The sequence below is a fragment of the Vigna unguiculata genome, chromosome 2 (genome assembly GCF_004118075.2).
Source record: "Vigna unguiculata cultivar IT97K-499-35 chromosome 2, ASM411807v1, whole genome shotgun sequence".
Taxonomy (NCBI): domain Eukaryota; kingdom Viridiplantae; phylum Streptophyta; class Magnoliopsida; order Fabales; family Fabaceae; genus Vigna; species Vigna unguiculata.
Genome location: NC_040280.1, coordinates 30,866,617 through 31,149,573, shown reverse-complemented (window position 1 = coordinate 31,149,573; position 282,957 = coordinate 30,866,617). Strand labels below are relative to the sequence as shown.

Sequence of the window (282,957 nt, the reverse complement as noted above, 5' to 3'; positions counted from 1 at the left end):
AAATGTACCTTACTAATTTCTTTAGGAAAATACTAAGTACTATTACTTAACAAGTAAAATCAGTTTACATTATCTACAAAAACTAATATATCTATAATTAGATTAAATAAATTTATTCATTATTGTGAAAAGCTAAAACAATCTTATACAAAGAGAAGTAGTGATACTAGTTAACTTCACTAACATCCAACAAAACTAACCCAAAAAATGCAATTAAAAACATATGGATAACTTTTTAAACAAGAAAACAATTTCCATTAAACTTCTTAAGTGGATTCCACGAGTCACTAGCTAGCACTTGCCATGTTCAACTCATTTTGCGTTTCTTGGCTTTCACAATAACCCAGCTCATATTCAGATGGTGAGTAGCTAGCTTATCAAATCACACTCTAAAAAAATAGAAGGTTTTGACCTTTCTAACTAAGAATGCTTGGTGAAGACATTGTTGCTTCTTGAAATCAAAGCGACCATTAACACAGAAATGCAGTGTTGGACCGTCGTCATTTTGAATAATATTCAATACTCCATTAAAAACCGAACTCAATTATAGCACAAAGTCCAAGTGGGAACAGAGAAATGAGTTAAATTTTGGATTTTGACACGAGGGGTAGATTGGTCAATGCAATGAGAGATTTCCCATCTTGGTTTTGAACTGGGTGGACGTGGGAGTAATAAAAAAAAATGCAGAGCGTGATGGCACAGTAGATAGATACTAGAAATTAAAAATGAAGATGTCATGGGAGTTTGGAGTGGAATAGTTGGTGTGGTGTGGGGAATAGAAGAATGGAAACTGGCACAGAGTTGTGAGGGAGAAAGCATCTAAAAAAGCACTGAAATTTAAACTAATAAAACGACAGGTTTTGTTCCACTTTCTTGCAAATCTTAGTATTTAACAATGCCTAACCTTGGCATTGTTTATTGTTGCAGGAGCTATTGTAGGTACCGAGTCACTGTTCTGTTACTAACAGATTGTGAGAATGGCCTCTAGCCACTTCCATTAGAAGCAGACAATCATATGGAGATAATCAAAGCTTAGGTATAATTTTATCACTTTATAATCAACACCACCATTTTTAATTCCACAAATGGAACAACACACGAGGCCATCAACCCCAGTCAAAAAGTTTCTTACAAATTCAACACCATCACCACCACATGTGATTTTTTTTTCTTCTAAAAACAAGTGCTTGTACAAAAAACACCAAGCATTTGAAAACTGCAATTGGAATGAGAAGTGATTTAGATTTAGCAGTTTTTATGAGTAGAAAAACGATTCATGACAGTGTGAAAATTGGTGAATCGGGTTGTTGGGAAGTGCGAACGAGAAATGCGTTGGCAGGCTTTGTTGTCACGCCTGCACAATCTATTCCACCGGGAAAAAAAAAATGCCTCAACTTCATTCAAATTCAACGTCAACCTTCAAATAACTATTCTCTTTATTCCGTAATTTGCTTCCAATCTTTTTGGTGTTGAAAAGGACGTTTATTGAAGAGTTGAGTTGAGAATATATATATATATATAATAATATAACCTCATTAAAAATCACATTCAAATGCACTCCAAGTGTTTGTAGATATTAAAGTTCATTTTTACTGAGAATATTAGATTTGAATAAGGGTTATGATTTGTCTTTTCTTTTTTCTGACAAAATGATTGCATGCCGTATTAATATTCAAAGCTTCTGCGAGCAAATTCAAATGACTTAAAACTAATGACAGAGAAAAGACAATGAGCTGGGTTCTGCCACAGTGAAAATAAAATCCATTGAGTAGTCATAACAAAACTTAAATACTTGTACTTACTTTACCTCTCTTCACCTATCGTAAGAAATACTACTTTACTACGCTTAAAAATCTAATTTTTTTTTCTTAGTAAAGTTGATGTGGCAGCGATTTGAATTTAATTATTATTACGTGACAGTTGGAAGTGGGACGGTTAGAAGAGTGGAATGGAATAGAATTGTGTTAAGAAAAAGGGCGAAGCAAATCTAGGAACGCTTTTGTGAAAAGAAATGGAGAATCATGATCACGCTTCCTAATCATGTTGTCTTCTTCAAAAGCAGATTTTGCAAAATCAACAACTCTTAACTGCGGAAGTTGAATACCAGGACCCATCTTTCTGACCAACTCCTGAAATCGACTTCTTCAAAACATTGCAACCTCGTCAACACATAAAGCACCTAAACAAATTCAAAAAGCTTAACACACAACAACCCAGGACCACGCATATGCTATGCTACTATTTTACTACGCTTTTATAAATTTTAATTACTTAAAGATACTTTTAAAAGAGCAAAAGCTTAGTCATTTCAATCTATGTTCTTTTCGAAAAATAGTTTATGTTAAAAAGACAATATAGAATAATTTTGTATATTATGATAGTATAAATGAGTCTTATACTGAATTAAGGTAGTTTCTACTTAATATAATTTTATGAAAGTTAGTAAAATTATCACAGTTAACGTTTCTGATAAAATCAAAGTATAAAAAATATTTACATAATAATTCTGGAAAATAAACTACTCATTTCAAATAACAATTTTAACTTCGTTTTAAGTTTTATGAATAAACGGGCCACCAGGCCCAACAAAGAAAAATGGAAGAACAGCCGCTAACAATAAAATATACTTTGATTTAAAAGTACCACGTTTCTTTATATTTTTATTTACTAATAGTATTTATGTTTGATCAGAATAACATGATTTTAGTTCCTCGTTAAGGTTACAAACAGATAACTTCCAAAATGTTTGAGAGACCAAGACACATATATTTTTTTTTGTCATAAAATAAAAGGTCAACTTTTGAGAGCCATAAGTTCGTTCGAATGTTTTAAATTTAATAAACTGATATTAATACATGTTGAGGATAAAATTATTAGTAATCATTAGAGACAAAAATAATTGGTAAAAAGAATAAATTATACATAATCCATGTTCGGAGGAGCAGATTATTCAAAGTATTCGATGATGAAGGAGTGATTTTCGGATCCATGGTTTAGAATTCATACCAAGGGCCATCATTATTTTTCTTCTTCTTAAAGAGACCAATTACAAATACAAAAGCACATAAACATGTGCATACTAATTACAGATTGAGACCCATCCAACATACTTTAATATTAGTGGTATCAGAATGTTAACCATTTCTGAGGGAAGTCATGCACGTTTCTCTGTTGAATTTTATTGTGTTGTCTTCTGTTAAACATTAAAAACATTTTGTTTTAATATTTTAAAGATAATTTTATTATATTTTAAAACTTTAAAATTAGTGTTCATAGTGTATTTTGAAATTACAACAGTAAAAAATCAAAACTTGTCATAAACTGTCAGTTAATCTTTTTGTTTAGTTAATGATCTGAAGGTTTGTTTGTTTATCTCTTTCTGGTCTTAATAATCTGTCTGTACAGTGATTACCATTTTTATTTTTAGTTTATAGTTACATTGGGCTCCATTGAAGAGCAAGAAAAAAAGGCATTGGGCCTTCTCAGTCTGATCACAAAAACGGCCCAAAATAACGTATATTCAATCAGACCGCTAAAACTGTTGAAACTCCAAATTAAAAAAATCATTTATAACTGGTTAAGTTGAAACAATTTCATTTCAATTAACACTGATTATTAAAGTTTTTAGACCATAGAAATCAGTAAATTTATAGTAATTAAATCTTAATACAAAAAGTTCTTTCCACCATCATTATATGTGTTGCTATGTTTTTAGAAACTTCTTAATATGGATCAAGATCTTCTCAGTTGGTATAACTAGCAAGACAAGGTGAAGTTATGATATAGAAAGATACAAAAGTTTTATAGTAGGGCTCATAAATTATATATGTAGGTCCATTAATAATTTGTCTTTATTTTTTTCCACTATGTCCTTGTCATGTTACTTATATGCCAGGAATTAATTTTTTTAATAACATCACATAACCAAAACTTATTCTTACCGTGATTTTTAATATAATTATGGTAACAATTATAAAATTTACCATAAATGACGAATTCAAAATATAGATCTGCACCTGTGAATTAAGTTTAAAAACAATTTTTTTTAAGTTTTTATTATTTCGAAATAGAAAGCAATTTTTATAGAAATAAGTTCTCAAATACTTTTTTTTTTACCACGGATTCTAAATTTGAACGTTCACTTTTGGTTTCTAAACCAAAGTGTACGACAGTACTGAAAAGAAATAGCATATTTACTTTTTTGATGTTTGTCGTGGTATCATTGATTGATCGTATTGAAGGAAATTGTATCATAGAAATAATAATAAAAAAAAAAAACAAGCATAGGTAATATTGTGATTAACATAAGCATTTGATTATATGTAAAATAAGATATCTAATATAATAAATAAAGATTAAAGCCAATAATTATAACATAATTTTTTATGTAATGTATATATAAATTGGGTTTGGTATGAATGTTTAGGAAGGTTCTTACTTGGTAAGCATGAGGCATCGTCGATGACGTCTTTTCCTTTAGCAAACATAAAACTGTTTCAAGTCTTTTCCTTCACCCTCTCTCGCAGTTTTGTCTGTACTTACAACAATTTAATTTCTCTTTCTCTTTTTCTTTCACGTTTCCTCTATGGAGAAAAACGACATAAGATCACTGTGTGTGATATTCAGGGTACATAAAATTAATTCTTCAACGTCATACTAAACATGTGCAAATTTTTAAAAAATATTATAACTAATATTTTGCTATGATTCCATACTTTAATATGCGATTTTTATCAACGTGTTTAGTTCACATTTTAAATATAGTTTTCACATTCCAAACATCCTTAAAACGATTCCTTACATTGTTTTCATTAGTTTTAAAAAAACTGTGTGATTCAACAACAGGAAAAGAATAGAAGCAAAGAAAGTAACCGTAACAACAGTGAGACACGGCAAAATCTGACGCAACGTAATTTCTTTTTGCAACATTGATTTAGAATGTGATGGACGTGGGGTCTTGTCCTCCTAATAATTTAGGTTATCATCATGGAGCACATTCAAAGTCGAGCAACCCAACGGGACTGGTTTTTGTTTCTTAGTTGTTTTCGACGGAAAACTCTTGATTGTTTTGTGAGCGTTGGAATCCCAGAAACTATTGCAAACCTCTGTCACTAAAAAACATCTTGCAAATAGTTGCTCAAAACTCTTGAGGTAACCCTTGTGTTAGAATCGATTATCTGCGGTTGATGGTCTCTACCACAGAGTCATCACCGACACGTAATTGTGAACACGTATTGATTGTAGCATCCATTGAGGTACAGAAGAGCTGTATAAAATTTCTTTTCAGCTTTTGTCTCATTTTCCATCGAACAACAGAATGTGTGCTGCTGACAAAAGCAAATGAGCAGTTGTTCATGCTATTTCCATGTGCAAATTTGTTGCTGCTGTCAGATTTTTTGCAGAGGCACTGATGCAGAAAACCCTTTGGTCTATCACCTCTTTCCGAAGAATTGAAATCCGTTATCATATCTCTGAGAACTACTGCCAGGTGCTGGAGTTGATTTATGTCTATCATGTCTCGGACGATACTCTGTCAGTTCAGGTGGGTTGAGTGCAACTCTTTCAATTCCTAAACCGATAAAATACTTTTTAATATCACGAGTACCACTCAGCATGTGCCTAGTGTTTTATCTCTCAGAATTTAACCCTATATCAGTTGAATTCATGATTAAAATTAGTTGTTTCTTTAGAATGTTCTATTCTATCTTATCTGATCTGATAGCTCCATGCTTTTGAATTTTGGAGAAAATTGATGAAGTCACGTATCAGTGTTGACGGTGTTTTATTATATTGAATGCTGTCAGCATAATTGGCATTGGTATATTATGTGAAAAACACTAATAGCAGTGCAGCATATAATATTTATGAGGTGGGGACTGGTACCAACATAATTTTAAGCAGTTAAATTTGGAGGAAACAGTGATAGGGTTAGATATATTGATTGGGTTCAGTATATGGATGATGATGGTTGTTTGAATAATTGCATCGACATTTAGGTTATGAATGCATTGAGTTGGAGTTAGAAGTAAGGTTATTGTTGTTGGTAGTGTAGTGAAAGTGGTAGTGGAATCCACCACAATCTGAGTGGCCTACCACTGTCATGAACAACTGCATGCCTGGCATGTGTTGGTTAGAGAAAACAAGTTACTGCCAGAAGTTGGGTTTGATTGCAACTTTGTATTTTGTGGGACACATGCCAGGTGATTTTGATGTAAGTTTAGTAGGTATACATTTACTATATACCTCATTTTTTCTTCTCTTATTTTTATTTAAATCTTCTAAATTTGTAAGAGAAGTGATTGAGAAGCCGTGGTTAATGCTAGTTTTGTTTTTGGGTCAACACCTATTTTTATGTGGCTTGGTTTCCTGGTTGTTTTTCCGAGTTTGGAAAGACGTGTGATTTTTCTAAGTCAACAATATTGTGCTTAGAAGCATATTAGAGTTGCATTTTTTGTATGAGAAAGTTAGAATTGATGAAATATAGTATTAGAATATTAGCGTTGGTGGTGTGCATGAGAGAATGAGGCGTGTGAAATGTTAGATGTGTTGGAGAAGTGATGGGATGGATAAGGTGGATTAGGTGATGAGAGTTGTGAAGACGATGTTGAATGATGGATGAGGGACAATGATGAATGGATCCGACAGTGGAGTTGTGAATGGTGACTGCAGCCATAGAAACAGAGTTCTGCAACCATGTGAGGGTTTTCTGAGTTTCGTACGAAATAATTTTGGGAGTTTTCTGACATTTGGCCATGGACCCTTTCTTCGTGATCTCAATCTCCTGACGTTCTAGGATACTTGATCTGAAAAAGCTAATCCAGGACCACTCAACAAAATGGGATACTCAACCCAGATACTGCCATACTTTTACATGTCTTTCTAATTTTGCCATATCTATGCAAATTTATCACTGCTAGAAACCCACAAACTCACCACCCTCATGCACCACCATATCAACATCATATCACAGTTTTATGAGATGAATTGAAAAGGGAGGGGATGGCCCCAACCACCTCTGCAAAATTCTGGCACAATGTAACCACTCTGAAGACAAAGCTACATGTCTGTGCAATGCGCACAGAACGGCCATCATAAAAGGCACATGCAAAATGTACCGTGTGATTCAACTTGGTAACACATATATGGACACAAATGCGATTATAAAATTCTCTCATGCACTCATCCAATGCAACCATGTCGATGATCTTACCTTAAATATGTGATTCCATTTTGTACATAACATGTGTATTATTGGTTGAGATAAATAAATGAATTACGAAGGAAAATATTGGATGTGGTGAATGTTGGTGAATTCCGAACTTCCAAGAGTAGTTATCCATCTATTCTTCTTTGGATTCCATGGGAAGTGCTTCCTTGTTTATATGTGGATTGGATTTGATTGTTGATTGTTGCCATGTTTTTAACCAGGCCAACTTTTCTTACTTTCACTGTCTCAGTATTTTTCATTATTTTGAATCTACCAACTGTGTGTGTATATATAGATATTGTTAGATAGATATATAGAGAGACAAAAAGTAGTGGGTGGGTGTGGAATGGGTTTTGGGGCCATCTTCGGCTTTTCAACCTTCTGAATCAACCTTCAGTTTATTCACGAATATGTTTTAGTAATAAAATATTAAATTACAGAGGTAATGTTCAAATTCCGAAATAAAATGATTGTAGAATAATTATATAAGATAATGTGATTGTCAAAAACTTGTTATTAGTTACAAAGGATAACTAATGACATGTTCTTGGTTTGTTATCTAAACAACACTATACTAAACATCTTTTACGTCTATTTTTTTTTTTTTACAGATTAACTTTTAAAATGTTTAGAAATAAATATATTTTGAGAAGACTAGTTATTGCAAATTATTTATAAAGAACAATAAAAAAATTATGTGAAATTAGTAATGTAAAAATATATTTAATTTCTTTAATTTAACATGGTCTAATAAAATATTCAAAATCATTTAGCGTCTTCACGATGTTCATTATCATATAAAAAACTATTATTAAAGATATATGAACCTGGTTTGGCCAATTCCAAATTAATGGAGTAGAAGGGTAACTCACCTCATTTATTAGATAAAAGAAAAGTGTAAAACCAATGTAATATTCTAGTAAAATTGATATTTTTAGTAAGACTATAATGAGAGCAATATGTTAAAATAAAAACTGAACCAAATCAAAATTTAAGTTCATCTATGAATTAAATGAAAAAGTTAAAAACAAAACGGATTGACTTATTCTATATTTGTATTAACTTGCAAAATCAAGTAAATCAAATAAAAATAATATGCTATTTTCATGTTAACTTGAGCACAATAGAACTTGTTTTAAGCTAAAATTCATATAGATGTCTTTAGAATTGAGTTTTGATGGTGATATTTTTGAGTAAGAAAACATTAAGTTGAATAGGAGGATAACAATATATTTCCATTTTCATTATTTATAAAAAAATATTATTTTTTCATTCGTCTAATAATATGTAAAGGTGAAGAATCTATATAACAAAGGTATTTTTTTTTTACTTTAATGTTTGATCATCTTAATATTTTTTATTCAAATTATTGGTTTACTTGTTATTTTATTCATTTCTAAAATTACATTAAATTAATATTACTATTTTAATTAATCAATTGCACTATTTGAAAATATATAAAATAAATGAGATTATTAATTTTAAAATAAAGATTATGAATTCATTTTTATTTTTTTTAAAAGTAATGAATTACATTTTAAATAAATGAAAAAAATTGAATTAAATAAATGTTCATTTAATAAAAAAATAAAAAAAATTATTAAAAACATTAGCAACAATTTCTTAAAAAAATAAAAATTAGAAAATGAAACAAAAATGTGCTAACAACGACAATCACACAAAAAAAATAAATAAAAACATTCTTAGAAACATGATTATAAAAAAAAGTTATTAAACAAATCAAAACAGTATTTCTAAATGTAAATTCAATAGAAAAAAAACCATAATTTGAACTTAAAAAAAAACGAAATTCTTATTTGAAAAATAAGATTCTTCATTCTTAAAATCGTGTTTCAAAACATAAATTATTCATATACATAGAAGTTTTAAAATTTGTTTATTTTAATAATATTTTACTATTTGTTTCCGTCAAACATATAAGATTCTCAAAATTTGTATAGGAAATGATTGGACCACCTTCTTATGGACGCTTTTCAAAAATCTAAGAGCTATATATATACACCAGAATTCTTAAAATGTTTCTCCAAGCTGGTTCCAATGTGAATTGAATTTTTGTTTACATTCTTTTGTATTACTCGTTTTACATCACCATCATGCATAGGTGATGATTTGCTGTCACTAAAACAATTTATAGCTGGAATCACTGTTTCAAATGCATAACAACCAAAAATGGAACACCTTTACAAATAGAAAGAGCTCCCTGCTTTTATGCTTCCATATGTAGAGATCATAACAACAAAATAAACCCCTTAAACATCACATCCAACCAAACTTAACAAATCATTCTCCACAATACTACAATCTTAACTGAGAAATTTTTCTCATTTTAAATTTAATTACTTTTTTTTATGATGAAAGAGAGAATGATAGTTAAATGTATGATGGCATGATGATTGATGAATCCTTGTTATGTCAAGGAGTTCTCTTCTATTCTCTTCTCTTCTCCTTTTTACAGCATGAGCTTAGCATGTGGGATCCCTTGTTCCTATTCCCCTAAAAATGCCTTTCCAGTTTTGAAGTTTGGGAGAAAAACTAAACAATCAAACAAAAAGTAAAAGGGTTTTGGCAAATCAGAATCTTATATCATCGATTGAATAAAACAAAAATAAAACAATCCCCTCTTCCATGTAATCAGTGCCAGCACCCTAAAAAAGAATGAGTTGAAAGGATTATTTACAAAGTTTATACTGTTTAGAATGGAGAAACACCAGATAAACAATGGAAAATATGGATGTGGACCCAAAAGGGTCTTATTATTATTATTAATGCTGGTTTTCTGAATGTGGTTTTTGGTTTAACAGCATCATTGTGCAAAGAAGAGACTTGTGATTGAGACTAACACACATGGGATGGCCTAGCTATTAACACTCTAAATGCTGACACATGGCATAGAGATAAAGAGATCATTTTTGTCTCACAAATATATAACACTATTATATTTTTTATTCACTGATTTGATTTGATTTGATTTGATTTTATTTTATTTGTTTCTCTCATTTTGTATTTGTCTCAGCATGTGAAGAGGAAGAAATATCCAAGCAATTTTATCTTTTTAGTTTTTTTTTTAACTGTCTCTTTCTGTAAAGTATTTAATATGTGATTATTTTGTGATCTATTGATAAACAAGAGTCCGAATATTTTGACACTTAATTTAAAGTAAGAAAATATTATTTAAGAAAGAGAAATTTGACCGCATTTGTTACATTACTCGACTTAACCGCATCACATGATGTTTGTAATCGTTTTATGATGTTTTGTTTCTTTATAGTATCATCACGGCTTCCCTTTTCTTTGTAAAAAACCAAAAACACTATTACATTACTCTCTTTCTTTATAAGTAAGGTTAAGATAAGTATGACATGATATACCAACACATTTTAACAATAAAAAATATATTAAAAATGTCAGAAAAATAAGTTATGAACCTTCTTCACCATTTCAGAAATAAGAAACAAACAGTGTAATATGAATCTCCTCCCTCCTAACTGTGTCCACTTCCTTGTTTGACTAGTTATTTTTGTTTGGTTTAGGTGGCATTAATTAGTGGTTAGAAGAAGTTTCCATGTTTGAAAAAAGATATTGATATTGATGCAGGAAGAGAGGTAAGTGAAGTTGAGGTATATCTCGAGAGCTAAAAGAAGAACTTTTGACGACCCTATGCTTAAGGGACTATGCATTACTGTAAAGTATATATGGCCAAGCTAGAAGCTAGGGCTTATTGCGTCAGTGTTTGAATTCCTACTTGTGGCGAGTTTTACGTAAACAAAAACTTTGACCATACGCTACTATAGTACACTTTCAACATAGATTCCACTGCATATCAATGCACAAATGAGATGTGCATCATAAACTCTGCTACTTTTCCCTATCTACTTCTGATACACCTCATCTACTTATACAACTTTTTTATTTTATATACAGGACCCTGAATCTGCACTTGCATGCTGCATATCGCGAACAAGTAGTCATTCTTATTATTTCCTTTATATATATATATATATATATATATATATATATATATATATATATATATATATATATTTACAATTGTACCCTTTTATGTAATGGTACCTATATGTGAAGGATAGAAATCCACTCCATGAGGAAGGAGATCCTTCGAAAGGAAAAAAAAAAAAAGACTCTCTCGCCAGGACAAGATATATGCACAGAGAAAGTAAATTTATTAGATCCCGTTATATCTGTTTTTCTTTTTTTTTATTGATTATTTGAAAATATTATACTTTTACTTTTATATATATTACTCTAATATGATCCAATTGTTATAAAAAATATTAGAATTACAATGTCTCAAGTTTATTTGGTTATTACTTTACTTACAATCTTATGATTTTGTCACATCCAGAAGAAAAATTAAATTCAAAGATACAAAATCTGATGAAAGTTAACACCAGGATTTTAAACAAATGATCTATCAAGAAGTGAGACGCATTCAACGTATTTGACATATTTTCTACTAGTTTTGACTTTCACTTCTTCGTTAGAAATATATAAATAAATATAAAAGAACAAGATAGTGATGTTTGTAAAATTTATTGACCTAAGTGTTTAATAGAATAGCATTTTAAATTTTTATATTTTAAAATGATTTTATAAAAACTATAATAAAAATTGTCTTCTTACATTAAAAATTAATTATGTTTAGTTGAAAAAATCATTATTATACAAGCATGAAAAAAAGGGAAAAGGGACACTTAGAGTTTATCTACTTTTCTCCACCTATATAAATTTGTTGAAGTTCTTAGTTTCTAATGGGTGATTTTGAGATTTCAGGAATTAATATAAAAGATAATTATAAACTATAAATATTCAATCTTTTTCATTTAATTACATTGATATAAACCTTAGATATTCCAAACAAACAAATTTTATGGTAAATAAATAGTTGGATAATCCTTGTGCCAAAAGGTCATTCTATATGTTGAAGATTTAGGAGAAAAAAAATAATAGAAATAGGGGTTCAAGATTTAGGAAAAAATGTAAAAAAAAAAAATAGAAAAATTAAATTTTATAATAATGGTTAGTTTGTTAAGTTATAAAGCACTCACATGTATGGTTGAATATGAAAAAAATGAATTATGAAAAGAAAAAATTATTAACACTTAACATATTTAGTGTTAATCAAATTTATTGCACACATATGAACATAAATGCAAAACAAACTTCAAACTTAATCAAATAATTAACTATGAAAACAGTTGAATTAATTTGGTCAAATATTTAAGATGACTTATTTTAATGATAATTCTCAGTGACTTTTGTTACTGATTTTTTTAACCTACTTTATCTTCAATTAAGTTTCAGTATGATATGAAATTAGATGGACCACAACTAAAGGAAAAGGACCTTCCTTCCTTGAAGTTCCTTGAAGTATATTTGCATTTAATCATTTAAGATCACATAATTACTTCAACACAAATGATTATGGTTAGGATAATACAAAATTAAATATTTTTTTATTAAATATTTAAACTATTTTATCATAATTACTTTTATTACATTTTTTTCATCAGTCTTAAAATTGAATTGATTTTTGTTAGTATGTTACTGTACGACAAGGAGATGAAAAAAAAAGGTAAAGGAAGAATTATTTATCCAAAAAAAAGGAGAAATGAGAAAAATATTTATAAAGTGATATTATTTTATTATTAATAATAAATAATTAAAAATCAATAACAATAATAATAATATTATTATTATAATAATGAAAAAAATTATTTAACTTTTTTTCTACAACTTGTAATTTTGATCCCGTTTACATATTTGTTTTCTTTAACAATTTTCTCATAATCACATATATAGAATTAACAATTAACAATTAATAAATATAATAATAACTTGCATACATTTTTAGTTTTGATTTAAACTTTGTATAAGTTTTTTATGTTTCTTTAAAATTGACATTTTGATTTTGTTCTTTCTTTTATCTATCTTCTTTTAAATTCTAAAATCACTAATTTTTTATTTCTAATATTATTTTAAGGTAGATAGTTGATATTCATTTTTAAAATCTAGACATTTTTATGATGTAGGAAAATTAGGTGTGATGATTAAATGTATATTGAAGTTTCTAATAATGTAGTCTGACCATCTTATAAATATAAAAAATTAAGACTTTTATATACTACAAGAAAGACACACATTAATACACTGATGTTAGATTAAAAATATGATGTTGATTTGATTTTGAAGTCCCATAAATACAGGTTTATAACTAAAAACTTGATTTGAGTTTCAACTAATTTGTATAAGTAAGGTATCTATTTCAAACCTTTTTCAGTTATCCATCTGGGAGTATAGAAAATCAAATATCTCTTTTAGTTGTGGTTCAGGACTAGGACTAGTTTCTCCTCAATTTAAACACAAGTAGTTCACATCACTCTATCTTTTCCATTTAAAAACCCTCTTTTTTTCACTTTATTACTACCTTGCCCCCTTCTCTTTGCCTTTGCCAAATCCAACTAATATATATATACCTGTCTGCAATCCTCTTTCTCAACACATTAATTTATTCATTTGAATATACAAATCTCATTCTTTTCTTCAAATAAATTTATAAGCTTTTCTTCTTCTGCACACTTTTTTTTTCCCACTAATGTATCCATCACTCAACCTCCTTCCATGTCCTTCTAATTTTCTTCCAACCTCACTAGCTTTCACAACACTGAATCAATGAAAAAGATAATTCAGGTGCTAGTTGAAGAACCCTCGCATTAAATCAATCTAAAATAGAAGGGACCAAAGTAAGGAAGAAGTATTTTGAGGGAGAGAAAATGCGAGTGAAAGAGATGCACCAACTGTGTTGTATCTCTCTGGAGAGTCCCGGAATCGGCAACCATTCCCCGGAGCGGATGGCGGCGAGACTTTTCCAAACGAGGAGTCTTCCTTTGGTGGGATCCCTCGGCAATGCTGCTCAAAGATGGGAGACCACGGTGGCCGGCGTTCTCTACAAGTGGACCAATTACGGCAAAGGCTGGAGATCCCGATGGTTCCTCCTCCGAAACGGTGTTCTCTCTTATGCCAAGATCCGCTGTCCGGAGAATCTCAACCTTCTCACTCCTCCGGACGACGTTCGCTTCATCGGGGAAATTTCCACCAACCGACTCGCACGAGTGGACAGAGTTGTCCCCGCCACACGAGGAAAACACCGCAAAGCTTCTTCCTCTTCCCGTGTAGTCCATCTCAAGGTAACTTTAATCTTTTATACATACTTATAATGTTGATTTTGTTTGTTTCTGTTCCATCTCTCGCACGTATCTGAAAATCAATGAAGGATCATAGCAGGCGTTGCCTGTGTGATCTGACTCCTTAGTTACACTGCTTCCCGGCACGACACTAGCTCAGTGAAAGTTAGCTTAACAAAACGCAGTAATGACATTCCGATTTTCGATTTCACATATGTGAAATGTCCTCTATCCGTTCTTCAATTTTGTTGGTGATGTGAACCCAACCATTAATGTGTACCAAGGTTTGCGATTAAATTTGTTCACTCACCTGAATGTGATTCTTTTTTGACAGGGTAAAGGAACAAAAACAATATATAAGTATATAAATATATAATATATATGTATTTTTTTTTTCTATTGGAACAATAAGGTGTATATCTGCAGGTTTCCGCCATTGTTGACTGTGATTTACGCTCTGTTAAGTGGGTTTAGTTGCGATTTCAAAGTAACAGGAGGTTTGCAGTTAATGATCTCTATCTAATTTCAATATTATTTATCTAAAAAATATTATTTGGTGAGTGAAAATGATTCTAATGAACCTTAGAACATGATGATGATGGATTTGAGTTCAGTGTGAGAGTTGGGTGTTTGTAATTGTGGTTTTAATAACTGGTTGTTAATGTAGAGTGGGTCACATCAACAGGTGGCCATGGAGGGTACGGTAGACTACGTCGTAGCCCTAGGTAAGGCATTAACTTGCGGTCACATTAGGCCATTGGTTGTTGAAGGATGCATTTCTACGATTCAGCTCTGCTCTTATTAATGTAGCTTCCTCTTGGCACCTGTTTTTCACCCATTCCCACCTTACCTAGTTTACCATTTCAGTTTAAAACATGAAACACTTAACACCTGGGTCTTTTGCCCTTTTCCTTTTTTTTTTTATTCTTTTACTACTTATTTTTCCTGTACGTTTTCCCTTGTTTTTCATTGATTTCGGTTTCCTCTTCCCATTTTCCTAGAGCATGTTCCTGTAGCTTATAAAAATTTGGAGAGAGAAAATGCAATGTTGACATACTTTTTCTTTTTCTTTCTCTTTGCTTGCCTCAAAGGTAATGCAAGACACCAAGGAGGAGTCATTTTATATTGGAATAGATGGAATAAAAAATGTGAACAGTGGGATGATCCAACGGCAGTTAATTAGGGATCTTGGACTGGCATGGGTTTGGGTCTAGCTTTGTAAATTGGAATGACTCAGACGTTACTTTAAGCAACCTTATCAAATAGTAGAAAGGCCTCTCAGTTTTATTGGATTTATCCGAATACTTTTTTTTTTTTTAACAAATGGAGAAAACTATGTGGGACTAGCAACAACTTGGGTGGGATATTATCTTTTCATATCTCTTCGGGGTTTTCGTTTAGAGTAGAGTAGAGTGGAAAAACTTGTATGGTGCTCCAATGCTGTTAGTTAATAACCCAGCTCTCTCCTCCTATATAAAAGGGGCAAAAACAAAACAAAGGAAGTAAGAGGCTATAAACAATGTTTTGTTACCTTGTTTCTTCAGTTATTTTACACATTAATTTTTTTTTATAATATATATAGTGCACTGGTTTGAACCAAAACCTGAATGGCCAATGTGTTCAGTAGCATTTTCTGATTATTAATAGGAGTCTTTCATTAACTACAAAAATTTTACTGTTTTTTTTTTCTGTTGAGGTTGTAGAGTGTGTTTATTTTTTGTTTGTCCGTGTGACTTCTTGGGAAGTTTATCCCCATTTTTCCTTTGTAACAATTTTCTATGGGCTCTTCCCATAGATTTTGTTGCCGTCCTGTTCGTTTTACTCTCTAATAGTATTTCCTTTTTCAATGTACACTGATATCACTATTTCTTCTTTTTCTACAATTTTAGTCTTTGCTATGTCTTTTTTTTTTTCATAATTTTAATTTTATTTCCTATCTGTAATTTTTGTTCTTCAATAAAAAAAAAAACCTGGATAGAGTGAGTTTGTTGGTGCACTGAAATTGAAATGAAATTATATTGCGTGAATGTTTAGCAGATTTCATCATTTAGAGAGAGCAAGTCAGATGATCGGCGTTTCTATATATTTACAGCAACGAAAACTCTCCATCTGAGAACTGATTCGAGGAACGACCGGGTAGCGTGGATACAGGCCTTGGTTTCGACACGTGGCCTATATCCTCATCAACCCCTCCATGATCATCTCTTGCTCACACCCAATGATATATCCGTGTCAACCGACAGGCTTAAGTCACGCTTGCTTGAAGAGGGTACCAGTGAGAACCTTGTAAAGGAGTGCGAACAAATCATGCTCTCAGAGTTCTCCGAAATGCAAGGACAATTTGAAGTTCTTTGTCAAGAGCGATCTAATCTGCTTGATACAATAAGGCAATTGGAGGTCATTTCTTATCTTGTCCTTTATTCTGGAGTGCTTGTCACTATCTTCCTCTATATTGGGTTCATTTGAATGCCTAAAGAACTGTGGGGTATTTATTACTTTATTATTCCCCACCACATCCCTCCCTATCATTTTAAATGTGGTCAAAGATCACGAATTGTGCAATAATTTAACCATTCCAGGTCATTTGATCTCTAAAGTTTTCGGCTGTTTTGTTTTATAATTTATGATCTGAAATGGTCGAGTACATAGTTTGATAAAATAATCACGGTATTATATTTGTTTAATGTCCAAAAGTTTCTTTTCAGTCTCCTTTACCATCAATTATATTTTAGAAGCTATCTTTCATGTAAGGAGACTGTTGTCTTGTCACGCGTACCACTTTTTTCTAATTCTAACTAAATGTATGTACATAAACTTTCAATACTTTAGCTATATATATAAATATATATATATATATATATATATAACTATATATATATATATAGTTTTATATTTCCTATGTATATATTTTATTCATAATAACTGCTGTGCTTCTTAGTTCTGTCAAACACATGGATGGAAACATTAGGGGGTATGTCGTTCTTGGATAATTATGATGAAATTATCTGACTATTTGAGTTGGTACAAATTCAACTGAAGTAGTATTGTCATCATACAATCAGGAACCAAGTCAAAAAATAAAATTGGAAGACCACATGACATGTTTGGTTCATGTTGTCATGCATTCTTGGCTTTTTTTGTGGTTTTTTCTAATGTCTTTTAAGAAGAGTCACGTCATTGGTGACTTTGATCGATGGCATCAATTGTTTTCTGCCTCTTCCCTTACTTTGAAATGTAATTATAATTCACGGACTTACATGTCAATTCAACTATCATATCAGTTTGCCGTTTTCTGTGTTAGTGTAATTTCTGAATGTGAAAGGTCTTTACGGTACGGGACTTAACAAATTTGCTATTGATCACAATAAACAGGCAGCTAATACTGAACCTGAAGCCACTGCAATACACGATGGTGATTACCAGTTAACAAAGAACGAGTTTTCAAGTCTTGGACGTGGAAAATATAGTGGTACTGCAATATATGTTACCCATGTTTTCTGTTTATAATATGCTGTTACTTTTGTCTTTCTTCTTTGATTTAATGAGCATGTGCTTGTATGCGGAATCTTTGTTGTGTTGAAAGTTATCACAGGGACCGATGGTTCTGTCTTATATGAACAGAAGGAATATTGCTGACATCATTTTGTTGTTGCAACCGTTTCTTGAATGATGAAAATTATTTGGCTAAATGACCTTGGAGCATGGACCCGTGTATTTATATTTTTTTCTTCGAAGTTCCAGAGTTTTAATTCAATCACTAGAATTTTTATCAGCATCCTCATGCCGATCTCTAGAGAATTTATCACTCATTATTTTATTTCATCTTTGACATTCAGTTCAACTAACAGTTTTGTTTCGAAAGTCAATCAATTAAAAAAATTAATACTTTTTATGGTCGTAGTTCATATGCCTCTATCCGTCGAGGCAATTTATGTATATGTGAGACAATTTCTGTGAGAACTTGAGGGTCCATGATTTGCTTATTCATTCAACCAGAATAGGAACTATTCTTGCTGAGCATGCTGATTTCATTTATGAACTTGTCCTTTCAAGATGTACTATTTTTTTCACATGAACCTTTTGGTTTCAGAATGTAGTACAACTGAATCATCTGATGATATTGAGAAACAAGAGATGGAGGAAGTATCAGATGAAGATGAAATCTCATATTATGATACTAGAGATTGTTTTACAGAGACTGATTGCAAGTGTGAGTCAGAAAGAGCTATAAATGAAGTGGACAGGTGTAGGGAAATCAGCACGCAATCCACTGATACAGAGAACATTCATCCTGAGAACATGGTCTGTAATTATAAGCATCCTCAGATTGCAAGACGAAAAAAGCTTCCAGATCCTGTTGAGAAAGAGAAGGGTGTTAGTCTTTGGTCAATGATCAAGGACAACGTGGGAAAAGATCTCACGAGAGTTTGTCTCCCGGTATACTTTAATGAGCCTATATCATCCCTACAAAAATGTTGTGAGGACTTGGAGTACTCTTATCTTCTAGATCTAGCTCACGAATACGGAAAATCAGTAAGATACTTCTTGCTCTTGTTTTTGCCACACCAGTGTTGAAGTGCTGGCAATATAAATTTAAAACTAGTATTGAATAATGCCTACATTATCAGCAGCACTCCTTTACCCTTAATTTTTTTATTGTCTAGTGGGACATGATGATTTTATTAGAACTTCTCTTTTCAACTCTCCCCGTGAATGTTTTTGGGTTGTTTCCATATCTTGAGATATGCAGATTAAGTAACCTTACTGCACTCCTTTAGCTTCTTTGTTTTCATTTCTGTGAATTTGTTTGGTCGCAACTGATCAGTTGCCTCATAACCAAGTAGTGAATCTGTTTTCCCCTTTGAATATTTTTTTTCAGGGAAACGGTCTTCTTCGGGCACTGTATGTTGCTGCCTTTGCAGTATCCGGTTATGCGTCATCTGAAGGTCGTAACTGTAAACCCTTTAATCCTTTATTGGGTGAAACCTACGAAGCTGATTACCCCGAGAAAGGAATTCGCTTCTTTTCAGAGAAGGTTAGTTACTTATAATTTACTGAAGCAGAGATACAGGACCCAGAGAAAGTTCCTTATAATTCGATCTTCGTACGTACTTTTGTGTTAGTATATTTATATGAGCAAGGAATTCATCATCCACCGAGTATATAGTTGATGCTTCAGTCATTATGTCTAAAACAGGTGAGTCATCATCCAACACTCATTGCCTGCCACTGCGAAGGTAGAGGTTGGAAGTTTTGGGCTGACAGCAACATCCATTCAAAGTTTCGGGGAAGGTCAATTCAGCTTGATCCAGTGGGTGTTCTGACCCTAGAGTTCAATGATGGTGAAATATTTCAGTGGAGCAAGGTAAGCATTGTAAAATCCCATGGTGATATTTTCTCTAAATCAATGTTGTGATTCTTGTTGTTTCTTGTGTTAGGTCACCACCACGATCTATAATCTCATCCTTGGGAAAATATACTGTGATCATCATGGAGACATGGATATACGTGGCAATCGGAAGTATTCGTGCAGACTCAAGTTCAAAGAGCAGACGATACTGGACCGAAATCCTCGGCAAGTAAGTTATTGGATGTATGATATTTGAAAATGATTTATTTAAATGTTAGAAATTTGAATGTATAACATGAGTGTGCGGTTTGAATTAGGTGCATGGATTTGTGGAAGATGTAACGGGGAAAAAAGTTGCGACATTGTTTGGGAAGTGGGATGACAGCATGTACTATATGAGTGGTAATGTAAATGTGAAGCCTAAAGATTTGAGTTCACCAAACGCAAACGCATCCTTGTTGTGGAAAAGGACGATGGCATCTCCTAATGTGAGCCGGTATAATTTGACACCATTTGCCATCACTCTCAATGAGCTTACTCCGGGACTCAAGGTATATAATGATGTATTATATCATTATTTGATATGCATTCCAGTTCTTATATATGCGTCTCTTATGGTTTTTTATAGCCTTTTCTGATCACGGGTATTTGATCACGGATTAAAGGAGAACCTCCCGCCAACGGATTCCAGGCTTCGACCTGATCAACGCCATCTAGAGAATGGGGAATACGACAAGGCTAATTTCGAGAAACAAAGGCTGGAAAAGCGTCAGAGAATGGTATGTCTCAAACAAAGCTTCTTTCTTTTTATTTTGGAAAAACAAAAACTGAACTTCTGGATTTCACTTTTTTTTTTCATCTTTCTTTGTCCACAGAGATCAAAACAAGGAAAGTGAGTGCTTTTTTCTCGCTCTTTTCCGTTCATACTAAATGAGAGCATAAGTTTTCAATTAGACTTTGCTTCTTTACTATTTTTAAACTGGTTTGTTTCAGAATTAACATTGTTTTCTGAATCCAAACCTTATTTTATGCCATAAATATAGAGATTGGAAGAGAAAATTAAAGAAGAGAAAGACTTAAGAAAGAAGTGAAAAAAAAGGTTGTTTAATTTAAAATAAATGAGTGAAAAATTAGTTTATTTATTATTAATTTAATTATTTATGGAGGATTTTAAAACAACGATTTCCACGTCTAACGATAAAGTTTTGCTTTTAGTACCCAAGAACAAGAAAACCCAAGAAGTTGTCTAACGATAAACACATTACCTATATTGAACCATTCACTTCTTCATCTTTTGTTTTTTCCTTTTAATTGTTCATACCGTTGTCTCCCTAACTTTTGAGTTTGTAATTGAAAGAAAGAGAGAAATATAAAATGAAAATGAAGTTAAACAAAGTTATAGACATTACTAATTGTGATTTGTTTGTGCTTCAGCTCTTTGTGTTGTAATCTGTATTCTAGTGATATTTTGGCAGTGTAGTGATTTTCTTCTCCTTTGTATATTGATGATGATCATTGTTTATATATCCACAGTCAAGGAAAATACAAGAAAGTGGTTGGAAGCCCAGGTGGTTCCGAAGAGAAGGTGAAAGTGGAACCTTTCGATACATTGGTGGATATTGGGAAGCGAGAGAGCTTCGAAGCTGGGACGGTTGCCCTGATATATTTAGTGAAATCAACGAAGACTCTGCCGATCCTTAAGTGCATTTTAACTTGGTTCAGGTAACGTTTCACATAGTGGAATATTTCATACACACTTCAGAAGAAAAAAATAAACAGTGTTTTGCTTGCAATAATGTCTGAGACACTCTGTAGGTATATCTTGAGCTGTAACTCGGTATTTATGTTGCAGATAATGATCATGAAGGTTAACCAATGGGGAGTTTAGCTTTAATGTTGTTGCATGCCGTGTGTTTTTACAAGAATGGGATTTGAGAAACCGCTGAAATTGTCATCCTTTGATGGTGTGATAAATGAACAGTGAGGAAGGGTAGCACAGTTAGGTTCCACCATTTGTTATCCACGATGCTTTGTGAATTTAAACCACATACATGGTCAAGGCTACTACTGTTGCGCGAAGATAGATGCCAATATCTGGTGATCTCAAATTGAAATTGTTTCTTGGTGTTGGATGTGCGTATATACAAAGTGGGGGAAATCCAGCTTCAAATATCACAGCGTTACCTCTTCGTTACCATGTCATAATTTTGCCTCTTTTTTTTATATGGTTTTGCTTTGCTTGTATGTAATTAGGTGGGCATTATTAGCTGATGTAAGGATATACCCTTTATCCTATTATAGCTACACTCGCCCGCAATGGCTATTGATTTATTACCTAATTGATTGCATTTTGGTAGAAATAAACAACCACAGGCTTTTTCTTACGTTTCTCCTACTTCATAATTTCGTATGTACCAAATTCAAATTGACATGGAAAATTAAGTATTATCAGGAATATGAGATGTTTCATGTAATGGTAGTCATGTCACTGCTTGAGAAAGAATAACAAATTACTATATTAAAATTAGGAAATCCTAACTGATACAAGATGCATATAATACCCTCGTCAAAGACAAATGAAATTGTTAAAGAATTCCAATTAAGCATAGTTTAATAATCCCCTCTAAATCCTTTCTTTAAGAGAGAGCAACAAAATATAGAATTTGGGTATTGGCCATCACACCCAAATAGAGTTTAGTTTACTTAAAATGGCTTTTTGTTAGAGAAAAGGTTTTCTTGACAAAAGAAAAAGCCAAATCAGTATGTATTCAAATTCCGCGCCCCTATTCGGAAAAGTTGTATTTGTCATTAGTCCTCAAAACAAGGTTAAATCATGTAAGATGAGATGTGGAGGATACATGACACAGGCAGTGCGTACACATTATCTTTTAATATAATATAATTAAGGATGAAGACTATAATAAGTATTCTAAAAAATGAAAAACCAATAAAGGTTGAAAATATATTTAAGTGTAGATTTATATATAGTGTTCTTATTCTGTTGACATTACTGTTTATTGTTGTAACCAACTTGATTTTGAAAAAAATAATAATAATTAAAACTACTTGGCTTTTTGAAAGTTGATTAGTTGAATAACGTCTTTATTCTACACAAAAGGTAAGTAAATTGTAAAGGGAAATTTTGTCAAGAAAAGAAAAAGTAAATGTAAAGGTATAAAAGATCGATAAATATTCAGTTTTGTCGGGTTGCGATGTGTCTGGAAGTGATAGGTGATTAATGATAACTAAAGAACTAAAAGCCGGTCAGCACCCACCATCACTTTGGTATTGCATGTGTCCTACGTTAAATGTTGGTGGGACTTAACTGTCATGTTTGCAAGGAACGTGTGCGTAATAATTAAGACATGGATCACATCGATGAAACACATGGAGTAAACAATTTCGATTTATTTGCATTTTCTTTTGCACAGTATAAACACATACAAAATGGTTACAACTTACAAGCTTATTTATATGGTAACCAGATGCTAGCCCTTCTTTTTTATCTGTTTTTTTTTTTTCGTTTTTTAGAGTGAAAATACTTGATTAGCATATTGATACAAGCACAGGAAGAAGAAAAAAAAAGAAAAAAAAAGAGAGAGAAAATGTTGGTGGGAAAAGATTCAGTGGCCATGGAAAGCAGCATCATCTGTTTCTTCCAATTCTATGCCCTCCTGAGCGAGCCTCTTCTCCTTGTAAACGTACCATTTAGCACAAACCAAGTATAACATCACATTTATGGCACTGAGAATAGCCAAAAGCCAGTAAAAATCATAGAGCCTCCCTTTGTTAAGATTATCTGCGAGCCATGGCCTACCATGTGCTGTCATTTTGTTCACTATAGACACCAACAAGGAGCTGAAGAAAAAACCCAGAGACAGTGTGCTCAGGAACAACCCTGTGCTCATTGTTTTCATCCCTTTCGGGCACTCTCTAAGGAAAAAATCCAACTGCCCCATGTACATAAAGGCCTCTCCAACCCCCACAAAGAAATTTTGTGGGATCAACCAAAACACCGTCATTGGAATCTTTGCTTCTGGCTTATCTACCAAACCATGTGCTTGTGCGTATCTCAGTCTCTTTATCTCTATCAGTGCCCCTGCCACCATGGAAAACACCGAGAACACCAGACCAACTCCTATGCGTTGCAAAGGGGTCAACCCATGTGGGTTCTTGAGCACTTTTCTTGCCACCGGAACGATGAAACGGTCGTAAAAGGGGACTGTTAGGAGAATTGTTCCGATTAAGAAAACGGTCATCGATGCTGCGGGCATTTGAAATGTTTTTCCTATGTGCCGGTCCATGGTGGTCGCTTGCGACACCGAGAATGTCGTCATTTGAGCGTGGATAGTCCAAAACATGATGGTGGTAGCCCATATGGGAAGCATTCTTATCACCAGTTTTACTTCTTCCACATCTGTTAAGGTGCAAAGATACCACTTTCTCTTCATTCCACCGCCCGATGAATCAACGATTGCAGCTTTGTCCAAGAAACTGCTCAAAATTAAAAACACATATTAATATTAACATTAACGGCATAAAATCAAGCTTAGCAAAATTCATGGAAAAAATGTAACTTATTTTATTTAACTAAATCCGATTGGTCGTGCCTCTGCATGACCATTAAAATAGTTAGCCTGTGATGCACTTTGTTTGTATTAAATAATTATTCCACTGTCTGCATGTCTTGAATAAAATGCGAGTTTAGTATTAGAGTACGATAATGTGCCATGGAAATGATCACATGAAGGTGTGCAGGGACATTAGCGTAGACATAGTGTTGTCTCTGTTAGAGGTGGCAGGGTGTGAGAGAGACAATGGTGAGAAAATAAATAGCAGAAAATAAATGAGGCGTGAATCTCCACTTGGAGATAACCTTGTCGTTGCTACGACTCTTACGTGGGGTGATTGGATTCTGATTCCTCTGCCCACAATGCAATTTAATTTTTGTGGACAATTATTGGAAACAGATGAAGAAAGGTGTTTATCGTCCTTGTCTCCACACGTTGAAGCAAATAAGAAGGGCAAGACATATAAAAATGATGTTGCATGTAGTATCAAAATTCCAAGCAAAGTATGCCAAAAGATTCTAAACCATACACTTTTTTTTTTTCTCCAAGCTCGTGGGGTGGACTTCATTTCAGACCACAGACCAATGAGCCAAGATAACTTATTTGTTTTCCCTTTCATGGCCAACTAGCCCTACATATCTGGCTCTACATCGTTACCTAGTCCATTCTTTCGTCCAATCATTCACGCTTCAACAAATTCCAACTACCCTCCTAAATGTTCTTCATTCAAATTCAAATATTTTAAGCTACCCTTCAACACCACTTAATTCGGTCTGTGCTCAATTTTTTTAACGTTAATCACCTAGCTTAAAAAACAACATAAAGCGATGGACCAATGGTTGGAATCTCTTCCAGGTAAGGAAATAATAAAACTGTAACTGGAATTCTAAATTCTCCTTTCTTACCAGTGGGAATAAAAAAAGCTTTTCTTTTCACATAAACCAACAAATAGAAAAAAAAAAATACCTGTTTTCCCATATCCAAAATTTCAAACTGATCACTTCACACATACTACTTTTTTATCCCTTTCCCTGTTATCTTTCTATTCCCATCTTCAAGTTATATATATGTATGCACACTTTCTGAAGTATGAAAATAACTTTCTCCATTAAAATAATACTTCTTTTAGCAAACTAAAGTTAACAAGCTATGACAACCGAGAACTTGTACAGAACAACAGAATATTATAATTGCAAATAGTTTCTTGGGAATTTATTAAAACCAAAAGATTCAGATTGAGGAAGAAAAACTTGAGTTGAACATCAATCAATCTAGATTTAATTAGAAGAATGATTGACGATATGTATCATGGGGGGATGATTACTCTAAAGTCAAAAAGCTTACTCCAGGAGGTGTCTCCAGCAAAGTTATTTAATACTATTATAAAGAGAATCATTGAAAAATATCTATCAATCTAAAACCAGAAGAAAGAAGAAACGAAAAATAAGAGATAGCGATTGGTAAGAAAATTTTACCGGAACTGCTTGCTATGCGGCATGGTCTGTTTCTTGGCGTCATAATCATTGAAGAGCAACGAGGAATCAGAGGGCAATTCCAACTTCCTCTTCCTTATGGCAGCCACAAACACTTCTGCAAACTGGGTGAGTGGACTCCCCACAAGTTTCTTGAACCGGTACTTCCTCGTACCCGACAAAAACACAAGAAGAGCCACCACAATCGCACCCGCACAGATACCATAACCCCATCCACGTCCTACGTTGTCTTGCACGTACACAAGAACCGTCGTTGCCGCCAGAGACCCTGTGCTCACGAAGAAGTAGAACCAGTTAAAGAACTTTATCATCTGCTTCTTCTCGCCTTCGTCCGAATCATCGAACTGATCCGACCCGAACCCCGACACACTCGATTTCAAACCACCAGTGCCAAGAGCCGTTACGTAAAGCGCCAGATACAGCACCAATAACTGTTTCTCATTCGCTCTCACGCAAGGTGGCACGGTGTCTTCCGTGCACTTCGGGGGGTGCAGGCTGGGAATTATGGTTGATATCGTCAATATCGCAACACCCTATACACATCACCAAAGAAACTTAGTTATCGCTGCATCTAAGTTTTATTGTTGAAACAAGAAAAGTTTTCGCGTTTTGTTTCTTACGGTGGCTTGAACTGCTGCGAAGATGGCGATGGTGCGGTATCTGTGGAAAACGAAAACGAAAATCCCAATAAGAACTCAAAGGCATATACTCCATATATATACTTCGGTGACGGCACAATAAGAAAATATATGAGTTGAATAGAATAATTGAGATCTGGGTTATCTTGGTTTTTCCATTAAATGAAAAAGAAAAAGAGATAATGTTGGAAGTGTTGGGATAAAGTGGGTTCGGACCTTCCGAGGAAAGTATCGGCGAGGAAGCCTCCAAGCAGACAGAGCATGAAGGAGGTTCCCAAGAAGTTGGTTACAACGTTGGCAGAGGCAGCATTACCCAAATGCATGGTCCCAGTCAAATATGTTACCAAGTTCACGGCGATGCCCAGTGTTGTCAACCTCTCCATCACTTCTCCTCCTGATATGCATACATACATATATAAAAAACATGTTAAAAACATGGTTTTGATTTTGAAGTGTTGTTCATAAAAAAGATAGGTTTTTGAGACCTAATATCATGGCGGATGCAGTCCAGCCACCGGTTTTGGACCTCTCTGCGGGGTGGCCCTTGTAGTCGGAGGCATCTGGGATTGTTTTGCCTTGAGTGGTAGGGAGGGTAGACATTGTTGGAAGTGAAAGGCTCCAAGTAATACAAAAGAGGAAGTTGGCTTTTAATGCACGAGTTTTGGACCTTTATATACACCTTCGTCAGGGCCACACACGACCAGGGTTTCTAAATCTTTATTATAAAATCAAATTCTCATGCCACCCCTTCATTTAAACTATGTATGTGCACAAATTTTATTATGTCATATCAATCATGACATCGGACAAAATAAAAACAATACAACATATAACTTCTTACAAGTTGCCAAATTCTCTTTGATGTTTGAGAGTAAAATTATAAAATTTAGTATTTTAGTTTTATTCTATATGAATCTATTTGAATGCAATATTTTGTTTTTTTCTGAATAATAGAAAAATTATATTTATTGCTTCGTAATATTGTTATTATTTAATTATTGATGGCTCAAATTTTAAAATGGTGAATTTTAGTGATTTTGTAAACTTTGAATTTTACTATAAGTTGAGGAAAACTTAAAAAGCTCTTACTATCGTAATTAAAGATTAATAAGTTATGTAATTCTGCAATAGTTATATAAGGACAAGAATTATAATTGGTCCATGCAAATTCGCCCAAACATACCATTACAATACAAGATTCTGTAGATTACGCATGTTAGCACTTCACACATAAACTAAACTAGCTTATAGTTAACCAATTAAAATACTATCATTTTTATAAATACATGAATAACCCGCATGAAGTTTTGCCAGTTCTTAATGAAATATGACAAATGTGTAAACGGTTAATGCGAGCTTTTCTTAACCATGATACAAAGTGATTTTGTTTTCATGAAAATTATGATAATGATGATGAACTTGGGAAAATGATTAATGGTGTGCAAGTACTCCAAGAATTATATGATAATAGTTTAATATAGAGAACTTTTTTTCAGTGTTAAAAAATGTTGGAGGTTCCGAAATATATTATCTTATTAAATAATGGGGATGATGATGGGTTCGAAGAGTAACTACTAAAATTTGAAGGATCAGAAATGGAAATGGGACCAGGACTTGTGATACATCTAGATATGAACGCTGATATTGATATTTTGGAATTTTGGAGTAATTGTTGTGATGAAAAAACTAAATTTATTATTTTGAGAGATAACATGCATGAATCGAATGAATGTATGGTTTTCTGCAAGCATGTGGTTAATGGTAATAATTTGTCAATGTAAATTAGAATCTTTGAAAAGAAAAAGAAACTTTCCCAATTTTATTTGACCTTTTTATCTTTCTTTTAGAAGTACATGATCTCATAGGAGGTAAGGAGAGTTAATAAATTTGATTTAACTCATTTATTTTGTATATTGAGTTATATTTGGATTTTTCAATTGATTCAAAGACTAAGAAAATAATTTAAAATTAAGATGTAGTTAGAAATTGTATAATTGTATCATTTACTTTTGACTTTTGAATTGTTTGTAATGAAATAATGTATTTAAAGTAGTTAAATTTCGATTTGGTATGTATGTTAAAATGAGTATTCTAGTTGAAATTATAAATACAAATGAATGATTGCATATATAGTTGCTTGAGCTATAATTTGACTATATGGATTTGAGTTTGGTATATAAATATCCATAAGTTTTGAGCAGATTTAAATTTGTTGCATGGTTTGGTTTTTGATGTATTTTCATTCAATAAAAATGAGATAAAGATGACATTTTGTGTTGTTGTTTACTATATTAAGCGATAACTTGTCGTTGAAGCAAAAAGACTCTTGGTTGAGTTAGGTGATTTTCTTTTTCTTTGTAGGATTTTTAGTTAAATGAAAATTAGTGGCCTAATTTGATGTATTTGATGTAATGGTATTTTTGAAATTAAAGAAGGTTTATGTATTTGATGTCTTTGAGGTAATGGTATTTATACATGTGACAATATTGAAATGATATAAAAGTTAGTTGTGTGAGGTTGTTGCAGGTGTTGTTTTGTCTTTATATGAATATTCCTTAGGCAACATTTTAACCCTCTCATTTGTTTGTGCATGTTCTTCTAGATATTATGAATGTTTGAATGTGAGTGGAAGAATTTGTGACCCATCATGGTGCCTCATTAAAGCTTTAACTGATTCTTTTATTTCCTCAGTTAAGAGAACCACAGAACGATGCTCACTCACAAAATGGGACCAGCATCAAGAATAGCTACCATAGATAAGCATGCTTTAGTACCAAATTAGTTATTGATTATTGGATACGCCAATTATTAAGCTTTATTAGTTTTTCTTTTCCTAATGTTATCACAAAAGTTTTCAATTTCATTCCACTTTTCTTAACAAAGAGTTACTATAGTGTTTTGCATCGGATGGATGCCAAATAATATAATAATAAACATATATATAGAAAAATGGAAAAAATAATAAACATACTATTTAAATTCTAAAATAATAGATAACATAGGACAAGTTTTTCAGGATTGAGACAGATAAAAATAAATACTTATCTTCCTTACAATTAAATATAAGAAAAAAAAAACTTATGTAAAACTAAATATTGTATAAACAAGTTTTAGTTTATTAAACTTTATTTGATACTACTATTTAAAAAACAATCTTCTCTAATTTATAAATATGAACATAATTATCGATAGATATAATTCGAGGATAACTTATAAAAATTATATATTATATAAAAAAAGAATATTAAATAAACATAATTATTGTTCTTAATCAGTGTGAAAACAGTTAATCTTATTTATATACTATATAAATTATTTTCGAAAAATCAAGAAATGCAATAATTTTTCTTGACTTTATTGACATATTACTAAATTTTTTATTTTATAATACAAAATTTAATAGAAGAATGTTTTCTTTGAGTTTTTCCATGTTTATTTTTATTTTTTTTGCATATGAATAGTTATTGTTTTTCATACGAATTTATATGTTGCATATGAGAAACAGAGGATATGTCTTCACTTTCATAAAATTTTATTTCTATGTTTGACTTTATAAAGGTTTATATATTTTTAATAGAGGTACCTCAAACATGCCTCATCCTTTTGTCCTCTTTTTAATTGAAAAAACTTGTTTTAAAGAGTTGTATAAGGTTTAAAGTGTAAATAAAACACTTTCGACGATTAATATTATTTTTAACATAAAAAAATATTGCATGTTTATTCAAATAATTTGTCTATTATCTCATTTAAAAACAAATGACATGTGACCAACTATGTTGAAAAAATAGTCTACTCTATCTTCCAAAAAAAAAATCTACTCTCATAATATTATTCACTGTTTATATGTTCTTATTTTAATTTCAAATGCCTTTAAATAAATAAATATATATATATATATATATATATATTATTTTAAGCTATATTTTTAATATGATTTATTTCAATAATTATGCATCTTTTACAATTTAAAAGATACGATCTTTTTCATTTATTTAACACGTAACTATATGAATTGCGGTACTACTTAACTTACATATTAATATATTATTTCAATACTTGATTAAATTTGTACATGTATTACGTGAAAGAGAAAACCAAAAACACTGTAAAATAATAATAAAAAAATAATGTAAACATACTTTTAGATAATGATGGAGAGAAATGCAAGATGTAATGTATAGGTGGAATATCTTATCATATTATCAACTAGTTGTTTCAACTTTTAGTTATTTTTTAATTACTTTTGTCAAATATAAATTTTGTATTCCAAAATAAAATATGTATCAATTGTTTTGAGAAAAAAATACAAGGTTGACTTCAACTTGTTCGAGCCCGTGATTATACTTATTAATGTTTATTTTTTTAATCTTCTATCTATTTCAATTTATTATTTTTAATATTTTTAATTTAATATTTGTAGTATCTCTTTTAATATTTAAAAAAAATATAAAGATAAATGAAAAATAACATTATATCAGAATATAAATTAAAATATATATTTTTTATTTTCAAACATAATTTTTTATTTATCAAAAAATTAAAACTGTAGTATAATTTATATATTCAAAACTTTTTATTTATTATACGCTATAGTTCTACATAATCAACGTAGTTTAACTACTTATTTTTCGCTATAGCTATAAAAAAATTATTTTTAGTTCCTATGTTTAGAATCATTGTCTTTTAATCCGTATATATAATTTTAATTTCTTTATATATATATATATATATATATATATATATATATATATATATATATATATATATATATATATATATATTATTTTAAAAACTCCTTGATTATGTTGATTTTTTGGGGCAATTAAATTTATTTAAATTATTTATTATAATTAGAAAAATAAGTTTGACTCCGTTCTTAATCAGATTTAATTTTCATATTTCAAAATCAATAACGCTTTTATTATAACTAGCGTATGTGTATAAATGATAGTATGTTAATAAGTGATAATAGTGTAATATTATTAAGTTAATATATAAAATAAATTTATATTTATTAAAAAAATTAATAGAAAAATTAACAGTTATATAAAAAATAGATAAAAATGACCGTTAATTTTAAAAAATTTAATAAATAATTATATCGTAAATGATAGAATTGATATTATAAAATATGGACAGAAAGAAAAAATCTCTTTATAATTTTTTATAAATTTGGCCAATGTAGTCATTATAATTTATTCTATATAAGTAATTGTACACATATTCAATATAATTGATAGTGATGTTTAGCGAGACTCCTACCTCTTCCATGTTTATTAAACTTAGTATAAAAATTAATTAAAACTATCATAAAATCAATATTAAAAAATAATCTAGTAAAGAAGTGACATATTAATATATATATATATATATATATATAATAATAATAATAATAATAATAATAATTTTACTTGTCAGTGTTCTAAAATGATTTTAAAATTTTAATTACTTTTGAACTTTTTTTAATTTATTAAAATGCAGGAGTTTTCCGTCCATCTAATATAACAAATACAAATTGAAGTAATATATGTTATAATCTGTATCGATCACCAAAATGGAAGCAATTTAACTTGAAATTTTACCTAAATAAATTAATCAAGTTTTTAGATAAGTTGACGTTATAATTTTTAAATTGATGTAACCAACTATTCAAATTTTTTATTTTTATTCAATATAATTTAATCAATTTTGAGTTTAGAAGTAATTGCTCTCACTGAAAATTAAGTACATTTTCATAATTGAATGCAAATTAATTTCATTCCTAAATGCATACTATTATAAATGGAGGTAGATGATCTATTATGCCACACGATCCAATATGCAGCCCTTTATACTCACTCTAATGCAAGGTCCTCTTCAAGTTTTATTAGATTTTAAAAAATATACATATATACAAAAAAATCATAAAATAATTTGAAAAAAAATCTAATAAAAACAGTTATAAAAAAATTAATACAAATAAAAAAGTGATACATACATATATATATATATATATATATATATAAATAATATTTTTAATCCATATAATATGATTGAGTGTTTGTAGATGAAAAAGAGAATTAAAAAGAAAAGTAATATGCTAATATTAGTAAACGTTAACCCAAGTGAGAAGGAGATTGATGTGATCGTGACGAAACATCTCGTTTTTTATTCATCATCCATTTTTCACACTCTTTCTTTCTCTTTTCATATTCTATTTTACTCTCAACTTCACTTTTCTCTTTTCTCTTATTCAACTTTTTATTCTACATCTTTCTTAATATTCCATCTCTAATTACTAAAATCTTTAAAATATATTCATTATATCACAACTTTTAAATTATTTTTATGGACTTTAAAACTACTCTCTTAGCGTATTCTATTTTTTTTCTACTAAGTAAGAATATTAATGTTTAATTTATATAGACAATGATTTAAGTTTTATAATAATTTTAAATATGCTATGAATCTAAGTCCGCTGCACCGCATCTTCCTTGACACTTGTTTATTCTAAAATAAAAATTTAATTATAAACACTCGTGATGAGAAATGTCGATAGTTTGCCTCATTTTTTTACGTAAATAACTATTTTTCTACTTAATTAAATTATAATTTTATTTTTCAGAAAAATATACCTGAGCAAAGACTTTTTCTTTTTCCTTCTTCCTCCTTTAAACTATTAAGTTTTGTTCGATAAAATAGTGATAAGCATTTGGGACATGGACACGCGGGTCTATTATAACCACAAATTTATTCTCAGTAACCATAGGTATGTGGTTGATGCCGATGCTACTAATTTATTACTATTTTTTACAGAAACTAAACAAATTAAATGACATTAAAAACCCTTAATGAATTCGAGTTTTGGCAAACAAGAATAATGACGAAAGTACTTTATTGGACGGCCAGTGACATAATCCATCTCGAGTTTAATTTCATTTTTATATTTGTGTTAATTTAACATCTAATGACTGAAGTCAAACTCTAAACATGTATGTTCGTAAATCTCATTAATTAATACAAATAGGGCAAAAAAGCAACATTGAGACGTAAGATTTGTTGCCTTTCACAGAGACTTTGAAACCTCTTTTCTCTTGAAAACTATCACTGATTGGGTACAACAAATTAATATAATGAGTTTGATCGATGAATAGATCATAGTTGGCTCTTTTAGGAAGCTCTCACAAATCGGCTTTTCGCGTTCTTCAAAAGATCCATTACCCGCTCAACGCAACACGTGGATCAATAATTCCATTTTAATAAGAAGCTACCATCAAATTATTTACACAACTTGTTTCCCTCGTCTCCTACAAATTACTAATATAATCATAAACAAACATCAAAATTAAACTAAAACGCATAATGGAAGAGAGAGGAGAACTTAATAAGTTGGTGACATACATGAGAAATCAATAAACAAGTTAACCTTATCGTCTTGTTTTTTTTTTTTGGCAAGGAATTGTGCAATTGTTTTATTAGACTTAAGGGTGTCATTAGTACAAGTTTTCGTAATCATAGATTATATCACATTCAGAGAGAAACTACATTTTCTTTTTTCATTTGTTATTTTCATCGAAGTCTCGAGCTTGTAATTTCAAATTGCTCAAAATAATGAGTTTTCTCATAATTCTATGTACAGGAATATCATTGACAAGATAACACTAATGAGACTTGAGTCCAACCACATAAGGCATTGACATCACTCCCAACCCAAAACTTTAAAGTAGTGGATTTATGGGTCTTTATTCTTATGTAGTGTTTTACTTTCTCATTTCTAGTCAATGTGAGATTTAAACTCACACTTGAATTCCTAACGGTTATAGGGAGAAGCACATGTACGTCAATATACTTGTTTTCTTACTTTGACGATTGGCACATTAAGCTATGTGAACTTGTGAAGATTCCTCCACACACAGGATTCGTCTCTGTACACAAAAAATGTTCTTTACCACCATTGAAAGAATTAGTATTTTAAGTTCATGTACCTAATTAAAATGCATCTCCACATAAAATTTCCACGCTCCCAAAGAAAAAAATAGTACTTCTGACATGAAGAAGAAATGTATGCGCATTGAATCTGTATCTCTCACCTGGTCGTTCATATCTTTTTTCTTTTTGATGGATTAAAAAAATGATTTGACGAAATATATGTTAATGATTTTGGATAATGAAAGTGTTGACTATGCGATTGGGTATATTAATTATTAGTAATAATTGATTGTTATTGTGTATATAGTATATACTAGTATATCTGGGGCGAGATAAATAATGGGATGGTATTTGTTGATGCGCATGGTGAATGTGTTTGTTTGGCTCACAGGTTCATGAGCATGTGTCCATCACTTGCAATGTGATGTGTTTGAAGACGTGCTTACGGTGGTTCTGGATATGGTTAGCTTGACAAGGTGGCGTTGAAATGGATAATAAATAAGTACTTTATTTGGAATTATTGAAAAGTGATAAACATGGTAGTAGTCGGCATCATACAATATACAGGAATAACGTATAAAAAATTAGAGAAATTAACTATTAGTTATATGTTAAAACATAATTTTAAATCTAATTTAACTTTATGAAATCCACGTCTAAAATATACATTATATTTAATTTTTATTTTTAATCGATGTGAGACTTTCAAACCTCTCTCATATATGAGACATACACATCTCGAGTATCAAATTAGATATTAATAAAAAGTCTGAACGTGAATTAATAGCAAATGGAATAATAGACCCAACAAATAATAATAAATTTCGCTATGATAAACTATAATTCATAGTCTGATATTATACACTTAATTTAACCTTACAAAAGGTATTTATAAGATAATGTTTATTGGAAAGATACAACACCAATGAGACCTAAGTCCAACCACATAAGATATTAAGACTACTCTCAAACCAAAATCTTAAAGTAATGAATTTATGATTATTTATTCTTGTATAGTTTTCTACTTTTTTATTTTTATTTAATACAAAACTTAGATTCATACTTAGATTTCTAACAATTTTTTATAATTGTGGAAATCATGTCGGAAAATGTAATGGATTTGTTTACGGGTTAATTGGAATTTGAGAACAGTGGAAAGACAGAAATGGATGTGGCGTGGAAAGAGGGGAAAGTGGGAAATTTTGCGAGAATATGCAAATTGATACCTGTAAACATGTGGCAATACCCCAATTCAGATTCCCAACATATATGTGGGGAAGTCCTTAACTAGGGTGGGGACCTTTTGTAATCTTTCACTTTGACCAAAACAAAATCAAGATCCACTCAACTCTCTCCAACTATTTCACCATTTTCTTTTATTACTTTTTCTATGCTCAATGTATGTTTCTTTCACTTCAAAAATTTATACATTAAATCAACTATAATTTTAATCTTCTTAAACTTTTATGAGGAAAAAAAAAACAACATCTGTAGCTTCCTTTTAATGTTATTTAAATAAAATTTTAAAACTATTTTTCTATTTTTTATTTAGGAAGTAAGTTTTTTCTTTTTCATTGAATAATCTGAACCAAACATGAGACCTTAATAAAGTACAAAGGTTGAGAGAGTTTTAAATAATCACGATGTCTGCTTGAAGCAAAGTATTATAAAATCATAAGAATTTTCATTCACTCAATTTCAATTGTTTTTCATGATCATATAGACTATGAGATCTTAATAAAAGAAAATATCTATTGTAGTTTTCGTTTCAATTTTGTTATACCTACAAACAAGAGTTGATATTTAAGTAATTTAATGTTTTGTATTTCCTACCAATTTAGTTTTGTAGTGACAAAATATGTTTTCAATGTTTAATATTTTAATTTCTTACGTCTTTTATTTAATTATTTAAGCTCGTGTAGATAATTATTTTAATTACCATTAAAAATAATTTTAAATAAAAATATAGAAATGAAAAATGTATTCTTATGTCTCCTAAAATTAATTTATTTAAAATATATTTTACTATTAGAATAAGAGTATTAAATATTTGAAAGTTAGTCGATATTAAAAACAAAGTTAAGCACCCAATACTAGATTCTGTGATGGGAAATGTGTTGTGACTTAATATAGACGACCTTTTTGGAAGAGTGAAAGTGGCATGTGGGTGTTGGTTACATCAAATTAAAGGATAAACATGACCTAGGAATAGTTAGTCCCTGCATCGAGGGACTATCTTTATTTTATTTTATTTTTATTACAATATCCTTCTACTAATCCTTATACTTTATTTATATACTGTTTTCTGTTTCATAATACAAAAGTATCACAGTTTATGATTTATGGATGTAAGTTATAATTAATTAAGGACAATTACTTCCTGCATCGCACCCATAATTTCTGAAATTTATTTTTTTGGAACACAATAAATAATTCTGAATATTTTGTTTTTCGGAAACAAACATTCTTTCATTTTACGGAAAATATTTTCCGGAATTATTTTTTTTATGAGGTGGAGAAGAATTTTGATAGGTGCAGGGAGTAACGACCTTAATTAAGGTTAGCCTCGTATGTAGGGAAGTATCATCGTATATTAATTTCTCATATATAAACTATTTGGGCCCAATAATAACTCTTGGAATGTGCATATGATCAATACGATACAATGCAAACAATAATTGATTTAAACTGGCCCAGCCCTTTATTCTTTTTGTCATTTTTGTCTACAATAGCTTAATGGCAACTTCTTTCTGCACCTCCATACTTTTCAACTTACTTTTATAAAGTTGTGAATGATCCATTTTTCTTTGTCTTCTTTCCTCATCTTTTTCTTCCTACACATGCTTGATCTTCTTTTTACTAAGGATGGCAATTTGGACTGTCATATACGCAAGACAAAATGCAGAGGAGTAAGTATTTTAATTCGTTTAATATGAAATAAAAATTTAATATAACTTAAAAAGAAAAGAAAAATATTTTTTATTTGTTAAAAAATAAACTTTGTCGAATTCTGTTAAAAAAAATTTTGTAAAAGAATCATAGTCCGGAATTTAAAAACCATATGTAAATTTCATTGTTTCAGAAATTATAAAAAATCCTAATTAATTCATTGGCAACGCTAGTTTCGTCGGGACATGATAACCCCTGATAACACACCTAACAGGAGTTAAAATCCTTAAACACCAAATATATAACTCCAATAAAATTAACGTTTTTATATTGTGAAATTTATTTATCGATTTTAAATACGAAAATATAGTTACCACTATCAGATAAATAGAAAATATGCATTTCTATAAATTGCAACAAGCAACAAAGAAAAAAAAAACAAAAAGTACTTCTTAGAAGAAACAAAAATGTGGGAAAAAGGAAGAGGACAACATGAGTATCTAAGAAAGGATCAAATAGTCAACTGATTCTGAACTTGGAGGATTGTGGTGGCTGAGTTCATAAGTCTGTGTTTCTCTTCTTCAGTCAAATGCACATTGGTGACACCCAATACCCCTCCTCTCCCAAGTTGTGCAGGCAAGCTAAGAAACACTTCACCATCGATATCGTAAAAACCCTTTGCAAGAACCGACACAGGGTGGACCCTCCTTTGGTCCCTAAGAATGCTTCGTGCCAAGTTCGCCACAGAGTATCCTATCGCCCAAGAAGTGTACCCTTTCAGACTTATAACCTCGTAAGCACTCTCTGTAACTTCTTTGTGTATGTTTTCCAACATTTCCTTCTCGTACGTAATTTCCTGTTTCTCCAAAAAGCTCAGCACCGGAACACCCCCAACACTAATGCTAGACCACAAAGCCACTGAGCTGTCACCGTGTTCTCCCACTATAAAAGCCTATAACAAAACAACATTCGCGTAATAATCAAACTATTAAAGCAGTTAGTTTATAATGAAATGCTTGAAAAGGTAACTAACCTGGACGTCTTGAGCGTTAACATCAAGATGATCGGCGATGAGGAAACGGAAGCGTGAGGAGTCCAGGTTAGTGCCGGAACCGATGACACGGTTTGAAGGGAAACCGGAGAGTTTCCATGCCACGTAAGTGAGCACGTCCACGGGATTGGAAACGATAAGGAGAATGGTGTCGGGGGAGTAACGAACCAAAGGGGGTATGATTTTGTGAAAGAGGGTGACGTTCCTTTGTAGGAGGTTCAGCCTGGACTCGCCGTGGATTTGGCGGGCACCGGCGGTGACAATGCAGAGGTCGGAGCCCGCAGTGACGGAGTAGTCGGTGGAGGCCTGGATTCTGGTGCGGGGGAGGAAGGCGGCGGCGTGCTGGAGGTCGAGCATCTCGCCGCGGAGTTTATCAGGAATGGCATCGACGAGGACAAGCTCGTCGGTGAGATCCTGAGTGAGGATGGTTTGGGCTATGGCCATTCCGACGTTGCCGGCACCAACAATGGAGATTTTGGTGTGGCGCTTTGTGGGAGAAGAAGGTGCAGCGTTCATGACGGACTTAAAGAAGGCTTGAGTTAGGTCTAAGCCTCCTGGACCCAATGCTGAACCGGAACTGCTCTTGTGCATTGCCATTGTTTTGATTATCTAGAACAATGTGAATGAAGATTATAAGATGGATTTATTTGTTGTTGTTGTTGTAAGAGGCATACATATATATAGTGTATTTGTAGGAAGAGTGTGAAAGCGATGAGAAGATAAAACTTGGGACTAAAGTAAATGGTTTTGGAAGATGCAAATGCTTTTCAATGGTCAATTCTTAGCTTTCTCCGTTGATTGTAAATGAGATGTGGGTGGTTGGGATCTAAACCTTTGTGGGGCCATTCCACCATGTGTCTCTATTGTTCATCGTCTCTTCAAACTTTTACTACAAAAAGATCGATTTTTTTCTGCTGTAGAAATTTCTTGCTACAGTAGTTTGCCTTCAGAGGGGGATCCAGAATCAGAATGCCTTTTCAAATACGAAATTTTTGCGTGTACAAGAGGGAAAAGAAGAACATGTAGGTTTTGATGTCATTTTGCGTGGCTATTCGATGACTTTTATGAACTTGTTTCTACCAGAGCCTACGACAGTTAAATTTGTAGCCACCCAAAATTGCACCAATTTTTGCGTGTGGTATAATAAGTTAGTTATAAACTATTAACACATGAAAAAAATAAGAATGTAATAAAAAAGGTTCTATTTATACTTTTAATTATAGTTTGTTGACTAAATTCAACCGAATTAATTGCATAAAAATTTGGGAAAGTTCTTTTAGCGTACCATTTTTTCAAATACAACGTTTAGAGAGTAAAAAGTGATGAAGGAATATAGTTTACCAATTTATTGAACGTTTGAACGATGGGAACAGGAGAAGAATGTTATGTGGCGGAAGATTTAGGTTGCCACAATTCCATAGTTGAGTGAGATGAATCTGTTTTCTGTGGGCGGTGAGTTTGATTTTTCCTAGGTAATATTTTGAGCTTATAGGTATAATAACAACGTCCACTACGCCACTGGTGACAGTTTGTGTTTTAGCAGTTTCATGTTACTTATCATGATGCAAGAAACATGGAACTAATAGCACAACACAGAATCACACTACTACATTTTCATTTATTCAAATAATACAAAAACATATCTAGTATGATTAATTTAATTAATGTTTATTTATGAAGAACTTAATCATAACTCAAGGATAACTCAAGGAACATTTGTTACGTATCATGAAGATTAATAACAGCAGTCGTTTTATTAAAATTTAAAATAATAAATTATTAAAATTAAAATATGATGCAAAGTAAATCTCTAAAAGATTTATAAAAAAATCTTTAAGAACTTTACGATAAAAATCATGAAAAAAAAAAACATGATCACTTTATAACTAATCTAAACCCTAACCAGTTGATAGTTTGGGCTTGGCTCCCTGACTTGTTTTGAAAAATAAAAAAAAAATTATATATATAATTTGTAATCAAGTGATTTTATTAACTTTAACATTCACACTATATATTGATTTGTATATAATTTATAATTTTTTTTTAACTTTTACCAATTTTAGGCATGCTAATTATCATTGTTTAAGGAAGGTCAACTTGAAATTTAAACACTTTAATAAATACTATATTTTCTTAATATTTTTCAATATCTTGAAGTCTACAGCTTCATATACATTCGATAAATTTTAGAGAAGCAAAAGATGAAAATATGGTAAAAATTGCTTTCAGATAGATCATTATCATCATCACCTTATAGTTTAATTTGATTTAGTGATTTTTGGCAGTGACTAATTATAGCTTTTTCCTAAAAAATTATGATTAACATAAAATATTATAATCGCAAAGATTCTTAAGAACATATGACATTGATGATTGACATCTGTGATTTTATATTTTAAACATTGTTTAAGTTATCATATATACATATATATACATATATATATATATATATATATATATATATATTGTAGATGAATGAATATTACTATTTTAAAATATATAATTGTAAAAAGAATTATACTAATTTTACTTCTATAAATAATAATTAGATGAATTCCATTTTTTTTTAACCCTTCTATTTCTATTTTGGTCTTTGCCGTAATGATGATGAGGATTACGGTGTAGTGATGTAACTATTATTATAGTTGGTCTTTTAAAGAGTTTTTAATCTATTCTAGATATGGTGGCTATATAATATTTTAATTTGAAAAGAGGAGTGCGAATAACAACTCTCTCTCTTTCAAGGACCCAAACTCAATCTTTGTGCCCACAGTGCAATTATACTTTTTTTTTTTTTCATTTGTACAAATTAAGTCATTTTGGTGGATCTGCTTCGTGGGCCTAATATTTTTGGGTCAGGTAAAGTAAACAGGGTCAATTCCATAAATTTAGTATTCCGAAATATACAATTTAAAAAATATAACATAAAAATATGTTTCATAGGTATAAAGGAATACAATTGTAAAACTCAATATAATATTTATATATTTTGAATTGTATATTCTAAAATACAAAATAGTTATATTTTAAATTATGCATTTCAAAATATAAAATAAAATATGCATTTCAGATTTATATTCTAGATTGTATAAAATCAATTTGAAAGATGAGGTTTTGTACCTCATTTACATACTATAAATTTTTTTTTATTTTTAATTGATATAAGACATTTAATACAAGTCGAAGTGTTCGGAACGTAGTTTAAATTCACATTCCTCTATCAGGTTTAAAATGTCTTTTAACAACAAAATCAATAACATAACTCCTAATTTAAAAGCGAACAATATCTAGAAACCTGATTGTTATTGAAAGAACTTGTTTTTGTGTGGAGTCTACACTAGGGTAGAGGCAGTGCTCTTATGGTGTTGGCAAATGGTCCATTTTTCTTTTGGAGTGTCTCCTCATTAAAAATCAGTGTACGCTGAGAAAGAAAGTGGTCCAACCTAGCTGTTCGATTGGTCCACAACTCTCATTTAGGTCTGTTTCAAATTTGGTCCCAAACTCATCGGGGGAACCCTAAAAACAATCATAACTTTCTTCAACAATATACAAGTTGCACCTTAAGAACGGAGACAGGTTAATTGGACTTTCCAACACAATATGTTATACAGGACTATGTTTCTCACTAGTATTTGGGAGGCGTGAATTTTGATGTTTACTTTAAAATTAAACATGATGATGTTATTTTCTTTTGGAGAGTGAAGTCATGGTAGATGAGTTTAAATGACTCAAGATTACCGTTTTGAATAAACTGAAACTGAATTACCATATTATTTTTTTCCAGATTTTAATTAAGACTCTTGCAAGTGTGGAAGAATTTAGGTTGCATATACAGAGCTTAATTTTGTAACATGTCCTCGTGATGTTTTGCTGGAGACATAAATTACAACGAGGATCATAGTTCACATTCGAAATATTTGGTGAAAATTTTACTTTCCATTTAGATTTTTCGAGTCATTTATTTATAGGTCATATGGATGAGAAATGTAACATTTCCCTGATGATACTGCTGTTTGAGTTAGATGCTTCAATTCGCAACCTGATAGAATGTCTGCACACACTGATATGGGTTTTTATCCAGTAAGTTAAAAGCGGTTGGAAGTTATCTGTAACTCTTGATATTAAAATTTTATTACTTTTAGTACAAAATATAAAGATTGTGAGTAGATAAGACTAAATCTAAGTTGTTCATTGATTATAGTAACGGCCAAGATATATACACATCGTACGGGAAACTAAAAAATAGATGATCTGTTAGTGGGTGAAATACAATGTTCAAGAAATCTTGCTAAGATAGACTTTTTATTTTTGCAAACAATAACTCTAATATTATGTTAAAAGTGGACTTTAAACCTAATTCAAATTCACAAAACCAACTTGTAAGATGAGATTTGAACCTTATTTATATATTATTGAAATTATCTTATTTCTAGTAAATACAATGACATAAGAGTAGCGATCAGAAGTTAGTTAAAAGCTAGAGATGTAGGCGGTGTTACACCACATGTGAGATATGCATTGTTTGGTTCCTGCATTAATTAATTTATTCGTTTCTTACATTAATTAATATATTCCCTTTATGTTTTTTCATAGTATTTGGGTGAGTCAGAATAGAGTTAACTCACTTGACAGTAAACTGAAGTTGGGTGCACAATTTAACTACCGACCAGCATTTAAGAGAAATACCAACTATTCTGATACACGCCTTAAAAGTTGGCAACTATTCCATTTCAATCCATGTCTACGTACCACTCCACACTTTTCACGTGAATCAAATTATTTTGATGCAAAAACTGGGAATTCTGACATTTCACCCCGCCATTGCATGTGCCTTGCTGTCTTTAGCCTGCAGATTTGACTAACGTAAATGCTAAATAAACGAATCTGGTTATTATTGTATTATTCATATTTATCCATTACTTGCTTGATGCCAAACATCGTCGTCAAAATATACACCATGTTTTTTTAAAACAGCACAACACATTACAACATGCCCGAAACTACATGTCATCAACGAATGTGGATTATGTGTTGGATTTTTCTATGTTAATCGTTTGTGTTTTCAAAATACAGAGAATAACATCAAAATAATCAACAGAGAATCATCGTAAACATTCTTGGAAAAATACAGATTGTAAATCACTAACTAAGCATGCATGGATTCAGGGCTTTTCATTATGAATGGGTGGTTTCCGATGAGGTTGAGCATAGTCCATTTCAACTATGTCCTCTGCAGAGTCACTAGCCTTTGTAAACACTGTTTCTTCAACGTGATGATGCTGAACAGTTCCCAGCATTGACCGTGCAGGCCCCCTCTCATCCTACACAACCCTATGTCTCATTCATTGCTTTCTATCATTCACAATCTATTCATAAATATTCACAAGCAAAACACATGTATCTCTCCCACAACGAATCTTTTTCGCACAAACGATGATCAAAGATTCGGGACAGATATGAACAACAGAAACAGAAATAAATGAAAGACATGAATTTATCATAACTAAGTTCTTTATCTATACTCATGGACGACACATCATATTTCAAACAGATTTTAAGAAACTTTTATCTATTATATAAACTTTCCCGACAGATTTTAAATAAAAAACCATTTCCATTATTACATGGCCCCTCCATTTGGGAAGCATATTCTTGGCACCAGAAATTGTGCATCAGTCGCTGACATTCATATGCATACCACACAAAGGTTTATTGTGAAACTGTTCATGCATAATTGATTTGTTTAAACCCGGTAAGAAGTAAAATAATTCTAGCTAAATTTTAGTATATTTTACCTCTGCTGCGAGAAAGGATGGCGAATCCATTTGAAAAGATGTCCCTGCATACCCATGCCACCACCGTCACTTAGTATTATTGTTATATAGGGTGCATAAGGCTATAGAGTAATTTATATAAGAAATTACACAACTATAAATATATATATTCTGAGAGAGAAGGTGATAAAATGACATTATGCATGCACCCATTGTTGAGAATATTACTTAATATCTTTTTTATTTAAATTAGTTTTTAGAAAATATTTCAGTTTTAGAGATATGTGTCAGTTTTAGAAATTTGTTATTATTTTAGATTAGGAGTGAGATATTATAAATATTTTATACTTGATATTTGTTATATTTTGCTCTATATATAGAGTATATCAATAAAATACAAAAACATGTTCCTCCGTATAACATATCACATATATCTCTTATATCTCTCATATTATCAAAAGCCCTAAAATTCCCAACAACTGGTATCAGAGCCATTGTTCTTACTGCCGATAGAATGGAAGGAAATATGTCACACGTCGCTATTCCACTCTTTGATGGTGAAAGCTATGATCTATGGGCGGTAAGGATGCAAACATATCTAGAGGGGCTAGATCTATGGGAAGTTGTGGAGGAAGATGATGTTCCCTTGTCTGAAAATCCCACCATGGCTCAAATGAAAGCGCATAAAGAAAAGAAAACGAGAAAGGCAAAGGCAAAATCATGCTTGTTCGCAGGTGTTTCACAAATGATTATGACCAGGATCATGACTTTAAAGTCTCCCAAAGAAATATGGGAATACTTGAAAGCAGAATATGAAGGGAACGAGAAGATTCGAGGCATGAAAGTTTTGAACTTGATAAGGGAGTTTGAGATGCAAAGAATGAAAGAGTCAGAGACGATTAAAGAATACTCAAACAAATTGTTGGGTATTGCCAACAAGATAAAATTGTTGGGAAAGGAGTTTTCAGATTCCAGACTCGTTGAGAAAATTCTGGTGACGGTGCCGGAAAGATATGAGGCATCTATTGCTTCCTTAGAAAACACAAAAGATTTGTCTACAATCACTTTTACAGAGGTGATACATGCCTTGCAAGCACAAGAACAACGAAGATTGATGAGAGAAGATCATGAGGCGGTTGAAGGTAATTTAAATTACACGGAAGATAATGCTCTCATAGTCAAGAAAAATATAAGGAGCAAATACAACAACACACAGGTTTTTCCATCTTGTCCCTATTGCAAGAGAAAAGGTCATCAACCCAATTGGTGTTGGTGGAGGCCAGATGTCAAATGTCACAAATGCGGTCAATTGGGACATGTGGAAAAGGTATGCAAATCTAAAGATTCTGAAGAAGATGTTCAAATTGTGGAGAATAAATCAGATGAGGATAAATCAGAGGAAGATCTACTTTTTACAACATCATGTGTCACAACCAACCAATCTTCAAAAGATTGGATTATAGATAGTGGTTGCACAAACCATATGACTCATGATAGAGAAATTTTCAAGGAGCTGAATAAATCAAATATTTCCAAGGTAAGAATTGGGAATGGAGAACAACTTGCTGTGAAAGGTACAGGAACAGTTTCAATTAAAACTCATTCAGGTATCAAATTAATTTTTGATGTCTTATATGTTCCTGAGATTACCCAGAATTTGTTAAGTGTTGCTCAATTGTTAGAGAAAGGTTATAAGGTCTCCTTTGAAAATAAAGTATGTGTGATCAAAAATGCAAACAACATAGAGGTATTTAAAGTCCACATGAAAGACAAAAGATTTGCGCTGGATTTTATGAAGGAGGAATTTGCTACAAATATAGTGAGTATGAAAGAAGGATCAAAATTAGAAAATAAATATCCTTGGAAGAAAGTAGATGTCCAAGTGAAGAAAGTAGATGGAGGTTCACATTTTAATATTCACAAAAGGTCCAATGCCACTCCAATGAAATCCACACCGAACAAAGAAAAAGAAGATGATGCTGATATAAGAAGAAATATGAAGGATGATGCCAAATTGAAGAAAGATGTGATGCCATGGAAGAAGGAGAAAAACAAATATTGCAAACACAAAAAGAGGAGAAAATCAAGCATCAAAAGATGGAGAATCAAATCTGAAGATATAAAATAAACAGATATTAAGCAAGGAGGAATGTTGAGAATATTACTTAATATCTTTTTTATTTAAATTAGTTTTTAGAAAATATTTCAGTTTTAGAGATATGTGTCAGTTTTAGAAATTTGTTATTATTTTAGATTAGGAGTGAGATATTATAAATATTTTATACTTGATATTTGTTATATTTTGCTCTATATATAGAGTATATCAATAAAATACAAAAACATGTTCCTCCGTATAACATATCACATATATCTCTTATATCTCTCATATTATCAAAAGCCCTAAAATTCCCAACACCCATATATATATATATATAACTCAGTTACATGACACCTCACATGTAAGGTACACGTACTTTAGATAATTTTCCTGACTGAGATAAAGCCAAACTTTTGTATTAACAGAAAATGACTAAAATTCATTCTTTAAACTGCTGAGAGTAACCTTTTCAACCATGAACAGTAATAAACATTGGAAGTTTTGTTTGTGTATTGGTTGAGCTCGTGACTGCTGTGTGTGTTTGGGAAAGAAAAGATTTTCTAGAAAATTAAGCACCTGAAGCTGCTGCCTCTACGATCGGTTTCTGTTGTTGTTGTTGATTTTTCTGTAGCGTGTAATCCTTCAAACTACTAGATGTAGTTAACGTCTCCAATAATTTGACCTTGTCTAGTTCCTGTAGAGAATCACAAATCTTAGTCTCTATCTGTAAATAATTTCAAATGCTTCCAAATATGGTGAAGAAAATATCTTTTGTCCCGTATAATGCAATGTGATCTTATATACGGAAATGGAATAGTTGGTGTTAGGAACCCAACCTTGTGAAGGGTGTCTTTTTTAGAAAGACTAGGAAACCGGGCAGTGCATGCATGCAGAGAAACACTAAGGAGAAGGATGATGGGAAGAGAAAGAGAAGTCATGGTGAGATGAGTTTGCTGGGTCTAAGTTAGGAACAGAGGAAGAGTGAGGCTCTTATGAATGGACTTATAGGGTAAGGTTTTCACAAAATATGAAATGGTAGAATAGAGGGTGCATTAAATGCAGGTTTTGTATGGGATGGAGAACGTTCTTTAAGAGAACATGTGTATGTGTTTGGGAGATGAACCTTGAAAACGAAAATGAAGATATCAAGGGTCCACGTTTGTCCCCTTACCCCTATTCTGGGTCATTTTTAATCACTCCATTTGCAATCCCTACCACAAGAGTGAACTATTAGCTATTTGTTGGGGAATTAAGATTGTAATCAAAATAATTAAAGGGAGAGCTATTTATGCTGTAGAACTAGTAGTAGTAGTAGTAGTATGTTGCCAAAATTGCAATTGCATGAATGCGTTAACTACTTGCTTCTTATCGTTTTCTTGGACAAGGTTTTTCCATTATTTAAAGAAGTGGCGAGTGATAAATGTTGGACATTAGGCCGGTGAAGTTTGGTGGTTTTCTCATTGCATGAAAAGGATGCGATAACAAAACTGATTACAGACAAACCAAAACGAAGTTGGTTTAATGAAAGCGAGATCGAGTAGTTTCTGCTAATTCGGGCTCATAACTAGACTGGGATGAAATGCTTTAGATGCTAAATTAATAGGGGAAAAGCTAAAAGCATCATAATTACTTTACATAGCTATATACAAGATATTAACATATTTTTAATATCTATTCTTTCAGATAAACGTCTTCAAATTTCTGTCTTTCATGTTAAAAGTACTCTTAGTTTTTCTAATATCAGTTAAACTTGTTAAAAAATTGTACTCTCGCGTGAATAAATCAAATTATTCTCAAACTTAAAAAAATATAGATTCCATCTCTTTTAATATTAAACAACACCATAAATCCCATAGAAATATAGATTTCATAGACTTTTTAAGTCGACATTAAATTCATCCATCATGAGAAAAATGTAAAGATTAAAAACAAGTTTTTCCCTTGAGTTTCATTCATTCCGGTTTTCAATAGAAAATTTGGACTCTTAAGGACCCCAGCAATTTAAGAAAAAGAATTATTGTTTAGAACTCTATCAATATAAAACAACCATAAAACAATGTGAGAAATAAAAAACAAAACTTATTCTAATAATTTATGTACCAACTTATAAAAACAAATTTTTTAATGAAAACAAAAGAACACTTTTATAGTTGTTCGCAATAAAATAAAAGATAATTGAACACATTATCTTTAAGTTGAAGGCTACCAATAGCATATCCTATTTTTCTCGAAGTTGAAATTCTCTTGCATTATTTCAAAGCTCAAGTGGCATAAGCCAATGGCAACATATGGGACCTACAGGGGAGTGGGGAATGGGGACGAGGAGTTTTAGAGACAAGGGAGCATGGCTAAACCGTCACCTTCAACTCTCTTCCCAGCAGCCAAGGAGCATGCCACATGGAACGTACACCATCTGCCATCAAAAGCAACACATTGTCACAATAACCATTGCCTAACGACCAGATATCAAATTCTAGGTTCTGTGTAACAATGCAATGACACATCCTTCAGATTCTACTGTCTCCGACATGCATGCCTCTACATGTTTGTAAAACAACATGATTCTAATTATAAATGTAAATCATGTAAAGTAGTATGTTCAGTATAAGTAAATATTTCACAGGGGAAAATAAGTACGCAGTAGTGTTGTTATTATAGTTTCACTTTTTCTTGTGCTTATAACGACTAGCATATTCTAATTAACCATTTACCCAGATAGAAAGAAGGGGAAACAAGAGACAATGGGTGGACCCTCTTGAAGATATTTAAATCCAAGTTTTGTACTACTGATCCATTGTATCAATGAACATTCCAATATATGCATGATGTAAACCAAGAAAGGAGTTGAAAGACTGAATGGGAGAACCTTTAATATTAATCAAGTTCACGGAATTTATATACAACTGTACAAAACATTGAGAATAAGGTTCTTGACAGATGTACTATAACGAATTTATCTGACAGACCAGTGAGACCAAATCATATGCAGTTAATTTATAAGGGCTCCTGAATGGAAATGAAATCCCCAAAGGTGTTCTCGCCACTGTATGTAACATAGAGAAACCCATCCTCGTCCTTCTTCTCATCATATATGGCAGACATAATTGCTCCTGAAGAAATTGAATTATCAAGTCATGCAATAGGATAAGGCTTATTCTACATTAGAAATCTAGAGAATCATATATACTAAAAGAGAGAGAATGAGCATGTGTTTGCCTCAGTTCACCTGTAGGAGGAAGGACGTTGTCCACAAATATAAAGATTGCCTTTTCTGCACTTAGCTTGATCCTTTTGCGGATCACGTAGACAAATTGTCCAACAGTCAGGTCAGCAGGGACAAGGTACCTGCAATGTAGTCATTCAGATTCATAATATACAGTATACGGCTGCCAACCATGTTACAAATTTAATACGTTGTCTGGCGGAAGACAACGGCCAATGACATATTCATTACACCCCAAAAATCTAGTAGTTATTAGCTAACAAAAGCAAAGACACAACCATTACAACCAAGCTTTCAGAAATAGAAAAGTAATTCATAATTTTGTTTACCCATGTTAAAATTCAGGTCCGTTTACTGTTTGAAGCTACCAAAATCAGTCCATTTTTCTTAACTATTGCAGTGTTGCTAATAGTCACTCATGGCAAATTTGTAAGTCATCTTTATCAGTTTTTGGTATATCATCTGTTAAATTTATATAAGCTGGTTACACACAGTGGTTATGATCAATATAGCCTTACCATTGTGTATGTATCACATTTATGCAACACTTTACAATAGTTAAGTTAGAAATTACGAAACACTTTTAACAGGTTTGCTATATACAGTTAGTAATCCAACAATAATAAAAATGTATTCTTTTGTCCAAGCTACACTTGTAATTGCATACATCAGAACTTACTTAACGGTGTATGAGGCCATCAATTAAGATATCAATAAAGAGAAAGTAATTACGCCATCGGTTAAAATTTGTCTAATAATATGGTATTTTCCACATAAGAAGAAAAATATAGGCAACAGCTTACTTTTTCTTGTCAATACTTGGGATGTCACTTCTTTCTGCCTTCTCCACAATAACCTTCAGGCATATCCAGAAGAATTTAGCACAAAATTTCGGATATATCAATGACATGCACTTCCGAGAATGATAGTTAAGGTAAGCAAAATGCATAAGTTAAAACACCATACCTTAATACGTATAAAATGTATCTACCAGGAAAATTAAAATCGACCTATCTTTAAATATGAATATTGATTTTACTCTCTAATCAAATTTAACCTAGATGTCTGACTATGTTGTTAACATTAGAGTAAAATAAAATATTTATACAGACTCCTCGGAATTTTATCATCATTATTTGGGATAACTAGAACCAAGCAGCAAAATAATAGGAAAATAGGATGCTTCCTTCACAGTATCCAGCCTTTGAGAACGTTTACAAATGTACAGCTCATCCAATAATCTTTCTTAAGTTTGAATTCATTGTATCATTCAATGACTCTGTAATCAATCACTTAATCTCCAATATAGAATACTTCCATATTAGTCACTTATACACAATAGCAGTCCAAATTGGTTTTTCCTTAAAAGAAATCTAAAACACAATACAGATTTCCATGCTATAGAATTCAAGACCCTTCTCACGAGGAACACAACTACGTTTACAGAGATATTATATTCAGTAAAGGGAAAGGTAGGAATAGGAACACCTGGAAACAAAGCAAAACAAGGCAAGGGGAAATGACTGCACAAACAGGAACGGCAGGAAATTACGTTCATCAAACAGGACACACTGAGCAGGACAAAAATCTGAAAAACTAAGTACAAGGTAGCCAAATGCATTGATCATAGTTAAACACTTTTCTCCTCAATAAAGACTGTAATGAAGGTCAAGGACAACTTATCCTGTAAGGAATTTAGACAAAAATTAAGCCAGAATCCGTTATCATGCTGCCGCTCTGTGACTTCAAGGAGACATTAGAAAAAATAAATGCATTTGTTTATAGATAATAAACAAGGTTTCATCAATAATAATACAAAAAAATAAAGGCTACTCAAGCAGCAAAAAAAAGAACAACACATAAAAGAACAAGTCTTCTGCAAAAATGTATACTTCACCTATCACCAAAAATTGCATAAGTATTTAGACAGTAGCAAAGAAAAATGTAATTGCCAATTCTCACCGGGATCCTGTCTGGGTATTTTTCTCTAATCCTAGCAGCCTCAGCTCTTCTCTTCTCTGAAAAAAAAAAAAAACTATTTATCAATATAAATACCTACCTACATCTCAAGTACACAGCAAAAAGTTTCGAACAATTGGGGGAAAAAAGAGGAAGCAAAAGGTATACCAAGATCATGCTCTTGTTTGAAGTAGCTCCTTGCCATTCCTGCTGAAATTGGAATCAACAAAATTCAATTAAAGAAAAATTCGCCAATCAACAAAAATTCAAAATCATTTCCATTATCTAAAGATAATAAATAATGAAACATGTTAGAAACATCATAAAACGAAACAAAACCCAAAACTTGAGCAACGCTAAGTCAGACGATATTAACACAAACAAGAAACAGAAGGGGATGCAAGAAAAAATCATCCGAAAACAATTGTTTTTGCAAAGAGTGGAAAAGGAAACCCTAACAAGTTCTAAAAAAGATGATCATCTCCTACCTACAGTGTCTCTTTTGAAAACTTTAGAGAAATGGATATCAGAAAAGCAATTAAAAGTACCAAATTAGCAGATAATAGTAAAATATTGGTTAAACTACAGAGAAGTAATGGAGAAAAACGTGAAAGTGGAAGTTTGATTGATCGAATGAAGCAAACCTGATAGAATTGAAGATGATGAAAACCAACAGAGAAGTAACGTAGTTGATCACAAGTCCAAGAAACCCGTGAGTGGATTACTTCAAGATAGCAATAAACAAAACGATGACTTTAACTATTTATATTTATTTAGAAATAAAAAAAAAAACTTTTGCGAACATCTTAAGTTCCCCAATCATATTTAATGAGAATATACTGACGTATTTTTGTCTAATCACCCAAATCATTGTATTAAATTAAAAACCCACTTTTTGACTTTAAAATTATTATTTTAAAAATTACACTGAAAAGTAGTTCAATATTGACTGCTAATATAAATAACAATATATGATAACTGAATTCCTGCTTCTAATTAATCTATACGTAAAATTTTAAAAGAATTTTTTTTTTTTTGTAATTTTAGAGGAAATTAATATAATAAACAATTATTTTCGTTAAATAAAATAAATCAAACACATTTAATCTTTAAAGACAGAAAAAGTAAAATACGGGACCCTGTTCTAATAACGTGATAACATAATTTGATACCGGGAAAAAAATGAATTCTCATTCAACTATAATTATAACATATAATTAGCTTTAAAATGTTATAAAAATAATAAGTTTTAAAATGTTATAATAATTATCTTAAAATTGTACTAAGAATAACTTGTTATTAAATAATATGAATTTTTCTATGTACTCTAATTAAATTCTTTAAATAATAATGTATAGGTATCTTTCACCTACGCCAATACCTAATTATCGCCAATTGAATTGAACATGAGGAACTATTCAGGTATCTTTTTTCTTTGAACATAATTTGTGAAGTTGTAAATCTAAACGCTTTCTTTATATTATTAGAAACCAGATCATTATTTATATATATATATATATATATATATATATATATATATATATATAAGTTTTTTTGTCAGAAATAGAATATTTTTAAAGACAAGTATTGATTTAATTGTAAAAATATAAAATTAATCATTAATATTGAGTATTTTAAAAATAGTTTAGGAAATGTCTTCTGAAGTTTTTCTGAAGACAATACCATATGATCATATAATCAAATAAAATAAACCTTTTTGTTTTGGTACCGTTTCCAGATTATGTTTTTCGTATTCTACTTAGTACAACCATGTTTAAATATTCAACTATAATTTTGTTAAATATATGAGTCACGGATGGAACAAATTTTACACATTATATCTATAATCTAAAAATAGACGATTTGATAAGAATGTATAATATATAATATTCAATAAAACAAAAGAAAATATTTTGCAATATTTTTTTATTCAATTTAAGTTTTTATAAATTTATATTTTAAATTGAGTTTTTATTAATTTTTTTCAATTTGATGAGCATTTAAAAATTTTATATTCATAATTGAATTTTTGTTATTTAAATTTTATATTAATTGATTATATGACTATTACTTTAACTTCATTTTATTTATTTGTTTATATACATTAAAGAATTGCGAGACTTTATAATTAATTTAAAATAATATTATCATTAATGTAAAGTGACAATTATTTTTATTATTCTCATTAGAGACGCGTGAAATAACAAAGGTTACTCGGAAAGTAAAATATAACAATATTATTATTCAAAATACTTTTAATTAAAAGAATAAAAACCATATATCACTTAACCTTAATCACAATATTAATTTATACTAATCATAAAACTTCATATCTCTTAATACTTAAACAAATAATTAAAATAACATAATAAAAACTTAAAAGTTTAACCAAATCTTATTATTTATTGTCAGTTTTACTAAACCTAATCGGCACGGCGAATATACGGGTCCCACCGATGGTATTACTTGAAGAAGGGTTTTAGGTTAATTTGTTTGTTTGAAAAGAAAAATTGCTTGGAGAAGGGGTTAATGTTATGACCTAAGAAGGAATAAATATAGAAGTGACGCCATTCATACGCTACCAACAAGAAAACAATTAAAGATAGTTTTTCAATTTTTGGTTGTTCGTGTTCGTGTCGCTTGGTGTGGTTTAACAATGGGGATAATCAGAAGCAGTCTTTCGCACGTGATGGCCACAGCTTTGGGGCTGTATATTGCGCAGAACTACAAAGTCCCAGACATTAAGGCGCTTGCCTCCACCGCTTATTCCATGGCCACCCAGGTTGAACACACTTTCAGGAAGAAGTCAAACAAAAAAGATGATGATTGATTCATTCTTCATTCTTTCTTGCTCATACCTACACTTTCTTCTTCTTTTTTATCGTCGTTTCTTCTGTTATGCGCTTGCTTGTTGCGTCATTCTGCTGTCTAGCTGCAACTATTCGGGATTTTTGTAATGGGAACGATCTCATCCCTGTTTATTCAAAACTGCTACTTTTTTTGTAACACTCCTACTAAAATGCTATTTAACCTAAATAAAATATAGGATCTACTCATTCAACAAAATCATCGACTACTACTCCTTAGGCCTGAGCATGGTCTTGTTGGGTCCTGTTTAATTCTGTATGATTTAAATTTGATATTTTGAAATTCGTAATTTGTCATTTATTTTATCGGTGATTGTTTCAATAACGGATTTATTCGGATGAGTTATTCGCATTACAGATTTATATAAGTTAATTTTCTTAAAAATATATTTTTTATTTTATATAAATGAAGTAAATCTTTAAAAAAATATCGTACCAGAAATATAATTATAAATACTAAAAAAATACATTTAATTTGAATTAAATATTCATAAAATTCTAATTTGCTATTCGCATCCAATTATAATCATCCATTTTATTTATTTAATAATATTATGCGTTTACTCGATCCATTCGACACATAAATTCATTTTGGATTTTTTCGAATTCAGTCGAATATATATTTTTTACTCGGATTGAGTGTATTTAAAAGAAAAAGAAGTAAAGGTTGGACTTATTTAGTTAAGAGAAAGATGATAAGAAATAAAGGATAAGGGGATAAAATTATCATGTATCCTTAATCATACAAATAATTTAAATTGAATATAATTAGTTTAAATTATATTAAAATAAAATATAAGTTGTTGTTATTATTATTATATTAGTATTACTAATATTATATATTAATTATATTAATTATATTTACATAATAATTAATAATTAATTTTTTAATATACAAAGAAATCAAGAATCGATTCTTTATATAATAAGTAATCAGATAATTGAAGAAATAGAGAATCAGTTCTTTATATATATATATATATATATATATATATATATATATATATATATATATATATAAAATCAAATAATCAATTCTCTCATCTGTCATCATCCATTCTACAATTTTTTTTTCACGAGCCATGTAACCTCTCTGCAATCCAAAAGCAGAAGATTAATAACGTAATTAACGTGGAAATGAGCTATCTTCCTTCGTGGAAATGAGCTATCTTCCTTACTAAAACTCTTCAATATCACAAGGTCTGTATTTCACTGCCCACCCGTGAATTGGCAATTGGCACTTCCATTTCAATGAAAATAGTTAGATACAAACGCGCTCCACACTTCCTTTTCTATCTATCTTCGTATACAGTACTCAACTCAAGTGGATCCAAACTGAGACTTAGTTGAAGTATGATAATCAGAGACAGTCATTTTCAATCATAATTTCTAATAAAATACGAGTACCGTTAAGTTCCAAAGTTTACCTTATTTTAGGCAAATAATTTAACCCATTTTAGACAAACAGTAGCTAGTTTTTGCCAACTTTCAACTACATGCTTGGATTAGAGGTTTGATTGTATTGAAATTCTTTATTGTGCATCAAAATGCAAAAAAAATACTTTCAAAACATATCCTTAAAAACCATTTGAAAAAGAAAACGAAACTGATGACCCAGGGCAAGTAATGAGCCTTTTATCCAGCTTTCGGAAATCTAACGACTACAAAGTAATATTATTCTCATGAAAAATAAACAAAATATCCGATATTCATAATATGCATGCTACTAGTGGCCATTGTTGACATTTCCAGACAGTCACTGAATGAACCACATAAAACAACAAATTTTCCCTTGACTTAAAAAGAATGCATGTTAACAAAAGCATGAGTCAGTTCACAGTAATCTGCTCTTGAAAGAAATCATTGACCCACGCTTTCAACTAATGTTTCTATGTCCATATTGTTGTCGACCCCCAAAAAAACACCAACACCTACTGGATTTAATCTGTTTTGCCCTTCGTCTTCATTTCTTGAATAGCCAGGAACAACAGGAAAACTAAGATCAAACATATGGTGAAGGATTGAATCTCAAAAAGACTTAGGTCTTCTTCATGAGATACCCAATAATTATGCCAAGTAAGCCAATTAATATGACAATGACCATCGAGACACCCCCACGACTTTTGCTGCTTTCCCGTCTCAGCATGTCCTGCAGATAATAAGATCATCAATTAAGTGTTCCCCCACAGTTCAAACGTCATATATACTAAGTTTGGTTGGTTAAAAAACACTTGCTTATTTTCTTTAATACAAATAGATCATACCAGTTTGTCTGTCATCATATACTTGTCTATATCATAAAAAAAAACCTATCATCGTATGCATGACTAGACAATGTTTGACTTGTGTCCACTTTGAAACTCGACATAAATAGGTGAGAAAGCATTTTACAGGAAAAATGTGTTCCTAACAGATCTAACGAAAGCACAAGTGCACAAATTGAACAATATAACCGAAGGGGTAAGCTGAGGAACTAATACCAAACAACAGGATGCAAAAATAACCACTACCTCCTGAACATATTTTCCGTAAAACAAAAACTCCTGCTAATGCTCAAAATCCCTGTTCCCCACTCCCAATTCCAAGCAATTAACAGTCACGAACAATACAGAAAATTAACAGGAAAATATTGACTCAACATAAAATGCATTTTTAGGAAGAAAATAAAAAATCATGGGCCCCCTATATTCAAGTGAAGACCCTCCTAAATTAAGTAGACATAATTCCAAGTTTCCCATCTAATCACAGACCATCTTTTCTACTTTTCAGTTCAAATTAAGTTTTCAAATAAAAAGTCAGCTTGGTTATGTGATGAAAAGTCAGATAATTAGTTGGTAATTTAACATAATATTTAAGGTAAATTCTTCCACAATAATACAAAATGCATTTTAATTTTATTAAGCAAAAGCCCAAGGACAAGGGGCGAAAATAAGCCAAAAACAGAACCACCTTTACCCAGTTAATTATATAAGAGTTCATTTTATCATGTTAAGAAACGGAAAGAAGCAATTCCTTCAGAAGAAAACCAGCACATCCACCAGACTCAGTTGTGAACCAGTGATCAAACTTTTCACAGTTCTCTTTCTAATTTATGGTGCTTTCCTTTCGGTGGTAGAACCGTACTACCGACTTATACAGGGGTAACAATACTCTTTGGTATTCCCCTCTCCATTCAGGAGAAATACAGGTCAGTCAGATGGAGAGACACAAGTTATCTATCAGAAAATATTTTGTAAATCCTCACCAGTTCCTGACGAAGCTTGTTATTTTGTTGGATTGCATTATTCTTTTCATCTGTCAGCCTTGAGATAAGAGCTTTTGCCTGCAAAATAAGCTGACTACAATCAAAATAATGTCCCCAAACATTAAAAAAAAAAAAAACTGAAGTTACAAGCTTTTAAAATCATTACAGCCTGGAACCAAAAAAGAAATTGTTTTTCGTCCTGTTAATTCATGATTGATAGGTAATACTCGAGATGCTGATCCTGAAAATATGAACTTAGCCTGTTTGGCTGAGAGAAAGGGGAGGAATGGAAATAATAAAAGGTGCTTGGTGGGGGGAAGATTCGTGAAAAAATAATTTTAAAAAATGGTAGATCTGCCGTACTTCTTTTCATCTACTTCTACTTATTTCTTGATCCCTCTCCTCATTTTTTTTTTGTTTCTCTTTAGACAAAGACCTTTACTTACTACTCTGTTTTTTCTCTATTCTCTACCAACTTATTTTCATAAAAGGTTCTGTTGAAGAAACGCCCCCTTAGAGTTTGAAGCAGAAACAATCTGCAAAAGTTATTTGAAATGACTCCGAAATCACACCAAGGACCTCACTACGCAAGAAAGATACTTCCCCAACCAAGCCACCGTTTTATACAAATGATATGCTCTAATACTTATATGATCATATGTATTTAATTAGATGCCATGTTTTGCAAATATATGAGCAATTTAGAGAATTCTACAACAAAACTGGTGGATGCCTTCCAAAGGAGGAGGGAGTGTGAAAGAAACATGATAAATGGGCATAGAAAAGGTGAATAAAAATAAGTGAGAAATGAACAGGAAATTAGAAGTATTTTTCTAAAGAGAAGTAGAAAAAAGGTAGGAAATATAGTGAAAATGAATATTGGATCCCACCTTTATTTCAAGTATCTCCACTCTATATCTAACCCCACAAAACAACAAATTATTTCCATCATTCCTATTTTCATCCTCTCCCTTCTATCTGTTAGCAGCCAACCAGGGGATTAAAAATGGTAGAGCAAGAAGTCCCCACCTTTAAAACCATTATCTTTAATTATTATACTCTTGCTTAAACTACTAATTTTACTTGATCATAGTTAAAGAGCCCACATCAATTAAAGATAAGATCAAATTATAATATGTAAGAGGATACAAACATCACCTTATAAGCTAGCTTTAAGGTTGAATTAAACTTAAATTTCACTCTCCTATGATGATACCAAAGCCACTCAAAATCTATCCTAACAAGGCATTGGACCTTGTATTACCCACTATCGAGTACCCCTCTAGTCCCTTGCCTGGGATGTATAGTTCTCAGTGTGAGAGGATATGTCAAAGAGCCTACATCAACTAAAACCAAAGTCAAATTAATATATATATATATGAGTGCAATCTTTAACTTGAAAGTCGATTTTGTGAAGTTGAGTTAAACTTAAACTCACTACTTTAAGATGGTATAAAAGTCATTTAGAATCTATCCTAGCAAGGTGTTGGGTCTCATGTCACCTACTATTGAGTCCCCCTAATCCCAAGGGTCCACATCTTACAAACTAGTTTTGTAAGGTTAAATTAGGCATAAAATCCATTTTCTAATAAGCACTCAGTTAAGAAATTTCCTTCCAATCAATATTACTCCCAAGAATTGCGACTCTATCTAAAGTATTCAATTGTAAATTTGAACACCAGTTTGGCACACAGTGAATGACAGTTCAAATATCCAAAGTTGCTAAACGATGCAAACTAAGCAAGTGACATGTTCAGAAGTTCAGTTTCCATTCGCAGTATACTGATTGCATAAAAATGCAAATTGAAAAAGTGACGCCTGTTCAAACAAGAAAGTTCAGTTCTAATTTGTATTTTTTCCTGGTAAGTATCAATACTGAATCACGACCTACTAGCGTCGGTTAATTAACACGGCCACTGTCCTCAGACCAAAACGCGTGTTCAGTAACAGCGTATAAACTCCAAAATTTTATCACTTAGATTTACCTCAACAGACTTTTCTGGACCATCATGTCGTTCAGCAAATGCTCTTGTTACCTAACAAGCCCAAAGAGAAAAACGTCCCAGTTAATATCTTAAATCTTCTGTTGAGAAAAAAAAAGATTCACCTAAACCACAAGTTAAGAACTCACTGCAGCGGAGTCAGCGCCACTGATATTTCCATTGTCGGAAACAGAACCTCTAGGTGATGATCCTTCCTCGGAACCTTCCGGGACTGGAGACGGAGGTTGAGGCGGAGAGACATACAACACTCTCAATTTGCACTCCTCAACCACATGCCCCGCTTCCTTGTTGAACTACAAAAATCCCAATGGCAGGGGTCTCAGTCATTTCACCCAATAAACAGTTAAAAAAAGAATCAAGAAAATTGCAACGGGTAGCAATAGCATGACGTCTTATTATACCATTTCTGCAGTGATATCCTTTGCGGCGATTCCATCCTCTACTCTTACGCTTTGAAGAAGAAATTTATCCTTGCATTGCATGTCAGCCGGAGCTTCCTTTTGCGCTTGCATGGTAACTGTAAAATAAACAAAAATGTGACAAAAACATCGATTAACAGTCATAAATTAGAAAATGAAATTAGATATGGAGAGTAGTATTGTATTCCCGATAGGTACCGATAACATCGCATGTAGATCGTGGCAAGACAATTCCAGTGTTTGGACGAACACAGTATTTCTTTGGATTGGTCGTTTTCACCTATCAGAATAACAAAATTAAACATGCAAATCGAGCAAGATGCTGGGAAGAAAAGGTTTCTCAAAATCATAATGACGATAAGAAAGTTGTTCCTAAAAATTGAAGAGAAAGAGAGAAAGAGAGGGAGAGAGTTGAAATGAAAGGTTGGTTACCTTGAAAGCTACATAGCTATCGGTCTTATTTGACAATTGAAGAGAACACGAGATCTGCTTCTTGAGCTCAACTGAAAAAAGGGAATGAAAATGAAACCCTAGAAGAATAGAAAAAAGGGAAAGAGAAAGAAAGAAAGAGAGAGAAAAAGAACGCACATATGAACTTCAGTTCAAGAGGTTCGATGCTGAGAAGGTCACCGGTGCTCATCTCGGAATGCGATTGAGGAGAGTGAATGGATTGGATGGATCTGGTGCGTAAAGAATGTGGATCGGAGAGATCGAGAAGATGGAAGAAAAGGAAAGGAAAAGAAAGAGAATTGAAACCCAAATGGGAATTCAATTGCAATTACAATTACAATTACAACAGAGAGGAGGGATTCTCATTCAACTTCCTTTTCTTTTCTATTTTCTCTGTGGTGGAGAACGTGGTCATTTTAATGCGCCTCCCTACTAATTAATACTTTAATAATTACTCCTTCTACATTTTAATATAAAAAGACAAACCAATTAATTCAATTCACTTTTTTATTCACAAAACAATTACCGATACCTATGGGTTAATTACCAGTTTCGTTGGTAGCTCATAAATTTTATGTCATAAATTTCTAACTTGATAAAAAAAAGTGTTAAATATAAAATGAAACAATATATATATATATATATAATTACATAAATTTCCTTATGTAATAAAATGTATGTTGTTTGTAAAAGAATATGTTATCATGTAATTGTAATTTTATATTTTCAAAAATTAATTAAATTTTGTAGTATTTTCATTTTTTTAAAATATATACATATTATTTGAATAAATCATGCATTTAAAATAATTGAACTAATGGATATTAATTTTATTTAGTTACATAGTTTGTGATTAGATGAAATGGGAAGGAAGTTCATGTTTTGTTACTTGTCTTTATTCAGTTTTTAAGTTTCACATAGTTGAAAGTTATTTGAAATTTTTTTAATTAACTTGAATAAAACTAATACTTTGGCATCTTAACAACTTTGAAAGATGTAATATGATGATGAAGTGTTTGCTTATGCATCCAAAAGTGTTCTTATTTATTCTACATGTGATTTTACTTTGAAGTAATTTTATGTTTTAGTTGTAAATTTTATTTTAACCACATTCCCAATTACATACGAAATACCCTTGAGAGAGAGGTAGTTAACTAATAACGTAATGTTTAACCACCTCTCTCGCGACCTACTTGTCCAATTTATTTTTTCTTTCATATTAGTTAATTTTAATCTAAATTATCTACTCATTTCTTATTATTTTTCACTTTTTATTCTAATTTAAATAGTTTCACTCTTTTTTGTTTTTGTCATTTTCAGAGTAAAAAGAATGAAAAAAAAATGAGGGAGAAGAAGATTGTTTAATAAGGAGAAAATGTGGGAAAAAAAAATTAGTGGAACCAAGCAAAAAATTTTCTTCTTAAATGTGTGCTGAAAGTTTTGGAAAGTGTGTTTGCAATGTGATTGATCATGTTGTCTATTTAATACCTCGTTTAGAGTGTTAAAGTTAATAGGTTGACACGCTTTTGACATATTTATTTGTAATGAAAAAGTGAAAAAATAATGTGTCAAATTAGGGTAAAAGTGTCAAAAGTAATTGTTTTCCTAATCAATATGTATTTATTATAATTATTTATATTCTAAATTTTTTTATTTATATTATAATAATAAATAATAAAGTAATTTTAACGAACAAATGTAATAATCGAAATTACTAACAATAAATTGAATTATTAATCATAAATAAATACGTTCCTTTTTCTTTTCTTTTTAATCTTGAAATTCCGCTCGTAATTCATTTCTTACCCCTCTCTCTCCTCTACAGAATATCTTTATTTCTTTTGTCTATACCAAAGAACATTAATATTTTCTAAACATGATTTAAATACAAAACAAAAATACCCTTAATTAACAATACACATGATTTAATTCATAAATAAATTGACAATAGTTTATGGGAAATAATTGATTTTCCCAAAATATAATTTATCTGAGGAAGTTGAGAACTTTAAATACTCAACACTTATTGTTCTTAAAATTGTCTCAAATATCAAACTTCCTAAACAAGTTTCACTCTTAACAGAAAAAAATTATAATGTATCATCAGCGGGGTTTAAAAATAGAAATAATAGAGATCCAGTTCTCCCAATACTACCTGACTATTCTATCTAAATCAAGTTGATCAATCAAGATAAAGTACAAAAAAAAAAAACTTTGAATTTAAAATAAATAAAAATAGCAATTATTTAAAGTGAAATATTAATAATGATTATAATAACAAATAGTTCCTTAAAATCAAATAACCTTTATGACAATAATTTTCTGTTTATTTCTTATTATTTTTTTAATTAAAAACATATATTATTTATCTTCATTTTTCATTTTTCCTCTTCAACTAAATTATCTTTATTTTCATGTGATTTTTCTCCAATTCTTTTTATTTTCTCTACCCACCATCAACATCAACGATTTCTATTTTCCCTTCTTGTCTGAATTTCTATTTTCTTTTTTCACTTCCATTACTTATATCAATAACGATAAAGTATAAAGTTTATTTCGTTTTTCTTAATAAAACTTATTTTATACACCTAATTAGTAACTGTATATTAACAAAGTAAATTGAATAAACCGTCTTTCCAATCCTAAAAAAGTTATCATTCTTTTCTTTTCTACAATTTCTTACACTTAATATCATCTCAATAGTGTCTTACCAAGAAATACATTACTGTGTAAAATTATTTTATTTTTCCTTTCTATACGACAAGTATTGGTAGAGTTTTGTACAACAAGCATGTTAGGATATTAACAAAGCAGAGTCCTGTAAACTTTAATATTACAATAATGGGAATTGGGAAAAATTCAATAGACTCACTGCAACGGCATTTCTTTTAACTACTGCTGCAATAGTGCTAACACTACCCACTTTTATACTGCTGGTTGTCCCGAATGCTGTGCTTGTTCTTTCGATGCCTGAAAGAGAAAAAAAGTAAAGGTAAAAATACACGGCCACTTCACATTGCCAGAGGAATTAATTCATCAAAGTTTTTTAATCTCACCACCACAATGGTGTTTTGAAGTGCATCTTCCAGCGTCTTGATTTTCTGCCAACATTACAAGTATCATAAAAAATTCCTATTGCTTTGGTTTAACCTTAACATGGAAATTGAATCATTAACAATATGAAAACTCACATTCTGTATGTCTCCAAGAGTAGCTTCAAGACAATCAATTTTTTGCATTGCTAACCTACAAGTACATGCAGAGTCTGACCCCACGCACGCTGTCTCCTCAAGCAGACTCAAAGTGTTATCGCCATCTTTGGTCTGCATCTCAACCTGCATATGTCATTATCTTAAGCAACAAAGTTCATATCATTGTACAACAATTAACACTACCTCACCTTTTTAGGCATCGAGGAATCTTCTGTAGCCACCTCAACATCCTCGCATTTACCATCGATCTCTTCTCTCAAGTTAACAGCCTGAACATGTATAGCCAATGAGATAAACATGTCCCTCTCAACTATTTCTAGATCACAAATTCACAGCTAAAAAATCAAGAGCAGTAATCTCATTCACAACACTGTCAAACCTGAATCATTTCCAACACTTCTGGATTTTTCCAGGGCCCTCGATCACTCATCAGACAACCTCCGTAATCGGAACATGTGCAGTTACCACCCAGAAAAGTTGGCAAATTACTGCAATCAGACAATCAATTTTATAAATTTATCATGTTTTGTATATAGTCATATTCATGCAGAAGTCACATTACCTCGGTTCGATAGCCTCAAGCAGCACACTGAGATAATTAGAGCCCAACACCTGTAGCAGCAAGCTTTCATGTTCAACATGGATAGAGGCCAGAAAACAATAATATGTGCAAATTCATGGCATCTGATCATGAAATAATATATATAGTTTCAATTATTAATCATACCTGAATTTTTGCTACTGTGCGTTCATCTAGAAATGTCTTCACTGCTTTCCACAGCATCCTAAACCCAGATCCGGCATTAATAATAAATAGCTTATTTAGAGTCTGCAAGAATAAATTGCTTATTAATAATACTAGTTAACTACGCACTGATCTTATAAAACACAACATTTAAGCATATCTTCTCCATCTCGATTGATTAACAAATCTTAACAATCAGTTTTTCAGTACAAATTTCAGACATGTCTTCATATTAAGTGCAATCAATATGTTTAAGTATTCAACCTTGCAACAAAAAGGAATATCAATATCTCAACGTAATTAGCCATAGAAATGCAAGTAGCTGAGGTTTACAACTCTATTTTTGTTTCCTCTCTCTCTCTCTCTGTGTTTCATTCCCCAACTTCATATAAAGTCGTTAGTGATAAATTGCACCATGAGTGTATCAGAAATTATACTGTGTATAGATTATAATTGTTTTGTGTTATGTTGAATCACTGTCAACATCTTGAAAGCAAGTCTTATGATCAGATATAGTGACTCCAGTGTCACACATTTATCAGAAGCATATCCAAATCTTAGCATGTGAGCTATAATCAAAAAAAATACCTCAGGATAGTAACAGCTATCGATCTTCTGAATTTCCGTAAAGAGGTACCTTGCGGGCTTTGAGAAATTAGACATTCCCTGGAATGTAAGAATACAGCCAAATAACTGTATCAGTATTTAGATACCTTATAATATAGATATGTATATATGTACCACTACAAAGTGAAGTGAACCCAAATAGATCATAACAAGGTCACATTTTGGATAGTTTTTGAAAAGGCTATTTTCTTCACTGAAAACTTAGCAACTCCTTTCTCCCATGGCTACCTAGTTGAGTTAAAAAGGAAAAAAATGTTCAGAAAAATGTGCTTACTACTCCGTTGACATCCAAGATACTTGTAGTGGATGCTATGTGCCTTTTAGCCGCTAGAGAACATGCAGGGTATCTTAGTTTGAGAGTTTTCTCTTGCTCTGACACATGATGTTTGATAAACCTTTCAAATGTGGTAACTTGCCCCAGTTTGTTAAGGTCTACCATCCCTATTCTCTCAATATACAAGGGTCTTCCGAATCTATCAACTCCGTGGTATCCATGAGGATAACAGTTCTTCACTTCATTGTACTCCGTGAAATTGAATTCCTGATTATTAGGCCAATATGTGAAACTCCCATATAATATTAATTCAGCAATTTCATTATATTCAAGTTTAAAGTTGTTCGTTCACCTTCGGAAGCTGGTCTACTCGAAATTCCTTGCGCCAATTCAGATAATTTTGGAACATTCCTTTGGATTTTGACATGTCGAAATCCCTCATGCGCAGAAACCTTGCATCATTGAAAAGTTGTGAAGTTAGAAAGCTAACTCTGCAATTAAGAGATACATGTTTATGTGTATATATATATATACCTCAGAAGAGTGTGATAATCATCGTGCTTAGGTGGCAGGAGAGATTCTTGTAAAAGCATTTCGCGAAAAGACTCGACAATTTGTTTATCCTTAGGATCACGAGCTCCTTCTAGAATCATTACAAGGCTTTTACTCCTCCTAAATTTCATGAACGGGAATGACAATGACAAGAGTGACTTTATAGGTGACGAATTAGACTTTTTCCCTGACGCTGATGAATGCAGATCCCAATGCGTTTCAATCGGGGGGTGAATACTTTTTTTTTTCTTACCACTACCAGTTCCACTGTCAAACTTCAGTCCCTGAAAACCAGAACGCAATTCATCTTCTCCTTCTTCACCTCTTGCTATAGTCACGTCCCTGTCTTCGGACAAAGCCTTCGGACTTCTCATTTGTAAACAGCACAATGCTACTGAAAAAGTGCATTCATATATACAAAATATGTTCAATATATCTGATAACCTGCAATTGCATGCCTTCAAATTAAACTGTCTGCATGCCAGAAATAAATTGAATTTCTCACTGCAATTCTTTTACAACAAAATCGGAATTAAAGAATCAAAATCCATGCTTAAAACCCTATACCTCTCACGATTGAAAACCGTAATCGATGACCATTTTTTTTAACCGTAAAAACTTTACCATTACTTGAGGGTGGCCTACGATGCTCAAAATGAATCATTATTTTATACGAACCGTGTGCTAGGATGCACGACCAAAAAAGTTCATTGAACAAGGGTTGAATTCTACATGAGAATTGGAATCAGATATAGGGAAAAAATGTAACTAACAGAAGGAAGGAATTGTAAAACAGTAGAAAGAGGTTGATGTAATATAACTACATTAAGAGAAAAGCAAAAGAGAAGAATACTCACGAGAAGGAATTGAGGTGGGATGAAGAATGAATAGGAAGAGGAAAGGGTGTTTTTCTGAGAAGAAAAGAGTGATAATTGACGTAGGAAGAAGAAACACACGCTGGGAAGAATGGTATTGGAATTGTGTGTGTTCAAAGGAACCGCGAAAACAAACCACCCAAGTTCGGTATCTCATTGTTTGAACTACATCGGAGTACACCTTAACCTTTACGTGTGACTACTAATAATATTTCCATCAGAAATTAATTAGATAAAGAATATTTTTACTAATTCCACAGTGACGAAAATATTTATAAATTAATATTTGATAAATTTATTACCTTTTTGAGTTCTTTTATATGACTGCTTTCGAAAGCAATGCATTGCTGCCTGTGATTTTTTTCATCAACGTTTTTTTTTTTTTCTAAAATTTGAAACTTTGGAAATTTATCATTTCCACCTCAATAACCGATTAATGTTTGACGTTAATATTTTTGTGGTGACTAAAATTATTCGTGAATTTCTTTTTTGGAAGAAATTTCTTGAGTTCCTTGAAGCTACTTTATCTCTCTAACTTTGAAGCTATTTTTAACCCTGACTTCTAAAATATATTCTTTTTAATCAAATTTATGCCAATTTATTGATCCTGACGTTATTAATTTACGGGAATTAACTGAATGTGTGATTTTAATGTTTTCATTTTCTTTTTCTTTTTTTATAGTTCGCGAATGCTAACACGGCCTATCTTAAGGGGATAGCAAGCCTATTTGACCTCTCCATTTGGGCTTTTCAGATACATGGCCCAATAAACAGTTTTGCCATATTTGGGCTCATAGCCCAATCAGAGAGCATCCTATAGTTTTTCTCTTCGAGACTTTCTTTCAGCACCCCAAGTTTCCTTATGCACTTTGTGTCACATACTCACAAAATTTATCTCCTTTTAGAAACATTTTATAAAATGCCATATGAGATTTACCATTACGAAGTAACTGAAATAGTTTAGAATTGTGTTTTATAATAATCCTTCAAAGAAATAGGTTCAATTCATTGTGGAATGTCTCACCTACCCATTCTCAAAATATAATTTTAGGATAAGTTTTAGACTCTCTAAAAAAAGTCGTTTGGTAATAACAAATTTCATTTACAAAATGTTCCAAACTGATTTTACGAATCATATGTTTTTGAATTTTTAATAAATTACTTAAGAGTGTTTAGTTTGTTCCATAATTATCTTTCTGGAAATGATAATTTTTTTTGCGAGAACTACAACGTTAATAACATATGTTATTGAGTAATTTTTTTATTTCATATTTTTAGAGTTATAAGTCAAAATTCATACGAGTAAAAAAAAATAGTCCAAGGAGACATCAAACAGAAAAAAAAATATTTAATTGTTATTCATTATATGTAACAAATTAATTTTTTATTATTTTAAATGTGTTCATTACATAATTTTTTTTTAAAAAATGTTACTAAAATGAGTAAATAATACAGCTAACTAGAATGTTGTTATTTTAAGGTATTTATAAGTATATTCCTAAATTAAATTTAAATTCAATTTTTTTAAACTTTGTGATGTACGGTTAAATTTTTTAATTCTTACTTATAATGCTTAGATGGAATAATTTTATTTTATAAATATATATTAAAAAATTAAGCAATCAAAATATTCTAATTAAGTTATATTAATAGAGATAACCTATGCAATTTAGAAAATATAAAAAATAAATATGCATTCATACGAGTTTTCTATCTATCTTTTTTTAATTTTTAGTCTCATTTTCTTTTACGTGGTCCAAATTGGTTAATAATAATAACGACGAAAACCTTTTTTATTAACATTGTTCAGGTTTGGAGTATGAATGAGGTGGATCCAATGTTGTCTAGAAGCACACGTGCGCGCGTGTGGAGAATTGACACAACAAAGCACGTGGAAGAGGTTCTTGGAACTTCAACCGCAGTACTTATAACTTCATATGTGCATGCATGTATATAACTATATATGACTCCGTTTTTTTTTCAGTTTTTCATGTATTTTTTTTATTGATTTTAACTTAAATTTTTTAAAACTTAAAAAATATGAACACACATATAAATATTAATTTAAAATAACAAGTCATTATATAGAAAACTAATAAATATTTACCAATATTCATTTGCTTGGGTAACATTTTCTAACAAAAAACTTCACATTAAAGAACTTGATTTTAAAATCTATACAACCTCATCAAAACCTCAGTATAATATGTTTTGTAGCATTTAAATTTGTTTTACCTCCTCCCCTAGGTATCATCCACAATATATTTCATGTCTCACGACTTTGCGTGTATGATTCAAAGCTTATTTTGTAATTGGATACAATTTATGTGAGTAATAAGATTTAAAGATGAGTTAGATTCTTAAATAAAATAGTTGTGTGCCATAAAAATATCGATAAAATTACAATATTTTAGAATCTCAGGTATCATTATTCTACCTAGTGTATAGAAAAAAACATAAAAATATTATCCTAATATTTTTCATGGTGAGAGAACTTTTGATAATGATAAATTTTGTAGATAAAGATAATGCAAAATCCAATGGATCAAACCTAGTAACCTTTTTTTTTTCTTTATTTTCTTCATACTCTTTTCTTTCTATTTATTAAAAGTAAAACTTGTCTCTTTTCCTGTTTCATCTTCTTAAGCTTATCATTCAAATTCTCATATTTTTTCAATACCGGATGCTCCCTTAATAGTTGTTATGTAAAAAACTCAAATCTATTTGAATATTTTTCAGTTTAAAATATTTTTTTTACTTTAAAAACATTTCAATTATTATTTTATTAGTTTTTGAACTAGACATTAGTCAGGTAGTTGAAAAAAAGTTATTCTTTCAACTAATTTCATTATTGAGTAGAATTGTTTATAAACTTAGGTTGCTTATGAAAACCCAAAATAGGTTACCCTTCCACCCACTCCCAAAATATTTAGTAGATGGAATGTCAGAAACAAACATCTCTCATATGCAAAACTTAAAAATAAATAAATGAAACTAAGGTTTGTGATATCTAAAGCCCCCAATTAAATCTAAACTAAAGCCTAATGTTGACATGTTATGAAAAGTTGAGTTTAAAACAAGTGGATATTTTAAGAGAATATTACATAAATTGATTTTTTATTTAAGTTAAAAGTTAGTGAAATTATACATATACATATACATATAACATATATATATATATATATACATATATATATATATATATATATATATATATATAAGTTAAATAAATTAACTAAACATTAAATACTCATAATGTTTTAATGAAACACAGCAAACATATTTGTTTAGATCGAATATAAAGCCCGAGCACAAAAAAATCTGTAATATATAGAACACAATTTCAAACAAAAAATTAATTATTAAAAAAAAAAAAAAAAAAAAAACTTGTAAGCATATGTACTTCACTTCTTAATTTCCATATGATATACACTTGGAAAAGGGAGTCTGAACCCGAACCCGCCACCTTATTTTTTATTTACAAAAGATCAGACCCGACCCGCTTTCAGAAAGCAGTAAGTGGTAAACAGAACGCAGTAAAACTAGCTTTTGTGACGGTTGAGGCTATCCCAAAGCGAAGCGCATTGCCTCTTAGCGAAACCCACGCGCTGGTTTTCCAAGTCATACACCACCTCAAACCCTTGCTGCTGATAGTTCCCAAGTGTGGCCCCAGGTCCACCGCTCAACTCACTCTCATCACCACCGTTCATCAACATCAAGCACCCCACCTTCCTCCTAATCCCATAACTACCGTCCAAAAACTCATAAAAATAGTTCTCCCTAGGCAGCACCACATTTGAATCATTCCCCACAAAGTGCCACGTCACCGTAGGCACCTCCACCAACCCTTCCAAAAAATAACACGGCCCAAGGCCCGTTTTCTCCTCCACCATACTCGCGCGTTTCTGAACTCGCCCCACTCGCCGGTCAAACTCACTCACCACCGAGTTATACAAACTCGCCGGCAACATCGTGAACGTGGTTCCGCTGTCAACAACCACGCCGCCGTCCCCTCTGCGGTTCACCCTCCGCAGCATCTCCGGAGCCGGAATAGTCCTCTTCCCGACGGAGATTCCGGCGAGTCCGACGCAGTAGAAATAAGGATGCTTCGGGTTCCGAAGCATGGACGTGTAAACAAACTCACTACCCTCGCCAGAATCGTCGTAGCGGCCGAGAATGAGTGGACTCGGTTTGCGAACTCGTTGTTGATCGAAAGAGTGAGAAACCAGACAGTAAGAAAAACGGTTACCGAGGTTTGGGGAGAGGGTAGCAAGTTGCGCAGGGAGGGACAACAAGCCCCGACCGAAACCTGCGACGCCGGTGGGTTCGGCGAGTGCGGTGTGGGCGCAACCGAAGGTGAAGTTTTTAAGAAAAAGAGAGGACATGGATAGAGAATCGCGGTAAAGGCGCGCGATGAAGCTTCCGTCGCCGTAAGCGTAGTAGAAAGGTGGACAGGTGGCAGAAGAGCAATCAGAGGTTTCGATATTGTCGAGAGGACAACGTGCGATTGCGCAGAGGTCAGGGGAGGACATGGAGGAGTGTGCTGCGGAGCATGCAGGGGATTGGCAAGAGACGCGGTGGGAGCGCGTGACGTTGAGGGGTGTCGTAGCGTTGAATTTGCCTTCACAGAGAATGCACTCGAAGGGAGCGCATGGGAACCAGACGAGGTCGCTGCCTGTGTCCATGTAAAGGGTTATGGATTGAGAAGGGTTTGAAGCTAAGCTGAAGGAAAGGGTGTAGTCGCTTCCTGATGACAGTGGCAGAGAGATTGAGTTCTGGTTGTGCCGCTGCCGGTGGAAGCGCGAGGCTGAGCGAGTGGAGGTGGCTTTGAGGAGGTGATGGGTACTGTTGAATTGGGTTTTCGAAATTGAGTTTGTTAAGGGTAACAGAATGATTTGGTGTGTGTGGGAAATGCAGAGCATGAAACAGAGGAGGAACAGAGGAGGAGGCATGTTTTGAGTGACTTACAGAGGTTTTGAATAGTTGGAGAAGGAGACAGAGTATTATAGTATGTTTAGTAAGTTGTTGGTGGTGGGGGTTATACGAGGCAGGTGTTATTATCTATTCATGATTACTCAATATTGAAGTAAAGAAGACTTTAATCATTCGGAAATTCAGCAGCTTTGGAACAATAATTGGGATTTGTTAGCTTAAGCAAAGTATATGAAAAGAGAAGGTTGTTTTGTTTGTGATGAGTGACTCTGTTCTCTGTTCTGCGGCTTTTGCTGCTCTACCTTTCTCTGTTGGTTGGGTGGCGAGGGCAGGGTAAAGACAGCACCAACACTCGTGTCTGAACAAAAACCTCTTTAATTTGTTTTGTTTTTTTATAGTTGTTTCTCTCTGAAAATATTGTGATAAAATTATGATCTGTTACTGAATTCCTGAGTTACCTTTTTGGGTGTTAAGAAGTATGAAGTGGGCATCAATCTTTTTCCAACATATTAATGGGATTGGACCCCTTCCTAATAATACTCTACCTAGTCTTCCTCATCCTTAAGCTTAGCTTTGCTATGGAATCTTAAATTCCAAAATCACATATTTTTACATCATTTAATTTACCTTTCATATTATGAAAATAATATATATCCTTAATTATTGGGCATATCTGTCACGAATCCACCGAATTCAAAATTGAATCGGAAAATATCCCTCTTTAATAGATATGAATTTCGAAATATATATATATATATATATATATATATATATATATAAGGGACAATATTTTGGGAACGTAGTCATTATTTCTAACCATGGTTGTCGGATGAACTTGTGTCGGAATTGAAACATTGACGCTCATCGTGAGGTTCAACAACTTCCCTTCAACTTTCCCTACCCACGACTGGGGTTGTTCCCGTACATCCAATAAGTCCTACATAGCTTAGGAGTCGATGTCAAACTAAGTTTAAATACTCTTAACTCCCTTCATCCTGCGAGACGTCTTTTAAGGTCAAAACCATAACAGAGCACAAACATTCTAAAGCAGACAATACCTCGAGAATGTAGTCGGAATGGAAACATATACTTTTATATATATATTATTGCTATTATTAGTTTTAAAATGCTTAATATTCTCTTATAAATTTCTAATTCATCAACAGTGTATTTGGAATGTTATGTAAACATTTTCTCAAAAAAGTTAAATAAAAATATTTTACGTAGCTACAAGATTCGTTTGTTTTAGTATCACTTTTTTATCTAAAAATATTTTACTCGGTGGATATATTTTTTTGTAGGTTTAAATATGTAGGATACTTTCTTTTTTACAATTTTTTCATATTTATAAGATAATTTCTTGTGAATGTTTTACACCAAGACAATAAATAAGTTTAAAATTCACATGCAAATAACGACCTTTTACATTTCTCATCATGAATTGGTATTTTCAATCAATGTTATGTTAAGATTTTTTTTTTCAGTTACCCTTTGAAGTAAGTTGTTTCTACTCTTTTATCAAAAGTATTGAACCATTAATTATTTAAGAATTTAAATGCACGGTAGTTTTTGTAAATTTTTGAAACAAATAGAGAGCATTTTCTGGTCCAGTGCTGTTATCTTAGGCAATTGAAGGCTTTCTTTCAACGAATTTATTGTTAAAACAGATAAAGACAGAAGGCACGACCAAGAAAAAAAAGAAACTACACAAAAGAAATCAACGTCAATGTTAATTATTGAATGCAAGAAATCAACGTCAACCTGATTCTGGATTATTTTTTCTACTTATAATTGTTTAAATTAATGATTAGTACTGTATTTAAAATTACTTGTACATTAAAGTTAGAGAAGTGCGAGTAAGATTCTAAGATGGATAAGATTTAGAGTCTTCTTTGTTTCTGATGAACTAAAAAACTTATAGAGTAACTCAGTTAAATATAAAAAAAAATCTTGTTGAAGTTTTATAATTTTCCACAGAATAACAGCTTTTAAATTACAGTAATTTTGCAACATTTCGAAATGGATGGACTTAAAATATGGTAGGGTTTTTTTTTAAGTTAAACTATATATATATATATATATATATATATATATATATATATATATATATATATATATATATATATATATATATAAACACATATTTGTTGAATCATTAGATTAGATATATGAATGTTATTAGTTTCGATTTTAAATGATGAGGAATTTTTTAATGCATCATAACAAAATTTAAATATTTTTTATTTTTAAATATCATATAAATGTTTTTTATTTTAAATATGCTTTCTTGTGATAAACTATTATATTTAAAATATTATTTTTTTAAATTAAATAATTTTTTCATGATTTTATCCACAAAGTGTATTTAAATGGAGTATAATTTATATAATATAAATATAAATATATATATATATATATATATTATAAATTATACGTAATAAATATTTATTTGCCACGTTTACATACAAAATGCATACTTAAATAAATTTTAGTGTCATTAGGTTTTCACTCTCGGTTTGAAATTCATACTATGTTGGAATTTTTTTAAAAGAAAATATTGTGTTGGAATTTCTCTACAAAAATAATATATTATAAAATAAAGATGTTGATCATGAATTGACTAAGACTGAAACAAAATTATGTCAGAGATTCAAAGTAGCTGTCAAAGTCAATTTGGATCAATAATTTAGATGCAAAGTATTAACCTAATAATCTACACTACTTAGTCAAAATTACTTTCTCTTTGACTGGTATTACTTTTTTTTTTGTTAGGCTATAATGAAAATGATGGGGTGGATATTATTCTCTGCTAGCATGATAACAAAATTTGCTTACATACTTGGAAAAACAAAGACAGTAACAGATCAAATGGCTAATTTTAATTAAAAAAAAACTATATATACCTTTAATATTTAATATTGATAGAGAGTATGATTATTATAATATTTATATTAAAGGCTAGTAATTTTATTTAGAATGAAGTTAGCAAAATAAATTATTAGAAAAATATTAACAATAACACAATTATTTAAAATTTGATTTTATAATTTTTTTATTTATATTCGAGAAATTAGAATTATTTAAGGAAATTATTTAAGCTTAGTTTTATTTGTACTATAACTTATTTTACTTTTTAACTGTTTTTATTTGTAATAATAGTTTATGATGCTGCCTATTTAGATTATATACTGATATGAACATTATATTTGTATTTATATTTAAAAAATATTTAAAAATAATTTTAAGAAAATTAAAAGTATTTAATGGTATCCGTGAAAGAAATCCACAAATATAAAATAATGTATAAGTTTTAGTTGGGTACCACCAAGTATAAAGATGACGTTTTTTTATATTATTTAGCGCACATCTAAAATGATAAAAAGATAAATTAATTTAAAATATAAATATAATGTAAACGAGAAATGTTATTATTAATAATAAAATGCCAGTATGTATAAAACTCCATATGATAAAAATTTGTAATTAGTTAAGCACGTGAAATCTATTTGACGGTATTAATGATTATACGTAATTTTATACCTTTATCTATTTACAAATTTTTGTACGACAAAAATTAATCAAATGATAAAATTTCTCATATAGCATTTCAACGCTTAGTAACGAGGTTTATTTTTTAGAATTTTTCTAGGAGATATGCATTATTAATGAAGTATTTGTGGGCATAAAGATATGACACCATTTTTAATTATAAAAAAAAACTTAAAGACTCAATGGCTGTGGATTTTTCTTTTCTTATATGTCATTTAATTTTTTATTTTATTTAATATAGAATTTTAAACTCATATTTGAATTTTTACTATATCTATTAAATAATAACTTAATAGATTATGTTTAATAATTTTGCATACTATTTATTTTATCAATTGATTCCCCCCTTTACCTTTATGAAATTAGTTATTTACATAAAAAAATAATTAATATGTTTTTTTGTCTCTAAACTTGTAGTAAAAATTGAAATTAACTCATCTTAAAAAAATAAAAATGACATAATTTAATCTCTCATCTTTATAAATACGTGAATTTAATCATTTTAATTAAATTTCATTAAGTTTATTTGACGATTCAAACGCATTTTATAGATAACATTGAATCAAAAGTATGTGTTAAACAATGTAAACATCTCAAATAATATAATGAATTGTGTTTGAAACGATAAATAAACTTAACACAATTTAACTAAAATGACTAAATCCACGTATTTATAAAGTTTTAAAGACAAAATTGGATCAAAATTTTGAAAAGAAACTAATTCTAATTTTCTCTAAAAATTAAGAAATAAAAACATATTTAATAAAAAAAAACACATCTTATACATGAAATAAAACCTCAAAATTCAATATTTGTAAATCCTATTTTTATTACACACTATCCAATTTTTTCATTTTTACTCAACTCATAATTTTCTAAAAAAAACTTATCTTCATCTCTTTCATTCTTCTCCTTTCTCTATTTCAACTATACCTTTCAATACTCTTTCACTATTTGCTAATTATACATTATAATGTAACTATTATTAACTCACATAATAATTACTTTAAAATCGTATTTAACTTAAACTCTAGTTTCTCAGAGTGAACCCCACGACAAGAAAAATGGTAAAACAAAATAGTTAACGAGAAAAGTAAGTTTTGAAGTCACAAACTCAGCGTTCACAAAACAATTCAATGATATTAACGAGCATAGTTAGAGATAATCATGAGATGCAGTAAGATAAAGATAAACCCTTTTCCTGGCCACGCTTTCAAAATTGCAACCCCTTGTTGAACCTTCTGAAGTCGCTTTCATGTCATTAGTGGATGATAAGTATTTGGGTCGGTCTCACCAATTATTTGTCTCCAAACAAGCCAAACAATATAGTTTTCCTTCGCTGAAATTCCTCATGTTTTGGTTCCACCGAAGTTTGGGTGACACATAAATATATAAAACTTGCATTCTTTGTGGTTAGACACATTAAGGAAAAGCACAAATTATCTTTATTCTGTGATCATGAATAGGGTCAACAAAGTAACACAGCATTGGCTGCTTCTATCAAATATTGATGTTCTACCTAATGGATGGTAGACCAGTCCCAACAAAGAAGTTGCATTAAGAGGGAAATGAGGACCTCATAGGAATTATATAAATTATAATGTTTTCATGCGTTGTAGGCGACGACCAAAAAGGAAGCACAAAGAAATTCGTCGATGTTGGTGAGTATGTAGGCAAGTCAGAAGAAGCTATTAAGAATTCATTATTTTGTAGGCCAATCCAAGAAAATCCAACTCATCTACATAATATATTGTAACTTTTCAACCAATATGACATTAAATATAAGGGTTAAATCCTTTTGCCTTGCTGGTTTCATTCATTAATTAGCAGAAAAAAAAAATACTATGCACTAATGAAATTTTTTAGCTAAAGTTTCTTGGTGGTGTGGTGTGGATTATCTATATTCTTGATTCTTCTCAACCACAGAATTAAATAACTTCACTTTTCTTAAAGTTTTCTACAATTTCTAGTTTACAGCTGTTGGCATACCCGTTTGTTTTGGAGTTCATGATGGATAAATTGATTATTTGATGTCTTCTTGTGAATTCAAAAGCTAATATACTAGTTCTACTTTTTGAAGTTGGGGGCAGCAGAAGAGATTTTGGCACAGAAGTTTGTCTCATTAGTCAATGGTGTTCAAAATATGTACGTCAATGTTCTGGCAATGCATTCAATATAAGAATTACATGCAATTCTGCCAAGATTATAAACGTTGTATTTTCACGTATCCATGTTACATTGTTACCGTAAAAGTACAGAAAACGAAATAAATGAAGTTATGATTGGACGATTAAACGTAAAAGCTGTGTAGACACAAGATAGAACAAACGTACGTCAAATTTTATTGATTATCATTTTTTTTTTGGGTAAAGTGATCATTAACGTTTTTAAGAAGTACTTGACTGAGTTTTTAGAATAATGTTTTCAAGGAAAAAAAGAGATAGCTTTTAAAAATGTTTCAAAAGAAATAAATGATATAGTTGACCAGGCATTTTAATGCTTCACACAGGAGTTATTGGTGAACCTTTTCTTCTGGCTGTGGTTGTCTGGCATGGAAACTGGGAACTCTTCGTTTTTTTACTCAATCCCTCAGACAACCCTGCCTTTAGACTTCGCTATATACGTTTTTCCCTAAAAATTGCTTACACTTTTAAGTGAATCGAGATTTTACAATTTTTATAAAAAAGTGACAGAATCTAGCTCAGTTTTTTCTTCTCAAATAGTGGAAGCATCGTGCATAATATTGTAAGCCATACTGGAGATACCCAATCATTAAACTCACAACAATATCCTGAACTTCCAACAAAGGTGTCAGGCAGCTATGCTAAAAATCTGTCAGTAGGGATAGTGTTTCAAAGTATAGTAGTTAGTTACCATTATTATTCTTACTATAAGAAGGTCAAGATATCATCATATCAGGCATCATGATCAACAGATCCAAAACGATAGTTACAAACTCTGCTTGTCAGAAAATCTATCACAGGTAAGTTTGAATGAGATCCAATCTATCTATAGCATCTTTCTGGAAAAATGAAAGACACATAATAAATATAAGCAGTAATTTTAAGTTATCTAGAATCTGATTGTTTTAACTGCAAACTATTTGAAAGTGAAATAATCTGGACCCTCCTAGATCTTTAATCAGAAAGCATTAAACATTGGAGTAACTGGAAATCAAACAGAGCCTTATACTTTTCATTGAAATGTGGACAATGGCTTTATCTTTTCCAGAAACTTCTCCGCTTCAATGAAGCCAAGTGGTCCAAAAGATAAGTATTTTATTGATCGCCATCTGCTTAAAGCCCATGAAGTAGCAAGGTTAAGTATCCACATGCAGCATACATAACAAGCTTAAACACGCAGTAATCATAAAGATGAACAGGTACCTGGGTGTATAAGGTAGCGCTAAACAATGGAGGTGTAGGTGGTTAACAGTGTTCAGCGGAGGCTGATGAAAGCCAAATCTGCCCAAAAAAAGGTGACATAGAATCATATTGCCATGTTTGTTCAAGTACAACAATTAACTTCAGATCACATCAACATACGGTTTTAAACAATTGCAGTAGCTCCCTGTGTTCTATTACTGTTTATATGGTCCTAAGATTCAATCCTTGTTCAAGAAATTAACAGTTTGTTTATATTAAAGGTCACATGTCGATTAAAGAAATAACTAAATTTAAGTTCCTGTATGGATGAATTAGATCAACATCCACTTTTTAAGAGTTTATTTGTAGCAATCCAAGTGTCATTAGCATGTTCAAACCTAAAAATCTTGTTAAAACAGATCGTAGGGTGATTGACCCATCCGGTGAAGGTAAAGTCAAATTACACTATATGAGCACTCAACCTATATGACTGACCCTTTATTTTTGGACTCCAATTCTCTACATAGTTATCACACAAGACAGCATTTCCAACAAACATAAAGTAATTACCCCTCAAATGTTGATTCAACAAAAATATATCTACAACTCACCAGTTACCATGATTGATGCACAAAGATAAATAAAAACAATATTTTATTGCAGCACAAAAAAGTGAAGCCACTTAAGTTGTGCCAGTAATTTTGACAAATATAAACATTTTTTCTTGATAAAAACTAACTGAATACAATTCGTGTTAAAAGCATATAATCCAATCAAAATGCAAGCAAATGATAGCCTTACAGAATAGAAATATTATAATCCAAGTGACAATTAGTGGGAGGAGTTGCAAATAAAACCACCACCGTGGATCAATCTAATAACACATCAGAAAATAACAAACGCACCCAAATTCTTTGTAAATTGTAAACAACAAAATACCTGTACTGCTGGCACTGAGGCGCATCTCTTAGTAATAACGTTTTCCCCACCTCTAACATATGATTCACTGAATAAAATAGCCAGTCACGAAATTCGAGTATGCAAAATTGAACACATAGATACATAAATTTAAAAATCTGAACTGGGCCCAGGCATGAGTTTCTTTACCCAAAGAATGGTCATCAGTTTTTCTCTGAAGATCTTTAACAGTAGGAATGTGCGCCACAGGAACTACTAAGTAATGCCTAAAAGTTGTCAGGTTCAAATCGGTCACCTCAATTAAATGTCAAAAAAGATAAATATTTGAAAAATTAGTCAATCGTGAAATTAGCGAATCGAAATTGTTCTTTCCACTAATTAAGATTGGAAATTAAAATATGGACGCGTTATGAGTACCTGAAAGCGGAAGGATTAATGTCCTGAAATGCGACCACCTTATCGTCCTGTGATTTCAGACAATGAACTGAATCAGAGAGGAGAAAGAAACTAAAAATGGAGAGAGGGAAAGTGTGAGAGACGAACGGAATGAAGAAGAGTATTGTCAGAGGTGGATTTGGCGGCAATCGCACAGAAAACACAGGACGGAATAGCTCCCGCCATTATTTTGCCCTATCGCTACCAATCTTGTCGCGTTGGGTGGAACATACGATTGCCAACGCCTTTTTCTGTTTTCGTCCACCACGTGTCCCTATCTCCCAGCGGAAGCAAATATGTATACGTATGTATAATCCAACAAAATATAATCAGCGTCTTTCAATAAAGAATATATTACTTAGATTTTAATAGTTTAAGTTTAGTGTATTTGTATGTAGAAATTAAATACATTTTAGAAATTTTACTTCATCTAAGATATTCAATCAACTGACTCCTTTGACAAATTAATTTAACTGACAATAATGTCATCAGTTTTTCAATATAACAGATTAAGTGATTTTGTCACCAAGGATAAAAATCAAATTTTAAAAATAAATTATAACCACTTAAAAATACTACTAAAAGTGAATCATTAAATTAAAAAATAACATTAATGTTAAAAGTTATAAAAGGCATCACTTATATATATATATATATATATATATATATATATATATATATATATATATATATATAATGTTATTCATCTATTTTTTTTAAAAATATTTTATATTTTACTAGCATACACACGAACACGACAGTACTTGTACACATTTTTTAAATATATGTGATATTATATTAATAGGTGATGTATTTTTTAAATATATATGATATTATATTAGTATGTGATGATAATGTAATGCTATTAAGTTAATATATAAAATAAAATTATATTTATTAAAAATAAAGTGAAATATATTAAAAAAGATGAGAAGATAATTGTTGATAAATAGAGAAAAAGATAAGATTAAAAGATAAGCAATTTTATAAAATATTTATAAAAATAACAGTCAAATTTTAAAAATTTAATAAATAATTATATTTTAAAAGGTAAAATTTTGAAGAAAGAATTTTCTTTATATATTATTATAGATATTAAATATAAAAGTAATTGTGGAACAAAGATCAACAAATATCAATGGAAAACAAATTTTTACATGTATTTTGAATCTGTTATTTGACGGACTTTAAAATCAACCGTATTTTTAAAATTAACGAAATCGATCGCCAAGTTGATTTTTACTAAAAATATACATTTTCAATCACCTAGTGTTTCTTTTTGAAGTATATTTTAAGGTTCAATATTAAAATGAATGAAACGGAGATATTTTTACTTTTAACTTAAAAATTATTTAAGAATAAGAGACAGCAGCTCCCCACTTTTCCAAAATACTTTTTTTTTTCCAGAAAGTTAACATTCTAGATTTTAAAAATGTTTAACTTAACCGTAAACGTTCACGGAAGAAAAGAGAACCAAATGACAATTAAATCATGATAGTTAAAATATTACACTTCCCACACTCTAATTATACTACAGTTATAGTGCACCATCTAACAGGACAAAAACGTGAAAACACGACCAATTTATTAAATAAACTCGTTATTACCAATTTTGTTAAACATTATCATTCTTTTAATTGCAATAACTACAAGTAATAATATAAAACAGCCATCACAGATAATTAGCACCTTGGAAGATACAAGTGAACATATAATTGTTTCGGCGCTAAATTTTGTTCCCATATGCCATTGCCATATAAAGTGTATTATTACTATAATGACAACTTGATGGTATTATCATCACATAAACTCCTACCGCCTTTGCACTGATAGAAGCTTTATGTGAATGTGCAACGAATCAACAATAAAAGGATTATGACTAACAAACCAAAATTGGTATCCAGCAGCAGCAGAGTTAATAGTGCAACGCACTCCCAAGCTATCCTTATTTGATACATTTTGGGGGTAGTAATTATGAGAAAAACAAAAAATTTAAAAAATAATCGACGGTACCACTGGCCCAAAAATTGTAAAAGGTACCTCTTCTAATTCCATCTGATAGTATTTTAGACCTCAAGCATGTAAAACAGGCAAAACTGCAAGAAGTTACAATGGAATATTGATGTGTTAATGATAACCCTTTATATCCTGTGGCTGCCCTTGGGGATCTGTAATTCTTCATAATCACCAACCCAAACCTGTTTCAAATTTTGAATTAGCCCTTGGATCAACCAGATGCGAAAGGTTTATAACAAAGTTTTGAATCGTAACAAGCAACTTGTAATACCTTGAATTCATTGCCAGCATAAACGTACTCTACATACAACTCTTTAGGTCTCCCTGGACATGGATCACAGAAACCCATAATGCCTGATTTTTTCACACCTTCATGAAGCTGCATCAACAAATAGGACATTCATCATCTAATTAAAAAAGGAAACAGTCTCGACAAGTAAACCGTGCATTTATTTGAAAAGACTTATTTTGGTAAAGCCACTGTCCTCAACTGTGCGATATTAATTTAAGAAAACTTCAGCTATGTAAGACTGTTCTCGAGTCACAGTATAATTGCTTAATTTTTTTTTAATTTAAGAAAAAAAAGAGGAAATTTCTTAATCAGTGATGGCTAAATCAATATAGAACATGAAACACATAAATCAGTTGCTTCTTTCAGCTTGCTTGTAAATTGAATTTATAGAATTGTTTTGAATGAAGTTCTCCCTCGCTTGACCTTCCAACTAGGTTTCTGCAGCTTCAATTGACTAAGAGGGAAGGGTACACAGTTGATTAATTGTCCAAGATTCCAGAGTTATTTTAATACATATATAATTAAAACACTGTGTCCATTAGGTCAATTGAGAAGAAATAGGAATCAATGAGATGTAAATGGCGATGATTACTTGGAAGTCAGGTTAGTAAAGTAGGTGGTTAGTGTAATTAGAGAGATTTGCTTGACAGTTTGGGAGTTAATAGAAGAGGGACTTATGACTACCATTGTAAGCTTTAAGGACCAGTTATCCTTGGAACCTGAGACTCTTTAATGTAAAACTCAAGGTTTAGATTTTTGGTTCTAACTAAAGAGAAATATATCACCCTATCACTTAATTTCTACAACTGTTCGACCAAAGATACATGCTGTATCTTATCCTTATCCATATTTACTGCAAATTTATATTAATAAGTATAAGTTGGCAGAGACAAAAATTTGTTAGACCTCGCAAGCTAACTAGAATAATTTTGTGAGAACTTGCACCAAGAAAAGGAAGCATACCTTGAGTTGGCCAGAATCATTAACAAGAAAATTCAGAGGTATCGTAACATCAATGACATCAGAAGTTGATTCAAAACTTGTTTCACTTGATGACCTTAAGTTGCTCAAAACTATCTGATTTCCATACAGTGCTCTCGTAATAACCAGTCCACCTGTTTCTAATTGCTTGCTTCTTTTCCTATTAGCCACATTTTGTTGTAATTTCTGAGCTTTCTCTGCTGCAGCCCTTGCTTCCTTAACCTGCATAGGGGCGGAGAGATGGATTAAAACTTTATTACGTATGGACATTTTACATGAGGAAATGAGGGAGATTGTGAATATGATATTTAAAAATAACTACTGAGAACTACAAGAAGGAACATGGTGAAATAGAATCTTAACTCCACAGGTATTTTGGACTAGAGTGACATATTTGGGTATGAACTATGAAATAAATGCAGTAAACTAGTTGAATCAAACTTGAATGTTAAACACAACCACTATATTGGATCCCCGGTCACATGGCAAGCATGGGATAATAGAGAAATGCAGGGATTCTAGGTATCTTATGTTAGTTACAAGTATATCTTACATAACAATGTCAAAAGGATAACAAGCCATATACTGCCTAAAATTCATAGCTGCACTCACTCAGACGAGTAACTGGATGATAATTGCATGTTGCAACCATTTACGATTCCACATAACAAATTGCTAAAAATCATAAAGGATTCTCCACAATCAATGGTTAAACAAACTAATCTTCGGATATCACAACGGGCAGTTTCAAGTTCAACCCTTAGGTGATTATTAGAGTGAGAGGGTTGAGGAGCCCTCATACAGTCACATAAAAAGCGTGTCATACATTGACAAGAAGCGGATCTGGAATTATTAAAAGAGAACATGTGATCATTCTTATCACACGATAAATAAATTATACGATGTTTGACATGAGGAGTGTAAAAGTTGCAAATAAGAAACAACGATTTGCAGTAATAATAGAAGTCAATGTCTGTTTTAGGCACATTGATCACCCGTACCTGAGCAGAACTTTCCTTCTCCTCCTCCAGAGCCTTCTGCTTACTCCTTCTCAGGTAATAAGGTTTAATAAGAAACTTCTGCAAACACAACACAAATATTACTACAAAAGATGACGGAAATATCACCAAACTGTTCGATAAACCAAACAACTGTCACATTTATCTGAATGATAAATAATTATATTATTTCCATAGTTTGTGTGGTTCAATAAAGCAAAAACTGTTTTCATGTATACCATTGATTTCAATAATTTAAACATGTACTGCATTATTTATTTATCTAACACGTGTTAAAACAGTCGACCTTGCGAAGCCACTGGTATTGTGCTAGCTATGAAGTGCAGACACAACTCTTCGATAGTGTGTCCCCATGTCTGACATTGAGATGTGTATGACACATGTCAAACACTCCTTTGAAGTGTCAAATTAAACAAACATTATCTTGCGCTTCAACAAATCTAGACATGGCTCCAATTCAACACACTTTAATGAGGGCAGACATGGCTTGATCATAACACTTTTAAGGACTATTTTTTTTTTTGGAAGTTGGAAAGTGAATGTAGTTGGTCTTCATTTGTTCAATGTTTGTGCTTTATTTCAAAATTAAAGAATTTATCTATTTTTTACAATATTTGTATTTAGTTATCTGTTTTCTGACACTTTCAGAATAATTTTTTTCTTTTGAAAGTATACATAATAATGACGTTCCCTATTCTCTTTCACTAAAAGAACAATGCCAAGAGCCAGAAATCAAATTCTAGAGACTGAATGTTTTCTTCGATTTAGTCTATGGTCCTGATGTTTTTAATTTTGCTGTTTCTTGCTTTTACTTTTTATGCACGTATATTATTACTTTGTCCACCATGGATTCCACCACAGTCCACCATGCCACCCACTATTTGTACATGGCTGTTTTTTGGCTAACTGCCATGGCAACCATCCACCACTTGTGATAACATCTCACTACTACAACTAGTTTATATCCATTGAGGAAGCTGATTTTGTACATTATTTTATTTATAGTTTTGTACTTTGTTTACAATGCAAAACTCTAAATCACCCAAATTTTATAAACACCGTGTACTTGTATGTGGAGAAATAACGTCTATTCCAAAACTGAGTAGAATTTGAACTTATGACCTTACACCATATAATGATGCTTTACTTGAAATCATGGCACAGGGGAAACTAAGGAATCCAAAGGAGTTAGAATTATTCAGATTGAAAGGAAAGCATATCACCACGAATTTTTTTCCTCTTCGCTGGCATACTAACAAAAAATTGTGTGCAGATATTTATGGTTAAAGGTGACGAGTCTTCTTAAAAATAAAATGGCAGGAAGCACTTTGATAAATAGAAAATGACCACCGATGTAAGGTTAGATAGAATTCACCTTTAAACCAAAGTAAAGAGATGCAGGAATGAAAAATGCTCCAGTAGCAAACACAGGGTTAAGATGCCTTGTCAGCAAAATCTGCAAGTAAAAGCCCATATATGTTACAAAGAAGTCAAACAAACTATTTTAAATTGCAATGATACTTGTTTTTACCAAAAGATATATTATCTAAAGCTACTGATCAAGAACATGTTGCTCAGGTCAATCGCATACCAAGGATTAGAGGCATTTAAAATCTAAAATAAAACAAAAGTCCAGTTCAAAGCCAAGTAATACGATCAATAATGCAAGACTTTTTAAAGACAAACTTATGTTAATAAAAAGGGTTGTCAGCTTTCTAAGATAACTTAAAAAATTAAGTGATTATTTCTCTAAAACCATCTGATGTAATATTGCGCAAGCTTGTGACTAACTAAGTCTAAGAAGGCAAGTATAAGCTTCTTTATACAAAGTATATCTAAATATAGGTCAAAGTCTGAAATTTACTTAGTATATATAACTAAACATGTAAAGAACTAAGTGCTTACTGGAAGAATTATCTTCTGACCCCCACGATAGAGTTCAAATTTCCAGGAAATGCCCTGAAAAGGTGAGAAAATAATATAAGCCAGCTTATACAACAGATAATGACAAAGTGGGGGAGAGGGGGATTCACAAAACATTAAACTTCAAGTACAAGGAAAAATTACGAGGGAAAGTAAATTTTTGGAACAATCCATATATTTTGTCCAAAAATAAAATTTTATGGTACTTGGGCATTCCAAAATAGCACCTTTACTTAATAGGTACAATTGTACATATCCCAATACTAACTTAACATGCATAATGTCAAATTTCATTGTGAAGTTGTTTGGTTGATTGGTTTATTACCAAATGAAATAAAGCATGATTTCTTCAAAATTTGTGCCTTTTCTAAATTGTTCGAATTAGAACTTTTTTAAACATTATATTATGTTCAAAGCGTTTACTTAAAAATTTACGTTTCTTTTTTTGGGGAAACTGCACATCTATCGCAAACTACTATATTACATGTTTAGGCTCGTGTGTAGATGAGAATGAGGTGGCCAACCTTGAAGCTGGGGAAATCCAGCATTAATTGAATATTTAGTTGCTCTCACCTGAAAGACTAAGACCTTAAATTTGCATGATTATATTTCTTTGTTTTAATTGATAATTTGATGTGTTTGCTGTTTTCGTTATGAAGCTTGAAGTTCTAATCGCCAATTATGAATATGATTTTAATTTTAGGAATTTTTTAATTATTTTTCAGTATATCAATATATAAATATATTAATATTAATACTATACATTATGTAACATAAATCAACTTAGACATCAAATTAGGTATCATCGCACAGTTCACTCTTTGCTATAGTGTTAGTAGATGGCCGGGATGCTCTATTATTGACTACTACTATGACAATGTCATACTCGTACTTTCACCTAACAGTAGTAAAGTTTTGGGATAGTTGGTTTATGATGATACTATTGTTTGGTTTATGATGACTACTACTCCTTGGCATGGTCATTCTTTTAAATGAAAAGAAAAAAACTTGAAAGTAAGCACAAGCTAGTTAGAGTTGAGTCCACGCTTCAAACCAAGAGAATGTTGCAGAACGGTACGTTTTGAAGGTATATAAGTTATAAAAACACAAAAAAAAAATGTTCATTTTACCTTTCGTCTAAAAGTTCAAAACTTTTGGAATAATTGGTTTGTGTGAAGAAGCAAATTAATTTTATATGGTAGTAATTAAACTAGTTTTAATCCTAATGCCTAGCCCACATTACTAATCACGGGGAAAATAAAAGATCCAAGATATATACAACTTGAGTAACAAAAAAAATTGTTAATTATATTACCTGAATTCCTATTACATACAACCACCGTACTGAGCTGAATTTGGATAACTTCCTACCACCACCAACTTCAATCTCGAGGGAAGAACTATAAGAACAAATGGCTTAATTTCAAAACCTCGCAAACGAATTAAGACATTGACTATCAATGGGTAACTGAATATATGGATGATAATTATTCTGATGATCATGCATAATCAGCATTAGTAGTCATAAAATAATATAGGTTCAGTTAAAATTAGCACTATAAGAGTTTCTACTCACCCATTTTTTACATACAAAAGGAATACTGATTCAATTTCACATAAAGAAATTTTGGAACCAATAATACATCCATAATACTCCCTTGCTTCAAAAAACCAACTGTAACAGGTGTACACTTGGTTCTAACAATTCATTTCTAATCACGATAAAAATTTCTTTGAGCATACATGTGTGATGCCATTGCCAGTCTAGAAAATAGATCCCAAACACGTAAAACAATAAAACAGATGTGATCACTGTAGCACCGAGAAACTTCATTTGTTATCCAGAGCTAAAGGGAACTTAAGCATGCATGCATTCAGAAATCTGAACTAACTTCCAAACCAATTTTGAAGAAGAAAGACAATACAAAATCTATTGAACAACCAAGCCTTTTCCGTACAAGGACAGTGGGATTGCAATGATGGATCAACCAACACCATTGAGATCTATTTTATGGGTCCTTCTTATGTGTTTGTGGTCTTCCTCAACCCTTTTCTAGTTTCAAACGCAGTAAACGATGATATAATCAGCCACAACATACTACTACTATATTATATAATCCTAAAACCAAAACGTTCGATTGGTGTAAATTACACACTAGAGTAAGAATTTAAAAGAACCCTATTCTCGTTTGGCAGTGGCACGCAGAAATGAGTCCACAACAAAGCTTTACAATTGTTAGTCCCATCTTAAAACTAAACTAGGAATTATTTGCATCCAATGAGTAAAATTCATACCCGAGCAAGAAAGGATATAATATAGGAGTAATTCTGAAGAGAAAAGGAATGTTATGCGATACAAAAAAGCTGGTTCATTAATTTAATATATAAGCTATTAAGCTAAACTAAATTCTCAAAGAATTCATAGTGAGTATTGGCAATAATTTCATCTTTTTAGAAAATGCTCATCAAGACAGTAAATAAGCAAAGGAAATATTGATACAAAGTGTTGGGTTCTAAGTCAGGATTTGAATCTGCACAATGTGTGTGTAATCAAATACCAACTTGAGATACAACTACAGAAACATTTCCCCGGCAATATCATATGAAAATGTGAGCATTTTAGCAACCAAAATCAAAAACCAGAAGCAGGAAGATGACACCCCGACTAAATTTACATGTAATAAGATTTTGTATACCTACCTCCCAACTCTTCCCGCAATGCAACCAAGAGATTTAGGAGAAAAACGATGTGTACAATGAACTGCTGCTTCAAACAAACCTGTGCCAAACTAAAGGAGTTGAGAAAGAGTTAATTCAGAATGGGAAAAGATGGATTCAATAGTCCTATAAAAATTGTCAATATCCAAGGCACTGTTTTTAAAAGATTGAAGGGAAAGACCAGTCAACTTTTTTCTAATTTTTTGGGTATAGAACAATGGATTGTGAAGGGGGGAAATTAAGGTAAGACAGAAGTACCTTTAATTCTCCAGATGCAGACCTTCTCTCATCTTTCTTTTGCCACCCAACAGCTATAGATGATTGCTGTCCCAAATTAAGCTCTATCTATAACACAGATGAGAAGAAAGATGATCAAATATAGAAGATTTTTCAAAAAAAAATAATCACCAATTCAGTGCTGTAAAATGGTCCTATATATTGGTCTTAAAGTCTAACTTATCCACACAAAATTGCAAAGCAATGATTTCCCAAGTTGTATAAATCTATTTAAGTCATACATATAGTTGATGTAGGATTCAACCACCACCCTTGAAGTTGCAATTAAGGAAATTCCTAAAGCGGGCAGAAATAAAGCAGGTTAGGGTAACCACATTTAAGGCTACTTTTCAACACTCCTGCAGACTGTCAGAACTAACAACCTGATGTGAGGCAGATGCTGGTAGACCCAACAATGAATCTAGCATAGAATCTAATACCATCTTAGAAATTAGTCTTAGGATCTAACTATATCTAACAAAACCAGTTTGAAAGGTCATGATCAATCATAACCCTGTATTTAGACTATATCTCTAGTTGATGTAGAAATAAAACACCACCCTTGAGATTGCAATTATGGCAAACACCAAACAGACCGCATTTAAGGCAGGCTAGGAAGGAATGCAATTAACAGTATGTTCTACCACATCACTACACCACAGATTTGAATATCTAGAAGTAATAACAGACAGATCATTCCTCTGTTCCTTGGGTTTTGAAAAATCAAGTGATGGTAGACTGGTCACATGTACAGTATAATGTTGCATTTCCAAAAGAATATAAGACAGTTACTGACTCTCCTGATATCAACAAATCTGAATTCTAGTTAAAAGTATTTGATTTAAAAGTACACACTATACAAATCTTAATCTAATACTTGACTAGCAGATCCATATATGTTGACACCGTGTTATGTACAACCATATATCTCAGCTCCCTGTCATGTTTGCATCCATGTGCACTAGCTACCGTGCCATTGAAGAGAAAAGAGTTTGAGGTAGAGACTACAGAGTATCATACATGTCCACTTGCTGTTTCTGACAGTTGGCGGGACCACAAATTTGAAAGATTCAATGAACCATCTCTCAAAGACATTGCTACGCCCATTGTTGCTGTTGAGTGTGATGACAAATTACTGGAATATGAATCACGAGGAACATAAAAAGGGTCACTAAAATGGGTAAAGCAGCGCAATTCAAATTGATCTACAGAATGCAAATTACCTACCGAGTTGTTTGCACGCCAACTAGTGCACGCAAACCAACTGAAGCCACAAACTCTACTGACGAAACTTCTGAAAGTTGATGCCTAAATAGAGCATTCGCAGCTCCACCGCCTTCACCTCCATTCACTGCTAAATTACCACCAATTGTAAAAGCATTGCGCTTGGATATGTGAGACTGGACTTCACTTGTCATAGCCATTCTGATGCTCATAAATGTAATCAAAGACAAGCAATCAGATAAAAAAACTAAGTGTAACCAAACATACAAATTGCATTATGAAACGAATATTTCATTGTCGGGACTCAGGAAAGGCTTGTATAAAAAATCAAGAAACTAAGGTGTAATGTCCTTCAGAATGCTCCACTTTCATTCCACCATTGGTTACATTGAGTCTCAGCATCATTCATACCATTTCTATATCAAGGCATTTTGTTTAAGGCATTAGCAATATACGATTAAAAAATACAATAAGCCTATCATTTACAAATTGAACTGTTAAACCTAGAGTTGTTCAATATCCACATTCAGATTTATAAACAAAAAAGAAAAAAAAAAAAAGGAAAACTATGATGAACAGAGGAATACCCTACGAGGAGGCCACCACCGTCTGAATAGCGCGGCAAAGACATATTGGCGAGAATTGTACCAGAAGGTAGAAAATGCGCCGCCAATTTTTCCCTTTCCTTCATCCTCTTTAATCTCTCTAATTCTGCCTTGATCTCTTCAGCTCCATTGAGCGTTGGACCAAGTTCCAACCCAGAAGTCAAACCTTCCATACCATAGATATCATATATTTGCCTCTTATGTGGATCTGACAGAATCTCATACGCTTCACATATGCGTTGAAAGTTCTCCGTGGCAATATCCTTCATCTGATATAAGAGAACAAAACGAGTGATGAAAGTGCAAACGAAATGAATTAACATGGGACAGAGAAGAAGGCTCACGTGAGGAGCTTGGTACTTATCGGGGTGATAAGCTTGCGCCCATTGACGATACGCTTTGCGGATTTCTTCATCGGAAGCATCCGGAGACAAGTTGAGAAGTGCGTAGAGTTCTCTGTTGTCTTGTGATTCATTGCGCTCCGCCATTGCGGTGCCTCGTAGGGGGGATTTTGGAACCCCTAGAGGCTAGGGTTTTGCAGATAATCGAAGGAACTGACTCACTGAGTTTGGGAATGAAAGGGTTTAGCGTGTAAGGGTTTTTGGCTTACGTCACAAATGGTACAAATCCATCATTCGTTAACCGTGCAGTGGAATGGCAGAATCCCCTCACGGTGTTACTATTAACTGGTCTTCGCGAGGTCACGCCTCAATTCTATTCCTTTGTCAATAAGTTAAAATCGACATTCCATTCGGTATTCCGTTGTTCTTTTTTTTATTTCTACTTAAATATTGGAATAAAAGCTTATTTTAATTATGACATTTGATCATTAGTTGTTAAAAAAATGTAATTGTGGTTCTACATTGAGTATGTTGTTGGGATAACATATTTAGAGTTACTACTTGAATTATTAATTATTTTATAATATGATTTTGTTTCTAAAATGATTTTGCAAGATTAAAAATATGTATTTAAATTATTTTTATTTTTATTTTTTTAAAATATAAATTATTGAGTATATTAGAACAAAAATTTCGATATATGAAATAAAAAGAAAAAATATATATACATTATTCATTATGATAACTAATGAGAGTTATTTTTATGATAATAATAAAAAATAAAATAATAATTAAATTGACCGTTGGGTACTAATTTTTGTCCTTTTTTCAAGGTGTTTTAAAATTCAACACAATACAAAATAGTTTGAATTCGATTTAATTCAAATTTTTTCGATTTGATACGGTTTGGTTCGATTCGATTACATTCGGTCTTATTCAATTTAGTTAAGTTTGGTTAGATTCAGAATAATTTGATTCAATGCGGTTCAATTTGGTCTGGTTCTGATCGATCTAGTTTATCGACGGTCTGATGCGATTTACCACATGACAGTGATATATGATGTGCAGTGCCAGCGCCACATGTCGTTGTTACGCAGAGTGTCATTTCCTCATCCCCAATCTTATTCCTATATTTTTATTTATATTTCAATTTAGTTCAATTTTTTGCAAAAATTGATCGCCCCTCTCTAAATAAAAAAAAATCTATATAAACGTTATACAAATATTATTATTAAATTTAATATTTTTAGTCAAATTGATATTTATTATATTTTTATTTTAAACTTGTATTTCACATTCACCTTTATTTTAAATTATTTTAAAATCTTAAATTTATTTGTTTTAAGCTGTTATATAAATGGTTTAGAAATATTTTAAAATTTTACATTTAAATTTATAAAATTGTTATTTTTACAACAACTCAAATATTTGATTACAAATTATTGAACTTTACACATTTTAAAATTATACAATTACTTGAAATATAAATTCAAATAAAGAAAATATTAAAAAACGGTGTAATAAAATATCAACACAGATATTTTAATTTTTTTCTACTAGCATTATTTTCTATTAAAAACTTTAAAATAATTTTAAATAAAGTTCAATGTAAAATATAAATTTAAAAAAAACTTAATTTTGTTAAAAATATTTAATTGAAACAATAATTTTAATAAAAACATTTGCATACCATCTATATAAAAATTAAATTTGATTTCAATTTGGAGAAAGATAAAATTGGTAAATTTTTACAAAAATTGGAACTAAATTCCTAAAAAAAAAATATAAGGACCAAATTGATAATAAGAAAATGACATGTGACGTAACATTGACACGTCACATCACAATATAATTGTCACATGGCACAATGCTAGTTTGACACGTAGTAAATTTTTATTTTTTAAAATTTTAAAAATAAATAAAGATTAAAAAAAAATCAAAAATCAAAAAATCAAGAACTGACACATGACACCTCTTTAACGGTGTTAATACATCACTAACGTAAAGGACTTCATTGTATCAAATTTACCATAATAGAGACCAAATTGAGATAAATAAAAATAAATGGACCAAATTGATTTTTTTCTTCGAAAATGGAAACCAAATACATGATTTAACCTATATTAAAAATTAAACAGTACTGTTTTATAGTTCATTTTTAAAAAACACAACTTCTATTGGGTAATTGCTCACTAATTGAATTGTGTATTCTATTTGCCCCTTTTATCTTAGATGATGTCTTATCCTAAACACACTGTGCACACTCCATTTCTAATTCAATCATCATCGTCGAGATAGAGATCGTCACTGTCGTCGAAGGCCATGTCGCCCCTTCCCCCTTGCTCTCAATGTCCCACCTCACCATCTTCACCGTAATTCTAACACCCCGCACTCCACCTAACTGATATGTCCTTTTTGGAACCTTAACCATAACATTTTATCCTTCTATTACATGTTTTTTGCATTATTCTCATCTTTTTATTCTCAATGTTTCACCACTCCCATTTAATTTTTTTTCTCTTATTTTTAAAATATTTTTCTTCAATTTTTACGCTTTTACCATTTTTGAAATTTTACGTTATGCGCTTTGACAAAATAGTTATTTTTAGAAAGGTGAATATAGACTAATTTAAGTTTGTCCTTTAGATATTTTTTTTTTTAAGTACACAATTCGTTTATGTTATTATTTATATACTTGTTATATTTAATGCAGGGAATGACATTATGTTCCATTTGTTTACTAAGAACCTTATGATTGTGGTTTTGGGTCTAAAAAGGCTTTTGGGTGTGACCTATTTTAAGAAAGCGACTTTTCTTTGACACTAAGCTAATCAAAGTTAACATTTTCTCTCACATAGAATCAAATTATTTGTTCCATGATATTGACCCCAATACCCTAAAAAAAAAATTGTTGATTATCATAATTCATTTCGATTCAATTTGGTCCAGTTCGATTTAATTTAATTTGGTTTGGTCTGGTTTAATTTGATATAGTTTGATTTGGATCCGATTTTGTTCAATATATTTCATTTCACTGACGGTTCGGTGCAATTGACTAATGGGTCTTTCTTCCTACACCTCCAAGCATTTCTTCTGCACCTCCAAAAAATTTTTAAATTCCCAAAATACCCTTTGACCATTTAAAGAAACTCACAGACATCACACCCCCAAAAATACTTCCGGATGTCGACTTTCGGAAGTCAAAATATATGACTTCCGGAAGTCAAAATCATCACCGGAAGTCGACTTCTGGAAGTCAAAAATCAACACCGGAAGTCAATTTTCGAAAATCAAAAATCATTACCGAAAATTGACTTCCGGAAGTCAAAAATCATCACCGGAAGTCGACTTCCGGAAATCAAAACACAATACGGAAATCGACTTCCGTATATAAAAAATATTAGATATTTTAATTTATTTTATTTTTTAAAACACGTATTAAAAATTATAAAATATAAATTTTAAAAAATAAAAAAATAAGTAATAAAAATACTAAATAAAAAATTAAAAATAAAATTAAAAAACAATTTAAATTCAAATAATAAAACTTTAAATTTAATATATATATATATATATATATATATATATATATATAAACCGAAGTCGGACTTCCGTACATATATCTATACGGAAGTCAAAATCCGTATATATATATATATATATATATATATATATATATATATATATATATATATATATATATATATATATATATATATATTTCTTTTTTTTTCTGCTTTTAGTTAAAGTTTTATTATTTTAATTTACACTTTTTTTTAGTTTTATTTATTTTGTTGATATTATTATATTTATTTTATTTATATATTTAATGTATATTACTTTATATCTTATTTGAATTTTTTAATTTTGCTTAAAATTTAAATATTTAATTTTAATTAAATTTTTAAAATTTTGTCAATTATATATTTTTAAATATTTTTAAATTTAAATTTATTTTTATATAATTTATTAAAAATTTAATAAAAATATAAAAAAATTTAAAAAATTATATTTGAAATAACATATATAAATAATATATAAATAATCAAATTAAAAATAAATTACATATCAATGGAATTTGATTTTTAAGAATATTCGTATTTTTTTTATTTTAAATTTGATTATTTATATATGTTATTTTAAATATCATTTTTTAATTCTTTTGTATTTTTATTACATTTTTAATAAATTATACAAAAATAAATTTAAATTTAAAAATATAAAAATATATATAATTAAAAAAGTAAAAGTTGATTAAAATTAAATATTTATATTTTAAACAAAATTAAAAAATAAAAATAAAATATAAAATAATATACATGAAAAATAAAAATAAAATAATTATAATAATATCAATAAAATAAGTAAAAGTAAAAGTAAAAATAAAATTAAAAAATAATTTAAATTAAAATAATAAAACTTTTATAATATATATATATATATATATATATATATATATATATATATGAAGTTTGTATATATATATATGGAAGTCCGACTTCCGGTTTATATATATATATATATATATATATATATATATATATATATATATATATATTTTAATTATTTAAAGTTTTATTATTTGAATTTAAATTATTTTTTAATTTTATTTTTCTATTTTATTTTTTAGTATTTTTCTTTATTATTATTTTTTATTTTTTAAAGTATTTTTTTAAAACTTTAAAAATTTTATAATTTTGTATACGTATTTTAAAAAATAAAATAAAATAAAATATATAATTTTTTTTATATATGGAAGTTGACTTCCGTAATGTTTTTTTGATTTTCGGAAGTCGACTTCCGGTGATGATTTTTGACTTTTGGAAGTCGACTTTCGGTGATAATTTTCGGAAATTGACTTCCGGTGATGGTTTTTTATTTTCGGAAGTCGACTTCCGGTGATGATTTTTGACTTTCGGAAGTCGACTTCCGATGATATATTTTGACTTCCGTTCCGATGATATATTTTGACTTCCGGAAATCATATATTTTGACTTCCGGAAGTTTACATAATTTTGGGGGTGTGGTGTTTGCAGAGTTTGTTAAATGGTCAAAGGATTTTATAGAAATTTTAAGAAGGTTTGGAGGTGTAGAAGAAATTTTGGAGGTGCAGAAAAAAAGACCCTTGACTAATTGTCGAGTGCAGCTGCCTAACAATCCAAATTCAATCCAGTTTACTGATTTTCTGTTACTTAGTTGTTAATGAGAGATTTTTTGTAATGGTTCTAAATTTTTTACATAGCACTTCGTCAAATATACAAATAAATCGTTGTGAATTTTATTGAATATTAAAATTTGTAGTTTTGAATATGAATATTAATTTGAAGTGAACAGAGTTGTGTTTCTGTGTTTCAGTTGAAAAATTCATCTGGTTACCAATCATCTCGGTAATTGGCCTAAACTATATATAATATTTATTAAATATGAATGTTATTATAAGAAATGAGATATTCAAACCCTACACATTTTTAAATTTAAACAATATAATAAAAGTCTGCACCCTACTCATCATGATAACAAGTGGTTCAATCCCTCTATATTTATATTTATGTTACATAAGTTAATTTAATAGTCAGTAACCGGACACCACGGTTACAATTGATTTCCCAATTTACGAGATCTAAGGTCAAATTCCGATAAAAGAATAAAATACAATAAAATCTAAAGTTAAAAGCTAAAAGTCATTGGAGAAAAAGAATATATGAAAAATGAATTAAAATAATATGATTTTGAAGATTCTTGAATGAACTTAATATTAAACGTTGAAATAATAAATAAATTGACGTTTATAAATAGATATATAGCTTTTATATTTAGGGAAAAACAAAACTGATTTTCCGATGTATTCGCCATCAGCACTTTGGCACGATATTATCTGTGACAACAAAACAACAAAATTTCGTCATTACTCGCCTCCACGAAACTTCGAGGAAATTTCTTCAGTGACCCCGCTAGGATCTAATTTCTCCTTCTCAACGCACTCCAAAACCTTTAATCTACTTTTCATACATAAAACCTCGTATGCCATTTTGTATGGATAACGTATACTATATAGTGTACACCAGTGTTATTTCATATTACGTAAAATGGATTATTGAAGTTAATGAATTATTGCAATATACAAACAATACACCATGCCCTCCTAATTTATAAAACTCCAGGTTATAATTCTATAATTTTATCTTACAAATTAAACGTGAAGGTGCTTTTGACTTGTATTATTTTATTTTTATTAATGTGATAGTAATTAATTGTGAATTTTAAAGTGTCAGCATATATCAATGTTTATAATAATAACTAATATAACTTTTATTTAGAAATCAACAAACTTCATGCCTCCAAACAAATTATATAACAATACTATTTAACACCACGTCTTTGTAAATTGTTTAAATTAAATGTATAAAAAATAACGTATTCATGATTTAGCATGTTTTTTTTTTTAAGTAATCCTAAATTGCGTAAAAGTTTAAAATAAATAAAAATTATTTTTTGTATAATTGCAGTTAAATTGATTACTGAAAATTCTATTATTAAAGGCTATGATTGGGTTAACCTACCATTCGTTTATGCACTACGCATTAATTTCCAGCGAACTAGTAGTAAAACGCATTATTACGCGTCCCTATTTTTTTTATATTTTTTTTACATAAAACAATTCTCATTTAATGATACTATAAAGTCAGAGTTTAAGCATAATTTATTTACACTGTTAATCAATTAGAAAATACTATCAGATACATTTTAAAATAAGTATTATAAAAATTGAAAAGATTTATTACCACATTATGTTTTACTAGCAAAAACTATATTTGATTTTTTCTGAACAATCTAATTTATGATTGAATATTGTAATGAAAGAGTTAAAAGAGCTATTTTAAATTATTTTTTCTATTTATTCAAAATAAGAGATATTTAAAAGTAATAAATAAAGCAGTTTTAGAAATGAAATGACCATAGACACATAATGTACCAAGTCTTGTTAATAGACCCACCTTCGGTCTTGTATATTCACATACACAAAAGCATAGTTGCATACTTTTATGCAAAGGGACATCGAAAAAGTGTCTGATTGAAAAAACCAGGTTTTACCCAAAATGCGAAGGTGAATGAAGAATGGGGTTGCACATGGTGGCTGTGGCCAAGTTCCACTTCATAGTTTCCCGACACAGTATAGGCCCTGTGGTGGCTTGGACCGTTTGTCCTCTCGCGTTCAAACTCTTTATGGCTCTGCGCCTGTTCACAGATGAAGCTGTTTATTCAACCAGGTTCTTCTTCTTCAGAATGGCTCAGATTCTGTTCAACGGAGAAACAACCTTTGCTCGCGGCACAAGGGTGGGGCGAGCTTTCCGATTAATGTTCCAAACACTTAACAACAACACTTCTCCGACAACACAGGAAGAACAACTCAACGAGGACACCTTCAACACTCTCATGTCGCTCACACTTTGATGACTCTGTTCTTATTAATTAACCGATTCTGTTTCTCTTTCTTCTTGTTGTTGGATTCATAAATGTTATTAACTAGCACCAGTCGCATAATCATTCTGCAGAATTATGTGTGTTCTGTGATATGAAATTATATGATATGGTTTGTTTGGTTCTATCTTAAATTCTGACATTTTTGTTGTTTGTTCGTGTTTTGGATCTCAACCAAATCTCTGACACTGTTGGCTTTAATTGAGATTTTTCTTTTCTTTTTTTGAGGTCTTCTTGCAGGTTTTATTAAGTGGCAATTTTATGATTAAAAGTAAAATAAGAAAACGTTTTTATGAAAGTAAATATACTCGAACGCCTTCACTGAGATCAGAGTTTAGAGAAGCATTATTGGGAACTTATTCGTCGGTATTCGAGATTTTTTGTATGCTTGGCTAGAAATCAGCGCGAAAATTAAACATTAATATTTTAAATATTGAAATCTATTTAAAGATTAATATTAGAGGGTTAAAACGGATAACCGGTGCGACTCGGCTTAGTTCATCACGAATCAAATTGATGATTTAATAACTTATCTAATTTAACTCACTTTTTAAAGATCAGTAAAATTTGAATTTGACTTGATCATTACAAATTGACAGGTTAAACGGGTTGAACCTCGTTAAGGTAGTATAATTTCAAGATGTATTTGTATAACATCTTATATTCAGATAATATTAATATACTTAGGAAGAAATAATTTGTGAGTCGTGTCACCAGAAAAGTTTAGATTACCCATTACGACAAATAATTTATGATACGCTAAAACTTACAAAGCAATATATTATTTATTATTATATTTGTAAAAGAAAAAACTATTTTGAGGAATGTTTCAACTCACTTTTTATCTAAAATGATTACAAAGGTTGTAATCAAAATTTCAAGACAGCGACAACAAAAATAAAAAATATGGTTATATAATTTTATTATGACTTTTAATATATTTTATTTTCAATATTTTTAATCATTTTAAAAGGCTCATTATGTTTATTGTTCACCTATAAATTATAATAACAAAATATAAAAATAAATATTAATTAGGGTAAAACGGATACCCAAAATATCTTCGTCTTGATGATCTCTGTCTTTTAAAAGGTTGGTATGATTTAAAACTATACCCGTTTGACTTTTATTCCCTCGCTGGCAGATTTAAATTATTTGGCAAAATAAAGGAAAAAAAGAGAAAAAAAAAGTTTAAATTTGGTTCCATTTTACTATTCATGCCATGCTCTTATACGATGAAGACTTAATAGTTTTTTTTTTTTTAATTAAGAAAACGTATGGATTTAAAAAAATGAAAAAAAAACGAAATATAATCTTACTTTTAATTAAATGAACAAAAATAAATAAATATAAATATCAGAATTACAATTCGAACATTCCATTTAATTTATTTAAACATATAGTATGTACTAGAAAAAAAAAATGTTTGGGTCAACAACATGCATTAAACGGATTAGATGGCATCACTTAAAAGTTGGTTAAACATCTCAATATTGTGTCCCGATTAAAACCTAAAATATTTATTAATTTTATAATTTAATTTTAAAAAAAATATTTAAAAGATGTAAAATATATTAATGTATAGTTTAGTTTAAATTTTATTGAATAATTTTGTTTATTAGTACTGGAAAAATTAAACTTATAGAATAATTAACTAATATATTTGTTATGCAGGATATTTTCTCATCTACCACAATTCAATGTGTGAGACCCCTTTCTCTATTTTAAACTCTGTCCTAAAGAGGGGTTGGACCTAACCATTTAAGGGTCTAAGTTCAGCACACTTTGGACCCCCAAGACCCCCCTCACAGTCACTTACCCTTCATTCTGCCACTTTTACAGAAAATAGTCCTCTTTGTGTCTCTGATGCTGAAGCAGAAAGCTCTGTTAGGGCTTGAACAAGTTCCTTGATTTCCATAGCTGAAACATTTTTCTACCACGTAAGTTGATTCCTTCTCTTGCTTCCTTTTGTTTTCAGCTCCTAAGTTCTGGTCCTACCTTAATCTCTATCAAATCTAAGTTCTTTTTCGTGCTTGTGCGTTTGTTTTCAGCTCATTAAGCTGTTCTTGGTCATGGTTCTCTTCCACCAAGAGTCCTTTAAGAACGTTTAGCTCCATTCAAGGTAAGGGAAGTTAGAGTTTATGTTTTTTTAAAGTTATCATGCTTTCTATATAGGCATCAGATTTATGTGACAGAAAGCACCTTGTAATTTAACTGTTGCTGGACAAGGTGCATCATTTCTGTACTTTTATTGGTATAGTATCTAACTGTATTTAATATTTATCCTTTTAAGGGTATGTTGTTTTCTGTACATAGTTTCCTTGGTTGAAATTTTAGATGTTGATTGTTGCCCACGTTGAATCATTGACATTAGATACTTTTATTTATTTGTTGAGATTTTATTCATGAAAATAGTTTGCCTTTGGTCTCAATCTCTGAAGACTTGGGTTTATGTTGAAGTATGAACTAAGTAAAATTATTTTTTTTTAAAACATTTGTGGATTGATATCTTGTTTAAATTGTTCTTTATTGAAAATTTCCCCTGTGCAGGATTTGTAGAAAATAATTTAAGGTGTTGATGCTTACATTAAAAATGGCATGTCCCTTGACAATTTTCATATTGCATCGAGTACATTTTATGTTTTGTAAAAATTAAAAATCTAGATAAAAGTATAAATGTGAGGAGTATTCCCTTCTGGGTAAATTATATTTTGGTTAAAAAAAATTTAAATTATTATATATAGTTTAGATTTTACATTTTAAATTTTAAATTTTGGTTAAAATATTGTGGTTGGTGGTGGAATGGCATGAAAATTGAATTCTTGAGATGGCATGTGGAAATTTGTTGGTAAAAGAGTTTCAAGGGAAACTCTTGGTAATGGTAGTTAGTGTATACCTTGATATAGGAGATGTCTAGATAAAGGAAGGTATCCTGAACTCTAATATTTGTTCACCCTCACATAGAGCAGAATGATTTATGTAGTGGGAGTGGCAGGAGGTCCTAGTATTGGGACATATTGGGCCTAAGACATTAGAGGATTAACCCTGTGTGTGGTTGGGTGATAATCCCTTGCGTCTAAACTCTGCAGAGTTTAGAAACCAACACAGGTGCATACTTCCTTTAGAATTCTATATCAAGAGTATGATCCGAATATTGAGTCATAGAGTCTTGCAATTGTTTGCTTTCACATGATTTGGGTGCCTACTGCTTTGTTTGATTATAATCTGTTTTATCATTTGGTTGCTTGATAACATGTTAAAATATTTTACTCTAGCTTACCCTTTCACTTTTGTCTGTTCCTTGCTTTGCTTTCTCTTTTGCAATGATCACCAATTTATTGGTGTGAGCAGATGTGAAAACCCTTGGTAGAACTCAGGATGGTGAAGATGCTGCTGTATAGAGTGGTCCCCTTAGTCTGGGTTATGGCTCACTGTTGAGCCACTTTTTGAAGAACTCTTGTTTATTTAGATTCCTTGCTCTATGAGCAATCTTTTGTAAAACAATAGTACCCTTGTGTCCTTTTTATGGCAATTGTGGTGTGCCTAAGCTTTTATTTCAAGTATACTATGGATAACTCTGTAATAGTCAGTACATGTATGCTTCATGATATGTTGGTAGACTACTCTATTTAAAATGGGATGTTGGTCTTCTCTCTTTTTTTTCACCACTATTTTTTCATTTTTTTTCCATTTTTTTCCATTTATGATGAAGTTGAGAAGGTTAATTAGTATAGGAATAGGATCTTCACTTCTCAGAAGGTCGGTTTTTTTGTTTGCCTTTCACTTTTTTAATTAATTTAGTTATTTGTTATTTTAATTTTGTTTAACTACATTAGCCATTTTTGAAAAATTAAGCTTTAAATTTACCTTTAAAAAATGTAAAAAAGTAATAAAAAATAGACACTAATAAATTCAGATTAAGAAAAACATAAGTGGCGGCAGTTACATAAATTCACTTATCAAATAACTTAACTATATTTAATTTTTTTGCTGTGTTAATTAAACTCAATTAACACAATAATTAGCAAACTAATTTTATAATGGACATATACAACTACCGTTCATTCAAAGCCACTCCGACAGAACAACAACTCTTACAGCAGTTTTGACTCCATACCTTCCCTTTCACTTCAAAAACTCAATGAACAAATTATTTGGTGCTAACTTTGAAATGTCACACACACTTATCTGGAGAATTAATTGTTCTTTCACATCGTATCTCCAGTGAATTAGATTCAGATGAAATTGTAAGCCAAGATCAACCAAGAACATAAAAGACAACAACATACAATCTTTGTCTCTAAATCCTAAATCTAGGACTTAACCTCCTTCATTTGGTTGGTGAGAATGTTTGGTTGGTGGGAGGGGTGCAACATGTATAAAAAATTGCCTCAACCTTTGGTTTGTTGGAGAATTACAAGTAGGGATGTTAAGTTTTCCATAACGACATTGGTCCTTCTCTCTTTTTCTTACAATAATTCAGTTATGAGGAATTTAAAATTTAACATCTTCTAACTTCCTTGAAGTTTTAACGTACTTTCCACTTTGATATATAAAAAAAATAAAATTAAACAATGCTCTAGATTCGTATCTTATCGAAAAATGATACTTTAACAAAAAAAAAAAATTAAACAATGACAAATTACTCATTTGAGTAAAAAAAGTACAACTTTATTATTTCATTTTAGTTAAAAAAGAAAATATTTATTTATTTTAATTTTATTTATGAAATTTTTTTCAAATTTATCCAAAAAAACTTTTGTCAAAATATAATTTTCATTTTAGTTAAATATATTTTCGGTCTTGAAAGTTAAATATAACTGTTTATATTTAAAAATTTGATATATTTTAATTATTAAACTTTAAATATAATAAATATATATATTTTTTATATAAATGCATTCCTTTTTTTTATTACGTTTTAAACAATTTTCGAGAATGATATTTTAACTAAATGTACCTAATAACATAAATAATTCAAATGTAAACTCACACACGTGAAAAATATTTTACTCAATTGTATTTTAAAATTTGATTGAATTACGTTTTATTTTAATTTCACTAAATATCTTAATTAAGTTTTACAATTGTGTGAAGACAACGGATAATCGTAAGTCTAACATTTTACTTATAACATAATGCCATATTTTCATTAAAAATATAGTATTGTACTTTTTTTATCAGTACAAACCTAAACCTTGATAAAGTTAACACGGTTTATTCTCTCACCGTTGTTAATAGGGCTTTCTTTGTGTTTTCAAGAAAAAAAACAAGAAAACTTTTAAAAATAATTATAATCAAGTAAATTTATGTAAAGATCAAAATATCACATTAACTTATTATTTTAATATAATAAAATTTTAAATATGTTATTTATATATTATTCATTTAGTATAAATACTTGTAACTCATACTAAATTTATAAATTTTCTTAACTTATTATTTTGTCCCTACTTTAAACGGTTGTTTTCTTGTTCAAGACTTTTACCACGAGGACAACACTAATACCAACACACTCGTCCTATTTATGACTTTATTTGCTGTAATGTACATTGTACTTTTAGATTTTAAGCTATGGCGAATGGTGCGTGTCTATATGTTCTTACACGCTTTCTCATATACTAAGCTCTTTTATTTTTTTAATAAATATTGACTGCTACAAGTATTTTTGTTTTTTAAGCAACAATTAGTCCAATATTTTTATTTTTTAAGCAACAATTAGCCCAAATAATTGAGGCCAAAATTATTTAGAACCATAATAATATATTTAATTATTATCATTAATTCAATAAAAATATATATATAAATTAGCAATATTGTCCGTTTTAGAGCATGTATTTTATTACAATTTTGTCTTTAAAAGATATTTTGATGTTTGGAAGAAAAATGAGTATTTAAATTATCTTAGGCATCAACCTTTAGTGATGTTTGACTATGGGGTGTGGTAGAAACATTTGTCAAATATTCATCTATCATTTTATTAATATGCATAAATTGATTCAAAAGTTTTCAGAAACTTTCATTTTATTATTATGTGATGAGCGATATATATATATATATATATATATATATATATATATATATATATATATATATATAGGTAGTTTATCTTTGGTTTTTAAAAAATGAAATTATTATTTTGTTCTTCATCAATATACTTATTTTAAAAAAAATAAGACTGAAAATTAATTTATCATAATTCAATAAAAAAATGAGGGACATAATTACTAAAAAAACCCTATGATAATCAAATCACAATAAATTTTGTTTATGAAAAAACATGAAAACCACATAATATATTACCTTTTCTTTTATATTCATACAAAAGAATATACAATACGACCATGAGATAAAAAACAGTGTTATGAGATGAGTACAACATGTAATAGGCTTTTTAAACGATGGTTCTGATACCATGTTAGAAGTGGATAACTCAACTCTACAAAATCGATTTATAAGGTGAGTTTTGCACCCGAGTTATATACTACGAAATTATCTTTTCTCTGATTGATGCGAGATTTCAAACACATATTATAAAAATACAAAGAAGACTATAGGATTCCATGTGATATTTCATATTGTTTAAAAATAAATCTATGTTTGCATGTTTGTTAAAATAAAAAAATAACGACCGAATAAATAAAATAAAAATTTAAATTAAAAGTCAACTCCAAATGGTTTTCACTATACATATATTTTATGACCTCTGAAATGAGTCAATCTTGCATACATTTTGTATTCGAAATATTCTTCTACAACGTATATATTTTTATGTGGTATTCATTTTTTCTTTCAGCAGATACTACGTCCTTCATTTTTACTAAAATAAAGATACTATAGTCTTCATCAATTTAATAACTTGAAATAATTATATTTCACTATTTTTAAGCTTAATTATTGTGAAGTTACTAACCAATTACTCATGGTTTGGAACATTTACTACGATCGTTAATTACATCTAATACAACTAATGAAAATTTGTAGTTAATAAATAAATGTATTAATACTGCATTCACTATAAATAAACAAACTATTATCCTTAATAACGTTTATATGATTACAAATATACTATATAATTAATATTTTATACAATTATATAAAGTTATACATTATACCTGTGTGTTGTATAGCATATTGTAATGTATATTGATTATTATGAACGCTCAAATTTATTTATTTATTTGTTTATGTTTTTTATTGTTTTCTATAAATACGAGTGATTTATTATTAATAGACATTCATTTACTATACATTAAATAATATAATTATTTCATTCTTTTAAGGAGTACCTACATGAATTTAGTTATTCAAAACAATTTTTTTCATGAAAAAAAAGACTACATTTTTTTAGTTTTACATGCATGACTAGTAATGTGATCTTATTCTTTTAAAACACTTAAATATATTTTTAATCTCAAAACTGAAATGTGAAACTAGAATTCGTTTATAATTATATTTTATTTTTAAAATTTAAAAATAAAAGAATATATTTTTTTCAACAGTTGACCTTTTTTAGATTATCAAGCGTTCTATATTGATGTTTGAATAAGATATATAATGTAAATAATTTAAACTCATATTAAGATGCGTTTATCATTACATAATTATTAAAATTATAAAATAAATTGCAATTTCGGATAACAGTTTAGCAAGTAAAAATTACATTAAATCATGATGCGATTTAACGATTTTGGTATAATATTTTAAAAATAGTCTCACGTTGATAGGTTATATATTTTTTCATATATGGGGTTATGGTTATAGGCATGGTTATGGTCATTGGGAGATTGTGGTTCCATATGGTTATATAACATTAGTCTTACACATATAAGACCTTAGACACCACTTTTACACCAAAACCTTAAGGCAATGTTGTTATGGGTCTTTATTCTTATATAGTGTTTAACTTTGTCTTTTCTATCCAATGTGGGACTTTGTGACTCACACTTGGACTATTCCCAACACACGTCAATAAAAAAAATTATCAAATGATTCAATTCGAACAATTTTCATAAAATTGTTTGGCATAAGTGAGAAAAAGTGTGAAGAGAGTGATATGACAGTTAGTTGTGAGAACATTTTGACGAAGAGACTAAATATTGGTGAAAGAAAGCAAGAAAGGAAAACTGAACGTCCGTTACGCAGTGAGTGAAGCTGTGTTTTTCTTTTTGGGAGAATGAGAAGAAAAAGAATATTACACAAAGATTCCAAAATTTAAATATGTGTATTGGCATGTTACTGAAAACTTGGCTTGTTCTCTCGCGTGTTAAAGCAAAAAATCGTGAGTTGATTCCTTCTCAGCTACTGTGTGTACCGGCCTAGCTAGCAACCATTTAAAACCTGTTCCTTCTTCTGTCTCTCTTCCCTTGTCCTCATTCAATCTTCATCAACCACACACAAAAACTCTCTTTCTCTCTCTCTCTCAAAACCCTTTCGCTTCCTTCTACTTCCAAACTCCACCACCAAAAATGGGTTGCAATGCAGTTTTTCTGAGATGGTGGACGATGCTCTTCTTATTGGGCCTGGGCCTGTGCCATTTGCCGTGTACCAAAGCGACGTCGTTCAGGAATGCCTACGCGACGATGATGTACGTGGGCACTCCCAGGGACTACGAGTTCTACGTCGCCGTTCGCGTCCTTCTGAAATCCCTTTCCAAACTTAACGTCCAAGCCGATCTCGTCGTCATTGCTTCCGTCGACGTCCCTCGCCGGTGGATTCGAGCTTTGTGAGTCTCTTTCCTATTTTCCTTTTTTCTTTTTTAAATTTCTTAATAATAATATTCTTATATTTTCGATTTAGTCCTTGCTTCGCGGCGTAGATTACAATGCCTTTGCTTCGATTATGTTTATGTTACATTTCATTATTCTAGCTCTCTCCCATGTTTGTTTCCCCATGAAGCTAAAGCCTCAACGTATTTGGGGTTTTTAGGGAATATGCTTTAGCATAATCAAGTTATTATTATTTTATTAATCGATAAATGTCCAACGACTTAGTGAAGGTTCAATAGAAGCCCCGTTTCCAGCAAAGCCCGCCTAGTTGAAATCAAGTTTATCCCCTTACTTTATTTTTGCTTAGAAAAATTCGTAGTTAATAACGTAAACAGGGATTATTTAATTGAGAAAATAGTATACATTTATTGATATTATAAACTATTTTGTGAATTCTATAATAATTATTGAAGATATCCTCATTTGAGCTAGCTGGCATATTACATATTTTTATATTATAAGAGGTATTGGATTATTTAATTTAAGTTTGCGCGTTAAGGACCTGAGTTGGAAACGACGGGTTCAACCATTTTTTCTGTATACCGTTTCTAGCCGTTTTTGCTCCACCAAACAGTTACAGGTTTTATTATTATTATTATTATTATCAGTGGAAACATTACTATTTTTTTTTTCTGCAGTTATCAAAAAAAAAAATAACAGTTAATACTGCAACTTTTAGAAGAAAACATTTAGTAAACTTGTGAAAGAAAGTGCAATATTGTAAAAAAATATAACGTGTACATAAAAAATAGAAAAAAAAAGAGAGTTGAATCTGTCTTATGTTTTAGTATAGATTATTGCATGACCACTTGACATGCCTACCATTAATCGACCAGTCCCTCCCACTTAAATATAGTTTAAGGGACCGTGGTGGGGGTTAGGTGCCGTCTCGTTTCATAATTTTGGGTGCAACTAACTTCTCATACGCCACTTATTCTTGATGCTGATGTTAAATTTGGTCAACCATAGTGTTATTAAATTATCCATTTATGAGCGTTATTCCGGTCTCATTCGAAGGCTTTTTTTTTTTTAAACTCTTTTTTGTCAATCAACAATCAACAAGATAGTTGTCTATGAAAAATTGCTTTGGAGTGTTAGATGAGACCTTCTCAATGGAAAAATTCCCCAATTGTCCAAAGTAATTATAGTTATAGACACTCTAATTTTCTTCCAGGGAAAGCGATGTCTCTTCAGATTATCTTTTTTTTTTATCAGCTCTTTATATTATCTTTTAATAACTTTCTAAGTATTCAATTAAAATAAATAGCAATAATGACTACATTTCATACATTATATAAAACACAAATTGTGTAATAGTTTTATTTGATAATAAAAATTAATAAATAGGATTTACCATTAGTTTATGTACTTTTGAGATGTATTGCAGCAGCAGCAGCATGTCATCATCTTACAACAGTCTCTGGTTCACCTTCTTAATATTTTATAGAAATGTTCAAATATCAAAGAACTTTTTTGAAATTATTGAATATCTACAAGATATAAAAATATGCATAATATTAAATAAACAACATATTTAATGTTAAAGGAGGAATCACATGTTACTTTGAGGAGTTTCCAAAACTATCCGTAGTTTTAGAACTTTTAATTTGAAAACACTAGCTGGGTTGAACGGGCAGCCAAATTGATGAGAGTGGGGCACAGAGTTTTCCAAGTTCTGCTACTTGGTGGGTCACTTGGCACTGTTATGAATTTATTGGGTGGGGGAGATTAATTAATAGGCAGTGTGGGTTTTATTTATCAGTGAAGAGGAAGATGGTGCAAAAGTGGTTAGGGTGGAAAACATGGAGAATCCCTACAAGCATCAAGATAATTTTGACAAGAGATTTAAATTATCATTGAACAAACTGTATGCATGGAGCTTAGTGGACTATAACAGGGTTGTCATGCTCGACGCTGACAATCTCTTCCTTCAAAACACAGATGAATTATTTCAATGTGGACAATTCTGTGCGGTCTTTATCAATCCCTGCGTCTTCCACACTGGCCTCTTCGTCTTGCAGGTAATATTACCTAATACCATGTCATACATTATTCCTGTTCCTTTTTAAATTCATTATCATGATGCACTAAAAAGTGTCAAATTCTTTTATTTGATTTCTATAATAATCATTTTAAGAATCATATTTGTTACAATTTTTCATTAGTACAACGAGTTCTGATGTTTAACATTGGCAGCCGTCAACGGTGGTGTTCAAGGACATGGTTCATGAATTACAGAATGGGAGAGAAAACCCAGATGGTGCAGACCAAGGTTTTATAGCTAGCTACTTCCCGGAGTTGCTTGATAAGCCAATGTTTCATCCACCTGCAAATGGTACCAAGCTCGGTGGAACATATAGGCTTCCTTTAGGTTATCAGATGGACGCTTCATACTACTGTAAGTTCTTTCAGTATATTTTTTAAACTAAACTTTTGAATGGCTTAGTGAAATCAATCTATGTTTATTTTAATTCAGATCTTAAACTTCGCTGGAGCGTGCCCTGTGGACCAAATAGCGTGATCACATTCCCAGGGGCACCGTGGTTGAAGCCATGGTATTGGTGGTCCTGGCCTGTCCTGCCATTAGGTCTCCAGTGGCATGAACAGCGTCGTCAAACTTTGGGGTAATCAGTTTGAGTGCCCTCTGATTTTATTGTGTTTTCTGATACAAAGTCATCAAGGGGGTCTGTAATTGAAAAGCATGCAATGATAGATTATCCATGTACATTATGTTCATTTTAGTATCTCTTAGTTTCTAATTTCTAATCATACCTTTGTTCCTTGAGACAGTTGTGGATGTTTATTTTAATTCAGTTTCATACAATATGAAACTATTTTAAAAATCGACCTATGATTGGTGTAGGTATGGTGCTGAGATGGCTGTGATACTAATCCAATCTGCGATATATCTGGGAGTAATAGCAATGACGCGTTTGGCAAGGCCAAGCTTCTCAAAGTTATGTTATAGGCGCTCTGATAAGAGCATCAACCTTGTCCACAACAGCCTCAAAATAGTAGCTTTGTGGTGCATCCTTGCTGCTTACGTAACACCATTCTTTATCATTCCTCATACGGTTCACCCTCTTCTGGGCTGGACCCTCTATTTACTTGGTGCTTTTGCACTTTGCTCCATTGCAATAAACGTCTTTCTGCTACCAATGTTACCGGTCTTGGTACCGTGGCTTGGAATTGTAGGGGCCCTTATGGTCATGGCATTTCCTTGGTACCCTGATGGTGTAGTGAGAGCTTTGTCCGTCTTTATTTATGCCTTCTGTTCTGCACCATTTGTGTGGGCATCTATGGTGAGGATAGTGGCAAGTCTTCAGTTATCTCTGGAAAGAGAAGCTTTTCTGCCTGCAAGATTGGTAGAATCTTCGCCAAATTCATGGTTTAACAAGTTATATTGAGTTGTTCAGCTCGACACAACACAATACAACGCTGGGTCAAAGAAGGACATTCTTGGCAAGCTCAGCAAAAACATAAGGTAGCATGATACATTAGTGGAAGAGGTAACTGGTAAGTTTATTGAAGTTAGTTCATCGATTAAATGAATTCGAGTTAAAAATCGAGCTCTAAATGGACAAATCTTGAATCATGTATATTGGTTTATATATATATTTGTGTAATATGAGATATTTTTTTTTACTATATTCACATGAAATTTGAAACTAAATAGTGTAGATTGTTATCAATTTTTAAATTAAGCTCACTATGAATAATATGACATCATAATATACGGTTTACTTTACTGCTAAAATGATTTTTGTTTTAATTTAAATAAAAGTTTTATTGGTATTTTTGGGGTCAGCTTAAATTGTTTTAACGTTAGTTGTCTGCTGAACCAAGTCTAAGTAAGAGAAGAAAGGTTGTGTTAAGATCAAATATTGGTCATACTAAAGACGTAGGTCTCATTGTTATCATTTTTGTCAAATGAAAGAATGTAATATGCTATCGTTACTTTGTTCAACCATCTTCACTTTTGCTAATAGAGGAACGTTATCATGGAAATTGAATTAACATCATGAACTTAACTTACTAATTATGTGATAGAACTTGTACTCCAACAATATCCGTACTTCACTAATTATGTGGAAAAAGTGATATTAAAAATATGTTTTAGAGAATGAAATATTTCTTTTATATACTAAAATTATGAATAAATTAGTTTATCACTTTTTACATAAATTTAATTAATAAAATCATTTAAAACAAATCTTTAAGTTTATTAATAATTTTATCACTTTTTCACATAATTTAATTTTTCATCACATAACACCTTTCAAGATTTATACGTCTTGTACCACCTCCTTCTGCAGTGGTTCAGTTCATTCACGTTCAGTCAGTCTCTTCCCTTGTTAACAAAAAATAATGCCTTTCACTGAAAACAAAAATACGAAAAACCATTAATATCGAAATAGTTTCATTTCTTAATCTTGGAGGGTAAAATTTTATTTATAATCAAATCGGTTACAAATAATTTTATTTTCAAAATCAGAAAAATATTTTAGTTACAATAAATAATAACAAAATTAAGAAGGTAATGACATATCAAATCTTTTCTATTCAAGTATCTAATAATAAAGTTTAAGATAATTACATAAATGGATCTCGGTCCAAAAATCCTGCCCACACGGACCTGAGCCCAATTCTTAGCTCATTCTTCTTGGTTGGCCTTTAAGCATCTCTTATGCCAATAATTGCTCTGTAAGGTTATTTGTCTACCCAAACAATGTGTCCTTTTACTTTTTTATCCTCACCTATGGAATAAGGGTGGAAGGTTTCCTTATTGATGATAGTGATAATATCAACTCTGACCTTGATATAAAGCAGAAACTTCTAATTATGATAAATACACTTATTATGAATATGATACTAGAAATTGATCCATTTTATATCACTTTCCACTTTGAATCTTTATAAAGTCAGAAACAAGATGACTATATTTGGATTGTCCATAGCCTAAAATCACCTTGAACGGTACAAGTTCTTACAATCACCTTTGTTAATATTTTATTTAACAATGTAATCTAAACTTTTTATTATTATTATTATTATTATTATTATTATGATTTAAAGCAGTCATATAATCATAACTTAGGATGAAGGTGTCAAAATAATATTTTCCTTTTTCACCCCTATCATTAACCGAAATATGAAAAGATTGGTTTTACATCTAAAACAAAAACATGTTTAATATCTCAAAATAATTATATTTTGATTATATATATACAGATAGTACAGTGAAGTCTTTGCAGAAGTTAGAAGCAGGAGACCACGGTGGTTGCCTCCGGTCACAGTCGATTTTCTTATTTTCTTTTTCGTCATAATCATAATGAACCCCTTTTCACGAGTTTTGGCAAATATTGTCTCATCTCATTGGGCCCCAACGTTCAAAAAATTTTGTGGGCTCTGGTGGGGCCCACTTGTCTGCAACCAGAAAGGGTCGAAGTGCAAAAAATAATATTTTATCCATGCCGGGACCATCGTGTGTCATAATAACACTACGTATCCTCCCCACCAAAATGACCGTTTGAAACTAGCAGCACGGTGGTGAATCAGTGCCATCGACACAAAAGATAAGATACAGTCTATTCACAAAAATCACTGGTTCAAAACGGACCAATGGATCCTATCAATGGACCCCATTACAAAATAACCCAAACATATTAGAAAGAGGATGGTGACTTTTTGTTTTTGATATCTTTTACGTGCATTTTATGGCATATTATCCGTAATCAATGAACGGAATAAATGAAACGGAAGGTATCAGACATGCTTTTATGGCTTCTTCACTGCATGCAACTGCATTCCACCATTGACTTTTTTTAAACTTTAATGGCAAACAAACTCAATTGGTCATAGTAGAGAGCATTCCAAGAATAAGCAACAACAACATAAACTGAAAAGTGACTAAAAAAAGAATCCTAATCTCAATCAAAAACATTAACTACATCAAATACTATTTCTTTTTAAGAAAATGATTTTTTAACTATTAAATTTTGACAACTTTTTCTTACAATTTTAGGTGTCATCTTCTAAATGATTCTTCATTTCTTTATTTTTTTCATTTTCAATGTTTCAAAACTTTTCAGAAAATAACATATTATGTTGTAAAAAAAAATTGTCAAAATTTAGTAATCAAAATATCATTGTCCTTTTTTGTAGTATATCCAAAATGTGAATATTATTATTAATCATACTCAATAATTGGACATAAGAGACATGGTATAGTATCTTACTTAGAGATACCAAGACAAAATTATGACAAGATTACGGCAATGTCAACCAATCAAAAGTTTCCAAAAGGTAGTAAAAATGACCGTTGGAAAGACCATCATCTCCTCCTTCTTCTTTCTTAAAAATATATAAAAAAAACTATCTCTATAACCCCTACTCACAGTACACCCAAATAGTATCTCTACCTATAAAATATACCAGCTTCGTCTCTCTTTTCTTTCTCGCTTTTTGCTTCCACATTGCACATTCCATACAAATATAAAAACACTTGTCTCTTCTGTTTCTCCAACATTCTCTAATCTTCGCGTTCGATGCTGCAATCTGCTATCTAATGGCTTCTCTCTCAGTGTCACTGCAAGTAGTGCTCGTGGTTTTCACCTGCATATTCCATGCAACAACAGTGACGTCTACAGCCCACCACGACCTTACCTTCAGGACATTTTCCGCCAACTCCTCCAAGAACCAGCCCTGGGTCGGACCCATCGGCTACCGTAAAATAACGGTCGACATTAACGGCGGCGGCCACTACCGGTCCGTTCAAGACGCCGTGGATGCCGTCCCAGACAACAACAGAAGGAATATCCTCATTCAAATCAACGCCGGATGCTACAAGTATTATATTATTCATTCATTATAGACAATTATAGCGTAATGATGATGATTAGTACGTTAGGTGTTTGATATTTGGCATATTGTATTTGATTTGAATATGGTGCAGAGAAAAGGTGGTGGTACCCGTGACGAAGCCGTACATAACGTTTGAGGGTGCGGGTAAAGAAGTGACTGTGATAGAATGGCACGACCGAGCCAGTGACCCTGGTCCCAGTGGACAGCAGCTTCGTACTTACAGAACCGCTTCTGTTACTGTTTTTGCCAGCTATTTTTCTGCCAGGAACATCAGCTTCAAGGTTTTTTTTTTTTACTGCAATTAATTAATGCTTGCACTAAATGTTTTACATTTTTACTTATATAAAACCTTATGGCGGATACATGCAGAACACAGCGCCGGCACCGATGCCGGGGATGCAGGGATGGCAGGCGGTGGCGTTTCGCATTTCCGGCGACAAGGCATATTTCTCCGGCTGCGGGTTCTACGGTGCACAGGACACACTTTGTGACGATGCTGGTAGACATTACTTCAAGGAATGCTATATTGAAGGATCCATCGATTTCATTTTTGGCAATGGCAGGTCCATGTACAAGGTACTACCGATTTTTATGTTATATTCAGGCTCTGTGTATGTATATTGATCGAGAGAAAGAGAATCTAAGCAAAGAGAGGTACAAAATACTAAAGATAAAAGTAAGCAGACAGAAAGAAACATAAAGTGAACTTTTACTAAAAGTAACATCCAGTGTTTTTTTTTTTTTTTCTTTCTTTGCAAATAAAGATTGATCGTATACACTGATTAAGAAACTGAGTACACTTCTTTTTCAATGCAATTTCAACAACTTTTATCTATTTATTGTTGGTGTGGTTTTTGAACATGGGAAAAGAACACTGATATCGTGCTGCAAAGTTGATTATATATTTTTATATTGTGAGGGATTAGTTGTGCTAGGAAAAGTAAGCAAGCTTTTTTGCCCATTAAACCTTTGTGTCAGCAAACTTGGGATTCAGAGATCCAAAACTGGATATTGAATCGGGTCTCACCATCATGCATATTGTGCACATTGTATTTATCACGATAATGGTGTTTTGATACTCAACTTTTTTTTTATTGAAATTTACTTTCAATTGTTTTTCATTTTCTCTTTATTTTACAAATACAAAAAATTAAATTTTTATGACTATTTTACCCGTAAAATGACTGTGAAATAATGTGAAACAACATTCTTTTTGTTTAAAAATAGGGTTAAATATATATTTCTGTTCTCTTAATTTTAATTTTAAGTCTAAATTAGAATTAATTTCTCTTCAAAATTTTGGTTCAATTTAATTTTTCAACTTTACAAATTTGTATAATCATTTTAACCAAATTTTGATAAATTTATTTTACATTTTAAACACGTTTTTTTGACTAATATTGAAACATAAATATATCAAATAACGTAAACAACTCAAATACAATCATGCATTTGAAACATCAAATAAACTTAACAAATATTTAATTAAAATAATTGAATTTACACATTTTTAAAGATGAGAGACTAAATTGATCCATGAAAATAGTAAGTAAATTGTGAGAGTGAATAAACGTGGTTGGGTTTTGGGATGGGCCTGATGAGGAAATTGAATGGTTGATGTATCAGGATTGCTGGCTGCACTCAATAGCAAGCAGGTTTGGGTCGATAGCGGCCCAAGACAGGAAGCAGGAGGAAGAGAAGACAGGGTTCGCATTCGTGGGATGCAGGGTGACAGGTACAGGTCCATTGTATGTGGGACGAGCAATGGGACAGTATTCCAGAATCATCTATTCCTACACATACTTCGATGACATTGTTGCACATGGTGGTTGGGATGATTGGGACCATGCCGACAATAAGAATAAGTAACTCTTCTAATCTTATCATCTTTTTCCTTTTATCCTTATTTCATACACATTCTATCAGAGAAATTGTTGCAAGTTTTTGCATGAAGAAACAAAAGTAAAAGATGGTATGATTACAGGACCGTGTTCTTCGGAGTGTACAAGTGTTGGGGACCAGGAGCAGAGGCTGTAAGAGGGGTTTCACTGGCACGAGACTTAGATTTTGAAACGGCTCATCCATTTATCAGGAAGAGTTTCGTCAATGGCAGACACTGGATTGCACCATCTGATGCTTAGTCATAACATAACTTTTTTTTTTCTTCTTTTTTACGGTTAACCATTCAGAAATTACTTTTCACATTCTTTCATTTATTTGTTCTTGTCATTTATAGAAATTCACTTATTTTTTTTTGTCAGTATAGATATTTCACTTATCTGTTTTTGTCAATATAGAGGTTTATTCTTATTTCATGTGCAATTAATCAATGATTTCAAAAATAAATTAGTTTTTTTTTTTTTTTATCTAGTGTATGCTTTTTTTATAATATTTGGTAGACATTCTCAAGTTGAATGTATGTCAGTAAATGATGTTAATTATTAAGAATTTAGTGTTGAGGTGAGTAATAAATCCAATCAAAGTGTGATATAAATCTAATAAATGGTTTGTTTGGATTGGGGAGAATAAATAAAGTGAAAAAAAAGAATAATTAAATTGAAATTGAATTTAAGTTTATAATTGAAACAAACATTTCGAAAATTTATTGAAGGAAATCAAAATAATTGAATTATATTTTAAATTCAACTCCACAATTTTTCTGAAATTAAATATTTTGAATATTTATAAATCAGTTCGATACTAATTATGAAATCGGTTTTAAATTTAAAATAATTTAAAATTCGTATATATTTTTTAATAATATTTTTTACGATGAAAATTTGGTGAAATACAATTTGAAATTTCTTAAAATGTGTGGCAAATTAATAATCTAAAAATACAATTTAGTTCTATACTTGTTAGTCTAGAACTAATTATTTGATATATCTTGTGAGTGCACATCACTTCGTAGTAAGAAGACAAGCGGGATATTACTAAAATATTTATTGTTAGAAATGTAAAGAAAGATCAAGCAACATCAATTACTATATTTCAGTGAATAAAACGAATATTTTAGTCACGTATGCTCAATTCAATAGCTTTTGTGTAGGCTTTTCTTTTAGGAAACAATATTATGCATTTATTAAGATCTGAAAAAACAATCTAAAACAAAAAAGTAAAATATTAATATCTATTTTTTAACTTGATATTGCTAATAATAAAAAATTAATAAGGACAAATCACATTTTTTAGATATTTTATTGACATTTATTTATTCATACATAAAAATCGTTTCTTACTAAATATCATTACCTTTTAATTTTATCATAGTAAATTGTAATAAAGTTTGTGTTTACTGAACATATTATTATCATTAATTTGAAATTGCTTTAGATTTACAAATAAAGATTTCAAAACGATTTATAAATAATCAAAGTGTTTACTTTTAAAAAATATAGATTTAAATTTCAATCCAATTATCTGAATTTGGATTTGTACAATCTTACTAAAATTATATGAATTCCAATTTAGCTCTAATCCAAATTAAATAATCGTCATATGGTCATAAACAAATTTGGAATGGTAAAAAGAAATGCAATATAACAAAATTATATTTCACAATTCCATACACTATTCTTTTATGGTTGTTGATCTGTTGAGGTGATGTTTCCTTGTTTAATAAAATGAACAAATGAGTTGTACTACTCACCTAAGCAGGTGGTCCTATCCATTGTTGTAGCACACCAGTTCCATAATCCTCAGAAGGTGTCCACTGCCAACTCCCGTGGCATTTAAAACAATACAAAAACAAAACCTACTCTACACTCCAGTTGACCACATTTAATCATACATCACCAGATTGGGAGTTGGGGACATAAAAAAATACTGAAAAGAGGAAAGGGTACATATCTGTTGTTATTGTCTGATCTCTTTCTGTGAACCCCACCTGTGCTGTGTGTACCACTGAGAAGCAGGGAAGTTCCAACTATTCCGATCATCAAAAACAAAAATTATATTTACAGCTTGAGAATCTGCTCACAGTTCAACCTCGTGAAGATCTTCCCCATAACTGCTATTTCTTGCAGGAGTGTGAGTGTGCATTGAAGATTCATCGGGCATAAATCTTGAGGCATCTAAAGGCCTACTTTTGCCTGAATTCGGAGGGCTAAATGAATCATTAAGACCCCCACTCCATGAAGCTGCTCGGCGAGAATTAGAAAAATGAGAGTTATTTCCTTCTGTCGCTCCCTGTTTTGGGATGCTACCCAAGCTCGGAAACCTTTGAATGGCTGTTGCCGATATATGTGGGGGTGGGTCTTGGTATGACCACTCATTTGTGGCAGATGTTGAAGGATCTACGTTTGTTGCACTATCTTCTTGGTTGCTTTCTGCTATCGCCCCCATTGCCTGCTGCTCATTTGACGATGGTGCAGGACTAGGAACGAAAAACTTTGCATTGGCAGCAAGAGCCGGTTTAACGGATGGAACAGAAGGGGATTGAAACAGGTTTACAGAGTTTCCCCCACCTTGGTTGAAGGTGTCAACATACCTGTATAGTCCATGAAACATTTTCATCAATATTATGCCTTTCAAATTTTGTGAATGAATAAGAAACTTTTCTTCTTGTTTCTGGAAACTGAGCTAACTGCAAAAGAATAGCAAGAACCCATAGGTCCTTCCTTATTTCAATTCTTTTCATGACTAGCATTTCAAGATACATATTAGTTAGGCTTACAAGACAATCCTCCATAAGCCAGGTCAGCCTAATATAGAAAAATGTATATTACATTTTGAGATTCGATTACCGTGCCAGCTCAGCTACAATTTTTACAATTCTTTAAATTAAAGGCCTTCCATTTCAAATTTTATAATCAAACAGGGAACCAAAGGAATAGGAGTTCGACATCACAATGCTTAGGAGCCAAAAACCCTAATCATAATTAATATAGACAAAAAGTTTACCTTGATCGAACACCCAATCGACCCCGGGCAGAGAATTGATTTGAGGTGGGTGGCATTGGTGGCATCCCTGGACTCAGTTCAGAGGTAGATGTTCTTGTGCTTGATCCCTCGAAAGGAGGTGAACTTTCGGTCTTCAATGCAGATTTCAAGTTGTATTCAGTTGACCCATTCTGAAAAGCAGCAGTTGTTGGTGGTGGTGGAGGCAGTGCAGCTTCTTCCGCTGGAAGTTCCGCACCTTCCTCCACCCATCTCTTCAGCTTCTCATCATAATAGAACTTGTTTTTCTCACCCAATTTAGCCTACATGTAGATTAAAATAAGAACCGTTAGAGAAGTCACGTCAAAGCACTGTTGCAATTAAAAAGAAAATAAAACAACTAATCACACCTGCCGACCAGGGCGAGGTTTCAAGACTAGCCCAACTGTCTTTTGCAAAAGTTGTGAGCCAAAGCCAAAGCGGGAAAAGCGGGAAGTACCCCCTGATGCCTGTGCTTTCCCTTGTGCATCAGGTGAGGTCATTTCCTTAAAAACATCAACCACAACTTGTCGATCAAAACTCTTAATAACAGAAAAAATGCAGAGGAAGATGAAAATCAACATTACACCTTTAATAGTACTCACACACCTGTCTAGGGGTTCTACCAATGTCTGGCTCAGAAACACTTCTATTAGGCTTTGCCATTCTATTATTGTCAGCTGCCCACTCACTTATAGGTTCCATGGAAGCAGATGGAACTAAGGATGACACGGCCATTGTCGATTGACTAGAGGATACTCTAGGTGCCATATGTTGGTAATGTTGTTCACTTCCATGAAAAGTTCCTTGAGATGATGATGGAGCAGGTGGAGGTAAACCACCGACAACTCGATGAGCAGTGCTATCAAAAAAGTTGAGCAGTTTGCCAACTAATTTTGCAGGAGCCATATTTGCTGCATATCCACCCTGAAACATTTATTGATAAACAAGATGATAACTGATCAGTATCAACACTATAAGATAATGAAAATTTTGTAAAGGACAAGTACCTGTTGGTGAGTTCTAATCCTCTCCTCGAGAGATGATGCTAATTGTTTCCATGTTTCTACTTCTGGAGCGCGGCCAGTTTTCAAGGATTTCAGCAGTGCTTGGCAGTACCTGAAATCAAATAACAACAGTAAGAGATCATATAAAAGGTAATATCAATTAAATAATGTTACATAAACTTACTTCAATGAGTCTGAAACCTTCCCCACTTCAGCTAGCATATATGCATATATAAGCTTATACGGCTGAAATGAATGCAAGGTAAACTGAGAGTTTCCAAGCACCTTCGAATATTCATACAACTCGGTCCTCTGTCCAAGTACCAATCAGGTAAAACAAGTTTGAGTTAATTCAATAAACACATCATGTAACATACTGGATCATACTGAACATGTTCCTTTTAGAAAGCAACGGATCCTGAGGTGGAACAAGTATAACACACAGACAGGTTACTTAAGAGCTTACAAAAGAAAAGGCTGAATAAGAAAAATAAAATTATTTCATTTGAAGAACAAATCTAAGAAAGAAGAATTAGAAAAGGAAGATTCCATCTTTTAAGCATCTAGACAAATACAATACAGAATATGAAACAGCATCATCTGAGTCTACCTGAATTCTAGAACTATAAAAATTGGCAACAATCTCTGAGATGTAGAGATTTTTTAGTAGATGACAAAAATATACATTAATAAAAAGCCAAATTTTGTGGAAGAAGGAACTTAAGAACTAGAGAGATTTCAAATTACCTGGATAGCCTCTGGAGTAGCATATGTTCGAGGAGATTTCCAGTGGTCTGCTCCTATTAGACAGAGTCTTGCACTATCTGAGTATGACTCAAAGTTTGCTTCAGCAACTAAATAGCAGATGTGTGCAGCAGTAATCTAAAATAAGAATCTTAAATGAGAACCAGAAAGGAAAACTCTAAAAGTCTTCAAAAAAATAAATGAAAGATTGAACTGTACCTCACTTCTTTCCTTCCACAAACAATCACCCAGGTGAATAATTACAAGTTCATCACCTTTGGTTCTGTTTGCAGTTATTACAGCCAGATTCTCCTCCCAATCGTCAAGCATACCATTAGACCCATCCTGAATGCCAAAGCAACAAAAAGTTTTGACTTTCAAATAAAATAGAAACTGATAACCTTTGAAACTATTGAAGCAATAAAACAATACATGTGAATTGCATACACTTTGCATGGCTTCTCGGTTTGTTCTATTAGGATTACCTGTGCTGACACCTGAGCCATGTTAGAAGCACCGGGATGCCCATTAATTGAGGAATCCGTAGAGAATACTTCAGCTGGTTGCCCAGCAATTAGAAGGCATAATGTGCGCAAAGGTGACCCTGCAACCAGCTGGCGTAGTGCCATTTGCTTCACTGTATCAACATAGAACTGCAACACAAATATGGAAAAAAGTCATCCCCGGCAAAGGCAGTATGAGAACCAGACTGTAAGACCCCAAAGGCAACTCTCTAGCCCAGGCATCAAATATCAGAAAAGTATTGAACAGTTTGAAAATATCTGACCTGATCGCCAAGTTGTGAGGCAAGAACAAGTGCTGGTCCCCACAATTGTCCTTCTTGCGCACATTGTAAAGCCTCCTTCTTTCTCCCAGACACAAGAAGATTTTGAACCTCAAGAGCCATTGCCTATATCAAAATCAAAATCAGAAAAGGGTACAAAACAATCTGGGAGTGGAAGTGGGTCAAGAGTCAAATACACACCCTCATTTGTCCTTCAGAGGGCAAACTTTGCAAGCAATAGCTTGCTGTCCCGTATTGAGGGAACTGTGTGCCACTCATCTTGGAAGAAGCAAAAAGTTTTGCAACTGCAGATTCTGGAGTGTCATTTTCCTGTACCAAAGCCAAAGCCCAAAAAGTTAAATAAGCATGAGAATAGTATTCAGGCAATAAATGACTGAGAATCACAGACTATCCCGGGAATAATAAGAAAGCCAACAATGATTTTAGCCAAAGAAAAGAGGATAAAGCCCCACTGCCATTTGCAAAGCAATTACGAATTATGATGTCAAAACCCACTCTAAACGTTCGAAAGTAGAGAAATAAAGGACAATAATCGTCTGCATCATGACAGAAACAATGCACAATAGTGAACTTCTAATATCTTCTAAAGATGAATGGTACGGCTCTATACAGAACGTCCTTCATCCTTGAAAAGTTATAGCAAATTCAGTTGACAATGATTGCAGAAAGGAGGGTAAAGAAACTGAATAACTACAGAAGTAACTTACTTTTAGTAGGGTGTCTGTACCAAAAGGCGAACGTAGCTTCCCATAATGTTGACAAGCTATTTTAAGCAAGGAAAGAAGGAGTCTCGATCTTTCACCTTTCTTATAATCCAAGTCAGGTGATTCAAAATGTGCAATTCTCTCATCCAACCATTTGTACAGTTCCTTACTTCCAACACTCCCGCCAACCAATGGACCTGGGAAAGATTGCTGGCTCAGAGCACGGAAATAATCACTGGTACCATTTCCAATGCTCAAAGAATCCATACTTTCTGTGACAACTTCTATCAGGTTCAACACAGAAACAGAACCTTGCACAGAATCCTTCAGATATAAATGAATATACTGAGTTAATCGTTTGAGAAAATACTCACATGAAATTAGAGAATAAAAAGGAAACAATAAAGGAGGAATCAAGAATTAACCTGGCTTCCGTATGATGAGCTCAAAAGATTACGATCTTTCATTATGATGAGTTTTCCCCCAAATCCAAAAGTTACCAGAGCATGAGCAGGACGTCCAGCTGATGATCTCCCAACATGAGGGGCATGTGAAAACTGATGCCCACCCTGAATTGACTGCGGAGAATAACTAAAGGGCTTTTTATTTTCAGTAAAATCATTTGAAGAAACATTTTGTTCCCCAAACGTGGGGCTTGAATAATTAAACTGTTGAACAGTGTCCCCACTTGGGCTAAAGCTTCGTGGTTCAAAAGTTCCATTTGCCAAACCATGATTGTGAGTTACTTTATCGTACAATGTAGCTGATCCAAAGGAACTAGAAGTATGTTGTTGATCTTTGTTCTCAGAAATGCTTGGACCATAAGAATGATGAAATTGTTGGTTGCCCCCAGAACTTATTTTATCCCCTTTTAAAGCAGTCCCTCTTGTGTACATGTCAAAACCCTGCTGATGGTTAGTGCCATATGAACCACTCCAGCTGCCATCTACAGCCTGGCTATTAAAGCTCTGCGGTACATACTTATCAGTTTGGCCGTATTCACTGTACAAACTATTATCATTGGGTAAGAAAGTACTGATAGAAGCATGGCCATTTTCTTGTCCAAGACCAGAAGGCTGGACCGTTGAATTGTAAGTTTCCAATGAACGCCATTCTTGGGCAATTGTGTCATAATACCAACCAGGATACTGAGGATCAAAAACCATATGCTCTGGATACTCATTGTTCCCTTGTGAAACCTGACTCCAGCTAGACACGTTTCCAGTTGTGCCAGTTTCAGCTAAAGTTCCAGCGATAGATTGAGCAGTTTGCTGCATGTAAGAGATTTCTGTTTTTCCAGCAGAAGCAGCAGACCAATCTGCAGATACATTGGCTTCAGAGCTTTGCTGAGTAGAGGCTGTTGCACTATAGCCATCGATTTGATACCATTGCCCACTGCTGTGGTCATATTTCCAGCCAGGATAAAGATCCTCCCAATACTGGCTACTACTCAGATCTTGTCCATTTGTGTGATCTTCTGAAGATGCAACATAATTTTGACCCTCTTGATATTGTACATGATTTACTGAAGCATTTAAGTCGTCACCTTGCCTATTTGAGTGGCTTTCTAAAGATGCTTCATAACCTTCACCCTCCTGATATTGCACATAATTACCTGAGGAATTTAAGCCAACGTTTTGAACATCATTACCTGGCTTCACCTCACTACTTAAATTATCATACACATTCCCTTGAAAATTTCCAGACTGATCTCCTCCCAACTCACTGAAAAAGTCAGAATACGATCCAAACCCATCACCTCCATTCAAATCAGCATGAAAAGAATTCCAACCCACCTCCTTAACCCCAGAACTACCGACTTCACTTGTCCCAACAGCTGAAGCAGACGTAATTTCCGATCGCACCCCAATCCCGTCATGACTGGGATCCACCTTACTATCAAATCCAGCTGAACTAGAGGAGGGTACAGAATTCTCCTCCTGTTCAAGTCTCAAATCGGATTCTACAGTACCCAATTCCCCTTTGACTTCAGCCCCACTCTCACCAACATCAGAATTCTCAAATACAGTAGTAGCATCAACATCATTGATTCCCAGATTTGCAAATGCTTTAGCCTCGTCCGAATCATCATCATCATCCCCTTCATCATGGCCAGAATTAAAAGGCTCCATGTCATCCTCAACCAGTTTATCAAAGAAATCCTCATCCGTCTGATCCTCCAAGTGAAATGGAGGATTCGAAGCCATCGACCAAAAACCCTAACCCTTCACAGATTATCCTGGATCCCACAAAAACACGCTCAATCAACCTCAGATTTCCCCTCCCGCAATTCCTAACCTCAACGTCAAGCTAAACCTCGAGATCCAGAACAAAAACTCTCGAAGCTACTGCTCCTTTGAAAGCTGAACCCTCCAGTACAAGGTGCAATAACCAAAACAGAAAACAAGATCTGGGAATTCTGAAACGCACGCAATCCAATGACGAAAAATCAATGAAAACGTACCCGGAAACTGCAAAAACCTAAGAGCTTCAATTCAACAATACAACTCCGCGATCCATGTTTTCAATCTTGCAGGGAACCGTATAGAGAGTATTTGGAGAGAGAGGAAAAGCCCTCGATTTCGCAATTCCCACTCACCACCAAGAACACAATACAACTATGTTTTTTCAATTTTAGATTATTTATTTTTTATCAATCATAAACAGTTTATACTCTATTCTGTAATATAAAATTATTTTTGTCTACTTGACAGATTTTTACAGGGTTGCAAAAGATTATGTAACGTTTTAAACAAACGTCATGCCTGAAAATTTATCCAGTAAAAATAGTTATTTAATTTATATATACAATTAGAAAATAGACATTGTATATCTGTATTTTAAAACATAATCGTAACATGATAATATTTTTTTAAAATATAGTTAAAAGTAAAATAAATATATGAAATGCGTCAAGTAAGGGAGATAATTTTTTATATAGTTAAATATAGAAAGAAAAGATGGTTGAGTTAATATTTGAATCACCTCACGTAACTTTCTTCTGCTCGTTCTTTTTATTTTAATTTCTGCGTAGATTTTTTTGTATGAATTTAAACAAATTATAACTTTTCGGTAATTTACAAAACAATGTTGGTGACAAATTCTGTGTGTACCGTCGTTGAAAAAAAGAAAAGAAGATAATGACAAAAAGTGGCATGAAAAATGTGCAAATCTACCTCCACGTACTATTTTGTCACTTCACTACTGTCTTGAGGGTGTGGTGGAGTCAAAGGCCCTTCTCTCCTGTGCCATAGGTTTCAACTCAAAGCAGTATTTTATTTTAATTTCAAGATAACCATATAAAAATTAAAATAGTAAGTTATTATAATTTAATTCTATTTAAATTTAACAACCATCGTTATATAAATATATAACAATAAAATATTGAAATGAAATTTAAGCTCTAATGTTATGTTAGGAGGATTCAGAAGAGACTTTTGTTTAAGATTTTCAGTATTAATGATTTTCGCAATTTGGAACTTAATTTTGAAATCTTGCATCGTGAAATATTCACTAGTTTTTTAAGAAGTTTTTATCAATTTTTTCTTAAGAAGCTATGTTTTACTTATGTTTTTACCAAAATTTTGAGACAAATCTTGAGATATCTGACGAAATCTAAATGGTTTGATAGATCTTAGTGAGATATTTTTAAGATTGAGATACAGAAAAAAGATTTAGGTGCAAGAGGCTTTTTAACCTATGCTCAAGTCTTTAAAAGAATAAGTATTTCACTTATCATGATTAAATAATAACAATATTTATAATGTAACATCTTACAAATATACCAAAAATATCTTGTAAATATTGAGTATCGAAAAACATGAAGACACAATTATGTTGACCAGATTTGTTAGTATTTGAATATCTTCACCCATAAATATATCTTAAAATATTGTGTAACCTTTTTTAGAAATGAGGTTAATTGAATCTAAGTAAACTATATTGCTTGACATCATTTAGACCGATTAGATACAATTTTATTATTTACTTTTTATTGGAAGATTATTTTCTAAAATGTGTGTTAGATTGACCATTGCTGAAATTTGATTTTTAAGAAAGATTATTCCTTATATATTCACACACAAAAAATGATTATTTTGCTGTAATCTTAAAACTTATGGCCAATTCCATGTATTCAAATCCGGATTAAATGAAAAAAATATATATAAATTTTATAATGGATCAAAGAATTGGATGTACCCTATTTATCATCCGGTTCCATTAGTTTAAATCCACGGTGGATCAGGTTAAGAAAATATTATAATCGTAAATATCATATAATATTAAATTAAATTTTTTAATCAACTGTGTTTATCTTCCCAAACATACCTAGAAGAGTTTTCTCCAATCCAGTCTATAGATATAACTAAAATCAACGTCTATAAAATACTCATATAGATCGTATAGACCAAATTTATAACTTATAAGAAAAATCTGCTTTGCAAGTTGATTACTGAAGCTTATAAATTCAATGGCAGTTTTCTTGCATATCTATGGAATAAATGAAAACTAATTTGTGTTTGGTTTTGTAATAAAATCATAATGTATATATTCTTAAAGTAATAAAATATTAATTTATTTGCTCAACAATGTTTAAAATATTACCAGTCAAAAACACGAAAAAAGTTAGAGGAATTAACATTTGAAAAACAAAACAAAAATGATTAATATTCCGTGACAAAATAACTCTAATTGTATAATTTCGTCAAAATTAAATTTTAAATAATGAGTCAATTCTTTCCACTTCCACTTCCAATTTAATTTAGAATGAATTGTCAAAATTCTTGAAAATATCATAAAATGGTATATTTTTGTAATCTTGAAGAGACATGTATATAGTTTCTTTAAGGAATTAAGATTTTGTACTAATTTTTTTGGTATTGTTATTTGCTGAACATTAAAAATACACCGTGTTGACATTTTAAATATCTTTTTAATATATTTTAAAATGTCAAAATTAGTGAAAATCAGTGTATTATAGAGACACAGTAGAAAAATAACACCAAAACATCCAAAAGAGAATCTAAATTCCACTTCAAGTAGCTAACGTAAGGAAGATTTTCAACCTTTTTAGTGATCTATCTTTATATATATATATATATATATATATTATATTTATATTTATATATATATATATATATATATTATATTTATCAATCTTAAATAATTAATATAAAATTAACCCCTCCTTATATTAAAGCGTAGGAAAGAAAAGGAAGAAAAAAAAGATAAAAAATTATATATATATTTAGCAATCTTAAATAATTAATATAAAATTAACCCCTCTTTTTTTGTCTTTTATTTTTCTTCCTTTTCTTTCCTACGCTGGTTTAACTTAGGAATGAATTGGACCAATAAACATGCAAATGCCAGGCCCATATATTTTGGATATTTGAACCCGCGACCCAACCCTAAATCCTAACAATACTAATAGCATAACTGAGTCAGGTTTTCTGGTTCTGCGGCAGTAAGTGATCGAAGCGAAAATAGAGTAATCAGAAGCGAAATTCATCGTCGCTGTGATGGGTGAGTTAAGTTATCGCTACTGTTTGAAAATAAGGTATTACAGTGTTTCGTTCTTGTGCACACCTAATCGCACATAACGCAATTTGCAGGTAAGGTTCACGGATCACTTGCACGTGCTGGCAAAGTCAGGGGCCAAACCCCCAAAGTAGCTAAGCAGGACAAAAAGAAGAAGCCACGTGGACGCGCCCACAAGAGGATGCAGTACAATCGCCGATTCGTCACCGCCGGTATTTTATCAAACCCTAATTTTTGCTTCAATTCCCATTTCGTACTATTGAGTGATATTCTGTGTGTTACGAAAGTAGAAGATGGATAATTAGTTGTACGGTCTCTAACGAGGGGTTCGGTTTATGTTGTTTGTAGTGGTGGGATTTGGCAAGAAGAGGGGTCCCAACTCGTCTGAGAAGTGAGGTTGAGGCTTGAAGAATATGTGACTACTTTCTTATTTGATTTATCTTTTTGTTTTATGTTTTTTATCATGTTGTGTGAACTATTCTATTGTTAGCTTTATATCAAACATCAAGCCAGATTTTTTCGTATACAATTTTAGTATTCTATCTTAGTTTATTGATCCTTCATGCTGGAAGGAAATCAGTGTTTTGGGTTGGGTTTTAGCAATCAATCACATTCTTGCATCAATGTGGTAACAAGTTTGAGAGTTTTTAGCAAGTTTGAATTTGATATAATCTGTTACATGGTAGAGAAGGATGGAGTTACCTTATAATAGTAAAAAAGCCCCGAGGATTGTGATCGATATTTCTCATATATGCACTTACGCCTCCAGTTATATTACCTCATTTAATTCTCCCCTGCCTTTTCTATTTGGGAATTCATAAATATGCCTTTTTCTATTTAGGGTTTCAGTAATATAATTGGATGCATAAAATGTGATATCCTTTGGTGTGTTTCGATTAAATTAAGTAATGTTCTGTAGAGGGGGATACAAAGGCCTAAAAAGATGTCTTGATTATGTTGTATGAATGGTTCTATTGTTAGCAGCAGTGTTATGTAGCCTGGATGTATAGTTGATGATGCATTCATACGCTAAAGGGTATAAAACACAGGATTATTTTGTTTCTTATTCTTCCTCCACCGTCACGGACAACTTTCATGTAATAGAAAACAGCTTTTCATTTACGTTGTGAAACTAATCTATGGTGAAGTCATCGTATTCCTCACCTAATACACGGTTTCAGAATTGTATGTTATTTCTTATTTATTCAAATTCATTTATGCGTAGAAGTTTTGAGAATGAAATCCAAATAAGGCGAATATACTTTTTCGTAGTTAAGTTGCATTTCCATTATATGTTCATTCCTTTAGAGAGTTTGTTATTTGGTTAAAAAGTAATTGATAGAATATGTTATCAGCAATAGTGTTTTGATATTGAATCACTGAATACTGTCATGCCAGTTTCAGAAAAATATTTCGTTTAAATGAATTGAAAAAAACTTTTTTGTCCTCTTACGTTCTCCGTTATAAACATTTAACAACTCCAACTAATAATAAATTATTGAATTAAGTTATTTAATTAAAATGTTAAATAAAAAATTAACGAAAAATGATTGTAAGAGAAAGTATAAATCGTGAAGGGTGTCAATGTATCACTTCTCAATTCTCAGTGGTTTTGTTGGCATTGGGAAGGTGTGGTTTCTCTTGTGCGTAAATGTTTTGTTAAACAAGGGTGTGCTTTCTTACTTACAAGTGTGTGACTCGTTTACACGCGTGTGGTACTCATGTTAAAATAAATTGAATTAGAGATTTCTGATATATAAATTGCATTAGAGGTTTATGTTTCACTTGGGAGTTTAGACTAAGGTAAATCTAAATAAATACTCTTTTGGCAATAAAGAAATCTAGGTTAAAATCTTAGTTTTCTAATATCCGTAATATATAATATATATATATATTCAATTTAGATCAAATCATAATAATTATAGTATTTTTTTTTTCTGTTAGTGCAATAACAATCTTTTACATAGGAGGTATTTTAGCAACTTTAATGTATATTACTAACAAAATATGTTGTTAACCAAACATTTTAATTATTCTGTAAATAAAAAATATCCGCACATGCTTTATTTTTTTAATCAAGCGTCTTTTAAAATTTTCAAAAAGTTATTCCTAATATTCTTCTACCTAGGAATAAAATTAGATAACTTGAAACAAACACTCTAATGCTTTCTTCCATTATGCGACAGAACAATTGATGTTCTACCCAGGAAATTGTTCACATAATACTTTTATATGTACAGGTCCAAAAATAGCATTATTTCACCGTTCAAACAAACATTTTGTAACAAAAATCAGTCTTTTTCAATGTAAATGATGTAAAACTAATCCAAACCAAAGGAAATGGACCTCAAACTTCAATACAACAAACGAAATGAATGTCCATTTCATGCTGTCAAAACCGTAATGCCAAGTTACCAACATTCAATTACTACCCTACATGGTAATGCTGTATAACACTTATCCAAGAGAGAAAAAGGCCGAAAGTAAGATTTGTAAACTTTCTAAATGTACCAATTCAGTAAATTTTTTTCATGAAGCCAAACTCTAATACACTAATAATGAAATTTCTTTCATGTCAAGACCTACTAGAAATATTATATAAATGCCCTTCTATGTCTGGAACAAAACCTTTATCCAGCATTTCCAATCTTACAATATCGTAGGTAGTTCGATTCGGATTCAAACCTTTTTCCAACATCTCATTAATAAGCCTGTTTGCATCCTCTAGCTTGCCTGTTCTACAAAATCCTTTAATCAGTACATTATATGTAGCAACATTTGCCCGCTTCCCTTCTTTCTCCATCTGGGTCCTGACCTTCAATGCTGCCTTCACATTTCCCTCCATGCAATATCCATCCATCAAAGTATTATACGTTATATGATTAGGTTTGACACCAAGGTTGACCATTTCACCAAGTAATTTTTCTCCCTTACTTGATTCATTTTCTTTGCAACATCCATCTATTAAGATGTTATATGTTATAACATCAGCATTCAGGCCATTGGTCAGCATTTCATTAAGAAGATCCTTTGCAGCTCTCCCGTTCTGGTTCCTGCACAAGCCTGCAATTAAGGTATTATAGGTTGAAACATTTGGAAAAATCCCTTCTTCTCGCATCGATTTATGCATAGCAAATGCGTCTTCCACCATCCCGTCTTTGCAGAATGCATCAATCAATGTATTAAATGTTATTGCATTGGGTACCAAACCTTGCCTAGCTATATCATCAAAGAGTTTTCTTGCTTCCCACATCATCTTCCTCTTACAAAGTCCATTAATAAGAACATTATAAGTAACAATATTTGGCTTCAAACCTATGCCATCCATCTTATCCCACAAAGCAATGGCCTCATCTAGCTTCCCGTTAGTAGATAAACCATTTATCAGTGAGTTATAAGTAACTAAATTAGGTTTTAGTCCCAGTCTTTGCATCTCTTCTAAAGCCTTTTTTGCAGCCAACACATTCTCATCCTTACAAAAACCATCAATAAGAGAATTAAAGGATCTCTCATTTGGGGAAATTTTATTAGCAAGCATTTCCTTCAAAATGGCATCAGCTCTGTACATTTTTCCAGCACTGCCCTTCTTACAATGCCCATCAATCAAAGTGTTATAAGTAACTACATTTGGAGAAAATCCCCAGGCTTTAATGTCTTCAATGACATCCTCTGCCTTATTCAACTTACCAGCTTTACAGAGACCATTAATATAAATATTAAATGTTATCAAGTTAGGCATAATTCTCCTCTTTATCATTTCGTTGTACACGTATTCCATTTCTCCTGTTTCATTCTCCTTCACCAGACCACTCAACAACGAATTGCATGAATTCAGTGATAACTTATATCCATAATCATGAGATCGCCTAAATGTTTCACAGGCAGCACGAATTTGTAAATTTCTTGCATATCCTAAGATCAACATATCAATTATTAGAGCATTTGTACACGGTCGGACACCAACCGACAAGAGGGAGTGAAAAACAGAAGAAACTGTGTGCTTCTCGTTCTTCACAAATTTATCCAAAAAGGACCTGACTTTAGAGTACTTTTTTGAATTTGCTAGAAGATGTAAAATTTTGGCAGTGGTTTCAAGACCATATGAAATTCTAAACTCTTTCTGAGACCACTGAAAGAACCTCAAAACAAGCTCTGAATCAACCCCCGCATTGAACAATTGGTCGATGAATATTGTTGGTTTGGTTGTTCTAAAAAGGGGTCTGAGCTCAGACCAGTGTTGTTTACTCAACAGCTCTGAAATTGTAGATATGCTCAACGACTGAAAGGCTAAACCTGTGAGTTAAAAAATATATATAGAGAGAGCACAAGATGAATAACTAAATTATCTGCTGATGAGGAGAGATAATTATGTCAAAGGGATACACATTAGCATTAACTTTAGAGAATATTGAGTAGTTAATGATATTCTCATTTATCAAGAATTGATGGAAACAAAGAGAGAACAGTCAAAAGAAAACATATCACGCATATAAATTTTTTATGTATTAATAACAATAAAAAAACATGAAGGTTTAAAAAAAATTAATCAAATCCTAAGCCTCACATGGATTATTTACTATTTTATACATACGCTGAAGCACAGTTACAACTTACGGGTGGAAAAAGTTTTCTTACCTTCAACAGATCCAGTAAATTTGTCTATAATCATTGCTCACTGAATAATTCCCTTGAAGCTCAGTTAATAAATAGTAAAGATCATCATTGTTGGCAAACATAAACTGCAATGAGCAAATCAAAGCAATATATATCACAGCTAATCAGTATATATCGTCAGAGCAAATCAAATTATGCATATTATTTATTCACTAGAAATAACTGAATTTGGTTTCGATGATCAGTGTTTCATTAACATTTTCTTGTTTAATGGTTTAGTAGACTTTGTATAGTTGAACCTTGATCAGTATTTGCCAAGGTTGTCAAACACCATAATTTACATAAACTCGTAACTATAGGTAAAGGAAATTACATCATACTGTGTCCTACACATATAACACCATAAATAACATGGCATTGAGGTTATATAATAGCTAAACTACCTAATATAGCCAAATAAAAGAAAAAACAAATACCATGGTACTGTTAAATTAGGTTCTGCTATTGTAATGGTACACTTTTTAGGGTGAGGAAGTAGAAACCAATCCCTAAGATTTAAAGATTTCTTACTGAATAGAAAAGTGATTTTGAATGTGGAAGATAAAGCTGTATAACTAAGGACCAAATTAAGATTCCATAAATGATTCCTACATGTTAATCTTCACTGTCATACTGTGAGAAAACTTCTTATGCCAGGGTCTAAGGAACATCACCGACCTATTTATTAGTCTTATTAAAAACATGGCAAGGTCAAACATGGATACATCAGACAGTTCTTTTCCAAAAGAGTACAAAATAAAATAAAATTCGGATCCAATTGAAGTGTTTCCTTGTTCAGACTGAGTATGAGAAGAAAAAAAAAAAAGAAAAAAACAAACAGTTTACACACACAGATTTCACTATAGTAAAGTACCATGTAGTTGAAAAAAAATTCTGTGCGTGAATTAGCCCATTAGAGCAGATAAGTAGAAAGTAATCATTTTTCAAACAAGACTCACCATTTCAAAGCAAAGGAAGCAAAAGTCTTAACCTAATCACAGCAAAGGAGAAGATTAAGAACCCAAAGTTGGACATGAACAGTACCAGAACAAGTAAGTCTAGAGACGCTACCTCCCTCCATCCGGCGAGGAAATCCAACCCTGCGTGATCTCACCTATTCCCCAATCGTGCAGTCATCTACTCCCTTCAACACAGAAATCTGAGTGTGAGCGTAATTTCACTGCACTAAAAAAAAAACAAAAACGGAACACTGACAGAGTCAATTGAAGCTAACCGGTGGATTCGAGTTCCGGCAGATCAAATTAGGGTTCCGGCGATGACGGTGAAACTTACGAGGAAGAACGCAAACGAATTATTTAGAAGCAACCGTTATTGTAAAAAAACTATATTTGTAATTTCTATGAGTTACATTTAAATATATATTTTATTGTTTTTATTTTATTAACTTAATTAATTTACATATATAATTAACTTAATATTAAAATATGAATATTTAAAATGTGCAGACAGACAGGACAACGTGAGTGTTGGCAACTTCCTTTCCTTCCTTTCCCTAACTCGTTTTTCAGAAACCAAACCACACACACAGGCAGAGAGGCAAACGCACAACACGGCGGCGTGACCAACGGAGGCAGACGGAGGCGGCGGCGACGTGTCCCACGGAACACCAACAACGATCAACCCTACTCTCCCATCTCTCCCACTTCTCCCGCCCCTTCTCTCCCACTTCGCATCTCCGTCAATTGAACGGCGACGGCGTGACCCACGGAGGAAGACGAAGACGGCGACAGCGACGTCGTGACCCCAACATTGACCAGGTTATATTTGTTTGTGTAAAAGAGTGCTTGTATATTGAAAAACAATAAGTTAAAGTTATTATTTTATTGAAGTAGTATAATATTTTTTTAAAATTATCAAATTAGATAATTTAAAAAATTATAAATAAAGGTAAATAATGACAAATTATAAAAGAAGTTATGACTTTAATTCAAATATTGTTAAAATTAAATTGTGCTCTATTAACATAATTTTTATTAAAATAAAAATAAAACTGTGTCACTTTAATATAACTTCAGTTATACCAATAAACTAAAAGAAAATCATTTGGTAAAAATATCAATAATAGAACCCTTCACTTCACCCAACATAATCAAAACACATAACCATAGAAAACAAAGGTAAATAAAATAAGAGTAGTCATAGTTTTTTCAAGCTTCAATCTCACTTTTCAGACAGGTTGGGTTTACTCTCCTTTCTCATATTCTCTAATCTAATGTCATACAAATAAATTTTTCTCGCAATTTCTTCTTATTCTTCTTCTTCTTCTTCTAAACCAGGCCACACCAGTTCCTCCAGGTGAGCATTCCGGCGACCCTTGGCGGATTCACGTGAACCACAAAAAGACTCCAACGATCCCCAGCGTGACTTTGGTGTAAGTAACAATTATTGCACCCCTTGCTTCCTATTAGTTGTGTATTGTTGAAATATTGATTGAATGAATTTGTGAAGTTGACGATTCTCTTATTCTGTTTGTGCTTACCAGTAATTTCCCTTTTCTGTGCGTTTATATTATAATTGTTCGTATTACTGATTGTTGTTTATGCCAATTATTTGTTGCCGTTTGTTTTCCTTTACTGATTGTTGTCTTCAATGTCTAAGTTTTTTATTGCTTCTAATTTGTGTAATATGAATCAATTGCAATGTGAATGCCGATTAGCATAAGAAGTTCCGAAGAGGGTGCTTGCAGTTGGGTTTAATAGGCAAGCGTTTTTCTTTTTTCAGAATGCCGTGCGGCTTAAACCGGCATACCGGACCATGCACCCATGTCTAGTTCAAATCCATAATAATTTGGATTTTCAACTTTCCACATCCTCAACCTGGACGATACTCAGTCTTGTTTATAGAATCCTATTTTATTTTTCAGATAAATACCACTCAATTTTCATATGAATACTTATAGTTTATTTATATGAATACTTGTAGTGACAGCGAGACACAGCACGAATGTTGGGAACATATTCGCGCATAAGGTATGTGCTTGAGCACCTCTGTTCCATGTTGGAATTGAAACGAGTCCAAGCGATTATCACCAAAGCAGGCTTTCAGGCCCACATTCCTTTCATTGACAAGTTAGTATTCTTTTCTGCACTTTCTCCTACGGGAGACCTCTCCCATGCTCATTCCCTCTTCCTACAAACTTCTATGAACAATTCCTTCCTTTGCAACACTATGATTCGAGCCTTTGCCAAGTCTTCCTTCCCTCTTCAAGCTCTATACATCTACAGCCACATGCAGACCTCAGATGTTGTATCTGACCATTTCACCTACAACTTTGTGCTCAAGGCTTGCTCTAGAGCATACAAATTTGCCCAAGAATTTGGTGAGTGCGATGAGATCACTATTGTTTCCAAAGGGGGTGAAGTTCACTGTACTGTTTTCAAACTGGGGTTTGATCAAGACCCCTCTATTCAGAACTCTTTGCTCTATATGTACTCTCAATGTGGATTGGTCCATGTTGCCCAACAGTTGTTTGATGAAATCAGTGACAAAAGTTTGGTTTCTTGGAATATTATGATATCAGCATACCATCGTGTCAACAATTCTAAGTCAGCTGATTACCTTCTTGAATCAATGCCACTCAAGAATGTTGTTTCATGGAACACTGTCATTGGAAGGTACATCAAGTTAGGTGATATTGAGGGTGCTAGAAGGGTGTTCCAAGTTATGCCTGAGAGGGATGTTGTGTCCTGGAATTCTATGATTGCTGGTTTTGTGTCCGTTAAGGATTATGCAGGAGCATTGACACTGTTTTCTGAGATGCAAAATGCCGAAGTAAGACCCACTGAAGTGACGTTTATTTCAGTTCTGGGTGCCTGTGCTGAAACTGGTGCACTGGAAATGGGAAGCAAAATACACGAGTCTCTCAAAGCGTGTAAGCATAAGATTGAAGGGTATTTGGGAAACGCCCTTCTGAATATGTATTCTAAATGTGGGAATTTGAGTTCAGCTTGGGAGGTATTTAGAGCAATGAGGATAAAGACTACGAGTTGTTGGAATGCTATGGTTGTTGGTTTGGCTGTCCATGGTTATGGTGAGGAAGCTCTGACGTTGTTTTCAGAGATGGAATCTGGGCTTGGTACAGTTAGGCCGAATAGGGTAACATTTGTTGGTGTTTTGATTGCTTGTAGTCATAAGGGTTGGGTAGATAAAGCAAGATGGTATTTTGATCATATGGTCAAGAACTATAAAATTATGCCCGAAATCAAGCATTATGGTTGCATGGTTGATCTTTTTAGTAGATTTGGTTTGCTGGAAGAGGCACATCAGATGATCACGACTTCTCCATTCCAAAATAGAGCCATTTTATGGAGAACATTGCTGGGTGCTTGTAAGACACAAGGGAACATGGAGCTGGCTAAGGTGTCATTCCAACAACTTGCCAAATTGAAAAGTCTAACAGATGGAGATTATGTGTTGTTATCTAACATGTATGCTGAAGCTGAGAGATGGGATGAGGTTGAGCGAGTAAGAAGTGAAATGATTGATTTGCATGTTTCTAAGCAAGTTGGACACAGTCAAATTGATATGACTGAATGTGATAAGCTTTCCTAAATAAACTATTTAACCATTTTTTTATACTGGATATTTCTTAGCTTTCTCATAGTTAAAATATTTTTTTCATAGAATTGTACTGCTAAAGCATCACAATGTTAATTGACATCCCAACTATGTTGATGCCACAATTAGCAAAAATCATCTGCTGCTCCCCAATTTATATAATAAAGGAGAAAAAAAATGGGAGACTAGACGAAAACCAACTAGAAAGACTTATAACATGGAACTTGAAGTTTATCTCTGAAAAAATAATAATTTAAAAGAAGGTACGTTATATCATCATGTACGGCACTGTAAGCTAATGCCAAAATTTGTTAGATGATGATATTTATAGTTTATTCTCATTCAGTTGGTATATTTTAGGTTATAAAAGTGTATTTCTCTTTACAAAAGAGGAAGGAATGAAAAAGATCAATATTTATCTTTTAGCTTCTTCATGCCTTAATGGCAGTTTGAGATATTTTAGAGCAGTGTAGCTTTTAGCTTCCTAACAAAACCCATGTGGATTTTGGCGTTCAATGATATCATATTATCCGTTCATTGTTCTGGGTAAATAAGAAAGAATATCCTGAACTCCATTTGAAGTTGTGTACTTTAGAATAATTAGTACTCTTCCAATAGCCTGTGTGTTTGTAGTAATTATTTTTCGAGATATATTTCAAGAAATGGTGAGACTGAGTAACTATTCTTTCGATTCAATTTGGAGGAGAGGTTGATGTGTTGTTGCATTGTGCTGCTGTTTTTTTTTTTTCTAATAATCTGTAGCCAGTATTATTTGGTAATAAAGGATATTCATTTTACTATGTCTAGGTCAAACAGAATATGTATTGGTGGGTGGACCGTGAATTTGAATACATGTATTTAAGGGACTAGTGTTCCTTCAATTATATGCAGGCTGACCAGAAAGAAAGTTTCTTAGGAAAGCTTGAGAGAAGATAAATGGAAGAATATAACAAGAGCAGCATGAAGAAGGCAAGGCTGAACTCGTTGCTGACAAACTTGCTAGATGATCCTATACTTTCTGATGTTCCCAAGAACCCAACTTTGGCAGATGTTGACACTCTCATCAGCCTTGAATTGGGTAGTGCCATGCGCATTTCTGTCTTGAAATTGGATGGGTCTACACTTGGTAATATTCACATTACTAATAAGTTTTGAAAATTTTAAATTGCGTGTTTAAAGTTCTGATTCACTAGTTGTTTTGGTGGTATAAGACGTGATCGTGATGAATTCGGCAACGGTCAAGGATTTGAAACTTGCCATCAAGAGGAAGGTAAACGACATGGAACAATCTGGCATGGGTCACCGCCACATTTCTTGGTGAGTTGCAGTCTTCTTTTTCTCCCTAGTCCATAATCATTTCTCCTTTCTTAAAATGAGAAAAAAGTTAGTGAACTTCTTTACTTATTCCAGGAGTTATTACTCAATAGCAATTTCGCTTTAATCATTGCGAGTAATTTTGTCAACAATGGTGTAATATTTGATTAGATTGCATGAGTTCATCTCAGGAAATCCTGATTCTGTGTTACTCTACATTTCAAAAACTTATGCATTTGCAGGAAACATGTATGGTCAAATTATTGTCTGTCATACGATAACAACAAGCTCCTAGATGATAATGATGCACTGCAAAATTTTGGTGTACGAAATAATTCTCAGGTATGTCCTTTGCATTCTATCTTCAAATTTATTTTGTATCTCTTCTCTTGTAATTTACTTTTCTCTATATTATTTTCTATTTCCAATATTGGAATTTTAAGTATTACATATCCTTAAAAGAATCGTTCTTCCTGTGGCATTGATTTATTGTGCGGATTCTCTTTATGTTTATGCTCAAACCAGTCCGAAGAAAAACTTTGATAACCCTTCTTTTATGTGAAAAAGGATATGGTTTCCTTGCATCTTACTTTTTTACATTATATTAGTTTATGGTGCATGCCATTTCATATAGAATTATTTTGCTTAGTTTGTCCTACCCATTCCTTTAATGAAATATAGAATTTGACTAAACAAGAAGTTTCTGTTTATGCAGTTGTTTTTGTTCTTTTGTATTCTTATTTCTTTGTTGAACGTTATTTACAAACATTCCTTTGTTTTTCATCTCTTCTCCACTAATTGAATGATATCTTTAACATAGTGTAATTTAATGATAATTCATAGGTTCAATTTGTACCCTTTGTCATGACAAAACAATCACGGAGGCATTCGAAGAGGAGAAAACACCGTTTTTTTCATGGCCTTTGTAAGCGTTCCTGATCAAAGAAGCCCATGATCTAAGAGACTGAAATCTTTGTTGGTACGTGTTGGACTAACAGAACTTCAACATTTAATGTTGTTTCAACTTGCAATCTCAGCCATTACCCTTTTCTTGCAGACAAGCCAGTATCACACAAAGTTCTGTTTGAATCTTTACTAAATGAAAAATGTTGTCTAAAACCCGCGCCCGCTGCTATGTTGTGGTAAGCTACTACGGGTTGTAGGATTCTTTGGCCTATCCTCCTGCTCATGCTTATTGCTGGTGTTATAGCTAAAATGACTTCATATTATTGTACCTAACATCCATTCAAAATTATTTTTCAATTTTTTGCAAACAATTCGAAAATATGTAAATAAAATTACCCCCAAAAAAATATCATTGGCTTATCTGATGTTGATGTTGGTAAGTAGGTGACTTGTCCTTGTACAAGTAATCGGTGTTTTATTTTGTTAAGTAATTAACTCTATTATTATTGTAACATTACAGAGTTATTGTTTTCATTTATTTTTAATGAATTGAATGTCATAATTATCCCATTTTCCCTCCATCAATAAGGAATATCCCATTTTCTTCAGTTCCAATGAGTGTGCAGAGATAAAACAGCGTCAGCATTGATAGAACAACTCCAATGCTTAAGCATCGTATCATATCCTCTAAGATCAATTATTATTATTATTATTAAAAGCTGTAGTTGTAATCATGAAACACTTGTGTGTTAGAGTGGTAACTCTTTTAAGACAATGTAGTTTTTATGTTCGAGGTTTAAAAGTGTGAATTTTGGATATAATGTGAAATACATTATACTCTTGTTATAGGTTATTATGTTTCTCAACAATGTCATTTGTGCATATTAAAATTGAAGATGCTAAAAGCTAGAATATCAAAATGGTTCTTATAAAAGTGCAACAGTTCTTTTAAGAGACAACCTTATTATGGAAGGTTGAGGCGAAGAGTAAAAACTAATAGTGTTTAGATGATGAATTATAAAGAATAATTCATTCTTATAAATGAGTTATTTGAATAACAAACTTAAAAATATTTTGAAAATTAAAAAAAATATAAGAAAAATTGATTACTTAAAATTAGATGATTTTAAAAATTTACTTGAAAAAAAATGAATATATTACTTTTTCTTTGTATTTTCTTTTTCCAACTTGACATTAGTTGGAACATTTAAATTGTCATTTTTTTTTCTATAGAAAATTCTCTATTTAGTTAAAGTTGGGGTGTCATTGACTTTGTGCGGTTATTATCAACATAAATTTCTTTTGAAATATATTTTATAGATATCTTTTTTTCTCTGGTATAGGTTAATGTTATTTTTTAGTAATGGTGAACATCAATCTATTTTTGTATTATTATTAAACAATTTTTCTATTAACGTTAATTGAAATTATTTTTAATTGATGTTAGTCAAAATATATTGACGAAGAATAAGTTAAAGTTAATTTTTATCAATAACAAAAAATCAATTTTTTTCTCATTTTTTTACTTATAATTAAATTATTTTTCTTTTAATTATTTTTATTTGATGTTATTAAAAATGTATCAATTAAAAATAAGTTATTTTTAATGTTAATCAAAATTCCTTTTTTTCTCACTCAAATTGACAAGTATTATCTGACAATAATCTCTACATCGGTTTGTATCCGAAAAAATTAATTTATCTATACACAACGATTAAAATTTAATAAATTTAAATTGCATTATTTCACAAAACATTTAATTCAGATTTCAAGGGACAATAGCTTCGAGAAGGTTTGGCTCTGACGTTGAGGTTAGGAATAAGCAGCTAGGCTCGTGAACGACATGGCGGAGAAAGCGGCGGCGCCACCACCACCGTCGAAGCCTCTGACATCTCAGGAGTGGGAAACCCTAATCGAGGACTTCCAGAATGGCGTCCACCACAAATGGAACTCTCTGGATCCTCTCTTCGATCTTCTCCTCTCCTCTCTTCTCCGCAAGGACTTCCCTCTCTTTCTCAAGCTCCAACTCCTTGTCTTCCTCGACGAATTCTCCCTCTCCTTCCTCACCTCTCACCACCATCTCCATCGCCTCGTCGAAGCGCTCAAAGCTGTTGTCCATGCGCCGCTCGACGTTGCCGCTTCCACCTTCAAAGACCAGTTCATGGTCTCTGCCACCTCGATTCTCATCTGCACATCAGAAAACGTTGCCGTCGAGGCCCAAACGGAGACTAACCTGGTTGAGCTGCTGCTGACAGTTGTAAACCGGCCTAATTTCGGTTCGGACCGGCAAACGCGCGGCGTGGCGTGCGAATGCCTGAGGGAATTGGAGCGATGGAAACCGGGATTGCTCTCCGATGTGGTTGGACACTTGTGGAGTTTGTGCCAGAGCGAACGTACTCACGCTTCGCAGTGTTACCTCTTGCTCTTCGCATCTGTGATTCACAGCATCGTCGCTCGGAAACTCAGCGTTTCGATTCTCAACACATCGGTTCCGATGATCCCTTTCTACGCGCCTAACTGTGTGACGGATTCGGGCTCGGGTTCAGGCTCGGAGTCAAGTTCGGGATTGAATGTGAAGGAGTTGAGGAGGGCGTTGTCATTTTTGCTGGAGTGGACGCTAGTGATGACTCCTTTCGGGATGATGGAGTTTTTGTCTATGATAATTCCCGTGGCTGTGGCATTGGAATTGCAACCTTCCATGCTGAAGGTGCAGGTGTTCGGGATGATTCATTCCTTTGACCCTGTTCTGTGCCATGTTGTTTTGAGCATGTATTTGCGTTTCTTGGAGGCATTTGAAGGTCAAGAGGGAGAGGTTTCTCGCAGGCTCTTGTTGATTTCGAGAGAATCTCAACATTTTTTGGTGTTTCGCTTGTTGGCTATCCACTGGTTGTTGGGTTTCAATCAGTTGATTTTCGAGAAGACGAAGCCCACCATCGAATTGTGCTCCACTTTTTATCCCGCTTTGTTTGATCCTCTGGCTTTGAAAGCCTTGAAGCTTGACCTTCTTGCGTTTTCATCTGTTTGTGCTCATGTATTGAGGCTGAAAAGTGGTTCTGATGAGTTGATTGATCCAGTGAAGCTGTTTGAAAATGGTCTTGTTTGTGTATCTTCTTTCAAATGGCTGCCTCCCACGAGCACCGAGACTGCTGTTGCATTTCGCACCTTCCACAAGTTTCTGATTGCTTCTTCTTCTCATTCTGACAATGATCCTTCCACCGCAAGAAATCTGTTGGACTCTGCCATTTTTCGCACTTTGCAGGTGCTAAGAATGTTTCTATTTTAGAAGTTGCATTCTAGTTATAGGACCCCCCCTGTATGTTAGTAACTGAAAAGTTCAGATTCCATGGTTAATTGCTGATGCGGGCTCATTTCTTTTATCGATGCTGTGGTTTAGGCATGATGTATTCAAGTTTCTTTGTTTTGTTTTCCAGGGATTGCTTGTGAACATGATGTTGGAAAGTAGAAGGCTGGTTCCTGTTGTCGTAGCCTTTGTTGATCGGTTACTCTCCTGTCAAAAGCATTCTTGGTTGGGTGAGTGCTTACTTCAGAAATTTGATGAGCACTTGCTTCCCAAAGTGAGAATGGATTATAAGTTGGTTTATTGCTTCCCAATATTTGATAGAATTGCTGAAAATCAGACTATACCTCCTCGTGGATTGTTAGAGCTGCTCACGAACTTCATGATTTTCCTTGTGGAGAAACATGGCCCAGATACGGGGATGAAATCGTGGTCCCAGGGAAGCAGAGCTCTTGGAATTTGCCGAACTATGCTTATGCGCCACCATAGCTCTAGATTGTTCCTTAGATTGTCTCGGCTGCTTGCATTTACATGTCTATATTTCCCTGATCTGGAGGTCCGTGATAATTCAAGGTATTGCATAGTGCTGCCTTTGACATAACATATTTTCTAGTTTTCTCCTTCACCCCCTGGCTTATGAATTGTTTCTTGAAATTGAAGATAACTGAAAGGTTTAGAGGGCATGTAAAAATTGTTACCTACCTGTGCTGATATACGGTATTTTTTCAGGATTTACTTGCGTATGCTGGTCTGCATTCCAGGGAAGAAGCTTAGAGACATCCTGAACTTCGGGGACATGATCGTTGGAATTTCGCCATCATCACATCCAACCTCATTTTTTAACGTTCAGTCTCCTCGACCTTCTCAGAAATTCAAGTCATTTAAAAACTTATCATCCTGCATTCACCTTGAGCGTTTGCGCCCATTGCTAGTCAAACAATTTTGGTCTCTGTCGTTGTCAAATTTAGTTGTTAGTAACGCCAATCCTACTTATCTGGAGAGCATCAGAGATTTCAAAGCTCCTGTTGAGGAAAAGGAATTTTCTGACAGTTCCAATACACAGATCATTCCTGAAACGTTAAGGATAAATCAGCCACAAGAACCACTCCGTGTTATGGATTCTAAAGTTGCAGAAATTTTAAATACATTAAGGAAGTACTTTTCCTGCATTCCCGACTTCAGATATATGCCAGGTCTCAAAGTCAGAATATCATGCAGTTTAAGATTTGAATCTGATACTTTTAATCGCATGTTGGGAATAGATAAAACTGTCCCATCCTTGGAAGAGATAGACACACTTCCAGCTATATATGCTACTGTGTTAAATTTCTCGTCATCTGCACCATATGGGTCAATTCCATCCTGTCGTATACCTTTTCTTCTTGGTGAACCTTACAATAAAGATCCTGCGTCTCAAAATGTCTCCCTAAGTATTGTTCCTGTTGGTGTCAATGATTCCAGAGAAGAGGAAAAATTAAAAGCTACTGTTGTAGTTGATTTGGAACCCAGGGAACCCACACCAGGTATAGTTGATGTTCACATTGAAACAAATGCAGAAAATGGTCAAATCATCCACGGTCAACTTCAAGGAATCACAGTAGGTATAGAAGACATGTTTCTCAAGGCTATTGTCCCATCAGACATTCCAGAAGATGAAACACCTCGATACAACTTTAACCTGTTCAATACTTTGTGGGAGGCATGTGGCTCATCCTCCAGCACTGGCCGGGAGACCTTTCAGTTGAAAGGGGGTAAAGGGATTGCTGCCATCGGTGGAACTCAATCTGTCAAGCTTCTTGATGTCCCTGCAGCCTCTTTGATCCAGGCAACTGAGCGCCATTTGGCATGCTTTGTTGTAGGTGTGAGTGGGGAGCCACTTATTGATGCTGTATGGGAAGGGGGAATCATTCAAAATGTCATTTGGGAAGATGCTTCTCCTGATGCCACTTCTGTTTCTCATCACGATACAGGTCCACTCCGTCTTACTTACAATGATGAAGAGTATGAGAAAGGGGCTATTAGCAATACCAGGAAAAGAAACCTAGGTTGTTTTCATGTTCTAATATTCCTTCCACCGCGGTTCCATCTCCTTTTCCAAATGGAAGTTGGAGATGTTTCAACTTTAGTTCGTATCCGTACAGATCATTGGCCGAGCTTAGCGTACATTGATGATTATTTAGAAGCTTTGTATCTATCATAAGAGCTCATGTTTCACCCGCATGGACTAATGCAGAAAGATGAGTAGTCCTGAATCAGCTTGTGATAATGTATGTTCTTTTATTTTTTGCTTTGCAAAACACAGTTTGTTTATCCGTGGACTGTAACTGTGCTGTACAATAAGAAATCATTTTTTCTTCTATTCATTTTAAGAGTCCATATTGGATGACATTTGTTCTCATGAGACAAATACATAATTGTATCATCAAGATTTGTTTTTCCCATGATGATAATTGAGAACAATTTTGCACTTGATATGGAATTACTATTACACTCCAACTTGGTTTTCTATGTGTAATATGCTAGCAAACCTGACCTTTGGAGGTATAGCATATATTCCTTGTAAAAAATATGTGGGTTTGCAGTTCTATAAACATAAGTTTTTTAATTCATGAAGCCAAACCCACCTAGTAGAAAAAGGTATTTGTTGTGCTTAAACTCTATTGTAGCTTCATATCTTGCAGTTCAAAAAATTCAGTCACTTCAGTATTATTATATTGGAAAGCTTTAAATCAGCAACGACGGAACTAGAATTTCTAAGATTGCTTGAAATACAATGACGACATACAATCTCTCTTGCAGGTTTTGTGAAGATTTTGTCCAGCCTTTGCAAGGGTGTTTTGATTGCTTGTAGTCATAAGGGTTGGGTAGGTAAAGCAAGATGGTATTTTGATCACATGGTGAAGAAGTATAAAATTATGCCCGAAATCAAGCATTATGGTTGCATGGTTGATCTATGTAGTAGATTTGGTTGTAAAAGTGTATTTCTCTTTACAAAGAGGAAGGAATGAGAAAGATCAATATTTATCTTTTAACTTCTTCATAGCTTTAATAGAAGTTTGAGATATTTTAGAGCAGTGTAGCTTTTAGCTTCCTAACAAAGCCCATTTGGATTTTGGCGTTCAGTTATATCATGTTATCCTTCATTGTTCTGGGTAAATAAGAAAGGATATCATGAACACCATTTGAAGTTGTGAACTACTTTACAATAATTGGTACTCTTCAAATAAACTGTGTTTGTAGTAATTATTTTTCATGATATATTTCAAGAAATGGTGGGACTGGGAAACTATTCTTTCAATTCAATTTGGAGGAGAGGTTGATGTGCTGTTGCATTGTGCTGGTGTTTTTTTTTTTTCAATCCGTAGCCAGTATTATTTGGTAATAAAGCATATTCATTTTACTATGTCTAGGTCAAACAAAATATGTATTGTTGGATTTGAATACATGTATTTAAGGGAGTAGTGTTCCATCAATTATATGCAGGCTGAAAGATAGTTCCTTAGGGAAGATTGAGAGAACATAAATGGTAGAATATAACAAGAGCAGCATGAAGAAGGCAAGGCTGAACTCGTTGCTGACAAACTTGCTAGATGACCCTATACTTTCTGATGTTCCCAAGAACCCAACTTTGGCAGATGTTGACACTCTCATCAGCCTGAATTGGGTAGTGCCATGCGCATTTCTGTCTTGAAATTGGATGGGTCTACACTTGGTAATATTTGCATTACTAATAAGTTTGAAAATTTTAAATTGCGTGTTTAAAGTTCTGATTCACTAGTTGTTTTGGTGGTATAAGACGTCATCGTGATGATTCAGCAACAGTCAAGGATTTGAAACTTCCCATCAAGAGGAAGGGAAATGACATGGAACAATCTGGCATGGGTCACCGCCACATTTCTTGGTGAGTTACAGTCTTCTTTTTCTCTCTAGTCCATAATCATTTATCCTTTCTCAAAATGAGAAAAATAGTTAGTGAACTTGTTTACTGTATTCCAGAAGTTTACTGTATCGCTTTAGTCATTGCGAGTAATTTGGTTAACAATGGTGTAATATTTGACTAGATTGCAAAAGTCCATCTCAGGAAATCCTGATTCTGTGTGACTCTACATTTCAAAAACTTATGCATTTGCAGGAAACATGTATGGGCAAATTATTGTCTGTCATACCATAACAAAAAGCTCCTAGATGATAATGATGCACTCCAAAATTTTGGTGCACGAAATAATTCTCAGGTATTGGAATTTTAAGTATTACATATCCTTAAAAGAATCGTTCTTCCTGTGGCATCGATTTATTATGCGGATTCTCTTTATGTTTATGGTCAAACCAGTCTGAAAAAAAGCTTTGATAACCTTTTTTTTTGTGTGAAAAATGATATGGTTTCTTTACATCTTACTTTTTTACATTATGTCAGTTTATGGCGCATGCCATTTCATATAGAATTATTTTGGTTAGTTTGTCCTACCCATTCTTTTAATGAAATGTAGAATTTGACTACAAGAAGTTTCTGTTTATGCAGCTGTTTTTGTTCTTTTGTATTCTTATTTCTTTGTTGAACGTTATTTACAAAAATTCCTTTGTTTTTCATCCCTTCTCCACTAATTCAATGATATCTTTAACACAGTGTAATTTATTGGTAATTTATTCCTGCATAGGTTCAATTTGTACCCTTTGTCATGACAAAACAATCACTGAGGCATTCGAAGGGGAGAAAACTCCGTTTTTTTCATGGCCTTAATAAGCGTTCCTGATCAAACAAGCCCATGATCTAACAGACTGAAATATTTGTTGGTACATGTTGGACTAACAGAACTTCAACATTTAATGTTGTTTCAACTTGCAATCTCAGCCATTAGCTTTTTCTTGCAGACAAGCCAATATCACACAAATTTCTGTTTGAATCTTTATTACATGGAAAATGTTGTCTAAAACCTGCATATAGTTGTACCTAACATCCATCCAAAATTATTTTTCAATTTTTTGCAAACAATTCGAAAATATGTAAATAAATTTACCCCCAAAAAAATATCATTGGCTTATCTGTTGATGTTGGTAAGTATCATATCATATCCTCAAATCTTCAGCAACTTTGACAACAAGAAATTCTCTTGCTAGTTTATAGTATTTTGTTTGTCGTAAGTTTGTTGAGGGAATTAAAAAAAAAATCTCATTTCATGGCTGTCATTTGAGCCTACGACATTCGTATTGGATTGGGCCTGAAGAATGACAAATGGAAACGGAATAGCCCATGTTTGTATATACTGATAATTGAGATTTATTTACTTTGTATATACTTAATTTACAGTCCTATTAACAACCACCTTAGTTTGTAATTATTCTTTTTTCCTTACTAATATCAGTATTTACAATAGTGAAGAATCTCCCTATAAGGTAAGGAGACAAGTAATGTATGCATGTGAGAGCTACAAAGCCTATTTAAGTAAACAATCTACCACAGAATTAAGAAGAACCCTAAAACACAATATGCTTTGTTCAAAGAAAAATCTTATCATCACAGATCTTGATGTGTTGCAATAATGGTCAGACAACAACTGAGGAACCTCCTACACGTGCTAACTGAAATTGTCACAACACTCTTTTAGAAAGATAAGGACATCACTGTGAGTTAGACCTGAAAAAAAAAAAAACCAACCTCGTATCTGACATAAATTCGAAGAAAAATTGAGTACACCGTAATATTTATAAATTCCTACCGTAATATTTATAAATTCCTAAGCATATTTTAAATTTCAAATATTAGTTTTAGTAAGGTAATTATTAAAAAAAAACATTTTATAAACTCAATAAAACCATAGTTCATTATAAAGTTATTTTTAAAATGATGGCTTTTTTTATATTAAAGTGCAGTGTATTTATTTTATTTATTTAAAACTAAAATAAATATTATAGAAAGAAAAGTTTAACCTAATATAAATAAAATTCAAATTAATTATATGCATTATTATATATATAAATGTTCTGTAAGCACTTAGGTTCAAGTTAACAACATAATCTATATTTATGAATGTTCTACTTAAAATGTAACATTCATATTATATAGTTGTAAATGAAATCGTGAAGTTATAGACATTTTGTCCTTGATATTGTGAAAAGGTAAAGTGATAGTTATCCAAAACATTAACATAAATTAGGTGCTGTAAAGAAAAAACTAAATAATTAAATTATCCTAAACAAAAGTATGAACTAGTGCAAATGAATTGCCACATTACGACAGACGTACTCACAAAAGTGATGATATTGCAACAGCGGATACAAACAGATAGAAACATAAAAAGTATGACACAAAAGACATTCAAAATAAAATTTATATATATATATATATATATATATATATATATATATATATATATTAAAAAATTTATATATTTATCAAAATTAAATAATTTAATTTCAACAATAAATAATTCAATCTCTTAATTATGACATTAAATCAATATTAATATAATACAAGACAAGATGTAAATTAAATGTTTGAAACTCAATTTTGGATTTAACGCCCACATAATAGCTGGTGAGAATTAACAATAATAATAATAATTAAATTCTGTAATTGTAATTAAATGTAATCTTTATTAACAATATATTTTATTCTATCCTAGTTTATGCCCGTACTTTTATTCAATTAACACTACCAATATATTTTATCCTCTAAAAGTATTATTTAACTGTAGAAAGTCAAATTCGGTCTTGAATGTACAATTCTATTCTTTATAAATTGCAATTGCACCTTTCATCTCTAAATTTTTAAAATAAATCTGATTTTTTTAAAGTAATAACTTATTTAAAAAAAGAGAATTATAATATATTAAAATAAAAAATTATTATTATTTTAAAAAGAAACATATAAGATAAATACATAAAAAAAAACTTAAACTTTAAAAAAAAAAAAAACTTAAAATAGTACAAACTCGGTCAATATGATATCAGATTGTTAATAGGATTTTCTTTTTTTCAGAAATAGTATTATTAATTACTTATTCATGTAAGATTTAATAATAAAATTCAAAATTACATTTAAATACATATTATAACTTTGTGAACAAATTTTCTTTTACTGTATACTGCATGGAAGTACTAGCACAGCATAGGATTATGGGTTAAATTGGTCAAACTTTAATTAATTATTTCTTAAATAAATATTTTTTAAATAACAAATTATTTTAAAAAATAGATAGAATTTTATTCATTAAAAAGGTAAAAAATACTTATTTTTAAGATGTGTAGATTGGACAAACATATAAAGAATAAAATTTGTTTATTTTATTAAAAAAAATTAAAAATAACACAAACAAATCATCCTGTTTTAACTTAATCGATTGTTGTAGTTTGACTAGTGAGGTTGTAAAAAAAGTTTATTTTATAAAAGAAATATTTTACACTTAATCTTACTAGCTTTTCAATGACTCATATTAGTATAAGTTAAAAACTGTGTGGTTTATCTTGATATATAAACTGGGAACAATAAAAATAAAATACTTTTTATCTTAAATACAATTTTAAATATTAAAAGTCATCCTGAAAAAGCATCTTTCTTAACATGGAATGATTTGGCCATAAGCATTTTGTAAGAGATATAATGGGAATATAGGACAATTTTGTAACGGAAAATTTGTCGATTTCCTTTTGATGTTTTATAATGGCAAATTACACACTCTTTCAATCTGTCACTAATTCAACTTCAAAGCTCATTCAAAAATGACAACACTTTCCATCTGTAACAAACCATTGCCACTTCTCACTCAAAATAACAAATAACACTGTCACTATTCTGGTTAAGTTTTTATGAAGCAAGATCACATGATCAACAAAAGCCACCGCTTCTTTTTTATTTGTTTTTATTCCATTTCAACTGTCATTACTGTCATAAAGTAAAAATATACACCAACACGTTCTTCATCTAACACAAACTGAATTCAATCTTTTGAATACCATTTTTTAAAATCTAAATATATAGATAAAAAATAACCCAGAAAGAAAGTTTTCTAACTTGTGAAATTTTGTTAACAGTTACTGTAAATACATGATTCTCTTTTGTTTTGTTAATCTGACTATTTCTTTGATAAGAACAGTACACTGCGGGGCACCCCTCTGTACTCCGGATTCTTCGTTTTGTTAACAACAAAGATAAGTCTTCCATAATAAAACAAAAATATACATATTATCTCCAACAAAGAAAAAAAAAAAACAAAATAGAAGCAAGTGTTTTCCCCCAATATATCCTCCCGGTCATCACGGAACTAACTCCAGATTCGCGTAAAGGAAAGAAATTGCAGCGTTTACATTGCCGTCATTTAACTCCTCTTCACCCTTCACACGATTTAAACAAAATACAATGACGATGAAAACCAAATGATTTATATTATTTTTATCGAAAGTGGAAGGACAGGTGAGAGACCTGGTGAAACAGAACCAGAGCACAAAAATGGAATTGGCCACTTTAGTACTTTCAAACCCCAAAGTTGTTGGTCCACAACCAATGAACCAAATCCCCAAAAACACTCACAACTGGGTTTCTTTAGCAACTTGCAACTAACTACATATGCTTAGCATTAGCAACTCATCATCATCATCTTGAGCAATGCTAAGACTATGTTAGTTGATGATGATGATGATGATGAAATTTTGAATGGTTAGTAAGCAAAATTCAGTAGCATGTATAACTCCAGAGTTAGGCACAACAGACAGTTGGTGAAAACATAAATTATAAGCTATCATTGTACCATCAAAAGCATTTGATCCAACAATGAACCCAATGGAATATTAATTCTTACCTACTATAAAAAAATGAAAACAATATCAGAAAAGAGAAGACTTTACTTTACTTTACTTTACCCATGTAATGAATGAATTAGTCATCGAATTGGGCATCAGAAACAACGCTGAGTTCGTCTTCTTCGGGTGGAGCGGGGAAGTTGAGATCTATGAAGCTGTCTTTGAAGCGGGTGGTGGAATCGTTGGCGGTGGAGGAGGAAGAAGGTACCATGTGAGATCTCTTGTGGCCACCCAGTGCTTGACCAGACCCAAAAACCTTAGAACAAAAGGGGCATTCGAAGATTTTACTATCGTTACCCGACCCTTCGCAAATGCTTCGGTGACTGCCCAATGCGCGTGAAGATCGAAACGTCTTCTCGCAACTCTGGCACTGGTGCTTCTGGCGGACTCTTCTGAACTTGATCTCTTCCACTGATCTCTCTTCTTCGACAGCGCCGTTGGTGTTCTTGCTCCAACGGTCTCTGGACAGCATCATGAGGCACATGGCGACGTCCTCCTCGGGGGAAGTGTCGGAGACGGAGCTGACGGGCTCAGGTGACTCCATGAAACTGAGTTTGGGCCGGGCCTTGGGCTGGGAATTGGCGGGCCTGCGTGGGCGCTTGGATCGTCGGCGGGTTGGGTTCTTTGACTCGGTCTCGCTCTCCCTGTCTTGCACGACGGCGCCGGAGTCGAACTCGGGATCTGCGAGCCTGAAACATTTCTTGGGATTCTCTCGCAAGGCGTAGTTGACGAGAGCCTTGTCTTGTTCTTGTTCTTCATTATCATGTTGTGAAGATGAATTGGAAGATAAAGTGTTGAGAGAGTGAGGAAGAGGTTCTGGTTTGGGGGGAAGAGGTAGGGTGGCTAAGTGAGCCTTCATGTGGCCACCGAGGGCTCTGCCATTGGCGAATGTTCTGGAACAGAGCTTGCATTTGTGGCGCTCCATTGCAACACCTTATTCTGATACCTTTGCTTTGGTTTGGTTTGGTTTTGGGTTATTTGGGAACTTAAAAAGGAGTAGGTAACAAGCATTCTTCCACCAATACGACACACACGACCCAAAACTTATGGTTGTGCATATGTGTCTATTATTATTATTATTATTATTCAATTAATAATATTTATTTATTTATTTATATACATATGTATGTATTCATATACTGCGTATTTATATGAGCTGTGATTTGTGAAGCGTCAACACAACAAATTCCAACAGTGACATTCATTATTCGGTGGCAAAAACTAACAAAGTGTGATCGTGAACAGTGAAAAGAGCAGCAGCGAACATGCAAACCTTGCCCCTATGGAATAACTTTTTTTTTTTTCATTTACTGCTTTATGTTTCTCAATCTTTTTTTTAGCTGCTAATTCTGTTGGGATATATTTCATTCATATATGAATTATAATAATCGATAGATTATATATATATATATATATATATATATATAAAAGATATTTGATACTATTTTTTACTTTTAAAATAAGGGTTAAATATGGTTTGGTCCGTTTTTTGTCTTTTAAGTTTCAGTGAATTTTAGAATTAGTTACTCTTTTTCGAAATTTTATATCAATTTAATTCTTCATTTTTATAAATGTGTGAATTTAGTCATTTTTACAAATTTTGTTATGTTTATTTGACATTTTTAATATATTTTATTATAATATTTGAGTTAATATTGAAACGAAAAAAGTGTCAAACGTGTAAACAATTCAAGTATTATCATGAAATGTGCTTGAAACGTCAGATACATTTAACAAAATTTGGTTAAAAAGACTAAATTCACGCATTTGTTAAGATGAATGACTAAATTGGTCAAAAGTTTTGAAAATATACTAATTCCAAATTTCACTGAAACTTAATGGACAAAAAACATATTTAACCCTTAAAACAATTATGTTACCGTTTTTCATTTTCATAGTATATATTTTACTTCAGGTGTATGATGATTCTTTGGTGACCCATTTTTACTATGATTATGCGAGTCACTCTGGATCATCAACTTTGATACCACTGTTAAGGGTTGTATTTATTCTAGATATATATGACATTAATCTTATACAAATAAAATATTTGACACTACTTCTTATTCCAAAATCGTAAAATAGTGTGTTATAGATATTTATTTTTACATAATATTTAATTTTGTCTATTATATTTAATATAAAATTTTAACTCACATTTAAACTATTTTCGACGAATTCTGATTGAGATACTTCATTTTTGTACTTCTCTAACTCTTACTAAACACACACACATACATATATATATATATATATATATATATATATATATATATATATATATATATATATATATATATATATATATTACCATTTTGCTGTGAAATGCAACTCTCTCACAGTAAATGGTTGGCGTTCTGTTCCAAATTATAATAAAGATTGTTGTAATCGGTGTTTGGGACACTGTATCACCATCGTGCTTATGGAGACTTTTTCCTTTTTGTATATTTTACCGATTAGATATAGATTATCAATAATTATCCAAATCACCACACCATACTTTTAAAAATATGTATCAACAAATAATAAATCAAAATTAATTTGCATCTTTGAGGAATTTGATCCAGATTCCTAAATTTCAAGCCATGTACTGCATCCTACAATTTGAAGTTGTAGAGTAGTTCCTTTTGAAAACAAACCGTGTTTTTATTCAGAAAAAACAAAAAAAAAAAAAAAAAAAACAGAGGAAAATACCACTTTTTATATAGACAGGGGAAATTTTAATATATGTGAAGTGGGTTTAGTTTCGATGCACACGTTCGAAACATTTGAAAATAAGATTTTCTTTTTTATCTTTCTATTAATGTTTAAATAAAAGTTTAATTATTCGGATGATACTCACTTTGATATAAGTGTGTCAATTTGGTGGTCACTTTTAAAGAAGTGTCAATTATATTCTAACTTTTGAAAAATTATTTCAATTAAGTCTCTTTCAGACGAACGTGTCGTTAGTCAACGTGTCACGTGTCAGTATGTGAATTCTTCTGAGAAAAAATTCAAAATAAAGGAATGGAATAAATTAAAATAACTAATTTTATAACTATTGTTTATTATTAGTTTTATTTGTTTGTTATTAATATCCTTTTATTTTCATTTAATACTTTTATTATTCACAATAATTATACAATAAAACATAATAGACATTGATCACAGGCCAAACATTCATTAAAGAAGGAAGTTACACGGGATTTGCTTGGTTGTCTTTTAAAATATATTATTGAAAAGGGATTTTATTTTAAAGGTTTATTTATATAGATGATATTTAGTATGTGTTTGCTTACAATAGAAAAAATACGTTTCAATAAAAATGATTTTTTCTAAATATAATAAAGTGGGTCTAAATTTGGGGCAGATTAATTTTTGTCCACCACAAATTTGAAAAATAACCATACAAGTTTATTGTAGCAAAATAAAATTCAAATCAACTTATAATTCGACTCACTTAGTTAAAATTTGTGGTGAGTTACCGGTGTAGCTAGGGATGGCAACGGGGCGGGGCGGGGACGGGTTTCGCTATTCCATACCCATTCCCACATAAAAAATTCATCTCCATCCCCATACCCAAACCCAACGGGTATCAAACTTTTTTCTCATCCCCATCCCCACCGGGTAACGGGTATAATCTCGTACCCATACTCGTACCCGTGTTCTAACTACTTCAATATTAATTTTTATAAAAGAAAAAAAATTACGGTAAAGAAAACATAATATTATGAAATATTCAATATTAGGAGGATTTTCTTCGATGCCAAATACCTTAAAATAAATTATAATTGTTTACATTTTATATTAGAATACCAAATAAAATTTCATGTGAACCAAAACATTTGTTAAATTTGCAAACTACAACATTGATGAACTTAGTTGATAAAATTAAAAAATATTTCAAAAAAATATAAAAGGAAAACAAATATTTAAATTAAAATATATTTTAAATGTTTGTTTACTTCAATTTTTTAAATTCTAATGAATATCTTTTTTATACACTAATAAAAGTTATAATATATCACTTGATCAAAATGACACAAAGAATAAATAATAAACATAATAATAAAAGGAAAACAAATATTCAAATTAAAATATATTTTAAATGTTTGTTTACTTCAATTTTTTAAATTATAATGAATCTCTTTTTTATACACTAATAAAAGTTATAATACATCACTTGATCAAAATGACACAAAGAACAAATAATAAACATAATAATAAAATTTTGACATAGATTTTGTATCTTTTGAACTTCAATATATGTTGGATAGTGACAAAAAAATATTCATAGCAATTACATTAAATTTTTATATTGTAGTAAATAAAAGTTATTTATACAATTAAAGTGGAAAAAATTACAGTATGATTAATAGTGAGTTATAAAATAACAAATAATTAGATAGAATATATCGAAATATTATTCTACATGATGAAAATAAACAATAAATAAAAATATTAAAAGACTAACAAATGTGTGTTTTAGAAATAATTTGAGAGACTATCGAAAGAAATCGCACAAAGGAAATCAAATGTATAATTAAGGTATGATAAAATGAAAAATACCTTACAGAACTAATTATTAAATTATGTTTGAAGTGGTTAAAATTAAATAGAAATATCATTAGTGACCAAAAAATTTGTCATTAAATTACATATAAATTAGTAATTAAATTGGTCACTAAATCAAGTACAGATTCGATGATTGAATCGGTCACTAATTTAGTCATTGATTCAGACAATAAATCAACTACTACCACCAATGACGAAAAATAGTTACTGATATGGGTTACTGACTAAATCAGTCACCATTTCATGTTTTTCTTGTAGTGAATTATCATATACTATTCCTAAATATCATTATATATATATATATATATATATATATATATATATAAAATTTTAACCACTTCAAACAGAATTTTAAGTGAAAAAATTACATTATGATTAATAATGAGTTATAAAATAAAAAATAATTAGATAGAATATATCGAAATATTATTCTACATGATGAAAATAAAAAAAATAAATAAAAATATTAAAAAACTAACAAATGTGTGTTTTAGAAATAATTTGAGAGACTATCGAAAAAAATCACACAAAGGAAATCAAATGTATAACTAAGGTATGATAAGACGAAAAATATCTTAGAGAATTAAGAAAACTTTTCAAATATTAACATATAATTAATGGTTGAAAAATAACGAAAATTATTTTAATGAAACAAAAAAGTTCTTCAAATTAAACAAAAATTAATAATAATAATAAGTAAAGAATTTTTTTTATATTATCTTAAATTGAGAGTATAAACATTCTCATGTGAAAGAAAAATTTATAATAAATAAAAATATTAAAAAATAATATAAATATTCAAATGTGAGGCATAATTTTTTTTTAATTAACATACATCATTTTAACATAATTACATAAAGGTTATGATAAGATAAAAAATATATTGGAGATGAGAATGAGTTTCATGACAAATGAAATAATTAAAAGAAATAAAAAATAGAAAAAAAAAAAAAATATATATATATATATATATATATATATATATAGGGGTTACTTGATTAATTGTGAATATTTTAATAATTTAAACGAGAATGGAGATATGGCGGGGACGGGTATTATGGGGGGTATATGTACATCCCCATACCCATCCCCATACCCAACTGAAAAAGTCGGGGATTCCCCATACCCATACCCATACCCAGTAAATGCGGGGATTCCCCGTCAAAACGGGGACGGATTCGGACAATACCCACGGGGACGGGTTTATTTGCCATCTCTAGGTGTAGCCTATTAAATTCAATAGAAAAATCTAAATTTATGTAAAAATAAATACTAAATGAATGTTCCACTTTAAAAAAAATACCAAATCTTAACTTTTTATTTTCTTTTACTAAGTTTTCATCTTATCTTCTCTCTTCCTTGAAATGGTGTGAGCATCACCCTATAAGTGTTTGGATTCGACATCTCTGAGTCCATGTTAAAAGAGTCAGACCGAGTTAAAGATTTTAATTTATTTTGACCTGATTCGTCTAAGTCAATTTGATAGTCCCAAATATTGGCTAACCTGACTCGAACCATTGATCCGCTTTTTTTAAAAAAAAAATATTAAAAAATTAAAATAAACAATAAAAAAGATTAATTTTTTATATTATATATTTTAAAATGTAAATATATAATTGTATTGTAATATAAATCATTAACACTCTTAAATTAAGTTTCAATTATTAGTTATAATAGCATAATTTAATATTTACATGTACTAATTATTTTAATTTATATAATTACAAACATTAACTAATCAATTAAAAGTTAAAAAAATATTTTATATAATTAAACATGTTGTTAAAATTCATTTATATATATATATATATATAATAAAATTAAAAAAATTTAAAAATATTTAAAGAAATGACAGGTCAATTCGATGTAGCCCATTAGCACAACCTATATATGACAAGTTATTATTATTGATCCGTTTATGTTTAAGGATTCAGTCTAATATGTTTTTGACATTCACTTACATATCAGACTAAAATAAACTAAACTAACTCATTTTATCACCCAAAAATACTATTTCTGAAGGAATGACGTATAAATATGTCTACATATTTAATTGATTTATTTTCAAATTTGTATCTTCTTCTCGTTTTGTATAAAGTAATTTTTTAATATTTTAACATTCTCATGACTGTGATTTATATATAACTTATTATTTTAGTGAAATGCATATCTCTCAAGGCAAACAACTAATTATCCTAGTAAACAACCACTAAACTAAATAGTAATAAATTACTATTTATTTTTATTATAATTTTTTTGAGAAATTTTATTTATTTTAAAAGTAAGTGGACCAACATGTTGAACCCACTAAATATATAGTACATTGATTTTTAACATTTTCAAGATTTAGTAAAAGGTAATTAAAGTGCAGATCATCATAAATTAGTTAAACTCAACTAACAATGGATGTGTTTTGACATTCAATCGTTTATGCTTTTAAAAATAAATATTTTATCCATGTTAAAAATCATAATAAATAATTATTTTTTGGAAAAAACTAAAAGAATTATTAAAAAAAAAACTCTTTCAAGAAATCATAATTTTTAAAACTTTAATTTCTTTTCTATCATTCTAAATAACCACTCTTACTTCTCATTTGAATCAAAGGAAGTATGTGTAATTTGAATTTCTTGGCATAACATGATTAATTAATAAATTACGTGTCATAAGAATTTGTCTTAGTGTGAGCATCTGATACGTGAGCCTTTAGTTAGCATGCCATGCATAGGCTATGCTTGATTGACACGTGTCTTGTTGACGTCACAATTCATCACCACGAGACATATCACTTTCTTTTCGAATAATATAATGCCACGTCTTTCCATAAATTAACTCTTTAAAATAATAAAGGAAAATGATAATAGTTTAATTAAAAAAATTAACAAATTTTGAGAAATTATCTATTTAATTAAAAAAGTATTATTTTATTTTAATTAAAAAATAAAAAAGTAATATATTTTAATTTTATTTATGAAAAATTGTCAATTTTGTCAAAAAACATTTTTGTCAAAGCATAATTTTCCAATAATAAAAGTATTGATTTCTCCGAAGATGTATTTTAACTCACCTATTAAAAAAGATATTAACTTAACATCGGAAGAGTGAGGCTCATAACTCAAACATTTGTATCTTTGTGATCTTATATTCAACATGCTTATAAAAGCAACTTCAAATATTACTTTATTCAACTTCTTTTTCTTTTTTTTTTCATTTTTAATATTTATAAAATCTCAAGTAACCCATATATATAGATGTAAATAAATTTGTACCCGTGAATATATGTAGATAAAATCTACAATAGGTAGGAAATAAATATTGTAAATAGATATTTGTGGATAACATGTAGAAATATTTTTTATACTCGAATATTAACGGAGCGGATACGAGTATCATAATATTTGTACCCGCGAATACTCGTACCCGCTACATTCTAATTTAAATTGAAAAATTAAAAAAAGATGATTAAAACATTAACACATTGATTTTGAATGCATTATTTTTTATCAATTAATTTTAAAACAAAATAATTTCTTTGTATTTAAATGAGTTGTTTGCACTATGCTTGAAATTTATAAATTTTATTCATTGTATTTTCATTTGAATTTATGCTAAAATATGTTATTAAATATTAAAATTTATTTTTGTAAATATTTATGGGTTTCCGTAGATATCCATAAATATTAAAAAAATATGTAGGTATCCGCATAATGGATACCCACACAGATATGAATAAAGGTATGAAGAGGATATTTATCTAAGGAATAAGATAAGAGGAGTTATTATCCATATCCTACCGCTTTGTTGACATCCTTATCCATATGTATGTATGTATATAGAATAAATATCAAATATAGCCGCATATTAATGATGAAATAGTAACTAAATGGGTGTATAATAATATTTATTTGTGTAAAGACCGAAATAATAATTGAATTCTTTTTGTTAGCAACTAGATAATATAGTATTAGAAACTAATAAAAAAAATTGTTTCTAATTTTTTTTTCCGAAACTTTGGTAATTAGTGACTAACTTTTAATTTAATCGCCAATTGATTTGCAATTAAGATTTTCATTATTTATTTTGGGTCACTAATTTAATTGTTAAAAGATTTGTAGCAGCTGGAAAAAGTGATTGTTAAATTTTTGTTTTTCGTAGTATTTTGAGAGGTTGTCATGATAAGTTTTTTTAAAATAGTTGGTTTATTAGTGTCATTTGTCCATTAAAAGGGTTGAAGAAAGCAAAAAATTAGGAGCAATAATGAAGGAAAAAAGTGGGTGGAGGCTATATAATATACACCTTTCTTGAAATTGGTTCTTCCGCAGATCCTCATTCCTAGCAAATGCTGGTCCAAACCCGTTTCTGCCATAAATTACAATCTTACCATTTCTCTAAACAACAAATTAGCGATATAGATATAAATAAGTGGGGGCAAAAAATCCAATTTTCATACCATCCAATTCACTTTTTCTCTTATCCAATCCATTTAATATTTATTTTATTAAAAATTCAATTCATTTAAAATCCATTTTATTGGATCTGAATATCAATCTGATCTACATCTTATATATTTTATGGATTGAATATCCATTATCTAAATCTAGATTTTCAAGATGGGTAATCCAAAATATCTAATTCAAATTTTCAATTTATATTTTTGGTTAGGTTATGCTAAAGGTTGAGACGGACTAGCCCAAATTTAGTCGCATTTGATTATGTTGGCGTGACCCTATACGAAATTTGGCTGAACTCGACCAAATTCAGTCAAGTCGGTCCCGATCGAAATTTGGTCCAGTTGGTCCTGGACAAAATTTGAAAGTATTCGGTTGAGTTCACCTTGACCCAAATTTGACTGCATTGGGCTGAGTCGACTTAGACAAAATTTGACTGTATTCGACCGAGACAACCGCGATCAAAATTTGGTTGTATTCAGCCTAGTTGGCTCCAGTCAAAATTCGATTGAATTCAATCGAGTTGACCCCGATTGAGATTTGCCAGAATCGACCCTGGCCCAAATTTGGCCGTATTCGGCTGAGACGACCTATGATGAAATTTGGCCGTATTCAAATGAGTCAAACACGATCAAAATTTAACTATATTCAACTGAGTCAGCCACGATCGAAATTCGGTCGAATTCAGTCGAGCCGACTCCGGTCAAAATTCGGCCGTGTTGGCATCGATCAAAATATGATATAAATAATATTTTTGTGTATGAGATGTAAGTGAAATAGAAAATTATTTATAATTGGCATGATGGTGATGGTGGAAGCGTTGCATTTGCATGCGAAACGTAGTGTTGAATTGAATGAAGAGGGACCATGATTTGGTGCAATGGAGTAAACTTGAAAGACACAGAACAAGATTATGGAATGGCCTACATGGCTACACCAAAACACCACTCACTTAAACCCATTTTACCATTCTTTCTTCTCTTGTCTGCTCCAACTATACACAAACTTTGCTATAACCAGATCAGCTCTTAGCTGTGGGCTCACTTTTCCCATCCCATCATTCTAGAACAAACCAATTCTTCCACCATTTTTTTATAAATATTTTACGTTACATCAATTAAATCTTTTCTTACGTGAAAAATAATAAAAACTTATCTACAAAAAATATTATATCATAAAACTAATATTTTGTTTTCAAGTATGGTTGGAAGTTGCTTTTATTTAGTAAATAAAACTAAACAAGTGATATATTCGTTCCTTTTTTTTCTTCTTTCTTTTAACAAATAAATTACAACAAACAAAACACACACACACACATATATATATATATATATATATATATATATATAAATATATAAAGTGGTTGTAAATTTTAGAAACTAATATAAGTTAATTTTGAGATTTGTGCTTATCTAGTGAAATTTGTTGTTTATTGCTTATTATGGTATTTGTTATCGAGAATTGAACTTATCTAGTAAAATTTGTTGTTTGTTAGGTCCATTATTTCATTTACTATCAGGTCGCTATCAAACCATCCACTAATATCTAGTCTCACGTCTAATATGTATACCCTTCAGTATGATGAAAATGTGTTAACAATCATACATTGGACTAATGATAAAACGTTAAAGTCTCACTTTACAAACAAGTTGAATTATGTTTGAAATTCACTTATCATAAAAAAAAATTGATTTTTTTAATTTAATAATATATTCGAGCCTAGATTTCTTAAGAAAACATGAAACAATTTCTTGATGATCTTTTAAACACCACATTTCTATTATTTTAGAATATTCAAAATTGATATTTACCTTTTAAAATACTTAAAAATATCTCTAAAATTAGGTACGTAGGAGAATATTATTCAAAAACATATATAAAGTAAAGGAAGAAGGAAGTATGGAACTTGAAAGAATATAGATTTTTATTTATTGTTTTGCTATGAGATGTCCGCGTTTAGCGAGAAAAGAATATTGACAGCATTACATAAACAAATAGAAAGCGATGCACATATAGTTGGCGGGTCAACTACAAACTGATGTTTCATATATAACGCATCTTCTTCTACATTGGCGTTTAACCAAATCACCATAGATTTTAAAAATATAATTTATATATGAAAATTCGTAAAAAATAAAAATATGGTATATAATATTAGATTTTGAGTGTAGGAGTCAATTAAATATAATGTATTAACATTTTATCACGCTGGTTTGAAGACAATACTTTTATTTAAATATGCGTAAAAGATAGCAATGAGTTTATTTGTCTATTTTGACTTTTTTACATTTAGTTCACAAAAAGTTTGTCGAGCTAATCCATTTTATATAAGAATTATGAATTAATTTTGCTAGTTTATCTTTTTTTCTTTATATTCATTTCCCTATTTCTCAGTGTCACCAGAAAAGGCCATAATAAACAACCTCAACAAACCATGGAACACAATGTGACCTAGCTATTTTCTCACATATTTTTTCAAATATATTATTCAATTTCATCTAACAATACCGGCATATTTTTGCATTCCCTTGCATCTTAAAATGTTGCACCTATCTGACCCAGGAATTTCATAAAGACAAAAACAAAACTTCGGGATCTAGAAGCTGTTCATAGTAGCATAACTTGAATATGAATTGCGAAAATTTGTTTGCTTGATCCAACGTGAAAAACCAAATATATATTTTTTGAAATCCAAGAGACTTCTACCTTTTTACAGTATGCTCTTGGGAATTCTCTGTCACCACTACGTGAAGGAAGCAGCTGTTTCAATGTTCTGCAAAAGAGGAAAAAAAAGTTGAAAACGTTGAGAGCATGTATTGATATTTGCCACGTTGTTTCCTTAATGAATAGTTTAGTTAATACATGGTGGTTCCCTATTAATGTTGTTTAAGGAGTTGAATTATATTAACCACGTTAAAGCAATTCATTGTTGTTATCTCAACCGACTTAACCAAACCTCGCTTTTTGCTCTGCTTCTAGTGGGATGAGACAAGTACATTTTACACGTTGTCATTTGAAAAACACGTTAACACAAAAGAGGCCTCTCTATGTCAAACTCACTCTCTAAGCTATCTCCATTTGGCAGTCCTTCTTTCCCTTTAGCCCAGAGAACCAAGTAGAGTCCACTGAACATGAGAAACATGCCTCCAAGACTGCATTGAAGGTGTTTGTGAAAAGGAACAAATGAGACATCATAAATGGGAATACAATTTGTAGACTTTACACCCAACAAATTTTTACCCAGAAGCTACACACACTAGCTAGGAAACTTAGCAATGTACCTTCCGGTACTCATACTTTCTCCAAGTTTAATAACCGCGAAAATTACAGAGCACACTGTACCAATGGGGCTAAACATGGAGACAAACACTGGCCCTTTTTTCTTCAGTGCCCACCCGTTGAAACTCAGGCATATTCCACTCACAGCACCTGCCTGTGCATTCACAATGAAAATACACAAAGTTTCATACATGGTTGGTACAAATTTCTAATGCGCTTTAGTGTTGCTTTTCAATGAAAATGGAAGTTTTATTTCTAAATATCAATGTGAATCATCAAGGTAAAATTCTATCAGGAGAGAAAAACACTTGCAAACCATTGCTATGAAATGATGAGAGAAGGGAATTACCAGAATAAAATAGCCAATTAAATTTCCAGACCTCACAAGAAGCTGCCCAGTTTTCAGCCTGTGTTTTTCAAGTACCTGAACGGTTGCAGTCATGAATGCGCTCAACAAGGACGTTACTGCACCCAAGGACATCGGTGCCGGAAAATCTCCGAGAGTAAAAGCCTTCAAGAACAACAATTTTTGTTGAGTTATTAAATTAAGTACATTTGTGTTCTCACCCACATTTTATAAAACACGTTACCTGCAGAACGACGTTGCTCGACAAAATCACGACTGCAACCACGAGATAGAAGCAACCGATCATCTTTTGCGTGTTAAAGACAAAACCTGACGGAGTCTTTGATAATGGAAATGTGGAATTTTTCTCCGGTGCACCAGTCGAAATGCTTTGCATTATGCTCATTGTGAGAGCTCCCAAGACACAGAGCACTGTTCCCATGATTTTTACTTTGCTATACTGATTCCTTAAGTCCACTTTCTCTAACCTGCCCAATACCGAATTTCCATCTGAGTACCAAATTGAAGGTCCATTTTTGGAAGATTAAGCATTTTCTTTTCTAATCTAACAAAATAGTTGTTTTTGCAATAAACCCGTTTCACTTTCTGGCTTACCTACTACATTCAAAATTTGGTGATGATTTAAAGTTAGAATAAAAGTACCAAAAGTCAAGTAGAATAAGATTACCCAGAAATCCATGCAATGAGGAAGATAAGACCTGGGGCAATGTTTGGCATAGCAGTTCCCATTGCTGGCGAAGTTAGATCGAGTCCTTTGAGGAATAAATACTGGAACAGCAGTCTGCATAACAAGAAAACCAGAAATGTTTTATCTCAAATTTTAGAAATCGAAAGGAAATTAAATTACATTTGCTTACCCTCCAAACGATAGACATAATAGCTGTTTAGTCAACTTGAAATCACAATTCTTCGGCCACTTAGTCCTGCAATAGATGCAACATCCAAAATGAATATATAGCAGAAAAATAAAAAAGCAGAAGCATTTTTGTGATTTATTTAGAAGTGGAAGCAGAGAGAAAGAACCTTTCAAAGAAAAATGAAACGGGGAACAGAATAAGGAATGTAGCCAAAGATGTCAAAATGATAATGGTGAGAGAGCTGAAGCCTAATGACAGTGCATAACCCATGAACACAGCATTTCCTGCATAAATAAATTGGACTCCAACCAATCCTCCAATTATTGCCACATCTTCCATAGTTCCCCTACTCATCTTTTCCTCCAAACAAACTTATCAAAAGGGTTCTTTGATTTCTGTTATCGAGAGAGGAACTTATCCTCTCTTCATTCTCTTTTTGCGTTTTCTCAACACCACCACCACCTTTCTTCTGACTCCTCTTCAATTATGTGTCCAAAGTCAGAATTTTATTTTCTTGTTTCACGAAATGGTAATGCGTGTGCTACTGCTTCCTCTGCATTTGCCTCTTATGGTAAATCTTCGGTTCATAACATGCTTGAACCAACCCAACCTTCACGATGGTTGTGTCCGTACCAACCATGGCCAGACCTGTTTTACTGTTGCTCCGTTTTCCGGTACATAAATAGTGATGATTGGTTGGTTGGCGTTGATATGCTTCTTTTTTCTAAATCTAGATTTTTTCCTTTAGAATAGAAGATTATCATCCCTCCCTTTTTGCTGCTTAACAGATGAAGAGAAATTTTGACAGATATTTGGAAAAGTTCGATTAACTCTATATGTGGATTCAATGAACGGTGTGGAAGTGAGTTCCAATAACCCCTTCTACGTGACCATGTTCTGAATTGGAGGGCAGAATCTGAAAAGTCAAAATTTTGTCAAAAAACAGAGTGAGAAGATATTAGAAAAGTTGTGTTCTATCATACTTCACAAATCACAAGAAAATCAGAGCACATTTTTTCTAATTTTTATACTTATAAAGACATCTCTCTCCAACAAACTGCTTTAACTCAACTATATTTTTGTTGATTGGATTTAGTCATTAGGTGGATTGATTTTTAAGAAACCTAATTATAATTATTATAAAACATCTAATTTGAAATTTGATTAACATTTTTCTCTTAAAAGTCCATTTTTTAAATTATTTAATCCAATAATTCAATCCCTCCAATTATATTTATTAGGAGAATAATATATAAACATTATAATATTATTAAAAATAATTATATTTCCTTAATGTTATTTTCTAACTTGAGAAAGGGAGAAGTACATTTACATATTATATGAATAATTATATTAACAAAAATATTATTTTTCAGATGGGAAAGAACACTACTGTTAGAATGATAAGTATATGAAAGTATCGAAGTAATCTAAGAGCATGTGCAAAATAAAGTTAACAATACATATGTAGTGTAGTGTTTAATCTTCTTACAGTTTTATATTGTAAACTGATCATAACCTAAGGCATGCGAAGGTTTGTGTGCAATGAAGCACGCAAATTCCCATTACTATGTAGTACCAAAATCTTCAATCATATGCATTATATCGGACACAGTAATTTTCATTTGGTGGATGTTGCTGCGGTGCATTCCGAATGTGGAACAAATGCTGAGTTAGCATTATTTGAAGCCACTCGTGGAGTTAAACCAAATTCTTTCGCACTTGTTAACCTAATTGGATTTGCCAGTCAACTGAAATGTCCCTCGTTCGGAAAGCAAATCCACAGTTACGTTTCACGTTCTGGCTATTTTTCCAACATCCATGTCTCCACCTCCCTCGTCAAATTTTACGTCAGAATGCACTATTTTAGTGACGCACACGCACTGTTCGATGAAATTTCTGAACCGAACGTCGTTACTTGGAACACTGTGATATCTGGGTACGTCCACGCTGGCCAGTTTCGAAGCGCTTTGACGTTTTTCATGCGTCTATACAGGTCCCACGTTCGTGCCGACGCGTTTTCGTTCACGTCTGTGTTGTTTGCTTGTTCCCAACTGAGCCTTTTCAAACTTGGAAGCTCAATTCATTGCAAGACAGTGAAACTGGGCATGGATGATAGCACTGTGGTTGCAAACTGCTTGATTGACATGTATGGGAAATGTGGGCCTGTGGAACATGCTGTAAAGGTGTTCTCCGAAACTGTTGAGAAGGACGCTATTTCTTGGAACTCAATCATAGCGGCAAGTGCTAACAACGGATACATTGAACTTGCTTACAAGTTTTTGCACCTTATGCCCAACCCTGATACCGTTTCCTATAATGGCCTCATAAATGGAATTGCTCAGGTGGGGAACATGGAAGATGCTGTTCGGGTTTTGTCAAGTCTGCCAAATCCAAATTCTTCTTCATGGAATTCTGTAATTACGGGATTTGTGAATAGAAATCGAGCTTGGGAAGCTTTGGACATGTTCTGTAAAATGCACTTGAGAAATGTACAGATAGATGAGTTCACATTTTCAATCATTTTAAGTGGAATTGCAGGTTTGGCTGCCTTAAAGTGGGGAATGTTGATTCATTGCTGCGCAGTAAAGTGCGGTTTAGATGTTTCTATAGTTGTTGGGAGTGCCCTAATTGACATGTACTCAAAATGTGGGCAAGTTAAGAATGCTGAATCAATGTTCCATTCTCTGTGTGACAAGAATTTGGTAAGCTGGAATGCAATGATATCTGGCTATGCTCGCAATGGTGATTCTGGATGTGTTATCCGTCTCTTCAAGTTGCTGAAAATGGAAAGAGATATAAAACCGGATGGTATCACGTTTCTTAACCTTATATCCGCTTGTTCCCATGATGAAATACCATTAGAAGATGCAATTGCTTACTTTCAATCTATGATTGAGGAATATAAGATTGCGCCATCCATTGAGCATTGTTGTTCAATGATACGGCTCATGGGGCAAAAAGGTGAGCTGTGGAGAGCAGAAAAGTTTATACATGAATTTGGTTTTGAGTCTTGTGGAGTGGTCTGGAGGGCTTTGCTTGGTGCTTGTGGAACTCAGGAAGATTTACAAGAAGCAGAGATTGCAGCTGCCAAGGTGATTGAATTGGAGAGGGATGAAGATTATGTTTATGTGATGATGTCTAACATGTATGCATCTTTTGGAAGATGGGAAGATGTAAATTTAATGAGGGGACTCATGAACAGGAAAAGAGTTAAGAAAGAAGCGGGTTCTAGTTGGATAGAAATAGATAGCTCTGTCTCGTCTCTATGAACCCTAAGGGAGCTGTGTTCTCGAAGCCAGGAATGAACAAAATATTAACAGCCAGCATTGTCAAAAGTACAGTTCTGATTACCTTATCCGAAGATAATGAACGGAGCATCAACCATTGGTGATGACAATTGGTAAGAAAATGTGCAAGGGAAAAAGGTATTGAGGGAAGAGAGAGAGGTTAACCATACAAAATTATTATGTATACTATTCATATTATTTATTTAATATTTTTATTTATTTTGCAAATTCTATTTGATCCCATTATAAATATAAAAGATTGACATATTTAATTTTATGAAAAATCAATAATTTCTGTTCAAATGAAGCTAGCAGCGGCAGTTAAAGATGCAGTGATTGATTTCAGTACAATTTCGGCATATTCTTGTGTCGTTAGCTAAATTTTGACGGAAACAGAGAACATTGAATTTTTTTTTTAGAAGATCAAGGGAGCAAAAATAAACATTCTAAAAATAATCCTCAAATTGAATTTTCTGAAGAGATTAAAAAGTACTTTAACTTATAATATTAAATTGTGTTTTTACATAAATCCTGAAAATACTGTATTATACTTTTATACAATATTATTATATTATACACTTACCATCCCTGTACTCTTTTTTTAGTTTAATTAAATAGTTTATTTCATTGAGTGAAATATCCGTGTACTGGATATTATTTCAGTATCCGTGTCTTTCCTATCATGACTTATTTGTACTTCACCTTGGAGAGGCAAAAAAATAACAGTGCTTATGTCTTGCAATTTCAAGATATATAACTTTAGTGTCAAGTACTCTGGAGAAAATTTACTCTAATGGCCTAAGAAGAAACTCATATGTAGAGTGTGTTTTCAGATAACATTACTTTCCGTCTCTAACTTTCGGATCTGATGGCAATGGATGTGGAATAATAGGAACTTGTGAAGTTGAACCAATCCAGTGGATAGCAAATTTGACCCCAAATAGGAAAATAGTAGGAGCCTTGGGCGGGAATGTTAGTTAAGATTGATACCTTTTACGCCCATGTGACAGTTATTTATACTTCTTTCTGTCTATCTTCAATACACAGATTCCTTGGTTCCTCCCACCACTCGGGTTAGGTTAGCCATTAACTTACGGAATCTTATTCTATCCTCTTTCATCATTGTTTTTCATTGCCTTCTTTTTTTATTCCCCAAACCTTTTCATTTCAATCTTTCCTTTTCCATCGGTCTTGTCCTGCAATTTTTCCTCAAATCCAATCAAAAGTGTACTCACCTTTCCCCTCACAAAAGTTCTGTGGTGCATCTAATTTTCTATGTTGGGAAATTAAACAAATATCTATCGTACCCATATAAGATGAATCACAAGGGCTTCGCCCACGTGATCGAACTTTACTTTCTGTGCTTTCTTTTCCTTTTTACATACACATATATATGATCAAAGAATTAAAATACAAGTATGAAAAAATCAAACACATAAAAATAATACGAGCAGGGCAAGAGAAAGGGTCCATCTGAAGAAACGGGCTTCCAAGCCCACTGCAGCGTTTAATGAATTCTGCGACTGCAACAAAGAACTGAAAGTAAAGTTTGGGTTAGAGCCATAAAGAGATTGGACTCCTGCCACGTCATCAATCTTCAAGTCAACCTTTTTTCTCCTGGGGCTCAGGCTTGGGTACATCACCGCTTCTTTCACCGATGAGTGACCCAACCCAAGCACGTGACCTATCTCGTGCGTCGCCACGGATTCCAAATCAACGGCCACCCTCGAATCTTCGCGCTCGAAATCCACGGACCACATTTCCGCCGCATCCAAATGGAATCTCCCGTTCTGGGGGGAGAACGCGTGAGCCAGAACCCCCAAAACTCCATCAAACGGTTCTCCGTCGCCGTGATCCCCGAGATAAAACCCGATCGTGATGTCCGCCTTATCGTACTCAGGCGTCTCCCGGAAACTCACCGGAATCACCGACGCCCACCGCGAGAACGCGCGCTCGAACACCACCCTGATTTCCGGCACGCTCACCCTGTCGATCATGTTATACGGCGAGAACGCATACGTGAGAGTCATCGGAGTTCCGCGAGTCCACCGCGGCTTCCCGTTGAAGTAAGCGTAGTGACGCGAGGCGTGGATTCCATGCGTGGCGGCGTCGGAGACGCCGCACCTCGGCGCCACGATGGCAGATATAGTATCGGAGTCGAGTTTCCCTGTGACTGGCAGGCCGAGGCGCTTCTGGTAACGGAAGACGGCGGTCTCGAATTGGGAATCGAAGGTGTCCGTGAAGTTGGGCGTTGTTTCGGGGAGAGCGAGGTATCCGAAACGGTGGAAGTACTTTTTGAGTTCCGACATGCCGCTGACGTGGCTGCCTCGCTCGGCGTACAAGAACTTGGAGAAATCGTGCCACGTGGCGTTGTGCGTTTGTGTTTTTTGGGATTCGGAGGTTATTACGGTTGCGGATTCTGGTACGATCCTGGCGGGAAAACAAGGGTGAGAAAGGAAGATGGCCACACCGAGGAAGAACAAGTTAAAGTAACTGAAAAACAGAAACATAACTATTCGTTATGGTAGTTATGTTGTTACGGGGGAACAAACGAAGGAGCACAGAGCTGAATTATTAAACCCCGAATTAGAAAGAAAGGTTATTGAAAAACAGAATATGTGAGAAGCGGTATTATCATAACTGTGAGTTTAGAATCATATATATGTATGCGTATGGAGTTTGTCTTTGGTGATGGAAGTAAATTAGGGTTATAAAGATAAGAAGATTCTTCCTTTTTGGATGGGTGATCGTGACATCCTTTGAAGAGTGACGATGGTGGGTAAACTGCAGTTTCTGTTTCTAATTAAATAATATTACTTCAAATTTTACTTTGTTTGCCTCGTGTTGTTCTTGTTGTGTGACTCATTGAATTCGCAAAAACGGGAACAGGGAGTAACGAGTTGGATACGGTTTGTTCCAGTTTAGTTGGGTTGACGGAGAACAAGACTTATGTTTGTTGACCCAATTTGGTTCAGGGGAATCGTTTTCAGGTTGTGAGATGTTTGAGAAATAACTACGAAATAGTGACAATTTCTTTTTTATATGGTGCCCTACAATACGTTGATCTTCCAAATAATTTATATTTGAACGTAGGACGAACGAGTATCACTTATCCGTTCAGAAGCACGTCATGAATCACAAGTTATGGTCCATAATTGAATTTGTGTATTGGGTTTTCCAATTTTTTAGTCAGATAGTGCTGCGAGTTTGGTCCGAAGAACAGAATTCTGCGAGTTTTCAGACTGTTAGTTGAAATAGTAGAAAATAGGAGGGAAAGGGTCAACGCGACGTAGTAATGACATGAAATTTTTTGTTACGCAAGAGTACTGTTAAATATACTTTAACACTCTTTAAACCTTTGGATTGTTACGTATTTTTCAAAACGGATGAAGTTGGGAAGATGACCAAAACTAGAGATGGTTAAGGATTTTGGTTCTTTTGGTGTTGACTTGAGTTATTGTTTTGTTATAATATGGGGACGGTTAAGATCGTAGTGATGTATGTATTAGGTTTGATTACGCCATTTAATTAGGTTTATCTAGATGATGGAAGTGGCACTAGCCCTTCCTCAATTATTTCGTAATGGGGTTGAGGTTGCTTTCTGGGTGCCCCCACATTTCCGAATTTTAATTTTCATTCCAATAAAAATGTCTCAACGTTATTCTCACTGTGACGAACCCCTGAAACCCTATTCATTTATAAATGTTTCCATCCCAACCCATCGGTTATCGCCATCATCATAGGTAGTAATATTCGTTTTGAACTGTTCGGTTACAATTTTATCTTTAAAAAGATGTTTTGATAGGCTGAGAAAGAGAAAAATATTTAAAAGGTTTTAAACTTCAATTTCTAAATGAAACCAGACTGTTAAGTATGGTAACGACAACAAACAAGTAGAAACAATGAAGAAACGAAAATTCATGGCTGGAACGAAGGGTTGAACCTGCGAAAGGTATTGGAATTGGTCTTACCAATTCACTGTATTAATCAAAGGTTGACTACAATTTTCTGTATCTCAAAAGCAGCGATGTAAGCCTCTTTTTCTTGCTCTTGCTGAATGTTCGAAGAATAACACTTATATATTTATTATTATTTAATAGATTTTGAAAAAAACATCAAACTAGGTGAAAAAAATAAAAAGAGAACAATGTATTTTAACACTAGATTTTTTTTCCATTGACACTAGCTTTATTAATCATTACCGTTTTATCTTATAAAAGGTGTCATAATCGATGTAAAAAAAAAAAATCTGAAAAGAAAGCACAACAGATCCTGTATTGGTCCGTTAATAAAATAATATATTTAAAATTCATATATTTAAGACAAAATTTCTGTTATTAATTATTTGAACTTTAGTAAAGGTTCCTATAATTTAAAATTAAAATTCACATATATCTAAAAGGTTAATATGAATTTTCTCTTTTACAATTATAATTTTTTAAACTTTAGAAATGTTTCACTTTAATTCAAGAATTTAATCTTTAATATTATCTTTTAAAATATGTGAAGAATTTAAAATATATAAAATAAAATCTATTTTATTTTCATTGTTTCTAAGAGTATATTCTCTTATCATTTTTAAATAATAATATATTATTTTATTATTCATCTATATATCTATTTAAGAAAAATAAAAAATAATTTATCAAAATTTAATACAGAATTGAGGATGTAATTATTAAAAGAAAAACTAAAATTACTCGCAAAATGGTTATAAAAGAAATATATTCGTAGATCACTTTTTATTTTATATTCATAACAAAAATACATAAAAAAAATTCAGAGATAAAAAATATTATTTATTAAACTAATATTTTATTATCAATAGACAAAATAAAATTATTTGTTTTATTATAATATATGAGAAATCAGAATACAAATGATGAGTTTGTATTGATCTAACTTCCTATTTTTTCATAAATAAAAGAAAATATACAAAAATAGAGAATAAATATAATATTTGATCAAATAATAATGAAAGAGAACATATAAAATATTTTAATAAATTTCTTTATTTTTTATTGCTTAATTTTATATTTTATTATTTATTAACATCATAATTTATAAAAAAATAAAAAGTATATCTAATTTAAATTTTATAAATAAAATATATTATATATAATTAAAAGAAATAAAATTGGAAGAGCATGACCTACGGATGAACTGAGATCCGTCTCTGGCTGCTGCTGAACTGAAGTAACTAACGATCGCACTGTAACAAATGACATGTGCGACGTTGGAATCATTTGCAAAGTAGAATCTTAACCTTAAACTCGAACAATAATAATATTTCCAATAATTTATAGGACATATTGTTGACGAAATTATTAGTTGTTTTTACATGACATTATTTTAAATTTATTATTTTGTTTATCCCTATGAAATATTGTTTGTGTGTTGATGAACGGTAAGTAAGAAGAACACTTTAAAAATCATTCGTAGTCGTAGTAAAGGTTAATCAATATATTAGTAAAATTTAACAAAAAAAAATATTAAGTTAATTGTTTTGATTAGTCTTGAATATTAAAAACGAGATAAAATTTTGGTGAATGTGCAATGAATTGGTAGAACTTAATGGAAACACAAAGGTGGGCGTGGCAAATTGCCATGATTTTGAAAACCACCTTCTAAAATCTAACTTTCAATTGCCTAATTATTAGATATTATACTTGTGCTTTTTTTTTCTGCTGATTAACCGCGGGAAATTTTTGTTTCTGGTTCGATATTCTTAAAAATATATTAACTTTGAAAATAATATACAGAAATATAAAATTTTCATAGTGCAAATAATATACCTTTTAAAATATAAATAAATACATCCTACCTTTAATTTCGAACCTATTCACCTAATTTAATATATATTGATAATTGATAAAAGGTCAAAACAGTGAATAATTAGTTTTACTTTTAAAAAATTTGGGTCTAATATTTTTGTCAGAATCAATTATTATTTAACGCGCACTAAAACTTTCCCAGTGAATCAATTTTCTGTCTAATGTTGGACTTAGATCACTTCTAATTGACATCATGAGTGACATTAGAAAATTTTTAAACTTATACCACTTAATATTTTTTTTCCTATAGAATATGAGATTAATTAGTCAAACATCAATTATTATTATGGCGGGTAATAGTTCGAATAATCCGATTTTAGTTTCGGTCTTCAGAGGGTGAGTTTTTATTTTTGGATAAAAGCCCATTCCAGTAGTTGGATTTGGATAAGCTTAACATATTTCAATTTAGTGGTCTTCCATCATGGGCCCCTTTAGGAAAAAAAAAAAAGAACCTGGGATTGTCTTTTAAATTAAAATATATATATTCAAATACAATTTGTTATATAAAATTATATATTTCAAGATATAAAATGAAAATATATATTTCAGATTATAGAATTTGAAATTTATTTTTCAAAATAAACTTCTAAAAAGAGACAATACTCGATTCAGGCCCAAATTTAACAAAGCGGATTATCCTGCAGTGATTTAAGTGGACTGAATATATATATATATATATTTTCGTTTAAATGTTTCAGATTAGATAAAATATTAAATTTATTTAACTGATCAAAGTTTAATTTTTTTTATCCAAAAAAAGTTACATAAAAATATATTAGAACATATATGTTAAAAAAGAATTGCACCATACTCCTCAGTTGACAAAGAGTATTTATAATCAACATGGTAAAACCAAATATATATTTAATAAAAGTTAAAATTAATAAATAACAATTATTACACTTTATCCTATAAATAAAGCGAGTTCTTCCTCCACAGCACCCTCTCATAAATGATTTCACGTGTTTAATTACATCTTTAATTATGATTAGTGTTTTACTATCACATTCTTTGGTTTAGACTAAACAAATAACTTTATTTGTGGCACCATCGAGTAGCATGCATGGGTTCATTTTTGGTTTGAAAGCACAGGAATCCAGAATATGGTACTTTACCACACACTACGTAAACTTTTACAGTTCAAAACACTTTGGTGATGATGGAAGTGGAACATTTCAGTTTTCTTTATCCACCTTTTTGTCCCTTTGAGCAAAGAATCCACCACATTTTACGTCTTCTACAGATCAAGGAATTTTCCATTTCTTCAAAACCCTCTAACTTCATGTGTAACTCACTATCACCCTCAAAATAACTAATTAATTATCAAAACCAGTTTCTAGAAAGTATTTTCTTTTTATTTATTTTTTAAATAAACCAATGTACCAGTGAATTAGATAGAGCAGTGGTCCTATTGGGAAAATCTGATTTTGTTTATTTTAAATGGAAATTATATAAAGTACCTTAAACTGTCTTGTAGCTGCTACCCTGTTTTTGTCCCTTACCAGGTTACAGGTTTCAATATCTGTCTCCTTCCTTTTATAATTGTTTCTGTTTAAATTATATCTATTGCGAGACTTTAATTTATATTTTGTTAGAAATTTTATATCGATTAGAAATAAGATAATTTCATAATATATAAGTGAAGTGTAAATCTTATTTTATAAGTTAGTTTTGTGGATTTGAGTTAGACTTAAAAAAATTCACTTCTAATATAGTATAAGCAAAGTTAAAGTCTATCATAACAAATTTTATTAAAAATTTTACGGATAGTGTTTAACTTTATTTATTTTATTAAATATGAAACGTTGAATTTAACATGTATGATTTTGAATTTAATTTTCCAAATAATAGGTGTAAGAGTTGAAGTGAAAAATATATTTAATCACATATCCAAAATCTGTCTTACAAGTTGTTCCTAATGATTTTTTTTTCGCTTGCAATTATGTTAAATCGTTTTTTTTTTTCTCGTAAAGAAGTATTCTGTTAATTTCTTCTCGTAAAGAATTTAGTAACTTTCATATACGGCGATCCAGCAGCTGGTAGTGGTAAGGTACACCATAACTCCCAATAAATAAGAGCCAGCGAATTTGAATAAATATTAGTTGTCACAGAATCTTATACTGTTTATTTTACTAAATTACTTAATTTTTCGTATTACAAGTCTATTCCATATATATGGGTACTTACCGTATAAATATTGTTTATTGAAATTTGATTTTAGTTTTTTAACGCTAGTACTACTTTTGCATACAGATACTATTTTCAGTATTTTGGCACTCTAATGACATATTTAATGATTATGAGCAAAAATGTATTAATTAATATAAGATAAAAAGTGGTTTTTAACAGAATGGAATCTGAAGTAGGAAAGGAGTGTGGTGGTGTTTTCTTGAAACGGGGATAAACATGGTTGATTTTGTGCAAATTACTTAATCAATTTAGAAACCTAATTTCTCAGAATTTGTTTTGTTGGGTGATTGGGATGAGATCTGTGGTTTGTTTGTAGGGTAACCTTGGCGCTGAAAGAGTATAAAAAAACAATCGTAGTTTTTCAATTTTATTTGAAACGTTATGATTTTCCGAGTTTCCGTTTGAGGAAAGGACAAATCGGCATTGTTTCTGGCTCCCCTCTCCATTCCCACCGTTATAATAAAAATAATAATAAAAAAAAAAGTGAGGAAGAAAGGCCCTACTAATTTAGGGTTCCTCTCCCTACACAGCGACATTACGGAGTTCTTTGTAGGAGAGGATGTGAGGGTTTGGGGTTAGTTAGTTTGGTTGTTTATGTAAGAAAGATAATGGGTGTGGGTGTGGGGAAGTTGAGCTTATTATCGCCGACGGACCAGCATGCGTGTTGGAGACCCAATGCGACGCCGTTTCAGCACCGGAAGTCGACTTCTTGGTCTGTGTCATGCTGTATCATCATGCTTTTCGGGCTGGGCCTCATTTCCATCTTGACGGGCCACATGGCCTCTGATCTCGAATGGTACTCTCAGCGATTGGTCCGTCGCACACTCTACTCTTCTGTGGTTCGTCATTTTTCTCCTTCTCTCTCTTTTTCCGTTTCGCTGTAATCGCAATGTGCGGGGTTGTGATGTCAATGTTTTGTTAGGAGGGGAGCTATCGCGCGCCAATCGATGTTTGGAAATCGCAGTATTCTAAATATTACTACGGATGCAGCGAAAGGGGACGCGGTTATGCTCGTGAGTTTCCTCCTCGCAATTCCGTTTGAATGCGTCTTCTTTCGTGAATTGCAATTCGGTGTTTTCTTGTGACATAGCATTCTATGTTTTCACTTTTTTTTTTTTTTAATGCTCGCACATGTTTCTCGCTGAGCTATGCACGTGAATGTGGGTTGGAGTGAAAAAATTTAGGTTATGCGGTAACTCGAGGATTGCGTGAACAGATTGAAGGGTTTTTGCTTTAAATTTTATTAGGTTGGGCATGAATGAATCCTAAAGAGTTGATGAGAAATGTGTATACTAACTTTTTTTCATGTGTCTTGTTCTCTCTTGTTTTGGTAACCGGATAATGCAGCTGCTGTGCTTGAGCGGTGGTCAAATGGATACTTGCTTATTGGAACTAGCGGAGGACTGAACCAACAAAGAACTGGGGTGAGTGGGACATAGCTTTCCTGATATGGTACATTCTGATCACTTGAACGTTGTATGTGATCTGCCATCTTAGTTGCTTAAGCATGAAAAGGAGAACCGAATCCGTTGTTTGCAGAGAAGTTCTCTTTTCTAGTCAGGCATATAAGCGTTTTTTTCTTTTTTAAACAATGAGTATGTTCTTTCCGTGGACATGACCGCAATCGTGTTCCTGCATCCAGATAACAGATGCTGTTGTTGTTGCGCGAATTCTTAATGCCACACTAGTTGTACCTGAGTTGGATCATCATTCTTTTTGGAAGGATGACAGGTAATTTGCAGTTCCTTTCATAGATTCACCATTAGAATCAAGTTTGTTAATTCATTTAATAAAGACATTCTTGTTTGAATACAGTGACTTTGTCGATATTTTTGATGTTGACTGGTTCATTTCTCATCTCGCAAGAGATGTTACCATTGTCAAAAGAGTTCCTGATAAGTTCATGCGGTCAATGGAGAAACCACCATATACAATGCGTGTCCCAAGGAAATCAGAGCCTGATTATTATCTTGATCAAGTTTTGCCTATACTTTTGAGACGGCAGGTATGTGGCCACTATGTATTTGAAATCTCTCAATTCATTAAAACATATTTAGATTTATTCAATAACTGTCAAGTTGAAACATTAGCAACCTGGTTTGTCAATTTAGTGAATAATTCTGAATTTAGCCCAGGTAATAAACACGTAGGAGATTTTGCAGGTTGTTCAATTGACAAAATTTGACTACAGACTTGCAAATAACCTCGATGGTGAGCTACAGAAACTACGTTGCCGTGTCAATTTTCATGCTTTGAAATTTACAAAACCTATACAAGAACTTGGTCAAAGAATTATTATGAGAATGCAGAAGATGGCACAGCGTTTCATTGCTGTCCATTTGAGGTTTGTTTCATGATTCCCTGCGCACAATTTCCTTATAGTGCTCTGAAATTTGAAGGTATTTGTTTAATTATACTGGGTGCTAAAGAAAGGGAACTTCTCAAATTCAATAGATTATTCCCTAATTTCAAGTTCAACTTCTTTTTCATTCAAAACTATGAAATATTATAAATGACAAAAGTTTGGGATGCAAGGAGCAACCTTGCCACTGACAACAGTGTTCATGACTGATTTGACAGGTTTGAACCGGATATGCTAGCATTTTCACGTTGTTATTTTGGTGGGGGAGAGAAGGAGAGGCGTGAGCTTGGTGAAATCAGAAAAAGGTGGACAACATTACCTGTAAGACTACACAATCCATAGACTTCAAAATATCAAATCTGATTCATTCAACTAACAAGATTATAACATTCCATCCTTAACCGGGCTGGCTTGTTGAAGGCATTGAGACCAATATTTTATTCCAGACGCATTGCTTGATGTGCTTTCTAATTACAAATTTACGCTTTCCATATAAGACTTCTAAAAGTTGAAGCTTATTATTTTACACTGAAATGATATTAATGAATTGTTTTCACGTGATAAAACAGGAATTGAGCCCAGATGGAGAGCGAAAGCGAGGGAAATGTCCTCTCACTCCTCATGAAGTGGGTTTGATGTTACGGGCACTTGGCTTTTCAAATGACACATATCTCTATGTTGCATCGGGAGAAATATATGGGGGAGATGAAACCATGCAGCCTCTCAAAGATCTTTTCCCCAACATTTATACAAAGGAGATGCTAGCTGATGAAGAAGAGCTGAAACCATTCCTTCCATTCTCTTCACGCCTTGCTGCTATTGACTACATTGTTTGTGATGAAAGTGATGTATTTGTCACTAACAACAATGGTAACATGGCCAAGATTATTGCAGGTCGAAGGTAAGTGCATAAAATTTCTCTATTGTCCTCCCTTTGTTTGTTTAGTGCATTAGTGAACTTATCTCTTAAACTCAAACAAAGACAATGAATAAATGGTTCTCCACATGTAATGAAACACTGGAATCATAATTATGATTTTTCTGTTATGGAATGTAGCAACTATGTTGGATTAATCACTCTTAAATTATATTCCTAATATTGATTTTACTTGGATTTATGAAAGCATATCACTCCTTTGAACTGAAATATAAGCAAAATTAACTACAGTTTACGCAAATTAAAAAAGTTATTTAATATCATAATTTTACAAGTCTCATTTAAAATATAACTTATTTTCCTAAAGTGTCCTTCTTTATCAAGAATAAGAGTTACTGAAAATATCTTAATAATTAGAGGGTATTTTTGGAATGGTAGCATTAAATAGGATGAAAGTAATTAAAAATTTACTTATATTTGAGTCCATCAAACCTTCTATTGTGTTTGCTTATGGTTGAGTCTGATGGAGTATGTCGCAATTTGTAGAAAGAAAATGAATAAATTATACCTTTAGCATCTGGAATCCTGAAGTCCAAAATTATCAGAAGATACAGGGTATAGTAAACAGATGGGTTGAAAATAGCCTAGGTAATAATAATTCAATCACTTCAGACTTCAAATAAGATGAGGTCTCTGTCTTATTTCTTTCCCTCTTCTTTTGTTGTATCACTCTACTATCTCTCACAACATGAAAATGTTGGAGAGCAGTTGATTTTGTACTGGGAAACCACATTTTTATTTTGCGATGTTTGGAGTTAGAAAAATCTTGCAAACCATAGGGACTAAAATTACGGCTGTATTTTATATTTAGCTTAATTGATGATGTCCTTCGCTAAGGACCATTTTCCTAGTGTGGTTTAGACCATTGGCACTTTGATTTAACTGAAAATAACAAAACCTATTGAGAAGCCAAATCTTTGCTTATATTCAAGCATTTAAACTAACTTGATTAATGTATACTGTCACTAATTGAGGGGATTCGGACGTCCTCGTTTATAAATAAGTAGTCATGTAGTTGATTCAGTTATCTTTTGGTAATGCAAAAATGCTCTTGGGAAAAGCATAACTTGTTTCTGCAGGTTTCCAGTAAAGCCTTTGCTTTTCACAACTATTTGTATAAACCGAAAATTCGATACTTGCTTTTAGTGTGACTTGCATTTTGTCATTTTTGGTTAATGTGCCTCCTGCTGTTAACCATTGATTTTGTTTACAACAGGAGATATATGGGTCACAAAAGAACAATTAGACCAAATGCAAAGAAGCTTAGCACGCTATTTGAAGCAAGGCATAAAATGGACTGGGATACCTTTGCCAGAAGGGTTAAGTCATGTCAGAGAGGATTCATGGGAGAACCAGATGAGATGAGGCCTGGACGAGGTGAATTTCATGAATTTCCAAGCTCTTGCATCTGCAAGAGACCATACGTTGAACAACTCGGTGCCATAAACCTGACAAAAGCTGGTTCCTCGTTTAATGGAATTAGAAGAAGAGGCAGTACATGAAGAAGGTATTTGATCCAGAGCGGTTATCGTCTTGTGGGCAATCAGAGTTGCCACTCTCTGTTTAATGCCAACTGAACGTGAATTGAAAATTGAATGCTATGGCAATGCGTCCATTTTCGCACAATTGATCCTTGTAAATCATGAGGGGTTCAGTTCTTAGGAAGGTGGCTCAGTTTAGATCCTAAGGACGTCCATGCGTTGCAAAGTGTAGATATATACATACATATATATATATATATATGAATATATATGCTTAGTTTAGTTCAGAGATTTCTTTTCATCTTTTTTCCAGCCTTGTCTCCTCACAGAATTGCGTAACACATTTTCTCAATCTGTTCGCCTATTCTATCACCAGCAATCAAACGGATTCAAATGCATGAAAACTATTCATTTCTCAGGTGCAGTTACAAATGGGAAAATGAAAATTGAAAAACTATAAAGTGCGAGTGGCATATATATAATATATGTATATATATTTTACGTGTGCACGTACGCTTTAATGTATATATATATATATATATATATATATATATATATCATGAGAACTCCGAATGTTAAAAATAAAAATAATATAAATCATTGATTTAGGAAAGTTAAAGAGATTGAATTTCTCGAGTAAACTTTCCAAGCGATGTGATTGATTGATGGTACAAATTTGAGTTCTGAATAATTAAGCATTCATATAATTAAACCGGCTTCCTATTTAATTTAACCAAACTTTAAAAAAAATCCTCAAGAATTCACGTTACTTGACCTTCTAGTTCTGATTTACAATTAAATTTAAATAGAATTAATAATCAATAGGCTAATTTATTGTAATTAAATATTTAGTTAATACGTTGAAAATATTTATTATGAATTTTAATTACATGAAAACAAAGATTCCATCACCTTGGATAAGTTGTAAAAAAAGAATTAGAAGGGTAGTAGTTGCAACGATTGACATGCAGAGCATGACGTTATGATTTGATGAAGAAAGCTCTACAAACAAGATAGAAGAGATGGAGAAATTTCCATATACAGCACAGTCTACGGATCAAATCACATTTAAATAAATACTAAAATCAACATGACCGACCGTCTACTGAGCTATAGTCTGCCTAAACATATGAAGCAAGAATTTCCATTCCTAAGTTGGTTGGTTGGTTCTCTATTATAAATATACACATCTATGCTAGCTATGTCACAGTCCCATCATTGCAATTCCCAGCTCCTTCTTCCATTTAACCTGCTGTTGCAACTAAGTCACTAAAACAGTCCCACCATACATATTAATAAAAGAATAGTCAAAGATATCATGATACTCACCCTTAGTATTACGATTATGTGAAACCGAAGGAATCTTAGAAATGATCAAAGAGCTTTGCAATCCTTCTAATAGCTGCAACCCAGCCACCACACCAGATCAGATTCAAAAACATAACGTCATAAGATTACACAACAGAAAAGAACCACTCAGTTACTGAAACTTACTCTTGATGTTGGCTGGATTCTGCGATTGGATCTGCGAGGCTCAACGACATCAGATGCTGATTTTATAGAATTGTCATTCAAAGCCTTATCGGTGTCACCTTTACCCATCTTATCCCGGGCCGGCGCAAGTTTTCCTTTGCTTGCCCTTGATGAGGATGCCCTTTTAGGTGGAAGGGCATCAACCGAAGATACCAGTGATGAAAACAAGATTGGTGCTTGAGTTGTTCCATCAGTCGTCGTCGTAGATTGGGGTGCTCTCTCCACCTTACTTTCGCTCTGGGAAGCATTCTTTAAGTGACTTGAATACTCCTTTATCCTTTCTGTAGTACCTGTCAGCTCAATGGCATGAGAAAAAAGAATTTGATAAAGAAATGTCTTTTGCTAGAATTACTACCCAAAAACAGTGGTTTTCCAGACTTACTTGTCTTGCCTTTGGAATCGGCTCCATGTTTCTCTTTGGAACCATTTTTCCAACCTCTAGACCCTGAACTAGGAGGCATCAAGAAATTTGCTAGTTTAACCGAATCACTTGTATCATTGGCCTTGCTGCTTTCATGTGCCACGTAGTGCTTGCTTACTTCCATGAATTTTCTCTTCTTCCCAGGTTTAGGAAGACCAAAAATAACTTTTGATTCTTTTTGAAGACCGTTCCTCATTGTTCTTTGTGCATCCTGTTTATTTTGATTCTTGCTGTTCTTACCGATGTTAAAAACTTTATCGTTTTCAGTCAAATTAAGTAATGTCGTCTCATCAGATTTTGCCGACTCCACAGCATCAACACCTTTCGGCATTTTGTCTTTCCCTTTTACCTCTACCGCATGAGTACCCAGTTTAGGTCGTTTTTCTTGCGGTGTATCACCCTGTATTCAAAAACGTGAAAGATGGTAAAGAGAAACATAAATTGGGGCACTAGAACACTCTAGAAGAACCAAAAGATAAAGTACCTCATGTGTAGAACTATCATTTGCTCCAAGTTTGGAAGATTGAATCCATTTACCATCCTTCCAAACAAGGGATGGACGGAGATGCCAAGCTCTGACAACCAATGTTTCTCCAAAAGCTGGATAAAACCAATATTATAAACATTTTCCGAGAATACGGAACTAATGTGTTTTATACCTTAGTAATAATTAAGAACCACAGAATACCAAAATGTTTAATTAAATAAAGTGCATACCAGGAAAGTGAACAGTAAATGTTGTTTCATCCTTTTTATTCTTCTCTGTGACTACTCCTTCCCGCCAGCTGATGACAAAAATTACCATGTGAGAGAACTTTAACAGATATTTATCTTGTTCAGTTTTAATTTCATAAATATTTATGCTTTAAAAAAATTATTGGAATAGTCGTTTGCTCACAAGTACAACATCTAATTGAACCATCATACCTTAATATATTTAAACTACTTGGACAGAAAAACAAATGGGAAATGATATAATTAAATTTAGGGAGAAGATGAATAAAAAAAATTCTAATTTCATATGACAACAAAACCAACACCATCTCCGTGATGAAGCAAATCAAATGAGAAAATATCATATATCCATACATAATAAGTTACATTGATATTGAAGAAATGGCCATCATTAATAGACAGCTAACTAAAAGAACTCTGTATTAGCAAACCTTTCTTGTAACCATGCATCAACTCTGTCTCCAACTGACCAAGCATAATCTCCCATAGCAGCTCTTCGTCTCTTTCTTGTTCCTTCATATTGTAAAGCAGTAACAGGGCGAGCAGTGCGTATTCTGGGGGGGTTGTCTCCATCACATTCAAGAGATACCCATTCTTTCAAGGGTCCTGCACCTATAAAAGATAGCAATATTTTTAATCACAATAATAAATACACTAATAAAAAATTGAATAAAATGTAAATCAACAAAACCATCTCAATTTTTTTCATGATTTATCCAAAATTAATTTCTAGCCAAGTTTGAATTAGTTTATGAACTTCGCCAACTAATGAATAAGATGCTTCTGTTCAAATCAAAGTACAAGCATAAAGATATTTGACCAACCTTCAGCAGCTACAAGTGAACTGTAGCATACATATGCTTTACCATCCTTCAAACTCAAAATATTGGCTGGGAACCATGCAGCTTTAAACCCTTCATCATCCTTGAAAACCTGAAACATTCAATTTATTAGGATTATTATAAAATGAAAGAGTAACATTTTTTCAAAATGAAAAGAATGCATTCCAGACCCAAGCAAACATTATAAAATGAAACAATGGCCACTAATCTGGTCACTTTAACTACTTCTACATAAACAAGAAAAAACAACAAATAAAAATAAAAGCAACCTCTATGAGTAAGCCCTCCTTGATGCTACTTCTATCCAGACCCTCAAATCCACCACTAACAGTAAAAGGAGCCTCAGTTTCCGGCGTAGATACATGAACCTCATCAACAGGCTTGATTAAATCAGAAATAACCTTGCGTCCCTTTGATCCTCTTGATTTCTTTTCATTGGTCTTAATGGAAGACGAAATTCCACCACCAGATAAAATGTCTCTGTTTTGTGCATAAGAAGTTTCAGGAATATCTATTACATTGTCAATGTTCGCCATATCTCTGGTACTGTCCTTGAAATTTCCAAATTGCTGAGAAGAGTCCCGGGCTGATTTCAAACATCCCTCTGGGCCAGCTTCTACTAACTGGCTTAATGTAAAAGGATCACCCATACTTACAATTTTTCCTGCTTGAGATACAGCTTCCGCTGCCAGCTCAGCAGCCTTCACAATGGCATCCATATTTTCAGCTCTTTTAGTGGCAGCTGAAGCAGCATCCACTCTCCTTTTAACAGCTTCCTTGGCAGCAACAATGATAGAACCAGGACTACTAGTTCCATTAGCACCATTCAAGATAGAAGCAGGGGTAGCTTTACCCAAGTTATTGGTACCATCAGAATGAGAAATCTGATTAATTAGGCTTGAATTATCATAACCAGATGAAAGTAATGCTTCATCAGCCATTAATTTTGCTTGAAGAGCAGCATTTGATGCAACATTTGCAGCTGCAGCTGCTGCCTTTGCAATGGAAGCTGCTGCTGCAGCTGCAACTGCCGCAGAAGCTAATTTAGCCTCAATATCTGGCATCAAGCCAGAATTTTTATGCTTATCCAACTGATTCCATAACTCTATGGTATGATTCACTGCAGCAGCAGACAGAGCAGCAGCCTCCTCGGCATGATCTTTTGCCTCCTTAACTTTCATAAGAGATTCGTCTGACATAATTCTTTTCTCAACATTCTGATCATTTTTTGATTGATCAACAAGAGGAGATACAGACACAACTGACTTTTCAACAGTAGTTATTGGCAAATTCCCGCCAGGGGCCACTACTGCAACAGAAGTAGAGCTATGGCTACCAACAGCAGAAGCCAATGATTGCAAAGCCCTCTGGCCAAAATCCTCAGATACCACAGTTTTTTTTCTTTTTTTGGGCTTTGGATCTGAAGAATGTTGAGCAGGTGATACTGCCATATTGTTTGCATCAATCAAAGAGGCAGTTCCTGCAAAGATACTTTGCAAACCTGCACCGGAAGTAGGGAGACCAGAAGTAACATTCTTTATGCTAGAGGAAGGAGGCTGAGATACTTTGATTGGGCCTAGCTTAATTGTATCTGAGACAGGTGACGCAGAAATATGGGTGCTATTGTCAGGTGCGGGAGTTGGAGAAGCAATCCACGTTCCTCGAAGGGGTGTCTGGGATATCCAAGGTGTGTTAGGTCCAAGAAAGTTCCTTACAGGAGTAGTTTGATAAGGATGCAATGGAGTAATTGCCGGTGGATAATCCACAACCGACCCTCTTGCAAGGGCACTAGATTGCAGAGAATCACCACCCAAACCCAGAGTTGATAGACTCCAAAGGGGGGATGAAAGAGGTATTAAGGGGTTTACAACTGGTGGAGTAGCCTTGCTGTTGGTTCGACCAAGTGGTGAAGAGATACTTTTCCCTTGAATAGCACTTTGCTTAGGCGGCAAATCAGAGCTTCTAGCAACTGCAGATCTCAATTAGCAGGAGTTAATCAAACAAGTCAAATAACATCAAAGAACAAGCTATATCACAAGAAATACCAGATCGTGGTTGCAAAGGTGTTTCTGGGTTAGGAGGATGAGATTTTTGACCATGTTGCCTTTCCATGCAGGCACGCCAAGCATTCTCCCAAAGGCCCCTACCACCATCTAAACACAATGTCTACGAACTCAATATTTACTTTTATCAAAAAGAAAAGAACATGTCAGGGAGTCATGAAAACCAAAATTAACCTGATCCCCCAAAGGCCGATATCATGTAAGCCTCATCCGGTATTGTGCCTTGTCTGCAGCAACATAAATAAGAATAAACAAATAGCGAGTTATTTGTTATTCCATAAAATGCAGAACATTAATAACAATATCATGCAGATCTAAATGGATCTGGTGACCTAAGCCTCAATATTTTTTTATCGAATATGGAATAGGTTTAAGTTCTACACATCAATTAAAAGAAAAAGAAAAAGTCTACAATGAAACAAGATTTTCCAACTTTTCAACTAACCATGGGACCACGGATGTTATGTGAAGTCTAAAGTAAGATAGTAAGCGAAAAAATGCAGATTTTGGACACATAACCACATGCACACATCACATTGGTGTAGCATCCATAAAAATTAAAATCCATACAATATTTGAACTCACATCAAAGCTCCATAGACAAAGATCTGTGCACGTAATTGTACTTGCTGCACATCTGTGAAAGGCTGATGAAATAAAACAGGAGAAGCAGAAGTGTTCAAATCCGGAAGGCTAGATGTTGAAGTATTTACAAGAGCAAATGACTTTGTACTATTTGACTCAATGTGCCCATACTGCTGCACTTCATTTGACTGCATCATCTGGAAACCAGGAGATGGACTCAGGGAAACTTTGATTGGTTTATCACCTCTGTCAGACTGTCTAGTCAGAGTAGTGTCCTTTGCACGACTTCCTCTTTTAGAAGATTCTTTTCCAGCACTCTTATTAGATACTCGCCTAGTTTTGCGCTCAGGTGTAGCTTTAGAAGCACTGTGTACAGCCCCTACATCTGATATTTGTTGATTTCCATGAGATGATTTTCTTACAGCTTTGGTTTTTGAAGGACCTATCCCAGAAGTAGGAAATCCCTCCGTAGCCTTCAACAATAGTGCAAAGGGAGAAAAAAAACACATGAAAAGTATAAGATCATTTGTCATTCATAATATACAAAACAGATCATACCAGCCACACATTTCACATAAATAAGCTTTCAAGAAGTCACCTTATACATTCAGGAAGATGCTCAATCAGGAAACAAAAGCAATAACAATAATAACAATAAGATTCAAAACCCTTAGTTTGGATTGTAAACTGCAACAAGACTTACTGATGATTTTTTTACTGTTTCAGTAACAGGAATTGATTGCATCTTGTCAACATCTTCTGTATTCACATCTGCGACATCCTTTTTGGATAAATCAGTCACTGACTTTAACTCAGGAGTTGAGCTTCTTTCATCTTTAGATGAATTATTCTCCTTTAAATCTTGAGCAGTAGACAATGTATCTTTTGAACTACCATTTATCATCTCAGAAACTTGGGTGTTCTGTTTAGCAGAAGCCTTGATTTGATTTTTATCTTTTTCTGTTTGGGAAGGGCTTCCAAGTGTGCTAGAAGGATCACAACTACTGTTTTCAGGAAAGCTTCCACCTCCAGTCTCACGTAAATCAATGCAAGAGTCCGGTACAGATGCAGAAGATATAGAATCTTGGTTTCCAGGTGCAATGTCATCTACAAAGTTCACATTGAAATCGGTATGGAAACATTTGAAGAGATCTTAAAATAAAAATAAAAAAACATACAATAAACATAAAAAACTAAGTCGGATGACAAAAAATAACAGTACCATCATGACGTGGTTATTTATCACCCTTGTTACAGATAGAATAGTGTAGCATCTTAATAAAAAGGAAATTATATATAACATAAAGGTATGGATTAAAAACATAGCAGTCATCATAATCACTAAAACGCCAAGACTGACACATAACACTCACATGAAACCTAGAAGACTAAATTCTTCTTAGGATCAACACATTTTTTTCTACTATTTGCTTTTTATACCTGAAGATTCTCCTTGTGGAAGGATTTGTGGTCAATATCTACTTTCAAATAAAATTTATCGGTTTTAACCTTTCTACCGGCACAAAGCTCCAATTCCTCTGTTCTTTTGTACACAGGATTCCTCCAGTGCAAACTCAACTTTTTCAGGTCTGTTTGCTACGGCATTTCATTTCTCCACAATGTACCCTCTATTGATGGGCAGTTGCGTATGTTTCTTGAAATTTATGGATGACCTACCCTGCCCATTTAGATATCTTTATCTCCCAATTTATTTGACTTTTTAGGCGAAGCAGTAAACAATGATAGTGTCCATCCTCATAAATTTTTCTGTCCTCTCCATGGGTTTCAGCTTAAGGTAGAACTTTTACTTCATCATGTATCAAAAGGAATTGGATGATTCTCTCAACACCATGGTAATCCTGTCATTTTTGCTACCCTGCTACCTATTATTTTTTTCTTCTTTCAAGTGACACTATTATCTTAATAATTTCTTAGATTTAGGGTAATAGCATCACAAAACAAAGGGGAAGGTTTTGAGAAATCATTAAGCTCTCTTCAACATAAAATTTAACAAAAATTTAGACAAAACATGAATGACTGGCCGCCATGTAATATATATGTTTTCTCCACTTTTTATAACTGATAAGGGAAGTTACAAGTGGACAACAAGAATGGATTAAAAATTACCTAATTTTTCTGAGGAAGGCTTGTCAGGATTCTCCTGCACGGTCTCATTGTCATCCTTATTGGAAGAGACTGCAACACCATCACTCTTGTTGTCCGAAGATGCACACATAACTTGAGGAATACTAATCTCTTTTGCAAACTCTCGAATATCTTTATCATTTTCTGTTCCTTGAGTTTCACCAATCTTTACAGCACTGATAGTTCCTAAAATTTGCTGACTATCACTACCACATAACAGTTGACTAGAAATATCAGAAGACTGGGGTTTTTCAGCTTCTGTGACGACAGGACATGGAGCAGTTTCCCTTTCAGAAGATCCAATAATGGTAGATGGGCCTGCTTCCCCAGCTTCTTTTCCTGCAGATTCTTCATTTCCCTTGGCAGAAGAATATCCAACAGGAGTTATCCCTTGAAAATCATTGTGACTAGTAACTTCATGACTGGAAACAACTTCGCTAAAAGGTGGAATGTCTACCTCATGTAATGTCAAACTACTATTTTGCAAAACAACCTGTGAAACTGAAATGATGATGAAAAGAAACCTTTTAAGTTAATGAGTTAGTAGAAATCCAATTAAATATTAGTGTAGGACCTTTTACTATATCAGTTAACAAGTGACACATCATTGTGGAACCTAAAGGGTTGTTCGGTTTTGAGAAAAACAATTCATGTGTATCTAATTTTTGGTAATAATTTTTAAGAGTTACACTGTTTCCTAGTTTTCAATGATTTATACAAGAAATTGTGAAAACAACATATTAGTATTTATATTGATTAGTGAAAACAGGAAACGACATTTTCTCAACCCAAACAGGCCTGAGATTTTCACCTGTAGTGCAAGGTTTTTTAAATATTAATTTTGACTTTGCTAATATGAACATTAAATCCCTATAACGTACCTGATTTGTTGACAGGTGTAGAATAGGTTGATATTGAGGAAGTCATTAATTCAGTTTCCAAGGTACTTTCACTAAGACATGATGAAACCACTCCCTTATCCACGAGATGGGATTGATCAACATCACAATCCATTTGGCTAGAATCAGAAGGAACTCTTTTACTTTCATCATTGACAGAGACAAGTTGATTGCATTTATCACTGTCATTCTGTCTGTCAGATTGATTGCTCACACACATTTGAGTAGAATCACCTAAAATCGAAGATTTTGTTGAAACAGTCAACACACCACTGCTTGAAAAACCTCCTACCCTATTGTCACTAATTCCTTCACTAATAATAGAAATGTTGTTTTCCTCTGCTGTAAAGACAGATGCCTCCAACTTGCTTGACAAAATATTTGTATCCACATGATTAGCATTGTTCAGCAGCTGATCCTGATCATTGACAGACACAGCTTGCTCGGATTTTCCATATTCATTTTGTCTATCAGGATCATTGTTTGCACATAGTTCAGTAGGCTCACCCAAAATGGAAGATTTTGTTGAAAGGTCGGTCACACTGCTATTTGTAAAACCTATACTATCGTCACCATTTCCTTCACTAGTATTGGAAATGTTATTTTCCTCTGCAGTGACCATAGATGCCTCAACCTTGCTTGATAAAATCACTGTGTTCACATTACCACCAGTGTTCAACAGCTCAACTTCCTCAGTAACACTGCTCCCACCATAGGTCATCTTAGTGACATCCATAATTTGCTGCATATTGGACAAATTTTCACAATTGGAATTACTAACCTCAACCACTTGCCCCTCAGAGATTGAATCATCTTTAATTGATATTTCTGGCAATCCATGTGTATTTGGTACAGACTGATCATCCATTACCACATCTTTAAGCAACATTGTATCTTCACTTGCATTGTTCTGAGACTGATCACCACCTTCACTGCTTTTTTCAGCAGCTTTCTGCAAGTCAGAAAGAGCAACAGAATCCATTCCCCTGGAACTCTCTAAACTACCTAACCCAGTCTGAAGACCATCAACTACATCCCCACCTTCCAAAGTCACATCTGCAGGGATTGAATGAAGGGATTTATCCAGATGGTGCACATCACCCCCAACAGCATCTCCATCCTGAGTCTGTGTGTCTACCAAAACAGCTTCATCCATCACAGAAGATTCCAAATCTTGATTATTAGTATGTTCTTGAATAGGACCTTGCTTCTCATCATGCATATTATTCATAGATGATTCAGCAAAATTAGTATGAACGGCAGATGAATCACCTTGAGTTTTGATAGGAAATGAATCATCATCAACAATCTCAACTTCTCTTTGACTTGAATTCTTATTTTTGTCATTAGTATAGAGAGACAGACTCCCTTCAGACATCGGCAAGTCATAATTTCTACGGATATCACTTAGTTCAGGATTACTTGCAGTTCCATCAAAGGATAATTCCCCTTCATGGCCTTGGGACAATCCATCCTCAGGTTTATCCATTCCTACATCTTTCAATTCAGAAAAACTTGCATGAGTACCACCAGATGGATGAACATCTGAAATACTGTCTTTAAATTCATTTATGTCCTCAAATTTGGAATTGGTGTCCATTTGCTTAGCTAAGCAAGCCAGTTCATCACAGGCATCTGATTCCTGAATAACTGTTTGTCTAGGAATATAGTCTTCCTGCCCAACAGATTTTAAAAGCATTTCAACAGATTCCGAGGAAGTGGCCTCCGACCAAACATTGCCATGCCTTGATATAGTGCAAGATTCAGCTGCAGTTGAACTGAACTCTATTCCACTACCACCTCGAGAGAATGCGTCAATCCACTGGTTATCTTCGTTGCTTTCAATGCCAAGGAAAACTTCAGTTTCTACTAAACTATCAAATCTTAAATTTGCTTGAAGACTTTCATCAAAATCAAACTTGGGAAGAGCATATGGCCTTAATACTGGAGGAAACTTGGCACTACCTTCACCAGCTAAATGGAGATTCTGGTTTTGAAAATCATTGTCATCATAATCCATGGGTGAATCCCTAAAACAAATATGCACGTAAGAATAAGAGTAAGAGAAAGAACAGTGATAGAGACCTTAAACCTGATAAAAATATGTGCATGAATAGACAGAAAGACCTGTACAGATACAAATGCAAAAAAGTAGACAGAGGTACATACAAGATCCCTCACATTCATCATCCAAGGATAAGCATATACACATTACACACAGATGGAAGCACAAAATGCATAGAAATTAAAGAATAAATTGTTGTCAAGTTGCCAGCAAATTACAGACCACACATAAAGCAAAAAAAATACATAGAAACTCAATTTAAAAAAGCAAAAAAAAAAACATATTAAAACATACCACAACTTTATAATTTGATATTTCAAGGCTGCTACACTACCTAATATAGCCAAAGAAAAGAAAAAACAAATACCATGGTACTGTTAAATTAGGTTCTGGTATTGTAATGGTACACTTTTTAGGCTGAGGAAGTAGAAACCAATCCCTAAGATTTAAAGGTTTGTTACTGAATAGAGAAGTGATTTTGAATGTGGAAGATAAAGCTGTATAACTAAGGACCAAATTAAGATTCCATAAATGATTCCTACATGTTAATCTTGACTGTCATACTGTGAGAAAACTTCTTATGCAAGGGTCTAAGGAACATCACCGACCTATTTATTAGTCTGATTAAAAACATGGCAAGGTCAAAAATGGATACATCAGACAGTTCTTTTCAACAAAAGAGTACAAAATAAAATAAAATTCGGATCCAATTGAAGTGTTTCCTTGTTCAGACTGAGTATGAGAAGAAAAAAAGGAAAAAATCAAACAGTTTACACACACAGATTTCACTATAGTAAAGTACCATGTAGTTGAAAAAAAATTATGTGCGTGAATTAGCCCATTAGAGCAGTTAAGTAGAAAGTAATCATTTTTCAAACAAGACTCACCATTTCAAAGCAAAGGAAGCAAAAGTCTTAACCTAATCACAGCAAAGGAGAAGATTAAGAACCCAAAGTTGGACATGAACAGTACCAGAACAAGTAAGTCTAGAGACGCTACCTCCCTCCATCCGGCGAGGAAATCCAACCCTGCGTGATCTCACCTATTCCCCAATCGTGCAGTCATCTACTCCCTTCAACACAGAAATCTGAGTGTGAGCGCAATTTCACTGCACTAAATAAAAACAAAAACGGAACACTGACAGAGTCAATTGAACCTAACCGGTGGATTCAAGTTCCGGCAGATCAAATTAGGGTTCCGGCGATGACGGTGAGACTTACGAGGAAGAACGCAAACGAAACTGAAAAGGTGAGGAAATGGATTTGTTTTGTTGTTCTTTGGGTGTGGCTGTGGAAAAAGCAGTGAGTGGAGAATTTTGTTTTTTTCCCAATGAAGAGAAAATAAGTGTCAGCAAGGGGAATCCAAAATAAAAAAAGTGGGTGTGTTTGTAAATAGTCAAAATCGAATGGGCAAAGTGGGTGAAGTTTGACACGTGTGTGGTCCCGATTGGCGCGCATAAAGTATCTAATTTCTAGGGTTAAGCATGCAACCGCTATCTCTGGGAAACAGCGTCACTTCTCAAGAGGGTTGATTGGTTATTGGAAGAGAGAAGAGGGGCAAATAAGTGTCCCTCAAATTCAGATGCTCTTATCCAACGGTTCTAGGAAGTTTAAATAAATGAATCAAAGATCGGACGGTGCAATTCAACCCATTGGATTTTCCAATTTTATTACAGTTATAAGTTCAATGAAAAGCAGATAGAAAGTACAACTGACATATTACTATGAATAATAATAGTTATTATTATTATTTACAGAGTTATCCTCAACTTGGATCAGTTTAATTAGTGATTATTTAAAACTATGTGAGTTAAATTGAATATGTAAAGCTTGTGATGTTATTTATTATAAAAACTATATTTATGTGAAAAAAATTCATATTTTGAAAAGTATATTCATTTGTCTCTGTTTTAAATAAATAAAAGAAAATATAATATTTTTTTAAGATGAAAAAACAAAGAAAATAATGATTTATTTGTATTTAAAGAGGAAACTTTTTTACATTATTTTTATAATATAATTATTGACTGAATTTCTAAAAAAATATAATTGTTAAATGATTATTTAGAAGTAACCGTTATTGTAAAAAAAAATTATATTTGTACTTTCTGTGAGTTACATTTAGATATATTTTATTAACTTAATTAATTTACATATATAATTAACTAAATATTAAAATATGAATATTTAAAATGTGCAGACAGACAAGACAATGTATCCGTTTACTCTTGTATCTATAAAAATCATTGGATAAGTATAAATGTAGGTACTACATAAAAGGGTGTGATTGAAGAAATATACAAAATGTAAATATGTAAATATTTAGGTTGCTCTAACAGTTATTTGTGAGCATGCTTATTTAAAAAATAAATAAAAATACTTTCAATAAAACAATTACTCATTACAAAAATTATAAATATTTATACTTAATTTTAATCTTAAATGAGCTAAAATAAATATAGTTTAATTATTAAGCATATTTTTTCAATTCATAATTTTTTATAAGATTAAAATTAGTTAATTATAGACAAATTTATAAAATTAAGGATTAGTATTTATATTAAAATTGAATAATTAAAATCATATTTAATACATTTTTAAAATATATTTACATATTATTATATTATTTATATTAATTTAATTTAAAAAAAAATAAAAATTATGTTTTTTTTCTGTTATAACTTTTTTTATTTGTTTTTTTTCTTTTTCGATATATTTCATTCTTTTTATATCACAATTTTTATTATCAATATTATTTTTAAAATTAAATTACATTACAATCAAATCAAATTAAAAAGTTAAGAAACATTTTACATAAAACAATTTATTTCTTTGACTAAGTTTATTTTATATGTTCGAAACAATATATTTTCTTATTATGTGTGACTTTTTTATGCTTTAATATTTTCTTATTATGTGTGACCTTTTAATGCTTTAAGAAAATGGTACAGGGAAAAAATAAATTAATACTTTAAAATGAGCCGAAAATATCTACTGGAGCTCTCATTTCGATTGCATTTGTAGCTTCATCGACGTATATGACAACCTTAACCACATTATAAGATTATCGGTGCAATGCTTCACATGGAACATGTGTAGACATTTGTAAAACTATACGACGTAATTAATTTTTTTTAAACAGATTTAAAGGGAAACCATAATGATATACTTCTAGCCAGATAAGATAAGTCGAGTAATTAAATCTTAAGATAAGTCGAGTAATTAAATCTTAAGAAAATTTAACATATCTAAACATAATCTTTTATTAATTGTTTATAATAATATGGTTATATAATGTGATGACTTGTAATTTTCACTGCAATGACAAATTTTGACTATAATTGAATGGATGAAAAAATAAAATTATAAATGTAGAAATATACAAGGTACGAGAGGTAAAATAAATAAATTCCTATTAAAATTGTTATAAATAGAAAAAAACTATTTTGTTTGTAAAGTTTAAATTCACTCAAATGTTATAACAGACAATTAATATATTTTCTATTAGTCTATTTACATAAATAAAATACACAAATTTAAGTTGTTTATTATAATTTGATTATATTAAATCAGAGTTTAATCAAATATAATTTATCTCATATTTTACAAATACTCGTGAACTTTATTTACGTATCAAATTTTATAACTCACACCACTCTTGAGATGAGCTTTATGTTGTCCGTTCAGAAAAGAAAAAAGCCAAACTAATCCCACCCTTCTCTCAGAGTGAAAATCCCATTTCACTTTCTCAGAACCACATCTTCTCTAAGCAGACGGAGTAGCGACGCCAGCAGGTTCGTTTTCTGGGCTTGAAATTTGTGAATTAGGGCTTGAAATTGCTGAGTTTGAGATTTTCTTTTGTAAGTACTCTTCCCACCACTGAAAATGTGTGAATTAGGGCTTGAAAAGATTTACTAATCTTCCAAAAGAGTAGCCGATCTACAGTTTTCATTGAAAATTTATGTTATCTTTATCACCACTGGTAAACTATTAATATCGTTGCCCATAACTAAGCCAAACTCATCCAAATAAGATTTCTCGTTAGCTCCAATTAAGATTTCAGTGTTGTAATTGATGTTTCAGTGACTTGGTAGAAAGGGTATGAATTTGATTTGTGGTTGTGATTGTTGTATAAGCACAATGACATTTTGACAGTGATTGGTTATTAGTGGAGTCGAGAAGATGGATGAATAGTTGAAGGAAGGGGAGATTGGAGGGGTTGTGAATACTGGAAGAAAATGTGCTTGTAGGAAGGTGAGATTGGAGGGGTTGTGACAAGCCTATTTAGTCATTAAAAAAATTATGCAAAAAACTGAAAAAAAAATTTAGGCCCAATTATCCATAAAAAAGAAAAAAAATTGAAAAATCGCTGGCCAGCCACCAAGTGGCGGGATGGGTTGGATATCTTAACTCGTTTTGTAATGTCAGATTGGTCTGATCCGACCAACTTTGACGGTCCAACAAACAAAGGACGGGTTGGCCGTTTTGTCACCGACCATAGTACATTAATATATGAAATAAAGACATTTTTAATGCACATAAAAGACTAAACTTTCTTTTTATTGTAAAACTAATTTTTATATAAAGAGTCTAATGTCCAGTTTACCCTTGTCATTGGTGGAACCACTTGGTCCCTAATCTCCAATTTTTTACTTTCCTTTTCCACTGCCTTAGATCTGGTCTCTCTCTTCTACCTGTTTACACTTGATTGCTGCCGATAGCCTCAGGTTACACAGCCAGTGCTCGCCGGGTTGCCAATGCCTCTCACAAAACACTGAAAAGGTAAGTTCGTGCAATCAGTTTCATATTCTTCTTAATTTGTCCGACTCCACTCTTCATTTCATTTGTTTAGTTCATTCTTTATTTCTTTAATTTTTCACTAGAACTACCCAAGAGAGCACAGTATTCTACAAACAAGAGAGCACAGTTCTCTGCCTACCTTGCCATTCGGATTAAGATTTGTTTTCGTTTGTCAATTATATTTTGTTAGATATGATGTATGAATGCTAATGATTGAATGATTATTTGGTTCACTAACAACGATCAATTAGACATCCCTAGAGCCTCCTGAAGAGGGTTTAGGGTTTTAGTGCAAAAGCTTAAATAAGAGAAGGCTGTTCGCCAAGTCCAACCAACTTGGTTGCTTCTTATTGTTTCCCAGTGTTAATGATTCTTTGTTTTTGCTAGTGCTATTTGCGGCAATTAAGGTTTTATTCATGCAATGTACAATTTTTTCTGGTCTGAAATCGTGTCCTCTTTTTGTGAATTATTCTTTTTTTTTTATTTGTAGTTTCACCTGGACATCGATAATGTATACATTGCATGGCTAAGTATTCAACTATTATTTCGGCCATTGTGCTGTTAATCATTATGCATTTAATGGTCATCCTTCCCAATTTTTCTCAGCTCTATCACCCACCTCTGCCAGGTAATTTGACACCTTACTCAGTTTAACCTGAATCCAACTCTAGGTGATCTACCTAACACGGTTTCTTTTGATCCCAAACTGGATCCAACCCAAGTTGAGCCCCAATTTAAAGTGAATTTGGTAGATTTAAATATCAAGAGAATCCACGCTTACATTTGACCAAACCTTACGCGCACACCTTCACCGCTGCTCATCACCAGTAATCTCTGAATATACTTATAGTCCTACTTTACATTCACCATGAATTTCTCTTTCCTTCTTTTTATTTTGGACTTTGAAGAAATCTTGTTCATTAGTAATTTTGAAACTGCAATTTTGGATGTCACACAATTGATTTGGGGCTGACCTTTGCTTTTAGAGTTCTATAATCTTATTCTGTTTGAAATTGCTGACAATATTATCAGTATTATGGTATTTTTTAATGAATCAGTAAGTTGCATAAATTGACAATGGCAGCTAACAATGACTGTATTCCAAACAAATGATGTTTGGAGTGCGTTATGGTGAATATTTGCTCTTGCAATATGGTCTTATTCTTCGTTGTTTGGAGTGTGCCAATGCAATTTTTAATTGTGTCGAATTCTATTCTGTGAAATTGTTCCTCATGTATATGGTGGTTATTGGCCAATTATGAAGGTCTATTAATGTGATGAGCATACATGTGTTAGGGTTTTGATTTTTCGGTGATTACCAATCTATTCATCCCTGTTGATCAAGAATGCAATTCTTTGGGGGTTCTGAGATCAGTCCTTCACCTCCTGCCCCATCAGCTCCAGGAAACAATGGCCATATGATGTATGTGTTTAATAGGAATGGTGTGTGCCTGCTCTATAGGGAGTGGAATCGCCCCTTGCGGACATTGGATGCCCAACAAGACCATAAGTTAATGTTTGGTCTGCTTTTCTCTCTGAAGTCTTTAACTGCCAAGATGGATCCCACTAGGTATGTTTCTCTCGTGCATTTCGAATAAGTGCAAAATAATCCTTCCAGCTATTCTAATCCTATGTTTACAGTTTAAGTTTACTTCCACGATTAATTTCTGAATACAAGAAAGCAACTTATCTCCTTCAAAGTAATTTGAAGACTGCATATACTAGTAATGTTTGAAATTAAAGGAACTTTATGTCAGTGTTGCAAAATTTGCCATGTTGCTAGCAAGTTATTTTGGTATTTCTGGTGAAGTAATCACTGTCTTCAATAGTCTTCTTGGAAAGACGGCACAAATGAGCAATTATTTCTTCAAAATAAGCTAAATCAAACATATGCTAAGTCTTGTAGCTGCTGTTCTTATTCTCTGAAGAACTGTTTTTGCAGCATATTTTATTTTCTTATGTGTTGCATTAAAATTGCTTTTAGGTGTAAAATATAAAAGTGGCAAGAGATGACAAACCTGCTATTTAAAATGTATACTTTCTTTCTGCAAATAGCAAAATAAACATGTGAATAATACTTATTTACTGTAGACCTTTCTAACATACGTAAGTTGATGTTGTATGATGGTGCTTGGCTTCCTTCATAGTACCCAAGCTTGGTTAATTTGATCACCAGGAATTTAATAGGGTATTTGTTTGTTACAATGCTCTTTTATTCTTTATCCTTATTTTGATATGTTTTCCATTTTCCTTATCCTTACACCCTTTTATGCTTTGTATGATTGTAATTGATTATGTTAATACTTTTACTGAATTACTGTCAGAGTAAAGATCAACAAGTCATGGATTGTGTGGTGGACTTTTGGTGTATTCAATAAAGGAATTCACGTTGCATGTTGCACTGGCAAGTTTAATTAATTATGCTCCATATTGTTGTGCAGTGCTGCTGAGAAAGGAAACCTTGGTATGCCTCAGTTACCTGGCCAAGGTTGTTCATTTCACAGTTTCCGCACTAATACATACAAACTTAGTTTTATGGAAAGTCCTTCTGGAATAAAGGTCAGCAGCTACAATAAATTTTCGGTTTTATTTGTATGTTTGTTAGAGAGCCTTATGGATGAAGTTACTTCTTGTTCTGGAGTGTAGTGCCGAAATGTTTTGCACCTTGCCTTTTGTTCATTGATTATTGTAGCTATTTGACACTTATTCTCTATTTGTATGTTACATTTATATTTATTAATCTCATTTTGGCCAGAAAAATATTAGGTTTATTGACATGATTTTAAATGAAAACTGAAGTGGCATAGAACTGGAAAAAAAAAAGAAAAGAGAACAGGATAAAGTGAAAGAAATATTATACACCATGATATAATCTTTGGATTTACAAATTTTGGTCTGATATAAGTTTTTGAGTTACTTACAAATCCATGTATATTTGATCAATTGTGAGGATGATTAGCTTCTGTCTCACTTCATTGTTTTTAAAGCGTGTATGTTAAAATCAAGAACAATAAACTTGCTTATAAGATGCATAGGTTAGTGTTTATAATGCTGCATAGGTGATAAAATGGTTTAGAAACTTCAGATAATGGTATAAATAGTAGTGAATTTTAGTTTAGTAGATTTTCACTAAATTTATCCTTTACACTTTGTATGGTTTTGAGTGTCCTCAGGACGAAATTAAGATAGGGTGTTTGGTGGGTGAGAAAGAGAAGGGAATAATTTGAAAAACGGTAGGAGTTACTGTACTATTTCTCTCATTTATTTTTAGTCAACTCTGCATCTCTCTTCTGATCGCTTCTCTACTTCTCTTTCAATTAAGTACTTTTAGTTTTAATTTTATATCCCAATTATTTCCACTCTACCAACTTATTTTTATCCATCCTTTTTTTCTCATCTTTACCAAAGAGAGCATTAGCAGTTGTCTTAACACCTACAACAGTGGTATCTATCTTAGCAATTAAAGAGATGTAGGTGGTTGTTATAACGTACCAATTGTGACTCTGTCCTTGCTTTATACAGATAATCTTGGTGACTCATCCTAGAACTGGTGATCTACGTGAATCCTTAAAGCGTATCTACAATTTGTATGTTGATTATGTGGTCAAGAACCCGCTTTATACACCTGGATCTCCTATTAGGTAAACATAATTTATACTTCCCTCTAAATGACATATTTGTCCTTTTATCAGAAGAACGACTTATATGTTCTGTGAACGAGGTTTCAAAGTGTCATCCTCGGACACTATCATCATTAGTTGGCATCGTTCTATGACTTCAATGCATTTGGTTTTGAGGAAAGAAACAGAGAGGATGAAAAAAAAATGAAAAAATAGGTAAAAAGTAAAATTAAATGTTTAGTTGTTTGATAGGGAAGAAACAGGTGAAAAATGAAGTGTTTTTGAAGGTTATCTAATTTGATTGATTTGATAGAAAATAAGGAGAGAGATAGAGATATCAATAGAAATAAATGAGAAAAAAGATACAGTGCTTCTCGCTATTTTATTATTATTTTTTTTCATACTCCCCCTCACCAAGCAAACAAAAAATACTGTGTCCCTCATTCTTCCCTGTAGAGGTGCAATACTGATGAAGGTGAGCATGTGATACGTGGTTAGGCACACTGTCGATAGATTCAAAGCCAAACTTTGCTTAATCTATAGAGTTAGGCCACTGGGAGTCTAATGTAGATTGTCAGTTCAAGGAAGTAGACTAGTTGAAATGTTTGTAAGCTGGAATAGTACCACTTGAGTTAATACTAGACATCGAAAAAGAAAAAGTAGGGCAGGGCCATCATCACTCAATCTTTATAATTATTCCCAGTAAGTTCAGAGCTATCAATGTGGGTTGCCCAGCTAGGGTTAGAAAGCTCACTTGATAAATTTGCCACCGGAACCTTGATCCTAACCAACCCCATGTTTGCATGGAGTTCAGCTCACCAACTACAGAAAAGTATATTTAAATTTTAAATTAACTCAATCCATAAATTCAGAAAGTCATTATCTTTTCCTAGTTCCTATATAGTAAAGTCAAACAAACTACGAACAATTTATATTGATTGATACAGTAAATAAGAGTAGAACCTACCCTCTCATTAGCAACTACTGTATTTCGTGATTTTAACTACTACAACATCATATAACATGAGAGCATGGAGTTGATTTATATCTAATTAATGTCTAACTTGTTATCATATTTTATCAGTAAGTGTGACAATTGTTTTTTGTTTATAATCTAATATATTTTTGTTTTTTATCTAAGCTAATTTGTTGCTAGTTAATTATTTTCCCTATTAGCTAAAATGGTCTGATGAATTATTTTATGGTTTTATATCTTTCCTTGTTGCCACGAAAAGATTTTTGACTGGATAAACTTTTAATGGGCATTCATAGGTGTGAGCTGTTCAATACAACGTTGGATCAGTATGTGAGAGGCATTGGGTAGAAGTTGAGTTGTCTTCATTCAACACTGTTTATGACTATTGGGGTATAACGCCTTGTTTTGCATGGTGTATGTTGGAGGCACTGTGCATAGAAGCCGAGTTGTTTGACTTGTTTCCATCAAACACTGTTCATTTCATTGATTTTATTGAATCCTACAATTTATGTTACTCTGTATTTCTCTTCAAATATACATAACAAACTCAAGATACCTAGTTTGACACATGATTAGATATGATCTCCAATTTTGTCCTCAACGCTAAGATTGGGTGCATGTTTGGATTAAACTTTGCCTTCTGAAGTTTGAACTGTATTTGACAAAAATATATTTACTAATTATGTTTAGATATTTGTTGTTCAAAAGTATATTGATGAGACATTTGTTTGGATAATACTAATCAAAGTACTGTTATAGTTGAATAAATATTGCTATAACAAAAAATGAAATTTCAAAAGCAGCTCGGAGTCTTATTTTTCTGTTTGGAGTGTCTCAAACTCAGATTGGAGAGTAAATTATTAAAATAACTTCTCTTGTTTAACCTCTTCCAAAATTTAGAGTACAAAAATTCGTATTACTTTTACGAAAGACTATGTCATTTTATTTTCTTTTTCAACGTCATAGATCTTATGCAACTGAATTAAAGATTATTTTTGGTAACTATTCCAATAGGAAGGTTTAAATGAGTTTCTTGTGAAGAAGAGGGTTAGCAACACATTCCTATAAACGTGTATTTTATTATTTATTAAAATTTATTGAAAACAAAGTTAAAAGAATCATAACAAAAAGTGAGACCTACATTTTATGTTGAAATTTTTAATAATTTTCATCTAATGACATAGAGCTTTGTAGATGATTGATTAGGTCAAATACAATACAAGTCTGATAAATGAGAAAATACATACTTTTTTAAATGACTGCGGAATATCATGAAATAAAAGAGAAGTAAGAGGGTTTGTACGAACTCTTTCTAGGTCCCTAAATTTGTTACTCCTAGTGAGTATGGGTCTATGCGCATACATAACATGCATTTGTCATCTCGTCAAAACTTAATGCAAAAAATGAAAAACTGCCGCATGCTACTCGTAGCCCCTTCACTTTTATCATACCTTAGCTAGAGTTAGAACTAAATTAATTGAATCTTATTAAGCCACATATTATTTTGAAAATGTTTTTGTAAGTTTATTGCAATATTAAAATTTTTAAGCCTCACATTTCTATAATTTTTTGTTTATATAAACTTTTTTATAATTTCTTTTATAAACAGAAAACCTAAATACAAAACATACGTTTTAGATTTAAAACTCTCAATTTAAGAACTAAGATTCTTTTATTATTATATTCTATAACTTCCAAGTTAGGCGGCTACATTTATAAAAATATTTAGATAGTAAGAGTACCAAATCTTATACAAGAAAAAAATAGTGTTAAAATGTACAAGAAATTTCTATGAACACCTACAATTAAGTTCCTCGCTTTCCTCAGAACAGTGAAGCCTAAAAGAAGTAAAAGATGTCTTCATTGCAGTAAGATGTGATAGTTATACCCACCATGGCTTGTCTATTAGATCCTTCGACAACATGTACCTGAACCGAGAACTATAAGGTATCCATTCAATGATCTGAGATGACTTTTTATTGGATTTACGACCAAGGCACTTCTGTATTGAATCATGAAGTTTCTTGTCAACACTTTCCATTACCCATCCAAGGAGATCATCTAAACTGATTGAGGCTTCTCTAGTAAATCTTTCCACCAATTTAGGGAGAAAAACTTTGCTCGACTTCTTTACAATTACATTTGCTTGAAGAAACTCCCTTTTAGCAAAATTCAGCTGTTCTCTTATGTTTGATGCAGTGTAGACCTTTAGCTGCAGCTCAGTAACAAGAAGAGTCTTGATCAACTAACTATTTAAAATCAGGTTATAAGGGAGCAGGAATTGATATGGATGCACATGTGAATATCATACCCTATATTTTTAGAATTTCTCTTATTTACTACCTTCATTTTTTTTTACTTACTATGCCTCATCAATGCATCAAACATTGATCAAGATGCAGACTCAAGAAGAGCAAAGCCCCAACTAACATAACATTTTGCTATTGATATCAAAACTGCAATTCTTGGAAAAAAGTAAATAAAAGAAAATTACCACAGGATCAGACAAAGCCCCAGTGCAAAGGGCAAAGCAAACAAGGGGTTGGAAATCATTAATATACAATTTTGAGCTGATAAACTGCTTTTCTTCACCATTTTTCTTCCTCAGAGCTGCAGCCATAAAGCTTTCAAGCCACTGTGCTTGACAACAAAAATAATAATCAGATGAAACATGAGATGTCATCCTAACATCAAAATTTGGAATTAGAACTTTTCACTTCAAATACCCGGAAAATAAGATTTTAATAGAGTTCTAAGCATCTCACTCAGAAAATAATTATATTAAAACTTCATGTGAATCATGGTTTTCTCTTTCCAGATGAAAAGCAAACCCCAGGGCTCTTCTGCTTTAGGATAAGGATAGAGGAAACAGTCAAATTCTGCTTTCTTCCATCTAGTGAGCTAATCAAATAGGACAAACTCATCCTATTCTGTTCATTAACTTAAATTTATACAGAAAAGGAAGTAGGGTTAGGAAAAGTAATTACAGAGATAAACAATGTTTTCGCCTTTCAACCTCATCTCCAGAGAACCAAAATAGACTTGTCTCGTCGCTTTCTCACAATAAAAAATAACAATTTAAATGCACCACTTGGATCATTTGGATCATTAATCACTTGGATCAGTCAAAATATTCCACCATTTAAATGCAACCACAAACTGGCAACACATTAAATATTTACAGGAGCACATGTTAAACAAGGGTCAGATGAGTACCCGTCCAATGCGGGGGGTTCGGAAGCCAAATATTGCTTGTTCTATGGCATTTGCACTTATGATATGACCACCAATATTGTAAGCTGCCTGCACTACACAGTTGTACTCATCATTTCATATTTTCCACAACGTATCAATTAAAAAATAATTAAGAACAATATCGTACCAATGAGAAATTGGAAGTTCTAAAGGTGTATCTCTATGATATTATGTGTTAAGTTACAACTCAACGGAATCTAAATGCCCTCAAATAGCCAAGCATATTTAGATGATATGCCTTTTGACAACTAAATTCATGTAAACGATAACAAGTAATCAAGAGTAGGTGAATATGAGTTTCTTTTTCTTCCTCCTACAAAGGAAGGTTTTAGTTTATGTTCCATGTAGACGTGACTGTTTCTTTGTAATTTGTTGGATAAAAAAATGAAATAAACATTATTCGGACATGGTTGATGTGAATGTTTTATTGTAATTTGTTGGACTAATAACATTGAAATAAACATCATTTGGATATTCTTAAGTTTTAATAAACATTCTTAAAGTGTTAATAACTTGGAGCTGACTAAGTACAATATCCAATTGAATAAAGAAATACACTACCTTGTGAAACAAGGCCAGCCTCTTCAGAGAACCCTGGGGAATTCCATATGCTAAATATGCCTATTGTCAGTAAAATAAAGTTATACACGCTGAAAGTTGGCTAAATAAAAATCATAGTCATTTGAGTGTGAGTGTGAATATTACATGCATCACAAGAGCATTATGCACATTGATCCAGAACGCAATCTGTCCATCATGTTCCATGTGACTGATATTCACCCTTTCAAGCTGTTCAACTAGTACTCTGAAGGAAGTTAGGAAGGAACTGGTTATGTCCACAATTTAATCGTAATAATCAAGGGAGTGGTTGGACAAAAATAACAGCTACACAGAAAACTAAAACTGAAATCTGTTCCCTTAATAGACTGTCAGTTAAGCAGATTAAGCAAACTTTTTATGTTCTCTAAAAAATTAAACTGTAAGGAATTACATTACATTTATATAAAGGTTTCAAATAGTTTAAGAGATATTATTGATGTTTTCCTATTTTATTTATTGGCTCATCCTTCATATGACGAACTACTTTTAGTAGGACCTTTATGAGGCAAAATTTTGCCATTTATTTCTTAAGATTGTTGTTCTAACATAATTTCCAATTTATCCATATATGATACTAACTTTCTTCTGTATTAACACTCGTGTGCTGCATTATTAAGTGAGCACACACCAAATAAAATAAAGTGCATTATGAACCAGTAAAGTCATTTGACTAGCTTGGAGTCCATTGTATCAATATTGACATTCTACAATAAAGATTTTGTATGACAAATTGTGTGAAATTTAAGTAAACTTTAGAATCTATTAACGGCCTTCCAGTAGTCAGACTTTCTTTTTTGGCCACAGTACTATAAACATAAATCACAGAAGATTAATGCAACTGTATTTGATACTACTACTTAAGATGTCTAGAAAAAAAGAAAAGTCAATAAAATAACAGAAATTGTCTCGGAAATCATTGTACAGACCACAATAAACATATAATAGGGGGTAATTGTAAATAACTCTTACTAAAATTGCCAGAGAACTGTTAGTTGTCGAGTTTCTAACTTTTCAATCAACAAAAAAAAAAATTCAAGGTATGCCACTGCATTAAGAAGACTCTTTGTAAGTGCATGAGAAGCATCTTCTTGGTATTCATACTTTTAATATAGCATCATCTTAAACTTTCAATTTTAAAGAACCAACCTGTAGTTGTCAATGGCGTAAGAAGCATGTGAAGAATGGCGTTTGCGAGTAGCAATCCAAGATATTTCCACCACTGATTTGTGGGAACAGTCCCGATCCTCTACAAAAACACCATGTTTTGGCCGTACAGCATGAGTGGATGACCTACTCTTTTCAGTATTTACAGAGGTTGCACTACGGAGCCAGCAATATACAGTTGCCATACACTTTACCATCTCCTCAGAGAGCCTGTTCGGGCACAAGTTTAGATGATCCTTTAAAGTTCGCAATACTGGAGTTTTCTCCATTTTGGTAAACTTCTCATGAACCTGACATGATTGAGGTCAAAATGTCGGAACAAACACCACAAGAGAATTTTTAGTTCATTGGGTTCTTCTTTTGGATGCTATTACATATAAGCGTTTTCCGTTCACAGATAAGACAGAAAACGGGAACTGTAGCAGTATATTTTACCTTAGTGGAATCAGGACAAGTCTTCCCAAAATAAACTTTGCCCTTGCCACAAGATAAAGGAGTATAACTTGACCCAAAGATTCTATTCTTCAAGTCATTGTTAGAAACCAGAGCTTGCAAGGGTCTCATGGGAAACTTTTTTGACGAACAGAAAGCACTTGAAATTATACTTGGATGCCTCCTAGATTCATGCTTTGGGTGAGCAGGTGAAGCCACCCCAGAATTTTGTTCAGAAGGTGGCCGGCTAACACAATGTTCAAAAATACTTCTGTACATGGCAAGCACGTGCTTCTCTCGGCTTGTAACTTCTTCTTCAAGTAACTCAATTTCAGCAATTAAATCTTTTGTCTAAAAAGGGGAAAAAGAAAAAAATAGTTAATTTCTAAAACCAATGATCACTTCTTACTTATGGCCATATCTTGAATGAGAAAAATTATATAGCACATTATACATGTCAATCAAAGTTTGCAATTGAACCATAGCGTCCCTTTATCACAAGTTACAGTTCTTTTGCAAGTGAATAAACTCCTCTGGTACTAATAATATATAATCCTAAATAGCTTATTCTATGTTTTGTCGTGTTTGTTCAAACTTGAACACTTCAGTAACATAACATGTAACAGTACTTCAGTCTGAAGACTACACATACACAGAATTGCACATTATAATAGTCAATAACCAAATTAACCTGAAAGCAGTTGTTTGGTGGGTGTCCAATGTCCATGAATGGTTTATTTCTCTACCATGTCCACCACTATCTTGACAGATTAAGAAAGTGTGAATAGAACGCAGGCCTGTGTATCAAATGTCAAATTACCTGAGCAGCAACGTGCCTGTGTCCAGGTGACAAAGTACTTGAGGCACGGCCCATTGCTTTTTCAAGCAAGATACGCATAGATTTTTCCTGCTGTAGGCGTAGCTGTAGCTGCTCAACCTGCAAATAAGTAAATCATATGGTTCGGGCATCAATGAACTACCAAGCTACGGCCCTCTTACAGGAAAATAATAACCCACACAATCTGGCATTGCCTTTCAATAATGTAAAGTCCTTCATGTTTCACATACGAGTTTTCATAGATAAAATACAAAAAATGCATTTCCCCAAAGACACTATGTTTACTTAAACTTAGCTTATATCCATATGAATATTTTCTACAATTCTTTTCCATTGTGATTTATTGATCTTAAGATGCTTCTAAGTTTGTCATTATTGACAACGATCTTTTCAGAGGAATTGTACCCCGGCTCCCACAATAAAGTATTTTTAAACTTATTATCAAAAAAGAGTATGCCAAATACTAATCATATTATTTTATATCAACTAGTGCCAGGATCTTATACTCAATTTCTTTCCTTTTAAAGGATTCTTCAAGGTATATACTCCTATGTAATTGGAACTTGGAAATTCGGATTTTCAACTTCTAAATAAAACTTCTATTATGCATTAAAGAGGTAAAAGAAAAAAACATTAACTCAATTTTTGGAGAAAGGTGAGAAAACCTAGAAGCAGTATAGTGCCATTTTGAGTCATCTGAGCTTCGGTAAACTTGAAAGAATAGTCACACAAGAAATACATAAGAATCTATATATCCAGAGATTCCACCAAACCAAAATGAGAGGGAAGATTCATTGTGATTATATACAAATACAAATATAACTTACATCTTTTTCCAATGATGATCTATGATTTGAAAAAGTTTTATGGTTACAGGTGAGGTTGTCATGTAAAGGACTTGGTACCCTAGAAGTCGCCACTGAAGTTGGTGAAACCTGTTCAAGTAATAGCAAATGAATTACTTTAATTTCAAAATTACGATAACCTATAGCCATTGCTTCCTCCAAAGGATTATAAGATATGACTTAAAAAAATAAAAGATCAAATTTATACTTCAATCTCACAACTCACAAGATATTCATCATGGCCTTTCTCTAAACGATGCAAAACTACACCTCTTGAAAATTTCAGATTCCTGTCAGAAGAAGCGCTGAGAGGCGAACAACAAATCATATAAATGAAGCAGCTCAAAACGATAACAGCAATTTATGAAAAAGAAAAAAAAAATCAACATTTACCCTAAAACCTTTTACCACAATCCACAAAGTACCCCGCCCAAACCAAGTTTTCTTAAATCGTTACTTCATCAATATATTCAGTGGGAACCTATTATTCTCTCCGTTTTTTATTTTTATAATGCTCTTGAATTCAAATTCAAAAAAAAAAGGAAAAAATTACAATTTTCATTTAAAAAGCCAAATAGTTAAACTTATTCACACAAATGGAGATTCATTAACCAATGTTTATTCATTTCTTAAAAAAATCCATAGCTTAAAAAAAAACTTATTTATTATGCTCTCCAAACGGTATAATAAGCAAAAAAGAAGGAGGCACGACTGAGTTTCAGTTTAAGCAAAAACAAAACCTGTTAGAGCGCCTGTGTACCCTAGAACTTGCACCCTGAGGCTCAGCATATGCACCCACTTGTGCATCACCGTCTTTGTCAAATACACTATGAAAGTAAAACTCACCCATCATTAATTCTTAACTAATCTAGAAACCCTCTCGTGTTCTTCTTCATCTATCTAGCCATCCATCCATCCATCCATCCATCAACAACACTATGAAATCCCATACACTGTATTTACTACACAACGGAACACCAGGGACCGAGTTTCAAATGCAAGGGCGAGTGTGGGCCTCGAATAATTAATTGAGCATAACACAAACAAGGATGGTTCACATAGAAGAAGAATCAAATTGAAAAAAATAAAATAAAACAAAAATGCGAAACAGTGAAACCGTTTTCTTGGCAAAGGAGAATGTGAAGTGAAATAAATAGCAATAGTTACCGAAAGACTGCGATGATCAGAGAAAGTGGCTGGCTGCACTGATCGGAATTGAATTGGATGGGCACTGAGTTGTTGAACGCATTCAATGTTGCGATTTAATTCGCGTACAGCTTCATCACCCTCTCTTTCTCTCTCTTACACATGCATCGATGTTGAGTTGGTCATGGAAATGGAAAGCATTACTACTATCAGTAATGCAGATTCGGTGATGATTCCACCGTTGATGCTTTGAATTTGAAGTGGAAGTGTTGGTCACACACACACACACATTTACCCGCCAATTTCTTTTTGCCCTTTTAGCTTCTGTTTTCCACTTTTCCCTTTCTCAACCTTCATAGCTTAAATCGTTCACACTTTTGGATTTTAGCTTTCACTTTTACCTCTTTCTGATTTTCTCAACTTTTGCTACTACTGTCAAATGTTACTCTCTTTCCTTGTAATTCTTATTCATGATAAACAAATAAACAAATAATCACCTTTTTGAAGTGGAAGATCCAAAAGCAATAACTGACAGCGAAAAGCACTTTTAGAACGTGTAAAACTTAACCAAACAGATTACACGGACGCGATTTTTGAGCTTTGTTAGCTCACTGTAAACAACAGGTGGAAGAAGTAGATTGACTTCAATTTTATTGTTTTATTTTAAAAACTAAAATATATTATTTCTACATTAATTTATTTTACAAATTAAAATTAAAATATATTAATTATTATATACACCAATTAAATTACCTATAATTCTCCACTTAATTTCTTTCACTTCTTATCTTTTTTTTTTCTCTCGATAAAGATGATCTTATCTTTTTTTTCTTCTTTCCTTCTTTTTTCTCTGTTCTCCTTTAATTTAAACAAAACATATAAAAACTGAGATAAAATACTAATTATTTACTATTTATTTGAATAAAAATAAAAATGATAAAATTATTTCCTGGAATTTAAATGAAAAGCTTTTCTTTCATATTTATATGAAATGAGATAAAATTATACATTTTTTATTGTTTAATTTTAATTTTGAAGTTATATAACGTATAGCAACAAATTGGTTATGTTAGTGAAAAAAATAATTGGTTTTTGAAAAAAAAATCTAAAATTTTGTTTTAAAAAATACAAATAAAAAGATAAAACAATTCAAAATTCGCTGTATTATGTAAAAAGGGGAGTTAAGAAAAGAAAAGGATCTCTCTCTTTTTTTTGTCTATTCAATTTTTCTTTTTAATGTACTTTTACCATCTCAATTTTTAACTTAATCGTTAGTGCTTTTGTGATCACACTCACATACTTCATATTTTGTCATAACTCTAAATAGTACATATAATTTATAAAAAACAATATATTATTTAATAATTTATAATTATATGATTTATCTCAAAATCCATTAATCACAGTTAATGTTCCTTTCACATATTTCATATTAAGAATGTTTCGTATTAATATAAAATTATTTAATATTACGTCCTTTATACTCGTGTTTTTAGAAACGCAAAAAAGTAAATTAATTTTTAATTTTGATAAAAATTGATTAAAGGATTATATGATTATTTATAAGTTTGTTTGACAAAATACTTATTTTGTATAAACTGCAACGGCTATACTTTTACTTAGTAAAGCACAGGCTATTAATAAACTTCGACTTATTTTAGAAGAAACATTAGAACTTGAATTTGGCAAGAATTTTCTTAAAAAACAACATATTTGTTAATCCTATCTTGACACTCATGTTCACAACAATTAATCATAAGTAAACAGAGAAATCAATTATCAATAAATTATTTTTTCAAGTCAAAACAATTATACTATATATTTTCTACAGTACTGATATTGATTGATGTTATTTTCTACCTATAAGAGAAATTGACTTCAATTAATAGGTATAATACACACACTCCAGAATGTTCATCTGATAAAAGACTAAAAAAGGAAAAGAAAAAAAACAAAGACAGAGAAAACATAAACAAGAACTGTTCCAATAGCCGTCCAACCACTACTTATCAGTTACCATGACATTAAAAAACCTCAGATTCTGGAATAAACTGACATGGATTTATTTAAGAAATCCAAAATTCAAGTGTTGAACATGTAAAATTAGATATTAACAAATATAATTTATTATATATCGTTCTTATACCCTTTAGATCGGATTCACACTGCGAAATTATATGTATATAATCGATTCAACATAATCTAGTCATAATGTATAAATATTACTATTAATTATTTCGGTACAGAGACCTAATACTTATCTAAAAACACTCGATTTTTAATATTTTCTCGTTGCAGTTCCTATCTTTTGTCTTCCTTTTCTTAGTTATCGTTCGATCTCCTTTTGTTTTTTCCGTTCGGTTGTAATTTTCTCTCATTGTCGTTCCTACCTTTCGTCTTCCTTTTCTTAGTTATCGTTCGATCTCCTTTCATTCTTTTCCTTTCGGTTGTACAGACGATCGGGGTATCTGTCAATAAAGTTTTGATGCTTAAATCAATTAAAGTTTTCTTAATCACAGCTCAATTGCTTTCTAAACTTAATTACTGACTTGTATTACTTTAATTTACAGATTTAGTTTTGGTGCAGGCACCCAATCGGAGGACCGTGTGTGCTATCGAAGGTCCCATAATTATGTTATGGCGACAAAGTTCTACTAGAATGAACTGACTGTCGAGTCGTGAGCTCCCTAAAATCACTTCGAAAAAATATTGTCACATTAACAACCCATGAAATTATCCGCCTGTAGTAAGCAGCCTTCGACTGCTTATCCTTGAACCGTCTGACCGATGGTCTGGTTAGAGATATCAATAGGTCATACGATACATTAATATTCTCAAAAATTCAAGGTCACAGTATATATAAAAAAGAAAAATTATACATTAACGAGGATGACTAATAACGCGCACATTCTATGAAGGAAAATGATATTTTAACCCACTTTTTTTGACCCACTTTTAACCCACCACTTCAATCACCATTAGATCATCTTTTTTTATTCTTTTTGGTGATGTGATGTATGATCTAATGGTGATTGAAGTGGTGGGTTAAAAATGGGTCAAAAAAAGTAGGTTAAAGTATCATTGTCCTTCTATGAAATTCCATAACTCGAATCATATAATATAAAAACAAATAATACGGTAGAAGAGTCTTAACTCTAGTGCATCCTTATTACAATCACCATATCTGATAAAGTTGTTTACTTTTAAAAAGTTTGATATCTCTATCAAAAATTTACCCAATTTAAATAAAAAGTATTGTCGAAAAAAGATATATATGTAGTTGATAAAAAAGCAAAACAATATCAAATTGGCGACTACTTTAAATGTTTGTTTTTCATTATTTATTGATACGAAAAAGAAACATGGGCATTATTATTAATACGTAGTCAATGAATAAAAACGTGAGCATATATCAATGTACAATCATGGGAGTTTATGAGCCACAAATAAATAAATAAATATATAGTTAGAGAGAGGATTCTGAATTCTCTCTAACCATGTTCTTGCCACCATTGTTATCATTAGCATTTAATTTTAGCCACCTTTGGTTGATTTGGCTACAAAGAAAACGACGAGTGACGCATGTTTTTTTAAGTGCAAGTGGAGTTTCTTATAATAATATTCCCTTAGGATGCTTATCCATGGAATTTTGTTTTAAAGTATTCCTCCTTTATTGTTGAATATTATCGATTACTATTGAGCTTATGACTAAAAAAACAAAGATGAGAGTTTTAAAATGGAGAAAAAGAGTGAGGTATGGGATTAGTTAGGTGTTCGATTATTAATGAAAGCCTTATCCAACCACTAACGTGGGCCATGGTCGGTGCCATGACAGCCAACAATGGCTGTCCCTTCGTAATCATGCGTATTATAATTATGTGAATTCTTGTTATATAAACCTAAGCAGAGATTTATGAGCCAAAGTAGTGGCAGTTGTTAATAATAGAAACATAGGTGTTTGGTTTTGAAGTGAGTGAGGTGCCAAAAATGGTGAAGATAACTTTTGGTAGCTTTGAAGACTCTTTTAGCGCTGCCTCTCTCAAGGCCTATTTCGCAGAGCTTCATGCCACTCTCATTTTCGTCTTCGCCGGCGTTGGCTCAGCTATTGCTTACAGTAAGTGTTCACCGATAGAATAATGATATTTTGATATTTTTTTTTAAAATAATAATATTTTAATTATTAAATTTTAATAACTTTTTTTTATAATATTATGTGTTATTTTTCAAAATAATTTTGAAATATTAAAAATGAGAAAATAAAAAAATAAAAAACTACTTAGAAGATATCATCTAAGACTATAAAAGAAAGTTATCAAAATTTAGTAATAAAAAGTTATTTTTCTTTTTTTTAACATACAAGATAACGTCTTTAAGGAATTTTGAAATATAAAAAATAAGAAGTGAAAAAATAAAAATCACTTAACTTTAAATTATAAGATGAAAATTTACTAATTTTACAAAACCTCAAACTTATTTTTTCATCCGTCAACTCCTAGTATGTTCCAATAAAAAGTTGAGTGATAATAAGTAACATATATATCAGGTTTATATACGGTACAAAATCAACGTGTAATACTTTTAAAAGGATTCGAAACTTATTAAAATAATATTATTCATCTATCTTTAAACAATATTCAGAAGAAAAAAAAATATAAAGATTTGAGATTTAAAGAAAGTAAAATAAAAAATCATTTTACAAGTGTTAATTTTATAAGGACTAACGGCAATAATTTATATTCTAGGAAGATGAATAAAGAAAAAAAATAAAAATAAAAACCCTTATTTTGTAAAGATTAAAAATTGAATTAAATATTTTACAACACGAACTTGCCTAACGAACGATGGATTAAGTTTTATTTAATTAAAGCATCGAAATAAATGCAATGATATTAAATAACAGCAAGTGGTCTACAGGCCACACTTAATAATATAGGACAATGATATTTGAACTTATTTTTTTTTGACTCACTTTTAATCTATTATTTCAATTATCATTAGATCATCATATCATATCACATCACATTACTAAGAAGAATAAAAAAGATAATCTAATGATAATTGAAGTAGTGGGTTAAAAGTGGGTCATAAAAAGTGGGTTAAAATATCATTTTTCAATAATATATCATCTATAAAACAATGTTGCTGAAAGTATATCCATAAAGAAGAAGAAGAAGAGGGAATATAGTATAATTGTTTTATGATAGTGCATGCATGTTCAGAATCCAAATTTTCTATTGGACTTTTGTATGTTGTCTTCTGCTGAATATTAAAAATACACTATTAGTACTTTAAATATTCTTTTAATATATTTTAAAAAATGAATGATAATCAATATATTACGAACGTACCATAATAGAGTAAGATAAAAAAAAACGTGCAGAAATCCAAATTCGCATGTTTGGGTTTGAATTGCATAGTTTTGGCACAAGGGAAGAAATATTGAAGTGTTTGGTTGTGTTTGTTTTACATAGATGAGATTACGAAAGATGCTGCATTGGATCCAACGGGGCTGGTGGCAGTAGCGGTGGCACACGCATTCGCACTGTTCGTAGGTGTGTCTGTTGCAGCCAACATCTCAGGTGGACATTTGAATCCAGCTGTCACATTTGGATTGGCTATCGGAGGCAACATCACCCTCCTAACCGGTTTCTTCTACTGGATTGCTCAATTGATTGGTTCTATCCTTGCATGTCTCCTCCTCAACCTGGTTACCGCCAAGGTACGCATTATTCATTTTTTCAAAATACAATGATTTTGTTTTCACACATTCTAATACTCTTTTGGTTGCTGTCACACAACACAGAGCATTCCAACCCATGGACTGGCTTATGGTGTGAACGCTTTCCAAGGTGTGGTGTTTGAGATTATTATCACTTTTGCGTTGGTTTACACGGTGTACGCAACTGCAGCTGACCCTAAAAAGGGCTCGTTGGGCACCATTGCACCCATTGCTATTGGGTTCATTGTGGGTGCCAACATCTTAGCTGCGGGCCCATTCAGTGGTGGGTCCATGAACCCAGCCCGCTCATTCGGCCCAGCTGTCGTAAGTGGAAACTTCGCTGATAACTGGATCTACTGGGTTGGCCCATTGATCGGAGGGGGTTTGGCTGGCTTCATCTATGGAGATGTCTTCATTGGTTCCTATGCCGCTGTCCCAGCCTCTGAAACCTATCCTTAAAAACATCACTTCTTCTTCTTGTTTGTTCCTTCAAGCTTTTTTTTCTCTTTCTTCAACGTTTGCTGTCTTCACCATCTTCGCTTCTGCTATTTCACACTGTACCTTCGATTTTCCTTTCGCCGCTTGTAATAATTCTGTAAATTTTAAATTCAACTCCGACCATGCCTTGTTGGAACTTCCGTTATTTTTCAGTTTTCATCGAATAATAATAACCGCGAGCGAGTTGTTTTTTTGACACAGTCAAACTAACCGGTCGCTTTATTACCCCTGCTGCAATCTAAAACGTTGCTATAATCTGAAATATAACTACTAACAAAACTTTTCCACGGATATGTAATCCTTTTCCCAGATTCTAAATGTCGAGATCATTAATGCCTATTTTAATCCTTATGTATGAATACGAGAGAATATTTACTTAAATAACTTCATCATTTCTCATAGGCTTCTATATTTTCGTATGATTCTCAATAGAAAATTATTTTGGATTCACGGACCATGTAAATAAAAAATGAACCTTATAAATTACAAATTAGAGAATCCATAACACATACTTATGTGTTAAATTAACCTTTCACTAATGAAAAAAAAATGGTAGGTTATATTGCAATGAAAATAATAAGACCCAAACTAAGCACGTCCAACCAAAGCCATGCCACAAAGAAATGCTTGAAACAAACTTTTTACTAAATTCATTATTAGTAGTTGAAATTTATTCAAAATTTCAATAAATTTCAATCGATAATAGACTGTGATTTATTAAGAGTATTTCCTAGTTTGATGCCCACTATTAAAATAAATTAAAGCAAGGAATTTTAGCGATTAATCTAACTCAGCGACTTTCAATTATGCTCAATCTAAACAGTAAAATGTCAGGAAATAAACTCTGAAATCCAGCAACAACAATAATTTGAATAACATTTTAGTATGATTTAATGGTATTATAAAATAAATTAATCCATCACCATAATAACATTACGGTACAAAATGTATTTTTCTCAATAATCAGAAAATTGACAACTTGGCCAAAACGATGTAGAGTAAACAAAGAAGGAGGTGTAATAGAATTAAAAGCATCTTTGAGGGCACAGGACAGGAGTACGAGCCAAACTGAATTCTACATCGGTAATTTCCACCAAACTCTTGTTATCCACAAAAAATGTTCAAGCTCCCCAACCACAACAAAGCATAATTTAGATCAGGTTAATCATGCTACATCATATCGGTGAAGTTGAATACAATCGCAACCTGCAAAAGACAATAACATGAGCACGTTTGCACCCAGACAATAATGATATAAACACTTTGCTAAAAATTTCTAAAACAGGAAACTAGAGCAATATCAGTGGAGCAATTATTTTTTCAGATATAACGGGAATGCTAACTTTCTAACTAAAAATTATTCTCGAGCAACTATACAAAAGAATATTTTTTAATAGAAAGAACTTTAAATTCTAACTCAAATAGAATTAGTTAACACACTCTAAAGGTTCAATAACTTGAAAGGTTCAATTTACCAAATAAAAATAAATAAAGTTCGTGTTTAGATTACAGGAACAAAGAGGAAACTACGAAAATAGTTGAAGGGAAAATTTCTAGAAACTCACCCAGTAGCTACTGAGTTAAAAAGATGGCAGTTGGATTTCCAGGGGATGGAGGATTTTGATTTAGTAAAGTAGCATATTTTCCAGCTCTGGCCAAGGAATCCGCATCTGCTGCTGATAAAATTTCAACATCTTCTAGACCTATCTGTCTCTTGATCAAGTCCAAGTTTTCCTTAAGAACCTCAATTTCACCAAATGGCAATCTCAAATCCAGGGCTTGTGCCCCGATTGAAATTGCTTCCTCTTTCTTAAACCTCAAGAAAGGCATACAAAGCTTTTGGGTTTGTTTAAAATTAGAAGCTTGACCTACAGAACTCTGTTGTAGGGCCTCCAATATGTCTGAATCGGGTGCAAAAGTTCGAGTATCTCTATTAAATTTTTTCTGAAGAATACTCAGGCACTCAGCTTTCCAACCATCAAACTGTTCATTTACATATACCAAGCCTGTCACCTTATTTTCTGTCAGTGATGTGACTGGAGGACCTTTCTTGTTACCCTTCTTTGAGCCCGAAAGTTGCTTCTGAAGCAACTTCCTCATCGTAACAATCGAGTCCTGCAGATATTTATTAGCACTCTTCAGTGTGAGATCAGGTGTATCAGCTGTTGGCAAGCCAGCATTCACGACGAAACCATCCTTCTTCAAAAGCTCTCTCCAAATAAATTCTGCATAATGTGGACAGATGGGTGCTAAAAGACGTGTCTGCACATCCATAAAGCGCCATACTAAGTCACGATTGTAACCCCCGACCCCACACGCTAATCTATACTCATCTCTAGCAGTCTGAAGATCATAAAAGCCAGTCTTGAGAGCTTCTCGAAACATATAGTTGGAGTAATTTTGCTCAGTTGTCTTGATAGCAATGTTAATCTCATTGGCAAATACACGATCAGCATAAGTAGATGGGGGACCAGTTCTCATGGAAGATTCTGCTGCCAGATTATCTTCATACCATGCAATCTCTTTGGTGAGCCGTAGAATTGCAGCATTTGCAGTCTCAAAGACAAAATTTGCATCATCAACACCATCACCAGCATCGGCCAAAGAGAACCGTGTAGCATCGGCAGAAAATTCTTCAATTGCCTCACGCAATGTCCTAAAATTTCCTGTGGACTTTGACATTTTCTCTGAATTGAGCATAATGTGACCATTGCATCTGAACCCACGAGGCCAGTGATGCTTGGCCATAATTGCTGTATGGTTATAAATGGAGAAGGTAAGATGATTCTGGATGAGGTCCTTACCAGAGACTCGAAGATCAAATGGATACCAATACTCAAACTCCCGCTTCATTTTGTCCAAAAGGGATGATGAAATATCAGTTGACTTGGGATATGGTCCATCACAGAAAATATAATCCCATACATCATCAGTAAGTTGTTGAGGTTTAATGGCAGACTGGCTGGATCCATACATGTCACCATTCTGCAAATGGTGTGCAACAGTGTAATAAGCCATGTAAATTGTGGAATCTGATAAAGACTCAACCAAGAACTGTTCATCCCAGGGTATGCGTGTCCCAAGACCAAACGATCGTGAGCATGCCCACTGGTTCAACCAGCCCAAAGTGTGCTCAAATCCATGTCGTGTCTCGTCTGAGTAGAGGCTCATATTAGCAAGGCACTCCTCTGCCAACTTCTTCCATTCTGATTCTCCGTATGTAATGTACCACTGATCTGTAAGTGCTACAACGCATTCATCACCTGATCTTGACATTACCCGTTTCTCTGGTTCACTGTAGACAATAGCCTGACCTGGAAGGTGGAGCCAAAAAAATTAGTAGTGGTGGTAAGATTACAGAGAACAGTACAGACACGACATTAAAGAAAATGCTAAAAACCTCAGAAAAAATTGAACAATCTCAAACTAATAAAAAGAAAAGTACAAAACAGTTTTGGTGAGGACATTATCAACTCAAATTTGAAGGTAAACACTATTCCAAAAGACATGCATGTCGTTAGCCTCAGCAACGAAGTTTACATGATACAGTATTCATAAATAATTTTTCAATAGATGTTTTGTAACAAAAACAAATTGAAATAATTTTGACATTATCCAAATTTAATTATACTTCTAAAAATTACGATACTATAGAATTAAAAAGATGAATATTTATTTGACAAGAAAGGCAGAATGAATAAATGTGAAATAGAACTCACTGTATTTAGTAAACCAAAAAAAATCTCAATCTTTTATTCAATTGTTTGTCGCTGCTATCCCTTGACAACACTAATAATGTAACAAATAAAATATTAAAAATAACACCAGTTTAGATTTGATGGAGCTATTGAACTTTTATCCTATCAAACCACCCATATATATCTAGACTCACTCAATATGACCAATTCTCAGTACGGGGAGATGTATCTAGGATTCTACATCGATCACGGATAAAACCAACCTATAAAATATAAGATGCAAATCTCATATTTTTTAAGCCGGTTTTGTGAGGTTAAAATAAACTTACGTTCCAGTTCTTAAGAGAACTTCAAAGACGTTACACGTAGTTTAGAATAGAGAAGGTCCTTGCTAACCAAGGGGTGATGTTTCCCGTTAAAAATTTATCCTTCGATTTTTGTTGTATTAAGCATGAAGGAAGTGAGTGGCAATCTTTATAAATTCTGAGATATACAAGAACAACAATACTACACAATATTAAAAAAAAAAAAAAGAGTAACTAAATGCTGACCTGTTTCCAAAAGCTTGGTCCTAATCAAGGGTTTAGCTTCCTGAACTTTTCTCCCGGCATATTCCCCAACAATCATCGTCCCTTCAGTGAACCCTTTCAAGTAAGTTTGCTTCTTGGCTTCTGCAAGCTTTTCTTTGTCATTCTGGCTTTTGATTTTCATCTGCAAGCAAACTGTCTCTGCACATTTGTTCCCAAACTGTGGAATCTCAATGATTGGCACAATCTCAATCGGCATCACCCACTCATCCTTAATCCCATACTTCTCTCTGAAAGCAGGTTTTGCTTTCAAATCATGCAAAGCCATGTAATCATCAGGAGCATCACTGGGCACACTGGTGACGATCCCAGTACCCTTATCCATCAAAATAGACAACATGGGAAGCGCATAAATAACCTCACTAAAGGAAAGTGGAGACTTCAAAGGAAGTCCAATCAAGTCACGACCAGTGAGCTCAAGCAAGCAAGACGGTTTCTCCGGAACCCGCGAGTGGTTCTGGTAGGCAAGGTTGAGCGCTGCCCTATGAGCAAGAATAAATACTTCACTGTCATTGATTTCAAAAGCCCCGTACTTCCCATCCGGCAACACCCAAGCATTGGTTTGACCATACATAGTCTCAGGTCTTAAAGTTGCAGCCGCAAGAAACACCTTTTTTCCCTCCAACACCTTAAATTTGTCGGGAAAAGGAGCAACCAATTCCATCTTGATGACAGTGTACTCTTGAGGCTGAACTCCTTCACCACTAGCTCTATCATGATCAGCACAAGGTTGACCATCCAATGGAGAAAAAATAGTATACCTCACATCCTTCACAATCTTCCCCATGGACTTCAACTTCCTCATCTGCCACCTCACAAAGGAATCATAATAAGGGTTTATATCGGTAGTAATAAACGACCTTCTCCAATCACAACCTAATCCAAAAGCCTTAAGGTCTTCAACAGCCAAAGGTGGAAAGTAAGAAAGCCACTTATAAGGATCCTGAAACTTGGATATCTCAGCATCAGAAATCCCTACACTTCGCATGATCTCCCACTGGTAAAGCTGTCCTGTTGACTTCGAAGCAGCCTTTGACTTTTTCCCTTTGAATTTATCAGGAGGAGCACCATCTCCAGAAGGTTCTTCTTCTTGTTGCTGTTCTTCTTCTTCGATTTGGGTGGGGAAGACGGGCGGGTCACCGAAATTGCGGATCTCGCGAGCGAGTTTGTCAGCGGATGCTTTGATGGGCATGCCGGTGCAGTGGAAGGCGAAGGGGAGGAGAACATTGGCACCGCGGAGGCGGTGGAATGCGGCTGCGAACTCGAGTTTCGAGAGGGAGAAGGCGTGGCCAAGGTGGAGGTAACCGTTCATGTAAGGGAAGGGGAAGTTGCCGAAGAATTTCTCGCCCGGCTTAGGGTTTACCTCGCCCGGTTCGGCTCTGAAGACCTCTTTCTCTTCCCACCATTTCTGAACCTTAACCTCAATCTCGCGCAGACGGTCCCGGCGCGCGAAGCTCTTCCCGCCATCGCTCGCCATGTCTGTCAGGTAACGGAAGCTGCAAGCACCAAAAACAATGAGTTTCAGATCGAAAACAAGAACGGACAAATGGGAAAATGGAAGTGAGTTTAAACGGCGTTTTCAGATGAATGTAACCTGTGTGCAGCCGAAGTTTGAAAACGGAGAACAGAGTGCGCGAGGCGAGACTGCGTGCGAAAAAGCAACAACATGCAGAGTAGGAAACCAGGCGCGGGATAGAAATGAAGAGCGAGGGTTTTGCTTGCCTCTCCAATTTTGGGTCGGGTTTCTCAGCCCATTTATTTGGGCTTAGAGGCCCATATATATCTATACATGGGTTATTACTTCCTGCACCAAAACAGATTCACCTACACCTCCAATTTTGGTGAATGAACAAATCTGCATGTGATCGTTACTTTTTCCTTTACATTTTGGGGTTGTGGAATTCTGAAAACGAAGTTTTCAAATGCGATTCTTGAACAACATTCCAGATTACAAAATCAGCAGAAAATTTGATCGATGCTTACTTTACATCTAATTGAGAAATATGTACACGGTATTGACAAATACTTATACTATATAATTAATATTACAAAAAAATCATTTTCTTTAGTCCACCACGTTGTCTTATGACCCGGAATTAATCTTTATAATATTGACTAAATAAATTTAATTATATAATAAATAATATATTACATCATAGTATCTACAATTATTTTTTTTCTACAAAAGTAATGAAGTTAGTTTGAAGAAAGGGTGAATATGGCGGAACTCAATTTATTGGGATCTCGCATAAAATTGATTTGTACATGTCCGAATTTAAAGCAATTTCGGTATATTTAGACAGGTCCCAATTATATTTTAGGCCGCTTAATCTATTTTTTTCTTGTCCGAATTTAAAGCAATTTCGGTATATTTAGACAGGTCCCAATTATATTTTAGGCCGCTTAATCTATTTTTTTCTTGATATGTTCCTAAATAATAAGTTTTTTAAACTATTTTGTATATATGATAACTTTTTATTTAATAAATAATATTTTGTATAAGATTATAGTAATTTTAAATTTTAAAACGTGTATATATATATATATATAATATAGCTTAGTGCATATTTATATTTGTATTATAAATTTAACTATAAATAATGGTAAAATTGATATGTTGTATTGTAAATTAAAGTTGATTCGATTTTGTCTACTCATTTCATATCTAAATCGGATTGAGTTTAGCCATAAATTAAATGATTCAATTAAAAATTTGTGTCAGATCTTAACAATGACAAACTTCTATGTCTTGATAAAAAAAAAATAGATCAATTTTGGAATTACCAAATCTCAATTATTCTTAACTTTAATTATATTTTGTTCTTTATTTCTTATTAGATTAAATGATTTTTTAGTTCTTTAAAAATGACCTACATTAAAATTGGTGCCTTCAAATATTTTTATATTCCACATTTAATATTTTATTTTTTTGTGTGTGGGAGATACATGTTACTTTTGAATTAACGCAGCAAATTGCAGTGTTATATTTCTATGAACCAACACACTTACACCAACAAACTTATTTAACTATTTTTTATTTGTGTTATTTTTATCCCCTAAATAGTAATTACGTTTTTTTTGTTTTCATGTTTTTTTCTTGATTTTTAAAATCGAATCCTTAACCGGAACTTTATTTAATAATCAATAGTTTATATAGCTTGTAAATTCAATGATTTTTTTTCAAATTAATACTTTATTTATTTTTCTAAGCATTCTACCAATGACCATCTTCTGCGTATTAAAAGAAACAGTACTGTAATCACTTATAAAAATCCATAATAATAATAATAATAAATAAATTGAAAGAAATAGAGTGGCTGTGTCTCCAAACCCCCATTGTTTTAGACCACAAATGTATGCAAAGTTGTAATGTGGAGAATAAATTTTCAATTGTTTCAGACCACGTTTATGCATGTTATTGAAGTCGTTTTCCATTGTTGTAGACCACGTATATCTTTTCCTATTATTCTTGGTCCATAAAGCTAATACATGCGGAATGAGAAAACAAACACAAACCCACCAAATACCTTAGTTTTTTGGATACCCAAATGAAATGGGCATCGTCCGAAAACTGTGTTCTACTTTGAACAACCTCAAAGTTTTCAGATTGAGCAACAGGAACAGTCACAGCTATAATAATTTCAGTACCTGTAATATATCCGTTGACCCCTTAAACCCATCTTCTTCCAATTCCTTCCTCACTCATGGAATCCATGTCTTTCAATGCCCCGTAAGCTGCATTCTCCGTCTGTTTCTAATATTTTTATTTCATTTTTTCACTATTACCTCGTACAATTATGAGTCTCCTTTTACAATTTTTTCTAATATTATGTCTTTCTCATAGGATACGGTTGGAATTGTAGCCAAGCTATCTGATTGCATTGCCACTAGGGGTGGCAACATTCTCTCTGCTGATGTTTTTGTACCTCAAAATAAACAAGTCTTCTACTCTAGAAAGTATTCTCAGTATAATGTTTTATACATGCATGTAGTGTTCTGTACACAGAATCGATTTTATTTACAGTGTTCAAAATTTGCAGTGTTTTTGTTTTTGATCCTGCTATGTGGCCACGAATTCAAATGGAGGAGGATTTCCTAAGGATCTCTAAAACATTCAATGCCATGAGATCTGTTATAAGGGTGCCAGCTTTGGATCCTAAATATAAGATTGCTATTCTCGCATCAAAGCAGGTATGCATTAATGTTTACAACAAAGAAACATTTTTTAATGTAGATATATTCATGTACTGCAATGTGTTTGTTAAAAAAAGGCTTCTTTATATTGTTGCAGGACCACTGTTTGATAGATTTGCTGCATGGATGGCAGGATGGAAGACTCTCGGTGGATATTACTTGTGTGATTAGGTGGAGTTTCAGAACTATGTAGCTAAATTGATTTTGTGTCTGTTTAATTGATTGGTTTATTTTGAATTACTTTAACTCTTTAGTTAAGTGTTTGCTTGTGCATTCAACAGTAATCATTACAGAGCTCCAGAAAGTGAGGTGATTCGTTTTCTTGAAATGCACAGTGTTCCATATCACTATTTAGGAGGAACAGCAGAGAACAAAAGGGAAGAGGAGATCTTGGAGCTGGTTCAGAACACTGATTTTTTAGTACTTGCGAGGTATATTCGGGTAAATAACTTGATTTGTAATTGGTTTTAAACTCTTCAAATTACAAGTCTTTTTTCTCATAGCACTTATCTGCCAAAACACGAGTTTTAGTAACTATTATCATCATCTATACTGTATGTTCTGTTACTGTTTGATTGCATTGATGGTGAGTATTAAATTGAAGGTGAACATGAGTTTATTGATTTATTATTGTAGATACTATCCAGCACCTTCTTAAGGAGTTATGGGAAGGATATAATTAACATCCACCATGGCCTGTTACCATCATTTAAGGGTATCAATCCGTCTAAACAGGTAGCATTTCATTGGTTAGATTATATGTTCATCATGCTTCTTTCCTAATCAACTGTGAAACGTTTGATATGGTTGATTGTCTTGGCAAGGCCGTTGATGCAGGTGTGAAATTAATCGGTGCAACAAGTTACTTTGTGACTGAAGGACTTGATACAGGACCTATCATTGAACAAATGGTGAAAACAAATTTTTAGTACTTATTTATCTATTGTGTACATGCCATTACCAAAAATTATCATAGCCATAAGATGGAAAGAAGCAAGTATCAATTCTTCTTTTCATATTTGGAAAACAAATATTGTGCTAGCTAAATCTCATAGCAGTTCAGTTTCTGGTGAATTTCCTTACAGATAATAATAGAATAGAATTTTAGTGTTGTCTAATTCTAGGATAAAGAGCATTCACATTTAGTCAAATACTTATTTTAGAGATTCAAATTTTTTTCAGTGTGTTTTCTGGAGGTGATGTGGCTGAATGTGAATTGCAGGTTGAAAGAGTTTCTCATAGAGATGATTTGCGGAGCTTCGTGCAGAAATCAGAGAACCTTGAGAAACAGTGTCTGACAAGTGCTATCAGATCTTATTGTGAGCTTCGAGTATTGCCATATGAAGAAAACAAAACTGTTGTATTTTGACGGCAAACCAATTATACTCTGTAATCCCTATAAATCCATACAAAGCCAAAGTCATGACCATGCGATAAATCTCTCAATAAATATTTATTTAGAAAAAGTTTTCTTTGTCGTAATTAAATTAGTTTTTCAAGAAATTAAATGAAAGAATGTTTATAAACTACTATGTATATAACTTTATTTTAATCTATGAGAAACTGCACATCATGTTTTTTCTTTAATATTATTGAGAAGTTTACTTGAGCAAAACTTATATTCGACTTTGGTTGCAATAATAAAATACCGAAAACCAAAAGATAAAAGCTTTAGAAACAGAGCAAGTAACCAACTTTATAGTTTCTATCTTCTGCTACTGTGTTACCTGCTAAATAAAGCTTAAACTATTTAGTACTTAATTTGTGCTGCTTGAAAGCATTTGCATTGTAAACATAATAAATCTGTAAGCTCTTTAATTAAATAATTTAAATGAAATAGGGGTTGTCGGAGGTAGTAGTTTTTATATCTTAAACAGGGTTTTAACACTTATCAATTTGGTATTGCTATTAACAAGGATGGTCACATGCAACCCCTGCACATAACAGTGATGCTTCTTTGCTTCTGTAATATCGTAGGCTTGTAGAGGTAGAATTTTTTTGACAAAATTTTTTTGTTCACTCTTTCTAGATCCTAGAGGAATATACAATTCAAACAAATCATGTACTGCTACTAATACTTAAAAATTCTAGAGAATGCTCTGTTGCTTCAACAGAGTTGACCCTACGAAGTAACATCTCTATCCCATCAACCCATTTTTGCTTATGTAGTTTGTTCTGGCACTTAAATTCTAGAAGACCTTGTGCGGTTTTCAGTCCAAAATATAGCTCTTCCGATGCTTCCCTTTCTTTTCTATATGGCCATGCATTATCTTTATCACACACTCCATAGACCACACCTGGTATAATACAACACATGTTACAATTTGAGCCAAAAGAAAAGAACAGAACATAAGAAAATAATGTTTTCAATGATATAACAATTCGTAATTAGATGACATATTTGCAGCATATTGTTCTTATTGTAGTTGAAATAAATAACTGCAAAAGAATAGGTGCGTGGTTGTTAAGAGCTTTTAATGTTAGAAGGACTTACATTTATTCTTTTTGGAGAAGGCTCCTCCAACGTGCTTACTTTTGATCTTAATTTTGACCTGAAAACGTGATAAATCAGATTGCTGTCTACAATCTATAAGAAAGAAATTGCCGCCCCAAGAGAAAATGTTTGTAAGTCAGCTTTTAAAATGGTACCTGGCATTTCTTGATATAAACATGGACATGTCTCCATCGTAAAGTCCCTGAAGAAAAGAACACTTATCAAACATGGAAACAATGTCAACCAGATGAATAAATGCATTTAAAGTAGGCCTATGTCAGGAATTCAAATCTTGAAGCTATTTAAATTTGAAAAATGACAAAGCATTGATTAGTCGAGGGATGGAAATGGCTATCAGGTATCAGAAATGCTTGTCTTTCATTAATGTGAGGACTAAACTAAATCAACCAATGTTCATAATCTGAGAAACAAGTTTCACTACAGTAAAAGAATCCAATGCTATGAACTAATATTAACCAAGAATTACCTTTTTCTGTGAGCTGCAACAAATCACCCAGACATGGTGGATGACGTTCCAGCATCTGACCGTCAAACGCACGAAACCAATGCGTTTCCGCTATCACTCTATCGTACGGACTTATTGACGCATTCTTCTTTGCTTCTTTTGGCAATCTAGCTGTAAGAGCTGCTTCTCCTCGCAAAGCTGATATATGGGCACACATAATGTACCAAACTAATCATCAATATTTCAAAATACTGTTGCATATTCCACACACACAATTCCACAAACACTTTTCAAGCACAGTGAAAGAACAATTGGGAGTAATTAATTACCTGTTGCAGCTGCAGCCGTGAGAGTCATTAGATCACCGGGGGTCTGAATATCCACCGCGGACCTGACGGTGGCGGCCACACGCTCCCGATCGGCGCCGGCTAACTCCGCCATCTCAACGCAATAAGACGCCAAGAGTTGCGTGGCGGAAGCGAGAGCGATGTCTAATTTAGAACGACAGCCACCGCGAGGGTCCTCTGTTGCGGCCACCGCTGCCACCGCAGAGGCCAACCCCGCAATGGACAGCGCCGAGTGCAGACGCGCGTTCTCCGCACGCGCCCGATCTTTCTTCTTAACGGAAACGTTCGTGCTCCCATACTGCTTCTGATGTAACCACTTCCCAATCGCACCCATCCTTCGACAGTTTCCAGAAACCATCATTTTCCCTCCCTGCCATCAGAACCAAGAACATCTACTATTTCATTTCGTATCTATGAAAACAAATTTTTGATTGAATAAAAAAAAACATCAAACACGAGACATAAACTGTATTATCAAAACTCAAACTAGGTAAACTGAAACAAACTCTGCAGCAGATGATTCATATATACATTTCCTGATACATAGCATATAGAACAATGTTCTCTTCGAGTTTAATCAATTTTCATTAGTATTGTGTTGAAACTTTGTGACTTACTGCTAATTGAGGAGCAGAGATAGGTTCTTGCAATGTGTCGGGGCCCGTGTCGAGAAAAGTTTGCTTTTGTTTCTCAGAGAGAGCCTTTGAGATTTCCGATGCAGAGAGACTCCATGACCTGGACAAGAACTCCATGGGTTCACGCGGTGTCGGTGGCTCAGCCAACGGTGGCAAGGATGACACCAGTTTGAACTGCTCACTCTCCTTCACATCCTCTGAAGCTAACTCCAGCCATGACCCATTTTTCCAAGGTGGAAAAAAACCACCTTCCATGTTTCTTTTCTTCTGTAAAACCTTTTCTAAAACAATAAAACACGAACTTAATTAATTAACCCAGTTAGCCTCAACAATCGAAAAGAAGATAATTTGATGAACCAACTTCTGTTAATGGAGAACGGAAAAAGATACCTGCTTGGGTTCTGAACCACCACAAATTCAGGTGTGAGTGAGTATTCACTACTCCGCTCAGAAAACCATGTTTGGTGTAAATGCTAAGAAGACACAATCCTGGAGAAGCGGGAATTGGTTCGTGGAGAGACACTGTTGTCGATAACGGAAAAAAATTATTGATAACTTAGAAAAAAAGTACGATGATAGAGTTAGAAATTAAAGGTGAAGAATACATTACATGATGATATATAGATACAGATATAGATAGATGATAGTGATGTGTCGTTTTACAACGTGGATTTAATTAACGCGCTACGTAAGTACTTTAGGTTGTTGGAGATTGGAATGAAATGAGTGCGGTGGTAGACTATAACTAGTCAATGACGGTGGAGGTCGGTGTTGTCATATATATTCTTAATTTCTCTCTTTCGCTAAGTAGCAAGTGATATATAATATATACTCATCATCATCACCACACACAATTTATGATCACGCGAGAGGGGCAAAATCACAAGGTTATGTTCTCTAATTCCTCGTACGTCTCCACATAATTGTAATGCGCCAAAAACAAAGATTATGAGTCTTTCGCCAAACACCATTAAGTTTTAGGTTTCAAGGTTACAACGCATGTTTGGTATTTTGGCGTATGCATTGGTTAGGAGGCCATGCAAACCCCAACAAGTTGAAGTTTTGAACTATTCGATTGGGATAAGACTCCAATCCAATGAAGTATTGATAAGGATTTCTGATGCAAACATAAATAACTAAACCTAAGTGTCTCCGAGTGTAGAATCCAATACTAACAACATCATACGTTTGCACAAGTTCATAATGTTTATCATTTGGATGAAAACAGCTTTTTTGTTATTTTGAGCACAGTAAAAAAGAAAGAAACAACGTTTGTTTTGGTTCGCTTCGACCTGTTGCTGTCATTTATCTGAGTATTTAAAACCATGGACTCTTACATACGGATCCTACGTAAGCCGAAACAAAAGCGAACATGCAGAAGTGTAGTTGCATTTTGCATGTCTCGAGAATTATACCAGTAGACCTGTCCAATTTCCATTGCTTACACGTGATGTTTATAAATGAATAAACTTGGATTTCTGTGAGAGTCAAACGTAGTGTGCCAATTAGTCAACCTCCTGATTCTAATACAATTAATTAATCTTAAGAGATTAGATGAAAAATATGCATAACATTTTCCCAGAAGTAATATAAATTTGAAGACAAATGCTTTGGAGTTACAACAACCGTGCCTGGGTCTGTAAGTGTATAAACAATATATTTTATTTCTTTTTTTAACGATCGGAATTTTTTATATTTATTTTTATTAATTAACTGTTATTTTCAGGTTTCAATACTCTGTTCTTTTCCTTCTTAAGTTTTAGATTTTGTTGCTATTGATTTTTCATTTATAAATCACATTAGTTATTAATAAATTACATAATTAATTTATTAATAATAACAAAATGTGTTTCTTTATCTGTCATTGTGTGATATTTTTTAGGATTAAATATGTTTTTGTTCCTCAAATTTCGGTATATTTTGGAATTAGTTTCTTTTAAAAATTTTATACCAATCTAGTCATTCATCTTTATAAATGTGTAGATTTAGTTCTTGTTACCAAATTTTGTTAAGTTTATTTGATATTTTAAACGCATTTTATGATAATATTTGATTTAACATTGAAGCAAAAATGTGTCAAACGGGGTAAACAATACAAATATTATCATGAAATGCGCTTGAAAAGTCAGGTAAACTTAACAAAATTTGGTTAAATGAACTAAATTCACGTATTTTTAAAGATGAATGACTAAATTGTTCAAAAAATTTTGAGGAGAAACTAATTCCAAATTTCACTGAGGGACCAAAAACATATTTAATCCTATTTTTTAAAACTGCAACAAGAAAAACATACTATTTTTTTATGTAACATTAATTTTACATTTAACAAATTTTAGTTTTTAATTTCTTTCTTTCTTTACAAATATAAAAAATTAACATATTTAATCATCAAAATATCTTGTATATTGTAAAGAAATATTTTCGCTTAATTGATTCATTAACCATGTGTGTGTGAAAGAATCTTAATAAATCTTAAACTGTACTATATATTAATTTTATATAGTCTATGTTTCTCTACATCGATCTTATCCAAACATCACAACACAACAAGGTAGTTCTTGAACCCTGTTTCTCTGTGTTACAAGGTGTATATTTCTTATATGAAGCATGTGTCTTTTCATTTTGCCTTTTATAAAGCAAAAGTATATGCAAAAGGTGAGTTTAAAGGATCCAAATTATTTGTTGGAATTTTTTACTGTTATATTAGTATTGATATTTTGAAAATAAATAATATATTTTAAAATATCAAAATTAGTCTAATATTTATCGATGAAAAAATTATTTTTTAATAATTAAAGTTTGATAATATCTTTTAAGTGACTTTTTTATTTATTTTAAAATTACTTAAAATATATTACATCGAGTTATAAAAAATTAATTATTAAAATATCATTATCTATGAAAGACGGTATAAAAATAATAGAGAAAAATTGAAGAAAAATTTCAGGAGCAGGGACTCATTTTCGATGGGCCAGTGTGAAAGGTGAGTGTTGAACGAAATGGTAGACGAAGAATGTGTGATGTTATGAGAGAGGTTATATCGTGCAAGTTAGGCACACAAATACACATTCATGTGACATTGTCTTCAACAACGTACCACTGTTACATCTTCAACCCGAAAGTTACATCTTACCTACCCCATCTTCACTTCACTCATCAACACTTTTCAAAACCTATATATTAAGGTACAACACTCAAATTCAATTTGAAAATAATGCCATCATCCCAGTAAAAATTGAGGTCAAAATCATTAATGTTCATTTCTATACACTAGTATTAATAAACAAAAAAAAAACTATGATATGTGTAACATCCCAATTTCAGCAGCTTAAAACTAACAAAAATAGGGAGTTTCATCATAGTTCCAAAACAGATAATCCAGTGTACCCAATATATTAATACAGTCTTACAAAAGGTATGACTATAAAAATATATCACTTATACACTTAAACTAAACTAATAAACTCTGTACTACTGACCACTGCTAAAGCTCCCACCGGAAACCTCCTTTTCAACACTAACACGATGGCTCTTCATCTTCCAGAAGTGCCTTTGACACTGCAACCACACCTGCTCCCACCGAATAGGTGATCATCGCAAAAGGAAACATACAACACAAGACAGGAACACAAAAAGCAAGGGTAAGCTAATCTGATTAAGGAATCATGCAGTTCAATTATAAACAGAAATCATGCAATCTTTCTCATTTTCACCAGAATCACATAGACCACCACAACCACAATGCAGATATATTACTCTAGACTCGATATCCGGATTATGTAAGCGACATTGGATCTCTGGGTGGCTTGCACATGTGACGGTTCCCAAACTCTGCAGAGTTGGACACAAGGAGTTATCACCCGACCGCTCACAAGGTAAGTCCCCTTCGCGTCTAAGACTTGATCAAGTCCAAAGACTAGGACCTCCTGCTACTCCTCACGACATAATCCATTATGCTCTATCTGAGCGTGAATGATTATTGGAGTTTCAGGATACCAACCCATACGGAGTCCTTATGTCCTTACATACACTAAAACATTCCTCTTAGAATTTCCCTTGAAATCCTAGTTCAACCACTTCTTCTCATATTCCAACTTCATGCAATTTCACCGCACATATTACCAGTCATAACAATTCATGCATATCATAACTAAGTTCATATTTTAACATTCAAACATAGCTTCATCCATTAGAAATAAAGAAATAACACTCAACTGCAGGGTTTCTCGCCCAAGCTAGAAGGTCTCGCCTAGGCAAAAAGGCTCTCTCGCTTAGGCGAGTCATTCTCGCCTGAGCGAGGCTCAAAACAGAGAACAACCCAAACTCTGGGCGAATTCTCGCTCAGGCTAAGTTGTCTCGCTTAGACGAGAGTGACTCTCGCTCAAGCGAGACTGGCTTGCCTAGGCGAGATCTCGCGCAGAAACAGGGGATGAGTTTCTGGTGTTTTCGCTCAGGCGAGAGCTGCTCGCTTAGGCGAAAATACCAGATTCCCAATCTGTTCTCACGTGCAACAGTAAAGAAATCTAGCACAATCCAAGCATACACTCAATTACACAATTCAAGCACTCATACAACAATCAATCATGCAATTCAAAGTCATCAGAATGATTTCTAGATGAAATTCAAGTAAAACAGTTAGCTTCCCTTACCTGTTATCCTGTTTAGACAACTTTATAAATGTCAACGCCTTAAAAACGTCAACACCTCTAACTCCACAGGATGCTCTATCTACACATAGAAACATCACAAGAACGATCAGGACATACCGTTATGATCACTGATCAACAGAGACTCATACTGATGATTAAAACGTCGCATGCAAGCGGAAGAGGGCTTGCATGCAACAGAAAACAGAAAAGACTAGAAAAGAGAGCGGAAACTCAACTTACCCGAATGGAGAAACTGATCGGTCCAATTTGAAGAGCTCGCCGAGAGGATCAATCCTACGGTCTCGGTTCTTCAATCAGACGACCAGAGAGACAGAACCTCTAGAGAGAAGTCAGAGAACTCTAGAAAAGTGGTTTCTAGAGAGATGGTGTGTTTTAAAATAATGAAACTCGTTTAATTCTATTTATACTAAAATCTTTTAATATTAAAATAATCGAGTCTCACTATTTTTAAACCACTATCACTTTTAAAACGCCATTTTCTAGGGTCTTACATAGCACAACTGGTGACATCTCTCCAGTTGGGAGGGTGTTAAAGGTCAGGTTTGGGGTTCGATACCCACTGACAACAACCTGCCTTGCGAAGTGGGGAGACACTTGGGGCGAGGGGTTGGGGTGTATTGGGCTGCAGACCTGACACGCTCTCAGTTGGAGGGGTGTTACAATATGCATATAAAGTACAAATATTTGTAATGAAATTACTTTAAAATTGTCTTAATTAAGCTCATGATGGTTTATATTTATAAAGTCACTTTTTAAAAAAAACAGATTTTTGTTAGAGCTGTCAAAATGGATAATTCGATTTGATCCGACTCAACTGATCACGAATTGATGATTTAGTGAGGCAACTCAACCCGGTTCATTTTTTAGCGAACAAAAAAAATTTGAACCCGGCCCAGTCCACCACGGGTTGGCGAGTTAAACGGATTGGCTCACGGGTTCACTTAATTAAAAAAATACAAATTATTTATGTTAGCTAACAAAAACAACCTAACATGACCCAAATATAAAAATCCAACTTAATAAAAAACACTTGTGCACCCCCCCTTTTATCTGGCTCACCATAGGTTCAACCTGGGTGAGCCGGAATTTAGATGAGTCAGGTCAAGAATCAACCCGTAAAGAAATTTGTAAAAAAATTTCAACACAACCCCGGCCTGAACTCGTGTGAGCTGGGTTGACTCGCGCGTTCCAACCCATTTTGACAACTTTAATTTTTAGTACTTTTCAAAATAGATGGATTTAATTATTATATATTTTTATTTTTATTAACATTTTGTGAAAAAAAAAAAGATTCCGTGAGAGTAAAATTACGTCTCTCCTTTCATTCTAAAACGGTGGTAGATTTTTCCAAAAAATAATATTTATTTCCATTTTAATTCTTATTAAAACAACATAATTAACATAAATTATTGTCTAACGGGGAAAATATTTCTATCAACGACAGGTAACAATTGAAGATATACTAGCAGATAATAATTAATAATAGAAGTATGTGTACTACACAGGGTTCAATATTACTAAAGTCTTTTTCCTTTAATTGTATTTAACTCTTTCATTTTCATTCATAAACTCATATTTAAATTTCCTGTGAGATGAATACATAATAGAATAATTGAATTTGGTGGATGAGAGGTAGGGTGATATGTATGTTGTTGAATGTGGTTGGAACATAGTGGAGTGATGAATGTATTGACATTGATGAAATCCAAGAATAAAAAAGGGTTATTGGAGCGTCCAGGGTTTTTGATTAGTTAGAAATGTGAATAATGTTACAGATATGAGATGGGATGTGTGAGAAGAAACCCTAATCATTAGGGTTTGGGAATGAAGTTGGTGAAATTTTTTCTCCATTCAATCCACAAGTGGTTGTTCTTATAAGCAGTTACATTTTTTTTTTTATAACTTAAGAAAGCAATTTACTCTTATTTTTTTTCTTTCACATTTTTCTTATTAATCAACCTTATTAAAATTTTAGAAATTCTTGCTACAAACGCATTATCATCTACATGTTTTTACATTTTTATTATACTATTTATTATTTCTCTGCAGTAAGAAGTCAAAATTAGAATAACCTTGACATAGTTTAATCTTAAGAATATTATAAAAATTAAATTATCAAACACAGTGGAAGCAGTGATCGCGTCAACGTAAATAGTAGTAAAAGATCATTTCCTTGATGACTGAGATATATCATCGTCAAAAATCTTATCTTGAAGTTCATGAGAAAATACTTTACGATGTTATAGTTTTTTTCTCCAAAAAAAAAAAAACTTTATTAAGATAGTGCTATGAATAACTAAATATTAAGTATGTTTTATATTTATTAAGTAAGATTATTATGAAATAGTATACTTGAATCGACTAAAATACAGGTAATTAAACATTTATTCGTGCGTTTAAAAAATAAGAATATGGGTGAAAATATATGTACCTTTTCAAATATCGATGTGAATCTGTCGAGAAAAGAACGTGGATACGAAAATAAAGTTCATAATACTTTAGATGAAAGTTCCACGATATTGTTCCACTTCAACTACACGACAAATTGGCATGTCAACACAAACATATTACAGAAAAGAAAATTCCAATAAAAAGTATAAAGTTAATCATAGAGAATAAATTCAAATTTTTATGAAATGGATGCAAAAGTCGTGTCTTCTCCCTGGGAGATGCTACAGTTAAAATTTTTAATTAACGTTATAAGTGCACATTAGAATAATAACTCGGATATAGTTCTTCAGATATTTGGAAAATAATATTTTAACAAAATTGTATTTGACAAATCTTGAAAAACAATAATTTTTGATAAAAACAAAATTCTAAAATTTTATTATTTTATTTTTGTAACTTTCATAAAAAAATCAAAAAATTACTCTATTTAATAACTTTGTCAGCTTTATCAATAAAATATTTGTGAAAAAACCATTTTTCTATTATTAAAATAAAACTGCAATGTTAAAAACAGCAATGAATTTAATTGTGAGATATATTTTATCGGTTTTCTGTTTGGTTCTCACCTTGTAGATATTGGATAATGCGTCCAAGTCCTTTTTCGCAGCAGTGTAGTCTCCATCATCTGTGAACAAAGTAGATCGAATAAAGATAAAATTATGTTGGGGTTTCAATTCATCACCACCAATTTTGCTGTGATCAATTTTGAAGTTATGAGATTAGGACGTTCATGAAGGTGGGCCCATCAGGCCCGTGGGCCCATCAAGCCCACTCAGATACTTGGTGGAAGCCATCATAATGAAGATCGGAATCGTAATACTCGTCATCTTCAGAACAAGATTAATCGTCATTTATTTGTTGGTGTGCTCTTTGAATTTCAGAGACAATAGCTCCAAAATTAGGAATCTTGAACGTGGTGGAAGATATTGAAAGATGGAACGTGTGGCCCAGGTACTAATCTCCATACTGTGTTTCTATTCCTGGAACAAGGTTTTGATATTATTATAAACGTCGCTGTGAGAAAACACAGGCTCGGAATTTTTAGATTTGGAATTATTGAAAGTTTTGTTGAGTTTTATAATAAATCTGAACTGGCAAATGCTAATAGCTGCCCTAGGAATGATGATGGTTAAGAGATCATGTCCACTCTTATAATATTGAAATATATAAGTGTTATATATATTTTTTTAAATATTAAAAATATTTATATTCACTGACTAAATTTTGATTTTAGTCCTCTAAAAAAATTTCGTTGTTTTCTAGCGCAAAATAACTGAAATAATTGTTTTTTGATCCTTAACTTTTTATAAATTAATAGCTTATATTTGAAAAAAAAAATTAAGTAATGAAGTGATACATCCTATTGCTGTGATATTATGTTAGTGACACCTAAAAAGTCTTAAACATCCATGCAAGTAATGTCATTTATCTATTTTTTAGTTAATATGAAAAATTAAAATATAAATTTAGAATTTTAGAATTTTTTACATATATTAGAACTAAACAATTATTTCAAAAAATTATAAACATTTATATATATATATATATATATATATATATATATATATATATATATATATATATATAAAAGAATCAAAATCAAATTTCATTTTTACGTGAACTCAATATACTTAAATCTCTTTTAAACATATTCCTACTTGTTTTTGAATAAAGATGTTTCTTATTAATTTAATAATTGTCGATGAAATTAAAAATTTGTCATGCCAATTCTTTAAAATCGGTAAACAATATCCATCTAAAATTACCAACGTCGTTTATTTCACTTCATTTGAAAAAGAAAGATTCCGTTCGCTATGATGTTCATTAATAACCAAAATAAAAATATAAGTAATACATTTTCTGAATAATTTTTTTATACAAACTGAAATTTATTAAGAAATCACTTTCTTCAGTATCATATAAGTAACAAATTAACTTTAAAGATCCAGAGATTCATAGAAATAACTTCTGAACAAGCATCATTTTATTATAACATAACAATGGCACTATTTGGATACTTTTGGGCATTGTTTAGAAACAGATATAGCACTGGCCTTCCTAGTAGCAATTATATATGAGTATACTCAAAGTGCTACTTCTAAAACCATAAACCTTCAACATATCCCAAATTTTCAAGCATGATTGTGTTCATTTCTTTGGTAGAGTTTCGAAGCATAATGGTTTAAATTCTACGTTCTTAGATGTGTTTACCATAATAAATCAGACGGTCATAAACTAAATAACCATGTACCACTTCCATAAATTAATCACAGTATCCAGTATGAGGCACCAATGATTCTTCTTAAGATTACCAAAATGCTTTGAAGTTTCAATACCAAATAGTCTGAGGCAGCGTACATTCACAAAGATAATGAGCTGCACACAAAATTAACCTTGTCACGAACTATGCCACCTACCTAGAGCCTCACCAACACGAATTCTATCCCCTCGTTGGACACAGAACCTGAACTCTTGAGATGAATCGCCCTCATTGAGTTTTGAAATCGGAGCTTGGAAAACAAGTACAACTGTTGATCCCATGTTGAAAGCACCTAACTGGAGTAACAAAAGAAAAAAAGAATTAAGTTATGCAAAATGTATTGAAAACTCTTAAGGTCACAAGCTAAACTTTATGTATAATAAACAAAAGGAATCCAAATTCAACAGCACGTCGTCGACAAAACTTAATCTTAAAAGAAGACATCGCAAGTATACTGATTCAAATATTCAATCATATGATCCTCATAGATAGTTGTATAGATTTTGTATCAAGTGCAGAAGTTCCAAAAGGTAAAAGCACTTCTAACCTCATCTCCTTTCATGAGCATTCTGCCTACACCTTCACATTCATAAACCCGTTCTTCAGGAGGCTCTGAATGTAGAAACTTCTTCATTGGCCTGTTTGTATGAAGTTCAGGCTCAATGAAAAGCTGTCATGTTGAAATTTAAACTGAAGACATTAATATATAATTCAGTCAATGTAAATACAAGTCATCCCATGCCAATCGGTTATCTCTAAATATTGGGTCCCGTGGCTTCTATCATTATCCTTAAAAAGAAAAGTTGTTGGTGATCCATGAAAGCATATTTAGTGATTACTGGGAAAGAAAAATAAGATTTTAAAATCAACAGTTACTTTAGTCTTTTCCCAGAGTTGTTAACACTAAAATATAACCCTTGTTTTTTTCAATGGACATTAGAGTACAATAGTTACAAGAATGAACAAACCTCAATTGACCCAATATTTGTCGCACCAATTGCAGCAACTGCCATAAACCCTTCCTGCCACAGACCTTCAAGAACGACCTGAAGAATTTAGAGTCAATGTCGATAGGTAATTATAAAGTTTATGATTCAATTCAAATCAATCCAGAATTGAAAAATTAAATAACATCAAAGAAAAAAATAAATTTTATCATTCAAAGAACAGTGTGATGAAATTATTTATGAAGGAAACGTTAACTACTTTAGCTGATTGGCAAATATTAATGATCTTTTGACAGAATTCACTACTAGGTTATTGAATTCTTCATGAATGAGTTCATCAACAAACCATTATTGTCAACAAAATAAAAGCAAGACGATGGTAAAAGAGAGGATTAGAGAAGTCTTCAGAAGAGTTTATAGGGAGTATTAACTAGAAAGAATGCCACTCCTACTAAGAACTAAAACTCAAGACTTGATTGTTTCCCAAGAAAAATATCCACATGAGAAAAATAGGTAAATTCAGATAAAGGGCCCCTTGCACTTAGAAAATTAGTGCAACAGCATCTAGTTTATTTTCAGAAATAGATTTATTTTCAATATAAAATTAGATCAATGTGCCACCACTTAGTTTAACTCAAGCAGTGAATGTTGGGTCGGATTAATTAAGGTAGAAAAGTCTTGAAGTTCAATTTTTATTCAAATCGCCAAAATAAATATATAAATAGAAACATGACATGAGGACATTGAAAGGAAAGCTAACGGAAAAGCACAACACTCTGACATTGACCATCGCAATCAGATATGAATTACCCTCTCGTTCTCAATGTAGAGATTTCTAATTGTTCTAGTAGCACGTTCATTCAGGGGATAAAGACGGCCTGCAACATAAACAATAAACCAAACAGCAACAGATAATAAGAATACAGTAAAACTAAATAGAAATTAATTAACGTGCTTATTGTGCAGCATGATATACAATACATGCAAAATTTGAAAATCTGCAGATCTACTTCATTCTTTTCTCCCACCTGGTTCAAATAACTATTTTCATGAGTATGGGGAAGAAATAGATTGGCAGAGCTTTATAAAACAGTTATCCATGATAAATCTAGAAAGTCCACCTGTACCCATCACCAATGCAATCTAAAAGTTTTCCTAGAGGAAAATAAAAAATAAAAAAAAATGTAAAAAAATTCAACATGAAGAAGCCACATAATCATTTTATGATGAATCTTTTCTTTGCTATCTTGCATGGGATATTTTTTATGATCACAGCTGGAAATTACTTGGCTATTTTGGATAAACAGAAGATTAATAAGTGTTGTTGTCAATTTCTTAGACTGTTAAGGCTTACATGAGATGGTTTACCAGAAAAATGCCTGCGCACAAGAATGTTCCAATCAGCTGGGGAGTGTATTCGATGGTAATCTCCAGGCTTCAAGTAAACCACACAATAAAAAAGTCCTCTCTTTGGGCTGAAACGGAAAATTTAATAACGTATGAATTGTCATGCCACACGTTCAGTCTCTCTACCGATAAAAGTATAGCAGATACATTCAGGGCCAGAGTTCAATAAAAAAAAAACAACAATCAGCATTTAATGTGAAAAGGTCGCATTCTTGATAATAGACAAAAATAAGTCAATATGGATTGCATGTTCCTAAACCATGAAAGCAATTCAGACTACTCTTAAGTTTGCTTTATAATGGTAAAAATAATAAGAACCATACCGAGAGAGAAGCAGAAATCATTTCTTGAAAAGTTGACAATAAAATTGTAATTTTCAGTTAAAAAAGAAAAAAAAAATCTCATTGTATAGATTTTGCAGAATCCTAAGACTCCTCCAATTAAATAAAACACTTTTGATTTCAATTGCAGCTGCAGCAAGCTTGCTAAATCATAAAGTCTCTATCAATTGAAGTCAATAAGCCACTTTACGATAGAAACTCAAATACCTCTGAAACCTCCCAGAAGTACTCAAATAATGATCACAAATATTAATGATAAATGCATCATGAAAAAAATTAAGAGTAGATGCATGATGAAAATTTAGCAGCTAATTTGAGAGGTTGAACAGATAAATTTATCCATCTATGATTTTCTACAATAAACAGGCCCTTCCTTAACTACAATTGCTTACAACCAGATGCAGTAAACATTGGTAGCATAAGGCAATTAGAAATACTTCACCACATTACCATGATGATTTTGGGTCCCAAACTTTTGGTGAAGCCAATGAAACTCTCCACCATGACTTCTTGCTCTTCTCGGTAGTTGTTATTGACTCATTATGCTTCTCTTGCACATCACCATCTGCTGTTATTGGAAGGAAAGGGCTTGCACCAAGAAGAGAAAAAACTGAATATGAAAACCCTTTAACCTGTTCAATCATTGCCCCTGCTCCCTTCAGCTCCCCAAATCTTAAAATTGTACCGTCCACAGGACTAACCTGCAGAAAATAAGTATGGTCAAACAGGTTATGTATCAGCTGGAAATGGCACAAAGGCATTAGAGAATTTCAAATAGCTGTTACCAGTTACCAGACACTGCGGATCAACATCAATAGGCCGGGAACCTTCTTTCAAAGTGCGAACAAAAAAATCCCTTAAAGTGACATACTGGTCTAGAGGTAAACCAGCTTCTTCTAAATCTGAGGTGTCAACAATATTATAACAATTAAGAGTATTCTTACACGTATTATAGATCATATCATGAGCAAGTTCTGCCAGTTTCACGAGATGATGGTTATAGGAGCAAATAACAAGAAAATGATTGAAAGATATATAAATCATACTTGAATGAAATGCCCGAGCCCAGGATTTATAGATAACGGGCCTCAGCCAAACTGGTATTTCCTGAATAAGTAAAATCATATAAATAATACAACATGCATAATCATTTTCAAATTATAGAGATAGCTTTGACTTGATAAAAGGAGAGAGAAGTACATTAAGAAAAAATTTACTTTAAAATATGCTGCACTACTTTTATCTTGCACTCTCTTTTTTTCTGATTAGCAGTGCTGCTCTATCTCTCATCATTTATTATTTACTTTTGCTTCTTTCCCTCTACTAAAATTGCTGTTTTTCACGTATTAAAAGTCATTTTATTTCTTCATCAGGTCTCTAATGCTAAAATTACTCATAAATTCTGAATATTATTTCTCTTTCCAAATACTTACTACAGGTAACAACATAAGGCGAATAAATTTGCAAATATAAAAATATAAAGCTTCACTGATTAATAGATATAAGTATATATAAAAAAGGATATTCCAATATCACATTGACTTCTTACCACGCTTGTCAAGTATCCCCAGCATCTAGAAATTGAACGAAGGGGCAGTAATCTCAAAAATGTAGCCTAGTGTTGACAAAGCCATGGCACATGTATCAGAATCAAAACAAATATGTACTATACACACACATACAAGAACTCAAATGTTTCTTTTTTGTACTGATGTAAAAGTTTTACCTTTATATCAGGCTGGAACTCCACTTCAATTCCTTTCTCCTTCATCTCTTCAGTCTGCCACAAGGGTAATCAAATTTATTCTCTAGAGACTACGTAAACTACAAACCATTTAAGGCTAAAATTCCAATTGACCAAACAGAACCTAAAAAGGATTCTACTACTGAAGTGCAAAAATATTTCCAGCATCATGGCTGAAAACAGTGTGGAAAAGACTGAAGGCCTCACTACCAAAAAATAAGATTCAACTTCTCCCTTGTCTAGAATGTTAAAAATATATTTTTATTTTTCTTTATTTATTTTACTTTTGCAGTGACCGAAAATAACAACGGACATGTAAAAGAAGGAGGAATGTCAATGATCAATCACTGATAAGTCATAGTGCCCGATGTATCATCTTTTCTCCAGCATGTTTTGTGGAAGGAAAAAAACACCACGTTCATTTAACCGGGTGTCTGTGTGTGCCACCAAGGTTGATATTAATGCAACCATGGTTTGGAATAAAACAAAAGGCTCCTAGACAATGCAATTAGACTCTACTAGTTGATAAACCAGTAAGCATACCCCAAGCATGTGAGCCTTGGTTAAGCAGGATAAGGATATTCGGGGGGAGCTTCAGGTCCATCAGAGCCAATGTAGGCAAGTGGACAAAAATAAATGAGGCCATTGATGTTGCTAGAAGAATCAGTTTGGCGACCAAACTTTGCCTTGCCAATTAGTCTTAACACAATATAAAAATTGAATGTACCTTCTTGTCAACATAGAGTCTGCGGGCATGGAGAACGCCAAGCATAAGTATGGTAGCAACCGTCGCGCCAGGTACAAGAAAAGAATCCCCTGCACACTCTCGTAGCAAATCAAATAAGCACAACGCTTCAGAGCATGAATAATACATAGCCAATTGCAACATATTCAAAACTCCGTTCAATTTGAAAATCCACGGCAATACCTATACTACTTTCCTTGCGAAGATTATAACCATCACAATTCACAGTAAAAACATTCCCTCCCAATACATACGTAACTTATCGTAGGTCAACATTCAGCTTCCATCAACAAACCGTTTAACCAAACGTAGAAATGTATTCATCGTGCTTAAAAGTTATGACAGTTTAACTTGTGTATGGATTGAAGTAGAGAAGCAACTTAACTGACCTTGGGAATTTCCACTTCCGCCATTGATAGAAGCACGAGGTCGACGAATTTGAAACCTTTTGGTGAAGGATGAGGTGTAACGAGCGTTTTTAAAGGGATGAATGTGGTGAGGAAACACTGGGAACTTGTGTGAAAACCTATATTTCATTTTTGCAATCCGTGAAGTGGCGTAGAGTATGTTAGTGTTTGCAGAATTAGGAAGAAGAAAGCGCCACGTTAAAAAATTGCAATTCTCGATTCTGATTTATCACCAATAGTTCTGATTATCTGAACCCCTTTGGTCATTTCAATTCCAATCACAGACATTTCCTTTTAGAATAGCACAAAAATAATTTGATTCTTAACAAAGATGCAGATAAAAAAAAATATTAAATATAACATTTCTTTAAATATGTTCTTTAAAATTTCAATATATTAATACTTTTATCCTTATAATCCATGGGATTTTATTGAAAAAATACTAAATATTTATGTTGTCTTACTTTCTGTTTATGTATAACAAATAGATGTGTTGTAGTTAAAATATTCCAATAATATGAAAAATAATATATGAGAAAAAATTATTTTATAACCTTAAAAAGAAATTAAAAACTCTGCATTTGAGTTTATAAAATTTAAAAATTTATACACAATAGAAAAATAATAAAAATTTAAGAAATCACTATTAGAATAACTCTTATACTTCATATTATATTTCACTCTATGATGCGCGGATACGACATGTATATGATGCGTCAATATGTTTATTTTAGAAATAATATGATACAATACGTAATAGATACATGATATATAATAAATATATCATTGTTAGTAGCTAATATTAGTGGACAATTTAGAAATCAATTATTTTAGTAGTCAAAATATTGGTAGATAATGTTAGTAACTAATTTATAAACCAACTTATAATAAAAACTATTTTAATTATCAATTATAATTGTTTAGAACTATTTTAATTGTTAATAATTTTTAGTTTGGTATCTAAATTGGTCACTGTGTAGTGACTACATATTTGTTGTCACTGTTCAAAATTTTGTTTGCACTATATTATGACTTTATAAATTCAATATTTCATTAATAAATATCGATAAAGTATCTTAAAATATCAAAAACGGATACATATCGGACACAAATACGTAACGCAAGTGAAGGTATCTTTGCATCATAGATTCCAATGATATGCATTTTATTTTCAAATTTTCAATTATTTCTCAGGGGACTATGTTTAAATTTGTAGTAGTTATATTTTCATTTTCATTTGATCACCGCTGTCGTTGTCACAACTTAATTTAACAAAAATTCACATTTTTATTAAATATTTTTAATTTATAGTTATATTTGATTTAAAATATAACGAAAATGTTAAAAAGGAAGAATAATAACATTAATTTATAATTTTAAGAGATTAAAAACCACATAATCTTTATGTGATTTTGATTATTTTATATCATTTTTGACCTTTTAAAATTTTAAATAAATGGTGTTATTTAATACTTTTAAACTTTTCATTTTAATTTTAAACCAACTTTAACCATAAATAAAAAATATTTAATACAAATTTGAATTTTAATAAAAATAATAGTATAACATCTATATCGAAATTAAATTTCGTTTTAATATGTAGGAGAGACAAATTGTTAAGTTTTTGAAGAATTTGGGACAAAAATAAATAAAAATAACAAATATCATGACCGTATTAAATATAAAAAACTTAGACATAATATTAGTTTGACACGTGAACATTTTTGTATTTTTTTTTAAATTAAGAAAAAAAAAATTACGAAATGACATATGCTAGTTACTGTTTACAATCTGTTAATTATTTCAACGGAGTTAGCGAAAATGATAAAAATAAACAAGATTGATGAATATTATGATCAAATTAAACAAAAAAAATATGACAAAATTTTAAAAAATGAACGAATATTATGATCAAATCAGTAGTTAATCTAAGATTTTTCATCAAAATTGACATTATAATTATATTAATTACACCAACAAAACAAATTATCTTTATTAACAAATTAAAGTAGAAAGAAAAGTTTCATATCTACTTAAAAAAAAATTAAAAAAAATGATTAAATTGTATCAATTTTTAAAAATGTAGGATTAAATTGAAAAAAAAAATGGGTGACCAACTTGAAAATAAAAATCAAATAATGTTAAAATATATTAGGATGAAAACATAAAGAAATGCACATATCAAACATGTTCATTCAGTTAAGGGGTGTGTCATTATATAAATAAAGTAAAAAAATTAGTCGTGTACCAAAGTTACAAATTTATTAAGGACAAAAGTTATTAAACCCGTTTAAATTTCAGAACATTACCTAATTAAAATGTTTTCTTATAAAAAGAACATCTAAAATATAATAACGCATCAACCGACACAATAATAAACTAGGCAGCAAAAATGGAATAAGAAAAAAAAGTTTAGGAAAAAATTCTTAAGTTTGCTTTTCTATATTATTATTTTTATTTTCAAATTGAAATAATAGTTTAAAAAAAATATTTTAAAACAAAAAAGTACTTATAAGAAAATAAAATATATTTAGTTTTGTATGATTTATGATTTATCAACTAGTACTTTTTTAAAATTATACTACTGAAATAGTTAACATGTAAAAGGCAAACTAACAGAACATTAATAAAAAAGTTATAAATATATAATGTATCATATATATATATATATATATATATATATATATATATATATATTAACAATTTGACCACGGTATTATTTTTAAATTTACTTAATCTTATTTTGTTAAAGTCATGAGACATTAACTTTGACATAAATATATTATAATTTTAAATGAAATACTATTTTTAATATTTTATTCTTTAGTTTATTAATTGTGTGAATATTTAATTATTTATTTTTTGTTTTATATAATATTTAAAAATTTATTATTATTATATTAGTAATATTATGTTTTTATATTATATATTATATTATATATATATATATATATATATATATATATATATATATATATATATATATATATATATATATATATATATAACAATATATAAAGGGGATTCCCCTTTTTGTGTCCACTTTTCAAAATACCGATTTTACCCTTGAAATATAACAATTTATTAAATTTTTAAAAATTGACCGTTATTTTTACAAACTTTTTATAAAATTAAATGTCTCTGCTTTTTTTTTACTTCTTTATTTATCAATGGTTATTCTTTTATCTATTTTGATATATTTCACTTTATTTTTAATAAATATAATTTTAATATATATATATTAACTTAATAACATTATAATATTATCATCTACTAATAATATCACGCATATTTAAAAAATTCACAGGCGCGCGATAGCGTATAATCTGTATTAAAGTGACGTATGATCGAAGTTAAATTTCCCGCTATAATCCACATTGGCGCCATAAGCTAATTGCGTGAGTCCAAAGCATAGTAAAGAAACGGTTCTATAAATGAGTAACTACGGAGAGATAAATGAAATTATTACTGAAAATTGAAAGCAGGCAACAATGGAAGACGATGGTGGAGAGAGTTCGAGTTTCGTGGTCGGTATCATCGAGAACAGAGCGAAAGAGGTTTCCTAATTCTATTCTCTGATAAACATTTTTTTTGTCGTTTGCTTTTGCTTCATTTTTTCTATTCAATCTTGCAAGCTGCAAGTCGTTTGTCGTAGTCACTTATTATTTCGTTTTCAGCTAGTAATTTTTACTGTAGTTGATTGCGTGAAACTCACATAACGTCCAGGATTATACTAAGGTTATAATTGTTCCTGTTAACTTGTACGCGTTGGGAAATTCAATCAACCGTTGGAAACGCAAATATAGATATGATTTTCAAATTGCTATTCCACCACATAATAGTTATTTTGTGAAGGAGTGGGTGTATCGGAGCTTAGTTTTAATTGTATCAAAATCTGTGTATTTGTTGTTTAATTTTCTGTCCCTAATTCTTACTTGTTGTTCCGGAGTGTCTGTAAACGACCAAAATTACATGCGCCATTTGGTGATCAATTTTTGTGTGACTAAAGCTAAACGCCATTTTAATTGTTCTATTTTTTCTGGGTTCTCCGGCCATTTATTTTACGATCTTTATATATATTTTTTTTCTTTTTTTCGAAGTTTGTATTTGTAGTAATCTATCTATCAACCACTAAGCAGTTCTTTTCTCGCTTACAGTCTTCTAATATTTTTTTAACATAACAAAGAAAAAAAGTTGAATGGAACATGGTATTTGATATTAGAAAAAATGTAAAAATTCTAGATTGTAAACTCTACTGTAAAAATATATCTTCCATTAGTTAATGACCAAGGGACTTTTGGTTGAAAGGATTTTTGTACTGTGCTGAGGGACATCATAGATGTTGAAGAAGAATCAGACAGATAGGCTTTATGTTGTATTGTGTTGGTTATCAGTTATCAAATGAAAACAGGGACGCACTGGTAAGATATAACGAATGGATTAAAGCAATTTTGAGATGGTTTGAATGCATTTTTTTGTATGAACTTTTGTGTTTCAGCAAATAAATTATTTTTTTAGTGCCTAAGTGGAATCAAATCAATCATCTAACAGGTTGGATTAGCTGCTTTTGATTTGAGATCAGCTTCACTGCACCTTTCTCAATATATTGAAACTAGCAGTTCATATCAAAACACAAAGACACTACTGCATTTTTATGATCCCATAGTGATCATTCTTCCCCCAAACAAGTTAGTATCCAATTGTTCGGCTGCAGTAACAGAATTGGTTGATAGATTTTATGGTTCGGTCAAGAAGGTAATATCACCATCTCTCTTTGTCCCTACATTTTTTCTTATATACTTTAAATGAAAAACTTTGGCGCATATCTGTCTACAAAGGTCATTTTCCTTGGAGTCTTTATTTATGCAGGTAGTGCTAGCCCGTGGTTGTTTTGATGACACAAAGGTTTCATCACTTACCTTTTGTCTTTCAGTTGATTTCAGGTTTTAGGAAGTTTTAACGATATTTCTTGCTCTTACATGCACTGAAGTTCTGTGCTTTAGGGTGCTATCTTGATAAAAAACCTTGCTGCGAAGGAACCTTCAGCACTTGGTTTGGACACTTATTATAAGCAGTATTATCTGTGTCTGGCTGCTGCTGCTGCCACTTTAAAGTGGTATTTCCAATACCCAAATATTCATAAAGATTATATTGAATGATGAACTTTGATAATTAATTGATTGCAATACCTGTATTTGATACATTTAATTGTTGTTAGTTTCTTTGATTATCTCTTGACGAGAAATTAAATCTTCTCTATGGCTTGGTATGCTATTTTTTTTTTATACCCGTCCTTTTTTGTCATAATCTGAATTCATTTTCAACTCTTAATAGTATAGGACAGTTTCCACTGTTTTGACTAATGTTTAAGGAAAGTTGCATAGCATATTCTGTTTTGACTAATGTTTAGTACAAAATATTTCCATTGCATTTTCTCCCCATTTCCATACTGTTTCCACTTACTAACATATCAAAGTTACATTATAGTATTATCAACTACATAAGAAATTAATAAATGGAAATCTCTAATTTAAACTACAATGTTGTCCATTTTATGAGTGTGTGTATATATCTATCTCTCTTTGATAATTAATATTAGGATATTAGGATATTAGCCAAGAAATGCAGTGCTAGCATTGAATCGAAGCCTTTGGAAACTTCAAGCCCTAGAAAGGCATATGGATTGGAATGAAGCCAAGGCTGGGATATGAAATGGAAAAACTCATAACAAGTGTGCTTGGGATTGGGAGTTGTTCCAAAAAGTGGAGGGACTTTCAATTCCTCCCATGCTACTCAAAGCCCCAAATTTCTGTCCCTTAAAAAGGAAAGACACGCATGCTCTAATCCATTCCATTCTATTATGAATCACTCTCTCTCATCTTCTTTGAAACACTCAAACATACCCTAAGTTACCTTAGTTATGATACAGAGAGTTTCTTATCAATAATACTGTCCATTGTATTTTGGGTAACAACATTTGAATATAAAATTTAGATAAAGGAAAAACAGTGTGTTAAGACATGTTCTAGCAGACAGTAAAAATGCCAAAAGTTCCGCATATGGTATTGAGAAATTGAAATCCACATATGAAATATATTCACGAATTTTTCATAATGTAAGTAGTTGATATGATTACCACATGTTTTATGGTGTATAAAACATCAGAACACTCAAAAGATCTTTAGACTGCCAGTGGACTTGATTGGCACATACTCAGCAACTTGCTTTATTTATGAAAAAAAAAATGACGATGGACTGTTAACAACATGCAAGTGCATAACTCGTATCTCGAACCTATGGAACTATAACATGAATATATGTTCTACATATAATGAAGCGTTTAAACTTTATCCAAAACAATGTGTAATTTGAAATCAAACTATGAAAATACTTAAGTTCACTCTACGGCCTAAGTGAAAAATTGCATCATAGAAGATCCCGTACTAGATATTAATTTAATATGGTCCTAGCGAGCGTACTATATTGAATTATTAGGAATTCTGAATTTTGACTTTGATTATACACACACATTGTTGTATTCTTATTGTGCTAGAGGAGGAACTTCAAGCGCTTAAATGTTTATGCTCTGTTCATTCTTGCTCTCCAAGCTTTTGGTGGCGAGTGAATACAAACTAGTTTGAAGACTAGGGATTAATGTGTTTGTATTTACACTATTTTAGCAAGTTCTTAAATGTATACATGCACGCATATTAAATCCTTATTTTGTATCGTCCGATTGCCGGCAATTAAGTTTTGACTGTACTTGAATAGGACGGAAGCAGAAAAAGGGATTGTTGTTACGAATCACTCATTGTTGGTATGTGTTCTGTTAGGCACGATTTTTTCTTATTGATTTTTTTAAAAGTTTAATAATTACTACTAATTTTAAGTCCATATTATTGTGCTTATCTTATCACTGACATTTTCCGTCCCTTAAAGGAAATAAGGTTGTACTTACAAGAATGCTACCCACAATTTTTTTTTTTTTTTTTTTACTTAAAACTCTTCATAACTAAATATGTGGTTTTAAATATATTTAGTTTTCACACAAGATGTTTCACTGTTAACTTCCAACCATTATCTGTCATTATTATTGTTCCTTTAGACTGCGGCTAATGTTTGAACTCTTATACTTTAAGTCTTTACCTGCAAATCCTGTATCTATTTTTATATAAATTTTAATCAGCACTTAGTACATGGAAGATTGTTCTCTATCCTTTGTGTCTTTCTCTATTTCAGGTCACCTTTAACGGATCATTTGATCACATGAATATCGATGCAACTAGGTGAGTTTGCTCGCTATTTTGTGTTAATAGCTGTCCTTTACTAATGAATGCTAATGCATTAACATTCAGATTCGTAGATAGAAAAGCTAAAACGTAGAAGAAAGTAAAAGGAAAAAGAAGTTTCGGTGGCGAGTGAATACAAACTAGTTTGCTTTCCCTTAAAAGGCACTGACGCAAACCAGTAACAAACTATCTTGTTATACAGTTAACGGATTGGATCCTCAATTTAATGCATTTGGTTTCTGCTCTCAATTGTTTTCTAACTTTGTTGACTTTGGCTATTATAAAATCATTAAAAATTTTGTGGCTGGGTAAAACCTTTACAAAAAAGTTGTAGTAGTCTTAATAGCCACACACTTTAACGGTAATAATAGTAGGAACCAAAGTGATTCAAATTTGCCCCCGTAGAAACTAAAACTCGTAAGTTTACCTATGATGTTAAAACAAGTTTAGAAGGTATAAAGAACAAATGAGTAATTAAACCTTAATATTTAATAATAAATTGGAAGTGTTTCTTGTTTGACTTTCTGAAATAGTACGGACACAGTCTTGTAAATCTATACAAGGAAATGGTTACATTACATGATGAAGCTGAACAAGGAAGTATATAAAAGAAACTCCTAAGTACAAGGTAATCACATTTAATAATAGCTATATAGTTAATTTAGAAATATGTCCCTAAATCACTATAATATAAATTTCTATTTTTTAAAAACCAGTATTTGTAAGAAAAATGCTAACATGGCACCCTCTGTGGACATTCTATCATTACTATAAAGACCTTAAATACAATTTGTGCACGAATAATTTAGGGAAACTTTTCTCATCTACTGATCATACATTCAGATTTTGTAACATTCCTAAAACTGTAAACTAAATTTTAGGAATCATAAACAATGTTCAATAATTACGTTGAATGTATATGTTGACTGCTTTTAAACAGCAGATAAAATCCTAATAGGGTACTGCATCTTAGTGGTCATGGGTTAATTTTGCAGTAACCCTAATTAGTGTTGCCTTCTGTCTTGTACTAATATTTATTAAGTGTAATTCATCAGCGACTCAATAAAGAGAAAATGAGACATTCTAAAATAGAAAGTGGGACTCAGTTTTGGGGAACCTCATGAGTTATATCCAGTAAGGAGTGTGCTAAAATAGTATGATGCTACTATTTCTATTTACAATTAATCTAGGTAGATGAAATGAATATTAAAACCAATGTGGCTGATTAAGGTTCAAATTCAAATAAAATATTTTTTTCAGCGGACAGACATAGTTAATTAAAAAGGGAGATTGAACTGATAGCCACTTTCCAGGGGATTTGTTTTTATAGAATATTCTTTCTGGAGAAGTATTTTGAATATAATGTCCAATTTACTTTTCGCTGTTATCTGTTAGTCTATGCTTATGAATTTCTTGGTTAAAATTAAATGACAGCGTCCATAATTTGGAAATTATTGAGCCATTTCATTCTACCCTACTGGGAACAAGCAAACAAAAAAGAAGTCTGTTTCACATGCTCAAGACAACAAAAACTATTGGAGGGTATGTGATGATTCACGCAAGTTTCTTCATGCAGCATTAATTGTTTGACATTGTACATTTGTTTCCTTCAGGACTAGACTACTTCGTGCCAATCTGTTGCAGCCTCTAAAAGACATTGAGACAATCAATGCTCGACTTGATTGCCTAGTCAGTGTCAATCGTATTTTTTAATTCTCTTTTTGTGCTATGCCATATGCTCCATTTATTAGTTAACATGTAGATGTGTTCCTTCCTTTATTTCCTAGCCTAACAATTCTCTCTATATTTTCCACCATTTTTACAATTCCGCCCAGTAGATTTCTGTCCAGATGTTATTCTTCATTAAGCTTCAGTGCTCTAATCTGAAACTTACTAATGTGTTAATAGATACACTCATATTTGTAGTCTGGTTTTAATTTTCAAGCTTGAAAACCACCTGACAGAATTTTAACCGAGTTCTTTTGTATTTATTACTCATAACATGCCCTCTAATATTTAATTTTAGGATGAGTTGATGAGCAACGAACAACTATTTTTTGGCCTTTGTCAGATTTTGCGTAAATTTCCAAAAGAGACCGGTAATTAAGAGCAGTAGTTGAGCAGATATCACTATTTAAGTGGTTTATACATCTTTAGTTGTAACGCAGAACTGTATGGTTTCAGATAGAGTCTTATGTCACTTCTGCTTTAAGCCTAAAAAAGTTATAGCGGAGGGCTTGGCAATTGAACGGGCTAAAAAGAGTCAAGTGCTAGTATCTAGCGTAATCCTCCTTAAGACAGCCTTGGACGCCCTTCCTTTGCTATCTAAGGTACCTCTCTCTCTCATCCGCTCACACTAGAATCAGTGAGGTATTCTGAAGGATCTGAATATATAAAAGAGGTTACAGATGATCATATGTTCTGCTAAAAATATAGGTGCTCAAGGATGCGAAAAGTTCCCTTCTTTCAAATATCTACAAGTCAGTTTGTGAAAATGAGAAATATGATCTTATTAAGAAAAGGTATGCTAAGATTTTCTTCTGTATGAGTATGTGCAACAGTTACGTGTTAGATGATGAATATGTTGTTTGTAAATCCATTGTCTACTCAAGTTATAATGATGAAAAAAAAAAATGATCAGAATATTCGGATAAAATATCATGACATGAAATAGTCAACAATTCTATATTTTTACCGATAGAAATTACTTTGTCCTAATTCATTATACTTTCACATTAACAATTGGTCAATTTTTATCATAGGATAAAAATATCTATTTACAATCCATTATTTTGAATCAAGATATTTGATAAAATAAGCTTTATACCCTATATGGTCATATGCTATGAGCAAAAATATTTGCGAAGTAGTATTCTGAAAGAAAAGCTTATATGCTGTATTTAATTCTAACCAAGACAAGAGGACCAATCAGGTCATGCATTGAGGAGTTATTTTTGTTGCAGGATAGGGGAGGTTATTGATGAAGATGTACTTCATGCACGTGTTCCTTTTGTTGCATGTACTCAACAATGCTTTGCTGTTAAGGCTGGCATTGATGGCCTTTTAGATATTTCACGAAGATCATTTTGTGAAACCAGTGAAGGTTTGATCATTTTCTTACATGAGTTTTCTTTCCTGTCAGTCACCAGTATAATATTTCTCCTAATGCAGCATATCATACATGTTTTCTAAAAGAAATTGGTGTTACTTTCACAGCCATCCACAATCTTGCAAACAATTATCGAGAGGATTTTAAGTTGCCCAATTTAAAGCTTACCTTTAAAAACAGACAAGGATTTCACTTTGTAATACCACAGAAGAATATTCAAGGAAAGCTTCCAAGCAAGTTCATTCAGGTTGGGGATTGAATTTTTGTTGCTCTTTGTTGATAAGTATCCTTTTAAGAGTTATGTCTTCTAAGAACCTAATGTTCTTTTGGCCTTATATTAGGTTGTTAAACATGGCAACAATATTCATTGCTCGACTTTGGAACTAGCATCTGTGAGTAGTTTGATTATTTGTATTTCATGAACGTAAGAATTCTATTGACCTTACAATATTGATGAATTTATAAAATAGTACCGATAACTCAAATTGACAAATTGTGCTTGTTGACTATATACCTGTAATTACTTACATAAAGACTTTTTACTCTGTGTACATTAGTTTTGATGAGATCATGCTCAGGCCAACTCTTTTATCCCAAGAAGAAAATGATTACTCTAATCAAGAATTGATTTCTCGTGATAAGTCATGTGAAAAGTTTGTGTATCTCTCCCTTCATAAATATTAAATAGGGGGAGGCCCTATCAAAGTTTGTGAATGACCATGAAGAAAGGGCTATTCGCTAGTTTTTCACCACAGAATAAAATCATGAAATTCATTTACATTAGAATACATTTCTGTTCCATCTACCTTCTACAAGTTTATGGAGATTCTTTTATTATATGAGCTAGCTCTTGTAAGTTGTCCTGTTGATTAGACATTTGGCTTTTAATAGTGGAAATCATCTTCTCGTTTTTTGGTTGGCCCCAAAACGGATTTGATTCCCAAACTGGCACATATTACTCAAGCTTCTAGCTAGAAGTATGACACAAAATACTGTTGCATTTATTTGATATGATACCACACTATAAGATGTTACTTTGTTCAGAAGCTTGTTTAGGCTCTTGAAAATATCCATTTACGTTTATTTTAATCAAAATTTCAGTTGAACGCTAGGAATAAATCTGCAGCTGCAGAATGCTATACAAGAACAGAGGTTTGTCTGGAAGGTAGAACTTGACGCACTGCCATTTGCCAGTACAAATGTTCAAAAGCTTGGCATGTATTCTCTTTGTTTATTTGTGAATGACTGCATATGTTAAACTACTTGTGTTGACTTCGGCTGGTGACAAGAAAGGAAACTAGTGAAATATTACTGCATTAGTTAGAAAATTCTGGTTGTTGCATTGCATTTATGCAACAAACATAATGCAATGTTTTTGTTATCACCATGTTTTTGCTAGCATTATTTTAAAATAACTTTCATGGCACAACTTAATCCAACCTCACATGATTAAATTGATCTAGTTTAGCATGTGACTGGTGTATTAAATTAGATTGGATTTTATCTTTTGCAGATGTTATCAATTGTAAAATTAACTACAACAAAATGATATCCTGATGAACTGATGAAGATGCTATCTATTTAGTTCCTTGGACTTGCTTTATCTCATGTTTTCAAGTATTGAATTTATATCTATTGTAATAGAAGAAAAAATGCAGAACTTATGGATAACATTCGTGAAAATGTCTCTGTGTTGACACTACTTGCTGAAGTCTTGTGCTTGCTGGATATGATTGTCAATTCATTTGCTCATATGATATCAACTAAGCCCGTTGATAGATATACAAGGCCAGAATTTACAGGTAATAAATTGATCATTTCTATAATTTTTTTGTTCATCAATGAACAAATTTGTTTATTGATATTTTTCTTGGATAGAGAATGGGCCATTGGCAATTGATTCTGGTAGACACCCTATCCTGGAGAGCATACACAATGACTTTGTTGTACGTAATGAACATATCCAATAGCCACTGTAACTTATCTCCACAGGACCACATTTTTCTCCCATAGATGTATTCTGCACCATTTTTGGTAGTAATTAATCTTTTCGCATTTCAGGCCAATAATATATTTTTGTCGGAAGCCTCAAACATGGTGATTGTAATGGGCCCCAATATGTAAGAGTTTTCTTTTACATGTCTAAGGTGTACATTTAAATAAAGGATGATTAAGGACAATAAAATTCCTATGTGCTTTGCTAGGCTAGAAAATGACCTATTCATGAATCATGACCTAATGCCTCTAGCAAGAATGTAAATCTCACAATGATGAGCCATAAGCAAAAAGGATAACAACCAATGTCTACTTAATGCCTCTTATATGAGCTTGTCACTTTGAAAAATCTGATGAACTACATAAGCTGAAACTAGACTTACGTTAAAAAAAAACATGCCTGGTGTATTTTCCTTCAAACAATGTCATGAGGGGCTAGCATCAATATTAATCATCATGTCTTTCTGATGTACAGTTTGAGGCTAATTATTTATGAACTACAGCAAGAAGTACTTTCTTTTTGTATAGATATCTGCTTACATGAAGAATATCAATTTTGAGATTTATTTTCTACATTCCCTTCCCCCAGGAGTGGAAAGAGTACGTACCTTCAACAAGTTTGTCTCATAGTTATTCTTGCTCAAGTTGGATGTTATGTTCCGGCTCGTTTCTCAACTCTTAGGGTAGTTGATCGTATGTTTACAAGGATGGGCGCAGTTGATAATCTTGAATCCAACTCTAGCACGGTACAATTTCTAAACACCCGAGTAGTGAGTCAATTTGATCCTGATCATGTGGTTTAGAATTATAGATGAAGTTATATGGATATGTAGTTCATGACAGAGATGAAAGAAACAGCTTTTATCATGCAGAATGTTTCGCGGAGGTAAATGCTACACCTTTTGATCTGCTTCACTTTACATACACACAACAGGCTTCTTTTCTTTTTTCTACAAAAATTTTGATGGACGCAGGAGTCTGATTGTTATGGATGAACTTGGGAGGGCTACTTCATCCACAGATGGATTTGCAATGGCGTGGAGTTGCTGCGAGCATCTTTTGTCGCTTAAAGCGTAATTTTTCTTTCGTTTTTATCATCCATATGCACCTCTAGTATCTTAGATTGTAATTCAATCCTAAATTAAAAAAAAAAAAATCCAATTATTATGTTATAAATGAATATAATCAGAATTATTTTTTGTTAAATATAATTTTAAGTCGTTAATTTTATTGGAATGAATAATGCAATCAATTGTAATATAAAATAAAATAAAAAATATGTTTGAAACTATAAGTGAAGACGCTGGTAGAAGTTATTATTATCGTCGGACCTAAACATTAATAGAAACTTTATTTAATGTTGATTAGAATTTTCTGTTAAGTTCGTCTAATTTTATATAAAAGAAAAAAGTATTTTTTACACTAGATTATGTTGACTGGAGATTATGCTATTATTTATTAGCATTGAATTTTGTTCATATTTAAATTCATCTACAATTAATATTTTTTTTTTATTGTTACTAAGTTTCCCGTTTTAAAATCCATCTTTTTTTATATAAACTTCAACTATTGTTTGAAATACTCTGCAAACTAAGTTTAATTATTCTTTTCATCTTTGTTATCGTTTAAAAATATTAAATTGGTTTTTTAATATTTTTAAGTTTTAATTTAATTCTGATTTTTAAAAAATTGATATAATTTGATTCTTTTTGTTAAATATTTTAAAGCAAATCAATGATTTTTTATTAAAATTAATGTTATAATTATGTTAATTATATTAATAAAGTAAATCATCATTATTAACAATTTTAATTTTGATGAAAAATTCTTGATCTATTTTAAAAAGTTTAACAAAAAAGATCATATTACATTAATTTTAAAAAATCAAAACCAAATTAAAATTTTTTAATTTTAAAAATCTGTAGGATCAATTTGACATTTAAAAAAAAAAAAAAACTAAGTAATTAAACCTTTTTCTTAAGAGGTACCTGAAATCTTAAACATGTTCTTGGTTGCACGGTTTCAACTGATAAAAAAAAAAGTTGAATGGATTTGGTGTTAAATTGTTAATTGAAGGAAACCTTACAGCTGGTAAAGTTTTCATCAAACATCCAAGGAATATATCGTTGCTGTTGAACTAATCATCTTGAGTCATATTTTTTCCATCCTTCTTCAGGTATACTATATTTGCCAGTCATATGGAAAACATATCAGAGTTAGCAACTATCTATCCCAACGTGAAAATTCTTCACTTTCATGTGGACTTAAAAAACAACCACTTGGACTTCAAGGTGGTATTTCTATACTTTTTAAATAATAATAATATTAACAATCCTATTTCAGAATATAATATACTATATTTTTTAGCTAGTCAATTATTTATATAATAATATTTTTGAAGTAGTTGTAACTGTTATATTTGTTTCTCCTGTGCTTGGGACAATTGTCTGCGAGCCGAAATTCTGGTTTATTTAGTTTCAACTTTTTCGTTTTTTTCAATTTAGTTTGAGCTTAAGGAAGGAACGACACGTATCCCCCATTATGGGCTTCTGTTAGCAGAAGTGGCAGGAGTACCAAGTTCGGTTATTGAGACTGCCAGAACGATCACAAGTAGGATTGCAGAAAAGGTGTTTTGATTTTTGATTAGTTCCTTTGTGCATTTATATTCTTACATGAACGCGTACTGTGTGGTTTGATGCATTTGGTACATATCCATTGATGTTAGTTGTGGAGAAACTTGTACTAACATATTGTGTGGACTTGTTGGTGTGATTAGGAAGAGAAGAGAATGGAAGTTAACTGTATACAGCACTATTCAATCCAGAGGGTATACCATGCTGCACAGCGCTTGCTATGCCTCAAATATTGCAACCAAGATGAGGATACGATTCGCCAAGCTTTGCGGAATCTTAAAGAAACCTGTACCAACCATTGAACCCCACGTAAACCCTGGATTTACTTTTCAATAAATTCTCGTTTTCTCTATTCTTACTCATAATACTATACATTAGTTTTTTTTTTTTTTTCTGGAAATAGTCTATCCGGTAAAGGATTATATATATATATAAAATAAAATATCTATCATTCGAGTTACAAGCAATAAATTAAAGTTAAACAATATGATTAATAATATTCTAATAATTTAAATTAAATTGCAATTGGTAATTTAATTAAAACGACGTAATATCATGATTTATTTAGAGTAGAGAAAAGCTTTTAATCGTACTATAATCTAGTAAAAATATGTTAGTTTCAAAACTTTGACTTAATCACTATTGTGAATTATACCTAATTTAATATAAATATAGCATTAACTAATATAATCAAGTCGACTAAGATTATACTTAAATTGATACAACAATTACATTTTTCCCTAGTTTAGGTATATGCAGTTTTTTTATATTATATATTTATCATTATCACTTAAAGCTAACACTTTTTTCTACAAAAAAAATGATGATACAATATTAAATAATTTAAGAGTATATTATAACAATAGAATTATCTTCAAAGATAAAATAGTATTTAATAATAATAATAATAATATATAAATACTATAAGAAAATTATGCATTACAAAAATTAAGAATATAAAAGATTTAATCATCTTATTTTAAAAGAATTGTGATAGAATCTTTAAAAATTAATTAAGTTCAGTTTCGATGAATTCGAAACCTTTAATAAAATTTTGTAGTTTACCAACAAAATTATAGTTTTCAAATTATAGTTCTAATCACGCGTAAACTTATAAATTTATACTTTGCAAAAATTATAGTTTGTCACATGTAAACTTATAATATACCATAAAATTTATTAAGAATTTTACTAAAAATTTATAAATTTACGGGAAATTCAAAATTTAATTAAACCTACCTCAACTAAACAAATTATATGGCTACAAATTTGAGAACTAAAATAGGCAAACCTTCACAGTATACAATGATTATTTTTCATGCTAATAATCTCTACCTAAACTCAGTTAATAACAATATTCACCTAATTGTACTTTTAAAAACACATACTTTATAAGAATATTTTATCGGCTATAGAGGTTAACTAAAAGGAATGGTTCAATTAGATTTGACAGTTGAAATTCACTGCCCTAGCCACTCTTTTCAAAGGAGTGGTAAATAAGCTAATATCTAGAACAAACTATCAGTTTAACATTATAAAAGAAAACCTCGACATTGATCGAAAAAGATGTATTGAAGCGTTCAAAACTCATTCCAAAGTCAAAAAACATCAAACAAGTGCTGTGTCCTCAAAATAGTATTTCATAAATTGAAGGAAAAATAAGATAAAAACACAAATTTTAACGGTAGCGGCGAAGTGACAGGGTGTTGTTTCTCTTCCAGGTAGCCCTGCGGGATGGACGAGCCTTGTGGTACAGATGTCCTCTGCCACGTAAACCCCTGTTGCTTTTCCCTGCAGAGGTGAGACCACGCAGCTCCCTGTGCTTATGCACTGGATTGCAGAGCCAATTGATTCTGGGATCATTTCTAATAGCAGCATGAGCAACATCTACCAGAATTATCTCGAAGTACTTGTAAGTCGAGTCCTGAAACAAACAATAGTAAGATTTTACCAACACCAACTTCAAAACCAAGTTTCAATCTCAACAAACAATGGTAAGATTTTACCAGCACCAACACATGATTCAAAAACAAGTTTCAGACTGAACAAGTGAGTAACAAACCTCGTTCACCCAGTAAGAGTTGAGAACCCTAAGTCCACCCAGCTTCCGTCCAGCTCGCTCCTCAGCAACAGACCTCTTGCTACGCTGGAATTTTAATTGAGTAACACCCTGGTTTGTTGGCTTACCATAAACAATACCCTTGGGCACTGGTCTCTTTCTGCCACCCCTACGCACACGAACACGGTACACAACGTAACCCTGCAGTGTCATAACCACAATCATCACTGGACTAAAACAAAATAGCTTTACAATTATCCAATACTCACAAACTACTAAGTATTATAATTGAAGGCATTTACCAAGTGGGATTATTTGATTGAAATAAGTAATTGAAACAACACAGTGGTTGAAATAAAATTATAAAAAAATTGTTACCTGCTTAGCCTTATAGCCCAAGCGACGAGCCTTGTCGGGACGGGTTGGCCTGGTCAAACGAACAATGGAAGGCAGCTGCCTGTACTCCCAACACCTCACCCGCTGCAAAAACCGCATAACATCAGACTGCTTCTTGCGCCATAGCTCTGAAACATACTTGTAGGCACCTGTGCCAATCACACCAACAAAAATAAAAAATTTATCAATATAAGTGTCGACCTTGATAACTAAACACTATACTTCAACATTTACAAGTGACAAAATACCTAAAAATTAAGAGGATAGCATACATATGATTAATAATTAGATACTAAACTGACACTAGAGAGTTCTTAAAACTAATTTACTGATAAACCTCAAACCTGTTGAATATTTAACTTCTAATAGATGTACGTGAGATTGCAAATAGATTTACACTAAAAAAATCAGACATGCAGCATAAACAACCATCTTGCTAAAACAATTAACTCCCAAAAAGGCTTAATCAATTTAAAATCCCTTGGATCTGACTATCGATTTTAAAAAATATACAGGGCCGAAGTAAACAAGGTTATCAGATCCTACACTTCAACTCTGTCGGCACAGATAACACTTCCAGCCATTAAACAACACAAGAGACGTGAAACTACAAAAAAATAAATAAAGAATAATTCACAAAAAGAGGACACGATTTCAGACCAGAAAAAAATGTACATTGCATGACTAAAACCTTAATTGCCGCAATCATTAACACTGGGAAACAATAAGAAGCAACCAAGTTGGTTGGACTTGGCGAACAGACGAGGGTCCTTCTCTTATATAAGCTTTTGCACTAAAACCCTAAACCCTCTTCAGGAGGCTCTACCGAAAAAATGGAGGGATGTTTAATTGATCGTTGTTACTGAACCAAATAATCATTCGCATTCATGCATCAGATCTAACATAACATAATTGACAAACAAAAACAAATCTTAATCCGAATGGCAAGGTAGACAGAGAACATACCCATTGCGCAGTCACCACAGTGGAAGGGTTCAACCTCACCCACGCCAACTGAAACCTAGGGTTTCAGAATGAGTTCAAATACTTTATAAAGCCACCGCTGCAGGTACAGGCCTTCGGTTTCACAATTGGGCTTTTATTTTTTTACTTTTCGGGCCAGGCCTGCCGTGCTGATTTTGGTTTAAACCTCTTTTTTGTGGACAAAAACAAAAGTTCAGTTTTATACCTTGGAAAAGGACTTTTTTTATATTACCTACTATTTTATTTCATCCTATAACCTTCTAAAATTAAAAAACAAATTGAGTTGAGAGGTCAAATAACCAATCACGTCAGTCTAATTCTTTAAAAAAAAAAAAAACTGAAGCTCAGGTAACAATATAATGACTAAAATGATACTATATAATTAAATTTAGATGTTCATTTAAACTAATATAATAATATTATAGACTTTCAAAAACTAAAATAATGATTTACTCTTAAAATTTCTGTGGCTAAACAAAAGGATTATAATTTATATGAATGAAATAGCATTTGTTTTAAGTAGTAAAAAAGTAGTTTAAGCAAAACAATGGTCTTGAGTTTTATGGCTATCAATAATTTAAATATTATATTATTTATAATAATTTACCAGAAAACAACATGATACTATGAAATAATTTAAATATTATATAGATTTGTTAAAAATCTTTGATATGTTCAAAAATTCTTTGAAGTATTTTGAAAATCTCTAACATTAATATCTTGATCTTAAGTATGCATACATAATATTAAAAGTTTATGCTTGTGGTGTATTGTTCCTTTTAGTACTCTCTCACTCCTTTACAATTTTAATATAAAAAGGAATTATCAGTGAATTAAAGAATTATAACCTATGTTTATACTCTGTTTTTTAAATTTAACTTCTAAACATAATTAAAAAAAAAAAAAAAAACTTTACCTTGCCTCTGTCTTCGGAAACAAGGGATACATTCCATATGAAAATAAATATAAAAAAGAGAGTAAAATCATAGAAACAAAAATGCATGATATGAGAAAAAAATGATAAATAATAAATTATAGTCAAAAGTAAGAGTTTTATCACACAGAGAGTTTCAACAATACAAAAAAAAATGACAATTTAAATTGTTTGAAAACAAATCTATATAATATCTGAATGAAAAGATGCAGAGAAGATGGTATCATAGAAGGTGCACATTCATAAGATTTGGATCTGAAATAACTGAAAAAGCAAGAAGTGGGAAAGAAGAGATTAGAATAAGATCTAAAAGGTGTTAACATGATAAACATAGGTACTCTTTTGCCATGATGAATTTGTGCAGCAATAGAGACTAAATTTGGAATTTTGATCCAAAAGGTGAGAACAGAAGTTGCCCTAAGAATCCCTCGTTTTGCTCCATGTGTTTGAAACAGAAGCATTAGAGTGAATCAAATTGAAAATGATGAGTATTCATCTGTGACAGAAGCTTTTGGATGAATGTTTGTTGGTGCAGCATCTTGTATCACGTCACTGCAACAGAAACAAGGGTTTCTGCAAAGAAAAAGTGAAAGTTAATTTCATTGTTGCACTCCACACAATGCAGCAGGAGCAAGAAAAATCGATATCCTTCTTCTTCCCATTCAAGAATACTACTGTCTCTTTATTCCTTTTAATATCATCAACTTGTTTGAAATTTAAAAGGTTATTTCGAATATTTAGTTCTTAGTCTTTGTTAAAGGATCATTTCTTCACCTTTAAGACTTTTTTTTCCAACTTCATTTTTATATTTTGGTTTAAAAAAATTATTATTTTTACATCCAATAAAATTTTACACACATTTGATATTTATTATTTTACTGATCGATTCTTTCCTTACAAATATAAAGGAATGAAAAAAAAATTAAGTGAATTTGTGACAAAATGTCATTAGAAGTTAATGAGGCAATTAAATAAATCTAAAAAAATAATTGCCACATTTGTGAAAATATAAATATTTTAAGAAAGAGTAAACTTTGATCATGATGATTCAATCTAACTAAACTTTTATATTAGTGAACTAATTTTTTATGTATGATTAATATTTGTGATTTGATGTGATAAAATTATTCCAAATTATAAAGCCAACTTGAAAAAATATTATTTAAAATTATTAGAAACTTAAATGGTAGATTGTTTGTTGTTTGAATTATGAGAATTGCCGTAAAAAGTTGTAAGAAAATTATGAGTAAACAAAGCCTCCACCTCAAAGACTTTGTGTACATTGCAACTTTTTTTCACATGCTTATTCAGAATTTGCAAAGCAAAATGTCAGAATGTGGAAAAAAAATAATTATCTCGTTGATACCTACCACGTATAATATTATTTATTGAAGAGACCAAAACAAGACAATGTATATTTGTTCAATACTTTTTGGTGATAAAATAAGAGTGGTAAAAAATCAATAAAAAAACGAATAAATAAGAAAATTGCATGTATTCTTAAAAACTAAGAGCAATATTTTTTTATAAAATTTAGAGCAAAATTTTGTTCAAAAAAAATTATATCATCGACCGATAACGGATGGAATAGAATGTTTAATAAATTTTGTTATGATAGATTTTAACTTGGCTATGATAGTCGGTTAGAAGTGAGTTTTAAGTCTAACTCAACCCTACAACACCGACTTGTAAGTAAGATTTGTACCTCACTCTTATATTATAAAATTACCTTATCTTTAGTCGATGTAGAACTTCCAACAGAGTCAGAAAATTTGTAACTCACCACGAAATTGATAAGTTATTAGATTGACTTTAATCTACATAATAAAAAAAATAATTACAATAAAAAGTTATAAAAAAAATAATAAAACATTAATAAAAAGAAGTTATTGGATCAACTTGAACCTAACTCAAACCTTTAATTTACGGATTAAGAAGCCATGTTTAATATGAGTCACATTTAAAGGTACTATTTTTTTTCTAACTCAATCCTACTCAACTCACGGTGATCTAAGTTCACTCACAAATACACTTTTAGTTTTGTTTTTATTCAGTGTAATAAAAACATGATCTTTGCCTTGAGAGACAGAAGATATATTAAATCCAAGCATTATAGGACAAGAATGAGAAACCAGGTACAACGTTTGAAACCCTAAAATCTATAGCCTTTTAAAAAGAAAGACAAATGAGTCAAAAAGATGATCGAATTGGGTGAGGTCACTTTTCATATAATATATACATTATGTCATGTCTATGTTTCCTCCCTCTAGATCTTCCCACTTTTGCTTTGATACCTATCTACTCATTTATGACATCATTTCAGGCACACTAAATCATTCATAAACATTTGTAAAATTGTTCTCATTCCGATTCAAGTTTGTCCCGCAGTCATCGTTAAGAATAATCACTGTATTTTTTAGATATTGTCCGTTTTGAAGTGTTTGAGCTCGGTCATAGTTTTGTCCTTAAAAGATGTTCAGAGGGTAAAGGAAGATACGAGTATTTAAACTTTGTTTGACCTCGACTGGGGGGCTTGTTCCGATACACACAATAAATTCCATATCGCTTAGAAGTCGAGGTCAAACGAAATTTAAATACTCCTACCTCCATCTGCCCTTTGAGACACCTTTTGAGAACAAAACTGTAATGGAACACAAACACTCCAAAGTGGATAATACTTTTGGAATAAAATATATTTTCAATATTTTAGGTAAAAAAAAAAGTCATGCTCATCCAATCACTATTTTCAAACATTCTTGTCCTCTCAGGTTACCATGTGATTTATATGTCAATGGATTTCATAGAATGTTATATACTTAGCCGAAAATCGAATTTAAATTTTCTTTTGATATTTTCTCATTGTATTTTTAAAATACATTTATTTTAGTTAATTGTTTTAATATGTTTTAACCTATAAAGATTAATGTACGTGTCTAAAGAGACTTAATAAAAAAAATCTAAATTTCCAAAAATCATCTTGAAATAGATTTTCATTTGTATTTTATAATATTAACTGATATTTGTTAAACTTCTAAGTAAAGAATGAATGATTGATGAATACCTCAAAGTATTTATTATTATTATTATTACTATCTTTAACATCTTAATATATTTTATTATTATTTATTATTTATAATTAAAAATTAATTATTACACTATTATTAATATTTTATGTGTTTCTTTTAATTAGAAAATGTTAACGTTACAAATTCATTTTTAAACATAATTAAAATTTAAATGAAGAAATTCAATGTATTGAAATCTTATTAAATAAATTGTTAATTAGTATCTTAATGAACGTCTTTTTAGTTTCCTTTGAAACATACTTTTACTTAGTAAAGTTGCGTATCACTGTAATATCATCTTAGTAAGATAGAAAATTAATACCAAATTCCAAATTGTTTATAAGAAACTTATCAAGTACTCGTTAACACATTGTTGTTATACTTAATTACATGGATAATGATATTATGATTATTATTTTTTTTACTCTTATTTTTTATTTTTTAAAATAGTTTAATGTGAATCAATAATTAATATATCACTATCTTTTTCTTTAAAAAAAACAATAATATACACATAAATAAAAGACGATAAAGAAACACTACTAAAAAAATGCAATTTAGTCACTGATATTAGTCACTAAAATAATTTAGTCGCAAATTGTGACTGAAATAGTCACCGATTCATAGTAGTCGCAAATAGCGACCGATTTAGCGACTGAAAAAATGTACAATAACTTTAATTCATATAGCGACTGAAACAGCGACCGACTATTTTTAGTCTCTAAATATTATGTTTTAGCCACCGATTAGCGACCAAAATAAATCTTATTCTGTAAAATATATTTAATATGGTAATTAGCCACCAAATATTTTTGGTCGCTAATTATTATTTGATATGTAATGTTTTAGCCACCGATTTAGTGACTGAAATAAATTTTATTTTATAAAATATATTTAATATGATATTTAGCCACCGAATAATGTTGGTTACTAAACATTATTTAATATGTAATGTTTTAGCCACTGATTTAGCTACCAAAATAATATTTTTTTTATTAAATATATTTAATATGATATTTAGCCACCGAATATTTTTGGTCGCTAAACATTCTTTAATATGTAATGTTTTAGCCACTGATTTAGCGACCAAAATAAATTTTATTTTATAAAATATATTTAATATGATATTTAGCCATCAAATATTTTTAGTCGTTAAACCATATACATATTTTTTTTATAAAATTATGTAATTAGATTAAACTAACATGATAAAAAAATTTAAATTAGTATTTAATATAAATTATAAAATAACTAAATTATTTACTTTTACAATTTGTTGCTACACATAAGTTTTTTCCCCACCTCCACTGTCTCCACCACCACAATCACCACCAACACCATAATCTCTATCACCACTACCATAACCAACATCACCACCATCACATCTACTACCACCACGACCACGACCATAACCAACATCACCAACACCACGAACACCACCATCAGCACCACATCCACCACCACCACCACAACCTCCACCACCATCATAACCAACATCACCACCACAACCACCACCATCATACTTAAATTATTTTTAAATTTTATTGATATTTTCTTTAAAATTTATAAATTAAAGAAAATCTTAGTTCATCTCCTATTCAAATTTCCTTCTACTAACATTTAAAGAAAATAAAATTCGAAACCATTTACATCTCAAATTTAACGCACTCCAATTCGAAACTATTAATTATTAATATTCTATAATTGTTTTAACTTTTGAGTTAATTAATCAATTCATTCATTTAAATTTTATTTATGAAAATAATTTTAGTTATAGAAAAATATTTGTTTAAAATTTTGTTTTTTTATAATATAGGATTTTTATTACTATAAATTATTAATATTTTATTATTTTTATAATTCTTTTTAAGTAATTGCTGTTTAAATTTGATTGATAAAAATAACTTTAATTACAAATAAATATTTATTTCAATATTTTTTTATAGTATAAGGTTTTTATCGTTGGTTACTGATTATTTGATTATTTTATGTTCTTTTTTTAATTTTTGTGTTAATTAATTTGTTTATTTAAATATTTTTAATAAAAATAATTTTAATTTTAGGAAAACATATATTTTAAATTTTCTTTCTTTTATAATATTATATTATAATACCATTAATTATTAGTATAATGTTACTTTTCTAATTTTATTTTAATGAATAAATTAATTCAATGATTATTTTTATTCTTATTTTTTTTACGTTTATAATAAATCCTATTTTCATGGAATTGTAGTTAGTTTTAAATGATATAATAAAATCTCTAATTCCTAATTGGTTTAAAAATCTATTAAAAACCTTAATTTGACCCGATTCAAATACCGACCCAATTGAAAAATTGATGACACATAAAAACCCTAGTTACTGTTTTTCTAAACAATTTCTACGGTCTCTCAAACCAAAATAGGCGGCCACTCGCAACTCATTCTTCGTGAGACGTCTCAAACTTGCGGTCACTCAGCCGTCATGGGAAGTTTATCTGACGTCACTATGAATGGCCATTTTTTGTCTTCTTCCACAATATAAGTGCTTATTCGACTTCTTGAATCTCAAAACGCTTTCACTTTTGTGCAGGGGTTTATTCACTGCTTGGTTTCCAGTGCTTTTGACTTTGTTTGGGGAACTATAGTGACTTTGTAGACGGTGGCAATGTGCATATGGATTGTGTAATGGTGGTAGTGTTCTCCGTGAATGGTGGGTGTTGTCGTTTTGGTGTTGTTGTGCTTGTGAGATGAATGGTGTTGGGTGACGGCAGAAGAGTTGTCGTTCCGGCATGGTTGTGCTTGCGGGATGAATGGTGTTGTGTGGTAGCTGAAGAGTTTTGTACTTTTTTATTATTTTTAAGGATTTAGAAGTTACTGTATGTAATTGATTAGTTGTGAAATATTTTATAATTTTGCATTAGTGAATGAATTTTATTATTATGTGTTATTTTTTTATTGTGGTTAACTTAATTTTTTTATTATTTTTACCTTGTTATTTGTTATGTGATTAACTTCAAATTATAGGATTTTGGGATGAAAATAGGAATCGAAGAAGGAGAACACTTAAACCATTCACAACAATAAAAATTAATTAATGAAAATAGGAATCTATAAATCTTTGTATTTATTTGTATCTTTAAATTTAGATATGAACACTGTATTTTTAATATTTGTTACTCTTAATTATATATTATAAATTTTTTACAATTGTGGTGTTTTTTTTTTAATTTAATGAGAAATTCTAATATATTTAGAATTGACAAGGTAGGAAAAAACCAATATAATCAAAATTGTATCAGTTGTAACCTATAGATATATTAGCAAGTATTATCAATTGATTAATTAAATTATTTAATTATTAAATTAAATTACTAACCTATAGATATATTAGCAACTATTTTATTGATTTGACCATCATTTAATTATTAAATTAGTCACTGATTTTGCCACTAATAATTATTTTAATTAAATTAAAATTTGTATTTATTAGTTACTGAATTAGCGACCGAAAATAGATTTATTAAATTAAAATTTGTCACTTTTAGCGACCGAATTAGAGACTTAAATTCTAGTGACTAAATTGGTCTCCAATGCTTTAAGGTGACCAAATTTTTAGTGACCGATTAGTGACCATAATTTCAGTGGCTATTTAGTGACCAAATTTCGATTCGGTCGCTAAGTGATTTGCGACTAGAGTTTTTGCCACTAGTTTTGTTTAGTCTCTATTTCGGTCACTAAACGATTTGCGACCGATTTTTGTTCATTTAGCGACCAAAATGAGTAGTCACTAAAACACATTTTTTTTTAGTGAAAATGGGACTCGAATAATGATTTTGCTGATTATATATATGATGTAAGTTCCACTAAATACAACGACGTGAGTTCAAATTATTTAATGGAACTCACACATGGATTTTTGACTCCACTTATGGCCACATAAATACCTAACACAAAAACAGATTAACTAAGAGACACCAAAAGTTAAGAACTCCTGAACTAGAAAACCCAATCGAACCCATAGAGTCCTTCAATGGAGAAGTTGAAGAATTCGTTGACATCAAAGTTAACTTCTGAGTCCCCACTTCCATCACAAGTGGCTTCTTTATGCTCTACTGCTACTTTTTCCTCAGTATTCTGAGTCGAATGTGTTGGTTGCGCCATTGAAGTTTCTGGTTTCACCATTTTCTGATGATTAACTTTTTTGCACAAACAAGTATTCCAGTAGTTCTTGATTTCATTATCTGTTCGCCCTGGAAGTCTCCTAGCTATCAATGCCCACCTTCACAAAAATGTGGATCACGATAATATCCATAAATAAAATATTAAGTATATTATTCCTAGTTTTGAATACGACAAAAACCTGTTTCCTAGTAGTTTGTGAAGCCTGATAATCAAATCCTCTTCTTCAACTGATATGTTGCCCCTCTTGATATTGGGTCTCAGATAGTTTAACCATCTCAACCTGCAACTTTTTCCGCATCTGTTTAGACCTGTTATGGAAGGAAACATATGCATGTCAAGAACAAGAAGAAGAATCAATGCATGCAAGTCAAAAAGCGTCAAAGTAATAATTTTTTAGAAAGATAATAAAAAAGTTAACCTGATTTAAGTGCAACAGTTTTCCACCTCTTTGCACCGTGAATTTCAATGCATTGAGCTAGTCTCTGATCTTCCTCCACGGTCCATGCTCCTCTGTTGTTAGTTTTCTTGGGGGATGCCATATATGAGATGGAGTTTTGAGGAAAGAGTTTGGTTATGGCATGGCATTATTTATGGGAGAGAGATTGAAGTTTGTAGGCTTCAAAGTTCAATGGACTCATCATTGTTCGTCACTCATTCAGGGTTCAAAATGAGATAAGAGTGCTTTAAGTACGAGGCGCCACTACTGTTGTCGGTTCAAGAATGAAAAGTACAATAATGTCTTTTGATTCTCCACTTCATACTGTAGTTTTCTCAAACAATATTCAATCATATTTTCTTTTTCTCTCTTTCTTCTATTTCTGGACTGAAGGGGAACACAACACAATCCTTTGCATGGCATCATTTTAGAGTTATATTCAAACATACATCTTATCGTAATGGTTACTAGTGTGTTTAATGAATGATAAACTGTATCATAAAGCGTACAAGTTGGATGAAAAATAACAGATTTTTTGTTTCGGATCATTCATATTTTGATCTTCTCTTCTGTTTGTATCCTATGTTGTCAAAACATGTTGAATGTTTTCGGAGATTGGTCTCACATAACAATAATTAATGGCTTTGTCCATATTGAGGGAGTGGGAATCCAGCAACATGCATGATAGCAGCTTTAAACAAACGTTTTGAACAGTGAGAACACAATTTTCTATGTTGAAAAAGGAATTTGTACTTCGCAGGTTCTATTGGCTTCTAATGCACTGTTCTGGTCTCATTTCAATTCTTCTTCCCACCCCACCTCATCATCCCTTTAAGACATTTCAAAACTAAAACAATTAATGATGAAGTAAATGTGTATTTTAGAACATTCTTTAAAAATTTATAGTTTCTGTTTTATCTTCTTTCTGTCATTTGTCTTATTTTGGCTTGGCTTCTCTCTGTTTCAACTTTCTTGTATAGTTGCGATAGTCTAACAGATAATTAATTCCAAAACTATAAGTTTATCTTTCTGTTTAATGTTGTTCAAATGTGTTAAGAAAATAAATAAATAAATAAATTATTGAATAAATCTTATATTAAAATGTGTTTCTACCCACACATCAAATCATATACATGTTTTTTATTATGACTGGTAAGAGTGATCAAAGAACGAAAGAGAGTTTTATAACAAGTGTTTATGACTTTCAGCTTCAGTAGAAACATATCAATTATCACTTGAAATTTGAAACTAAATATAAAAGGTTAAATTCGAACATTTAGCGATTAAAATAGTTTATTCTCTTTGTTTTTATCATTCAATTATTATTGAAAACTAAAAGATGTCTCTTTTAACAATAATTTCTTCTGATTTGGAATTTTAAATGGCTAATATTTTGTTGTTTCAATTACTTCACAAAATAAAAAATGTTTAGAAGAGACTAATGACTTCATTTTTAGTCTCGGTAATACAGCTAATGTTTTCCAATTAAATATAATTTTAATTAGTTAGTTACTTGTATGTTAGCCATTTAGTTTTTCTTTTTTATCAACAGGTATCTATATATCTATCTATTTATATAAGAAATGAATTCGTTTATGCATGTATGAAAAGAAGGATGAGGATATTCTTATTAAAAAAAGGTAACTACTTAAGGAATAAATACATTAATATTTTAATTATAGTTTTCTTTTAACTTAAAATACTAATATATATTATTATATATCATTAAAATGAGATCTGAAGGTGGTTTTTCAAGAGGATATCAACCTATCATTTTCACAAAAATATATGACTTATGCTTTCCTTTCTTACTGTGTTCTTTTTATCTTTGTCCTTTTTCTTCTTCCTTTTTCTGACATGGTCAATGACCCAACAAAAGTTGACCTTACTATATGCACCCATCGGTGAAAACTATAAAGTGGTGGATTAAGAAAGATACTTCGTGTTTTCCTATTTATTATGGCTTATTAGATAATAGGTTTAAATACCTTTTTAGTCCTCATTTTCGTAGTGTTTATTGCAGATGATCCTCATTTTGACAGAATGTTTAAAATGATCATCATTTTTACCGAATGTTTAAAATGATCCTCATTTTCGCAATTCGTGTTTTATTTGATCCATTTCTGTAACACCGTTTAAATCATTAACGAAGCATTGTACAGGTGGCACGGTTTGTATTAGGGTGTGTTACGTATACTGTACAGGTGTGATAATTAGATATTTGAAGATAAATAAGTGAGCTAGGGTTTTGGTAAGGAATGTTTGGACAGTTGGTGAGTTTTGACAATCTTGTTCCTCCATTCCCAATTGGTGTTGTTGCAATCTTCTTCTTCCTGCAATCCCATTATATAGGTATGTTACGGTCTCAATCTTCTTCCTTTACCTCTAGTTGTAATCGTTGGAGGCAACCGTGTTGTATCACTTCGTGCACTGTTGGTGATTCAACGAGAAATGGATTAATCCCGATTTGTAGCTGCAGAGAGATGTCAACTTTGAGGATGACAAGAACTCCAAAGAATATTGGTAGAAATTTTAGGTACAATTTGTTTTTATTTTTGTGCTAATAATAAATTGGTTTTAATTTTTGGTTTATTGATTTACAGAGTGGTGGTTCTAATAATGTGGGCTGCAACTTTTTCAAATGGTGGTGTTGATGAAAAGGATGTCATCATCATGACACAAATGAGGCAAATAATGATTTGGAGAAGTCATTGAAGGTTGCTGAGAGGAGGCTGCAATTAGTAATAGGGTTCACTTGTGTTGTTATTGTATTATTTGTACTGTTATTGTGTGTAATCTTTTAAATTCCAAACTGCTTTGTACTATTGTTAAATGAAGAAATGAATTAGTTTGATTATGTTGATATTAGTTTCAACATGTTCAAAATGACATCTTAATCTGAGCATTGAAGTAAGTGATATTGATATAAGCTTGGAAAAAGTTAAATTGATCTAAGTCTGGAAGAAATTAAATTCATAACATTAATTCATCCTCATCAAAATGCACTACATCAATGTTTGGCAAAAGTGAAATTGAACGAAGTTTAAGGAAAGTCAAAATGCAGTACATCAATAAAAAATTTTATATCAGAAATTCCAAAAAATAACTAAGACGTTTGTAGCTGTTATCATGGCCTCCTCCTAATCTGTAATTTCATCCTAAACTGCTGAGATGGTTCTTTTGGTGTTGGTAATGGTGCTGCTTGACTCTCCACTTCATTCCTTGGTGGTTGAGTTGTTTGAGTTTCAGCAGTTGGTGCATTCTCAGCAGTTTCAATAGTTGATGCATTCTCAGCAGTTGGTGCATTCTCAACAGTTTGGGCATCCGGTGCAGTCTCAACAGGTGTTGCAGTCTGCTCATCCACATGCTTATCTGTATCTGGGCAATTGTTCCTGTTATGTCCAATCTGACGGCATATGCTACATTTTTTTCTATGACCTCTTTTGCTGATTTGTGTGTTATCCTTTCTCAACTCTCACTCTTCCAACCTTCTTTTTTCTTGGGTCTTCCTGGTAAGATCCTCTTATGTGGTGGATGGATATCAGGGTAGGGAGTTCTTTCCCATAAGACTTCACCATTGACTGCTGGAAAGATGATGGATTGATATATTTCTTCGTAGATGGATCTCCTGAAGCAGATTGGTATGAAGTCCTTAACATTGACATTGATGAAATTCATTGCTGCAATAGCATGGCAGCAAGGGATATTCATCATTTCTTATCAAAATCCTAGCTCACTTATTTATCCTCAAATATCTAATTACTACACCTGTGTCACATGTACAATGCTCCGTTAATGATTTAAACGGCGTTACAGAAAAGGACTAAATAAAACACAAATTGCGAAAATGAGGATCATTTTAAACATTCAGTCAAAATGAGGACTATTTTAAACATTTTGTCAAAATGAGGAACATCCACAACAAACACTACGAAAATGATGACAAAAAGGTATTTAAGCCTAGATAATATGAAGCATAAGTGCTACAAATTACAACGTTTTCCACTATATTGTAAGAAAACTACGTACATCTTGCCGATGTTAATACAATAATTACATTAATTATTGTATATTATTAGGTTAAAGTAGGTTGCTGGTTTTGGGTAAGGGAGGAGGATTTGGAGGAAAAAAGTAAAATGGTTATATCTTGGACATGTTTTACATTAATTATATTTGGTAACCGGAAAGTATTTTCTATCTTGGAATAAGTTTAAATAGATGTAGAAAATATCTTTTAATAAACTTGTTTAAAATGTGTATAGATAAATGTGCTTAATGTATATTTTTAGATTTGTCTAATTAGTATATAGACATAATTGCTTAGTGAACGTTGTTAGACTCGTTTAATTAATATACGAGTCGTTTAACAAATGTATTAATATATGTTGCAAGAATCATTTAATCAATGAATAAATAAACTAGTCTATCCATATACTCTTATTGTACGTGTGAGGATCCACGAATAAAATCTACGGTCGATAGCTGGTATTCGCGGGTAGGGTATTTATTACTGACACGTAGTAGGTATTTTAATACTCGTTTATCAACGGATCAAGTGCGGATATCATATTATCCACACTCATTGGGATCTATTACACACAAAAAATTTAAAATTAAAATTTAATTTATATTTTATTAGATTAACTTAAAATTAAAATTTAATTTATATTTGATTTAATTTTTTTATTTGTAATTTTCTTTAAATTTTTTTTTAAATCGCGGGTATTTTGTAAACGGGTATCCAATTGGTAACTAGGCAAGTAACAAGTGAATTTTTTGTTGTGGGTCAGGCTGTGGGTATGTACTATCCGTACCTGATCTGACTCGTCCCTGTGTATAAACAAACATGTGCAATATAATATTGTCATGTTTATCTTATTGATGTATGGACAAACTCATTTAGAGTTTGTTGGTTAACCTGTTTAATTAGTGTATAGACAAATTCATGCCATGCGTATTCTTAGACTTATCTAATCAATGTGTAAATTGATTTATCTAACGTGTATTGTTAACCTTGTTTAATCAATGCATGAACAAACTTGTTTAATATTTTTTTGTTATACTTGTCTGATAAGGGTATTCTTAGACTCGTCTAATCAATGTATGAAATTACTTATCTGATTTTTTTTTATACTTATTTAATTAGTGTATGGACAAACCCGTTTATTATGTATTTTAAGATTCATCTAATAATTTTTGTCATACTCGTCTAATCAATGTGTAGACAAACTTGTCTAATGTGTATAATGTTATACCTATCTAATGTTTTTTGTTGTATTTTTATACCATATATTACTAAACTCGTCTAATCAATATATATTTAATAAATATTTCTGCACTCATATAATGACAATATAAATAAAATAATTGTAGATAATATTTTATTAAATATTAAATGACAGAGTTGAAATATATTTCCGTCTTTACTCCAAATTAGTTTAAAAGCAAATCAAATGGATAAAATGGAAAATAATTATTTAGAGAAACAAATTTTATACGACAGTGTAAACAATTCGTATTGTTAATAAATTTATATATAATATTTTATAAATGATATTATTTTGAGAAATAAAAGTAAAATATAATTTTTAAATTTAATTTTAGTAAATGATAGAGGGATAAAGCTAAAAATAAAAAAATTGTATAAAAAATAATTAATATTTTAAAATATAAGTTGTCTTTTAATAATTTATTAAATAATCAAGTCATTAAAAATTATAAAAGGATAAAATTAAGAATTAAAAAATAATAGAGAAAAAGAATATAAGTTATTTTTTAGTAATAAATATATTTAAAATACATTAGGAAAAAACTTTTTAACAAAAGTTAAAATGTATCTAAGAACACACATTAAATTAATTAATTATTTTAAAAATAATTTTTAGGAATGTATATCATAAATTAAATTGATTAATAAAAGAATTCTAACTTTAGACATAGTTAATGTTTCAAAGATTGATATAAAAATTTTAAATTTGTGAAACTAATAGTACCATTTAAAAACTAAAATAATAATTTATTATATGTTAAATGATATAGTTAAAATATAATTTAATTTTTACGGTAAATCAATTTAAAATAACAATTTAAAAATAATTTTTTTACATGGTGTAAACAATGTGTCTTGTTAAGTAAAACAGCTACATATTTAATTTATGTGAAAGATGTTTTCTACATCTTTTTAAATTTAGTCCTAGAAAATACTTTCCGGTTCCAAATGTAATTAATGTAAAACCTTTCCAAGATAGAACCATTAATGATCTCTAAAGAATATACAATAATTAATGTGTTATTGTATTAACATCACCAAGATGTAGTTTTCTTTCAATGTAGTGAAAAATTATGTAATTTATAGCACTTATCCTTCGAATTGTCTAATAACCCATAATTAACAGGAAGACACAAGAGGTGCAAATAATAAGGTCAACGGTTGTTGGGTCATTGACCATGTTAGAAAAAGGAAGAAGATAAAAGGCAAAGACAACAAAAAATACACAGTAAGAAGGGAGAGCAAAAGTGATATATTTTTAAGAAAATTGATAGCTTGATACACTCGAAGAAAATCACTTTTACATTTCATTTTAATAATACAATAAAATAAATTACTATTTTTTGCTGAGAGAAAAAAATAATATATTAATGTATTTATTTGTTAAATAGTTACTTTTTTTAATAAGATCACCATCATGCTTTTCCTACCATGCATATTTGAGCAACACGAACTTATTTCAGATATATACCTGTTGATAAAAAGAAAAACTTAAAAACTAAAGGTTAGCATACCAGTAACCAGCTAATTAAAAAATCAACATTTAATTACAAAACATTCGTTGTAATACTGAGACTCGTATGAAACTTCTTAACTAAAAAAATGAATTGAAAAGGAAAAATGAAATCATCAATCTCTTCAAAACATTTATTTTTACCACTCTTATAATATCACCAAAAAGTATTGAACAATTATATATTGTCGTGTTTTGGTCTCTTCAATAAATAATATTATATTATACAGGCTAGGTATCAAAGAGATAATTATTTGTTTTTCCACATCATGACACATTGCTATGCAAATTCAGAATAAGCATGAGAAAAAGAGTTGAAATGTACATATAAAAAAAAAAAAACATGAGAGTCTTTGGGGTGGAGGATTGCTTTGTTTACTCATAATTTTCTTGCAACTTGTTTTTATGGTAATTAGAGAGTTAGTATAAATATTTTGTGAGTGTGAACTCTGGTTATACAAAGTTGTTTTTAGTTGATCATGAATTTAAATTCAAAATCACTTTTTCTTTTTTGTATGTTGGCTAACTACCAGTAAGCGGCTACAAACCATTTGTAAGGTCTTTCCAAATGTTCCTCGAATTCATGGTTGTATTCCAACCATTCATCTAATGTGTGTATCCAGTATGATAGTGTAAGAGGATTGTGCTTCTGCAACCAATGACACCAATTGAGAATATAGACATAACGAAATCGACAATATAATGTTTGATAAATGAATCTAAAGCAAGAACTTACTAAATTGATATAACAGTCTCAAGATTCTGGCTATGCTAGTCCCAGCTATTTTTACCCTCCTAAATGCTTTCTTATCTGAAAGCACTTTCTTGCTTTTAAGGCGTTTCTGTTCGCCTATAGCAGCCCTTCAAAATTGCAAATTTATTAACATATGTCAGTTACATGTTCTTCACCACCAAATGATTCTAGTGTATAGAAGACACAAGAAAATTGTACCCAAAATAAGAAATTGTATTCAACGGAAGAAATAGAAAACATAGAAAGCGAAGTGCTATTACATCTTGGAAATTTTCTTTTTTTGCTCTTCTGAGGGAGGTGGCGGGACATATGATGCTGCATCAATGATTTCCTATTTTTTGCCAGTAAATACTCAGAAAAGCACCATTGCTAAGTAAAAGCCAGCTTTCAGGAACAAGAAAAGTTGTGAATAGAATCAATTTGTGTTGTTTGAAAGGAGAGGGGGAGGGGGAGATTAGATAACTTAAGTCTAACATCCAAATAACACATTATATCAAAGATTACCCTAACCAGGAGGAGGGATCCAGCATAATAATACTTTTCAAGGGAGACACTGGCATTCATGTTGTCTCATAAAATATTTTGCATACACTGCAATAAAACTAAGAAATTTCTCTTCCCATTCCGTATTCCTCACTAGTCCTTATACTGGATTGAAACAATTATATCATGGAATAATGGTATACATGGTTCGTAGTACAATTTGGTACGTGGGACAAGACTTTTCTAGATATGTGGAACAGGGGTAAACCCATTTGGTTTGCTATTTCATATGGAAGTGCAAGACATTAAATTTTACTATACTAATACATACTAAAATTAACAGCATATGAAGCAAGAAAGTTTTTGTGCTTGAACTAGGTACATATGAAAATCAACAAACTCAACAATGAAGGAAAAAACAGCCAATAAGTAATAGGGAAGCAAAATACAAAGAATTATAGTACAAAAATACACTTTGACAATAACACTTTAGCTTTGCTAAAACATTTTCTGAACAATTACAATAAAAAAAAATTATATCTAAACTTTCCTTATGTTACCTGAAGCTTTGCCAAAGCATCCTCAATGTTACCCCTGAGAGAAAAACAAAAATGGTAGAATAAGGCAACCAATCTTGCAACATACAACAGAAAGAGACAGCAAATAGTATAAGAGGGAAGAAACAAACTTCTGCGTTCTAGTTTTGGTTGATGAAATCACAAGATCCCCGTCCTTGTTAATACGGTTCTTCTCCTGCACAGAACCGACAAAACTAAATATTATTCAAAAAGACAAGGTATATGACCATTCAAACCAAGAGTAGAACAACAATATTTAAGGTAAAAAAAGGTTACCAGACAACATACACAGTATGCAATTTGTGCACTACTAGATGTACACATCAAATTTTAATACACAATATCTAAGACTTGTGTAAAATTTTGCAGCAGAAAATACCGTTTGCAAAATCTTGTCCCTAACCCTGTCACTCAACCAATGTGCATTTTAACGTTGAAGCGCATGTCCACCTTGGTGTTCACTGTCCACACAATAATCAGCGTAATGAGCCCCAATGTGGCAAAAAGAGATATAATAGGAACAAACAAAACATTCAAGGAACACAACCTTTATTGACATTCTGACCACCGGGTCCTCCACTTCGTGCAAAGCTATTACCTTTCTATCTCTTTTGTCATTTTTGTTTTAAATTGACAAATGGATAAGGAACCTATTGTGATTTTAGGAGGAGGAGTTTGGTCGGCGGAGAGAGCACGGTGTTCGGCTTCTTGAAGAACTTGGTTGACCTGCGACAGCCGAGCCGAAACTTTGTTGGTGCCATCGGAATCTGAGGAAGCGCATCGAATTGCAGGGCGCAACGAGCGTTGTAATTGGAGTGAGAAGTGCGAAGGAGGAGAAACCCGGGGAAGACTAAGCGAAGTAAAGGGAAGTATCGAAGAAGAGAGTTGCAACATCTCCTTCACAACCAATACCATTTAGTAGTGCCTGCAGCCATGGCTCAAACCTGTCCAATATTTCAAATAGATTTACACTACCAAAATCAGACATGCAGCATAAACAACCATCTTGCTAAAACAATTAACTCCCACTCCAAAAGGCCAATTTAATTTAAAATCAACTTTAAAAAATATACAGGGTAGAAGTAAACAAGGTTATCAAGATCCTACGCTTCAACTTTGTTAGCACAAATAACACGTCCAGACATTAAACAACACAAGAGTCGTGAAACTAAAAAAAAAAAAAGAATAATTAGGCAATATTTCAGACAAGAAAAAATTGTGCATTGCCGGATTAAAACCTTGATTGCCGCTAATACCAGTAGCAAAAACAAAGAATCATTAGCACTGGGACACAGCAAGAAGCAACCAAGATGTTTGGACTTGGCGAATAGATGACGGTCTTTCTCTTAATTAAGGTTTTGCACTAAAACCCTAAACCCTCTTCAGGAAGCTCTACCGAAACAATGGAGGGAAGGTTAATTAACCGTTGTCATTGAACCAAGTAATCATCCGCATTCATGCATCGGATCTAACATATCATAGTTGACAAAAAATAAAAACCTACAGTGATTAAGTACAGAATTTACTCACCTTTTTTAATTTTTGGAAAATCACCGAGAATGTTCTGCATAGAAAACAACCCAAAACTAGAAAAACACAACAACAATTAGAAAAACAAGTTGAGAGAAAAATTTAGGCCACATTTTCGATACTTAGCACACGCATTTTAAAGGCTGCATTTTATATAGATGTGCCATAACGCATCAACAACACTTCTTGTCACTTCTTGTCACTTCTTGTAACTGTTACCTTTGTAATCTTTAAACCACGATTATAAAAAAATTACCTTTAATATGTTTTTACAACACTTTTATATCGGGATGGATCTATTTCAGTGTTCTCTACAATAAAAAAAATGGTATAGTAATTTTCACTTTCTCAACTAGTTTATCACTTGTGGTTAATTTTTCTTCAATTTTTTATTAACATGATTCTATTTTAAATTATATGCCTAATAACATTAAATGTTATTAACAAACTAACTAAATAAATTGTTTATTTAAAAAATAAAAATTAATATTTAATTAGGTTAATAACAAGACAGTAAATTTTAAATTAATATTTAATGTAAATTATGATTAACTAAATTACTTACTCTTACAAATTATTACTACATATTTTTCTTATTTAAAAATAAAAAAATAATATTTAATTTGACTAAATTAGTTGATCTCTTATAGAGTTTATCATATAATTTATTGTTGATAATATTTATTTAATATATTTTTTATTTAAATTTGTTTTAAGGAAATATTTATGTTTTAAAATTTATCTTTCAATTTTAAAAATTAGTTATTATTTTAGAATTAGGAAATCAAGATCGAGACATTATAAATAATATATATTGTAAAAAATAAAAATAAAATTAGTAATATACATATTTTGGGTTGAAAATTTTTGAAGAGGAAAAATAAAACTTAATCGGATGTTGAGATTCGATTCTAAATAAAAAAAAGTTTAAAAGTATATCGAACGTAGAGATTTGGTCAGAGAAAAAAAAATCATATTAAATGTCGACATGATATTTGTAGAACAAAATAAAGAATTGGAAGTTGACATTAGTAGAAAAAAATAAAGAACGGAACGTTGATATCTATAGGAGAAAATTTTGGGAGTAAGATTAGTTACATGCATTAAATAAAAGAGAGAGAAAATGTATTTAGTAAAGGATGAAGTGGAAAATTAAAAAAGTTTTTGAGAGTAGCGAAGAAATGTATAAAGGTGCAGGAAGGAAGAAGCCCCAAATAGAATAGTAGTTCCAATTGAAAATGTTGGGCTCATACGCATCTAAGGCCCAATCTAAAACATGAGTTATAAATGAAAGTTGGGTTTTTAATATTAAATAAGTAAATATTATATATTTGAGTGCTGAGGGATTAAGTATAGAAAGATATTGTTGACATTTATGCAGCTGTTTTGTTAGGGAAGTAGAATGAATGACACTGATGCTGATGGAACTATCTTTTCTGATATATAGAGTTGCCATGTTTGGGATGACTTAGGTAGCTACCATGCCCAAACACATGCATTAGTACCAACTTCGCGGCTACGTGGCCACACTCTGCTGGCTAACGTCAAATGAAACCAATAATAGAGACACCCATTTCACTCGTCCCCACACTCCTTTTCGTCAAATCACATTCTCAATCTAATTATCATAATTCCATAATTAACACCCAAACACGGACATCAATACAAAACTATTTATTAATAACACTAACAATAATACAATTTCCGTGTAACAGTTTAATGAGATTAATTTATAGGAAAAAAAAAGAAGAGAAGGCATTACTAGGGTTAGCACAAGAGTGGATGGTGAAGAAGTTGAAGAACATTATGCCAAACATGCCTAAAGAATTATGTACCCAAGTTTTTTGAAAAAAAAAGAAGGAAGAGACAAAGCAAAGATATATATATATAAGAGAATGGAAGTTCATATTTTTAAAGTGAAGAGTCCCATGGGAATGGAGGGTCATCGAGCCGAAAAGCAGAGTCAAGATAT

General features: G+C 32.0%; 34 protein-coding genes, 2 long non-coding RNA genes and 2 pseudogenes across 80 annotated transcripts in view; 14 read left to right on the top strand and 24 right to left on the bottom strand.

The window, feature by feature from the left end:
- The first annotated feature begins 13,744 nt into the window (after positions 1-13,744).
- Positions 13,745-22,164, top strand: LOC114170597 (oxysterol-binding protein-related protein 2A-like). Of its 11 annotated transcripts, XM_028056119.1 has the most exons (13): positions 13,746-14,433; positions 15,098-15,155; positions 16,523-16,827; positions 17,803-17,899; positions 18,521-18,963; positions 19,310-19,465; positions 19,628-19,795; positions 19,869-20,009; positions 20,098-20,331; positions 20,446-20,559; positions 20,656-20,672; positions 21,314-21,502; positions 21,633-22,164. In XM_028056119.1, the coding sequence occupies exons 1-13, from the start codon at positions 14,020-14,022 to the stop codon at positions 21,634-21,636; spliced, it is 2,340 nt and encodes a 779-aa protein (XP_027911920.1). In that variant the 5' UTR covers positions 13,746-14,019; the 3' UTR covers positions 21,637-22,164. The 11 variants fall into 11 exon arrangements, 10 of the variants coding, with proteins under 10 accessions (XP_027911920.1, XP_027911912.1, XP_027911928.1 ...); XM_028056111.1 differs by lacking the exon at positions 15,098-15,155 and having other exon boundaries at positions 16,465-16,827; XM_028056127.1 differs by lacking the exon at positions 15,098-15,155 and having other exon boundaries at positions 13,747-14,433; positions 16,468-16,827.
- Positions 22,165-23,168: 1,004 nt separating this feature from the next.
- LOC114170662 (protein NRT1/ PTR FAMILY 6.3-like) lies at positions 23,169-27,140 on the bottom strand. The gene is made up of 5 exons (XM_028056189.1): positions 26,968-27,140; positions 26,699-26,876; positions 26,465-26,504; positions 25,827-26,377; positions 23,169-24,274 (listed from the first exon to the last, which is right to left on the bottom strand). The coding sequence occupies exons 1-5, from the start codon at positions 27,080-27,082 to the stop codon at positions 23,404-23,406; spliced, it is 1,755 nt and encodes a 584-aa protein (XP_027911990.1). The 5' UTR covers positions 27,083-27,140; the 3' UTR covers positions 23,169-23,403.
- A 10,517-nt stretch (positions 27,141-37,657) lies between these two features.
- Positions 37,658-38,960, bottom strand: LOC114174313 (L-lactate dehydrogenase B-like). The gene is made up of 2 exons (XM_028059140.1): positions 38,313-38,960; positions 37,658-38,231 (listed from the first exon to the last, which is right to left on the bottom strand). Exons 1-2 carry the CDS (start codon positions 38,925-38,927, stop codon positions 37,791-37,793), a joined length of 1,056 nt encoding a protein of 351 aa, XP_027914941.1. The 5' UTR covers positions 38,928-38,960; the 3' UTR covers positions 37,658-37,790.
- A 4,386-nt stretch (positions 38,961-43,346) lies between these two features.
- Positions 43,347-47,152, bottom strand: LOC114174233. The gene is made up of 4 exons (XM_028059027.1): positions 47,039-47,152; positions 46,779-46,896; positions 44,126-44,169; positions 43,347-43,651 (listed from the first exon to the last, which is right to left on the bottom strand). The coding sequence occupies exons 1-4, from the start codon at positions 47,138-47,140 to the stop codon at positions 43,493-43,495; spliced, it is 423 nt and encodes a 140-aa protein (XP_027914828.1). The 5' UTR covers positions 47,141-47,152; the 3' UTR covers positions 43,347-43,492.
- Positions 47,153-49,046: 1,894 nt separating this feature from the next.
- Positions 49,047-52,151, bottom strand: LOC114173956 (autophagy-related protein 8f). 6 transcript variants are annotated; one of them, XM_028058661.1, is made up of 6 exons: positions 52,029-52,151; positions 51,553-51,591; positions 51,388-51,443; positions 50,229-50,281; positions 49,429-49,547; positions 49,047-49,312 (listed from the first exon to the last, which is right to left on the bottom strand). In XM_028058661.1, exons 2-6 carry the CDS (start codon positions 51,587-51,589, stop codon positions 49,197-49,199), a joined length of 381 nt encoding a protein of 126 aa, XP_027914462.1. In that variant the 5' UTR covers positions 51,590-51,591; positions 52,029-52,151; the 3' UTR covers positions 49,047-49,196. The 6 variants fall into 6 exon arrangements, with proteins under 6 accessions (XP_027914462.1, XP_027914466.1, XP_027914461.1 ...); XM_028058665.1 differs by having other exon boundaries at positions 49,419-49,547; positions 51,553-51,594; positions 52,029-52,150; XM_028058660.1 differs by having other exon boundaries at positions 51,553-51,594; positions 52,029-52,147.
- Positions 52,152-55,861: 3,710 nt separating this feature from the next.
- Positions 55,862-60,787, bottom strand: LOC114174165 (vesicle-associated protein 1-2-like). The gene is made up of 8 exons (XM_028058943.1): positions 60,506-60,787; positions 60,350-60,420; positions 60,116-60,197; positions 59,900-60,015; positions 59,627-59,791; positions 59,481-59,531; positions 57,496-57,573; positions 55,862-56,400 (listed from the first exon to the last, which is right to left on the bottom strand). Exons 1-8 carry the CDS (start codon positions 60,555-60,557, stop codon positions 56,290-56,292), a joined length of 726 nt encoding a protein of 241 aa, XP_027914744.1. The 5' UTR covers positions 60,558-60,787; the 3' UTR covers positions 55,862-56,289.
- Positions 60,788-63,080: 2,293 nt separating this feature from the next.
- On the bottom strand, positions 63,081-66,811 carry LOC114174105 (phosphatidylinositol/phosphatidylcholine transfer protein SFH11). Of its 3 annotated transcripts, none has more exons than XM_028058860.1 (12): positions 66,635-66,811; positions 65,760-66,171; positions 65,578-65,677; positions 65,226-65,492; positions 64,913-64,990; positions 64,307-64,408; positions 64,142-64,191; positions 63,959-64,067; positions 63,768-63,848; positions 63,559-63,690; positions 63,424-63,468; positions 63,081-63,337 (listed from the first exon to the last, which is right to left on the bottom strand). In XM_028058860.1, the coding sequence occupies exons 1-12, from the start codon at positions 66,807-66,809 to the stop codon at positions 63,293-63,295; spliced, it is 1,596 nt and encodes a 531-aa protein (XP_027914661.1). In that variant the 5' UTR covers positions 66,810-66,811; the 3' UTR covers positions 63,081-63,292. The 3 variants fall into 3 exon arrangements, with proteins under 3 accessions (XP_027914661.1, XP_027914660.1, XP_027914662.1); XM_028058859.1 differs by having other exon boundaries at positions 63,082-63,337; positions 63,559-63,702; XM_028058861.1 differs by lacking the exon at positions 66,635-66,811 and adding an exon at positions 66,345-66,555 and having other exon boundaries at positions 63,082-63,337; positions 63,559-63,702.
- A 3,198-nt stretch (positions 66,812-70,009) lies between these two features.
- Positions 70,010-72,056, bottom strand: LOC114167671 (probable aspartyl protease At4g16563). The gene has a single exon (XM_028052801.1). The coding sequence runs from the start codon at positions 71,602-71,604 to the stop codon at positions 70,195-70,197; it is 1,410 nt and encodes a 469-aa protein (XP_027908602.1). The 5' UTR covers positions 71,605-72,056; the 3' UTR covers positions 70,010-70,194.
- A 5,962-nt stretch (positions 72,057-78,018) lies between these two features.
- LOC114173180 (bifunctional adenosine 5'-phosphosulfate phosphorylase/adenylylsulfatase HINT4) lies at positions 78,019-80,140 on the bottom strand. Its single transcript, XM_028057431.1, has 6 exons — positions 79,960-80,140; positions 79,834-79,880; positions 79,606-79,682; positions 79,438-79,504; positions 78,520-78,597; positions 78,019-78,425 (listed from the first exon to the last, which is right to left on the bottom strand). Exons 1-6 carry the CDS (start codon positions 80,035-80,037, stop codon positions 78,329-78,331), a joined length of 444 nt encoding a protein of 147 aa, XP_027913232.1. The 5' UTR covers positions 80,038-80,140; the 3' UTR covers positions 78,019-78,328.
- Positions 80,141-81,569: 1,429 nt separating this feature from the next.
- On the bottom strand, positions 81,570-91,616 carry LOC114174681 (chaperone protein dnaJ 13). The gene is made up of 13 exons (XM_028059509.1): positions 91,250-91,616; positions 90,888-91,174; positions 90,304-90,501; positions 90,097-90,211; positions 89,059-89,145; positions 88,783-88,871; positions 87,398-87,482; positions 86,065-86,118; positions 85,535-85,615; positions 84,142-84,219; positions 83,123-83,362; positions 82,139-82,246; positions 81,570-82,049 (listed from the first exon to the last, which is right to left on the bottom strand). Exons 1-13 carry the CDS (start codon positions 91,391-91,393, stop codon positions 81,993-81,995), a joined length of 1,623 nt encoding a protein of 540 aa, XP_027915310.1. The 5' UTR covers positions 91,394-91,616; the 3' UTR covers positions 81,570-81,992.
- Positions 91,617-100,532: 8,916 nt separating this feature from the next.
- LOC114169406 lies at positions 100,533-102,280 on the top strand. Its single transcript, XR_003600931.1, has 3 exons — positions 100,533-100,665; positions 100,777-100,847; positions 102,077-102,280. It is a non-coding gene; the product is annotated as an uncharacterized LOC114169406 (long non-coding RNA).
- A 4,585-nt stretch (positions 102,281-106,865) lies between these two features.
- LOC114167557 (putative glucuronosyltransferase PGSIP8) lies at positions 106,866-111,166 on the top strand. The gene is made up of 5 exons (XM_028052660.1): positions 106,866-107,450; positions 109,256-109,514; positions 109,690-109,891; positions 109,970-110,117; positions 110,357-111,166. The coding sequence occupies exons 1-5, from the start codon at positions 107,194-107,196 to the stop codon at positions 110,898-110,900; spliced, it is 1,410 nt and encodes a 469-aa protein (XP_027908461.1). The 5' UTR covers positions 106,866-107,193; the 3' UTR covers positions 110,901-111,166.
- Positions 111,167-113,891: 2,725 nt separating this feature from the next.
- Positions 113,892-116,617, top strand: LOC114174114 (probable pectinesterase 68). Its single transcript, XM_028058874.1, has 5 exons — positions 113,892-114,342; positions 114,449-114,638; positions 114,727-114,933; positions 115,984-116,222; positions 116,342-116,617. The coding sequence occupies exons 1-5, from the start codon at positions 114,062-114,064 to the stop codon at positions 116,496-116,498; spliced, it is 1,074 nt and encodes a 357-aa protein (XP_027914675.1). The 5' UTR covers positions 113,892-114,061; the 3' UTR covers positions 116,499-116,617.
- A 1,253-nt stretch (positions 116,618-117,870) lies between these two features.
- On the bottom strand, positions 117,871-125,172 carry LOC114173791 (protein transport protein SEC16B homolog). The gene is made up of 13 exons (XM_028058394.1): positions 122,960-125,172; positions 122,538-122,858; positions 122,011-122,139; positions 121,813-121,935; positions 121,511-121,678; positions 121,245-121,370; positions 121,029-121,163; positions 120,466-120,593; positions 120,285-120,393; positions 119,884-120,201; positions 119,646-119,780; positions 119,260-119,558; positions 117,871-118,846 (listed from the first exon to the last, which is right to left on the bottom strand). The coding sequence occupies exons 1-13, from the start codon at positions 124,739-124,741 to the stop codon at positions 118,333-118,335; spliced, it is 4,287 nt and encodes a 1,428-aa protein (XP_027914195.1). The 5' UTR covers positions 124,742-125,172; the 3' UTR covers positions 117,871-118,332.
- A 2,747-nt stretch (positions 125,173-127,919) lies between these two features.
- On the top strand, positions 127,920-128,823 carry LOC114171379 (40S ribosomal protein S30). Its single transcript, XM_028056450.1, has 3 exons — positions 127,920-128,060; positions 128,150-128,287; positions 128,424-128,823. The coding sequence occupies exons 1-3, from the start codon at positions 128,057-128,059 to the stop codon at positions 128,468-128,470; spliced, it is 189 nt and encodes a 62-aa protein (XP_027912251.1). The 5' UTR covers positions 127,920-128,056; the 3' UTR covers positions 128,471-128,823.
- A 1,574-nt stretch (positions 128,824-130,397) lies between these two features.
- LOC114170163 (pentatricopeptide repeat-containing protein At1g09820-like) lies at positions 130,398-134,220 on the bottom strand. Of its 6 annotated transcripts, XM_028055655.1 has the most exons (5): positions 133,963-134,220; positions 133,800-133,872; positions 133,688-133,719; positions 132,711-132,814; positions 130,398-132,368 (listed from the first exon to the last, which is right to left on the bottom strand). In XM_028055655.1, exons 4-5 carry the CDS (start codon positions 132,742-132,744, stop codon positions 130,651-130,653), a joined length of 1,752 nt encoding a protein of 583 aa, XP_027911456.1. In that variant the 5' UTR covers positions 132,745-132,814; positions 133,688-133,719; positions 133,800-133,872; positions 133,963-134,220; the 3' UTR covers positions 130,398-130,650. The 6 variants fall into 6 exon arrangements, with proteins under 6 accessions (XP_027911456.1, XP_027911447.1, XP_027911452.1 ...); XM_028055646.1 differs by lacking the exon at positions 133,688-133,719 and having other exon boundaries at positions 133,773-133,872; XM_028055651.1 differs by lacking the exon at positions 133,688-133,719.
- Positions 134,221-134,394: 174 nt separating this feature from the next.
- On the top strand, positions 134,395-139,949 carry LOC114170187 (U11/U12 small nuclear ribonucleoprotein 25 kDa protein). 13 transcript variants are annotated; one of them, XM_028055701.1, is made up of 7 exons: positions 134,395-134,506; positions 135,026-135,120; positions 138,198-138,432; positions 138,518-138,623; positions 138,863-138,962; positions 139,464-139,599; positions 139,678-139,949. In XM_028055701.1, the coding sequence occupies exons 3-6, from the start codon at positions 138,243-138,245 to the stop codon at positions 139,557-139,559; spliced, it is 492 nt and encodes a 163-aa protein (XP_027911502.1). In that variant the 5' UTR covers positions 134,395-134,506; positions 135,026-135,120; positions 138,198-138,242; the 3' UTR covers positions 139,560-139,599; positions 139,678-139,949. The 13 variants fall into 13 exon arrangements, 12 of the variants coding, with proteins under 12 accessions (XP_027911502.1, XP_027911500.1, XP_027911493.1 ...); XM_028055699.1 differs by having other exon boundaries at positions 138,114-138,432; XM_028055717.1 differs by lacking the exon at positions 134,395-134,506 and adding an exon at positions 134,834-134,924.
- A 1,333-nt stretch (positions 139,950-141,282) lies between these two features.
- Positions 141,283-146,536, top strand: LOC114170154 (AP-5 complex subunit beta-1). Of its 3 annotated transcripts, none has more exons than XR_003601047.1 (4): positions 141,283-142,785; positions 142,958-143,397; positions 143,554-145,091; positions 146,308-146,536. XR_003601047.1 is itself a non-coding variant. In XM_028055638.1 (3 exons), the coding sequence occupies exons 1-3, from the start codon at positions 141,370-141,372 to the stop codon at positions 145,022-145,024; spliced, it is 3,327 nt and encodes a 1,108-aa protein (XP_027911439.1). In that variant the 5' UTR covers positions 141,283-141,369; the 3' UTR covers positions 145,025-145,180. The 3 variants fall into 3 exon arrangements, 1 of the variants encoding a protein (XP_027911439.1); XR_003601048.1 differs by lacking the exon at positions 146,308-146,536 and adding an exon at positions 145,624-146,227; XM_028055638.1 differs by lacking the exon at positions 146,308-146,536 and having other exon boundaries at positions 143,554-145,180.
- On the top strand, positions 146,327-147,880 carry LOC114170239 (annotated as a pseudogene).
- A 3,650-nt stretch (positions 147,881-151,530) lies between these two features.
- On the bottom strand, positions 151,531-152,646 carry LOC114173003 (zinc finger protein ZAT1-like). The gene has a single exon (XM_028057186.1). It carries the CDS (start codon positions 152,540-152,542, stop codon positions 151,694-151,696), a length of 849 nt encoding a protein of 282 aa, XP_027912987.1. The 5' UTR covers positions 152,543-152,646; the 3' UTR covers positions 151,531-151,693.
- Positions 152,647-163,050: 10,404 nt separating this feature from the next.
- On the bottom strand, positions 163,051-165,757 carry LOC114174353 (WAT1-related protein At5g47470). 2 transcript variants are annotated; one of them, XM_028059190.1, is made up of 8 exons: positions 165,292-165,756; positions 165,126-165,191; positions 164,936-165,049; positions 164,492-164,735; positions 164,251-164,412; positions 163,904-164,055; positions 163,683-163,774; positions 163,051-163,395 (listed from the first exon to the last, which is right to left on the bottom strand). In XM_028059190.1, the coding sequence occupies exons 1-8, from the start codon at positions 165,477-165,479 to the stop codon at positions 163,388-163,390; spliced, it is 1,026 nt and encodes a 341-aa protein (XP_027914991.1). In that variant the 5' UTR covers positions 165,480-165,756; the 3' UTR covers positions 163,051-163,387. The 2 variants fall into 2 exon arrangements, with proteins under 2 accessions (XP_027914991.1, XP_027914990.1); XM_028059189.1 differs by lacking the exon at positions 163,051-163,395 and having other exon boundaries at positions 163,551-163,774; positions 165,292-165,757.
- Positions 165,758-166,583: 826 nt separating this feature from the next.
- LOC114174172 (putative pentatricopeptide repeat-containing protein At5g47460) lies at positions 166,584-168,597 on the top strand. Its single transcript, XM_028058955.1, has one exon. The coding sequence runs from the start codon at positions 166,652-166,654 to the stop codon at positions 168,395-168,397; it is 1,746 nt and encodes a 581-aa protein (XP_027914756.1). The 5' UTR covers positions 166,584-166,651; the 3' UTR covers positions 168,398-168,597.
- Positions 168,598-169,701: 1,104 nt separating this feature from the next.
- On the bottom strand, positions 169,702-171,394 carry LOC114172021 (metalloendoproteinase 1-MMP). The gene has a single exon (XM_028056763.1). The coding sequence runs from the start codon at positions 170,923-170,925 to the stop codon at positions 169,843-169,845; it is 1,083 nt and encodes a 360-aa protein (XP_027912564.1). The 5' UTR covers positions 170,926-171,394; the 3' UTR covers positions 169,702-169,842.
- Positions 171,395-176,601: 5,207 nt separating this feature from the next.
- LOC114167125 (O-fucosyltransferase 29-like) lies at positions 176,602-181,527 on the top strand. Its single transcript, XM_028052090.1, has 9 exons — positions 176,602-177,278; positions 177,362-177,452; positions 177,787-177,863; positions 178,082-178,170; positions 178,255-178,444; positions 178,602-178,783; positions 179,020-179,122; positions 179,371-179,702; positions 180,955-181,527. Exons 1-9 carry the CDS (start codon positions 177,048-177,050, stop codon positions 181,238-181,240), a joined length of 1,581 nt encoding a protein of 526 aa, XP_027907891.1. The 5' UTR covers positions 176,602-177,047; the 3' UTR covers positions 181,241-181,527.
- Positions 181,528-182,137: 610 nt separating this feature from the next.
- Positions 182,138-193,864, bottom strand: LOC114173009. 4 transcript variants are annotated; one of them, XM_028057194.1, is made up of 18 exons: positions 193,669-193,864; positions 193,507-193,579; positions 193,395-193,426; positions 190,425-192,472; positions 189,526-190,044; positions 188,102-188,505; positions 187,399-187,871; positions 186,988-187,040; positions 186,796-186,903; positions 185,020-186,719; positions 184,733-184,841; positions 184,340-184,520; positions 183,891-183,958; positions 183,658-183,773; positions 183,135-183,573; positions 182,714-183,042; positions 182,549-182,621; positions 182,138-182,471 (listed from the first exon to the last, which is right to left on the bottom strand). In XM_028057194.1, the coding sequence occupies exons 4-18, from the start codon at positions 192,460-192,462 to the stop codon at positions 182,464-182,466; spliced, it is 6,618 nt and encodes a 2,205-aa protein (XP_027912995.1). In that variant the 5' UTR covers positions 192,463-192,472; positions 193,395-193,426; positions 193,507-193,579; positions 193,669-193,864; the 3' UTR covers positions 182,138-182,463. The 4 variants fall into 4 exon arrangements, with proteins under 4 accessions (XP_027912995.1, XP_027912993.1, XP_027912996.1 ...); XM_028057192.1 differs by lacking the exon at positions 193,395-193,426 and having other exon boundaries at positions 193,480-193,579; XM_028057195.1 differs by lacking the exon at positions 193,395-193,426 and having other exon boundaries at positions 182,138-182,468; positions 193,480-193,579.
- Positions 193,865-196,144: 2,280 nt separating this feature from the next.
- Positions 196,145-202,638, top strand: LOC114174024 (trafficking protein particle complex subunit 1). 2 transcript variants are annotated; one of them, XM_028058757.1, is made up of 6 exons: positions 196,145-196,300; positions 197,181-197,288; positions 198,603-198,876; positions 199,748-199,865; positions 200,829-200,947; positions 202,199-202,638. In XM_028058757.1, exons 3-6 carry the CDS (start codon positions 198,653-198,655, stop codon positions 202,248-202,250), a joined length of 513 nt encoding a protein of 170 aa, XP_027914558.1. In that variant the 5' UTR covers positions 196,145-196,300; positions 197,181-197,288; positions 198,603-198,652; the 3' UTR covers positions 202,251-202,638. The 2 variants fall into 2 exon arrangements, with proteins under 2 accessions (XP_027914558.1, XP_027914559.1); XM_028058758.1 differs by having other exon boundaries at positions 196,153-196,366.
- A 917-nt stretch (positions 202,639-203,555) lies between these two features.
- Positions 203,556-210,624, bottom strand: LOC114172257. Of its 3 annotated transcripts, XM_028056848.1 has the most exons (12): positions 210,204-210,624; positions 209,777-209,998; positions 209,263-209,341; positions 209,019-209,126; positions 208,174-208,290; positions 207,357-207,704; positions 206,904-207,211; positions 205,863-205,962; positions 205,719-205,778; positions 205,119-205,205; positions 204,397-204,537; positions 203,785-204,114 (listed from the first exon to the last, which is right to left on the bottom strand). In XM_028056848.1, the coding sequence occupies exons 2-12, from the start codon at positions 209,887-209,889 to the stop codon at positions 203,785-203,787; spliced, it is 1,791 nt and encodes a 596-aa protein (XP_027912649.1). In that variant the 5' UTR covers positions 209,890-209,998; positions 210,204-210,624. The 3 variants fall into 3 exon arrangements, with proteins under 3 accessions (XP_027912652.1, XP_027912649.1, XP_027912654.1); XM_028056851.1 differs by lacking the exon at positions 210,204-210,624 and having other exon boundaries at positions 203,556-204,114; positions 209,777-209,953; XM_028056853.1 differs by lacking the exon at positions 210,204-210,624 and having other exon boundaries at positions 209,263-209,326; positions 209,777-210,170.
- A 3,450-nt stretch (positions 210,625-214,074) lies between these two features.
- Positions 214,075-216,597, top strand: LOC114167515 (probable aquaporin TIP-type RB7-18C). The gene is made up of 3 exons (XM_028052618.1): positions 214,075-214,296; positions 215,654-215,901; positions 215,986-216,597. Exons 1-3 carry the CDS (start codon positions 214,170-214,172, stop codon positions 216,358-216,360), a joined length of 750 nt encoding a protein of 249 aa, XP_027908419.1. The 5' UTR covers positions 214,075-214,169; the 3' UTR covers positions 216,361-216,597.
- Positions 216,598-217,277: 680 nt separating this feature from the next.
- LOC114167468 (leucine--tRNA ligase, cytoplasmic) lies at positions 217,278-222,393 on the bottom strand. The gene is made up of 4 exons (XM_028052563.1): positions 222,279-222,393; positions 220,649-222,180; positions 217,965-219,713; positions 217,278-217,605 (listed from the first exon to the last, which is right to left on the bottom strand). Exons 1-3 carry the CDS (start codon positions 222,350-222,352, stop codon positions 217,972-217,974), a joined length of 3,348 nt encoding a protein of 1,115 aa, XP_027908364.1. The 5' UTR covers positions 222,353-222,393; the 3' UTR covers positions 217,278-217,605; positions 217,965-217,971.
- A 1,801-nt stretch (positions 222,394-224,194) lies between these two features.
- On the top strand, positions 224,195-226,583 carry LOC114169303 (formyltetrahydrofolate deformylase 1, mitochondrial-like). Its single transcript, XM_028054408.1, has 8 exons — positions 224,195-224,414; positions 224,529-224,641; positions 224,725-224,875; positions 224,976-225,049; positions 225,160-225,319; positions 225,515-225,613; positions 225,703-225,789; positions 226,101-226,583. The coding sequence occupies exons 1-8, from the start codon at positions 224,238-224,240 to the stop codon at positions 226,245-226,247; spliced, it is 1,008 nt and encodes a 335-aa protein (XP_027910209.1). The 5' UTR covers positions 224,195-224,237; the 3' UTR covers positions 226,248-226,583.
- Positions 226,584-226,721: 138 nt separating this feature from the next.
- Positions 226,722-229,423, bottom strand: LOC114169297 (VAN3-binding protein-like). Of its 2 annotated transcripts, none has more exons than XM_028054385.1 (7): positions 229,211-229,423; positions 228,803-229,101; positions 228,168-228,555; positions 227,860-228,036; positions 227,528-227,574; positions 227,373-227,430; positions 226,722-227,175 (listed from the first exon to the last, which is right to left on the bottom strand). In XM_028054385.1, exons 2-7 carry the CDS (start codon positions 229,073-229,075, stop codon positions 226,937-226,939), a joined length of 1,182 nt encoding a protein of 393 aa, XP_027910186.1. In that variant the 5' UTR covers positions 229,076-229,101; positions 229,211-229,423; the 3' UTR covers positions 226,722-226,936. The 2 variants fall into 2 exon arrangements, with proteins under 2 accessions (XP_027910186.1, XP_027910195.1); XM_028054394.1 differs by having other exon boundaries at positions 228,803-229,096.
- An 8,638-nt stretch (positions 229,424-238,061) lies between these two features.
- Positions 238,062-244,068, bottom strand: LOC114171250 (phosphatidylserine decarboxylase proenzyme 1, mitochondrial). The gene is made up of 12 exons (XM_028056397.1): positions 243,775-244,068; positions 243,368-243,456; positions 242,623-242,676; positions 242,446-242,511; positions 241,943-242,003; positions 241,689-241,798; positions 241,347-241,597; positions 240,517-240,623; positions 239,959-240,026; positions 239,170-239,247; positions 238,749-238,871; positions 238,062-238,497 (listed from the first exon to the last, which is right to left on the bottom strand). The coding sequence occupies exons 1-12, from the start codon at positions 243,920-243,922 to the stop codon at positions 238,339-238,341; spliced, it is 1,314 nt and encodes a 437-aa protein (XP_027912198.1). The 5' UTR covers positions 243,923-244,068; the 3' UTR covers positions 238,062-238,338.
- A 3,165-nt stretch (positions 244,069-247,233) lies between these two features.
- On the top strand, positions 247,234-259,220 carry LOC114171470 (DNA mismatch repair protein MSH4). The gene is made up of 24 exons (XM_028056475.1): positions 247,234-247,349; positions 248,344-248,547; positions 248,662-248,697; positions 248,796-248,908; positions 250,564-250,609; positions 251,032-251,078; positions 252,516-252,623; positions 252,695-252,770; positions 253,108-253,180; positions 253,266-253,411; positions 253,518-253,603; positions 254,045-254,184; positions 254,298-254,437; positions 254,532-254,582; positions 255,292-255,355; positions 255,849-255,992; positions 256,069-256,136; positions 256,252-256,310; positions 256,775-256,931; positions 257,019-257,071; positions 257,160-257,258; positions 258,362-258,476; positions 258,690-258,812; positions 258,962-259,220. The coding sequence occupies exons 1-24, from the start codon at positions 247,284-247,286 to the stop codon at positions 259,118-259,120; spliced, it is 2,373 nt and encodes a 790-aa protein (XP_027912276.1). The 5' UTR covers positions 247,234-247,283; the 3' UTR covers positions 259,121-259,220.
- Positions 255,923-257,251, bottom strand: LOC114171487. Its single transcript, XR_003601537.1, has 3 exons — positions 257,085-257,251; positions 256,794-256,971; positions 255,923-256,210 (listed from the first exon to the last, which is right to left on the bottom strand). It is a non-coding gene; the product is annotated as an uncharacterized LOC114171487 (long non-coding RNA).
- A 1,123-nt stretch (positions 259,221-260,343) lies between the features above and the next one.
- On the bottom strand, positions 260,344-262,360 carry LOC114174224 (60S ribosomal protein L15). Its single transcript, XM_028059018.1, has 4 exons — positions 262,240-262,360; positions 261,256-261,422; positions 260,881-261,078; positions 260,344-260,742 (listed from the first exon to the last, which is right to left on the bottom strand). Exons 1-4 carry the CDS (start codon positions 262,241-262,243, stop codon positions 260,497-260,499), a joined length of 615 nt encoding a protein of 204 aa, XP_027914819.1. The 5' UTR covers positions 262,244-262,360; the 3' UTR covers positions 260,344-260,496.
- A 5,175-nt stretch (positions 262,361-267,535) lies between these two features.
- On the bottom strand, positions 267,536-270,961 carry LOC114174633 (transcription factor WER-like). Its single transcript, XM_028059460.1, has 5 exons — positions 270,841-270,961; positions 270,601-270,730; positions 270,256-270,519; positions 270,147-270,184; positions 267,536-267,729 (listed from the first exon to the last, which is right to left on the bottom strand). The coding sequence occupies exons 1-5, from the start codon at positions 270,959-270,961 to the stop codon at positions 267,536-267,538; spliced, it is 747 nt and encodes a 248-aa protein (XP_027915261.1).
- A 6,743-nt stretch (positions 270,962-277,704) lies between these two features.
- LOC114174632 lies at positions 277,705-280,370 on the bottom strand (annotated as a pseudogene).
- A 2,324-nt stretch (positions 280,371-282,694) lies between these two features.
- Positions 282,695-282,957, bottom strand: part of LOC114174123 (ethylene-responsive transcription factor ERF039-like) — a 775-nt gene continuing 512 nt past the window's right edge. Inside the window, exon 1 of the mRNA XM_028058884.1 lies at positions 282,695-282,957. This exon is cut by the window's right edge and continues 512 nt beyond it. Coding sequence (XP_027914685.1) covers positions 282,897-282,957 — 61 coding nt within the window. The 3' untranslated portion in view covers positions 282,695-282,896.

Bases quoted from the DNA above. Each gene is read 5' to 3' on its own strand.
- LOC114170597 (XM_028056111.1), top strand. From the start codon at position 14,020: ATGCGAGTGAAAGAGATGCACCAACTGTGTTGTATCTCTCTGGAGAGT. The intron at 14,434-16,464 runs GTAACTTTAATC...GTGAATGTTTAG, and splicing joins CCCGTGTAGTCCATCTCAAG to CAGATTTCATCATTTAGAGA. The intron at 20,010-20,097 runs GTAAGTTATTGG...GGTTTGAATTAG, and splicing joins TGGACCGAAATCCTCGGCAA to GTGCATGGATTTGTGGAAGA.
- LOC114173791 (XM_028058394.1), bottom strand. From the start codon at position 124,741: ATGGCTTCGAATCCTCCATTTCACTTGGAGGATCAGACGGATGAGGAT. The intron at 119,781-119,883 runs GTGTGTGAGTAC...GATGTTTTTAAG, and splicing joins TTGGTAGAACCCCTAGACAG to GAAATGACCTCACCTGATGC. The intron at 119,559-119,645 runs GTGTGATTAGTT...ATCTACATGTAG, and splicing joins AACCTCGCCCTGGTCGGCAG to GCTAAATTGGGTGAGAAAAA.
- LOC114174165 (XM_028058943.1), bottom strand. From the start codon at position 60,557: ATGAGCACCGGTGACCTTCTCAGCATCGAACCTCTTGAACTGAAGTTC. The intron at 60,016-60,115 runs GTACCTATCGGG...TTTATTTTACAG, and splicing joins ATCTACATGCGATGTTATCG to TTACCATGCAAGCGCAAAAG. The intron at 59,792-59,899 runs GTATAATAAGAC...GGATTTTTGTAG, and splicing joins AGGATATCACTGCAGAAATG to TTCAACAAGGAAGCGGGGCA.
- LOC114174633 (XM_028059460.1), bottom strand. From the start codon at position 270,961: ATGGCATCCCCCAAGAAAACTAACAACAGAGGAGCATGGACCGTGGAG. The intron at 270,520-270,600 runs GTTTTTGTCGTA...ATTTTTGTGAAG, and splicing joins CACAAACTACTAGGAAACAG to GTGGGCATTGATAGCTAGGA. The intron at 267,730-270,146 runs GTGAGTTCCATT...ATGGTGGTGGAG, and splicing joins GTGGAGTCAAAAATCCATGT to GTTGTGGTGGTGGTGGTGGA.
- LOC114174114 (XM_028058874.1), top strand. From the start codon at position 114,062: ATGGCTTCTCTCTCAGTGTCACTGCAAGTAGTGCTCGTGGTTTTCACC. The intron at 114,343-114,448 runs GTATTATATTAT...AATATGGTGCAG, and splicing joins ATCAACGCCGGATGCTACAA to AGAAAAGGTGGTGGTACCCG. The intron at 116,223-116,341 runs GTAACTCTTCTA...GTATGATTACAG, and splicing joins CATGCCGACAATAAGAATAA to GACCGTGTTCTTCGGAGTGT.
- LOC114174024 (XM_028058757.1), top strand. From the start codon at position 198,653: ATGCAATTCTTTGGGGGTTCTGAGATCAGTCCTTCACCTCCTGCCCCA. The intron at 198,877-199,747 runs GTATGTTTCTCT...ATTGTTGTGCAG, and splicing joins GCCAAGATGGATCCCACTAG to TGCTGCTGAGAAAGGAAACC. The intron at 199,866-200,828 runs GTCAGCAGCTAC...TGCTTTATACAG, and splicing joins AAAGTCCTTCTGGAATAAAG to ATAATCTTGGTGACTCATCC.
- LOC114169303 (XM_028054408.1), top strand. From the start codon at position 224,238: ATGGGCATCGTCCGAAAACTGTGTTCTACTTTGAACAACCTCAAAGTT. The intron at 225,320-225,514 runs GTAAATAACTTG...TTATTATTGTAG, and splicing joins TACTTGCGAGGTATATTCGG to ATACTATCCAGCACCTTCTT. The intron at 225,790-226,100 runs GTGAAAACAAAT...TGTGAATTGCAG, and splicing joins GACCTATCATTGAACAAATG to GTTGAAAGAGTTTCTCATAG.
- LOC114173003 (XM_028057186.1), bottom strand. From the start codon at position 152,542: ATGGAGCGCCACAAATGCAAGCTCTGTTCCAGAACATTCGCCAATGGC.
- LOC114174353 (XM_028059189.1), bottom strand. From the start codon at position 165,479: ATGAGTAGGGGAACTATGGAAGATGTGGCAATAATTGGAGGATTGGTT. The intron at 165,050-165,125 runs GTAAGCAAATGT...CTTGTTATGCAG, and splicing joins TTATGTCTATCGTTTGGAGG to ACTGCTGTTCCAGTATTTAT. The intron at 164,736-164,935 runs GTAATCTTATTC...GGTATTGGGCAG, and splicing joins CTCATTGCATGGATTTCTGG to GTTAGAGAAAGTGGACTTAA.
- LOC114174105 (XM_028058859.1), bottom strand. From the start codon at position 66,809: ATGAGATACCGAACTTGGGTGGTTTGTTTTCGCGGTTCCTTTGAACAC. The intron at 64,068-64,141 runs GTAATGTGACTT...GTCTGATTGCAG, and splicing joins CTTGAGGCTATCGAACCGAG to TAATTTGCCAACTTTTCTGG. The intron at 63,849-63,958 runs GTTTGACAGTGT...ATACATGTTCAG, and splicing joins AAGTGTTGGAAATGATTCAG to GCTGTTAACTTGAGAGAAGA.
- LOC114170154 (XM_028055638.1), top strand. From the start codon at position 141,370: ATGGCGGAGAAAGCGGCGGCGCCACCACCACCGTCGAAGCCTCTGACA. The intron at 142,786-142,957 runs GTGCTAAGAATG...TTTGTTTTCCAG, and splicing joins CCATTTTTCGCACTTTGCAG to GGATTGCTTGTGAACATGAT. The intron at 143,398-143,553 runs GTATTGCATAGT...GTATTTTTTCAG, and splicing joins GAGGTCCGTGATAATTCAAG to GATTTACTTGCGTATGCTGG.
- LOC114173180 (XM_028057431.1), bottom strand. From the start codon at position 80,037: ATGGCGGGAGCTATTCCGTCCTGTGTTTTCTGTGCGATTGCCGCCAAA. The intron at 79,683-79,833 runs GTACTCATAACG...GACAACTTTTAG, and splicing joins ATTAATCCTTCCGCTTTCAG to GCATTACTTAGTAGTTCCTG. The intron at 78,426-78,519 runs GTACCTGTTCAT...GGCTTTAAGCAG, and splicing joins GCGCTACCTTATACACCCAG to ATGGCGATCAATAAAATACT.
- LOC114174313 (XM_028059140.1), bottom strand. From the start codon at position 38,927: ATGGCAATGCACAAGAGCAGTTCCGGTTCAGCATTGGGTCCAGGAGGC. The intron at 38,232-38,312 runs GTTAGTTACCTT...GTTTTGTTATAG, and splicing joins TTAACGCTCAAGACGTCCAG to GCTTTTATAGTGGGAGAACA.
- LOC114171379 (XM_028056450.1), top strand. The intron at 128,288-128,423 runs GTATTTTATCAA...TGTTGTTTGTAG, and splicing joins TCGCCGATTCGTCACCGCCG to TGGTGGGATTTGGCAAGAAG.
- LOC114174172 (XM_028058955.1), top strand. From the start codon at position 166,652: ATGCGAAGGTTTGTGTGCAATGAAGCACGCAAATTCCCATTACTATGT.
- LOC114169297 (XM_028054385.1), bottom strand. From the start codon at position 229,075: ATGGAAGGTGGTTTTTTTCCACCTTGGAAAAATGGGTCATGGCTGGAG. The intron at 228,556-228,802 runs GTAAGTCACAAA...TTCTGATGGCAG, and splicing joins TCTCTGCTCCTCAATTAGCA to GGAGGGAAAATGATGGTTTC. The intron at 227,431-227,527 runs GTACCATTTTAA...TCACGTTTTCAG, and splicing joins TTTATATCAAGAAATGCCAG to GTCAAAATTAAGATCAAAAG.
- LOC114171250 (XM_028056397.1), bottom strand. From the start codon at position 243,922: ATGAAATATAGGTTTTCACACAAGTTCCCAGTGTTTCCTCACCACATT. The intron at 241,799-241,942 runs GTATGATTTATA...TTGACACCTCAG, and splicing joins GGCTCGGGCATTTCATTCAA to ATTTAGAAGAAGCTGGTTTA. The intron at 238,872-239,169 runs GTTTGTTCATTC...TCAACATGACAG, and splicing joins CAAATATTGGGTCAATTGAG to CTTTTCATTGAGCCTGAACT.
- LOC114170187 (XM_028055682.1), top strand. From the start codon at position 135,693: ATGTTGGGAACATATTCGCGCATAAGGTATGTGCTTGAGCACCTCTGT.
- LOC114172257 (XM_028056848.1), bottom strand. From the start codon at position 209,889: ATGATGGGTGAGTTTTACTTTCATAGTGTATTTGACAAAGACGGTGAT. The intron at 209,342-209,776 runs GTTTTGTTTTTG...TTCGCCTCTCAG, and splicing joins GTACACAGGCGCTCTAACAG to CGCTTCTTCTGACAGGAATC. The intron at 207,212-207,356 runs GTAAAATATACT...CAATCATGTCAG, and splicing joins CTTGTCCTGATTCCACTAAG to GTTCATGAGAAGTTTACCAA.
- LOC114167671 (XM_028052801.1), bottom strand. From the start codon at position 71,604: ATGCCTCCTCCTCTGTTCCTCCTCTGTTTCATGCTCTGCATTTCCCAC.
- LOC114174681 (XM_028059509.1), bottom strand. From the start codon at position 91,393: ATGGCGGAGCGCAATGAATCACAAGACAACAGAGAACTCTACGCACTT. The intron at 87,483-88,782 runs GTAGGTATACAA...TTGTTCTTATAG, and splicing joins ATTGCGGGAAGAGTTGGGAG to TTCTTCCCTCGAGATTGAAG. The intron at 86,119-87,397 runs GTAATATAATTA...TCACCTTTTCAG, and splicing joins TGTATGTAATAGGAATTCAG to GGCATTTCCTGGAAATTTGA.
- LOC114167515 (XM_028052618.1), top strand. From the start codon at position 214,170: ATGGTGAAGATAACTTTTGGTAGCTTTGAAGACTCTTTTAGCGCTGCC. The intron at 214,297-215,653 runs GTAAGTGTTCAC...TGTTTTACATAG, and splicing joins TGGCTCAGCTATTGCTTACA to ATGAGATTACGAAAGATGCT. The intron at 215,902-215,985 runs GTACGCATTATT...CACACAACACAG, and splicing joins TCAACCTGGTTACCGCCAAG to AGCATTCCAACCCATGGACT.
- LOC114167557 (XM_028052660.1), top strand. From the start codon at position 107,194: ATGGGTTGCAATGCAGTTTTTCTGAGATGGTGGACGATGCTCTTCTTA. The intron at 107,451-109,255 runs GTGAGTCTCTTT...TTTATTTATCAG, and splicing joins CGCCGGTGGATTCGAGCTTT to TGAAGAGGAAGATGGTGCAA. The intron at 109,515-109,689 runs GTAATATTACCT...TAACATTGGCAG, and splicing joins CTGGCCTCTTCGTCTTGCAG to CCGTCAACGGTGGTGTTCAA.
- LOC114167125 (XM_028052090.1), top strand. From the start codon at position 177,048: ATGGGTGTGGGTGTGGGGAAGTTGAGCTTATTATCGCCGACGGACCAG. The intron at 177,864-178,081 runs GTGAGTGGGACA...TCCTGCATCCAG, and splicing joins TGAACCAACAAAGAACTGGG to ATAACAGATGCTGTTGTTGT. The intron at 178,171-178,254 runs GTAATTTGCAGT...GTTTGAATACAG, and splicing joins TCTTTTTGGAAGGATGACAG to TGACTTTGTCGATATTTTTG.
- LOC114173009 (XM_028057192.1), bottom strand. From the start codon at position 192,462: ATGGATTATGATGACAATGATTTTCAAAACCAGAATCTCCATTTAGCT. The intron at 187,041-187,398 runs GTGAGTTCAAAT...ATGTTGCTGCAG, and splicing joins TTTGTCTATGGAGCTTTGAT to ACAAGGCACAATACCGGATG. The intron at 183,043-183,134 runs GTAAGTCTGGAA...TTGAGCTGACAG, and splicing joins CGATTCCAAAGGCAAGACAA to GTACTACAGAAAGGATAAAG.
- LOC114170163 (XM_028055646.1), bottom strand. From the start codon at position 132,744: ATGATTATAGACAAATTTACTGGATCTGTTGAAG. The intron at 132,369-132,710 runs GTAAGAAAACTT...TTTAACTCACAG, and splicing joins ATTTACTGGATCTGTTGAAG to GTTTAGCCTTTCAGTCGTTG.
- LOC114173956 (XM_028058661.1), bottom strand. From the start codon at position 51,589: ATGGCAAGGAGCTACTTCAAACAAGAGCATGATCTTG. The intron at 49,548-50,228 runs GTAAGCTGTTGC...ACTACATTGCAG, and splicing joins CCAAGTATTGACAAGAAAAA to GTACCTTGTCCCTGCTGACC. The intron at 49,313-49,428 runs GTGAACTGAGGC...CAATTTCTTCAG, and splicing joins CAACGTCCTTCCTCCTACAG to GAGCAATTATGTCTGCCATA.
- LOC114172021 (XM_028056763.1), bottom strand. From the start codon at position 170,925: ATGTTTCTGTTTTTCAGTTACTTTAACTTGTTCTTCCTCGGTGTGGCC.
- LOC114170662 (XM_028056189.1), bottom strand. From the start codon at position 27,082: ATGTCTACCCTCCCTACCACTCAAGGCAAAACAATCCCAGATGCCTCC. The intron at 26,505-26,698 runs GTCCGAACCCAC...CGTTTTCCACAG, and splicing joins GCCGATACTTTCCTCGGAAG to ATACCGCACCATCGCCATCT. The intron at 26,378-26,464 runs GTAAGAAACAAA...TGATGTGTATAG, and splicing joins TCGCAGCAGTTCAAGCCACC to GGTGTTGCGATATTGACGAT.
- LOC114167468 (XM_028052563.1), bottom strand. From the start codon at position 222,352: ATGTTGTTGCTTTTTCGCACGCAGTCTCGCCTCGCGCACTCTGTTCTC. The intron at 222,181-222,278 runs GTTACATTCATC...TGGTGCTTGCAG, and splicing joins CAAACTTCGGCTGCACACAG to CTTCCGTTACCTGACAGACA. The intron at 219,714-220,648 runs GTCAGCATTTAG...TCCACCTTCCAG, and splicing joins GACCAAGCTTTTGGAAACAG to GTCAGGCTATTGTCTACAGT.
- LOC114174233 (XM_028059027.1), bottom strand. From the start codon at position 47,140: ATGACTTCTCTTTCTCTTCCCATCATCCTTCTCCTTAGTGTTTCTCTG. The intron at 46,897-47,038 runs GTTGGGTTCCTA...GATTCTCTACAG, and splicing joins AAAAAGACACCCTTCACAAG to GAACTAGACAAGGTCAAATT. The intron at 44,170-46,778 runs GTGCTTAATTTT...ATGGGTATGCAG, and splicing joins CGTAGAGGCAGCAGCTTCAG to GGACATCTTTTCAAATGGAT.
- LOC114174224 (XM_028059018.1), bottom strand. The intron at 261,079-261,255 runs GTAACAATTTTT...ATGACACTGCAG, and splicing joins TGGGCTATAAGGCTAAGCAG to GGTTACGTTGTGTACCGTGT. The intron at 260,743-260,880 runs GTTTGTTACTCA...TGTTTGTTTCAG, and splicing joins ACTCTTACTGGGTGAACGAG to GACTCGACTTACAAGTACTT.
- LOC114171470 (XM_028056475.1), top strand. From the start codon at position 247,284: ATGGAAGACGATGGTGGAGAGAGTTCGAGTTTCGTGGTCGGTATCATC. The intron at 254,583-255,291 runs GTGAGTAGTTTG...TCAAAATTTCAG, and splicing joins CGACTTTGGAACTAGCATCT to TTGAACGCTAGGAATAAATC. The intron at 258,477-258,689 runs GTGGTATTTCTA...TTTTCAATTTAG, and splicing joins ACAACCACTTGGACTTCAAG to TTTGAGCTTAAGGAAGGAAC.